General features: G+C 46.2%; 4 protein-coding genes across 4 annotated transcripts in view; 2 read left to right on the top strand and 2 right to left on the bottom strand.

Annotated features, from left to right (window-relative positions):
- LOC119398708 (fatty acid synthase-like) overlaps window positions 1-28,727 on the bottom strand; it is a 141,680-nt gene extending 112,953 nt beyond the window's left edge. The window contains 5 exon segments of the mRNA XM_049417399.1: window positions 1,638-1,871; window positions 11,417-11,539; window positions 12,618-12,818; window positions 23,023-23,346; window positions 28,592-28,727. Of these exon segments, the coding sequence (XP_049273356.1) occupies window positions 1,638-1,871; window positions 11,417-11,539; window positions 12,618-12,818; window positions 23,023-23,346; window positions 28,592-28,727 (1,018 nt within the window).
- A 14,765-nt stretch (window positions 28,728-43,492) lies between these two features.
- LOC119398707 (fatty acid synthase-like) lies at window positions 43,493-159,869 on the bottom strand. Its single transcript, XM_049417398.1, has 26 exons — window positions 159,725-159,869; window positions 153,132-153,458; window positions 149,068-149,268; window positions 141,607-141,729; window positions 137,649-137,882; window positions 134,467-134,768; window positions 130,377-130,766; window positions 128,609-128,798; window positions 124,410-124,639; window positions 120,055-120,258; window positions 119,183-119,440; window positions 110,953-111,169; window positions 98,187-98,441; window positions 95,940-96,113; window positions 93,432-94,650; window positions 90,733-90,887; window positions 88,230-88,452; window positions 84,253-84,272; window positions 82,059-82,364; window positions 71,136-71,255; window positions 67,745-68,100; window positions 59,185-59,538; window positions 52,366-52,609; window positions 48,652-48,888; window positions 44,666-44,893; window positions 43,493-43,668 (listed from the first exon to the last, which is right to left on the bottom strand). Exons 1-26 carry the CDS (start codon window positions 159,858-159,860, stop codon window positions 43,493-43,495), a joined length of 6,879 nt encoding a protein of 2,292 aa, XP_049273355.1. The 5' UTR covers window positions 159,861-159,869.
- A 21,498-nt stretch (window positions 159,870-181,367) lies between these two features.
- On the top strand, window positions 181,368-183,212 carry LOC119399462 (uncharacterized). Its single transcript, XM_049417713.1, has 2 exons — window positions 181,368-181,994; window positions 182,313-183,212. Exons 1-2 carry the CDS (start codon window positions 181,426-181,428, stop codon window positions 183,163-183,165), a joined length of 1,422 nt encoding a protein of 473 aa, XP_049273670.1. The 5' UTR covers window positions 181,368-181,425; the 3' UTR covers window positions 183,166-183,212.
- A 21,534-nt stretch (window positions 183,213-204,746) lies between these two features.
- LOC125759110 (uncharacterized) lies at window positions 204,747-208,891 on the top strand. The gene is made up of 4 exons (XM_049417397.1): window positions 204,747-204,779; window positions 206,265-206,903; window positions 207,579-207,700; window positions 208,345-208,891. Exons 1-4 carry the CDS (start codon window positions 204,747-204,749, stop codon window positions 208,889-208,891), a joined length of 1,341 nt encoding a protein of 446 aa, XP_049273354.1.
- The last annotated feature ends 68,594 nt before the right edge of the window (window positions 208,892-277,485 follow it).

Genomic DNA, 277,485 nt, shown 5'->3' with positions numbered 1-277,485 from the left:
CATTGCGTAAGGATATGCATTTTTACCACCGGAAAGTAAAATCTCACAACGCTGTTCAGAGACACCTAGCATTAAAGCGTGGCATTGCTCGGTGTTTTTGATTACAATTAACAGGCCAGAAGTTTCATATAGACAGTGAAAGAACGCTTCCCAACGAAAACGCAATTTCGTAAGCGCTATAGTGCTAGAAATGATTTAGGAGATATATAATTTGAATTCACTAAAGAAAAACAAAAAAGTGATGCAATGCACGGGCAAGAGCCAATACGCAGCCTATCATTATTAGGCTCGCATCATCTTTCAGAATATACATTCTGGACTTATCGAAGTTATAGTTAATTGGAAACAGTGAATGCATTCGACAATAACTCGAACAGTAAATAAATAGGACGTAGACACACACAGCCACGGTCGCCAAATCGAAACTTAGTGCAAGCAAATTACGAAGATGTGGCATGCATCGTAAGACGACAGTATATAGGCAGGCAAACGTCCGTGCAGTTTTCTTTTTCTATTTTAAAAGCTCGAATAGTTTGGCAGTTGCAATCTACACACTTCAAGGTGCGAAAACTGGCAGTCAAGCACATATTGCCGTGCATACTATTTTCCTTCAGGCTGGAACGTTCTCATAGTTCGATGTCATTATCTTTACCTTTTCGTTTGCTCTTTGAATGTTGTCGCCGTTGCAATAGCGGAAGTCCTGTTTATCACAACTGCGCGCCCCAAGGGAATACGTTCAATTTTTTTTTCTGCTGAATAGCGTATATTGAGGCTAGTATAGGCCACATGTGGTTGTATATGCGAAAATAGTGCGCCTAAATTAGAACTACCATGCCCACTGGCATCGCCGGCTTGAGTACTTTCATGTTTGTTGGTTATACTAAAATTTTCACTAACGCCTCTAGCACTTTGTGTTATTTTTCCTCAGCACCATACCAAATAGATTACAGGGTGTCCAGGCCATATGGGGCTACATGAAAGAGCAGGTTCTCGACAAAAGATATTGTGATATGGAATAGTACCCCAATGTTCTATTAACGAGAACGATGTAAAACTATTATTTTGATTCAGGAAAAGTGCGTGTCTCTGTAATACCCACAATACCACATTCTAAAGAGGCTGAGATTTTTAAGGGTCTAAGATTGTAAAGTAATGAAACATTGGAAAAGCAACTGCTGCATTTTTCAAATGCTTAATGAGGTTGCAGCGATAGCTACACATTTCATGAAATTACTAATAGAATAAACATTTCTATAATTTTTACGTTACACCTGAATTAAGATTTTATTGCCCCTTTCTTGCAATGAACTCTCCTGGGACCAAAAAATTAGGAAGCGTTCTGTTTCGATTTCTCTTTTAGAAGTAAAGTTTATGGGCGTTGCAGAGTTAACTTCTTTTAAGAGGAAGCTGCATGGCTATACAGTGCCTTTATTAAATTGCATACCGTTGTGTATGGGATTTTATTTTATGGATATTTTATTATATGGGAAAACTGTTAATATATGACAAACCGTCGCCTATCCTGAAAATAACCAAACATGGATTACGCTCGATCATCGTGTAAGTAAAGGGCAGTCGACAAAGTTCTCTGTTACGGCTGTTAATCGTATTACTAGTATGCAGTCGCATCTCCTTACCACAAGCACTCTCGGCATGTCCCATATTACTCTTGACAGATCCGACTTTCAGGGGCTTTTCTCTTTCCGGTGGACAGAGGGCATTGCTGATCGCTTCCAACTCTTGAGGCCCACCAACCTTTGTTCCCGTACCATGGGCTTCGACGTACACTACTTTTTGCGGATCCACGTTGGCTTCAGCGTATGTGGCACGGAGAAGCTGCTCGTGTACTATGGCCGATGGGAAGGGCATGCCTGCGAGATTCGAGAAGGACATGCGTTCAAGGCAAGGACGGCTGCTTGACCCAAGCAAAGCTGCACCAATTCAATAAGACCTAATGAAAACTGCTGAACAGCTTTCTAGAAGGTATTTTTCACATATTTTCGTAGTTGCGTATTTCAGTACTCTTACGAGCGCACGAGAGTTTGCATTTCCTCAGTGAGGGCAGTGTACTGCCGATATTGGCGGCATTTGTAGCTTGATGCAACCATGCCTCCCTTTGAGGCACAGCCTCACCAATTACAAATTTCTTATGAGTGTTTAAGTGTGCCTATGTGTTTTGTGTTATAACTTTTCGCGCAGTTCGCAGAGTTCAATGCTGTCGCATGACTGCCAGGGTGACCCCATTCCGCAAGTCTGGCGAAGTTCATACCTCTTCTTAGCCATAAGGGGATTTGCTTAAAAGATATTTAATGAATGTTACTCGAGAATGCGAGTGCAACCTTGTTAGAATAATAGGGTTTAATATTTGCGATCACACCTCAGCACCAGAGTTCTCAAAAAAGCAACATCGTGAGGCTTAGATAACAACGTTCAATAATCATTTCTTCTGTTCGTTTAGCAAAACATAAACTTTATATGACGAAAGAAAATGAGGCTAAATACGGCTTATGGTAAAAATAGCAAAGGAAATACAACAAAGACAATGAAAACTACTTAATCCATCCCGGAACTCTCGTTTCGCGATATCTCCGATACTGATGTGCACCGAAATTTTCCGAAACGCAACAAATTGGGATGAACAAAACACGAAAAACAAAGAATAATGTTAGCAGTTGTTGGAGTTTTACTTCCCGACACCCGGATATGATTATGGGACACGCCGTAATGAAGTGCTCCGGAAAGTTTGACCACCAGGGGTTCTTTACCATGCACCTAAATATAAGTGCACGGGTGGCTAGCATTTCTCCTCCATTGAAATGCGTGCAGCCACAGCAGGAATTTCCTCCCACGACGTTCCAGGGGGCATTCGAGCCGCATAACCACTAGACCACCACAGCGGAAACCGATTGAAATAAGGTAAGGCAATTGAGGTAAGCGTGTCCGATCACCTTATATTTCATCATCATCATCATCATCAGCCTGTCTACGCCCACTGCAGGGCAAAGGCCTCTCCCATGTTCCGCCAATCAACTCGGTCCTGTGCTTTCTGCTGCCACGTTATACCTGCAAACTTCTTAATCTCATCTACCCACCTAATTTTTTGTCTCCCCCTCACGCGTTTGCCATCTCTTGGAATCCAGTCAGTTACCCTTATTAACCACCGGTTATCCTGCCGACGTGCTACGTGGCCGGCCCATATCCATTTCTTCTTCTTAATTTCAACTATGATATCCTTAACCCCCGTTTGTTCCCTGACCCACTCTGCTCTCTTCCTGTCTCTTAAGGTTACACTTATCATTTTCCTTTGCATCGCTCGCTGCGTCGTCCTCAATTTAAGTTGAACCCTCTTTGTAAGTCTCCAGGTTTCTGCTCCGTAGGTAAGTACCGGTAAGATGCAGCTGTAATATACCTTCCTCTTGAGAGATAGTGGTAGACTACCATTCATGATTTGATAGTGCTTGCCGAATGAGCCCCATCCCATCCTTATTCTCCTAGTTATTTCACTCTCATGGTTCGGCTACGCGGTTACTACCTGTCCTAAGTAGACGTACTCCTTTACAACTTCCAGCGTCTCGCCACGTATCGCAAAGCGCTGTTCTCTGCCAAGATTGTTCCACATTACTTTAGTTTTATGCATATTAATTTTCAGACCTACTCTTCTACTTTCCGTATCCAGTTCAGTAATGATGAGCTGTAATTCGTCTCCCGCGTTACTCATCAATGCAATGTCGTCAGCGAATCGCAGGTTACTGAGATACTCTCCATTAACTCTTATCCCTAATTCTTCCCAATCTAGGGCCCTGAAAACCTCCTGTAAACACGCGGTGAATAGCATTGGAGAGATCGTGTCTCCCTGTCGTACGCCCTTCTTTATTGGGATTCTGTCGCTTTCTTTATGAAGGACTATAGTGGCTGTGGATGCGCTGTAGATGTCTTCCATTATGTTTATATAGGCTTCGTCGATGCCCTGATTCCGAAGTGCTTGCATGACTGCTGATGTCTCCACCGAATCAAATGCCTTCTCGTAATCTATGAAGGCTATGTATAGGGGTTGGTTGTATTCCGCGCATTTCTCTATCACCTGATTGATAGTATGAATATGGTCTATTGTTGAGAAGCCTGTACGAAATCCTTCCTGGTCCCTTGGTTGATTAAACTCTAATGTCCTATTAATTCTGTTAGCAATTACTTTTGTGAATAGCTTGTAGACAACGGACAGTAAGCTGATGGGCCTGTAATTTTTCAGGTCCTTGACGTCCCCTTTCTTATGGATCAAGATGATGTTGGCATTCTTCCAAGATTCTGGTATCCTCCCTGTCGAGAGACACTTCGTATACAGGGTGGCCAGTTTCTATAACATAATCTCTCCACCGTCTTTCAACAGCTCTGATGTTACCTGATCCTCACCAGCGGCTTTGCCTCTTTGCATTCCCTTTAGGGCTTTCTCTACTTCTCCTGTTAATACTGGTGGGATGTCAGATTCCTCTGGGATATTACTGCTTCTTACATTATCATCCTGACTGTCTCGGCTGCTGTACAGATCTCTGTAGAACTCTTCCGCTACCTCAACTATTCTATCCATATTGGTTGTGACCTTGCCATCCTTGTCCCTTAATGCATACATCTGATTTTTGCCTATGCACAGTTTTGTCTTCGTAGCTTTGAGGCTTCTTCCGTTCTTTAGAGCATGCTCAACTCTCTCCATATTATACTTTCTTATGTCGGCTACTTTACGCCTATTGATCAACTTCGAAAGCTCCGCCAGCTCTATTTTGTCTGTTGCATTTGAGGCTTTCATAGCTTGACGTTTCTTAATGAGCTTTTTCGTCTCTTGGGATAGCTTACCAGTGTCCTGTCTAACGACTGTACCCCCGACTTCCACTGCACACTCCTTAATGATACTAGTCAGATTATCATTCATTGCGTCAACGCTAAGGTCGGTTTCCTCGGTTAAAGCCGCGTACCTATTCTGAAGTGAAACTCTGAATTCTTGTACTTTCCCTCGCAGAGCTAGCTCATTAATAGGCTTCTTCTTGCGTATCAGTTTCTGCCGTGCCTTCCTCACGTCTAGTTGAATTCTAGATCTTACCATTCTATGGTCACTGCATCGGACCTTGTTAACTACTTCCACATCCTGTATAATGCCCGGGTGGTCGCACATTATATTTATTAGTCGCCTGTTGGAAGTGACTGCACCAGTGTTGCCCAGAGGAATGATGTGGTGTAGGGCAGGGGCGTAGACTTCCCACTCGCCATCATGAGTTGCTAAGGTGGCATCGACAAGGAGCAAGGGGGATGGCGGAAGCCGAAGTTTGCACATTGTGGGAGGGAGGGAGAAAAGTAATTCGGTCATTCGGAAATATAATTCGGACACCTCCCTCGGCCGTACCGCAAGGAAAGGAACGTTTGAGCGCGTAACGTAGGCCATTTCAAACTATCCTAGAATGCCTACTGCCAATAGAGTTGGGGTTTGCCCACTGGGCTATAATTCTTCCTTTTGCCAATTTCCAAAGTACGCATTACGCGTCCGTAAAGCAAAACGCGCACCTGCGCATCTGGGCACTTTTTTATGTTGTTGCTGCTGATGATGATTAATTATACCTGAACGCTTTGTCATGGGTAGAGTTTTAAACCACCCACTGGTTGCGCAAGTCATACGTTTTGACGCTTGGTGAAATTCTACGAATCTGTCATGAAATATTACATGTGTTAACAACACTCCTCGCACTAATTAGTATTGACGTAGTGTTCGTTTTTTCGAAGCAATATTGAGCATGGACGTAGCCCTGTGGTAGAACACTTGCTTGCCGAGCAGAATGCCTAGGTTAGATTCCCGCTCAATGCGATGGTTTTTTATAATTTGTTTTTTTTTGCATTCATGCTGTTTGTTTGCTCACAACAACACACCCAACCGACACCGGAATTTCTGCGAAACGAGCTCTATAACGCTATCGCGTTAAACGTCTGTTACTATCTGAGGTGCCTCCGGAAAGACTGTTTTAATGCTACCGCTCTTCGCTTGTACGTTCACATGTTTCTTAAAAATAGCAGAAGCGTTTGGAATAGGTACTTGGTGTATTACAACCGAAATAATTAGTGCCTGAACGAACAGTGGCTTTTTTTTTCAAGCAACAAATCCTTACAATTGAGCGCTTCGTCACTTTTGACAGCAATCTCAATTATACGACGACATATTTTTCCTGGACAAAAGCGTCGCCTAGTTCACTGTCTTCGTAAAAGTCACTGTTCCCAGCAAAATGAATTAAAGCGGAGCCTGGCGCTGTAAGTCTAATAAAATGGATTTCCATCAGGGCCTCTACCCTTGTCATCGGCTATGTAGTATACTGATTTTATGAGGTTTTGCGTGCGAAAATTTAAAGTCATGATATCGGTGCCTGTCTTTTTGTCTGCTGCAAAGCTTAGTTGTTTGTTTGTTGCTAAATAAGGAAACTGTAACACGTAGAAAGTCCATCGTGCAATGAGCGTATTCATTCGAAAATGAAATCCATCTCTGGGCAGCGTTAAAATCAGCTGTAAAAGAAAAAGGTTCGGTTTCAACATGAGACCAGATCAAGCAATCGTAATCTATAGATCACTTATAATAACGCAGTCTAAGCGCGCGATTCTCAATAAAGCCACCCTACAGAAGAGATGTAAAAATGCAAGCAAAATTAGTTGGACATCATTGGACACTAACATTAAACCTAAGAATTCAAACCACACCGAGGAACTTGATGTGCTAAAGCAGCAGGCACAAGGAAAGCACAAACTTCCGTTACCAAGACCCGTGGGACGAAAGCGGTGACATGAGAATTTTGGTCCCAGTAGCATGCTGCAGAATGCCCAGGGCGCTGGTCTATCCAAGTGTTGTAGCCACCTGGTTTCAGAGGCGCGGGGCTACAATTTTGAAGCTCGCTACCACCAACGTTGTTCTCTAAAGTTTGTTTTGTTGTTGACATTTCTTTTCCTTATAGCGACCACCGAAGCGATAATAGCAAACGAGAGCTTGCACAGATAACACAGGCGACCAAGCGCGATGTTCACATTGCGTAGAGGCGACGCGCTATTTAAAGCGTAGCTCTTAGGCGCCCGTTCCTGCAAAGAGCGGCGTTGGCGTAACCGGCAGAGTGAACGAGGACGAAAGAGAGTCGGACGAAAGAGAGAGCGAATGAGGATGAAAGACTCCGATAGAGAAAAGAGCATGACGAGGAGGAACGAGCGGCCACCCGCAGCGCTACAGCAGTGCGCGCCGTCGTGCGTCGGCTGTTGCGGAACGCGCCCACGCACTGCCTTCCGCGGTCGCCCAGTTAGCGAGGCAGTCGCGCTACGCTCCGTCTGCGGCGGTTGGTGTGAACTGGGCTGCACAATATTGTCCGCCGCAGTCACGCTACACTCATACAAGTGTTTCTTAAAGAAATAGTTGTGGAAAATCAACAGTGGTGTGCAACTCCATATTAGAGGTGTGCACGGGCTCCGGGTAGCCCGAAAGCCTGAGCCCGACCCGGCCCGCGGGCCGGGCTCGGGCGGGCCGACGTACTTTCAGCTCGGGCCCGGGCCGGGCTCGGGCTACTTGGAGCTTTATCGGGCCGGGCTCGGGCCCAGCGCAAAGCCCGACTCAAGCCCGAAATATAGAGAATGAGCGGGAATTGTTTTCCAGCACGCATACAGCGCCTTTTCCGCGACCGCACTTTACCGCTTTTCCTTTCCATTCGCCACTTAAAAAAAAAGGGGAGCAGGTAAAGCACTGCCTCTGTTGCACTCCGACAAACAAAGAAGTAGCGCCACCTGAGCTAGTGACGGCGCCACGCGACTGTTCCGCGTTAGATTTAAGGCCAAATCCCATATGAGTGAAAATGCACGCCACAGCGACGAGCGACCCGACGTAGATCGCCTTCGTGCAAGCTGACGCTTGCATTGGCATAACCCATACACGTGACGGCTTTGGCGAGCGAACTCCATTGTTGCTGGCATGAGGCCGTCTACTTGTATAAGTCTCTATTAGAAAGTCTCTATTACTTGTAACAGTCTCTATTAGAAAGGGGCTGTATTAGAGACTCTTCGTCGTGTGTCGTTTGATCATATTCGATATACTCAATAAAATGCCAAATTACCGGAAAACGATGTTTTGTTTTCGCAGCGAACCTTCAAAAAGCCGGGTCGGGCCGGGCCGGGCCCGGGATTGTGTTTTCGTACGTCGGGCCGGGCCGGGCGGGCTCGCAGCCCTTTGCTGTCGGGCTCGGGCGGGCCTTCGACAAAGTCAGCGGGCCCGGGCCGGGCTCGGGCTCGGAAATACGGCCCGTGCACAGCTCTACTCCATATACACACGTGTCCCTCTAAGACTGCTCCCCTGAACTTATCGCAAAATCGAAACACCTAAACAGGTACGCTCGGAATTTGCATTAGGCAGTATCGTAATCGTTGGGAAATTTTTTCCTCACTCGGCACCTGATGCGAAAGCTTGGTAGCGTGTGTCACGTTTCTCTTACTGTGGTCTGTCGAGGCCCGCGCTTAACGGCGCGGAGCAATCATGGCATTTTATGTGCCGCTTCGCTGTCATATACTTGCGTAATCGGTGAATGGGCTATTTTATGCTTTTGAATAGACGGTGGGTTCCACGGTGCAGCGCGATTCAACCCAGGTATCTAGGTGCCCCAGGCATCTCCAGCCACAGTTTAAAAATATGCCGACGTACTCTTTGATAATAGGATCAACTGCGTATTGCTGACTATTTCATGGAGTAAATCACAATTTTTTTCCCGTTTCATTGCCTGATTAGGCATGTTTAATTAACCGACTTTTGAAGCATCGAAACTGGCCAACACTTCTAATGGCAAAGTTGGAGATGACATTGCAAAAGATACGACTAGACCTACTACACATACTGGCCTACTACACATACCCACGAAATACAAGAAAGACCACGTGACATGCCCGCTCGCGCCTGTGCGCGCGATTATGCTATTGCTCCTAAAAGTCCCGCGTACAAACGATATGATTTCTTCACATCGGTTCATTAGAGCGATAAGCCAACGCAGCGGTTATCGCGTACGTTGCCGTTAGGGAAGCGTTCACCATCGCACAGCGACTACCATTGTCGCTGCTTTGTACGGGCCGCCACATGGCCAAATGCTATCGTCGTTTAGACGCGGAACGATAGGGAGCTTTGCAATCACAGAGCGCAAGAGAGCATGCCACATGGTATTCTTTTTTTTGCATTTTGCGGGCATATGTAGTAAGCCGAAAAACGCTAGTACTTAATTGATTGAAAGTTAGAAAATGTCTAATCGGACGTTTTGCAAAGTGATCTACAGCTTTCCAATCGGAATATTTTGCCCACCTTCGTTGCTTTAAAAGTTAAGTAATTAAAATCGCATACTTAGGTGAATAAAGAGAAAACATAAAGCAACACACATTTACTCGCATCAACACAATGCGCCCGCATATTTTAAAAGATTCTGGCTAGAGATAGGTGGGGCACCCTGATCGGGTGCACTGTCCAGGCGGCACGTATCGTGGGAGCATTCCTTCCTAATGATTGCTCTAGCCATTTGTCGCACCTTAGACAAGACGTTGCTGAAATATGTGTGTTGTTTTAAAGAGCCTTACAAGATAAATGTTGACTATTGGTCATTGATTGTAATCAAAAGTAAATGAACGGGGAGCTTGCATGTAGACGGGTTGCTGCGGAATGAACATCATGTATTGAAGGAGTCCTGCGATTTTTACCGAGTGAATGAGTGGTATATCAACTGCTTCAAATGATCATGGTGGCCAACGCTGGGCGTCCTTTGAAGAGCAAACATTGATATACACCTGGTGTTCAAAGTTGAGCTTTCTAATTTCGTTAAAATTCCTCACTGAGAAGAACGTGAAAACCACGTTTGCAAATAGGTTTTGTATCCAGGGGGACACAAAGTCAGAAAATAATTATCGCTGTCAGCCACCCAATTACCTAGGATTGCATATAGCACTTTTTAACGGTTGCAGCAAAACGGGCATGTTTGTATTGAACAGTGGGGGCAATCCGTTTCTGCACAGTTCCACTTGGAAGAACATTTCTAGCATGTCTGTGCCCCGAGATATCCTGCTGCAAAATTTATTTGTGGTTTGCATGATTACGCATGCAAGATAGTGAGCGATGGCGCCAAGCTCCTCCCCGAATGCCGCCGCCTTTGCGTGAGGCGCTTAAATTGACAACGGGTCCAAGGCATAGGCGAAGATGATAACGGTTGCCTTTTTACTACTGGCTGGGGATAGCGAGCAATGACTGCTCTTCAAATCTGGGAGGAACATTGCCCCGATCCTCACCGCCTTGGACGCATAATCATGCAAACCGCAATTAAACTTTGCAGCAGGATATCTCCGAGTACAGAGATGCTAGAAGAATTCTTCTAAGTGGAACTGTGTAGAAACGCGACGTTTTCCAACTTTTCAATACAAACATGCCCGCTTGCTGCACTCATTTAAAAGTTCATTATTCAATCTTAGTTAATTGAGTGGCTGAACGCCATAATTATTGTCTCAATTTCTTGTTCCCCTGGATACATAGCTCATCTGCAAAGGTGGTTTTCACGTTCTTCCCAGTGCTGAATCTTAACAAAACTAGAAAACTTAACTTTGAACACCCGGTATACCCATACGCACGAAGGCTTAAAGGGAAAAAATGCATTTCCATGACACGTACAATTACCACTCCAAATAAGAAGGTCTCTCTTGCAAAACATACACACTTCGTCCTGTGCGTGGCGTCCATCCGAGATGAACTGCTGCCCCGCCACGGTGGTCTAGTGGTTATGGCGCTCGACTGCTGACCCGAAGGTCGCGGGATCGAATCCCGGCCGCGGCGGCTGCATTTTCGATGGAGGCGAAAATGTTTGAGGCCCGTGTACTTAGATTTAGGTGCACGTTAAAGAACCCCAGGTGGTCGAAATTTTCGGAGCCCTCCACTACAGCGTCTCTCATAATCATACGGTGGTTTTGGGACGTTAAACCCCAGATATTATTATTATTATATTATGAGATGAACTGCTCACTTTTTGAACGAACATGTTAACGGCGGTTATTCTGTCTTCTCAGGCTGCACATAGACCCGGACACGGAAAAGTGCCGTATGTGAAAGTACGCTGTGAGACACTGCCCTATATTTGCAGTAATCTAAGGTAAGAATTATTTGTGAATTCCAGAAATTGCAATGCTTTCGTGAGTACGGCGGGCTTCCTCAGAGATACAGCCATGTTATTTCTCTTTTGGCGACGTAAGTTTGCACACACACACACTCACACACACACACACGCGCGCGCGCGCGCGCACGCACACACCACTGTATGTTAAAGAAAAGCTCAAAAACTCAAATATACATAGTTTCATCGATATAAGTATCACAAACCCGAGCAGAACAACGTAATGGCAAGCTCACCTTCGAGCTTGTAACCATCTGTATTAACATTTACGTTGACGACTTTGGTGTACACACGACGGGCGTCGGAAAACCTTTGGAGGAACATGCAGCCAATAACTTCACTTCGAACGTAGCCATCGCCTGCACAAAAGGAAAAATAGCATGTAACCGTTACCTCTCTCCATATGCACATGTACAAAGCATTGCAGATGTGTATCCAAAGGCAACCTTCAACTAAAGGTTACATCGGTATATTTTGTTAGGAACACAGAATACAGTACACTAGTATCTCAGCTGACTTGGACCTGTATAAAATAAAAATGCAAGAGCTCTACAAAACTGCATCAAGGGCGTAGCCAGATCTTGGTATCGGGGGGCGGGGGGGTTAACCATACATTATGTATGTTCGTGCTTGCGGTTGTATGTGTGCGCATACGCAAGCACAATTGAGACCGTCCAACACCCCCCCCCCCCGGACTACGCCCCTGGCATCGACTGCGTATTCCTTGTAGTCGCGTGTTGTCAGAACCAGTATACATACATCACTGAGTCATAACAAGGTGTTCCCCGCCACGGTGGTCTATGGGATATTGTGCTCGACAGCGGTCGCGCAGGTCGCAGGATTGAATCCTGGCCGCGGCCGCCGCCGTTTCGATGGAGAGGAAAATGCTTGAGACCTCTGTACTTAGGTTTAGGTACACGTTAGAGAACCCCGGGCGGTAAAAATTTCCGCAACCCTCAAATACGGCGTCCCTCATAATCATATTGCGATTTTGGGACGTCAAACCCCCTCAGTTATTATTATTAGTCATAGGAACAATCATTAGCAAACGACGCATGAGCGAACAACGGAAAATTAGGGAACTAGGACAAGCACTGACTTTCACCTATGGTAGTATTGAAAACGCACACATATCTTCTTACGTACTACATCGCGTGTACGCACGCAAGGCGACGCACAACAGAACAGGCTTCAGCAAATTAAGAAAGACCTTATTGGACGTAACAATAGACCCGATACACAAATGACACAAGACGAAAGGCAATGATTTTTTTTTAATTGCATGTGAAAGTCAGCGCTTGCCTTTGTTTCCATCTTTGTCCGTTTTCCGTTCCTGCGCATTCTGTTGAAGATGGATTACCAACTAGACCAATCACAAACCTATCTTCTATTGAAACGTCTGCGAATGCGGGGGTTAGTGATCGACGAAGGGCTCACCATTTGAGTCAAAAGACTTGCATTTTCCGTCCTCCGAGAGTACGCCCATCTGCTTGAAGTTCAGCGCTACGCACGGATCGAGGTTGAGGTTCCCGGCTCCTACGATAGCCGCCTCGCAGCGGCCTGAGCGAAGCGCGAGCACAGCCTCGTTCAGGGCCACCAACGTTGAGGAGCACGCAGTGTCGATCGTCATGCTCGGCCCTGTGGTAATATTGGCCAAGATTGAGTACTAGTTACGATCCGCTGGCACGAGTTACGTTTCTATGTACGTCAATGACACAACAATAGAAGAGAGAGAGAGTGATTCGTGAAGGAAATGAAAAGAGGCGCTATTCTCTGCCTCCCGTCGTGGGGACACGGCTCAGCGCCCTTAGGAATGGGGAAGGGGAAGTAAAGATGATAGAAGAAAGGAAGATAGAAGGAGTGATTAGCGTGGCAAGAGTGTCTTGTCCACGAAGGCGGGAGCACGAAGCCAAAGGGCTCGTCTATAAGGTGGCGAGGTCCGCAGAAGCCGCAAACTCGAGGAAGGCTCGCATGGCTTGTAGTTTAGACCGTGCGGGAAAGAGAAAGTCCTCCACCGTTGTGACAGGGAGACCGATCAGGCGATAGCGGCGCGCCGTCAAGCGTCGTTCAGCGGCCAGGGCAGGGCAGGCGCAAATTATATGGTCCAAAGTTTCGTCGTCACCGCATCTGCGGCACGCAGGCGATGAGCAGCGACCCTTGGAAAACATGCGTGCCGCAGGCCAAGCGCTGCCGGTCCGCAGGCGAAGCAGTAGCCACCGCTCGCGTCTCTCCAGGCCGGTCTCTGGTATGGGGTGGCGGTGGTTTGCCGCTTGCCACCCGCGTGTCAGGGTGGGCCACTGGAAGCAGCTGCCGCAGTCGTTGCCGGGGGTAGTCCGACAGGGCTAACACCTTGGTGACTGGGGTGTCGCCGTGGTGTGCTGCCTTAGCAGCGGCGTCGGCCTCCTCGTTACCAGCAATCCCAACGTGCGAGGGAAGACAGTGAAGGGACAGACGTACACCGCTAGTTTCGATGGCGGTTAGCTTGGCGTGCAGTAACGCCACGGTAATGGCGGCTTGGTCTGGCTGCAGCAGCGCTTGTAGGGCTGGCCGGGAGTCGCACAGGATCGCCACTGGCAGCTGGGGTGGCATAGCAGCGAGGTAGTCAGCTGCCAAGTGAAGGCCAGCCAATTCTGCTGCGGTGGAGCTGGCGTGGAAGGGAAGGCGACACCGGATGGTCGTCCCAGTCGTTGGTATGACACAGGTAGCCGCGGCCGAGCGGGGGCTGTCCCGGACTGACCCGTCCGTGAACACCAGGAGGTGCCCCCGCAGCCTGTCGTGGAGCTTCGCCACGGCTGACTGGTGGAGCTCGCACACCGGTGTTCGCCTTTTGTTGAGGTTGCCCAGTTCCGAATGCATGTCCAGAGGCTGCTGGTGTGGTGGAGGGGGCTGGATAGGACAGGGAGCCGCGGGCACCAGTTCTTCATAGAGTGTACAGATTTGTCCCATTCGTGAAGCTGGTCGGCTCCGCAGTCTCCGTAGGAGGGCATCGCCCCCTGGGGCCCTGTGGAGATGGTCCACATGATGCAGCGCCTGTCGCAGCATAAGGAGAGACAGCGGCCACGTCTGGGCCTCTGCCACTGAAGCAGCCACGGGCGACTGGCGCGGGAGTACCATGAAGCGCCGAATCGCCATGCGGTGTTGCCGCTCCAACTGCTCCTTGCGGTGTTGCGCCGGCTGCACCAGAGGCACTGCGTAGGTTTGCACTGCCGTTGCACCCCCCTGGTAGAGCTGAAGTGCCAGTCGCGTGGTGCACCCTTGGCCCCTGCTCAACAGCTTGCCCACAGCAGTCTCAACGCTGGTGGCCTTGAAGGTCGCGAGTTTGACGGCTGGTATCCAAGTGAGGCGGTGATCGATCTTTAGCCTCAGGTACGTCACCGCCTTGCTCCACGGGATTGGCCGGTCTCCCAACACAAGCCTTCGGAAGGCCCTCCGCGCAGCGACTCTGGGGTGAACCAGCAGCGCCTCCGTCTTCGTGGGGGACACGATCAGCCCAATCGTTCTGAAGAAAGAGGTCACAGCATGCAGGGCGCGTTGCAGGGAGCGCCTGATGGCAGTGAGGTTCCGCCTGGGCCCCCTAACCCACAGTACCACGTCGTCTGCGTACAAGGAGTACTGCGTGGGGTAGCGCTTGTCAACCGGTAGCATTCCAGGTAGCCCTGCCAGCACCAAGTTGAACAAGAAGGGGCTCAGGCCAGAACCTTGTGGGACGCCGGCTGTCACTGGCCTTGGATCGCTGACCGCGCGTCCAACTCTAACCCGGAGGGTCCGTCCGGCTAGGAAGGCACGGATGAAAGCACGCAGAAAGCCCGTGATGCCGAGTGCGTCCAGAGCACTTTCTATGATCATATGTGGCAGGCCGTCGAAAGCGCTTTGGACATCCAGCAGTACAAGGAGGGCCACCTCGCCCTTGCTCCTGGCCTCCTCCAGGGTGGAGACGACGTCCGCCATTGAGTCTGCTGTGCAGCGGTGGCGCCGGAAGCCTGTCTGCTGCTCTGATAGGAACTCCGTTGCCCCAGCAATCCAACTCAAGCGTGCCAGAGCTATGGCTTCCATGAGCTTGCAGGCAGCAGAGGTAAGAGAGACGGGCCTGTAGGATGCAATGGCTGCACCAGGGCGGCCATGTTTCCGGACGGGCACCACCAGCAGTCAGTCAGGCCTCAGGTAGGGTGCCGCTCTGCCAAAACGTCATTGAAAGCCCTCAACAGGCGTTCTCGTGCAGCCACATCCAGGTTACGCAGCATCTGGTATGTGATGCCGTCGGCGCCGGGGGCACTTCGGCGCTTGGTTCTGGCCAGAGCAGCATTCAGCTCATGCTCGAAAATGGGCTCCTGGCACAGAGCTGCAATTTGGCTGGCAGTCCAAGCAGGGTGGTGGCCTTGCGGCTGCTTGGGGGTAGGCGTGGTGGTGATGGGCGCAGGTCGGGCTAATGGCAGTGGCGCGCAGCGATCGGCGAGCCGTTCTGCCAGTTCTTGCTCACTGATGCCCAAGCGGATGGCCACTGCAAGTACGGGTTGCCGCGCCATTGGTCCGATGACGAGAGACCGTAGAAGCCGCCATGCTTTTGCGCCACCTCTCACCTGGCAAAGCGAGTGGGAGATACCCTGTCAACTCTGTCGTCTGCGACGGTTGGCATGTCGCCGGCATACCGCATCGACACGGTTGAAAAGTGTTCGATGATCTGGGCACTGGGTCTTTAGGTACTTCCTCTCAGCCCTGCATCTGGTAGCCCGTAAGTTCAGGTGGCGGAGGTCTGGCACAGGATGGTTCTCGGGCACCCAGTACTGGATTGTGGCTGCTTGCGCTGCTGCTGCCACCAGATCCAGGAAGTCCTGGTTGTTCGGGGCCTCTTTGAGCTGCTGCCGGAAAGCTCGCCAATCGACTGTTCTGCACTGCCTGGTCCTTGGGATCTTCCCTCCCGCCGGTGTGATGACGATCGGCAGGTGGTCCGAACCCCAGGAGTCAGGCTGCGTTGCCCAGTCGTACCGGTCTCCCTAGCTAGCCAGGCTGACGTCGATGGCTGTGCACGAGGGTCGACCTGTTTTGCGGACGAAGGTGAAGGACCCGGTGTTCAGGACTTGCAGGCCCAGTTGATGGATAACGTCCACCAGATCGCTTCCTCGTGACGAGCAGGTGCGACTCCCCCACATGGTGTGATGAGCGTTCATGTCACCACATAGAAGGTAGTTGTGTCCGAGTCGAGCCGTCAACTGTAGCAGATCGGCGGCGTTCCACCGCTGTCCCGGACGCACATACACGGAGACCACTGTCGTATCAACACCACGTAGCCGCACTGTCACAGCACAACACTCGAGGTCACCCTCAGTGACATCGGCCACGTTAATGTTCGCGTGTGGTAGTTCACGTCGCACGTACACCGCACATCGTGGTCGACCCTGGGGATGTGCACTCACCATGCACGGCGCGGCTTGGCACGAGTCGAGGAGCCGATGTATCCGGGGAGTCGCATGTCGGCCGTTGCTACGTACACCTCCTGCAAAGCAAGCACGTCATACTCTCTCCGCGAGAGGTGCAAGGAGAGGTCTGCATGCCGCCGCCGCAACGAGTTAGCGTTCCACTGAAGCACACACAGGCGGCGGCGGCGGTGGTTCCCTGCTGGTTGCAGATGCTTGTTAGCCATGGTGGCTGTTAGGAGGGTGCACGCCACCTGCCTGAAGGCAGATGGAGCGCAGCTGGTTCTCAGGAGGCAGCAGGTCCGCAACCGCCCGTAAGAGGAGCCTCAGGTTTGCGTTCTCCTGATCAGCATGAGGCTGCGAGGTTGCCTTCGTGGGTGGGCGAGGCTTGGTTGAGCCCTGCTTCTTGGGACCAGCAGGCGGCTCCCGCTGTTGTGCGCCTGTTGGGCGCGGAACCTTCGATGGAGCTCCCACCGCTGCAGCGTAGCTCTTGCCTGTGGTCTGGTTTAGTTGAGGACCACCCATCCAACTAGAGCTTGACCGCAAGGATGCTTGAGCCTCGCGATGAGGCAGGTACGTGGGAGATGACGCCTTGATGGTGGCCAGGCGCCGCTCTCTTTGCCACAGCTGGCATTCCGCGGAGTCAGCTGAATGTGGCCTACCCTCAGTGCAGGCACTTAACCTTGCTGGTGCAGCTGGCGTCCTTCCCATGGTGGTCACCGCAGCGCAGGCATCGCTATAGTCTCCGGCAAGCTGCAGTGATGTGTCCATAGCGTCCACACCGCAGGCACTGAAGTGGACGAGGCCGGGATGGCCTCACTTCGAACGTCATGCGAAAGAGGTGGACATGGGCGGCAGGGACGGGGGAAGCGAACCGCAGGAGCAGTGATGTCGCTTGTCGCCTCGCTGCAATCACCGGCACCTCGAACGTCACTGCAGCCAGCAGGGCCTCGTTAGTGTAGTCGCCGTCAACGCCCTGCACCACACCGCTGCTTTGTGAGCGGTCAGCAGGAGGGCGGGCAGTCACGGGTATTCCCGCGAGCTCCGACGTGGCCAGTAGGCGATCCATCCATTCTGCTGTAGATGCGTCGGCTGCCACGATGTTCTTTTAGGGGCGAAGCTCCTTAAGGCGGCACCCGTTCGTCCCTCGTAGTCGTAGTCGTAGTAGTCGTAGTGCGTAACCAGTCTTACGCTTTGACCTCCAAGGTGGTGCCGGTGGGAGATTTTTTCTGTGCGTTGTTGAACAATAAAAAGTTCGCAGCGTGCGCGTTAATTAAAAGCCGAATTCTTCTGTCTCTCATTCCCCATTAGCAGCCATTGGCATGTTCCAGTAGGAAACGTTAGCAGAAGTAGAAGTGTAAGTGTTAGCTAAAAGCCGACTTCTTCTGTCTCTCATTCCCATTAGCAGCCATTGTTTACCTCCAAGGTAGTGCCTGGTGAGATTTCTCCTGTGCGTGATTAAACAATAAAAATTTTGTTCAAAGCGCCGTTGATTGCTGAAATAAACCAACGAAAGACGCCAGATGTTTTGTAAAAGCAAAACGAAAGAACGCCAGATGTTTCTAAAGCAAAACGAAGAGACGCCAGCTCCTTAACGAAAGACGCCAGATGTTTTCTAAAGCAATAGTTTTCTAAACAATGAAAATTCACAGCGTACATGTAAAATTAAAGTGAGCTGCAAGTCGTCATAACTCATCGAACCTTTCGTATAAACGCGCCCGATCTCACGTCGGTGATGATGTACTGGGCAGAATTCACGGAAGATTCACGGTTTACCGATGAACCTCCGCAGCTTCGCCCACTCATCATCATTCACTCCGTGGAAATGCTGTGATTTTTTTCGTGTTTACTCGAACCCCCTTGACGCCGGGCAGCGCAGAGAGAGCTTGCGCAATGGCAAGGCGGGAGGTGCGGTGAAAGGAAGCACCGGCGTTGGCCGGTCGGAAAAGAACTGTGCCGGAATCCAGCGGCGACAAGGCAGAGCGCAGCATGGTGTCTGCAGCTGCAAGCACTCCTGTAAAAGCGGCCTGAGTCGCAGTGGGCGGTTTGGCAGGCTCAGGGACAACGCGGGCAGTAGACGGGTGCGCGGCAGGAGTGGCCGCAGGTGCGGTGGGAGGGCCGATGTTCCCAACTGGTCGCGGAGCCGTCGAAGCGCGCTGGCGAAGCTTCTGCGATTTTGAGAACACGGTCTGAAACTCGTTCTCGTTGGTGCCATCGGCGTCGGGGGTGTCGGGTTGCTCCTCGGCAACCGTATCACTTGGCGGTGCGGTAGGCGACATAACCGTGACACGTTCGGTTGCTACTGCTTGCATTTTGCGCGAGGCACCCTCGTCGTCGCTGCCCGACTCGCTAGGACGCGAACGCTTGCGCGTAGACGTAGTGTCCATGTCATCAAGCACAGGTTCCGTGTCTACCGGCAGTGGTACGTTCCGCGAGTCGGAGACGAGCGCGGAAGAAGTCATGACAATAGCAAGCAGAGGACTGGGGTGATTGGTGGAACATGGGAGAGGCATTTGCCCTGCAGTGGGTGCAGATTGTTATGATGATCAACACACCTCGTGATAGTTCGTCGTTCGTCTGCACAACTCAAACTCAGCACACACTTCACTAAGACAGACAAAAGGTATACGAGGCTCAGACGAAGCTTTTTTTGTGATTTAACAACTGAAGTTTCGCTGTTCATACATCACGGTAAATATACAACCGCTATCAACCACAATAAAATGAGCAACAATGTTAGGAAACCCTGATGCACACACATTGCAACCGCTGATCGAGAAGAAACCGCGATTGTGCAGTCCCCTATAGGAAATTTGCCTCTATAAGAGCTATGTAAGTATTGACGCAGCGTCTGTGTTTTCGGTCTCTGTGAAGTGTTCGCTGTATTTCTCTTCTATGTGCGAGTTTTATATTGCCAGTGGCTCAGGCAGAATAATGAAAAATAGAGAGAATACGATCGATTAGTGGAGACAATAAGTAAATTGAGAAGTTAGTATGGTCAGATTACACTTTAGAAGTCCGGAAAGACCCCACCCAGACGACCAAATCGTGGCAGCTGATTGTCTCCGCGGCTAAAACAGTAGCCCCGCCCTCGACCTTGTTCTCCCAAGGCGGGGTTAGCAGCCGTCCGGCTTATGGCACCAGTCTGGATCTCCCTCCCCTTGGAGCCGGCTAGTGTGAATCCATCTTCGTGGAGAAAATTCGTGAACATCGAGAGTTGCATCCGGCTATAAGTACTTGAATATCGAAACACATTTATCAAACTTCTTATAGAGTGCTTTTAAGCGCACGTCCAACGCTACAATCCAGGCAAGACTGGCAGCACGGAAAATTATTAAGGATGGCATTATTAGCCTCAACTCATGAATATTCAGTCAAAGTTTCCGCTGTCTAGATGATATATGGTGTTTATAGTCCGGGAACTCACTGACGATTCCACTCACTCACACTCTGTCAGACTCAGGAAGAGTAGCCACTCAGGTTCTGAGTATATTATTTTGGTGAGCCTGAGTCCGAGTGAGTCTGGTTCAAGAAAAGTTAAGCCCTAAGAGCGAAATACATTTCTTGAGAGAGTCGCCACCTTTTTTGCCGACCTATGACAGCGCTGGAATGGTTTACTAGAAGAGGCTTAATTTACTAGCAAAAAATGCCGAAATATCTGATTATAGACAAATTACATGATTTATTTAAAAAATAAACATCTACTGCGTTTTCTAAGCCAACAAATACAGATGTTTGTGAGGTACGCCCTAAAGCGTGACTCCACGTTAGTTATAGACTTCACCTGAAAAATGAATTTCAGAAAATTCCCCCCCCCCAAATTGCAATTTTTATATCTTCTTTACTGGCATCAAAGCGACAAAAGAAATCAATTCGAAGCAGCACTGTCGTTTGAGAGCAGCCGAAAATATTTGCTAATTAAGAGAAAAGTTTCGTTTTCTGCGTGGATTGCAGACCATTTCATTAGCAATATTGTAGTGCGAGATTATATTGTGGCATTGTACCCGGATCCGTTCTAGAATACCCGGAACAAGTTCTTCCGGTGGCAGAGCACAGATCCATTTGACTCCTATGAGAGCACTGCGATGATTCTATATTATGGTTATTTAAAAATAAAGAGGTAATACCCTACAGTAATCTTTAGGATTTCGAGAATTTAGATTTGTTGCCTATTTAAACCGGCGTGTAGCCTGACACCGTTGCTTTTCATGGCAATGACATCACCGTAATCATTGATTTGCTTGCGAGGCAGCAGGCCGAGAATAGACACGACAATTAAATTCGTACGATTGTAAACGTGCCCGAAGGAGAAGGAAATGTCACAAACACCTGAAGCCATACAATGGCAATACATGTTGATGGTGTCCAGTAAGAATGAGTGCTGACTAATGTTTGATAAATATTTTCGCCATGAAAATTACAGGACCAGCGGTGATAACTCCGTCATTAAAAGATGCGATGGTTCCTATCAGGGATTGCGGGCGAGAATTCAGAGCAGGATGCCGTTGAAAGAGTGCAGTCTTCTCGGCTTTTTAATAAAAACGAGAAAATAACGCGGGACATAACACTGTCATAATCGGAGACATTTGGACATCCACTCAGCTGCTCTTGTCAGAAAAGGTTACTAGAGGTTGATGATAGAGCCATGTATGAGAAGCCACTGGTTCCGCATGTCGCACATGATTTTAGTGCGGACCTTCTGAAGCAAATGCAACTCAATGGGCCAATATAGGCGAAGAACATCTGCAGGGAAGGAGGAACCTCTGCCGAGAAATGGCAAGGTTCAAATGGTAACCAGTAATACCCCGTTAAGGTGTTCAGCTGATGCACAGGCACAGCAAAGACGTCTACTTGAAACCTGGAAGTCGACCGCAGCTCCTATTGTCCTTCTAACTCGGAAGCGAGCCGTTGCTTCAATTCAATGTGAAGAGCGTAATTAACTGAGTAGAACGGCTGAAGACTTAGACCATTTTTTCGGCTATGAACTCGTGTCCTTCAACAGCAGCTGATCCGGCTACCTGATTTTGAGTTACTCTTTTTTTACGTTTCCACGGTGAAATTAGGTCACACCTAATATATTACATTTCCATGGAGAAAGCAGATTTCACGTACAGTAGCAGTGCAAGCATGCGGTACATTGTAGCAGCTGTGAATCATGCGGCAGCAAAGGGGTGTGTCATTTGCTATGTCGCACTACTCATCTAGTAATCTTACTTGCTATAAGCGGTGTCGTGATTGTTTTTATCGTTTTTGCCCGCCATTTAGGACGCTGTTGGAGCGTCCTCCAATTCTGGTCTGCGCAAGGCTCACTGCTCGTCTTCGTTTTCGACACGGATACGCTTGCATGATAGATGAGTAAAGCTTCCTATCATCCATCCTTGCAATGTATGCCATCTTCCAGCTTCCTAGCCTGTTTTCACGCACGTGTCAAGGAGGAATCGCACGCAAACAAATCACTTTCTTAGGCGGGATAACTTCCGTATAATGCACGAAGTAAGCCGCATCTAGTAAACTAAAGTTTCATTGTAGCGCCGGAAACGCGTGCACCTACGGCACCGATATGACAATCTGTGTGTGGCGCTTCACCTTGTACCACCTTGACCCAATAGCCTAGAATTGTTTCTCAGGAATAGCTCTCTGGTAAGCTTGCTCACCTGTCAAGCGCGTTCAAGCGCGAATTGTTAAAATAGCAAGGGCTCAAATAAGAGGCGATCCGTGCTGACACTAATTTTTTTCACGCTCTTCCTATGGGCAACAGCACGGTCGTCTCTAGGTAATATAATAGCCAGGAAGTTGTAGTTAGGTGCCATCGGCGATGGCAGGTGTTGTCGACGTACCAGTGCCACGGAATAGATAAGGACAACGCAGGCTAAGTTCCTATCACTTAAACGCTGTCGCAGCAACACAAAACGAAGGGGGCCTAACGATTACGCAAGTGCGCGAAGATAAGCTGTCTATTATAGAACTGGAATGTCCAACGTGCATAACTGTTCTAGCGGACGGAACGGCACTGATGCTCCCCGCTGATGAAGATCCCGGTATTGCTGAGCTCCTGCAATTGGTGCTAGAGATGAGCAGAGCTGTGGAAGAGTGTCTAGGACACCGAGAAGACGAAATAGACATTTCGGCCTTGACCACAAATGTGTACGCCGAATACAGCTGAAACACTGCGGGCTTCTCAGAAAAGGTCTCTCTGGTAACAGCATCTGTAAATCCATGTGGTCTGAAACACTATTGCACATAATTTTAAGAGCTTATTTCTCTGGCCATCTGTCTTCCCCGTTTGTTGTTGGAAAGTCATTGGCACATAACGTGGATGTGTCGTTTCAAAATACTGTTAACATTTTCTACACTATTAAGATTGTTTATGCACAAAAACGATTTGTCTGGCGCGATAGATTGAGATTCGGAGCCTGGTATATGGCACACACCTTGCACGTCGAGCGAGCACGAGACCCTGTTGGAGAACATTGATCTGGCGCATCCGAGCAGGTAGTTGCTGTCCACCTTCTCGTCCTTGCGGAAGGCGTAGTATGACTCTGAGTTCGAATTTGCAATGAAGACACCTATATTGCGTTTGCGCAGGGTATCGGGGTCGTAGCCGGCATCCACGATCGCCTCATACGATGTCTCCAAGAGCATTCGCAGCTGTGGGTCCATCACGTGGGCCTGCTTTGGGTTTCTGTGGAAGAACTGCGCGTCAAAGCGGGACAGATCTCGGATCTTCCCGTGGCGTCCAGGCAAGCCCATGTGCCCTGCAACAAAACGGTAATTCACATATTACGTTGTCGCAAGGGAGAATGCGTTTCGTTCTTGAGCGCGCGTTGACTTTGCGTGTGGTGTCTCCTTCAATCCGTTGAACATGATTTCCTGTTTGATAGTGAAACTAAGGTTCGTAAAAAAATCTGATTATCGTCATGTGTGGTACCTATTTGGTAATCGCTGGAAAAAAATGCGAGAGACTACCTACTGATGTTGAGGCAGGCACCACACTTGCCAGTTATAATGGGTAGAGCGTACTGGAACAGGGGGGGTGGGTTGCTCGGATAGAGCTTCGAAACGTGAAGCCAAAACTTGGTCAAGCCACTTCTGGCGCTGCGATCTGTAGCCTGCAGTGTGTCGTCGTTTATTAGTTGCGCGCGGCTCCACCGGTGTGGTGCCGAGGTAGAATGCCCCCTTCTCACTTAAATAACCCGTGTGCGAGTTGTAGCTATATATATGGTGTTGTTTTATTTTTAGTGTCACTTGTTTTCTTGTTCTTCTTCATTCTTAGAAGTAGCTTCAACTACTAGGTATTGCTACAAAAGTTGCACGAAATGTCAAGTAAAATAAAATAAATGTGACAGTGGGATGGATGGATGGATGCTGTGAGCGTCCCCTTTATAACGGGGCGGTGACATGTCTGCCACCAGGCTCGAAGAAAAAAAAAAGCTTCCTTGTTTCATGTTGGCCTAATACCTTATCTACATTGATTAAATCGATGTTATTATACCAAAAAATATAAATTCACAGTCTATCTCTCTGCCTCTTAAGGCAGAATGACCTTAATTTTTCCCATTATTTATTTTTGTTCTTGATCTCTACTTTTCTGCCACCAATACTCTAACCGTCCCTTACTCATTTCTATCGCGGACGTGTTCAGCTTTCCATTGTTGTCCCTAAAACCCAAGGCTTCATGTAGACTCGTGCCCACACGTATACCTGGGTGAATATCGCCACATTCAATCAGTACATGTTCCATCGTTTCCTTAGTTCCCCCGCAGCATGTTCATTGTTCTTCTTCGTTACTGAATCCCGCTTTATAACTACGCGTTCTAAGGCAGCCCGACCTTGCTTCAAACAGTAAAGCGCTTCCCCTTGAATTATCATAAAACCTTTCCCTCCTTATTTCGTTTTTTCCCTTTCGGTAGTTACTCAGAGCCGGCTTCTTTTCCATCGCTGCCATCCAGTAAGTCCTCTCCGCCTCTCTGACCTTCCGCTTAATGCTCCTTGTTGCCATATCGCCCGCACTGTTAGCCGTATATTTACTGGTGAGCCTCCTAGTTCTTTTTCTCCACTGCGTGTCAACGCTTTTTCCATACAAATACCTGAAAACCTTCTCTGCCCATCTACTCTTCTTCATTTTCCTCAGCCTCTCTTCGAATCTCATTTTGCTCTGAGCTTCCCGCACTTCTGAGCTTCCCGTAAATATTTGCAGCGCCACCTAACGAGGTTCCAAAAAACGTAAAGAAATCTAAGGCCTCTGAGATTTTGGCGAATAGAAGCCTCGTGTGTTCGATACGCTGCTCTCGGTTGCTGGCTGCTGGAGCGCAGCAAAAGTAAAAATAAAAGTAGTCGAGATTTGGTCAGCAGTAAACCGCGAAGGTTGGCATACTGTAAACACAAAAAAAACATGTAGTGTGACACCCTGAGCGATGGCACTCCTTTTCCGACAATTCAGTAGAATGCAGTGGGATCGTGCACTTACTGCAACCATGTTACTGCCCGTTTTATGCACTTGTTGAATTCCGTGCGGCGGCGCTGGCAATATTCACGCTCGCTGTCAAATTTCCTGTATTTTACTTCCGAATTCGCGTTACTTTTTTGTGACTGCGTAGTAATTGAAGTTAGTTTTAAGAAAAAAAAAGAAAACGGAAACAACTGTAACAAGTGACACCAAAAATAAAAATCCACCATCCACATCTGCTACTCAAACCCGGGTCTTTTGGGTGGGAAGCGGTCATTCTACCTGTGCACCACTTTGGTAAACCGGCGCGTGAACTCTTATGCGACGACGCATTGCATGCTACCGATAGCAGCCACTTTGCACTCAGTTGGCTTCAATTTCTGTGCATTGGTGCTGCGGCCGTTCCGAGCACATCCTCTCTTTTAGTACACTCAAGAAAGGGTGATTCTATAGAAAGTTGTTGCAGTGAAAAATATCACTGTTAATATTTCAGCCTGGAATGGCAGCAAGCTTTTTTTTAAACAAGCAAAGGTATGATTGAGCCAACAAAAGTTGATATAGTGACATAGCCATCATCCATTCATCATTACCTATGGCAAATGTGAAATGCTTACGAGACGCATTCGATGCTCTTTTTCCTGTTGCTCATAAAAAGCTGGTGCTTTAAAGCGTTCACCTGAAGTTGGTTCATGAACACGGGTCTGACATAACACTTCTCCTGTTAGTTTGACTCTAAGAGGCTTCCTACACCAGAAAATAAGCACGGGTTTTGTATATCTTAACGATTTTGAAAAACGTCTCATCACTAGCTGATCTTTACACATCGGAATATTCGTACTGCCACGCCATTGTGGTCCAATGCTTACGGTGCTTGAATGCTGACGCGAAGGTCGCGGGATCGAATCCGGACGCGCACTTATCAACTTTATTTTGATGTATTCGGGTTTCAACCATAAAAAACATAGCAACGCTCGGGGCAGACCGAGCAGCAATGCTTGGGAAGCTTCGCGATTGTTTGAAACCATTCTGTTAAGACTACGTGCAGCACGCGAATAGTCAACTTTGTTCGAGAGCTTACGCGAGCACCAGCAATAACGCTGAAAGCTTCGATGACTGCTTTTTGAAACACGACGAGCTCCGCCGATGATCAGATTATCGACGGCCGACACTCTTTTCGCCGCTATCAGTGTACAGCATGTATTGTTCGCAGTCTGACTTTACGTTTCCCGGGCAGAAGTTCGACCAAATAAAAAGTTTTGTCGTTAACCGGCCGAGTGCTACGTTTTTCAACGTCACGACCACGTGACATGACATCTAGTGTACGTGCTGGTCGTTCATGTTTTGGACGCCTCCGTCAAGCCGTGAACCCAGCTCATATCACGAAGAACGAGGTGTACCATTTTCCACGGATAGATGACGTCCTGTAGCCACTCTAGAACGCGAAGTACTTATCGCCCATGGACCTCAAGACCGGCCACCGGCTACTGGCAAATCGAAGCCGGCGATAGAGACCGAGAAAAGACAGCCTTTATAAAACCAGACGGCCTATTCGAGTTCAAGAAGATGCTCCTTGGTCTTTTCTCGGCACCTTCGACTTTTCAACGCGTTATGGATACAGTGCTCGCTAGCTTGAAGTGACAGACGTGCCTCGTGTACATGGACGACGTCGTTGTGTTTGGCTCAATCTTCGACGAACGCCTCCGGTGCCTTGAACCTGCACTTCAACCCATGAAGGTCTCCCGACTCACCCCGAAGCCGGAGAAGTACCGCTTCGTGTACGAGGAGCTCTTCTTCATGGGTCACGTCATTAGCAGGTCTGAATATTGCCCGGACCTGCGGAAAACATCTGCCATCGCTGCAGTCCCGCCGCCCACCGACAAGAAGGCCGTACGCCACTTTCGCGGCTTGTGCGCTTCTGTAGTAGCGCGGATGACATGTGTTTTGAAACGGATGCTTGCGCTATACATAACACGTAAGCTTGCATTTAGTTTTTTTTGTAATTGAATCGTCCGTATCAAGAGAGCTTTAAGCCGCTAGAGCGAATTTTCTCATCGTGTCTAGAAGGTGAGGCGAAAATATTGCGATTGCGAGGGTCGAGATGCCATCTCTGAGGAAATGGGTCCGTGTGCTGAAAACATACAGTACAAAACACAAGAAAGCATTTGTGAAATGTACAGACGGGTCTACTGTTAAAGGGAACACTTGCGTCCAGGGTACGTCCGAATTTCGCCTTCTTTGAAAATCGCAGTGGTTTGGATCTCCATGAAACTACTGGTGGTTGACAGTTCGCACTCCTTTTAAGAGACTAGTGCCGTGCACGAACAATTTTTCCGCATCCTTTTGAAGTTAAGAGGCATGAAATATGATGGGTGCTCATTCGAGTATTCCCTTTAGCAAGTGGACCGTACTCTACTTCAGGCGTTCTGCATAACGTCACTCCTAGTTGGTGGAACAATTACGTTGGCCACATGGGCCGTTGCTTAAACATATTCGCTTGATAGAGCAGAACAATAATTTAAGCCTAAATAACGATTCGCCTGTGTAAGCTATCATGTGGCGTCATGGTCTGGTTAAGGCATCGTAACATGTGGGTTAGTGAAATCATGGAAGCCTTCATTATAGAGAAAAGTGGCGTTATGTGTTTTGTGTGAAGTTCATTTTTCTGTCATAAACATATATTTTGGAAAAACAAAATTGAGAGCAACTGTAACTGGTTGCCACATTTCTTGAGCGTAGTAACCGTTTTTAAGTGCTTTATTGTCCACTTTCCAGTCAGTATGGCCAATTAGGGCGCCTTAAAACTGCGTCTGCGAAGTTGTCTCTGTATGCTCCATTTACGCCTTCGTTTTTTTCAGTGACGTTTTAGTCGCGAGTAATCGATTGTTTTGTGCGTTCTTTGCCGTCGCAATTTCAGAGCTGCCTTCATCGGCCCATGCAACCACACCCACTCGCCTAAACATCTACGCCGATGCAGTGAACGACAGTCAAGAGATACGGCATGTGTATGCGCAAGCAAGCAAACAAGAAAGCGAAATCAGAGAGGAGGTGAATATGTCGCGTTATGCGTCTCTAGCAAGCTTTCCTTGGTCATCCTAATTACCTGCCCAGTGAGTATCAAGAAATATAAATGTACCTGAAACGTGCACTATCGACAACTTGCACGGCTGTGGGGACGTGGTATACAATATACCCACTTGCTGCTGTCCAGCATTTAATGAACACAGACGCAGAGTCGTGAACTTCCTTCTCCTAAAATGTAAAAGAGGCGCAGAAAGGCGTAGGAACACCGCAAGTCACCCACATATACAGAGTAGAAAAGTTTCGAGTCTTTTTCGATTTTTTAAATCATTCGCGTGACATGTTGTAACTTTGTCGTCACAGCCATAGATTGTCCATAAACCAGCAAACAAGGCTCTATGATAGTGTCACCTGCGGGACACTGAGCTCTGAAGGATGACTGCGAGTTATTGAAAGTAAGAGGCAACACAATGGAAACTACGGTGACAGTAAGGCGTCACTGATGCTACACCTATGGTCCATTTTAGAGGACTCACCAGGGGTCCAGCGCAAGTCGTCCACTGTGATCATGTCGACGCCCGAGTACAGCTTCTCCTTGAACTCGACCAGGTGATCCGCTTGGGGGAAGTAGGCGGAAAAGCCGGAGATAACGATATCGTTCTCGTGGGCCATTGTTGCTTCTGTAGAAACCTGAGAAAAATAGAAAAAAAAGTAAGTGTTATACATCTCGGGAAGTGTGTCTCCCTTTTGCGTTGTTCGTAATTATATCAAAGCCCCAAAAATGTCAGAGCGCGTTTCAGAAACTGCACAGGATATAATTAATTAAGACGTCTGTCACGGGCTTTCTAGCCTTTATTTGGCCCCATAAGAGTCGGAGTGCTTGCATGAATATACTCTGTTTTCTTCGACGAATTCGAACATAACTTTGAGCGAGAAATCGGAAGGCAAGAGTGAACATAGTTATGCTGGCTATTCATGTCAGATCATTGCTGACTCCATTTACTGTCGTTCTATAGCAAAAGATTAGAAGATAATATATGAGCGTATTTTCCGACATATTTCCGAAAAATGCAATTGAAATCAATTAAAGCTGATTAGTGGCCATGCTAGTTTATTCCCTGAGCTTAGTTAACCTGCATATAAACTGCGACGTGCAGTCTCTTGTATAGGGTTGGATAACACATGTGACATTCAAAGTAACCGACATACTTATGGAAATGCCGAGTTCTCTGCAGTTCCGCAAAACGAGCTGTAAACTGTGCAAAAGGCCAGCGCATTTCCACCAATTTTATTCCTTGAATCAAAATACTGCAGACTACACTAAGCAGCGCCGGTTCTGTTGATACGCTTGGGCCAACCATTGCATATTACCAGGGAAGTACTCACGGGAAAAGATTCGCCACAGTGATGACACCCGTATCACTGGAGTCTCCTGGGTAATACCAGTTATATGCAAGAACTATTGGGTTGGCCTCAAACGCACACCAACACACACACACACACACACACACACACACACACACACACACACACACACACACACACACACACACACACACAGAGAGAGAGAGAGAGAGAGAGACGGACACACGCACGCACGCATGTGCGCGCACACACGCACACGCACACAGAATGTAGCTAGGAAAATTTTACCTTATCTATTCAACGAGTTCACTAAGAACACCTAGGTGTTTATCTTGTGGTTTTACAGTTGTAGTTCTTACGTTCGCCTCAGTTGTGCCTTCGATTGCTTGGTATATCTAAAATCTAGCAAACAGAACAAGCGCGGTGGGGAGAAATCTCGGGAAGTGCTGCTGCTTTTCAATAAATGTTTTTTTTGAAATACCTCATGTTAGGGTGATCTTGATTTTCATCGTATTTATTGGCCAATAAAATTGATATAAATTATCAATCATCGGTGATCTTATTTGAAATAGACAGCCGGCTTTCAATACCAACAAATATTATGTTTCTTTGTAAATCAAATAATAGTTTTATTCGAAAAAGGTTTTATGAGCACCTCATAACGAATTTGTCAGCGCTCGATAATCAGCGAAATTTTTTCCTAGCGAACAGTAACAAGTAATTTAGGGCTTAGGCACTCTCATTCTAAAAATCCGGTAGCTGAAGTTGTTAACATATCCCTGGACGCCGCAGATGGGGAATCCCGCGCGAAGGTGGCATGAACAAGCACCTCATAAACACTGGTGTTCGGTGTACACTCCTTCAAATCTTCGTGAAAAACCAAGAGAAACGCAAACACACGTCATGTCTCCCCTCTAGCCTGGCAGTGATTTTTCGCAGGTCGAGCGGGGAACGAGGTGCGACAACGAGGCGAGCGTCGGATAGCTATTTTTAATTGAATTGATGCCATGAGTGAGGCTTGGATTAAAGCCGCCACCTCGCAGTGTGTGCAAGTTTTGATAAAATTACACTTACAATAAAAACGCACCGAATGTGACAGTCGTAACAATGGTGCATTGCCGCAGGTAATCGAGGAGGCCGCACATTACTTCACTTGTTGAAAGCGGCTGCTTGCTGATTAAGCCGATGCGGTGCGGCTTGACCTGTATGAAGACTCGACGAAGACCAAGAGCCGTGCGTATAATGGTGGCGTTCATGACAAGCAGCTCGGCTAGGGAACAATATTTTAGGTAATAAGGCATAGTATGGCTGCCGCATTACACAAGAAACGGACTGACAAACGGTACAGGTGTTCCAGGATAGTAGACCTAGGATGATGTCACCGTCATAGCAAAATGTATGAAACGGTTCCGCTGTGTGCGTGAACTCACAGTGGAGACAGCGGACGCTTTAATGTCACCTAGACACAAATTCGACGCTGATGGCATGTATACGAGAACGCGTAGAGCAGAAATACCGCTCCGGAACGCAATGGATGCAGCTTTCCGATAATGCTGGCCCTCGAAAAAGCTATTGCCAACATATACGTTGCACGCGTTTTAAACGAACTGAGCGTCGAGAGTGACTACATCATAGAAAATATTATCAGCCTTCGTCGCAACTATCCCCTCGTACTCGTAGTTTTGCAGTTTGCTTTCAAGAGAGAACCCATTATGTTCTAACGTATTTCAATTTACTATCCCCCAGGATTTTTCGCATGAAAACAAAATACAAATTAAAGAAACTGCTACGGCGTATCTGTCTATAAATGTAATGCATGTCTGGTGTTATTTTATATGCACTCAATTGCAAGCATGCTGCTGCAGAATCATCTAGTGTGGTGCTTTGCTTAAGAAACATCGCTGTATTTCTGTTTTTTGCTTACTTTCAATGTTTGTAACTCTTGCATACTGGTCTTGGATACCATTCCTCTAATCTTTTAAGAGCGGATCTGTTTAAGCGTGAGCCAATTCCGGCATGGGATGCAAAAACTAGCTAAGCGTATGCGCTACAGAAAGCGGATCGATACCAAGGACCACTTAACATAGGATAGCCATGCATTGTGTAGACTAGCGAAGGGGTGGGAAAAAGAATTGAGGGTGAGGAGGAAGGCAAAGAGCAGGGGAGAGGGTAAAATATGGCATAGCCTTATATAGTATACTTTATTATATTCGAAGCAGCTCCTGGCGTAACAGAGCCATGCTTAGTGTACTATAGCAAAGGGGTGAGAAAGGGAAATAAACGTAAGGAGGAGGGATGTGAGGGGTAGGATGACGAAAATGAGGCGGGAGGCCAATATATAAATAGATAAACAAAAAAGAAAGAGATAAAGAAAAAAACACGAAATAAAAAAGAAAGAAGGTGAGGACAACTAACAACTTAATCTGTCTTCGCCAGGTGGTGGTCCTTGTTTGCCAGCTGCGCTGCTCAATGAGATTCCACACTGGCTTAAATTTTACGGCGAAAGCTGTTATGATGTCACAACAATGGCCGTTTTTGGCGCCGTAGTTGTCCGCCGCTGCCGCCGCCGCCGGTGTCCGCAACCACTATCGCAAGAAATAAGAAAAAAAAAACAAAAAAACATGGCTGATCCTTCTGTCATAGGAATCGGTAAAACATGAAAGTGAAACGTGTCTTCACAGAAGTAGTTGAGCGGTTTCTTGCGCATTCTTTCACCCCAACGGCGAAGGAATGAATGCTACATCAACAAATTGTAATGTCACGCGAAGAAAGGAAAGCAGCTCAAAACTTGCAACTAGCTGCTCAAGCAGAAAGGACGCACGGAACGAACATACACAGGATGAGAGCGAACTGTCACATTTGTAGCTTAATTCTGCGTGAGCACCGCGCTCCTTTCGCAAAAGCGACCACTGCAGTGAGCCAAATGACCTTCGTGCTCTCAACGCGAGGCGTACAAACCACCGCGATCACGAGATGAGCTCACGCATAAGCGACCACGCCCTGTAGACGCGGGCGCTCGTCGCAACGGCGACGACCTTTCGAGCGCGCTCTTCTTATACGCTCTTCTAGAGTCACTGTATATGCTACCTTTAGGTAGCAGAGTAGCGCATAGGTCCGGCTAGCAACCACAGCTGTGCGGCGAAGTCGCACTCCATTTTTGCAGGCGACATGCCTACCGACATGCCTACCGCGTCGCCGATAAACATGTCTGGCGTGTCGAAGGCCGGCGATAAATATTGGCTGTCGATGACTAGTGTTAATTGAGTGAGCTGCAGCGGCGTCGTCGAGAAATACAAAAATTGGCCCGAGCGTCAGCTTCTCCGCAATGCATGGTTGCTAGCGGCGTTTGGAAAACAGATGCGCAACTCTGCTACCTAAAGGTAGCATATACAGTAACTCTACGCTCTTCGAGCCGTTCGCGCCATCTCGCTAGTGATAACGAAAACACGGTGTAACACAGAGAGTACAGCCACCGGCAAATGGTTTATATAAAAACACGGTTGATCCCTCTGGCATAGGAATCGGAATAACACGAAAGTAAAGCGTGCCCTTACAGAAGTAACTGAATGCTTACTCTACATTGATATAAGCGAGTTTGCACAATGTATATTGATGTCTGGCAGCTAATGGCGCCGTTTAACGTGTATGCACCCACTTTGATGACTGGTGGTACATCTGCATCCCGAAGACTAACGTCCCTGCTAAATGATTAAACAAACCCTTGTGGTCCTGTAGTAGTTAACGGTGAAAGCGTAATCAGTGAACGAGTTGTGATAGCCAGAAGAGCGTCGCATATTGGACGCAGAGCTTGTTCGCCATCCCGCGGCATGTTAAAATGTGATTGAACATTACGGCCGGACTAGAGGGAAACGCAAAGCGCGTCGTGTCGCCTCGAAAGCCCCACTATGGTGGCATAGCCCGGCCGCTTTTTTTCTCGGGGCGAGCGCGACAACGGGGAACGCGGGGTTACAGCCAGGTGAGGCAGGCGCGCGTCGCAGAACTATTTTTGGTTTGTATTAGCGTAATGCTGAGCGAGGCTGACGCTTTTACGACGCTTGGGCAAAGGTCGCCACCTCGCGGTGTGTTAAGGCATTGACAAAATTCAACTTCTATTGAAAACGCGCCGAATGGGACGGACGCGAAACGCGTTGCAGGTGCTAGTCGCGGAGGCCACAGCAATGACGAATTACTTTACCTTACCACTCCCAGAGGTCAACGCCACCCAGCCGACCGGGGGAGTGGTAGATATAAAAGGCGCGTTCGTAAAGTCTCCAGAGTCTGTGACCGTGGCGCAGTGGATAGCGTGCCCGGCATCTGTTGTTGCAGACCGAGCGGTCGTGGGTTCGATGCCCGTTGACGGTACCTTTTTTTCTTTGCCATCTGATTGTGTATATTTTTTCGACGTCATTTCCGTGACGGAAATACGTCACTGAAGTCTTGGTGGACCCCGGCATAAAACACTTTCGTGTTAAAAGCTCGCTGTTAGTATTGCGAGGAACGTGGCGTCCGTGGCCGAATAGTTTCGCGCTGCGCGCTGCAGAGCGATGGGTCGTAAGTTCGATTCCCAGTGACGGAACTTTTAGGGGCGAAGCTCCTTAAAGCGGCACCCGTTCGTCCCCGTCGTAGTGCGTAACCAGTCTTAACGCTAGTACCAGATCTTGACCTCCAAAGTGGTGCCGGTGGGAGATCTCTCCTGTGCGTTGTTGAACAATAAAAAAATTCGCAGCGTGCGCGTTAACTAAAAGCCGAATGCTTCTGTCTGTCATTCCCCATTAGCCGCCATTGGCATGTTCCAGTAGGAAACGTTAGTAGAAGTGTAAGTGTTAGCTAAAAGCCGACTTCTTCTGTCTCTCATTCCCATTAGCAGCCATTGTTTACCTCCAAGGTAGTGCCTGGTGAGATTTCTCCTGTGCGTGTTTAAACAATAAAAATTTTGTTCAAAACGCCGTTGATTGATGAAATAAACCAACGAAAGACGCCAGATGTTTTCTAAAAGCAAAATGAAAAGACGCCAGATGTTTCTAAAGCAAAACGAAAAGACGCCAGTTGCTTAACGAAAGACGCCAGATGTTTTCTAAAGCAATGGTTTTCTAAACAAAGAAAATTCACAGCGTACATGTAAAATTAAAGTGAGCTACAAGTCGTCATAACTCTCATCGAACCTATAGTATAAACGCGCCCGATCTCCCGTGGGTGATGATGTACTGGGCAGAATTCACGGAAGATTCACGGTTTACCGATGAACCTCCGCAGCTTCGCCCACTCATCATCATTCACTCCGTCGATATGCTGTGATTTTTTCTTCTGGTTTCTTCTTTGCGGACAGTTAGTCTATATTTTACAACCTCATATCCGCGACGGAAATACGTCATTGGAGCCGTGGTGGACCCCGGCATACACAAACACTTTCGTGTTAATAAGAAAGAAGATCCAGCATGGAATGGTGGTTCAAACCGGGGCCGCCTGCGTGGGAGCCCAGTATTCAATCACAGAGCCATGCTTGTGCTTGAAACATCGTTGCAGAAGGCCCTATAGATGCTTCAGGTAGGTGAAAGAGACCCTATAACGGCATTCAGGTAGTATGCGAGGGATTATTGGTCAGCTGCCAGTTCGTACAAAGATCACGTGCTACGTGACGCCAAAAGGCAGAAAAAGAGTGTTCCACAATCACCGCCATGCCTGCAATCGGCGCTGACTAACAATCCTAAGTTTTAAATGCACATATATACCGTAAAAAGTGGACGGGGGAATTACCACCGCCGTAGCTGGGTGGTAGAGGATCGGACGCGTTATTCGCAGGTTCGGTCCCTGCCGGCGGCAAGTTATTTTTTCGTCCACATTACTTTCTTCACATTTATATCCCAATTATTACAAATAACATCTCCTATACTTTCCTTCGCATTATTGTCTGTTAGTTCTGATTCACATTAACATATGTATTATAGCATGGTAGAAGAGCAGAACAACAACCAGGCGTCACACGCTGCGAATTGCGCAACGAGTGGGTCGTTGAATGCTTCCAACCCATTAAAAAGGGCTCAGCCGTAATTCTTCATCGTCATCAGGCACAGCATCAGCGAAGTGCGCATTATGCCCTGCATATCCATAGTGGGTACCACGGTTCTCCGAAGAATTACGAAAAATGGCATAGTGGCTGCGTTGCTACTTCACGAAATTTATACTAATTTATAGCGTAGTGGGTACCTCGCAGGTGTATTTGTAATAGTGGCCAAGAAGGCCCCCATGATCCATTTCCTCAGGGCCTCAATAAAGTTTTTTCCATCTCTCTTTCTCTCTTTCCCTCTTTGATATATGTTATATCGCATGGTAGAAGAGTAAAATAACGTGCGGGCGTCAAACAATGCGAACTACTCACCTATAGCGCCTAGTTTAAAGCTTCCAATTCATTACAAAAGGCTCAGCTATAAATCATCGTCATCGGCCACCGCATCAACAAAGTGCACGTAATGACGTACAGATGTGTAGCGGGTACGTCGCTTCCCCGCAGAAGGACGAATAATGTTGTAGCGGATGCTTCCTAACTTCACAAAAAGCATGACTTATGGTGTAGTGGGTGCCTTGTACTTGTATTAGTAACTCCAAGACAGTTTACAACGCGCTCTATAAATGCCGCTCTTCCAGCTTTGGTGGTGGCTGTGCTGCGCTTTCTGCGCGGGCCTGGCGTTCTTTTTCAATTCCATTTTCAGATAACAGTTTCGCCAATACGCTTCCTAAATGGGACGCACACCAGCCAATTGCTATGGGACCGCACAGTTCGGACCTAATTTGTAAAATGAAGTATATACAATAATAAAGAATTGAAATATTTAATATGTTTCGCAAACGGGGACAAGACATCCTGCAAAACATAATCAGCCATAGTGTGAGGCACAATCAAAAGGTTTCCTTCACGTTCCCGGTAGTTTGCTATGTTCGTCCCCTCATCACTGCACACAGCTTTCTGCACGTGAGGTGGTGCTACACTGCATCCGATATCGACCCACGACGTCCGTTGATGACACCATCATGGCGACGTCATGCAATGACGTCATGATAACGTCACTAATTGTGGCGTTGTGTGCCTTAAGGATTCTCACGTCATGATGTGACGTCAAAGCTCGCTCGGAAAAGGTCACGTGGGTTTTTGGACGTAGCCTTGTGAGAACTCAGGAGTCCTTTTGAGAATTGCCGGCCCTTGCGGTCTCAAAAAATCACAGGCAGGTCTCGCTGACGGCATTCCACTTAATATATACTGAATAATTGTTCGGGACTGTCTGAGCTGAGGCCTCCGGGAATACAATCAGGGACAGAGCCGATTGCTGAAAGCAACAAACAAGACTTCTACATAAAGTAGAGGTGAAATAACTGCACAAAAGTGTAGCAGACTTCTTCTTCTGGCACACAACCACTTGGGACATGAACTGGCATGGAGGGTATGCTTAACGGAAGCAAGAAGTAGCTCGAACAATGGCGTAGGTGTATTAATAAACCGATCTGTGTTTTCTGACACGTTCTTCAGAATGCTACAAAAGTAAACACTTCATGAAAAAAAATACTTCACAGCTTGCACTGAGTCGAGCAAGTCTGTGACGCCATAGCGTTTCCTAAAATTAACCAGAGGGGACTCTGGCGCTGCGATCGTTCAGCCACCATGGGAATGATGGGTAGTACACGGATTTGTCAAGTCTTCGTGCTTGCGGGCTTTGAACGCACTTGTGGCTTTGTTTATTGCTGTGTTTTGGTTTTATTTCGGCTAAAGGATGAATTGTTGTGAACTTCGTGACCAGATTTGAATTGGTGAACCTAAAAAGATTACAGTAGTGGAGTGGAACTGCTGATTTTGCTGAACTTCGTTTCGCGATGAAGCGGATACAGGCGACGTGGAGCCAAACGGAGCCGAAAGAACGAAGCTTAGACAAATCCGTGTACTACCCATCATTCTTATGCTGCCTGAAGCGCCATGCGTCGCAGCTCCCGTAGACACTAGCGCCAGAGTTCCCTCTAGTAAGTATTGTAGGAAACTCTATGTGTGACACAGCAGAGCTGGTCGGCACTCGGCTGGCCTTGGGTATCTCTATTTTGCAGCAGAGATGCTATGGTAAGGTTTGCCGTGTGTTGCATACATAAAATTATCATCGTCATGAACCGGCACGGGCTTTTCTCATCCTCTTCTTCATCATCGTCCACTCCTTCGTCTTCTGCTTGGCTCCCAGAGCACGTACGGCCGATTTGTCTGTTGTGGAATACGATATCTCTGATGGGCGAGAGCGCGAGTGCAGAAAGAAAGAGAAAGAAAGAGAGAGAAAGAAAGAAGCTCTTGGCGAAAAAAAAATTCTTCGTGAAGCAGGTTTCGAACCCGCGTATCTACGATCGGTAGGCGACCGTCGTAAATCACTCGGTTATCCAGGCACACTAGCATTACATAGCGCCCCGCCGCGGTGGTCTAGTGGTTATGATGCTCGACTGCTGACCCGAAGATCGTAGGATCGAATCCCGGCCGTGGCGGCAGCATTTTCGATGGAGGCGAAAATGTTTTAGCCCCGTGTACCTAGATTCATGTGCACGTTGAAGAATCCCAGGTGGTCTAAATTTCCAGAGCCCTCCACTACGGCGTCTCTCATAATCATATCGTGGTTGTGGGACGTTATACCCCCATAAATTATTATTATTAGCGTTACATAGCATAGCCTTGTACAGAATAATTGAGCAAGGACGTGGGAAAGGAAATTAATGATAAGGAGGATATATGTGAGGGTGAGGAGGAGGGAAATGAGGGAGGTATGGAGTAAAGCATAGCATAGAAAGAACGAGAAAGAAATACAGAGACAGAAAGGAAACACAGAGAGAGAGAATAAAAGAACGAGAGAGAAAGAAATAGAGGGACAGACAGATCAAGGCACGAAAGAAAAAAAATGAGCGTGAAAGAGAAAGTAATAGATAAAAAGAGAGAGAAATAGAAATGAACTGATTAAGAAAAAAGTAAACGAGAGGAAGCGCAGCAATGTATAGTATAGCATAGCAAGGGGTGGGAAATCTAGATTTGGGGGGGGTAAAAGCCTAGCCATGCCAGGACCAGCTATAGGTGCCCACCAGCTCTGCAGTGGCCCAGCCTTTCACGAGTTAGTGCAAGCTATGATATGGTTTTTCTATCTCTTTCTCTGTTTCCCGCTCTTGCTATCTTTTTTGTCTTTCTTCCCTTTTATTCTTTGTCTCTCTCTCTCTTTATCGCTTTCTTTTTCTATCTCTTTCTCTCTCTCTATTTGTCTTCCTATTTGTTTGTTTCAGTCTCTTCCTTTCCTTCTTTTCCTGTCTTGATGTCGTTTTCTTCTGGTTTGTGTTTAAGACTTTCTATGTCTTTCTCTCTCTGTCTATCTCTGTGCTTCTATCTTTTTTTTTCTTTTTCTTCGCTTTCTCTTTCTATTTCTGCGTTTCGCTTTCTTAACACGTATTTCTTCCTCCTATCTTTTTGCCTCTCTCTGTGCTTGTTCTGCGCCCATCCCAGTTATGGAATCCAACGCTGGACAAATCGGAGTTGTGGGGAGCGCGTGCTAGGGCGCACGTGCTTGGGTAGCGAAGCAAAAGGTGAAGTGAATGCGCGCCGGCACGTTGATGATAATTTATTGTCTACATCACGCACCGGACAAACGGTGGGCATGACATATCTGCTGTAAATATAAAAAGTTCTATGCACGAGCAAAAATAGACTTATAGCAACAATAAATAACAGTGACTTAGGACAGTTAACGCGTGCACAACACTTCTGCGTGGATGGGTGGCAGAGCTGTGACAGTAGGCGTAGTCAGTATCACCAAATCATCGATGGGCTGGCCAATTAGTGGGTAACCGGAACACAGAAACTCCGGCATGCGAAGAAGACGCAGATTGCTCGAGCTGTCTGGTCGGATCAAAATTTCAGACTTCCGTTATTGTGAAAGAACTTTTCCCCTTCATTTTTTTCTCTCTCACTTTGTTGCTCTTTATCTTAGTTATTTTTTTAATACTTCAATTATAGGGAGGTAAACATTAACATAATTATCAATAATAGGCCACAATAAGTCTTCTTGGCAAATCCCCCCGAGTGGGTATGTGCCAATATGCATAGGCTACAAACAAACAGACTACAGATGCTGTATTTAATTTACAAGTTACGCACACGGGGAAAGCGGTGCACTCAGATGGTACCGCATACCGGCCAGGGAGAGTCGCGCAGATATGTTTACTAGAAGGCTCAACAATATCAGTAAATTAGAACTCGTCATCAATGCTGAATCACATTGACGAACATACGCGATCCGCAAGCAGCATGTCCGAAACACAAGTGTGCGCACAGTGCATCATACAATGGAGGCTTTCACAATGGCGGACAGAAGATTAAGTACATCATATTTCAATAATAAAATATATGTGGTTTCAAAGTTTACCAATTTGCATTTGTTCAGTGATACTGGAATGCATAATTAGTAAAAGACATCATGCCTTATATTTATTGCTAAGCTTGAGGCTTGATCTAGTTGTTTCAGGGTTGCAAATGGAAGGAAAAGAGCGCCGTGGTCAACTCTTCTTCCCGATGCTTAGCGTAAAAAAATTTGCAATGTGTCCTCCTTTTTATATTTCCTTCTGTGACAGTCTTCGTGCTAACGCAGCGAGTTAGTGGAAAGTACACTTTATTTGCACGTATCACTCCGCTAGTATTCCGGGAATATGCAACAGAGGTAGAACTCTCTTGATTTTTGGCCGGCCATCGCTTATGAAGTTTAGCGAGCTCTTCATGAGGCCATCCACGCATCAACATTGCTGTCACAGATCTGCGGAGGCAAAAAAGCACAAAGTAGGCTTTTTCTGTAGATGTTACAACTTGTGTGCTAAAACATACAAACAACTATACAGGATATGCCGATAGTTCAATTTTGGCAACGTATCACATGTAACTATAATGAACAGTGCGCATTATGAACAGCGTGCAAATTGATAGTTGCCTTTGTAGCACACCTACTGGCAGCTAGGCTATTCGCACAAGCGCGATGCATCTATCAATAGATCTCACTATTTCTTCAAGCGATGAAACTGCGGCGTATCATCATATGGTTGCAGCACAAGCGGAACGCAGCTTAAATATACATGATGCAAATTGGTATAAGCTAATAAAGATGCTTACAACAAAGCAGGGCGTCTATGGTATTGCAGGGCAGAACTGCTTAAGTCATAATTGAGCGATGACGAAGAAGTGGGAGAGAGAAAGAAGGGAGGAAAGGCAGGACAGTCATTCAGACTCACGTCCACTTCGCTACTCCGCTCTGAGGAAAGGAATAAAGGGGCAACAAGAGGGACATAATGAAAGACAGAGACGGACAGAACCACGCCTACAAATAGAAGAGCGTAGGAAGTCTACAGGCGGTCGCAGAGTCCCGGTAACTATTAGTACTTCAGCAACGCTTTTGTCGCATCCTAAGCCTTCGAAATCCAGATCCAAGAATCATGGCTACACAGAACAGTAGTCAATCCATTCGGTTCGTAATCGTCCGCAGCGGGTGTCACTGCGTGCCGTAACGAGCTCAGCTGCACAGGATATGTGAAATAGTCTCTTCGTTTGCGCGGGTGTCGCGTGCCCACGTGTCCGTCATTTCGATGCAAACGAGTGCAATTTTGTGTAGGCAACACCCATCCATACGCGGTATAATAGTGTTGCATCAGAGAGAGAAACTCACGATAGTAGTTGTAGCTTCAACGAAGCATCAAGTTCGATAACTATAAAAAGGAGGGTGGTAATATTTCTTGCTTAAGAAAATGAGGTTATTTCATAGAAGCGCTATGAGTACCCTAATGCTAGACTCGACAGCCGAATGTGCCAAAGAAAGCAAAAACAGCACTTTGGATAGCACCTTTCATGGGGCCCGCTTTACCTGTCTGGGTGTTCTGTCAACTGCATACGCGAAGGTTCATCATTATTCTCCACTAGGGCACGCCACAGTGTGAGACAACCGATTGTCGCTTATGCCATCCACTGAACCGCCTCATAAGTCGTTTCATGAAGCATAAGAAGGCGCCTTGCCATGGATATGTAATGTTTAGTTTTACTTTTCTTCTACTGGACGCATGTTCTTCGGTGGCCTTGTCGCTACGTCTTACGTCTTTCCCGCTTGGTAACGTCCAGTACTACGCACAGATATTTCATCATGCTTTCACGTCAGTTGTCTTCAAAATAGCTGCAGAAGTCCGCATTACCTAGTGTACACGAGTGTGCTGAACCAACTGAACCGTAGGCCTCTACCACGGAGGATGGTGAAACCGCCAATGATGGCCTGCTCGCAGCAAACTCGAGACGATGTTGCCCGCAAGAACACTGTGGCGTTCGCAAACAATTGAGATTGAAGTGTGCTATTTTTATGCATGTGGAGGCATGTTATGACTGATGCAGCAAAGATTTTACTCTGCGCCTGCTTCTTGCCATGTGTTCTAAGAGCAGGATGAAAGAGTGTGCCAAGGTTAAACTTAGCTGACCAGATGTCCGAGAAGGAGGGAAGATAACTTATGTGTCATGTGGTCGACATGAGTGATTACGACTGCTACACAGAACGCGCCTGTTGACCCTGCGCAATAGGAAAATTGGAAGATGCCACAGGGAGAGTGAAGACCAAACTGACAACGACTCGAGCGAACGACTGCTGACTGCGCAAAGCATTTCTAAGATAGCTTTAGCGAGCACGTGCTGAAGGCGAGGGTCGCTGTTGTAAAAAACATGGCTGATCCCTCCGTCATAGCAATCGGTATAACACGAAAGTGAAACGTGTCTTCACAGAAGTAGTGCTTATTGTGTAGTGATATAAGAGAGCTTGTACAATGTCTATTCGTGTTTGACAACTATAGCACCGTTTGACGTGGATGCACCCATGTTGACAGCATGTCTCTATCACGACGACTAAGGCCTATGATCATGATTAAACCGTTGTGGTAGCTGACGTTGTGAACGTATATTTGGACACAGCGAATCGTGAATCCCGCGTAAGGATGATATCAACAAGCTCATAATCAACACTGGTATCCGGTATCCACTTCTTCAAAGCGTCGTCAATTAAGGAGAGAAACGGCACGGTGTGCGCTTTCTAGTAAGGGTAGCCGACGCCTGAGCTCATGCATACATAACACACACTGCGCTTCAGCAACACGGGAGGTAGAGGTTCGTAGCCTGAGCCGCAAACACGTGCGTCCCGCTGGCCTCTCTCTATCAGGCGCTGCTCTCGATCCACCAAGGCACGGCATTCGCCCGTCGAAATCGCGTCCTTTCTGCAACGCATATTGCAGCAGTTTTGTTAGCCCGTGCTCGCGCCATTGAAGCAGTCGGCGGCGGAGAAATTCTGTTGGTGCACGTGGAAGCTGCACTACTCCGATGAGCCGACGCACGCAAACACGAAGCCAAAGGCAAAGAACGTATCTGCGTCAAGGGTGCCTCGGCGACGCCAGCGCGGCCAGTCTACCTCTCTGGTACCGAGACGCTTTAACCATGACCTGCGATATCGCGTGCAATCTCGGAGTAAGCGCTAGTAAGTGTCGATCGTGAAGCATTACTTCTTTTCACATCTCACAGACGGCGGCACCGCTCCGCTCCGCCCGCCGCGGAAGAGAATGTGTGAAAGATATAAAGCGCGTTCGCGCCGTGTCTAGCATCTCCCGAGTTAGCATAGTCGGTAGGGCGTCGGGCGCTTGCCGTCGCGGCCGCAACGTCGTGGGCTCAGTTCCCAGCGGGGTACCTTTTTCTTGGTTTTTTTCTTTCTCACCCGTTGGCCTCCATTTTATCAACGTGATATCCGTGACGGATGTACTTGGTGGACCCCGGCATAAAACACTTTTGTGTTAAAAAACATCGCATGCCTCTGCATTTCCTTACCGCTATATTTTACATTATCATTCGCAGCTTCTGCGCAAAAAGAAGCCAAGAGGTAGATGTAACATTTTGGAAGGCAGAAAGTGAGAGAGAAAGAGGTTTGAGTCAGTGGGATGCTCTACGCGACATAATTTTTGTCGTGGGTGTACACCATCGCGCACAATCCTGGCCAGACAAAGCTGGTGATATGACTTTACACTAGACGGGAAAGCTCCACGCTGGGGTCTGTCCTCTGCGTGGCAGCGTCCTCGATTAATAGCATCCTGATGTGTCCCGGTAGAGTGACACCGCTGCGTGGCATTCGGTAGACGTGCAAGGGAACAGGGTGGGTTACATGGCGGGATGCAGGGTTTGATGTGGAAATGTCTTCTGCAATATGAGCCATCGTGTAAACTGCAAAAGAATCAGGGACTACTGAGGCACGGGATCCGACAGCCCAGTAACTGCGTTCTACCAACACTCCGCCGTGTAGACCCAGGTTCCAAATACGATTGCGTTAACACATGTCAATGAACATTGTACCAGCTTTCATCGCCACATCTCTACAAAAAATCTACCTTCTGTCCAGAATGAGCGACCGTCAATACAAGACCTGTAGAGCACCGTAGAATTCACTGGTAAATAGGGTTGACGGGAATGGGCCGCCTATGTTGCTGATAGCTGTGCTTAAGTCACTGTAGAGTGGCATGGACGCCTCCATTGGTGGCACATTTTCCGCCATCTGTCAACGACTACGGGAATTAGTGAATGAACACCGCTGGATGCATCCAAATGAGCCGATGGCACAAACGGCGTGGTAATTATGACGGCATATATTGATTCGTTCGATGTCGTTTGAGGATAATCTATCCAGCATGTACACGTTGCCAATTACGACTGACATCCACATACTAACAAGTGGCCGTGATGAATACACAGTCATCATCTTACACACTCTTCAGAGAAAGCGGATTGACAAGCAGATTCTAGTTAGGAATCGTATGCACCGCATACTTGTGAGTTTGTTAGCGTGGCCCGAGTTAGCTACATCACCCTACATGTAACCCGAACAAAGTGCACCGAAAAACGGCGACGCCGTATTCAAATTGGTGAGAGGATTATACTCTAATCCTGTGGCGTTACTTCATAGCGTAGCATGCAGCTGCGCCAAGCAGTCTCGACGATATCGGCGATATTATTTTAAATAAGCAAGGTTTGACAAAACCATCCTGCCCTAAGGATTCATCATTTTTCACTGTGGTTTTAATATATCTTAATCTTTCTCTCTGCAAATATATATGTATGTTTTTGGATGACAGTTCATGTGGGCAGTATGAAGCAGTAGTTACCACCGTAAGAAGAAATACACAATAACGTCAATGCATACCATTCTTTACTTCCACCACATTGGAGGCTTCCGGCTTGGCTTCTCTGTCGGTGCAGGCTTCACTAATGTCGTTTAGTTGGGTCACACTAAGCTCCCGTATTTCTTGCATAGACAGCACAACGTCGTAATCTCTCTCCAACAGCTGCCTCACTTCGACAGTCATCAGTGAGTCAATACCCAACTCGCCGAGGGTGATGTTCGGGTTCAGCATCGATGAGTCTTTGTTGCCTATGATAAAAGCACCGAACACGTGAGGCCGTCAGTACTGACACATTTGTATTTTTCAGTTCACAGCGCTTACTTGCAATTGATTTTATTGTTTCGTGCTTTGGCGTCAGTGTCTCGCTTTCGCTTAACGACATATTGTTGTGGCAAGGTGGGAGTGCCTTAACATCAGTGCAAATAACATTTTTGAAAAATTGGCCAGTGTTTCCAAATACGCGGAATGTAAAATATGAGCTTAGAAGCGTCTACACAAGCAGATGCTTTGTAAAGCCTCTGCAAAATGTTTACTTTTGACAACAAATACCATCATTTCGTATTACCTTCGATATTCTTGGCAACTTGGATGCTTCATCTACCTAACATGAAACATGCATTCCCACAATAAATTGGTGAAGGGAGGATGATCTGGAGATTCTGTAAGTTTGGATGTCTTGACTTTTGATGCTATAGAGGCAGTTACAAGTTGCACGTTTCAAACTCCAGAACTTGAAGTCAGACATGACAACGTTTGGACACAGGCAACGGTAAGAAAGTAGCCATGTGTAGTTTGTCTTCTATGATCCTCGGGTAAGCAGCTGCTTATTGTGTGAGGATAAGTCGCCCAATGAAAACACATCAAATGAAGGCCACGCTTTCTTTTATGAAGTCTTTGTCCAAATACATGAACTCTGGAACTTAAATACCTGTCCTTGTATATGGGTACGTTGGCACAAGATAAATATTCAAAACTTTCCTTTATAAAATATTGAGTTTGCACTCACATTTTTTCTTTTTACCAGCAGTAGCAGTTTACCATAGTTGCACAAATATGCTGCGCAAATATCAGGCGCCCTGACGAGCTTATGCAGGAAGCTTCTGGTGCGACCAATATTCAATAATTGTAATTTCTGCTTTTGTGAAGCAGAACACGCTAAAACGGCATATGGCGTTTTCTTACAGCATTTTAGGAGTTGTAAATATCCTTATAACATATAAAAGTGTGAATGATATGATATGAGAGATGAATATCTTCAAGTTTTTAATCTGCAAATGTCTTAGTTCAAGTTCTGCTGGCAGACAGACTGGAAAATGCAAGCATTGAGGCTGTCATTGAAATTTAGGAACAAGGAAATGGGGAACTTTTGTAGCGGTTTTCATTGATAGAATGACACAATATGAAGTCGAGCTGTCTCTTTGGAACAGCCTGAGTTCGCCTGGGTTATAATTTAACAAATATGGAGCTCTTGCCCTATCGGAAGATTGGGGGTTCGTTCTTTCTATTGTATTACGCAATGCTCCCTCCTAACAATTTGCTTTGTACATGCCGGAAATTGGACCTTCATCCACGTGCTTTGCAGCACAACGCTTCAGTTGCTACAGGCTGCAACCGTGTTCGTGCGTTCATACCCAGTCAACAGCGAAATGTGTTAACATAAAATGACAGGCGACCTCGGTAAAAAATTAGATTACCGTATAGGAAACAGCTGATCGTCGACAAGCTCACGATCGAGAAAGCATCAAATATTGGAAAACGGCACATACACATATGCTTCAAGGGCCACATTTCTTGTACGCTCGCCGCCAGCGGGTTCATCACGCACGACACCGCCACCGAAATCTGTGAGTTATAACAAGCTGTGCTGGAAAATGCAATGATGAGAGGGGAGCGAGCGTGCTTTCTTGCAACGGTGGGGAAATGGGATGGAACTACAACCTGATGCGGTTGGATGCCTGGAAACAAAATTGACGCATAACTGCTCAGAAATTCTGCGCTGAATTAGTGAACTTTAAGCACTGACTCAGCTATTGATAAACAGCCTGGAAAAATACCTGACAGCGCTTGCAAAACCGCTCTTCGGTCGTCAGTGTGAAAAAATGTTAGCAGAACAACGCTTTTGTTTTTTTTTATCCATAAAAGATGAAATGTCGTATACTATGAATGGCTACACAACATCCATGTGTCCGAAGTTCCTTTCTGAGAAAGAACAACGGCGTAAGTGCAGCTAAGAGTTGTGACACAAGCTGTATGAAACAATTAAGGTACATTCACACCGAAGGCGGGGCGGCAAAGCGGCGAAGCGGGCTTTTCAAGGCGGCGAGGCGGCGAGCGCGCGCACTTGTTCAGACCGCATGGCTCTCTTGGCTGCCAGCGTGGCCGAGGAGGCGGGGCCTCTCGCGCTTTAGCGCACGTGTCGCTATCACGTGGTACGGCTTCTCCCAAAGAGACACCCGCACCACCGCCGCGCCATCGCCGCAGCGCGTTCTGATTGGCTGCGGCAAAGCGGCGAGTAGCGGCGAGCGGCAAAAAATTGGTCCGAGAGCGATCGAACCTGCCGCCTCGTTTTCCGCCCCGCTTTCGTCGCCTGGAGAGGAGGTTTTGCCACTTTCCGCCTCACCGCTTTGCCGCTTTGGCCGCCCCGCCTTCGGTGTCAATGAGCCTTTAGTAACCCGTCTAGGTATATAGAGCAACGTCAACCCAAATATAACACGGTTAGCATCATTCCCCCTCATTTCACTGGGCAAATTTGCGGCACTAAAACTTTTTCGTTTTCATGCTCTATGAGATATATCACAGTGTCACCTGTGGATTTAACTAAGACGGCTAGAAGGCGGAACCCGTTTTTTTTTTTCAGTCGATGTATTGATTCCGCCCCGCCACTCTCCGACAGCTTTCTGCACCTAGCGTAGTTTTGCACTGCCTTCAGGATCACAGGACACCTGGCCTGGTTTTGCATTGCCTCCGTTGTCGGCGATATTTCACCAACTTATGTCACGTGATGTCACGCCAGATTTTGTGACACGGTGATGATGTCACAGATTTCTGCAATTTGTGACGTCATTGATGACGTCATCTCGTCATAATATTTTTTGTATCACTCGTGCTCTGCCCATTCCCGCGGGATGTCGACGCCAAAGGTCAATTTTCGCGTTTGATGAGGCATTTAAGGCTTTTGCCTCAATAATTTGAAAACGCAGCTTTATCGAAATAATTATCTGCTTCCTTCAGAGCTCTCAGCGCTTACTTGTGGTACTCCCCTCTTTGTTTATTACTGGTATTTCAGAAACGTAGTGTAAGTTGAGTGCGACTTACTGTCCTTCGCTAGAAACAAGGAGAGTTTGACAAAGCACAGCCAAGTAGTCCTCATATTACTGTTGGTGCGAAACATGCAGCCGAGTCTCATTTTAACGAAGTAGCACTTCGACGATAATTTAATTCGTTATGTCCGATATTCGTTGTAACAGTTGAAATAAAATTAGACTATCAATTCTGCACTATTCCTCGCGCCAAATCCTAGAAAAAAATGCATATCCTGCGCCAAATGAAGATTTCCACAGTGTCCGTACACGAGGGGGACTTTTTCCCTTAGCAGTTTGAGTCATCGGGAATTCATACAAATTGCTTCTCAGTCTCCTCACCATGTCGGTGACGTCCGAACGCTGGTGACCAAAAGTTCCGCAAATGTTTTAGTCACATTATGATCAAATTTTCAATGTTGTTGTCCATGGTTGTGTACTGTCTTTTGATATTTATGTACTTATTGTGCTAGCTTTCGACTTTGGAGCCGCGCGCGAAACGAATATATTTGTCGTTACAGCCGATATCGCGGCGACTCGCACTTTTTCAGTTTCATTGTAAAAATAACAAATGTGAGTGAAACAAAGCGTGACCAACCAAAATTTGCATTTAGTTCACTATAGCCGGTAATTTTCTATATCAGTCTTTGTTATAACGAGGTTCTGCTTTATTGCTTTAATAAAAATAGAAAACGAGCTTTGCTTACCAAGGATGTCTAGGACTGTTTGAACGAGGTTGCCTTTTTGCTTGCTCTCTACCGTCGGAGACAAGCTGCTTCTGACGTAGGACGCGACGACTGGATGGCTTTGGCTCAGAAAGGTGTCCATCACCGCCATGCAGGACATTATTGACTGTTGCTCGAGTCCAGCGACTGTAGCGCTGGCACCCATGTTCTCGTGGAATACGCCCACATCGCCCATTGCACCCCATTGGATGGCCAATCCTGCACGCGCAAAAGGAGCCTCTGTAAATTTTCGCAACCTAGCAACCGACACGTCATCAGCTATGCCACTGCTAGGTTTGCAAAACACGAATTCCAGCAAATGTCAAATTGCAGGCATCAGACATTCCCTGCAATGAGTTGCGAGCATTGCTTAGTAGGTGCTAGAGACGCCGATCGGTGGTTGCCACATTGCCAGTGCACAAACACCTTCGAACATACAAACGTGCGCTGCATAAAAAAAGCCACGAACACAGTCGTGGGTCGTAAAAATTTCATCCATGGTTGAACTGCGTGGGTTCTTTTGCTATAGGCATCCTTATGTATAGGTGCCATAAATCAAGCTTTGTAAGCTACGCTACTACTTGAGTAATTCGCGTAATGTAAATACAACGGTCGATAGCTATCGGAAAGCCTTTGAAGCATGAAGGCGTGTCTTGGGCTTAGCTATAGCTCCGTAGTATTATTTAGGCGGTGGCAAAAATTGTCTCTAGAATGAAAAAGAAAACAATGGATGTGTGTATCAGTTCCCTCTCTTAAAAAAGCATCACCCCGATCGAAAAAAATAACTATCTTCTGTTACATTCTCGCGAACACGAAGACGCTCACATCTGCGTTTGTAACCGAGAAAATGAATGGACTGGCTGCCGGAATTAGTTATAACACGAAGAAGAATATTTGGGGAGGGGCGAAACATGTAGGGAAGGGTGTTTCCGCTCCATTAACGTGCAACCTGCGGAGAGGCGTTGCATGCAGTGTGTGCCGGTGTTTCCCACAGCAAAATCGCTGCTAATGGGCAATGAGAGACAGAAGAAAGATTAGACACGGAGACCCGCAGTACGCTTTTAGTTAAAGTGTACGCGGCGAATCTTTATTGTTCAACTAAGCATAAGAGTAATCTCTAACCGGCACTACAATGCAGGTCAAGATAGAGTGCCTATATATACGCCGTGGCCGGTGAACAGTTGTGGATCGCGAGCAGCCAGTTGTTTTCTCAATCAAGAAACTCGTTAGCAGACGCTGCCTGCGTCAGCGTTGTCTGGCGCAGGCGAGGACGAGTTCTAGTTCCTTGCGGGCTGGTAGTTCCGCGTTCATCGCAGAAAGAGCGTTTCCATAGTCAACGCGCGCCGTTCGCTTTCTTTTGCCACACGGTGAGCGCTGAGGCGTTGCCGCCCTCTGTTACACTCAAGCAAATGAACCGTCCCGACAGCAGACGACGATGCACGCCGACACGCCGAGACCCTAAGGTGCTTCGCCCCTAAAGACAAATATGCGAAAGGAAAAAGTGCTTGTTTTGAAGAGCAAAACAACGCAGTTCAGGATTAAAGCCAGAAATTAAAGAACGCGCGCAGAATACTTTAGGGCTCACGAAGGGGACAAGTCAAAATCATGAAACGCTGCTGTGATTGCGCAATGCCTTCGGGTACTACCTCATAGACGAGTGCGCCACAACGTGGGGTCGTCGTGTCAGGCCAGACTTATCGTCATTTTTGTTACTGAAGCTACTTCGGCGTATCGGTGTCGTGATTACAAATATGGCAGAAAAATTGCGGACTCAATATGGGCCTGAGAAGCTGGAGCATTGAATCGTTTTGCGGCCACGTGATGGCGAGGGCATAAACTGTATGGTAATACAAGTAGAAGCTCTCTGAATAACGTTACGGTGCCATCACTCTTCACAGCTGGTGTCACTGGCTTCGTTTGCGTGTCCAGGCAACATCACATATTGACGTTAACCAGTCCGCCAAAGCGATATAAAATGCGGGTTCGGTTGAGGTTCAGCGTAAACGCACTTCTTTTTGCCCCTGTTCTGTTCCGCTTCACAGAAATCAAATTTATAACGCTTCGAGAACCAGCTCGGCACAGCAAACTGCGACAGGCTGTACACAGCTGTTCACATTGATCTGATAAGCTGAAACACTCCAGAAGTGCCCGAACTCATAAGGTTGCCAGCACATATATTACGTAAATTTTATTTTAATTTCCTTCTCATTACATGCAGTCTAGTTCGACAAAGAAACCCTTTACATAGTTTAGATGTACACTGCATCGGTCATGGCGGGATTATATATGGTGCACAATTACTGTCTCAACTGTCAACGCGTTGCTGTCGGCGTGACGTCGCCTGCGTGGCAGGGCAATCAGGCTTGTCGTTCTGTACTCAAGAGCACAATGTGAAAGGGTCAGAGTTGGCAGTAAGAACGCGCGATATTCATAAGCTGAAAGTGATCACAAAGGGAACAAAGCTAGCACACACGCATTGATACAGATCAGGCGGTCTCAAACCCACCACAGCTAGCGGGCCGCACTGTCAAAATTTAATCTCTCGATGGGCACCGGATGGTGAAGAAGCTGGGAGCGTGGGTGGAGGAGGGGGAGGGGGTGGGGAGTTTGAACAAAATGTCAGCTAACACACCCGTTTGAAAGAAGGCCATTTACATATCTCACCTATGGGTCATTTATGAAGCCGATTCTGGATGCCGATTCTAGAATATAGATTTTTTGTTTCACGGTTATGCTTTAACACATGGTGGCCGGATGAGATTCCTTACGAAAAAATGCTTGAAAACAGTCATGTCTTTGTAGGTCAAAAATAAACAAAATATTGGAAGAAGACAGTCATGTCCGGGCAGGGGCGGGCCACGTGCAGCTTGCGGGCTTCGTGTTCAAGAGCCCGTATATAGACTAACGATGAGGGTAAAAGAAAGCCTTGAATTATTAAGAAGGCTTAAATATTATAATATGACGTGAATCCAAACTGAACAGCAATGCTTAAGAATACGTTCACAAGTGGCTGAATGGGAAGAACATAAACAAGATGACACGGGTATGACCCGACCACAGCAGCGAGACCATAGAAGTTAGAGTGGACGGCACAATTTTCCCGATGAACGCTGGTGTGCCTTATTGAAGCGGACGCAATTGCTGGACAGGCTTTTCCGGTGATGCATACGTGACGACTTCATCCAAGCCGGTCAAGCTCGGCAGCTGACCCTAGGACGCGGGTTCAATCCCCGCCTCAGTGGTTCAATTTCAATGGAGGCGAAATTTTAGGTGCTGGTGCACTCAAATTTCGGCGCATATTCAAGTATGCCAGGTGGCCGAGATGTTCGGAGCTTTCCACGACGGCGCGCTTGAAAATTATTTTGTGGTATTGGGATAAAGAACCTCGGCAAATATCATATTTACTTGCCCGATATAATAATTGCTGTGCTCTGGGAAACGTTACAGAAAATATCAACTTTTCTCCTTCAATAATCTCCTTAAGTAAATGAAATCAGCGACAACATTCAGAATCTTTCAATATATAAATGCTCATCTGGCGCGCACCGATAATTTTGTAACAATTCGAAGCCGGCCGGTAAAAAAAGCTTTCATGACAAGACAAACATTTTAACGAGCGTGAGGATGATGTATATTAAAATTTGGCTGCGCCATACGAGGCACATGACAGCTGTGGATGAAACAACGCTAACTTACCGGGCAGTCCGTCCTCGACCCGACGCTCGCAGATGCGCTCCATGGCAGAGTTGGCGAAAGCGTAGTTTGTCTGACCGGCGTTTCCCCAGCTCGAAGCGAGAGAAGAGAAGACGACAAAGTGGTCCAAGCAGGGGCATCTTTCTCGGGATATGTCGTCCAGGAGTTGTGTGACGAGAACTTTAGGCTTGCACACCTCTTTGAACGTCTCCGCCGACTGGTTCTCGATAATGGCATCGTGAAGCACCTACGCATATCACGTTTAGACTAAAGTGGTTCACCAAGGACGACGACAAGTGAACCAGCGCGTGCTCTGTAACTCTACTCAGCCGTGCTAGATTCTTAATAAGCGCATCACACCGCTCCTGTGAGAATTTCTACGTTTCTCTTGTAGAGCCAAATATATGCTAAGGCGAAAAACCGCATATTTTAGGAGAAAAAAGTAAAAAAAAAACAAGAAAGCGCCCTACGGCGCTGGGTGTGACCCAGGCCGGTTTCATCACATACGATGTATACCAGGCGAGTTATTGGCAATGTTTGTTTTAGGGGCGAAGCTCCTTAAGGCGGCACCCGTTCGTCCCTCGTAGTAGTGCGTAACCAGTCGTAACGCTAGTACCAGATCTTGACCTCCAAGGTGGTGCCGGTGGGAGATTCTTCCTGCGCGTTGTTGAACAATAACAAATTCGCAGCGTGCGCGTTAACTAAAAGCCGAATTCTTCTGTCTCTCATTCCCCATTAGCAGCCATTGGCATGCTCAAGTAGGAAACGTTAGTAGAAGTAGAAGTATAAGTGTTAGCTAAAAGCCGACTTCTTCTGTGTCTCATTCCCATTAGCAGCCATTGTTTACCTCCAAGGTAGTGCCGGGTGAGATTTCTCCTGTGCGTGATTAAACAATAAAAATTTTGTTCAAAACGCCGTTGATTGATGAAATAAAACAACGAAAGACGCCAGATGTCTTCTAAAAGCAAAACGAAAGAACACCAGATATTTCTAAAGCAAAACGAAAAGATGCCAGCTGCTTAACGAAAGACGCCAGATGTTTTCTGAAGCAATGTTTTTCTAAACAATGAATATTCACAGCGTACATGTAAAATTAAATTGAGTTGCAAGTCGTCATAACTCATCGAACCTTTAGTATAAACGCGCCCGATCTCACGTCGGTGATGATGTACTGGGCAGAATTCATGGAAGATTCACGGTTTACTGATGAACCTCCGCAGCTTCGCCCACTCATCATCATTCACTCCGTGGATATGCTGTTTACGTCTGATATCTCTTTTCCAGTCTTTTAATTGTGAAGAATTGCTGGGCAAGTCAAAGAAACTTTCACCGTATCTATCTATCTATCTATCTATCTATCTATCTATCTATCTATCTATCTATCTATCTATCTATCTATCTATCTATCTATCTATCTATCTATCTATCTATCTATCTATCTATCTATCTATCTATCTATCTATCTATCTATCTATCTATCTATCTATCTATCTATCTATCTATCTATCTATCTATCTATCTATCTATCTATCTATCTATCTATTTCCATCTTTGTGCTCTCGTGGATTAATTGCCTTAGTATATATACAATATTTTTATGGGCAACACATGCGCACACGGCAAATCGGAAATAAAGGTCACGAAATGCATAGCACGACGTCTATGTAACGTCCACCATTACTAAAATACCAAGGTTATGTCGCGATGCAATCGTGGATGTTTCATTACTTTGCTATTACCGGCATGCGTGCTATATTGCTTGCTTATATGACAACATGAAGGGCAGGTCACGGCATGAGTAGCACAAATGACAGTATGTGGCCATCGTTGTCGCTTCACTAATATGCAGTTCACGATAACAGTGGGAGTTTGTCCGAGCTGAAGCTACACTTAGTTTAGGACAATTGCAGTCCGGAATTTTTCTGCCTGCCGTGTTGATCCAATGGAAGCTCGCTAGTTCATCACCCAGCGATAAAGCTTGTCCTATGAAGATTAGCACAAAAATTGACAGTCTTTTTAGCTCCATGTTCAATGATTCTCTGCCTGGCCACTTATTGCGTGTGGTTTGGCATGTAAAACGTTTTCTTCAAATAAAGCACGAACAATGTGAATACCGCAAGTATTGTGGTAGTTTGGCAAACTGCAGCTCTGACAGCGAAGTTGGTTATTGCCGCCGATGTGATGGCGATCCGATCGCTCTCAATATAATCTAGTCTGCTGAAAAAGATTGCTGATCCCTCTGTCATAGGAATTGGTGTAATACAAAAGTCAAAGGTGTCACACAAGTAGTTGATAGTTTATAGTGCATTGGCATATCGGAGCTTGTACAATGTCTACTGTTATTTGGGCAGATATAGCACCGCTTGATGTGCGCGCACTCACGTTGGCACCTAGTGGCACGTCTCCGTACTGACGAGTAACGCCCATGATCATGACTAAACACTTGGGGTATCTAAATTTCGTAACATAAGTGTGGACACCGAATATGGTGAATCCCGTGCAAATATGGCGTCAAGAAGCCCATAATAAACAATAATACACGATATGCACTCCTTCAAAGCGTCGTGAAACACACAGAGCAACGCTACGCACGTCGTGTCTTCCCTCCAGCCTCACCGTTAATTCTCACAGGACGGGCGAGGAACGGGGTGCGACAGCCAGGTGAGCGTCGGAGAGCTATTGCCTGATATGGATGGATGCTATGAGTAAGGCTTGGGCTAAAGCCAGCACTTCGCGGTGTGTTAAAGCGTCGACGAAATTACACTTCTCCTATTGGAAACGCGCCAATTAGGACGGTCGTAGCAACGCCGTGCATTTTTTTTAGAGCTTGTTGGCACACATCTCACCGCTCCGTTATAAAGGGGACGCTCGTAGCATCCATCTATCCACCCATATTTTTCGAAAATAAATTTAGTTGTGAGTTGACCGCTGTGTCCGTTTCCTCTTTCTGTCCGTGTTTAACCCGTTGCGCTGTCAATTATATTACGATGACCACCCAAGAGCACTGTGAGAAGAAAGTGTGGAAAAGAAAAGGCGCGTTTGTGTACCCTCCGTTATCTTTTTGGCGGTGGCTCAGTGGGCTAATCGCCCGCCAGCTATTGGCGCGGACCGAGAGGTCATGGGCTCGACTCCTTGCAACAAAACTTTTAAGTGCGAATGCACTTTATAAGCGACCCTGTGTCCGCCGTCCCATAGCAACGGCGCGAGCAGAGGAGAGGAGCGTCTGTAGCAACGGCGCAGCGACGTCACGCCCCACGTGACTGCGCGCGCTCCGCCCTCCGCTCCGTGGCTGCGCGCGCCCCGCGCATTGCCTGTGGTGATGCAGGCCGGCGGCGAGACGCCGAACGAAAGCGTGCGAAGCGAGCCGAGCACCCCGAAGCCGATCTGGCGCGGGGACGCGCGATGCGCGAGCGAGCGCGGGCCCTCGAATTCGATTGGCCGGACGCGCGCTTCAAGCGAGACTTCCTGGACCGCAGCTTCGGATATAGCTGCGCGGTGTGCGATCGACTGTGGTTCGACAACAACCTGAGCCCCATCTCGGGCGTGCGCAACGCCGCCAACAAGTTGAACGCGTTGCGGGTTCTTTGGAACGAGTTCGGAAGACAGATCATCATCATCAGTGAAAGTGCTTTGCACTTAAAAACGGCCAGACCTCCGTGGGTCGGCTGGCGCGTGCTCTCTCGCTGCCGTCTCCTTCGCTCGGCTCTGCAGTTTAGTCGTGCGCGCCGCCTCATAGCATCAGCCCGTGCTTCGCACTTCCTCATACTCCCCTTCGGGGAAATGCGGGTTTTTTTCTTATAGTTTTTCTCTTTGCCATTTGATGGAGTTCATTCTGTGACGTATTTCAGTGACGGAAATACGTCATGAAAGTCTTGGTGGACCCCGGCATAAAACACTTTCGTGTTAAAGAAGCAAGTTCTCGCCTGTGAAATCTTAAGAAACAGTGGAGCTTGGTCGCCTGCGCTCGCTTTGAGCCTGCGACTGATTGTTCTGCACTCGCGGGTTTGCTGATCTTCGCTGGCGTACCCATTGTGCTTTCACCGCGCGCAACGAAGGATTGCAAGCTTGTGAACGTCGAACCCTCTTCCCTGCTCTTCTACCACCTGGCACGCACTCATTGGTCTGCTCAGCTCAGCGCGCAGCCTACCGAGCGCTTTCTCTTGTGATGTGGTGGCACCATCTGTCGGCCCAGCGAGAAACCTTCGGCAGTACCAGCTGTGTGCTCTCCGTGACAATGAACACCACTCATCAATGGACATAGCTAGCTCCTAAATATCTCCTCTGTGATAACGATGTCAACTACAGTATGCAGGTTTGAAGGGACCTTGTGAAAGTGCAGTAAGTCGTCAAGCATAGCGTGTCAACTCCCGTATATATAAAACTCTTGTTCGTTCAAAGCTCCAGTACGCCAGTCAGGTCTTTCTGCGATGCCAGCACTGACATTTTCGCGCTTACCATGGAATCTCTAAGAAATCGCGACTCTCGCTTCATTCTTTCACAATGTGTACCGACATCTAAGGTATCACAAATTAGAACAGATTTAGGCCTTCCACCTCTCTGCTTACGTCGGAAGGTGTCTTGCACATAATTTATCTCTATCCACAATTTAAAAGTTGTGGGAATCTCGCCCATCGCGAGGCTGGCTTGACACGTCCTGCGCCCCAGTGATGCGCGTGGCCCACTCACGGGCTTCAAAAGCGGCAGCCGTGGCGCGGCCCGGACTGTCGGCGACGGAAAGCTGTGTGCGCGGGAGGGGTGCGCCCCGCCGGGGCGAAGGTTAGGGGCGAGTGCGTGTACCCGCGTTAGTGTACCGTGTAGATTTCGCGTAGTTTTATTAGTGGTTTAAAAGTGTATTTTTAAGTTCGACCTGCCAGCATCACTTCCTTGGCAGCACGACGGCGCGAACCCTTCAACATGATATTCTCTTGAAGCCATTATACGTATGATCATGAACACCAACTACGCGTTCCTTTTTCAAATACAGAATGCTTTTACGATTTCTTTATTTCCAGTACCACGAGTGATGGAGCCGGTAGCCCACTTGTGTTCCCCAAGCGGCCGATCTCATTCCACTTAAAGCTGGAATCAAATGTAACGGTTACTTTTAGTTACCACACCAGCTTCATTTCTTACGTGTTTGTGCATACTGGTAACCACTCCCTTCTGTCGCGCCTTGGAGCTTTGAATGTGCTGAAGTAAATAAATAAATAAATAAATAAATAAATAGTCATTGTTTCGTCCTAAGGAAGAAGCCATAGTGCGAAACCAAGAAATCGCTATGTTATACAAAGTTAGGCTAGTAGCTCATTTTTATAAGAAACGCGGCCGCTGCGGCGAGCGGGTAACAGCACTACACGTATATAGTTATGAGCCATCTGCTGATCTCCTCTAAAGATACAGGATAAGAAGATCGCAACCACTGCCGACCACGACCTTTGGGTCATAGCACAGATTTCCTGCCGAATGCACGCAATCTCCGCCTTCAGGTCAAACTTTATGCGTGACGTTGACAGCCGGCTTGTTTCAATTCTGCTTGCGCGGCCTGCGTTGACAGTGCTCGCGCGCTTTCACTCGCACATAAAAATACGATATCTGGCACGATGTTATGTATTTGGACTATATACGTGACATGACGGCTTCGGCGCCGGCAAAAATGCGCCTGTGTCTACATTATTGCTACAGTACTAGATACAGTAAATAGATACAGTGCGGACAGTTTCAGGGGACTATGCGAATCTGTAGCAGGTCGTCAGGACCAGCTCTTTGCGTAAGGTTGAAGTCTTGGAAGTTGGTACATAACGCTCAAAGAATGAACCAGTCAAAAGGACGAAGGCCAAAAGGGGGATATTAACATGCACGGTGAAAAGGTGTTAACACTCCATCTATTTCGTTGATGCAGGAGGGACTTCGCTTCCTGTGAGTTTGACGTTCGCTTCTCGGTTTTCAAGTAGCCCTTGGTCATTTCGTTTTTGTTTGAACAGCGCATGCGCACTTGCTTTTCCTGGAAGATGGTGCTTGCTAATAAAGCACAGTTGATGGTCCAGCCGTTGTGTGTGGCACTTCTGCCTTTGGTCCTTCCTCCTTTTGACTGGTTCATTCGTTCAACATTGTGAGGTAAATAGTTGTGTTTTGTGAAATTGCCGAAGCTCTGTATATTCAGTTCTAGCTCGTTATGATGTGCTCAAAAATGCTCAACATCACAGCTATGGGAAGAATCTCAGTAAATAAGGGCAAAAAGAGTATTTTGCAGGTACATCATATGGCTCGCGAATAGTAGAGACCAGGTTTCTAATTTCGTTCTTTTTTTGGTGCTTGCCAAGGTAGTCAGCATTTCTGTTCACGTAGTATCCAAATCAATTGTTTTCTGCATAATTAGCAGGTGACACAAACTATACTGCAAAAAGACCGATCCATTTGGTATACCACCCAATGCCCGAATTTTGCGTGATCTCTTGCCTCGAGGTGCTATATTAAGACAGGAATTATTTCATGAAGCCTCCATCGAGCAAAGACTTGTCTGTGTAAGTTGCAAAAAGTGCGAAGTATAAAAATAATTCAACCGTGGTATGTCCGACTACGAAATTGATTTGAAAAATGAAGAAATTCCAGCCTGTGCCTAAGTGGGTAAGCTGCGGTGATAAAATTGACAATTACGCACGCATGGCATGGAACCACGTTATCGGCGCGCAGGCACCATCGAGTACAGCATAAAGTTACTTCCGTGCACAACAATTGCCAAGAATCAGTTAATGGTAAGGATGGCCTCGGGAATACGCCTCACCAAAGCTAAATGTGTAGCTATTCCTTCCGTAGTTTACGTACCATGGCTAAGTTGAAAATACCGCCCACAGGTCCCATGGTCAGGGCGTTGTCGATAACTTCTCGGGCACCTACATTCGTCGCGACGTCCTTTTTGCTTACGAGCACTGCCGCACCGAGACTGGTCCACCGGTGAAGACAAAGCCGTTGATAACCGGTCCGGACCCCTGTCCTTGATATGAGAAGGAGCTTGCGGCAACCACGGGAGATCATCCACTCGGCGAGCTCAAGACCAAAGCCTCCCAGGCCACCAACAATGATGTACGACTTGTGCTCGTAGAAACAAGGACGTGCAACGGCCTCCAATGTCACAGTTGGTGTCTTAGTCGGCCTCAGCTGGCTCTCTTCCTGCCGCATCTGCACACATAAGCATAAGGAAGATCTGTAGAAACTGTAGTTCGCTTTCTGTCATCACCTGCGTTTTCGTAATACCCTGCAACTTTAATGAAAATCCCGTTCTCACACAACAATGTTGAAGTGTTACGCTAGTTTCTTTTTGAAGATTCCTCAATGCTTCTTTGTCCAGAGCGCACTATAAAGCTCTTTCTGGCGTGCCGTTGCTTACTCAAATGTACTGGACATGCAGCTTGAAACAAAAATAATTGGAATTATTTTGTAAAACAGCGAAGCTGTTTAGCAAATCGTTCCTTTTCCGGCGAACCAAAAAACTATCATCATAAACGGGTATGTGCCACAGAAATTGGTTAAATCCCTCTACTCACCACTGGCACACAAAAAATCAAGAAGGCAACAGTTAGCCCAACAAATGGCTGCGAAGCGGCGGCGGTGAGCCGCAGATCCGGAGTACGTACAGCGAGAGAATACTAGGGAGCAGGAAAGGCAACGGCGGCTGCGAGAAGAACCCGAGGCGGTGGAACACCTACGCCAACGACGACGTGCCCACAGAACAATAAGAGGTGCGAACGCTTGGTTTCAGCGCGAAGTTCTGGCTCTGCAGTTCAGACATCCCGGTCGGCTATGTGACTGTCTGCAGTTTAACCGGAACCTCTCTACGCTGATAATCAACGTAGAAAAAACTTAGCAACCCCGAGCTATGCCCTAGAAACAACCTAGAAGCAACCAGATTAGTCTTCAGAATCGGATAGTTTCGCTGTTTCGCGCCCTGCGCGGCTTAGTGCGAGCTTCGCCAATATTTTTTTTCTTTCAGGGCGAGATAAGCCACAGTGTGTGAAAACATTTGCGGTATGGAAAAGATACGAGGTTCGGGGTAACATTTCGGCTTTTAAATGGTATCGTTATAAAACACCACCTATCTTAAGCAAATTACAACCGTGTGTTTTATTGAGAGTGGTGTTTCATTGCGCAAGGGTCAGTTATGATCAATATCCGCGAAGCAGTGGTGGTGTAATGAGGAAGAAATTGTGTTATAAAAAAGCTAGCGCAGCGTGTACTAAGTCGCGCAAGGCTGCGTCACAGCTGGGTCGTGTCTTGGCTAGGATTTTACCCTCTCACCTCTCTCTTCCCACCCCTTGCTATACTATACTATACATAACCGTGCTTGCTTTCTTATTTTCGTGTCTTTCTATCTCTTTCGCTCTATTTCTATTGCTTTGTCTATATTTATGTCTTTTTCTCTATTTCGTCTTTCTCGCCTTCTCTCGCCTCCTATCTTTTAGTTTTTTTTCTTCCCTTTCTTTCTATCTATTTGTCTCGTTCTTTTATCTTTTATTTTCTATCTCTCCTCTCTGTACTCGGTCCCCCCCCTTTCCCTCCTCCCTATCCTCACAGCTGGCCTCTTCTGCCTCACTTGCCTTTCGCACCGGCTTGCTATATTTTATTATACAATGTTATGCTAGGATCTGCTCACGCGCCTGGATAGCCGAGTGATTATGACGCGAGACTTCGGAACGTGGGGCCAATGGTACGAATCTTGCCTCGCGAAGATGTTCTTTCACAAAAATTTCTAATTTTTTTATTGTTTTTTGCCTTTCTTTTTCTATCTATCTATCTATCTATCTATCTATCTATCTATCTATCTATCTATCTATCTATCTATCTATCTATCTATCTATCTATCTATCTATCTATCTATCTATCTATCTATCTATCTATCTATCTATCTATCTTTTTTTTCTCTGTCTCTCTGTACTCGTTCTCCCACCCACCAGAGTTACTGTATCTCACGCTGTACAAATCGATGCACGTGTTCTGGGAGCGAAGCAAGGGCGAAAAATAGGAAGGCGATGAAGAAGAGGACGAAGAGAGCGCGTGCCGGTTCATGATGATAATTTTTAATCTACGACACCATAACCTCGACCATAACAGCTTTGCTGTAAAGATGGGCAGTTTAAGATGACTTTATAGGGGCCTGAAGCCATGGACTTTCAATGTGTGACAAATCAAGGAGGCTGTTCTGTAAGCGTCTTGCAACAGAACGGAACGATAGATCATCAAGAGGAGGAGAGGGAGCCGCACAGGATTGCTTCAGGCTCGTCTAACGGTGAGACGTGAGAATAGCGACCAGAAACGGCAGTGCTGTCAATAATTTTGGTGCAGAACGGGCACAGAACGGGTGGAGGCGGCGTTGCGTCCAGTAGAACGGATACGAATTCATCTCCGGATGACTTGGATTGGGGCCGAAGAATCATATTAGCCTGCTTTTTGTGTGACTTCCTCCAATCTCAAGCCGATAGTTTGTGAAAATAGCAACCAGCCTCCCACCACCAAAGGACTCGTCAAGTAGTGACGCCACATAGCGTCCTCTCAGGATATTAGCACAAACAGATTGTTGAAGTAATCGCGCTCTTAAATTTTAATTCATTGTATTCATTTTTTGAAAAACAGTGAATCCCAATATTGATGATGAGCTGTAATAATTCTATTCTTCACGCGTTGAAAACATTTCTCAATTCCTTCAGCCCGCCTACTGGCTGTTTGCTCCGTCTCGTCCTCTCTAGACGCTTCGCTCCGTTCTGTCACAGAACACCTAAAAATAGCCCCCAGTGTATGCCTGCTATATTACTGCTACACGCATAATATATCTCGTGGCTGGGGAGATGCGCGCGGCCACCAGTCGAAGACGACGAAGGTCTGGTTATGTCACCGATGCAAGCGCTTCTGTAAATATATCTTGTAAATAGTGGACGGTACAACTGCTTCGTCATTCGCGTAACAATTATCACGACGATAGAAAAAATGCGGCTAATGTAAAAATATGTTATAAAAGAATTACTAATGGATACCAGTGATACTGCGCACTATACTGCATTAAGATGATCGTAACATGGAAGAAACTGGGGCTGTGGCTTGCATTAAGATACGCTACTCTCACAGGAGCAGACTCTAGTGAAAAAAGTCGCCACAAATCTCTTCTGTGAATGATATCTAACATCCTATGATCTTCTAAAAACAATAAACATTTCATGAACGCTTTATTTCGTATGTTGTAGAAAGCAAGTGCATGTTGATTACTGCAGGTGAATATAATATTGATATTGGAGTGAATACTCACGATATTACAAATTTATGAAATATTCTACTGTCATATGGGTGTGAAAACGTTATCAATGACCCGACAAGAATAACAACTGAATGTCAGTCAGTGTTAGATATGTTCATAACAAATTTTTCAATATCACAGATACAAGCCGGTGCATTTTCAAGTTACATTAGTGAGCACCTTCCTGTGTTTTCCTGTCTAAATAATGCCAGTGTACCCAGAAAAAGCCCGGCTGTGGAAAGCTTCTGCAAGCCAATAACTGATGCGGCTCTTAACGCATTAAGAAAGGAGCTGGACCAGGCTGACTGGTCCGGGATCCTCAACTTAGATGATGCTGACCATGTATACAATGCATTTTTAGATATATTTAAAACTTTTTAACAAGTTTACTTCCCTGTTAAAATACGCAAAAGAAATAGGAAAGTTGGGAAACCATAGATGACGCACGAGCTCTAAAAAAATGAAAACATAGGGCAGGCGCTAGAGACAATCCCTTAAACTCGCAATTTTGATGACCTAACCAATTTAAAAAAAAATCGCAAAAACTTACGAAGAACCTGCGCATCGCCCGAAAATTGTACTTCTCGTCTTTCGTGCATGTGCAAAAATGATCCGAGCGAGCTGGTTTGGGACAAATTAAACGTGCATCGTGGTAATAATCGTAACCGCATAAATACGCTTACAATCGAAGGAAGATATTTACGTGGGGTGGAACTGGCTGATGCTTTAAATACTTTTTTACAAATATGAGTACTTTATGCAGTCCAGCAGATGCATGTGAATATATGAACATGAGGACTAATAAAACTTTATGTCTGCAGCAAGTCACAGTGAAGGAAGTGATATCGACAACTACAAAGTCGAAAAACAGCGGCAGTAGAGATATCGACGAAATTCAAGTAAAACCAGTGGAATTTGTAGCAGACATCATCGCACCACTTCTTGCAAACATATTTAATACGTGTTTAACTACATCAACGTTTCCAATAAAGATGCAAATAGCCAATGTAGCAGTGCTCATTTAAAAAAAGGGAATCGAAATGACTCAAGCAATTACCGCCCTGTATAAATATTACTCATTTTTTCAAAACGTCTTCAAAAAATAATTCATTGTAGGATCTCGAATTTTGTCGAGAACTCCAATATATTAACACCACATCAATTTGGGTTCCGGAAGAACAAATCAACAGAATTAGCGTTGCTTCATCAGGACGGGCATAATTCAACGGAATTTGAAAGCAAGGAAATAGTAATTGGTTTATTTGTCGATTTTTCCGAGGCTTTTGACTCAGTAAATCATGAAGTCATGTTAGGTAACTTAGATATTTATGGTATACGTGGTTGTGGGTTAAATTTACTGCGGTCATACTTGTCCCACCGGCGAGAAGTTGTTCAAATAGATAACTCGCGATCACAAGTTTTGCCACTGCATTGCGGTGTCGCACAGGGCAGCATTTTGGCGCCTTTGCTGTTTAACATTTACATAAATGACTTCGTTAACATTAATACTAATGCCATGTTTATCATATATGCCAAAGACACAACCATATTCTTCTCTGGCAATAACTTTGACTACCTTATCTCTAATTGTAATAACGCATTAGTTCAACTGCAACAGCGTTCATCATTCAACTCCATGAATATTAAAGAAAATAAAACAAAGGCGGTTATATTTCGAGCCAAAAATAAGCCTTTGAAAAATAAGCCGATAGCACTTCAGCCTCATGGCACTGCGCAACACGCTGGGACACATGTTAGTATACATTCCCTTGCAACGAACACCGAGATCAAACCACACGAGAAATAATTGAAGCTTATATCAGAAAAAAGGGAAGAACAGTGCATTAGCGTGCCTTCTGTTGCCCTACATGATAGCGAGGTTAGGTTTTTAGATAGCACGGTATCTTAACTTTTCTGGTGTTGGAGAGCACACGTGGTCTGCGTAAGGCTCTTTATTGTTCAGGATGTCAGCTGACCTGCCGTTTCATCGGTTTTGTGTCACATGGGTGTGAGGGCTGAAGTGTCCTTTTTTCGTTCTTGTCTTCTAATAAATATTCAGTTGCGAGTCAGCGCTGTGGTTTGTCTCCTCTTCTCTTGTGTCCACGTCGTCGTTGCGCTAAGTTAAACATGTTCAAGTGTAGATAGACGCTACAATAACACAGAAGCTCTATGTCAGTATTCAACCGGGGTGTGACATTATTCCATTGCTCTCTGTGTCTTGTTTTATAGCAATGCTGATTTGTTTCCGAATGTGCTAGGGTATCTAATTATGTATATTATTTCGCATCTTTTGAAATTCCTCGAAGGGAAAACGTGGGGTAAATCTATGCATACTATGTTGCGATTATACCGCACTCTATTTCTCGGTACCTGCGGTACAGTCTACTGGTACTGAAGCACACCTGCAAAAGCAACATTCGTGCAACAGAAAATGCTCAGGGCCAGCCACGCAGAGTGTGCCTCGGACCGCCACGCTGCACGTCAACAGCGGAGACCATTGCCACTGGAAAGAATCATCCTGCCAGCATTCACATAACCTTGGAGGCGCTTAGAGCACACATCAGACACCTCACTGGCGCCTCTGTCCACCACCTAGCCTCGCTTCCAGATGACGGGCCTGGTGCCTCCTTTTGCAAACGATTCCGGCTTACCGAGAGTGCCTTCCAATAGACTACACACCGACTGAAAGAATACGAAGACCGCCTTGGTGTCTGGATCAGCCTAAAGTTCGTCTGACAGTGCCCGACATTCTAAAAATGCGGAGCTCTCGTCGCCATCTTTAAAGCAGCTGTCTTTGCTGATGCTGCACGACGAATACGAAGACGGTGTCAAACTTTAATCGGATAGATCTACAACTGTTGGGGATCTGCAGGAGCTCTTATCTTCCCAGCAAAAGGCAAAAGTTATCATTTGAGAACGTCTCATAGGACTACGTCGACTGCTCTGGAGGTTGCGGCACACCACAGTGCACTTCGAAGGGTTCAACTAGAGTCACCACTGGCGTGGGGCACATTTACAGACTCGAAGTGAGCCCTGCAGTGTCTGTTGTCAGCTTTACGTCGTGGAGCACAAGACCAGCTAGCATTGGATATGAGACAGACTTCTCAGCAATTAAAAGACGAATGGCATTACATAACTTTTCAGTGCCTTCCAGCCACTGTGGCATCGATGCCAACGAACATGCCAATATTTCTGCAAGGAACGCTCATTAAAGTGGCGTACAGGAAGCCGTTCACTATCAAAAACGGATGCACCGTCAAAGATTCCCTCGCTCGCGCGTGATGTAACACATTCACTGTGAAATATGATCAGTTTTATGCATGTTCCCCCCTTCACCGTCTGGACCCGTCACTTCAAGTTTCATCCGGACTACCCCGATTCGAAACAGTCCTCTCCCGCCTATGGCTTGGAATGTCATTCACGAACAGCTTTGCTTACCGAATCGGAATGGCAGACAGTGCTCCCTGTGATCACTGTAGCAGCGAAGAAACCATTGCACACGTACTTTGTCATTGTCCTCAATACAGCTCCCAGAGACAGCAGCTCTCATCTACGTAAGCATGCCTCGATGACCGGCCGCTTTCCGAGCAGTCCATTTTGGAGTGCTGGAACGTTCGAGCTTCCAACCAGAAAACGTCCAAGGCGCTGCTGAAATATCTGCGGTCAAATGGACTGGCTAAGCGACTTTGGCGCTTCTGTGCTTGAGTGTGTGTGCGTTTTTTCCTTCCTTACCTTTCTGTCCCCCTACCCCTTTACCAGCGCAGGGTAGCCAACAGGAAAATTATCTTCTGGTTAACCTCCCTGCTTTTTACTTAACTTTTCTCTCTCTCTATCGTTAAACATGGCCCAGAATTTGCGCAGTGTTTCAGGGCAGTGAACTCTGGGGTAGATAGTAGCAACCAGGAATGGGCTGTATAAAAAAGTGCGGCTCCTTTGATTGTAACTACGGGTTTTTGAGGCAGTCCGTATGTAACTGCATTTCAGTGAATGCTTTGCCACAACATGGACTTCGGCCTGCGCCTCATTATTCAAATAGCCGTAAGAGCCAGAAAAAAAGCTTTTTTTTTGCCCAGGAGTAGGCAAATAGTGTGAGTAATGAAACGAAATGCTTGCCCATGATTTTCTATATTATCAGCGGAGATGGTCAAGCGCAAAGTCTGGACGTTTGGAGTAGAATGACCCTAATCTGATAGCGACAATTAGCACAAACTTAACCATCTTATTACACCATTAACACGCATCAGTATTAAATTTACATTTGTTTTTAATCCTGACTTTCTCGCAGCATCTACACACACGTCTCTTACCTTCAGAACCATGCTCTGTTGATACGTCAGTTGCAGCGCTGTGGAAGCTATGCAAGAAGCTCGGCCAGCAAAATACAAGTCCGAGCGTCTCACGCGCTTGGATTTCATTGTAACGTGGCCTCCGCGATCGTTTCCGACTTCGCGCTGCCGGAACTGATTGCGGAGGCCGAAAAACGGAAACAGAAGGCTTCAGAACAACTGTTTGGAAACGGTATAAATAACGTTGTTTGTTTATTTCTAAGGCAGAAAGCACCTAGCCTCGCTTAATAATCAGCCTAAAAGAAGTCAGAAAAAGCGAACTACAGAATGTAAAATCAGTGAACTACTTCTGCGAACGCATTTGCTGCAAGCCTCGCTAGCTTTCATAGCGGTGCACCTAATGTATAAAACGGAGTATAGCCGAAAGCCACAGCACTTTACACAGCATAAAGTGTGACTACTCCTAGATTCAGGGGTGTAATCAAGATATGATGATAATATGCGTCCGTAAATACGCGAAATGGTGGCGCGGTTTCGAAAAATGCCTAATAAAATGCATGCGTATAACGTCAGAAACGTATTGTAAAATTGCGGGGCTGTAAAAAAAGAAACTTATCGGTCACATTACCTAGGCACTGCGTCGAAAATAGAAGAAATAATAATTATCAGTTCTCTTGCCTTCTTATTTGTTTTTGGCTGAGTCTGCGTATCGCTTGCGCGTGTTGAGTGATTTACTTACGTCGCACTGACGCGCGAATTGCACTGATATTCTTGCAAACACCGCAAGAAACCTATAAGTCAGCAAGTCACCACGCACCTGAATCACAGCCTTTGCTATTTCGTTTCCGGACGCAACGAAGCGGAAGGCCTCCTCAGTCTGATCTCGGGAAAACATGGTGAAATCCAGCGGATGCACCACACCAGATGCGATTCCGTTGCGGACGAGTTCTGCGACACGACGCTTGTGAACCCGCGTCACCAGGTCATCGCGCAGCAAGTGGTCCACCATGACTCCGCGGAAGCTGACGTTCTGTAAAAACGCGGACGTTCCCAGATCGCCGTCCTCGGACAGGTCGCCCTTGCCGGTCTCAAGGAAGCGGCCGTGCGGGGCCAAGCACCGCACGCTGGCCTGCAACTTGTCGCCGACCAAAGAGTTCAGCACCAAGTCCACACCTGAAACGAAGGTGAGAGGCAGAATTCTTACAGTTAGTGTTTTGTTCGTTTACATCATGACAATGCGGAGTAAATTATTTCAATGAAGCGCGACAGGACAAATGCAGAACACCCTGGCGGATGGATTTAGCGGGATACACCACGCATAACCAGGAAAGAGCAACGTATGAGCAGTTTACGAACAGTTTTAGCTAGGCGCCCGTGAATGTTTGCCGACGCTGGCAGCCATGAGATAGCAGCCATGAGATAGCTGGCAGCCATGAGTAAGCGTTTTCGAATGCTTCTGAGCACCACCGAGTGTCATAAGTATACTAAGTACCAGGAAGAACGTGACCTCGACGACCCGCGCGCCGCACCGTAGTGATGTCACGATGATTGCGTACAAATTACCGGCGGTGTTGGCTGCGTGTATTGTTACCGTCATTCTTCTGTGCATTGGTTACGCACGTTTGCCTTTGGCGTGGATTTTTTGCTTTGCCGTGTGTGTTCAGGTGTACATTGTGTGCACAGATGTGCAGTAAACGAGCCTCAGTATATCCTGCTGCAAGTGCTGGCGTTTCTGGTATTCGTCTTGAGTTCGCGATCTATAAGGAGTAATTGCAAGGAGTCAAAGATCGTACGACGCTCGGCGCGCCTAAGTGCAGCATCTAATGAAAGCACCGACCAAGCTTGCTTTCTTTTTTTTTTGGTCATCATTTGCCATGTGGCCTGACAGGACAATGTTGACGCGTTCCCACGCACTACTCGGTAATAAAAAATGAGGGAGTTTTACCAGCTCACCTGCACCAAAACCTGCCAAACCCGAAATATTTACTCCGTCATAGCGAAGTGACGATGGCATATGTACTCAATATGCTCCCGTTGCTAAGTTACGGAGTGTATAACCAGTGTGACATTATTGTGCTCCGCATGGAGTTTTAGGTCGCGTGCGTAGAAACTCCCTGTGGGAATTTTGAAAACAACTCATGGTAGAGACGCGCGTGCGTGTGTTTGTGCACGTGCTCGCTTCTGTTTAGCACGTCAGTGTGAAGCTCTAGTGCGCCGAGCAGTTGCAACGGCCGATTAGTGTTACATGTGAACTCTGAACTGCGCCGGATAGAGGCAAGTTCAACTCGCGCCAGTGTCCGGTCGCGAACACGACCTGGCTCTCCCGTGTTTATTCTCTCATTCACAGGAGTGCAAGCCTCCGATAGGCTACCCATACCTCCCTTCAATGGGCCCAAAATACGAGGAGTTATGAGGAATGCTTTCGGCGTTAACAAATGCAAGCTGTTGGAGTATTCAGCAGCTGCTTCCCGGGGTGTCAACGGCTAATCGTTTCCACGAATTTCTGGCTATACTAACTTCCACTAATTACACGCGCTTAAAAACGTTGTGTTACTAAGGTTGAGGTAGTAAGTGCTTGTAACAATATTTACTAACGAAGTAGTAACTGAATGTAGCAACTGCCAAATTAGCAAATTAACTGCTCTGACAAGCTGAAAATAGTATGGTCTCTTTCTTTGACCTGGTACGTACGCACTACCACGACGTCTTTTATACGAATTTACACATGCATGAAAAACCATAAAGACTCACTCATATAGACACGCGCAGATTATGAAGGCTTTAATGCGACGCACACTCTAACAGCAACCGAAAGGATATTATATAACCCTAATTTCATGGTCAGCAGGGGAGCTGACCATGAACTCAGACTTGCACTTGACGTTGTGAACTCGCAATGGTATGCCTTAATACTTGCATTCACGTGTGTTATGATGTAGCATAAAACTGTTATTCCAACAAAGTTAAGGAAATCATAGTTTGGCTAAATTTTGCAAGCACTGTCACATATGTATACAGCATGATATACCGCAGTCGATAGAGGTAGTAACGTTCACTAACCCGTCCCGTACGCAAGTAGTAACCTCTACTAACACACGCTAAGCAGTCGCGACAATATTTACTACCTCTGAAAGAGAAAAGGTTAGCGAAAGGGAGTAAACGTGCCAAGGCCCAAAGGGGAGTAAATCTGTCATTACTACTTTTTCACAACTTTTTTCTTAGAGTGCATGACTCCAATTTTAATTTATGCCACACCTTATTGACCACTCTATCGTGAAGAACCCTAATGTCAACGCATTGTATCGGTTTTATAATTTTTTAATTTTTCTCAGGGTTTTCGAAGAATTTGTACTGGCGCTTGGCAGAGTTGTCTGGGAGAGAGTAAAGAGTGTGGCTCGGTACCCATGCCACTAATAAGCCCTGACGTGGTCGTCAGGACATGCGTGGGTCGTTCATGTCAGGATGTTAAAGTGTGAGCTCAACATATCTCATGAATATTGCGGTAATTATGTACACATGTTCTGAATGAGCTTCTCTTCTTCTCCTACATGCAGGTCAGTGTACTGTCTGATTTCAGTGCACACTAGGCAGTAGAAATGATCAGGAGTTCTCCGATACGGAGTGCATCGTAATCATACCCTGGGTTTTGGCACGTAAGAGGCCAGAAATTATTGTCGATTACAATTACCTCACTCACTGATTGCCTTGAACATCAGAACGCCCACGGCAAGCGTCAGGCATGCGAATTCGACCTAAGGAGAGCTACACGGGTTGGCCTTATTAAGCGTGGTTTCCTCAGTAATGTCTTATACATGTATATCTAACTCCCTTCCTTTGCGGTTAATTCATTCATTCGAGCTGTTTAACAATTGCATAAACATTTCACAAAAAATTGCGCTGTTCTTTAGACGACAACCCATTGTAGGCAGAAATGCTCTCATGGGAATTTTCTCTAGACGGTGGGGGATTCAGATTGTTGAAAGTTCTGAGATGTAAGAGAAACCAGATCGTTTATGCCATAAAGCGCCAGGAATAACGCAGCACTCATGCTGTCGTAAAACGTGTTCGGTGCTGCCGCAGTTGACATCTCAGAACGCGCACCTATGCGTGATCGGCAGGCTCTTCATTCGCGCATAATTTACACGGACTTAAAATGTGCGCGGGAGCAGCCATACTGCTGCCCTCCGAATCTGGAAATTTGTACTAACCTCTGCCACGCGTCTCCATCTTGATGTGTTCTTCAAATGACCGGTCACATGAGCTCGCGAAGTGCCTGTCCTCCAGTTGTGGAAAGCGACCCTTTAGAAAATCCCTCTCTTTTTCAGAACCTGCAATCGTGCAAAATATTTTAGATAAACGCCTCTGTCAAAAGTGTTGGCATTGCTCTCGAAGACGTGGAAATATAAATAGTACACATACAAAATGCGTTTACATTTATTAGCCGAATAAGAAATAAACATCAGTGAGATTGCAAGGAAAGCGCACTTTGCTAATTTAACATTTCAGCCATTTATTTCTTCCTTTACCGTCAAAGCGTTACAGAGTAGAGTAGGCAAAAAATGGTAGATCCCACCGTCATAGGAATCGGTATAACACGAAAGTAAAACGTGTCCTTACAGACGTAGTAGGATGTTTACTGTGCATTGATATAAGAGAGCTTGCACAATGCCTACTGGTGTCTACCAGCTATAACACCGTTTAACGTGGATGCACCCACATTCACGCTTGGTGGTACATATCTATGCCGACGACTAACGCCCGTGATCAATGATTAAACAAACCCTTGTGGTAGCGCAGTAGTTAACGGTGAGAGCGCAATCAGAAAAAGCGGTCTGACAACCAGAAGAGCATCGCTGATTGGACGCAGAACGTGTAAGGTCGCCACACCGCGGTATGTTAAAGAGTAATTGAACACCACGGCGGGACTACAGGGAAACGCAACGCGTGTCGTATCTCTCCTGTAGCCCGGCCACGATTTTTCTCGGGGCGAACGTAAGCAGGGAACGCGGTGTTACATCCAGGCGATGCAGGCACCTCGCAAAGCTTTTTTGGTACGGATTAATACTATGAGCGAGGCCGACGCTTCGGCTGAACTCTTCACCTCGCCGTGTGTTAAGGCCTTGGCACTATTGCACTTCTCCTATTGGAAAAAAATCAGAGCATATCCACGGAGTGAATGATGATGAGTGGGCGAAGCTGCGGAGGTTCATCGGTAAACCGTGAATCTTCCGTGAATTCTGCCCAGTACATCATCACCGACGTGAGATAGGGTGCGTTTATACTAAAGGTTCGATGAGTCATGACGACTTGCAGCTCACTTTAATTTTACATGAACGCTGTGAATTTTCATTGTTTAGAAAACCATTGCTTTAGAAAACATCTGGCGTCTTTCGTTAAGCAGCTGGCGTCTTTTCGTTTTGCTTTAGAAACATCTGGCGTTCTTTCGTTTTGCTTTTACAAAACATTTGGCGTCTTTCGTTGGTTTATTTCATCAATCAACGGCGTTTTGAACAAAATTTTTATTAGGGGCGAAGCTCCTTAAGGCGGCACCCGTTCGTCCCTCGTAGTCGTAGTCGTAGTCGTAGTAGTGCGTAACCAGTCGTAACGCTAGTGCCAGATCTTGACCTCCAAGGTGGTGCCGGTGGGAGATTTTTCCTGTGCGTTGTTGAACAATAAAAAATTCGCAGCGTGCTCGTTAACTAAAAGCCGAATTCTTCTGTCTCTCATTCCCCATTAGCAGCCATTGGCATGTTCCAGTAGGAAACGTTAGTAGAAGTAGAAGTGTAAGTGTTAGCTAAAAGCCGACTTCTTCTGTCTCTCATTCCCATTAGCAGCCATTGTTTACCTCCAAGGTAGTGCCTGGTGAGATTTCTCCTGTGCGTGATTAAACAATAAAAATTTTGTTCAAAACGCCGTTGATTGATGAAATAAACCAACGAAAGACGCCAGATGTTTCCTAAAATCAAAACGAAAGAACGCCAGATGTTTCTAAAGCAAAACGAAAAGCCGCCAGCTGCTTAATGAAAGACGCCAGAAGTTTTCTAAAGCAATAGTTTTCTAAACAATGAAAATTCACAGCGTACATGTAAAATTAAAGTGAGCTGCAAGTCGTCATAACTCTCATCGAACGTTTAGTATAAACGCGCCCGATCTCACGTCGGCGATGATGTACTGGGCAGAATTCACGGAAGATTCACGGTTTACCGATGAACCTCCGCAGCTTCGCCCACTCATCATCATTCACTCCGTGGATATGCTGTGATTTTTTTTGTTTAATCACGCACGGGAGAAATCTCACCAGGCACTACCTTGGAGGTAAAGAATGACTGCTAATGGGAATGAGAGACAGAAGAAGTCGGCTTTTAGCTAACGCTGCGAATTTTTTATTGTTCAACAACGCACAGGAAAAATCTCCCACCGGCACCACCTTGGAGGTCAAAGCGTAAGACTGGTTACGCACTACGACTACTACGACTACGACTACGAGGGACGAACGGGTGCCGCCTTAAGGAGCTTCGCCCCTAAAACGCCGAATGGGATGGACGCGTAACAATGACGCGTTGCAAAAGCTAGTCGCGGAGGCCACGCTCCTGATTCATTACTTCACTTTGCCCCTCGCAGAGGGCGACACCACCCCGCCTACCAATAGCACTGTGAGAGGAAAGTTTGAAATATAAATCACGCACTTGTAAAGCATCCACAGTGTGTCAGTGTGGCGCAGTGGATAGCGTGCCTGACGTGTGCTATCGTGGACCGAGAGGTCGTGGGTTCGACTCCTGTTGATGGAACTTTTCATTGCAATCGCAATTATGTGGACACTCTCGGCAGGTTTTTGCCGTCAGCGATGCCGTCATGTCCCGGATATGTACCAGATGTCACGGGGTCGTGACGTCGACAGCAGTCGTCGTGTTCAAGATGAAACTCTATTTGGTCAAACCTGTAGCCGGAAAATGAAAACTCAAGCTACAGTAATACACACTGTACACTGATAGCGGCGAACAGGGCGTCGGCCGTCGATAAAAGTGGTCATCGCTGGGACGCGGCGTCTTTTATACATCACGCATCGAAATTTCCAGTCTTATCACTGGTGTTCGCGCAAGCTCTCGACTAGGCATGTATGTATATATAAAAGCCACTAAGAAAAATAAATCAGAAGAAAAAATTTCCGAAGCGCGCCGCCAGGATTCGATACTTCGACCCTTCGCTCCGCAGCGCGCTGCGGTAAACAACTCGGCCACGCGCCACCGGCTGTTTAGCATAACAACGGCGTCCTTTTAGGGGCGAAGCTCCTTAAGGCGGCACCCGTTCGTCCCTCGTAGTCGTAGTAGTCGTAGTGCGTAACCAGTCGTAACGCTAGTACCAGATCTTGACCTCCAAGGTGATGCCGGTGGGAGATTTTAGGGGCGAAGCTCCTTAAGGCTGCACCCGTTCGTCCCTCGTAGTCGTCGTGGTCGTAGTAGTGAATAACAAGTCTTACGCTTTGACCTCCAAGGTGGTGCCGGTGGGAGATTTCTCCTGTGCGTTGTTGAACAATAAAAAAATTCGCAGCGTGCGCGTTAACTAAAAGCAGAATTCTTCTGTCTCTCATTCCCCATTAGCAGCCATTGGCATGTTCCAGTAGGAAACGTTAGTAGAAGTAGAAGTGTAAGTGTTAGCTAAAAGCCGACTTCTTCTGTCTCTCATTGCCATTAGCAGCCATTGTTTACCTCCAAGGTAGTGCCTGGTGAGATTTCTCCTGTGCGTGATTAAACAATAAAAATTTTGTTCAAAACGCCGTTGATTGATGAAATAAACCAACGAAAGACGCCAGATGTTTTGTAAAAGCAGAACGAAAGAACGCCAGATGTTTTTCTTAAAGTGTAGTAGTAGTAGTTCTATGTAGCCACCTCGCCCGATCGTCAACGGGCGAGGTGGACCGGCAACGGCGCGAGGACCCTGCCGTACGAGAGTTAAATCACACTAAAAGACATACTTTGCGGGCGATACACTCTAGTGAGCTTTCAACTTTTCGTCTTAGTGTACATGATAAAGAAATTATTTCTACGAAAAACGCAAGGCACACCTTGAGCAATATGTTTGGTTTTGGGACGCTAAATGGAACCATGAGGCGTGCGAAGCCGGAGCACTTGCGCGATCGCGTTCCGTTGGCTTTCGTTGGGCATGCTACCGACCTCGCGTCGTGGAACGCGCGTCCTGTCTTCCCTCTAGCCTTGCCTTCAATTCGCACAGGGCGAGCGGGGAATGCGGTCGCTCTTGGCGCTCTTTCGCTCGGGAGCGGACTTCTTTCTTGCATTTCACCGATCACAAGTGATAATGAAGGGACCACGTAAACCAACAGTACAATAAAAGTTTGATGTTTAATATATACAGGATGTTTCACACTCTTTATATTATGTACTGGGCGCATTTCAGGAAGAGTTTCACGGTTTACAGATGATTCCCTCCGTAGCTTCGCCCCACTCATCATCATTCACCCCGTGGATATGCTGTGAATTTTTTCCTGTGCGCTGTTGAACAATAAAAAATTCGCAGCGTGCGCGTTAACTAAAAGCCGAATTCTTCTGTCTCTCGTTCCCCATTAGCAGCCATTGGCATGTTCCAGTAGGAAACGTTAGTAGAAGTAGAAGTGTAAGTGTTAGCTAAAAGCCGACTTCTTCTGTCTCTCATTCCCATTAGCAGCCATTGTTTACCTCCAAGGTAGTGCCTGGTGAGATTTCTCCTGTGCGTGATTAAAGAAAAAAATTTGTTCAAAACGCCGTTGATTGATGATATAAACCAACGAACGACGCCAGATGTTTTCTAAAAGCAAAACGAAAGAACGCCAGATGTTTCTAAAGCAAAACGAAAAGACGCCAGCTGCTTAACGAAAGACGCCAGAAGTTTTCTAAAGCAATGTTTTTCTAAACAATGAAAATTCACAGCGTACATGTAAAATTAAAGTGAGCTGCAAGTCGTCATAACTCTCATCGAACCTTTAGTATAAACGCGCCCGATCTCACGTCGGTGATGATGTACTGGGCAGAATTCACGGAAGATTCACGGTTTACCGATGAACCTCCGCAGCTTCGCCCACTCGTCATCATTCACTCCGTGGATATGCTGTGATTTTTTTATACACACCATTTAACGCGAACGCCACGCGGAGCTCGGAGGTGCTTCAGTATGTGTAGTATCATCCGCGAGATTGCTCGAAGGGCCTGCTTTAAAGCAGCGCTCCTACATTTTTCTTCAGACGCGCACAAAAAGTGGCCCATTTCTGAACCCACTGACGATGTGGAACGCCGAGTAAACGATGCGTCGAACGCCACCGCGTGGCAGGAGACGCGGAGGGGTCACTCCACGCGCTGCATTAATAAAGAAAAAGAGATTAAGATCGTTTGGTTGTAGCTCGCTGCTCAAACACGAAGTAATAACCGTAACAGTCAGTTTGCACTCGTCCTCCTTGTATCTGTGCGTTCTTTTCGAGCTCCCTTCCTCGTGTTTGAGCAGTGCGCTGCCAGTGTCAAGCTGTGACAGTTGTTAGTTCGCGGTCGTACTCTGTGTGTTCTTTTCGCCAGTCCTTTGCTCTCGAGCGGCACTTTGCAAGTATCGAGCTGCTTGCCGTTCTTCGTGTGACATTCTATTTATTGCTACCGCATTCATTGCTTCGCCGTTGCGGCGAAACTGTGACTCTTTTTCTTTGCAATCTGATTATGGGCATTTTCGCGACTTCATTTCCGTGAGGGAAATACGTCACTGAAGTTTTGGTTGACCCCAGCATAAAACACTTTCGTGTAAAAAATGCGAAATAGACAACAAAATAGAGTGAGTAAAAAACGACCACCAACTTCCCACATGCCAGTACTTATGGAATAGTAGTTAGTGCCTTGCGAAAATATTTGATGCGATGCCAGCGAGGTGTTTCCGCTGATTACTCTTGGAGCAAGGAAAGATTTAAAAAAAGTACGGTTTCACAGATTAGAATGCCTACCTCATCGCGATCATCCATGAATTTAAACAGATATTTATATTATAAAATAAGCGCGTCGGGAAGAACGGTATTGCAGCACAATAATATCTGGTGTTTTACGTGGAAAAGTTACGAAGGCGTCCATCATGATGATGAGGAACGCCCTCTTGAGGGACGCCCTCGTGGAGCGTGCGGGAATTTTGATCATCTGGTGTCATTTACCATTCATAGAATTGCACAGTACACGCGCCTCTAGCATTTTGACCTCGTCGAAGTGCGACCGCCTTGGCCAGGATTGAACCCACGACTTTCTGCTAAGCAGCACAGCATCGTAACCAGTTCTCAACCGTGGCGGACTCGCAATGGTACTCTATATTATGAAATAAGTACAATTGGTGAGAAATTGAATGTGCTGTTAGAGATAGAAGAGAAAGAATGGCTCTTAAGGTTGATATGCTAGCAGCACGATTGTCGTTAGAGTGTATATAAAGATGCCAGTCATTCTGGGCAAGTTCAAGGGCAGTTATTAGTTTTACGTGCGCAAGATCCCACAATTAATAATCGAATTGAACCTTTCTTCATGGCCAATATTTGTAAACTAGCCGTTTGACTCAAGGATCGGCGGAAGAGCCGCGAAATTAAGCAACTGTGCACAGGGTTATCATGGTTATTAACATTTTCAGTGTACACTGTGCAGTTAAAAATAACAATAATAATATTATTTGCCGGGTTTTACGTCTCAGAACCCCGACATGAACATGAGTAAAGCCGTAGTGGATGTCTCCGGAAATTTTGACCATCCGGTCGTATATAACGCGCTCATAAATATAAGTGCACGGGGCTCTAGCATTCCAACTCCATCAAGATGCGGCTGCCGCGGCCGGGAATGGACCCCACGGCCCTCAGGTCAACAGTCGAGCACCATAACCACTAGACCATCACGGCGGGTCCACTGGCCAGTTCAAAGACGTTATATGCAATTATCCAACTATTTTTGAATGTGTTCTCTTGGAATCTTGTCTAAGAGATACATAGATGGATTTTTGGTGTGTTGGATGAGACGTACAACTTTGTATTTTTTACATTTTGTTCCATATTCACATTTCCAAACTGCTCGATGCCACATCTATACCGAATGGGATAACGTTAACATCACAACAGATTGCACATTTGCCACCGAAACAAAGATTTCTGAGGAAAAAGCGAAAGTAAGGCCATCAATGCAAATTAAGAGTAGAATGGTTCAAGGATGGGGCCTGTGGGACGCCGGAATGAACGTCAGCACATGAAAAGTTATGACCATTTCCAATAAGAAACTGCAGTCTGTTAAGAGGGAAGCATTCAGATCACTTAAGAAGAATATGGTTATGGTTATAGAAACTTAGATTATAAAGTAGCTGCCCATGGCACAACTTGCCGAATGAAATCGAAAAGCTAAGAACAATTGAGACAGCGCAAAATTCATTATGATGAACGTGGTGCAACATGTGAGTGACCGATAACGAGCGGAACTTGAGATGGATCATCTTTACCGAGCCCATTTTTAAAAGGCGAGAAAAGCGCAATAACTTCTATAAAGATACGAATTGATTTCAAAATTACATGTTCAAACGGTTTGCAGTACGTGAAATGGGGCGGTAATAAAGGGGTTAAGTTTTAATGCCGGACATGTGGAGCGGAACCACCTTCCCAATCTTCTAGTCTGTATGAAGACTAGATGTGTCTAGAGATAGCTGGGAAATCTTGCTTAATATACTAAAACTGTGGGCTGAAGCGCTCAGAGCAACTGTTACGTATTGAATCACAACTAGGAGGTGAACTGGTATGTAATAGTTAAATTAGTCATCACACCTAATACATAAGACGGAATGAATGCATCAAAATCAAAATGGCCTAAATATTTTAAAGGGACACTAAAGAGCAAAACGATTTTTCTCGAATTAGTATAGTAGTCTTCCACGATACCAAAAACACTACGCTTGCTGCGAGGAGACGTTAATAAGCGAGAAAACGCGCAAAAGGAAAATACAGGTGGCGGCGCCACCTTGGACTTCCCGCACCATTTGACGTGACGTCACATATTTTTGATGGCGCCTGCTTTGGCTTGCGTAGTTCTTAATCGGTTAAATCGAACTACGTTGTCCTCTGAGGGGGCCAGAGACTTGACATAACGAGTTTGTGGAAATTTCGTCGAGCCAGTGGCGCTAAAATACGTTAAATGCTCTTTGAAATCTTTTACGTCATGAATTACAAAGTTCGGCGCGAAATTTAAAAAGGACACTTTGAACTTGGTTTTCTCCTCTAATAATAAACCTATGGTGGTGAAATAAGCTACACAGGAGTTCTCCGAGCACACTTTATCAATATAAACCAATTCATTGTTTCTCTTTAGTGTCCCTTTTTATAACTGTTATTTACCGCCATGACTGATCACTCAGAGGTGCGGAAAAGCGTCGATTGCGTGTCCTCTCGATTTCCCTAATATAGGAGTATGCATTTGGCGTTTGAACAAATCTTCAAGCAAAAACGTAAATTAACTCAAAGGAGTGATTGCGACAGAAAACGGTTTGATAACGAAAAAAAGTTTTGAGTCTCTAAACTCAAAGCATGTCAGTGCATTCGAATGACGAATTCGAATATTTGCACGACACATGCTTAGCTAATCGTACCATAGACTGCTACGAATTTCAGGCGAGCCTTCCTATTTTCTCCGCGTAACTACGTATTATAGTTAGCCTGTGTGAAATCGGTTGCTTTTCCTGAAGTAGTCTAAACAGACAGAATTTTCTTTCTTTTTAGGGGCACGTTTTGGGAACGTTGCTACAAATCTTCAGTGAAGTTGCACATGTTTCCGCAGTGCCGTGTGTACGTACATGTGGGGAGGCTTTAGGGTGTACTTGAGAAGCTGTTGCTTATGTAAATACATTGCGTGCTATATTGACGGGCGAAACTTCTACAGCAGCTTCTAGAACAAAAGCTCTATAGAGACAGTGTGAACATATTTATTGCAATATGTCTATTAGACGTTTATTACTGAAAAGAACCCGGGAAAACCGATGCAGTGCCTAGAAATTGTATGCGGACACATGCGAAGGCCAAACTTCTTCGCTGCAGAGGATCTATTAAATGGAAGAGGAAAACATTGCCACAATCCTGCTGAAACAGAAATGATTGCAGACGTCTGATTAATGTGCTGGAAATGCGCGTTCTTGTGAATTGTGCAACAGAACGATGAATGTGCCTAGAAGAGCCCAAAAAACGCCAGGCCTGCGCGGAAAGCGCAGCACAGACACAGCGAAAGCTGGAAGAGTGGAATTTCTAGAGCCCGTTATAAACTCCCTTGTGGCTACTAATACAAGTACATTAGCTACATATCCACTAAGGCACAAATCACAATTTTTGGGAACTTCGGAAGCACCCACCACGACATTATTCGTTATTCTGCGGAGAAGCGAGGTACCATCTGTAAGGAATTATGTGCATTTTGTTGATGCGACGGTTGATGACGATGAAGAATTATGACTGAGCCCTCTGTAATGGGTTGGAAGCTTTAGACGACCCTCTAGTTACGTAATTCATATCGTGTAACGCGCGGTCGTTATTTAACTGTCCAATCACGCTTTATAACATACGTTAACCGGAGGAACAGAGAGCGAGAGAGCGGGAACTAACTTTATTGAGACCCTGAGGAAATGGATCATGGGAGCCTTATGGGCTTCCTTGGCAACCAATAGAAGTGTACTTGCGAGGAACCCTCTACGCTATAAATCATCATAATTTTTGTGAATTAGGGAAGCAGCCACTATGCAATTTTCGTCATTCAGCGGAGAACCGTGGTACTCGCTAAACACCTGTAAGGCATTACGTGTACTTTGTTGATGCTTTGGCTGATGACGTTGAATTATCGCAGAGGCCTTTGTAATGGGTTGGAAGCATTCAACAACCCACTCGTTGCGCAATTCGCTTTGTGTGACGCCCGGTTACAGAATTCGCGTTTGCGTGACGCCTGGTTGTTATTTTACTGTTCTACCACACTACATTACACATGTTAATGTGGTTCCTTCGCGACATGAAGCCTGTATAGGGTTCTTTTGCAACGCAGTTTCAAGCACCGGCATGACTCAGAGGTAGAACACTGGGCTCCCACGCAGAGGACCCGGTTCGATCCTCGTTCCATCCTAGAATTTTTTTCTTATTACCTTTTTTTTTCTTATTTCGTGCGATAGTGCTTACGGACACCGGCGGCGGCGGACAACTACGGCGCCAAAAACGGCCGTTGAAATGATCTCATAACAGCTTTCGCTGTAATAATGAAAATAAAACTACAACTTCCAGAGTAAGGAAAGATAGGCGCCTTCAGATTAAGAAAAAAATGTTTTGTAGTAAGGAACCCAGCCATTTACTTTGTATAAATTATTTAGCGCGACGCAGTTTCCCTTCCGTGGGCAAAGCCCGAAGCGTCCTCTAAGCGGCACAAACTTTTTTTCCCGAAAACTAACGCCCCAATAACTACTACTCATATTCGCATATACTATAGCACAATTTTTTCAGCATGATTGGCATTGCTCGCAAAATCACCAAGCCCACTTGATATGGAATGATCGATATACCCAATATTCAATGACTTGAACAACCCATGAGTATGATTAGTCTTTTTCCACGTGGTTCAAAGTTATCACGTTTGCTTCCGTGCGTTGAAAGAAAGGTGAGGCAGTAGAGGAAAAAGAACCACGTGCGGCCTAATGGCTCACGCGCACGCAGCCGCGGTGGGAGAAAAACGTTCTATCCTTGATTAGACATGTCATGCAGATCTGGTAGAGTAAGCTCACGTGGAGGCACGATATTAGTCGATTGTGACCACGATATAGCTGGGATGAACCAAGACTCTTCGTACTTGTAGTACGAAGAGTCACCAGCAATTGATTGTTGATTTTTAACGTTAAGACGCAATATTGTGAATAGAAAAGTCACTTTCACCCTGCTTGTAGCAGACTATAGTGATAGAAATACTAATTTGCCGCCACAACAGATTTTTTTGTCCGTGACACACTTATGTACACATACTAAAGCAGCGCTATGGACGTAGCAATGCCTCACTCAACTCATGTAAGTGACTACCGGCATGTGTAGCAGTAAGCTTATTACCAGGCAGTCAACATGTGCGTCTCCACTCTCGACTCACCGACGGTGGTAAAGACGGTGCATCCCATGGAAAGGGCCAAGGCTATGGCAGCCTGCCCGACACCTCCACCGCCACAGTGCACCAGGATTGACTCTTCGGATTGCATGTCGCCCTGTACCACTAGTGCGTAGTACGCAGTCGAGTAGGCAACGGGAACTGTGGCGGCCTCCTTCAGGGTCCATAATTCGGGAACTTCCCACAGCATGACAGGGTCAGCAACGAGCACGGTTGCAATAGACTTGCCACCGACCATTCCCATGACACGCCGTCCCTTTGGGTCACGACCCGAGAACTCCGTGCCTAGGAAGATAATGGAGAGTTTTTGAATTGGGGGCCCAAGACACTGGGTCCCCCAGCTGCGTTGGGCAGGCTGCTCTTGTGTTCGGAGAAGCAGAGAGTTTGAGAGTTGGGTCGAACGCAGGCGGGGTAAGGTAAAACGCACGGGGCGCCAAATTTGGTGAAATAAGATTATCCGAGATACGGGGCATACTACGTCGGGGTCCGCGCTGCGTCTGCGTCGTCTGGCTGGCGACCAAAGACGCCTTGGGGACGCGCGCTAGTTTTCGATTCGTGGGTTTTGAGAGAACGCGAGCAAAATAGCTCAAGAATCGCTTGAATTCTGCACATGCGCCCTGGCGGCTCGCAAATTTCTTGGGTCTTCAATTATTAAAGCTGCCTAGCCTAACCACGTACATCACCTGCCCAACTACAAGATTTGAGAGTGACAGAGCCTCAACGCTGAAGTTAAAAAGTGTTGACAAAGATGGCGTTGGCATTGCAGGGGTATACTTGGTTTAGAAGTGATCGATGAAACTCATTCGGGGACCACCGCAGGACGGAGGGCTCCTTACGGATATGATGCAAAAATTGTCAAAGATGTACGGCTGCTGCAGTCAACGTTTGCCCAAGTGGATTGGCCTTTGTCAAGGCAGCAACCATGACGCATCTTACTGCCTTGCAGTGCACCACGCTGCCACCAACGTTGATGTCTTGACGAAGACAAGTCCACGTGTCGAACCCTTTGCTGCAGCAACATTACATGTGTGACAATTTTCCCGTCACTGCAAGCCTTTATCTTCACCTGAACTTCTCCTTTGTTTTGGATCTCCATGGATATCTATCTCTTGCCTTCTCTCAAACGTCTCGCAATTTGTATTTCATCCCATATGCACCCAATATTCTCTAGACGCGTTACTACAGCCCACTGATGTTTTTTCGGGCTGCCGCTACGTTACCTCTTCCAAACGCGAAGTACGAAAACCTGTCTGTAAATGCGTCAATTTTACATACTTCAGTGTTCTTGATATTCTACCGAAACAAAAACAACGTCATAGTTCGCTGCTTTATGTGTTTGATTTTAAGTAGCCTCAATTAAAGTGTAACTAGATACGCATTTATCCTGACGTAAATGTTTCTGTTTTTGCATACATAAAATCAAGTCTCAGGCTAGAAATAGTGTGCGGTTGCGGTTATGTTTGTTTCGAGCAAAGAAAAATTAGTTTTGACGAGGCTCGCGTAAAGCGGCACGTCTAACGACTCGTCGAACACGGTGGTGCCTCCTGCAAAGTGAATATATGTATGTGTAGACTGCAAAAATGAAGTTCAATGAAGGCACATTAATTCCACAGGAGGTTCAATTCATCCAAAACCTCATTGTATCGGCTATTTCCCAGGCACTAGTCCACAAAAGTCGCAAAGAGAAGTTATGCACAGGAATGAGTGGAAAGCGTCTAAAATGATTTAGAAGGATCAGGGTGCGCGAAACGAACGCAAGATAAGAGAATAAGAAAGGAAAAACGCCGAATGTCAACAGAAAAGCGGCACTGTGTTGGAAAAGAAAGCAAGAAAACATAGCTAATGGTAGGTACGGTATGGTATGCGTAATGGTAGGTATGGTAGCACCACTTGTCAATCCGGCACACGTATAGGTCTACGAAAAAGATGCTGGTCAGGCATTTCATTTCTTTGTAAACGTTAATAGATACATGGCCTAGGCATGCGATGCCACGACAGGATCACAATTGGGTATACTCACAAAGGAGCAATCACTCAAACTTGTAGTCGACGAAGCTGGCATGCTGGTTATTTCACGCGAAATTTCAAGCCATATAGAAAGAGGCGGCTTTATGAATCAATTCTGTGTTTTTATCAACATTTTGGCCATTTTATTTCAGAAAAAACGTAGAAATAATAGCGCAATTTTTTGCCGCTATGCTTGATCTTGAAGCCGTGAATAAGTCGCTTGAAATGACTTACTAATTGCTTATTTATTTTGTAATTTACTTTCTTACCTATTTATTTGTAAGGCCAAGGGAATTATAGCCAGGAGAGAGTAAAACACAAACGAAAACTGTAACCATGTACTGTGAGGAAAAATTAAAATGAAGAAATCTAGGGCACCCTACAACCACTTACTTGTATATATATATATGATATTTCGGAGGCCCCCGGAGGTGCTTTACATGAGAGGTCCGAGTGTACATTTTACATTTCGCCTAATAAAATGTTAGTCTGTAAAGCATGCGTTTAAGTTGAAGAGAGTTCTCACGAACCCCTGATGAAGCACGAAAGCCACTCGAGTCTTTTGATGTTCGAACAAAGAATGAAGATAAATCGTGGGAAGGGTGGGAATGGCTGCTAGCAAACTGTTGCACGAATGAGGCTATGCATGAAATGACTTCTGGAATAGAGCACTGCAGGCAGTTTTTCGGTAAAGTACAGTGTTAGGGAGGTTAGCTCGCGACTGAAGAAATGTGGTATGTGAAGTGTGGGAAATATTCGAGAAAATAAACCGTGCCGCGTGGTTTTGCATTTTTCAGATAATGGCTACTATGGCTACAATGATTACTGAGTAAAATGAAACAGTGAAAAAGTTCCAACCGGCTGCTACATGTACAATGATGGTTACTGCCCCTGGGAAAACATTCACTGTCACCTATTGATGCCACTTCAGCTGGAAGCAAGGTGAATCCACTCCATTGCTGCGCGCGTAATAGAAAATATTCGGAAAATGTTCTGGCTTTACGAAACGGAATACCTGCCATGTAGTGGTGATCAATGCGATCGGACATGTATTGCGGTTATAACAAATGCGTTGCGAAGAACGTTGCGGCAGTATATTTTATAATATAAGTTCCACGAGCAAAAATTGCTATGCGCTGTTAGAGATAGAAAGGAAAGGGTGGCTTTCGTGGTTCTTATGCTAGCAGTGCGGTTGCAGTGATAAGCAGTAGCGATAAGCGAAGCCTTTTATCGTGTTATGTGCAGTTATGACGTTGACGTCGCACACGTGACTGTGTTTAAGTGGTGGCGCACACTCGTGGGCCGTAAGGACGGGCTTCCTAGAGAGTCGTTTCCTGGAGTAGTCTAGGAAACACCCTGCGCGGATTGCGACTATGCATACATCGGTGAGTAGTGCAACTTTGGACAGAAACAGAGGCAGCATCACAGCGGTGTCGATAAGCAGTGAGCAGTTTCGAATGCCCTCACCGAGCACATCGAGACAAGGAGCAACAAGATCCGGGGGTTGCAATTTCTGTCTCTGCTGGCAGCAAGTTGTCTTCTCGTCTAATTTACTTAAACACTTAAACAGTACTATTAAAGTTCCCTATACCTTCCTCGGCTTCTTTATCTGCTGGCTTTCATTAAGGTTGTGTTAAACAAAGAAACCAACCATGAAAATGTCCTTCCTTCTTTCAAGATTGAATAGGAAAACTCAAGAATGATCGGCCAAAAAAAAAAAAAACCTTGAAGTCGTGGCTGTATCTCGAAACAAAAAATACGGCAAATGCTCATTCGAAGTGACGGAACCCTCCTCTGTCGCACACGCGCAGCTTACGTCATGTGCTCAAAAATACATTAGCATTTGTAACTTGCTTTCACCCCCTTAAAGCGAACAAGGCTTCAGTCGCGAAGGCGAAACGTATTTTAATCCTGTTTAGTTTTAACAGCAGAGCTGCTTAAGGCCGAGGTTAAACCTGCGTTGTTGGGGCCATTATCATTCGAAAATCGTCGCACGTATGTGCCACAAAAATTGGGCAAGCCCCACTACTCAACTACGGTCCCATGAAAAATGAAGAAGCTGTCTATAACTAGAATGTTCGGCGATGGCCAGTGTCGATAGATAGATAGATAGATAGATAGATAGATAGATAGATAGATAGATAGATAGATAGATAGATAGATAGATAGATAGATAGATAGATAGATAGATAGATAGATAGATAGATAGATAGATAGATGAAAGGGCACGCAGAGAAGTGCAAACACAGAAGTGCTTCATTCGGCATACTCAGTCTTTCCCAGGATTCCACTTGCGCAATATGCTAGTGGAATTCGTGAATTGTGCGCACCTGAATCACAACATGGAGGAGCTGTACGTTACATGTGTTATGAGAATTGATCCGTGGCTTCGGATAGGAATGCAGTAATTTCGTGTAGGCAGACGCTGGCCAAATTACATTAGAGCAAAGCCAAACAATGAAATGAGAATATGGCGCCGTCAGCTCCGCTGTTTAACCTGCAATCGCGACGTTAAGTTTGTGAAGCTGTCTTTTTCCTTTTGGTCGCTGTCTGTCATTTTATAGCCTCACTTATGGCACACACACGCATGCTGTGGTGTATGCGCGTAGTGCCACACGTGATTGCTTGAAAGAGCTTCTAGACGCACATGACAGACAAGACACTTCACTCATGTCACAATCTATGAGTCTTATTCTTCGTACACTCATATCTTTCTATGCCAATTTTCGTATATACCAAGTTAACAAGAAGACCACCAGAGGATACAGACGTAGGCGTCGAGATACATATAGATAGATGGAAACGGTCAAGATGCCTTTGGTTCGCTTAGGAATGCTTCGCATTTAGTATAAAGAGTCAAAATGCCTCCAAGATCATGAGAAGCAGGATATATTGTTCATTTGTCACAGCTTTAATATTGTATGTGGATGGGCCAGGTACTGCGTTTTTTTCTGAATAAAAACCAGTTGCCCAGTGATAGATAGATAGATAGATAGATAGATAGATAGATAGATAGATAGATAGATAGATAGATAGATAGATAGACAGACAGACAGACAGACAGACAGACAGACAGACAGACAGACAGACAGAGATAGATAGATAGATAGATAGATAGATAGATAGATAGATAGATAGATAGATAGATAGATAGATAGATAGATAGATAGATAGATAGATAGATAGATAGATAGATAGATAGATGAAAGGGCACGCAGAGAAGTGCAAACACAGAAGTGCTTCATTCGGCATACTCAGTCTTTCCCAGGATTCCACTTGCGCAATATGCTAGTGGAATTCGTGAATTGTGCGCGCCTGAATCACAACATGGAGGAGCTGTACGTTACATGTGTTATGAGAATTGATCCGTGGCTTTGGATAGGAATGCAGTAATTTCGTGTAGGCAGACGCTGGCCAAATTACATTAGAGCAAAGCCAAACAATGAAATGGGAATATGGCGCCGTCAGCTCCGCTGTTTAACCTGCAATCGCGACGTTAAGTTTGTGAAGCTGTCTTTTTCCTTTTGGTCGGTGTCTGGCATTTTATAGCCCCACTTATGGCACACGCACACATGCTGTGGTGTATGCGCGTAGTGCCACACGTGATTGCTCGAAAGAGCTTCTAGACGCACATGACAGACAAGTCACTTCACTCATGTCACAATCTTTGAGTCTTATTCTTCGTACACTCATATCTTTCTATGCCAATTTTCCTATATACCAAGTTAACAAGAAGACCACCAGAGGATACAGACGTAGGCGTCGAGATACATATAGATAGATGGAAAAGGTCAAGATGCCTTTGGTTCGCTTAGGAATGCTTCGCATTTAGTATAAAGAGTCAGAATGCCTTCGAGATCATGAGAAGCAGGATATATTGTTCATTTGTCACGGCTTTATTATTGTATGTGGATGGGCCAGGCACTGCGTTTTTTTCTGAATAAAAACTAGTCGCCCAGTCGCGAGTCTACGCCTGTCCTCGTTCTCTTCTTGTCCGTGTCTTTTTTTGGGCAGCACATTGTTTTACTTCTTAAATCTCACGGTTCCGTTTTGATGAGCAAATCAGTATGGACCATGACCATCAGCATCATTTGCAACCTCACCGGGGTACTGCAGCAGGCTCATAGGTGCGCCATAGTTACCAGACACTTACCTAGGGAGTCATCCTGGTTGACTTTACCAGTGGCAATCATGACGTCACGGATGTTAACAGTGGCGTAGTACACGTCACACATCAGTTCCCCGATGGTTGTCTTCTGAGAGGGTGAGATGTAGCGCAACGGCGACTCGTACCATTGCAAGCTTGACAAGTCTCCGCGTGTCTTGAAGTGAAGATAGGCGAACTGTGTGGCAGTCTTTGCCTCTCCATCTGCTATGAATTGGAGAAGCAGGAGAAGCCCCGATGTTTGCTGAGCTTGGCACATTACACATTTTCGACTAATTCTTTCGAAGCTTCCACAACTGAGCGATAAGACCAATCGAGTAGTCCATGCCAGCGAGGAGTGCACGGAACCGTGGCTGCTAGAGCCACCTCGTCAAGGTGCTTAGTGTAGTATCTATTTTTGACTGACCATTTCTTGTCCAGAAATATAAGTAAAGCATTATTCAATAAAAAAACAAGATAGTTTATTGCGAACGTAGTGAACACTGCAGTAAAACAGACGTTTGCAATCTCGCTTTAATCTTCTAACAGCGAGCCTTAACAGTTTGAAAGTAATTTAGAATTTCAGTGGGGCAAATAATTTCAACAAGACTAGTACCATGTACGTGCCTTAAAAAATTTAGTTGAAATTCAGCACTCGTGTCGTCCGCTCTTTCTATTCTTCTTTAGTGTTCATGTGTGTGCGCTGTTTTATGATGAGGATATGCGTACCGTTTTTTGTCAATAAATAAAAAATAAACTGATGCGAATTGGTTTTATTGCATCCAGTAACAATTTCACCACGTTTGACATTGTCAATTCTAACAAAGAAATAATAATAACTTTCTGTATTACTTATATGATCTGAATGCGTACTTGCATGGTATTTTGTTTATAATGTTAACTAATGAAAATTAGGCCTTTGGGCTTCGACTCTTGTACGTAACGAATATTTTCTACAAAGAGAAAACATAAAAAGAATGGCGGGTCGGCCATATTAGCCAGGGTAGTTTCGCTATATCCAATTGTTTTTTATACGTTTTCCTCTTTTTGGCTACAACTGGCCCTTGCGTTATTGAACAGCATATATGTCTATAGCAAAAATAGGATTAGATGTTTCATTTAATACGGTGGCATAAAAGAACCCGCGTCGCAAAGGATGCGTTGTGGTTGTCAGCGGTGTTCGTGAGTGAGAATTCTCGATGGTTGTGAAGGATAAAGGCAACGGATCCAGCCAAAATTGAACTGAGGCATACTCTCTGGGAGTAAAGTATTCTACCACCTTGCCACACCAGTACTTTGAACTGCTTCTAAAAAACACGGAACCAGTTTCAAGCTTCGTCAATGTTGGTGTCGTGTCGGGAGAATAGTCACGTCAACATCTGTAATATTGCGTGGCCGAAGCGCAGCATCGCGCCAGGCGTCACAGCATCTGAAATGCTTAACGAGTGGACGGCTTAAAGCCGTCCACTCATTACAATATGCATTACACGACATTGTTTGAATTTCTTGGTTAATATACAACTTTAGTATCTCGCTGAGGACAAATGTTAACACAGGGAGTACCGGTTGTCGAAAATTGCGTTCAATGAAATTGAAGTATTTATTAGCAAGGAAACCGTGTAGAACATGCTTGACGAACCCAAAGTATTAAACATCGTTCTTCAAGTGACGATCGAGGTAAACAGATTTCCGAATGAATGCTGATGAGTTATTGAATTGTGCAAAATATAACGCTGACATTGCGAACTTATGAAGAAACGTCTTCAACTACACTTGCCCTGAAGAATGTACCACACTGCGGATTAGTACATAACGAAAAACATTGTGCTGAAATACTGCTCTGTCGACGGTCAGAAACACGCCCCAGATACTAGTGCTTCTGGGACGTGTTTCTGACCGTCGCACTTGTGTCCTATGCAGCATGTGAATTGCTCAATGTACCTTGTGAACACGAAGTTTTGCGAAAGAGTCCGTGCTTCATTACCTAAAGTCGATTTGTTCTAGCTTGATCAATCTGCAGGATGTGTATTGATCAGTCAAGACAACATCTTTCCGACCATATTGGCAGTGGTTCCGTAAAATGAAACATGGGAGTGTGTAGTTTCCTAATATGGGCATAAATGAAACTAGCAGTAGTAAAAGTGAAGTTGGAAACTAAATCTTTAATAGGGTCAAGCCCTGACAGAGTGCGAGGAAAATGAAAACGCAGTGATTCTAAAAGACCCTAGTAGAACATGGAGTCTTCCCATGCTGACGTCACCGTAGTCCCGTTAACAGGATTGTCATCTTCTCCAAAGAGAACAAGTGTAACGTGAATCGGTAGCTGTTGTAGGGGCAGCAACACTTGATTGGACGAAATGGTGTGATAATTAATAGTACTTCAGTACTGTGGTAGAACAGATATATCAGAATCTGTGACTTAGAACACCAAATTGGCATGAGCTAAGTTTACCGTCATCATTCTTGGCATGTAAACCATTATGTAAAACAGGGAGCTAGGCAACTTACACGAATCAATGCTACGGTACCGAAAGCATCCCCACTGTCCGTCGCGGTAGACGTTCATCACTAAGTCGTTCTCGATGATATCCTTGTACGCAGGGTTGCTCGGGCTGAAGTCGACTACCTTGTTCCCACCATTCGTGGTGGCATCGAATACACACCTGCGTAAAACGGTAGAAACAGATGGTCACATAAACTTGGTTCAGTGCGTGAAAACGGGACGAGTAAAGTGAAAAACACGAGAACTCAGCGCGGGGTCCCTGACTATTTCGCAAACAAAAAGACGGTATATACCTGGCGCGTATTCACACTTGGCTACTCGATAAAAGAGGAGCTTCAGAGCACTGATAGAAAAGGTATTCCTAGCTCTTTATCCGACGCCTCCTTGCCTAAAGCTCGCTGCCTTTGTCAATTAGTCATGCGTGAGTGTCTGCCTGGTGTATTTTAAGCTTCTTTATTCAGCTTCGTGCTTAAGTACGTGTTCGTGTTCGACTGTTTCTTGTGTCGTCTTCGCGCATTTCACTGTAAGTTCCAACGTACGAACGAGCCACGCTTAGCACACGTGGTTGATATAGCTTGCACGTTTCTCCCGAATGCAAGGTGTTTGCTTCGGGTTGGAAAACGACACATCAAGTGGCGAATCTCCCTATATAGTCTCCATGGCTATTAGAACGTGCGCGCTAATTAAGGCGACAGCCTTAGTTGCCTCATCAAACGTAAGAAGTGGCCATCGGTGGTGGTTTATTCGGCGGCGTGAGCGTCAACACGAACGTTGCAAAAAGCATCATCATGTGATGACGTCATGATGGCCTCACAGATCGCAACAATTTCTGGCGTTCTCATGACGTCACTGTGACGTCACATAACGTGAATTCACATGATTACGTCATCACATGACATTCAAGGATGGTCAAAGGTGGCCCTATTCCAGAGGCTTAGCAAAATCACGTCAGGTGCAGAAAATTTGCAGTGCCTTCGATTCCTGAAGCAGTGTAACTCCACGTTAGGTGCAAAAAGCTTTCGTGGGGAGGGGGATGAGAAGCGTTACAAGAACAAATGGCTGGGAGCCGTCATAGGCGAATGCATAACGCAGCCTGTGACTTTTCATTCGTTTGTCCCAGTGTGCACTCGCAAAAGAACTATTAGTGGGAAAGTACCTACAATGCTGCATATGTGCTCCCATTTTAGGTGTGCCGTAATGGCCTGATGACAAAGGCTCTAAGTTACTGTACATGAAGGGATCGCGGATGTGACCCCTATAGCGTGGGTTTCCACACTGTGCGAATAGGTGCCAATGCGCGAAAAGAACTAGTGTAAGAAAAGTGCTAGGGAGTGATTGGCTCCGTGAGTAAGTGAAACAATCATTAAATTAAAGAGAAACCACAGGGTCATTCGACCAGTCCTGGGCTCGGTTGTAGTCCTAAGTACAGGACCCCGTGAGCCGCGGCCGAGCTGGTCGCGAGTGTTTACGCAAAACAGCAAAGTTTTCCATTGATGGACGGTTTGGCGTAGAATTGGTGGTTGGAGCGTATGAGTTGAGATGTCCAAGTGGAGCTGTACAGCGCAGTCGGGGAATTGCTATATGGGCCTTCCTGCTGGTATTCTACCGGGTACAGGAGAGATCTATCGTGCGGCGTGAAATTGTGCTTATTCGCGGATGCCGCCATGACATCCTGCATGTTAGTTCTTCCCAATTTATTTTTCTTTCTTCGAAACAAAAGCAGACTTCTACCATATCGACAATATCATCTGTGAATGCGTACATAACACATTCATTAGAATGATACAATCTTTAGATAATGCATTCGAGAATATCACAATGCAGATGGGAAGATACAAATTTTCGCATCTATGTGGATGGTATGTGGAACTTATGCTGCACGAGGAACGCATGATAGCTACCGACAAAAACGTTTACCTCACAAATCAAAACGCAAGTCGCGGAAGAAAGAGGATGCGGCTTTATCGCGGCTTCCTCGGGCGAAGGAGGATGAAGGGGCGAGTGTGGGGGAGTTCCGTCGCACAGGCAGTGACTAGGAAAGTTGGTGAAAAGGCCGTGATCGCGAGTGCTATCTCTACAGACATCACCAGACGGTTTCTGCCATTGTATATGCTGCGCTCTCACCATGTACGAAACGTTCAGGTGAGAAATAATAAACCGCTGCACTTCCTGGAGCGGCCGTATTCTTTTACGCTAGCGTTTTTGTAAAATTACGCGAGTTCGGAGCCTGAAGGAGTCAGCTGCTAGCCTTACTTCTTATATTATTCTAATTCGCTGCTATCCTGTTCATTGCTTCGCCCTGGCGGTCAAAGTGTGACTTTTTTCAGGCATCTTTGCACAAGTTTCCACACATGGGAGTGGCCTTCCAAGGGAAAAAAACTGGTGACATCAGACAGCTCCTAAGTCTACATTGTAACGTGGTCAATATCCTGAAGTGCGTCAGGAAAATAGTGATGGAAGGTGCCACAGCATATCGAAAGAAGGACAAAGTAGAACAGACACATAGAAGCGTATGAGCTTTTTTAAATATTTTGTGGGGTCCTTGACCGACGTGCGTTGCCACATTCCGTCATACCTAAGCCAATAGCCCAACAGTTTGTTTACAGACGTTCACGGCACTCTTGATAGATTTGCAGTGCATTTCTTTTCTATAAGAGAGCACCAGCGAGGCCAAGGGAGTGCGATATCGCATGCAGGCACGTACCTTATGAGACGTCCGCCAGTCTCCTGTAGAAGACAATTTGTTAAACCCAGGATGCCATTGATACCGGCATCTTCGCCGAGCAGCCAGATGTTCTCTCTGGTTGGTTTGTGGACACATTCAGCAACCTTCTCCTTCAGCATCTCAACCCAGTTGAAGCTGCTGTTCTGCACCTTGATAACCGCCGACCTTGAGACATCGATGGATAATGTCACTTTCTTAAACAATAGCAGCACGAAGAGGTTGTTGGATTTCAGTCCCACTAGCCGAAATCCGCAAGCTTTGAACATTGCTCTTGTTGCATCTTCTGAATAAACTTGAAAAGGAACTCCGCTGACTTTCGATAGAACTACTTCGGCCGCTGTCAATGTTGTCCGGTGGGAAACGAGAACGAAACCTTCTGCCTTGCAATGGGAGTACATTTCTTTAGCCAATGGAAACAGATCATCAGAACTGGTCATAATGCCGCAGGAAGCTAACACCAAGTCAGTCTCGGGCAACTTTTCTCCCGAGAGAGAACGGTCCCGAGCAAGCACTGCTGCGCCTTTGGGGACTTGGTCAGAAGAAAGGATGTCTGGATTTGGGTGAGTGATGGTGTACGCTGTCTTTCGATAGGCATCGTGCAAGGATAGTAAAGCGCACACCCATGGAGTCATGAGTGTGACATTTTCGTCGACCGCCACCTCTAGCACATGGAGTTTTTTGAAGCTTGTATTTTCCACCACTATGTCAAGCAGGTATCTCAAGGGGTCACCTGCTAGGATGCTAGTGTTAAGTAAGTCCTGCTCAAGAACTTTTCTCGAGGTCAATATAGCTGATTTAACATTTTCAGCCAGTGTCGCAGATCCATTGACTTGGTTACGCATGTTGAGGAGTAGCTCTAACAAGCCAGAGTTTGATGCAGTATTCTTAGCGTGCCGATCCAAAAGTTCATCTGGCAGCTCACGGCCTCCCTTGATTATTCGGCTGAATTTCTCGTATTCTTCACAAGGTTGGAGGGTGCGCAGCATGATGCCACGACAAATGTCAGCGTATTCTCGCACCATGTTCTCCCGTTCCCGTCTTGCGACTTCATTGTCCTGGTAAGGCACGAAGCAGTACTCTTCCAAGACTGGAACCTGCTGGATAGGCCGCCGCGGTACGCTGACAAGTTTTAGGCCTTCTACTTCGACGCCTGCAGCACGGCGCATGTTGAGATACGGGCAATAGACGGCGTCCACACCTGCACACGTGAAATTCAAAGCGTCTAATCAAAGGGACAATCCCGCGTACTCACCTGTGCGCTTTAAAAACCATTCGCGAACTGATAGCGCCCACATAATGCACATTTATTACTTTATGTCTACTTGTTATCCACTTAACTGACTGGCAGAAAACAATACGTTCCTAAAGGACAGATATTTCTTTGTACCTCGAGTAAATCGATCGCGTTAAGTCTTAAAATTTTTTTATTGGAGGGAAGTGAAAGGACAGTTTAAAACACAGCTCTTGCGCAAACTCCTGGTCACAGACTATAGAAAAATCTGCGTGAATTTTTGACGTACCAAATTATTATTCTCGTACATTCTAGCTATGCACGTCCACTTTTTGGACTGCATGACCGCAATAGTTGTCTATGAAAACTAGTGGTTGAGACTAAGATATAGAAAAAGTCATCAGATGCATATAAAAATAATGTGATAACGAGCGATGGACAGATAAAAACCGGGCGGGCAAAGCACATGTCCTTGTCCAGCTTCCTTTTATCAGTCGTCCACTGATGCATTTTTGTACATTTCGGTATGGAATAAAGATAGCCCGGATGGAGAGATTGCTTGTAAACGCTTTTACACTCAAAGACACCGTACACTAGACTTCCGCTTAGGCTGTGGTAGATATAGATGTTCAGAATATGGTGAGAATTATAATTCACACCGTTATATAACAAAGATAATTTATTAAAAGGACACAAAAGCGCAAAACGATTTTTCTCATACTATTTAAGTACTCTTTCACGATACCAAAAACACCACGCTTGCTGCAAGAAGACGCTTAGTGAGAAAACGCGCAAAAACAAAAAGTGGGCGGCGACGACACCTTGAAGCTTCCGCACCATTCGCCGTGACGTCACAACTTTTAACGGCGCCTACTAGAGACTACGTAGTTCCTAATTGGCAAAAATGAAGTATATTGTCCTCAGAGGGGGCCATAGACTTAACATAACAAGTTTAGGGTAATTTTGTTTAGCCAATGGCGCCAAAATACGAAATATAAGCACTTTCCGATCTGTGACGTCATGCCGAGAGAATTCAGCAGGAAACCTAAAAACGAAACTTTGAACTTGATTTTTATAAGCCAATGACGGCGAAATCAACGACATTAGTGTTCTTAGCCCGATTTATTGATCTAAACCTATTCAATGTTTCTCTTTAGTGTCCCTTTAATACCAAGGAGATAATCATAGGTGCCCCTGAATTAACGTGCACATGCATATTCATATAATCAATTTCACTGTGATAAGCTCGAACTTACCCTTTTCTCCAACAGCCTCTGTCATGTCTGCCTGCACCTTGGGGTCAATACGACACGACTGTATAGTGACAGGCAATTCAAATGTCCTTTGTGGATTCCAGATGGAACCGAAGTGCATGAGTGCATCCAGGAAGGTCACCCAGTTGTTCTTCCATTTCAGCCTGGTGCAAGGTTCTGAATAGCAGCAACGCACAAATGAAGCACATGCAACAAATGAGCGCTCAGCAAGGACTTAGAATATGCTGACAAGGTTGACATATGTGCTAAAAACACTGCGTTACAGTGAGCACTGAAAGAATTCAAGACTGAGTTTGTCCAAATGAGAGCAATAAGGAGCGTATATAACACACTTGCAAGCCAGATTTTTCCGAGTACATCATTAAAAGAGAGAGAGAATAAGAATAAAAGAAAGGCGGGAGGTTAACCAGGGCTGAGCCCGGTAGGCTACCCTGCACTGGGGAAGGGGGGAGGGGGAAGGAAAGTTAGAGAGGAGGAGAGAAAGGTCACTCTTTCAGCCAACGTAAGAGTTCGGCGTTTGACATCACAAACGGGGAAGCAGTTCCGTGTTCTTGAGAAAACGCAACAGCGCTTTCGTTGCCTTTCGGAACTGTGATGGGCAGCCCCATGGCCCAATATTTTCGCGACAGTGAAAGCGCTTCCATCCATTTGATTTAGTGCAGTGCTGAGGTGAAGCCTCTCGTTTGGTTCTTTACCTCGCTATTAGGCTGAACTTTCATTTTACAGATGCGTTTGCATGTACATGGCTGATGAACAGCGCAAGTAAACTACTTCAGGTACCGGGATGATTCTTCATATTTCTCAATCTATACACGAACGCTCAGAAATGTACAGTCACTACAGGTATATGCGAAGTCTGATTTTCCAGGAAAACTCATTTACGTAATGGTTAAAACCAGAACATGACCTGACGGTAACAGTGAAACTGATATGCTTGCATAAAGTGTATTTAATGAAACATGTAGCACCATACATTCGTCCAGCAAAAAGAGAACGATTAACAGCGGGGTTTTTTAAGCTCGAACAAACTCCATTAATCGCGAAAAAGTTATTATCGTCATCAACCGGTTCGCGCTCTCTTCGCTCTCTTCTTCCTATTCTTTATCTTATGCTTCGCTCTTAGAACACATACTCCAATTTGTACGGCATGGGAAGCAATAACTCTGATGGGCGAGGGAACGAGTGCGGCGAGAGGAAAGGGGAGGAGGAGATAGAAAAGAAGAGCTAGAAAGACAGAGAAAGAGAGAAATCTAGAGAAAGAGATATACTGAAGCAGACACAAAAATAGAGAAAAAAAAAGACAGCGAGAAAGAGAGAAAAAAGAGAGAAAGTTAGAGAATCAACGAAAGAGAGAAAAAGAAATTGAGAGAGAGAGCAAGAAAAAAGGAGGAAGAAAAAGAGAGATAAAACGAGCGAGAAACATATAGTAGAGAGGGAAAGAAATAAATAAAAATAGAGACAAAACAAGATAGAAAAAAAGAGTGAAAGAGAGAAAGAGAAGAAGAGGAGAAGAGAAAATAGAGATAAACAACGAAGGCCCCCCAGCACCGCACTTCCTTCGGGCTTGGCACAACTAGTGCGAAGCTGGTTCAATTTCGAAAAATGTTTGAGTCTTCAACTCATACTTGGAGTTTGAAGACTTAGCACTGACAAGCTCGCACTTCTCTGATAGATTGGATTTACTTGATGGCTTATACCATTACTATTCGGAACGCCTGTGCGCGTAGGTCCGCAAACTGACTCATGAGTCCACTCACTCAGGCTCAGTTTGAGCCGTAACATTGAGTCTCAGTGAGTCCTGGTGAGTTTGAGTCCGAGTGAGTTCGGCTGAGACAAATTTTTGTGAGTGTGAGTCCCAGTGAGCCTAAGCGCAAAATATATTTCGTGGGTGAGTCTGAGTGAGCTCCAAATTTTTTTGTCGACTCATGCCCGTAGGACTATGCGCCAATGAGTTTCTTCACGATTGCGGTGAAGGTTCGTTCTTGGTCTAGTGCACAAAAAGGTGAAATTTTGAGCAGCGTTAGCCTTAACCGACTTGAGTTTTTCTCTAGCACACTTGGTTAAGTTAATGAAACAAATGTTATAGCGTACGTGCGTCATAACCTAACGTGTCTCCAAATATCTCGTGCAATTAGTGCTGCAACGGTACGAATGCTAAATTTTCTAGCATTCGACCAATATACAAAGGTTTGCCTGAAATTTGGCGTTCTCACTAACTGTTCGCCTTACTTTTCGAGTTACCCTTCAGGACACCCCGGAAGGCTCCATAGAACTCGTATCCGCGGAGCCTGAGTTCTTTGTAGACGTCGGCAGAGCCCATATCGTAAGCAATGGTCTCCCCTGAGGTGCCTGGAGGTTCCTTGAGCAGTACCGTCTCGCCTTCCTGGGCCATGCGGATGCGTCCTTTAGCCACAACAGCTCGGGACTCACAAACTTCAAACTCTCCAGACATCGGCATCAATGTGACCTGCATTTTGAGAGAGCCTGCGAGCAATGTGGTCTTGGCTGAGTATTGTGAATTGATCCCACTTCGTAATATGATCTTTAGGTAACAGAGAACGATCACTTCCGTTCAATGATAGCTACAAATTGAACAATACTTTTCTGTACACTGATGACTTGCGTCTAGAGCACAGATGTAATTTGAGATAGTGTCGATAATGGAAGATGAAATTATGAATTTCAATTTGTGCGCAGTCAGCCTCGAAAGAGTGCGCTTCCTCACTCACAGTGAGGGTAAAAAATGCTGGCAATGGCGACTTCGGAAAAAAATTGAAGCCTAGTTTTGTCCTAATTTTTGTTCTTTAACAAGAAACGCTATATTCTATCAGGATTCTTGATATTCACGTTTCTTCATAACAGATACGTCTACTTCGTGAGGATCTTAATTGAGGTGTCAAAGGGAACCGTTCTGCGTTTTACTGGGAAGGTGGAAATTTCCTAAAACTAATCACATTCTATACATTAACGCTTGGGTTCTGCCAAAAAATGTTTGTTAGGACATTAATGTATTCAGGAATTTCTTCATCAAGGAAGAGGAAACTAATTATTATCTATACTTCCATAAATTCATTCAGGTGAATAAAGCAGTCCAGGCCATTATAGATGTCGCGAATGAAAACAAATGTCATAGGACCTGCAGCTGAAATCAGTGGGCCATATATTTCCTGCACGTTTTTGAAGCGACACAATATTACGATTGATGTATAATTTTCGTCGCTCGGTGGCCCAAGAACCTCGGCTTTAGTGACGTACAAGCAGCTTAATTGAGCTCGTGGTTGTTTTCAGGAACGATGGAATTCATCACGGCAGGAACCTACACACTGTTCTTGGCTTTGCAGCTGTTTAGAAAGCATACAGTTATTTAGAATATATCGTTGGGATTCTTCTGAATTAAAATTTATCTTGCGTGCTATTTGACGATTCGAAAGTGCTTTCGTCAAGAATTGTATGAATCTTCGCTGGGCATGATACATTTTTGCCGTAAAGTATCCTTCTGCGGCTTTTGCTTAGTGACCTGCCTCAGTGCGCTCTCAAGGCTTCTGCAGCGTGTACCCTTGTGCAAAGGTGCTCCAAGCAGAGAGCGCCCAATTTTAACGGATTTGATTGAAACATTTTCACAAAACCCCCAAGACAGATCCGAGTGAACCAAGCACTTCTTACAATCGTAAGAAGTGCTTGGTTCCCTCGAATCTGTGTCGAGTCGCGAATGCAAAAACAATAATGCCCAATTCAATCACCAAGCGGGCAACCAGAATCGGCAGCAGCAGCAGCAGCAGCAGCAGCAGCAGCAGCAGCAGCAGCAGCAGCAGCCTGCGATGCCAATGCCGCGTGTGATCGACGTCCGTCTCGACTGTTGTGTTGGCTGGTGCGCCATTGATAAACGCACTCTGCGAAGTGCGCATGCGCCACTAGGTGTTAAAAGCAGAGTGCCGCTTGCTATCGGTGCTCTTTCTTGCCCGAGCCACGAACCCACAAGCATGGGTCAATAAACGTCGTTCACCCGGAACTTGTCTGGTCCTTTCGGCATGTCTGTTGCAAAACGTAACACTTGGGGACGAAAATGGGATCTTGATGAGTTGCACAGCGTCAAGGAAGGCAAGCGTTCTTGGCATTCAGCCCAAGGTCGATCCAACCGCTTTTCGCTTCGGGCGAAAAGCGTTTCAGAACCTATTGCCAACAACACCAGCAAGGAGAATTACGGGTGCTGCGATTGAAGCGCGACTATGTTTGGAGGGAACAAACACTAATACCGAAAAACCAAGTTTTATTCAAGGGCGAAGCAATCTTTATGTTTTACAAGTTACATTTATTTCCTGAACAATATTATGTAGGAGCAATGTGCCAAGGATGTAGGATAGTGTTTAATTATTACGAAAAACCTTTTTCTTAGCGCCCCCTGAAGAGAGGCGCACGTCATGTTATTCAGTGCAGCCCTTGCGGTGCATCGAAAGGCGCGCTCGTAAACTCGTCTGCAACGACACGCCCCTTCACGTGTTCTGGTGTTTCGCACTTGCATGCGTTATGGAATTGTTGTGGTGAGAATTCGATTTTGGTGTTCTCGAAGTTGCGAGGTGCGTTTCATCTTTGGTGAACGTGTTGGCTGCGGTGTTGAACGGGCAACGGCAGGACGCGGCTAACATTTGACGCCGAACGCTTTCCTCGGTACTCGCGGAAACGATGTGGTGTTCCAAGATTGCAATAGCAACACGCGTATGCCTGGCGAGCCTTCTCTTTTAGATAAGACACCGGGGCAACGGTTCAAAGTAGTGTGCTTGCTGGATTTTCATGGATCAGTATTCCTGCTGCCCGGTTTCCTTCGTGAACACGCAGTGCCTACTTTATTTCCTGCTATCGGTGAACAGATCGCCAAGTTATCTGTCGCGCTACAATTCGCATGTCTTGATACGTTACACGTAAGGTTAATTTATCGGAACCTAAGACAACATAGGGCATATGTAGTGTACGCACATTTTGTACTTATTACGACATTTGTTGCGCAAAGTGTAGGTGTTGCGCATTGTGTAGGATGTGATAAAATTGCGTTATCGTGACCATTGAATAAAACTGAAATATCATTATTTTGTCGTGACCAGGAGTCATTTCTTCTCATTAGAACTCAAGCACACATGCAATGCGCTCTTTAAGTCCCCTGCACATGTGCGAAGCAAATAAGCAACGCTGCAAACATGAGAGGTACGCTGCTGCCTACTTCGCTTCGCTGCCTGCTGCCTACCCTATAGAAGGTGACACCAACGCAGAATAAAAGCTCCAAGACTAAGGTTTTTTGCTAAAGCCAAGGCGAATTGAACGGCGGTATACTTAAACACCGCTGTTTATTCACAGGTCGATATTAGTTTAGCTAGCGTTGGCTTGAAGCGCACTCGCCAAGGGGACAGACTTTTGAGCTAGTTGGTTTGTTACGTTCATTGAAGCCATAACGCTGATAAGACAGGGACCACAGAAAGAGGACAGGACGTGCACGTCCTGTCCTATTTCTGTGGTCTCTGTCTTATCAGCGCTATGGCTTCAGTGAACTCGCCAAGGGGTTGCCGGCTCGCCGTAGCGCGAGTCCTTAGCGATAAGGGGCCCAAGAAAAATATTTTGATGTCAAATTTTGCGCTAGTGACAACAAAATGACGTCACTTTTTACCGGATATTGCATCACATCCGCTTTATTTTTTTCCGCCGGAAGCGTTCCCTCCTCACACAGATGGCGGTGAGCCCCATGAGCAGCTGATGAGGCGCCATTTTTTGAACGTATGGGCTTCTATGGAAGCTTCGCTTTCAGCCTCAGTTCAGGATCGGCGATTGAAGAGTGCTGCATTTTTTTTCGCTGACTGAAATCACGAACGAAGAAGCCAGTGCAGGTTCGACGCAGTTTACTGCTCAACTGGGCCAGATGGAACCATTCGACGTTTCCACGAATGACTGGGCGTCGTACGAAGAGCGGCTACCATCGTTTCTAATCGTCAACCGTGTTCCCGAAGGTGACAGAGTACATGCATTCCTGAACATAATGGGTCCCAGAACCTACAGTATTCTGAAATCACTGGTCGCCCCGGAGCTGCCTTCAACGAAGAGCTTCGAGGTACTGAAGATGACCCTGGGGGACCATCTGTCGCCGAAACCTTCGGTCATCGGCGAGCAAGCGAAGTTCCACAGGAGGCAGCAAGTCGAAGGCGAGTCCATTTCTGATTACGTTGCCGAGCTACGGAAGCTAGCACGAACCTGTGATTTTGGAATCTCGTTAGACGAATCCCTCTGGGATCGCTTCGTGGGCGGTTTCTTAAGAGAGGATATGCAGCGAGTGTTGTTCACTGAGGACGGCAACTCACGATTCAGAGAGCGTAGAGTGCGCACTGGCTATGGAGGCGGCCACTAAAAGCACTGCTGAAGCCCGCACGGGTGTGCCGGCAGCCAACCCCATGCATAAAGTAGAGGTGGCTTCGAGTGTCCAGTCACAGGCTTGTTTTCGCTGCGGTTCGCCGAAACATTTCGGCACAGCATGTACCCAATTAACCGATAAACACTATAGGTGCAACAAAAGGGGCCGCCTTCAATGAGTCTGCCGTAGCACCTCCGGCACGTCGCGTGGGAAACGCCCCAGCAAGAGCCCTGTAAAAAGATTAGCGGTGGTATCCCACTCAGAAGTGGTAGCCGTAAAGGGTGTATCTGCTGCCAGTATTGAGCCTATCATGGTACCGATGAAAGTAAATTATGTGGCAGCGTCTATGGAGCTAGACACAGGTGCCGCCGTCACAGTCATGCCTTTCAAACAATACCGCCAACTTTTTTCACCAACCAGACTCAAGCAGACAGAAGTCATGTTGCGCACCTACACAGGAGCCCTGGCGATTTCAAAATGCGTCCTACAGGTCAAGGTGCAGCATGGCGGCAACACGGCAAGCCTGCGTTTATACGTCGTCGACCAGGAGGGACCGCCATTGCTAGGTCGGGAATGGCTTTAGGCAATCAGGCTCGAGTGGAGAAAAATCTGGAACGTCCGCCATCTGCCAAGGTCAGAGCTGCCCATTTCTTGTCGTTTAGAAGAAAGGCTACGCGCTGTGATCCAAAGTACGACTCTTTTTAAAGATGAGCTAGGCATTATTACCGAAGAAAAGGTCGAGTTGTATTTCAAGCCTAATCAGGCACCGAGGATTATCAATGCAAGAAACGTGCCATTCGCACTGCAAAAGGTGGTCGAGGCTGAGCTTTCCAAGATGGCAAAAATGGGCATCAAAACAGCCGTTGCCACATCAGATTACGCCACGTCAGTGGTACCTGTTATCTAGAAAGACCGTGGCATACGCCTCTCTGGCGATTATAAGACGACAGTGAATCCGTGCCTTGACGTCACCCGTTATCCCCTGTCGAAGGTCGATGAATTGTTCGCGGCTCTCTTTGGAGGCACGCATTTTCAAAGATCGACCTAAACCGCGCTTACCAGCAAGTGGTGATGTCTGATGCCTCAAAGCAATTCCTAACCTTGAATACGCACAATGGATTGTGCGTTGTCAACAGATTACATTTTGGAATCGCTTCCGCGGCGGGTATTTTCCAAAAGATAATGGACACCATGGGTCTCAAGGATGTTTGCTGCTACCAAGATGATATTTTGGTAACGGGGAAAAAACAGAGGACCACTTAGCCAATCTCGAAGCGCGGCTACAGCGTCTTCAAACCAAGGCGTCAGGTTAAAGCAAGAGAAGTGCTCATTTTTCCGAAGCGAACTTCACTACTTTGGCCACAAAATCAGCGCTGACGGCATTTCCCCATTGTCAGATAAAGTCCACGCACTTCTCCAGGCACCAGAGCCGAAGTCAAAGAAGCAGCTTGAATTTTTGTTGGCCAATATCAACTATTACAGCAAGTTCGTGCCCGCTACCTTAGCTAAACCATTTTACAGGCTTCTGCAGAAAAAGGTAGCGTGACACTGGGATGAGCATGCTGGAAAAGCGTTCAACCAAGTGAAAACTATGCTGGCTCAACCACCTACGCTCGCACACTATGATCCTGAAAGACAACTTAGGCTGCAAGCGACGCGTCACAGTATAGTGTAGGAGCCGTCCTATTTCATGTCTACGATGACGGCAGGGCACGACCCATTGCTTACGCTTCAAGAACGCTATCCGAAGCGGTAAAGAAATAGAGTCAACTGCAGAAGGAAGCGTTAGCCATCATTTTTTTTTTTTGGTGTAAAGAAGTTCCACTTGTATCTCTATGGGCGCTCAGCGACCTTGGTCACAGAACATAGGCCTCTTCAAACAATATTGGGCCCGACAACTGGAAGTCCCACCATCGCGGCTGCTCGGTTGCAACGTAGGGCCGTGACTTTGGCAGTATACTCGTACAGTCTTATCTTCAAGAAATAAAGCGAGAACGCGGAAGCCAATTTCTGCTCATGTCTGCCACTGCCAGATGTTGAAGCGGAAACTAAAGAAACAGAAGAAGCGTTTTATTCATTGCGATTGCACTCGTTGCCTGTTTCTAGTCGAGATGTCGTGGTTGCCACGAGTAAAGACCGAATTCTTTGTCAAGTGAAGGAATTCACAAATGCTGGATGGCCCACGTCGATCACACATGAGCACTTGAGGCCTTTTTTTTTCGCAGGTGCAACGAGCTGATGGTGCATCAGGGATGCGTCATGCTGGGCGCAACAGTAGTCGTCCCTGCGAAGCTGGAAGGGTTCGTTCTGGACGAACTCCATGACGGCCATCCCGGCATCGTGCGCAGCAAAGAGCTAGCACGCAGCTACGTGTGGTGGCGAACGATTGTGGCGGACCTTGAACGTCGCATCAAAAGCTGCGCTAGTTTTGAAAAGCAACGTAACTCGCCATTCAGCGCACCTCTTCACCTGTGGTCATGGCGGACTTCACCGTCGCAGCGTGTTCACGTAGACTTTGCAGGGCCTTTTCAGAATACCATGCTTTTAGTAGTGGTCGACGCACATTCCAAATGACCAGATGTTTTCGAAATGCGCTCGACAACTGCAGAAAGCACGAAGCACGATTCGTTGTTTGACCGAGCTCTTCGCACGTTTTGGTTTCCTTGAAACCATTGTTTCCGATAATGGACCTCAATTTGTTTCGCAGGAGTTCAAGCACTTCGTGCAGGCAATGGGGACAAGGCACGTCCTCACGGCTCCTTACCACCGCAGCTCCAATGGGCTGGCTGAGCGTTTCGTTCAGACCCTAAAGAAGGCACTCCTCAAAGACGGCACAGGAGACACACTGCAGGTAAAGATGCATAAATTTTTGCTGTCGTATCGCAACACGCCGCATGCGACGAGTCGTGAATCACCAGCCACATTGCTCCTGGGACCACGCTTACGCAGCCGGCTAGATGCCGTAAAGCCCTCTGTGGGGGAAAAGTAGCCACAGACAGTGCACTCAGGCACTAAGTCGTCCGTGTCGCGAACGTCATTTCTTGGTAGGCGACAACGTGTTAGCACGTAATTATTCTTGAAAACCAAAGTGGACTCCGGCTGTGATTGTTGCTCAAACAGGTCCTGCCTCTTTCCAAGTGCGTGCAACCACATAGAGGAGCACCTTCACCTCGCGTCACCACCAGGATCAACTGCTGCACAGACATGCAGAGAACGTTACCCCTATGCATGGAACAGCTGGCGAAGCTACGACCAGCGAGCTCCTGGTTTTTCCTGAGACTGGCGACGCACCAGTTCCTCCCACACCACAACCGTCCAGGGCAAATTTGATTACGCCACAGGCAACACCAACACCCGCCGAGGCAAGGCGCTACCCCCTGCGAGATCGCTGCCCACCAGATAGATTCAAAGCTGGACACTGACTAACTGTGTGTGTTATTAAAAAGAGGGGAGGTGGTGTTGTGTTGGCTGGTGCGCCATTGATTAGAGCACGCTTCGAAGTGCGCATGCGCCACTAGGTGTTAAAAGCAGAGTGCCGCTTGCTATCGGCGCTCTTTTTTGCCCGAGCCACGAACCCACAAGCATGGGTCAATAAACGTCGTTCACCCGGAACTTGTCTGGTCCTTTCGGTACGTCTGTTGCAAAACGAAACATCGACGATTAACCAAAGAACCAGCTGTGGCCACCAAAGCTGACAGCTAAGCTTTACTTTTTTTGAGAGAGTGAGAAGGATATGGAGCCAATTTCCTCGTAGTAAGCAGGTCTGTGCACCTTGGTTTATGACGTCCGAAACATGCACCGCCGATCCCGGTGACAAAAAAAAGCAATATAAAAGTTTTGATCCAGGGAGTATAATGCCTAAAGCAGAGTGCACATGCCTGCTATCTAGGGGGTACCGGTTACGGCTGGGGGATAACTATAAAACTCGTGCCACTGGTCGTATGTTCCGAGCTTGCTAACGCGAAAGTTTTTTTCCGTCGTATTTATTGCGGTATTTGTTGATTATACTCTTTATAGCAAATAACAAGGTGAATGAGAACGGAAGCGAAAGCTTGCACGGGCGCAAAAAGCACGGGTGAGCTCGGGCGACGCGGCGTACGCGTAGCTGCATTGTGGCGATGCCCACAACCCTTACGTGAGAACTGGAACGCCAGCGCAGCAGAAAACGCCTCATTCTCTCTTTTTATCTGCACTCCTTTGGGGCAGCACGCCAGGTGGTGTCGCAACCAATAAGAATTCATCTGTAATTTTGTTGTTATAGACGCCTGCTTTATCGCTCAATGAGCTGTTTGACGGTTTCGCACAGACACAGTAACCCGTTCCTTCTCATAGCATTGCGTGTGTTCACACACGCTCATTCAGTGCTATTTTGTCACAAGTAGTGAAGCTGCGAAGTGAAATTATTCAATGTTATTAGGTGGGAAAATGATATATGCTTTAATAATCGCATTGATTTTACGGCCATTGTATCAATTCACCATAAGGAATCGCGAAAGTGTTACCATATGCAAGTCGCGATGTTAATAATAGCTTTTCATATTCAGAACCTGCACAATAAGTAGCGTGCATGCACGGTAATGTGGAATCATTTACTGAATATGGCGGTGTGTTGTGAAATCAGCATTGTCACATATATCTCTCGTAGAGTGCTATCGTATTGTCGTCTTTAAGGCCTAAACTTGGAGAAAAAGCTTCATTGCCCTGACACCCCTGACTATTGTCGTTAATATTAGTGGTTCATATCATATCAACTACATAAACGCCTTCTCTGATTGAATTCATACTGCCGCTGTCGTGTTCAAGTTGCTTTTGAAAATTTTCTCGTGTCACGATCATCGAAAACATATGCTATATTCGACTACGCTTCCCTTGCCTTCGCACTCATTTTGACACTGTGGTCAATGACAGGCTACAGGCGCTGCGCGGTTCACTACCTTTCTGGTATATTTTTATCTGTTACTATTTCCTGGCATATCGGTTAGCCGGTTTCCGGCTGTAATCTATGTAGTAATATTTCCATTTCTTCAAATCAGGCCTTGCAGCTGTAGTTACATTGCTAGCAGAGCAGTCCTACGCTTTTTTCTGGCTTCTTCCGCACAATCCTCGTAATGCATTATGTGCACTTTGTTGATGCTGTGGCTGATGACGATGAAGAATTATGGCAGAGCCCTTTGTAATGCGTTAGAAGCATTCAACAGCCCACACGTTGCGGAATTCGCTTTGCGCGACGCCTGGTTACAGAATTTGCGTTGTTTGACGTCTGGTTGTTTGTTTACTCTTCTACCACACTACATTACATATGTTAATGTGGTTCCTTCGAGACATGAAGCCTGCATAGGGTCTTTTTGCACAGCAGTTTCGAAAACCGGCATGGCTATAAGGTAGAATACTGGGCTCCCACGCAGAGGGCCCTGGTTCGAACCTTGTTTCTTCCCGGATATTTTTTCTTATTTAGTTTTTTTTTCTTATTTCGCGCGACAGTGGTTACGGACACCGGAGGCGGCGGTGGCGGACAACTATGGCGCCAAAAGCGGCCCTTGTTGTGATCTCATAACAGCTTTCGCAGTAAAAACTAGCCGAGTTACACCCAATGTGGAACCTACAGAAAAAGCGGAGCTGCGGTTCTCCTGTGCTTCCCTTGTAATTTTCCCTGATTTTCTGTGACGTATTGTGTGGATATGATTCCCGCCATTTGTAGAGTAGAGATGCACGAGAGAACACGTGGGACAGCCGCTGCCACATCCGCCCCTGCTACAATGATTTTAGATTCTATTCAAGCTCGAGCCGCGTTTCCCAGTTTCACTGGTCGGCTATTCTTTGTCCGCAGTGGAGGCAGTTACGCCAGCTAGGAGTGTGCATGGGAAACAGAGCGTGAAAAGAGCGGATGCCCATCTGTAGCGAGGCCCAGTCCTAAGAAAGATCCACTGTTAAAATCATACGTTTGTACTCAAACGCCATAGTCGCCTGCCAATGATAAGCGAATAATGCGTGCCTCGTGTACTACAGCCTACTGGATTCGGCAACATTCGCATTATGAGGGCCCTTTTTGAGTAATTAAAATGACTGTATGTTGGACGATTTGGTAAGTTTGGATGATGCTGGCTGTCTTATCGTTAAGTGCCACGGGCAACGACAGAAATACGATGGCACAAGCCCCGCCGGTCGTTTTGTTGTCCTTCACACTGACAATAAATTAGGTTACAGTGATGCACACCCTCGCAGACATTATGGAGCCACAATATTAATTACGAGTGTCTGTTTTCTGGAGAGCAAATGAAAACATTTTCGCTTTGTGTTTTACATAGCATTCATCCCTAGATTGACAAGAAGGCGAGCTGGTCAGCCCGTTCCCGACTGTGAAAAAAAAGAAGAAAATCGTACAATGTTTACTGGAAGTATTTTTCATTAAATTTGTAGACCTTTATTTTTTCAGAATAAAACGGTGCCATTCTTTCTATTAATTGGCGTTCCTTTATTTCGCTAATTTCGTAGGAAAAGATGACTCGCACATGGATTCCCCGCATGGCAATACAACGAAAGATGGCAATAAAATGAGAGTCGAGACGCAGATATCACAACATGGACAACTGTGGACATCTGGCGTCAAGAAACACAACTATCACGAGCATAGTCTCCATTGGTTCCATGTGGCACAAATTTTTTGTTGATGACGAGTATAGTCGCAATCTATCATTTTGATAAAGAATCACATGACACCTCTAGTCCTCAACGGGAGGGAAAGGGTTAGTAGAGAGTCACCATAAAAGAAGGTAAGGCGTGCAAACAAGGACACGGCTTCCCTTTTTTGCGACAAATTCGCCTCTATAATTAATCTTTGAGAATCAGCGCACGGAGAAGCAACCAGCAAAGGCCTCCATACATCGCCTTGTTTCTCTATGACGAAAATGAAGCCCTTCATGTCATGACATCTAGTTCACTATATATCACATGTTTGTCATGCCTGCATGTACAATCGCTTTTATAATGGAACGTATGTTCTGGTATATACAATGCATGGCCAGCGATCTATGTTCGTTACGGACTCATGTGATGCCATACCAATCGTGGTGTATATTCAGTTAAGAAAACAACCAGAAGCGCACCAAAACAGTGTCATGTAAGTCATGCCCTACATGGCATGCATGTCATGCTTTTCATGTTAACACCTGTCATTCGTATTCTTCATACATTCAGGTCACTAAATACCAATTTTGGGGTATGCAAAGCTAGCGAAACGGCCGCGAGCGCCCATGAGCATGGCATGTAAATCATGCCCTACGCAACATGCATGTCATGATTTTCATGTTACCACCTGTCATTTGTGTTCATCATACAGTCGCGTCACGCAATACCACTGTTGTGCATGTCAAGCTAGCCCAACAGTCGCGAGCAGACCATGAACGTGGCATGCAAATTATGCCCTATAAGACATGCATGTGATGATTGTCACGTTACCACCTTTCATTTATGTTCGTCGTACAGTAACGTCACGCAATACCAATTTTAGTGTATATGAAGATAGCGAAACGGCCGCGAGCGCACCGTGAGATGGCATGTAAATCATGCCCTACGTTACCCATGTCATTTATGCTCATCGTACATTGACGTCATCCAATGCCAATTTCGGTGTCTATGAAGCTAGCGAAATGGTCACGTTATGTTATGTTTTGTTGTGTCACACCAATTCTGGTATACATTGATTTAACGAAACGGCCAGGAGAGCACAGAGTCGTAGGCGGATAGATAGATAGATAGATAGATAGATAGATAGATAGATAGATAGATAGATAGATAGATAGATAGATAGATAGATAGATAGATAGATAGATAGATAGATAGATAGATAGATAGAAGTTCGCTAAGAAATGCTTCGCATATAAAAAAAAGAGGCAGCTACACTATAGTGGTTCGAAGACTGGAAACGGTGGTGCTGGTGGCCTAGCCCCCCTTTCCCTCCTCCTCAAGCTCACTTTCCTTTTCCACACCGTTGCTTTACAGTCGTATACACAGCTATGGTATGCTTTACCATCTCCCCTTCACAGATCCTTCCTACTTACCATTACTTCGCTTTCACACCGTCTTGCTATACTATACAATACATGGGTATGCTATGCTTTCTTTGTCTTTCTCTATATCTGTGTATTCGCTTTGTCTTTACTTCATCTCTCTTTGTTTCTCGCTGTCTCTTTCTTTCTATTTCTCTCTCTCGCTCTGCTTCTCCTTCTGCCTTTCATTCTTTCAATCATTTTTCTATTTTACCACCGCTCTCCAGCACTATTCTTCGCCCCACTCTCTCCCTGTAATGTATTCGCTTTACATGACACCTGCTCCCCGTTTTTACGCTGGAGCGCCGCCCGAAACTAATCTAACCTATATACATGACTATGCAGATGGCTTCATATGCGGTGAAGTGCTTCGACCCTATGTTTTCAAGCTAAACATCGAACTCTCATTCTAGCGCATTCGAGTTCTAGCAATTCCGAAGAGATATCGGTGGGATTGTGAATAGATACTGGTGGTCATGATGCCCTACGAAGCACAAATACATATGTCACTGATCGACGTAGAAGTCGCTTCTAACTTTTGGTCACATATGACGTAGCTTACCTTTTTGGGGGACAATTGTGACGCGCTGCATTCTAACGTGCTCAAAGATCACCGGCACCTCGTTCAAGGGCTTCCCAATGCGCTTCGCGAGGCATTTCCAAACGAGAACCATGAAGGCAGTGGCAGGAAAGATCACTCGACCATCGGGCTGGTGACCAAGGAGGTAGTTGTCAGCGCTGTCTGCATCGAAGTCAACCTCGATAATCTCTTCAAAGGCCTGCGCGGTAACCACATCGTGACATTGTAGTCTCTGATGCCAAACACATTCAGCGCTTTAGTGCAATATACGCTATGCGGAATCAGCGCAGCAGCTTTGCCAGAGAAAACCTACAGTCAGCGTTATATCTACGTAGAGAAATTAAGCGAATACTAGAAATGCATCAGTACACTGTGCACTGAGCGCCTGAAGCGGTGACAATATATGAGTTATTGGTTCAGTTTTTTTTCCTTAGAGCCAGAAGAGGCGCGCAGTTCGGAAGCGTTAGCATTGCATTTGAATTTCCTCAATAGTTCAATAGAAAAATAGTCAGGTGATATAACTTAACCTTATAGTACCCCATTATCCGTATCTCGTATAACCGTTTCGAAAACATCAGCACTATTAACGCGTGGTTTTTGAGCATGAAATGCTTTCAGCTTCCGTTGTGGGCGAGCTTAAATTAGCGTTGAGTCAACAGCGAGGGCCGTTACCCGGGTACTCAAAGGAGACAAGCAGACATCGTTGCGAGATCAAAAGGGGAAGTTGTAGTGTACATGACAGCTCTACATCAACCAAAAAAACAAAGAAAACAAGTAAATACAGCATATACATTTAAAACGACATCATCCAGGCAAGAAAACAAAAGATTAAAAAAATGCGGCTTTCGGCCAAAGATGGATGCTTCTGCTCGCAGCATATCGCTACACTTGGCAATACCGGAAGGGCAGCTCGATGGCTAACGCTCACGCGCTGTCACGTATTCCACTTAAAACATCGATGGCGTCAGTGACTACGTCCAGTTCTTTTTGGTGACAGACGAACTGCCTGTATCAGCTGATAATATCCCCAAGGAAACAAGCCGGGACCGAGAATTGTAAAGGTATTACTGTACACGAAGCAAGGATGGCTTTCTAAGGTAACAGAAGAAGCTCTTCTGCCTTATTTTTCTAGACGTTATGAGCTGTCTATTGACAAAGACCGTAACACATGGCGCAAGCGGGTGCTCGTGCCAAATTCTTTGAAATGTTCGGTACCGAAACTCTTGCATGAGGGGCATCCGGGAGAGACGCGCATGAAAATGTTGGCACGAAGCCATGTCTGGTGGCCTAATCGAACTGGCAGTGGCCGACGCGACGATGGCAGGGACTTTTTCGACTTTGCGTACTGCATTCCTCACTCGTTGCGTGTTCTTGTGGACACTTACTCAAGATGGGTAGAGGTGATCTGCATCTCGGTTACAACTGCAAGCCAAAACGGTAGAGAAACTACAAATTCTTTTCGCGGCTTTTGCCCTGCCGGAAGATATTGTCACCGACAACGGCCCGCAGTTGGTGTCATCGCAATTTGCAGCTTTCCTCTCATCCAACGGAATCCGCCACAAGACGTCACCACCTGATCTGGCGTCTAATGGAGCTGCAGAACGCGTGGTTCAGACCGTGAAGAGAAACTTAGAAAAACAGTTTAAGGATGAACAACGAATGGGAGTTTCAAAATCCATTCAACATCGCGTAGACCAGTTTCTCTTCCACTACCAAAACACACCACTTGATCCAACTGGAAAAACCCCGGCCGAGTTGTTCTTGTCATGGTCTCCAAGGACACGGCTAACGTTGCTGCACCCTGAGCTACACAATCGCCAGGAGAATCACGAGCGACGGCAAGCCCAGCCGCCTGTTGCCATCTGGCACGAGTTCAGAGAAGGTGACATGGTGCGGGTGAAAGGAACTAGACCATGTGAGCCTGCATGGATGATTGCAGTCATCATCAGAGGAATCAGTGCTTTGGCATACGCAGTGAACGTAGAAAATCAAGAGCGTTTCGTTCACGCAGATCCTATAGTAGAGGCAACGTTTCCTGTCGCTGAAGAGCCGGAGATTCGGCACCCAGTGCCCCTCCCCAGAACATGGCGGCCACTTTCAAGAAGAACGCCAGGCCCAGCAACGCCGCGGGCAACAATCCGTGCTTGCGATGCAGCAAAGACGGCCCCATCTCAACGCCCAACCACGGCGAACCAGTCATAGCCGATACGGAACCCCCTCGACCGGTCCCTCTCCGGAGAAGCAAACGAGAGCGACGGCAGCCCGATCGGTGGGGTTAGAATTAAAAGGTAGGGGAGAAAAGAGTGCTGTGTCAACGCGCCAACATCAACGGCCGCAGCAGCGCCACCGCAGGCAAAAGGAAACCAACTTAAACGCGCACGTTCTGTGAATAAGGCAGCATTCCTTCTTTGGCATCGAGTGCGTCTGTGATGCTGCAACAAACTCGCTGTACAGGTCCGCATTACACACGCTGCTTACGGACCAAACACACAAAAAATATTGCTTCCAAGTTCTTCTCAAAGTATTTCACCCTATCGCCAAAAATGTAACATCTGTAGGCTGAAGCTTTATTTGCCATTTCCAATGGCGACTTTCCAAAGACAGATGAAGTGCACCATACACTTGTTCTTTTAAAGGCCCACGCCACGCCTCTGCTCTTATAAACGCCAATACTTATGCGCAGCCAGAGCTAACCGTGAAGGCAACGGTGTCGTGGCTCGGACTGCCACATTCATCGAAAGATGGCGCCACGATGATTGTGGCTAAAATAATTTTCACCCATTTTTCTTTGCCGTAACCATTTGTTGTTTGCATATACTGATGAATAAAGAAGGGAAGGCCATTTTAGGGGCGAAGCACCTTGGGGTCTCGGCGTGTCGGCGTGCATCGTGCGTCGTCGTCTGCTCTTGGGATGGTCCATTTGCTTGAGCGCAAAGAGAGGGCGCCACCGCCTCAGCGCTGGCCGTGTGTCGAGAGGCAGCGAATGGCGCTCGTGGACTGTGAAAGCGCTCTTTTTGCGATGAACGCTGAACTACCAGCTTGCAAGGAACGTGAACACGCCCGGGTTTCTCGATTGAAAAAACCGACTGCTCGCGCTGCACAACCGTTCTCCGGCCATCCCGTATAATAGGAAATGGATCTTGACCTCCAATGTATGACCGGCGGGAGATTTCTCTTGTGCGTAGTTGAAAAATAAAGATTCGCAGCGTGCTCGTTAACTAAAAGCGGACTGCGGGTCTCTGTGTTTAATCTTCCTTTTGTCTCTCATTGCCCATGAGCAGTTATTTTGTTGTGGGGAACATCGACGCACACTGCATAACTCGCCCCTCTACAGGTTTCACATTAGTGGAGCTGAAACAACCTTGCCTACATGATTCGCCCCTCACCATTTTTCCCAGTGTTTCTACGTTTTGGTGACTATGGCTGCTACTGCTCTCTTGCCGAGTATCTCACACTAGGCGGCAAGACGGGCGCACCATACCTGGTGGAGTTTGTCGCTCGCACTACTTCTCCCGTAGCACGCCCACCTGGATTCTGGTGCCACTAGGTGGCCGTGATATGGTGCGTAATTTCCGTGATCACCCTCCATAGCAATATTATCTTGTAAATGTTAAAATCTAAAGCGTTTCTGCTGAGGCAAGTCTAGCAGTGCTGTTCGATGAACTAGAGGGTGTTACGTCGTGTAATACGGCTCAGTGAAGTTCGAAGGACTGCTATAAATCCTATACAGGGCTAAATTACAGGCACGTTCTAAGCTATCGTGACTTAGTTGACAGAAGAGAACTGGTAGTGGGATTATTTACCAATAAGGATATAGCGGGTAACATAGTGGGATATTCTAGTATTCATGACAGGGTAGCAGGTGCCGTAATTAAACTAATTTGCAGGTTCAAATTGAAGGTGGTACAGGCTCACGCACCCACATCTCGCTGCTACGACCAGTCAGTTGAAAGCTTCTAGAAAAATGTGGAATCGGCATGAGTAAGGTAAAAGGCAGTGTGTTGTACTCATGGGAGACTTCAGTGACATGGAAGGCATAAGCAGGCTGGATTCCAGGCAGTGGGCGAATACGGACAGGGTTCTATGAATATCAGAGGGCGACAATAACAGAGTTCGTTGAGCTCAATAATTTACGAATCCTGAATACCGTCTATCGAAAATGGAATAACTGGAGTGGTCGTGCAGGAGCCCTAATGGCGAGAATAAAATGCAATATACTTCATATGGTACGCACAATCTGACATCAGGCATGGCGTTGAAGTGCTTCGAAGGGCGCGATGTAATGGCCATAAGATGGTAAGATCTCGAATTCACTTTGACTTGTGGAGAGAACGGAAGGAAGTGGTACACAAGAAGCCAATCAATTAGTTCGGGCTAGCAGGGAAAGTACAGGAGTCAGAATCTTGCTCCACAGCAGATAGTTCTCTCTAGCCGAGGAATCCGACCTGAGCGTTCACACAGAAAACGATAATCTGATAACTGTTATTACGGAGAGTGCAATAGAAGGTGGATATATGTTTGTCGGACAGGACACTATCTCTGTAGACGGACATCATCATTAAAAAGCGTGAAAGCATGAAAGGCTGCGACGCTATACAAAATACAACTGGCAGTGATGTGAAAGCTAATAAACAGGCGTAAAGTAGCCGACATAAGAACGTACAATATGGAGAGAATGGAACATGACCTGAAGAACGGACGAAGACTAAACACGGTGAAAAGCACACTCTGCGCAGGAAATAAACAGATCCATGCAGTAAGAGCCAATAGAGGCAAGGTCACTAACAACGTCGATGACAGATAAAGTAGTTGAGGAGTTCTTCAGTGATCTGTACAGTGGCCGGGAAAACAAGGACAACAAAAGAAGTAGCCCAAAGGAATCAGATATCCCAGCAGTATCGGCATGGGAAGTAAAACAAGCCTTGGTAGGAATGCATAGACGCAAGGGCACTGGTGAGGCTCAGGGAACATTAGATCTATTGAAAGACGGTGGACATTTTGTGCTTGCAAAATTGGCCACCATATGTATACAATGTGTTTTTACTTTGAGCTGCGTGAATCTAGGAAGAATGGCAACATGATAGAAGGGTGGCGGCTTGGGCGAGTTGGCATGCCATGATGATTGCCATTTGTGCGAACTCAGGACAAGGACACGGAGGCACACGAAGACAAGCACTCGTCTTCTTGTGCCTTTTTGTCCTTGTCCCGAGTTCCGCTATAGTAATCATCATGGCAACATAGCCTTAATCCATACAAAAGGGGACGTCAAGGATATGCAATACTACAGACCACTCAACTCACTGTTCGTTGTCTATAAGCTGTTTACAAAGCCTATCGCCAATAGAATTATATTCACCTTAGCCTTCAGTCAACCAAATGACTCAGCAGGATTTCACTCAGGCTACACGACAATATACCGTAGCCACACTGTCAATTAGGTGATAGGCAAATACGCAGAATATGACCAGCCCCTACATATAGCCTGCATAAATTGATTTGGTTGAAACATTAGCTGTCATCGAGACATTAGTGAAGCGTGGTGTCGACAAAGTAGAGATGTAAAAATACTAGAAGTCTACGGCGGCTACACAGCCACCGCACTCCTCTATAAAAAAGCATGAAGTTTGTAATAAAGAAGGGTGCAAGGCATGGTGATATATTATCTGCAATGCTATTGATCACGTGGAAAGGTTTTCAGGGACATAGTTTGGAACAGTTTGGATAAGTGATAATTGGCAGTACCTTAGTAACCAATGATTCGCTGTTGGCATTGCAAAGCTGAGTAATTTCAATAAGACAGCGAAAGAAAAAAACGCCAGGTCTGCACGGAAAGCGCAGCACAGTCCCAGCGAAAGCTGGAAGAGCGGCATTTCTAGAGCCCGTTCTAAACTCTCTTGGGGCTACTAATACAAGTACACTAGCAAGGTACCCACTACTCCATAAATCACAATATTTGTGAAGTTGGGGAGCACCTACTAAGCCATCATTTGTCGTTCTGCGGCGAAGCGAGGTACCAGCTACACGTGTGTAAGGCATTATGTGCGCTTTGTTGACGCTACGAAAGATGACGATGAAGAATTATGGCTCAGCCCTTGGTAATGCGTTGGAAGCTTTAAACGGCCCACCAGTTATGTAATGTGCATTGGGTGACGCCCGGTCACTATTTACCTCTCCCGCCATGTTGTATACCATACGTTGACGTGGGAGAGAGAGGGGGGGGACAAAGAACTTTATTGCGACCCCGAGGAAACGGATCATGCGCTTATGGTGTTCCTTGGCAACCAATACAAGTGAGAGAGAGAGAGAATTTATTTGAAAGGCAGAGAGGTCGGCCTGAGCTAGTGCGCTCTAGCCTGCTACTCTGCACAGGGGAAAAGGGAAAGGGGAAAAAGGAGTGATGAGGGGTGGTGATGGGGAGAGGAAAGCGTTATGCGTATATACAATAATACAATAACCACGTGACTTAGTGGTTTTGCTATAGTCTTGTGTCCAGTTCTTTGCTCTTGAGAAAATCTATCACAGCCTTGATAGCAGTTGATAGTGATAGCTATGTGCGACCAGACAAAGTCATCAATACAAGTGCGCTTGCGTGGAAACCACTGAGCTATAAATCATTGTAATTTTTGAGAAGTTGGGAAGCAGGCAATGTGCCAGTTTTCTTCATTCTACGGAGAGCCGTGGTGCCTGCTAAACGCATGTAAGGCATTATGCGCACTTTCTTGATGCTGTGCCTGATGACGATGAAGAATTATGGCGGAGCCCTTTGTAATGGGTTGGAAGCATTCAACAGCCTACTCGTTGCGCAATTCGCATTGTGTGTCGCCTGGTTACAGAATTCGCGTTGTGCGACGCTTGGTGCTTATTTTACTCTTCTACCACGCTATATTGCAAATGTTAATGTGGTTCCTTCCCGACATGAAGCCTGTATAGGACCTTTTCGCAAAGCAGGTTCAAGCACCAGCATGGCTTAGAGGTTGAATACTGGGCTCCCACGCAGAGGGCCCAGGTTCGAACCACGTTCCATCCTGGAATTTTTTTTCTTATTTCGTTTTTTTTCTTAATTCGAGCGATACTGGTTACGGACACCGGCGGCGGCGGCGGCGGACAGCTACGCCGCCAAAAACGGCCACTGAAGTGATCTCCTAACAGCTTTCGCTGTAAAACGGTAGATCTGAAAATGAATCAGCAGAAAACTAAAGTAACGTTCAGCTGTCTTGGCGGAGAACAACGCTTAGCAGTAAAAATGCGTCAACTAAGGGCAGGTAGGGACCGCAGATATGATTGGTGAGACCATAATGAGGGCAAACACTCCATCATAATGGTGACTTTCTGTAATCGATGATAAACATATTTTAAATAGGCCTTCTACGTTAAGAAATGCGAGGAGTACATGTGGCGGGCATTCTCAGATCATGAGAGAGAGAGACTCTTTATTGAAAAAACAAAGATTGTTGCCGGCGTCAGTATACCGCTGGCATGCTACTCTGTGTAGGATGGGGAACGGGATTGACAGACTAAGGAAGAGAGGGAAGGAAATATATTAAAAAAGAATATAAAATAATGAAATGCGCAAGTGAACCTGACAGAAATATTTACAACGAGTGTGTCAGGTAAGTGAAGCCTTTGCTGTATGAAATAATCATGCAATCATTAAAGCTTTCCTGCTAGGCCAATTTTTGACAAGTATTTAAACAGGGACTGTAAAACCCGTCGCTGTTTAGAAGGGCCGGGCACTGGGCCTAATATGCAGATCATGAGTGGTAGTTTACCACTATTTCTCAAGAGAAAGGTATGCAACAACTACATATTACCCGTAAATACCTGAAAGACAGAAGCCGGGAGGCTTAAGAAAAGGGTTCCGCTTAAATTGAGGATGGCAAAGCGAGCCATGGAAAGAAAAATATGTGTAACCTTAAGAGACAAGGAGCAAACAGAGTGGGTCAGAGAGGACATGCTTGGTAAGGGCATCTTAGTGTAAATCAAGAAGAAGAGATTGGGACCTGTAAGACATGTAGCGAGAGTGCAAGATAACCATTGGTGAATTAGACTAATTTAATGGATTGCAATAGAATGCCAGCGCGCGAGGGGGAGTCGGGAAGTTAGATGGGCCGATGAGATTAACATGTCTGCGGGGATAACGTGGCCGCCGCAAGCACAATTCCTTAAATGCCTCAGACTATGTATATGGTTCCATTAAATAATGGTGTCGCACCTGTGTCGTGGAAGAGAAGTCTTTCCATTCGGCCACAGTCCAGCTCTGCGAGTGGTCCCAACTAACCAAGTGTGCAATGTTTGGAGTGCCGCGAGGCACGGGCCACGGAACCGGAGGGTACAGCAACGACAAGTCCATCTGGATTCCAAGAGTGTGGAGTTTGCCCAGCGAGCCCAGGAAATACTCCAGGGTATCCATGTGGCGCTTCATGAGGCCCAGGCAGCTGGCTTCAAGGCCTACAGCTCGTCGCAGGATCGCCTGTAGAACGGTTGCAACTGCTGTGAACATATATTTAAGCTACAGAAGCACGCATATTAGTGGGCCATGGCCAGGGGAGTGTTCCACAAGTGTATATTGCGGCTTCGGTATGAATTTACCTCGTCAATATTTACTGACCTAAAAGCCATGTAGGATACCTGTGTACGAAGACTTGGCTTGGTAATGTTCTTGAGTCTGTGCAGCGCCTAAGAGTGTATCAACAATACTGCGTATCTTCAGATTCACAACGCTAAACATCATTTTCCGGGTCCACAGTAAAAGTTTACGGCACAACAATCCTATTTAAGAAAGTGATATTACTAGCCTTTTCATTCGGTCTGATTATGAAAGCTGTGCTCACAACAATGGTTACACCTCACGAAAGGTGTTTGTGTGGAATGACTTATAAGGTGTATTAGTGATTGTGAAGTTAGCGTTTGACTAGGCAATAAAAGAAAGAGGAATCGCAATGTGCAGTCAGTGTGCAGAATGCACGTTAAAAAAAAAGAAGAGTCTGCGTAGAGCCCACCAAAGAACAATGCCCTCCGCGCGCATCGATCTTGCACACTTAGGTGTTCGCAGTGAGTGAGAACGTCACCATTGTAACTTCTCACCTGAAGGAGGCAGTGCGGTCCGATTTCCAACAAGATGGCATTCTTAGGTACATGCATGAGAGCTTCTCTGAAAAGAACAGGATTTAGGAAGTTCTTGGTGTGGTATTCGGCAGAGCAGAGTTGCGAGGAAGGTTCATGCCAACGGCTTTCCTCTATGGATGAGCTGATCCAGCGCTTGCTACGTGGTTTAGGCTGTGGTATGACCTGGGCGATTGGCAAGTAGAACAAAGAAGGACAATTCAGCATGACGTTAGTTTACGTTTAAAGTTATTCTTGTTTATCATAATAAAAACAAGGAAAAAAAGGACATGATGACCTATTCTACAAGATCCGTTGTTTGATTTGTAGTCAGAGACGTCGAATTTTTTGTCAGAACCCACTGGAATACTTCGCTATTGCTTTATTTAAACGAATTTCTGCAAAGAGCACCGGCGACACCTTGAGTCGATGGATTTTTCAGATACGTTTGAGACATAGTGGGAAATACAATACATAGCGAATGAGACTGTGGACCTGGCTATGATAATGATTCATAAATAGTTTTTCTTCACATTCCTCTTCATGCGGCAATAAACAAATTGAAGTGAAGCAATAGAAAAGTGACGTTTAGTTAGCACAAGGATTGCGACTTTCACACGTTTCGTGATTTTTGGTTTAAAGTTGGCTACGAAAACGCTGAAGGTAGATTTATATGCTCTCAGAGTAGTTGTACTTCTGCGTAACGTAATTTGAAACCGAAAATAATATTTTATGACGATTTGCCAAATGTATCTCGGCAAGCCAAATATTAGACTGCCGAGTCTCCTGTTCTTCTCACACGACTGAATTGTTTGCGTAGATACACTTAGCAAGACTTGCACAAGTCAGTTGCGTTCCTGTAAGTTGTTTTGAAAGAGGCAAATCAAGGCTTAAAGTCAGGGGGAGCCCAGGGGGGCCCGGCCCCCCCTCGGTAGGTCAACCGTAGCTCTGCATCACCCCTTCGGTACGCGCTGGATCATTTTTTTACCAGTAGTGGTTTGTGCGGGGAAATTATAACCCCACAATTTTCCGAATAATGATTTAATCGTGATTATTCGGTGACGTGGCATCACAAAACAGAAAAAAAAACACATGTACCGTCGTAGAGCTGAATGCAGTTCCCCGATGCACTGCACACCACAGGTTACCACCCTGTTCGAAGAAGCATCTTGGCACAGCATACTGTTTCACGAGGAACCGGAGGGTGAGGCTACGTCATCATTAATCAGTGAAGGTTCACCTTGGTCCTAATAGGTTACCGGTCAATTTCTAGTCCTTTATTTGTGCATTACGAGACACATGAATTCTGCCCACTTTTCTATGCAAATAGTTTGAAATAAATATAGCGTTGTCGTGCCTGAGGTTCTTAATGCACTGAGTCAACTAATATATGTTTTGCCTTGCAGCTATAGAGTTATCTGCGTTCAGCTCACATATCTTTAATCCCTTACATCCCGAGTTATTCTTTAAAAAATCGTATACAAAATGCCAATTTTTATATTGCTTGCTTGCATCGGCTGATTGAATAAATGCGTGAAATGCGATTAGAATAATGTATTTATGTGTATAACCTTCGTAAGCATTTGTTCGCTTCTGGAGACAGCTGGCTGCACTACACTGTGATCGTCCCAAACACATCTCTGGCCTGTGAGAATTGCGACTACGCACACACACACACACACACACACACACACACACACACACACACACACACACACACACACACACACACACATAAATATATATATATATATATTATATTATATATATATATATATATATATATATATATATCTGTATATATATATAAACATGCATGCATACACACATACATACATTAGGTCGCCGCCCAATGCGGCCCCCCCTTCAATGAAGGGCGAGTTTAAGCCCTGAGGTCAATGGGTTGTGATACTTCGTCGATATCCTTTGCACACAGTGGCATTAGACACTCGTAAACACAAGAATTAGAACTAACACGCTTGCAGACTATGCATGCACAACAAATACTTTCAGACTGGTTGCCTCCATTACTAAGTAGCTTGTTACAAAAAAGGTGTCGTCCTTGCAAGCATAACATCGGAAGATGGTGACATGTTTCTGTAACAAATGCTTTAATCATGTTTGAGTTGACGGTATTGTATAAGTATTTGCGTTTCATCCTTCTAATTGTTAAACTGCTTCATAAGCTGCTATATTACAATGTTATCTTAATTTCCACGGGAATTGTTTGATGTTACTAACATTTTTTTCTAAGAAGCGCAATTTTTTCGAGGGGCTCGTTAGTATGTGAGACACTAACAAATTAATCGAACAGACACTTCAGCCAGGGAAAGCATACAGTGCGTTAGTTTTTCTGATTAATTGTTGTGTACTAATGCTAGTTGCAACGTCAATTGAAATGAATTGAAATGAACAAATGATAACCCGCTCCGTCGGTGGGATCTGGAGCCACAACCTACGCGGCGCTGGCGCTGGTCCCAGAGATTACACGCACGGATATAAACAACGAAGTGGATGAGGAAGCGCCTTTCGGCGCAGCTCTCAATTGGCAGGGCATCGGAAGCGTCATTGGAAGGTTGTGGGTTCACCTCGAAGGTTGTGGGTTCAATTAACAACTCACCCAGATTGCCCTTTCAATGCTAATAGAGGCACGTGTAACAAAAATTAAACCTTTCTTCTGGTGTACGAGTGGAGCATGCTTGAGTTTTTTTAATTCTATTTAATAGAGGCAGCTCATATTTTCCGGCAGTTTCGACTGAAAGCCAACACGTCGATGTCATTTTAATAATTGAAAATCCGAAACACGCTCATGAGTGTAACAAATGGCACAATATGTAAGACCTTCTTCAAATAGCTCCACACAAGCAGTCAAATGGAAGGGGCAAGCACAGTATACACCTCTAAAGTGGTAAATGTATAACACCCTCGCCTTCTCTGGAACTTTAGGAAAGAATGTACAATGGCGAATTAGTTACCGTGAATGTATACTTGTTCCTCGCACGCAGACGATTAAAGTTCTAAGGAAGCTGGCTAATACATACGAAAACATAGCAGCAGCAAAGAACGCGCGTGCATAATGATGTTGTTGCATTCCATAAGGAACAATTCGCAGTGGACAACTTCTATGAACCAGTATCATAATATTATTGTGGTGCCCCTATTACGTCTTTGTTTAATCGAAATGTATTCATTCTTTGGAAATAAAATAAACATAAGGAGACAAGAACGCGCCAAATACGGCGGAAGTGTATTCTGCTAGCGAGAGGTGATAAATAGGGCGATGAGTCTAGATCGAATTTGGTACAGTAAAAATAAGAAAAAAATTCAAGCATAAATTACTCCCTTCGTATTTTTTAATAGTTGCATGTCACTAACTTCCATTAACTTAAAGGGCGATAACGAGCGGGAAATTTTTAAATATTAATCTCACTACCTTCCTTTGAGTACACTCAAGACTTGGAATGTCAAAATTAGTATAATATACACAGGCAATACAAGAATCTCCTAGTTTTGGCTCAAAAAGATTCGTGTCGCGATGTTGTCACGGTGAAGAAGGCCGCAGAAAGTCTGGTAAGCGCAACATGGAACTCTTAGTTGCGCAAATTTGTGCCCGCGAAACGGAAAACTCAAAGTACAATCCAAACACGGTATGTTGAGATAGCGTTGAGCACAGCCGTCGGACGTCCCTAATCTGATGGTCGGTAGAACACGCGTATTGTAAGCGTGAGTGATCGAGTATTCTAGCTCTATCGCTTGTGCTCGCGTTAGCTACAGAATTGACTCGACTACTCGCGTCATGTGTGCTGTGTTAGAACAGTGTAAGACTGTCGTGAAGCTTGCCAAACATTGTGTCGCGGCCTGCGCCGAGCGGTAGTAAGAGTTTTGGGGGGTGAAGCCCGATCACATAAGAATAAAGAAATAAGCGCGCATGGCAATAGTATGGCAGAGGAGTTTCAGAATAGTGGGAGAGGTATTGAGTTTATGTTTCTGTTCAAAGATCTTGCGCGAGGCAGGTGAGCATATGTACCGTTATGAAGATACGAAGACGAGTTAGTGGTGAGTAATACACCCAAATATAGGTACTAATTCACTTGTAATCACAAGGACACGAAGAGGGCAGTATGGAAACAACAATTTTTTCCATGTTACTGGACAGCGGGCGCAATTGCTCGTGTTTAGGACAATTCCAGATTGTTAGCACCATTCGGCAATACTATTAGGGCAGCTGTAGAAGTTATTCTAGTGATTGCTGCAAGTACTCGTTTTAAAAAAAAGGAGAATAATATTCAAAAAGTCTAATTGAATGATATAATTTAGTCAGCACATAATATAATCACCTTGTTCAGCATTTCCTGAAGGCTAGGTCCGATGTATTCAACATGCTTGCTGTGGAAAGCCACATCCAAGCTGTTCACAATGCGGACGAAGCAGTTCTCGGCTTCAAGTTGCGCAGCCATCTCTGCCACGGCTTCGGCGGGACCAGACACTGTCACGGAATCTTCCGCGTTGTGGCAGGCAGGATACACGCCAGGGGGACACCGCCTCTCCACTTCATCCCATGTAAGTCCTAAAAGAATAGTTTACATAGGAAACTATGATCACCTGACAGCGAAGCTGTTTTAGCCCACTCTTTGCGGTCGTCGCAGTAGTAGGCATGGTCACATAGGTTGCGTGACCAGAATACAGGAAGGAAATGAAGTAAATTTTCTTGGCGAAGCGTAGTTGGAACCCGGGCACACATGGCAGGAAGGCCAGTGTCATTACCATGGACCCACGCTTGGAGAACATGAATTTATGCCAAGTATAGGAATGCGTTGTGCCGACGATTGAAGCCTCATTGAAAGGAGGAACACTGGTTATGAGTACTTAAATAATTTCCCAAATTTAACATAAAGGCATAGCCCTAGTGGTACTTTCGGTACAAAATACCGGACTTTCCTTAGAATGTAACATTAGTTGTAATAAATCTAGTTAGCGCAATTGGGCGCGTAAGAGGGTCTGCAGATGACAGGAAGCGCTCACTTGGGAGGATTCCGGCTGTGCCCACGGCAAGTCATGTGATCTGAGGTGTTCACTGAAACATTGCTTGTACCGGCAGATCACATGATTTTGCTTTGACCGAGTAGGTGCAAGCGCGTATTTCAAATCATGCTGCCGGTTTAGGGCACCATGTGTTATCGCTGTATTTTGCGACAACTTTATGTGGCAGCGCAGCGAAGGGTAAGGAGTCCAAACGCAGACTTCTTTACTAAGCTGCTCCTTGTAGTCCACGAACACTAACTGTTGTAGACTACATAGCATAACAGAAAACATAATAGGTATTTTTTTATTTTCATGTTGAAGGCCTTGTGTTTCGACGTATTAAGACTGCAGGAAAGCTTATCCTGTAGAGGATCTTAGTTCTTTTGCTGTTGAATGTTTTCCAGTGTCTCGTGTCGATTTCATGTTTTCCTTCTCTTCCAAACAAAGGCTACTTGGCTTGATTGCAGCACAGCGCGCATCGAAGCTTGGAAGCGTGCATGCACGAATGTTTCTAAGCGAATGCGTCACAAAATATCTTGTTCTCCGCAAACAATCGCGCAGAAAGGAGTTGCGTGCAGGTAGTACCAGCAGCGCAAGTGGGTCTGTCATCGTGACCGCCACTTCGAACCCCGGTGAACTCGGCGCCTTTAGAGACACCAGCATCTTGAGAGCATCACTGCCATTAAAAGAAGTGTGTAAAATAAAAGAGAAATTTCATAAACTGCATAGCCTGCATGGCAGGTATTTTTGGTTGCTTCTTGTTCTCAGTACAATCACGTTGAAATCTGCGAAATGTAGCAGGAAATGCGTGACAGCAATGACAGCCTTTTACGAAGATAATGTTATCAGTACAAAGCTTTAACTGTGGCACCAGACGCGTCCATTTCTGTTATGGTTTTGTGAGGATACTTCTCACGGTGCGAAAGTTGCGATCATGAGCACTGCGTTTATGATGCACGATTACAACGTTTGGAATTCCAAATCCGACATGGGCGCTTCTGACCAGCCCTGACCAAAGATTGCTGCAGCCCGTCCATGCCGACGCATGTCCTGCTAAGATAACGTGAGAATCTCGGAAAACTTATTGCATCAACAAAAGTATTGAAACGACAACACTGAGCAAGAATGCAATAAGATTGGAGAAATAGCTAGTTCCCTTTACATAGGATTTCCAATTGCGCAGTTCCTGCTTCGCCGCCCTTGTTTTCGCGAAATAAAACCGTTTCCTTCAAAACGCGGCTCCCTACGTTGTTTCTGTCAATGTGACAAGTGTAAACACTATTGCATCATTCGCGTTTGCACGTGGACTTGCACACGTGCCACATTAGTGTTAGTAAAGAGATGTATTTCCCCAGGAGAAGAGCTCAATAATGACTCTAAAAATTTGTTGCTTCTCTGCTGCGTCCATAAATATATTGAGACTTGTGATGGCTTCTGTCTGTCTTTTTAGATCTTCAAAATTTACAACACTGTTTTACAGGTGATATTAGTATCTGAGGCTGTACACAGGAAGACGTGTTGGATGCGCTTGCGAAACCAAAACCGAGACCATTTGCAAACCGAGCCCCGCTACTGTGGTCAATGGTTATAGCACTCGACTGCTGATCCGAAGGTCGCGGGGGCCGCGGCGGCTGCATTTTTGATGGAAGTGAAAATGTTTGAGGCCCATGTGCTCATATTTAGATGCACGTTAAAGAACCCCAGGTGGTCTGAATTTCCGGAGCCCTCCACTACGGCATCTCTCATTGTCATACTGTTGTTTTGGGGCGCTGAACCCTATATATTATTATTATTATTATTATTATTATCATTATTATTATTATCATGCGTCCGTGATATGGAATGGCATTGCTCAATCCAGCGGTAACACCATTGAACGAGTCCAGAAAAAATTCCTCAGCATATATAACCATCGCTTTGCTAAAAATGACCCTGGATCTCGTTCAAATACTGCTGAATCATTATCACTGCCATCACTTCACTGCCGACGAAATCCTTCTGATCTCTTATTTTGTACAAGCTAGTCCACGGTATCATATCCGGCCCTGTACTTCTCAATTGTGTAAATTTTCGAATTCCGCGTAAGTTAACCAGAGAGAACAGACCGTTTCATGTACCTGCCTGCTTCTTCCAACACTCTACCGTTCACAGAGTACAAAGTCTCTATAATGTTTATTTTCTTGATCTTGACGTTTTTCATAGCCCACAATCATTGTTTTTATCCGAGCTTTGCACTGTTTTGGCATAGTGTGGCACAATGTACAAAGTCTTCCCTTCTCAGTCTTTCCACATAGTTGTATATATGCAATCAAACTTTTTATGCCCCGTCAATATTTCTCGTGTTGTCTTATTTTACTCCTCCCATTTTGTGTTCATTTCTCTTTGTTTACGTGTTTTTGCTCTTTTTATTTCTGAAAACTGTCTGTATTGTATTGCTTATTTTTATTGTTTTTTTTGCGTGCGCCAGCACAAAGGCCTTACGGTTGTTCCTGGGCACGTTAAATAAATCATTGATTGATTGATTGATTGATTACTATTTGGAAAAAGACTACGTAGTAAAGTAACATATGTGCAGAAGCACCGCCCATGTAGCTTTGGTTGTGCCGCGACAGAAAGTTGTCGGAAGCAGTAAATATCACGGGGAACGAGGCGTTCGCTGTAACGCCTTTTCCAGAGCCGGCAGGTCACGTGATCTCTCTTTGACCTTATGAGGTGTAAACGCGCGCATTTCAAATCTAACGTAGGCTTTACGACACCGCGTGATCTGGCTAGAAACCACGTGACGCGAGGCGTTCGCAGAAACGTCATTGCCTGAGCCGGCACATCACGTGATCTCGCCTTGACAAATCACGTGTAAGCGCCCGCAATTCAACTGTAGCCTCGGAAGAATCACACCACGTGATTCCGTTCCCAATCACATACGCTCGCGCGCTTACATCTTCGCTGTACGACGGTTTTCGCGGCGTGAAACTGGCTGACACTTTCCAGATTTTTTCTACAACAAACATGCGAGTTACTTATCGGCTGGCGCGAGGACAGATAAAGACGAGGCAGAGAATCACGACAGACAGCCTAGCGACCACGCGTCCTGTCTGTTCCGTAGATGCCCTAGTTTCAGCAAATCTAACGCTTCTTAACTGGCTAAAAACACGCTTTTGAAAACAAGAAGCGGATTTGCAGCCATCGGACACCTAATTAATCTTGCATTTATTCAGTCGACCCACGTCTCTGATCAAGAATCAACATTACTTTATATACCTAAACTATAAATCGCCGACTGCCTATAATCGGAGATCCGTTGGAATAAGAACACAGCCTAAGGAAACGGCTAACGGTATTCGATGCTGGCAATCGCCCTTACGGTGAAAGCTAACCTGAGAGAACTGACTGGATTCCGAGATGTCCAAAATGCAATGACTATGACATAAAAATATATCCAGGGAAGGTAAAGCACCTAATTCGGAAATTAATTAGGAAAACTTCATATTGCATAAACGAAATAATTGATACTTGCCTACTACGGCCATAGAGCCTTTGGGCGGATTGCTCTGTTCTGTGCAGCGGCCTCGCCAATAGGCAGACAGCACTGCCTGCTCGGCCGTCAAGCCTCCATCGGCATACGCGCAGCCAACCTCGCCTAGTGAGTGTCCCACTATTCCGTCTGGTTTGACGCCTAAAGCATGTAGCACGTCCACCAAGGCAACCTGCGAACAGTTGACAAGGCTTGGCGTGCAGTGAACAGTTGTGAAGTATTTCAACATTTCTTATTGTTATATCTACATGCTCGTCACCAAATGCATCAAGCATCGTGTGGCTTCATTCGCAAGCCGTAGGAAAAGTATACATGAACTATTAACGCCAGGAGATTCAGAGAGATACAGAGATTGTGTGAGCCATCGAGCATGGTTTGCCTGACCGCGAGCACAGGCAGATCGATAGGACCATAACAAAGCCGAACATAACGATAAGAAATACATCACGTAAAAATGGCAGCCGTAGATTTGGTTAGATCGCCCTTCTACAGTGTTTTTGTTCTGAAAGCACGCGACATTACACGAAATGAAAATGAGAACTTTCGACCTGGAGGTGCAAAAAGCCACTGAAGTTCGCAACACGAGCGAAATGTGCGTTTTTGGTTCACTTTTCGAATTTCGCGTATAGTGCTTGCACAACGCTACTAAATCACATCCAAGCGAGCAAAAAAGAATAGTGACAGGAATACGATATGATGATGGAAGGTGGTGGCTACTGGATGGTAGATGGTGATTGCTGCGTGCGGACTACTTCGTTGGCGACCGCAAAAAAAAAAAAGAAGAAAACAAGGTAATTGTCTCGGCGTTCCCAGCTTGGGAGATCAAACGCCGCACCTCAGCGAAAGAGATGTTACTAAAAAGCGTATATTTAAAACAATTTCTTCTGAGAGATGACCCCACGTCAAAGACATAACACCAACAAAAATATTGTGCGTCAAGAAAAATTTTGCCGCGTTCAGCGTTTTGCAATATTGCTGTATAAGCCTTCTGCTGCACTATCTTGAAAGAACGTTCTTTAAGGAAACAGATAAATTAAATCAACGTTAACTTTACAGATAAGCCAATAAAGCAGAAATGTGTTTTAAAAGTCGCCAGAAAAAAAAGAGCGCAAGTTGAATGTAATTTTTTACGAAGGTGCTGATGCGGTATCCTGATAGTTATTTTCCACACACAATCCCCCAGTGGAACCAGCTTCCACAGGAGATTGTTGATTGTCGCACTGAAACATCGTTCAGAGATATACTGTTACACTCATAGCCACATATTTTTTTTTCTGTTTTTGTGTTAATATTGTTTTCATAGTTATCATTTCATGTGTATTCCCACCTGCAATAATGCCTTCGGGCGCTGAAGGTACTTTAAATAATTAAATAAATAAAATGAGAACAGACTGCCAAATATACATTTCGTGGCACGAATGAAAAGCCAGTCAGAAAATAGTGGCTGTTGCTTTACCACTGTAGTGACCATGAATAATAAAGGACATAGAAAATTAAAAAAAAATGTAACAGCTTTTTTTGTGTGGCTAGTGATAATTCAAAGATAGTGTTAAGGGGGTCAGTCTTTGGTTGATGAAAACTTCAATGAATCGGCCAAGTTGAATGCTGTCGCTGAATTGGTTTAAGCAAGAGTCACAAATATGGATATCATTGATATTCAGAATTTTCAATATGAGCGTTTGTTGCGAAACTCCTTTCTTGCTTCCAACGTGGTCACAACTTCACCAACCACTGCGACTTTAGTACTCACTTGAATGGCCGTAATGGCGACGAAAGGTGATGCCATAGTCTTGCTTCGTGGCTCGTCGCTGGTCACCAGGTCGATCAGGTCAATGCCAAATCTATCTATGAGCAGTGTGTGGGACTTGCGGATGGAGTTGGCGAAAAGGTCGAATTGCATCATATGCCTCGCCATCCCGTTCCAATGGCACCCCATGCCCGTGAACACGAACCATAGGGGTCGTTTTTCCGATGGCACCTCCTGGACAGTTTTAACAGCATCTCTTCCTGCATTGTCTACGGGAACGATGACAAAGCCTCGACACGGAAACTGCTTTACACTTGGCTGTCCGACCCGATTCAGCAGGGCGTAGGCGGAGTCCGGATACGGTCCTTCAGCGACTAGTCGATCCAGAGTGCGCTGAGAAATGAGCAGAAAAAATAGCCAATATCCCTTTTAGGCGCTATTTTTGATGCACTGTCTGTAAATGTGTCAAAATAATGCAAATTTACACCGGGGTCCATGGGACTCTATTGCGAGAAAGAGCAGGTCATAATACATTGATGCGTGTAGTTTGCAGTTATTAATCCTAATTAGTGCGCAATTAAAAATCTATGCGTTGTTTCCCACCGTGTCATCCCTGTGCCTATACAGAATGGTCGTCTTGTGAAACGTGGGTGTCAACTTACAGTATTTTAAATGGACAGCTAAATGCGAACCACAGTTAGCATTCAAATTATTCTGATGTTCCCTCAGGCGGGCGTTTAGGCAGCGTACTGTCTGCTCAATGTACACAAGCCCACATGTTACAGGGATTTGAAAAAGACGACGGAAATGCATGACACAAACTGATTTCGGTGTATCGTGCTAGTCTCTTTTCTGTGAAGTTAGGCTTTTGTTCAATTAGTCCTCTTCATTAGGAATGCTTCAGCTAGCGTCTTCATTAAGAGTGCTGGTAAAAGCTGCGTCACTCTCCTTGAGTGGCGTTATCGCAAAGCGAAATCAATTACTTGTAGGTGGGGTTGATAGATGTAGTCTTGGTTGATTGAGATTTTGAAGGCTTTTTTTATATACGTGTTGTCATTCTTACTTGCTAGCTTTCTCTAATATTGAAATATGTTCAATTTGTTTAGTCAACCTCTTTTTGATTCTTGCCGCCTTTTTACAAATTGGAAAGTTGTCTATCTGGCGGCGACAGCGCCGTTCATTTGAGTTCACTTTTCTTAATACCTCTTCTAATAAAGTTTTCAGTCGCAAGAAAGAGCTTTTTGTGTTTCAACGTCTGTGTTGTTTGCACTGTTTATCCATAACAGAGCCATGCGAACCAGTCCAGTTGTCGACCATGCTACAATATTTTATGATACATGTGGAACTTATCATATTGGATACAATAATTGCTGTATTATTATGTATGTGCATCTCAAAATACTTGCTGCCCGAGTAGTATGTATCGTATTGCGATACAATCTTAAAGTACCTTTGCCCAGCGCTGAATAAGCAATGTTTCGCGTTTAATATATCGTGTTGTATGAGGACACATAAGCATGCTTGTCTGTAGCTTTGGTGTGGAACGGTTAAGGTGGTGTTTAGCTATCTTCACACCACCTTTTCCAGCCACTTAGTGAACGTAATTTCAAACTGTAATAATAATGTGTTATGATATTTTTTAGCATTTTACGTCCCAAACCACTATTCGATTATGAGAAGCGGTAGTGGAGGGCTCCGAAATTTAAAGCCATGCATGTCAGCCTTAGTACACGGGCCTGAACTATTTCGTATCGATGGAAATGTGGCCGCTAGGACCGGCATTCCATACCGCGACCATCTGGTCAGAAGTCAAGAACCATAAGCCCTAGAAAACTGCGTCGGGTATATGATTTTTTTGTATATTAGAATTTGCGTGCCAAAACCATGATATGCTTATGAGGCGCCCCGCAGTGGAGGGCTCCGCAAATTTCAACCACCTGGTATTCTTTAACGTTCACTGAGATTGCACAGTACAAGGGCCTGTGGCATTTCGCCTCCATCGAAATGTGACCGCCGCGACCGGGATCGAACCCTTGACCTTCTGGGTCAGCAGTAGTGATGCAAAACTATCGATGGTACTATCGATACTATCGATAGTTGTGTCACTATCGAACTATCGACGGTAAAAAATACTATCGATAGCGCTATCGATAGTAAAAAATCGATGGTACTATCGATGGTATAAAATCAACAGCACGAACTTATTGCAGAAGAACTTTCGGTTCCCCGCGCGCGTGGTACATAGGGGAGCCGGAGGAGCAGGCTGAAGGGCAAGAAAGTTGACCTGCTTGTGTTCTTCACCTGAGTGCTATGCTAACACATGATCATAAACCCAAACGATTCAGCTGTAGCGGAAAGAAAGACGTTACATGTACTGTAACTTCGCGGCTTCAAACTTATATTGCATTTTATGATTTGAAAAAGAAATCATGAACTATATTGGTTAATTGTAAGGTGTAACTGGCAGCTTTTGAATGTGAATTTATTGATTTATTGTTGGACATATATTCCGCCATTTTCACTGCGGAAATAATTTATTTCTTTCGCCATGAATTGTTCATAAATTAGGCGAGGCTAATAGTAGGCTATCGCAAATATTTTGGCAATATGGCCGGCCCGCAACAGCATCATTATTCACGCCACTATCGATAATATTCTCACGTGGTTGTGACGGTTAAAATGCTGCAGCGGGACTGGGAAATAATAACAATATTGTTCGGGTTTAACGTCCCAAAACCAAGATATGATTACGAGAGACGCCGTAGTGGAGGGCTCCGGAAATTTAGACCACCTAGATTCTTTAACGTGCACCCAAATCTAAGTACACGAGCCTCCAGCGAAAATGAGGCCGCCGCGGCCGGGATTCGATCCCGCGACCTGCGGGTCAGCAGTGGAGCCTTGGAAATGTGGAGCTCTTTATTTGGGCGATCTTGTGCACAGGAAACAAAAACTCAAAATACAAGCGATACAGGCTGCGCACTGGTAGCGGCGAGAACAGTCGTCGGCCATCGAGTAATCTGATCATCGGTGGAACGCGCCGTCTTTGATACGTCATCAAACCTTCCAGCGTAGAATTGAAAACTGGGCAAGTTGGTAACGATTCATGTTACCAACCATGCTAGCGCTCGTGTTGTGCCCCTCCTTTACTTTGTCTTCGTTTTTTTGCGCTGTTTACCTCGTCCAGCTATGGATTTTCCAGCGTTATCGCTGGTGCTTGCGTAAACCCTCGAATAAACTTGACTATTCGCGTCCGGCGCGTAATCTCAACAGAATGATCACAAACAATCGTGAAGCTTCTCAAACATTACGGCGCGTCAGCGTGAAACGTTGCTAACAGTCTTGGTGGGCGAAACCCGAATACATCAAAACAAAACTGTAAACACGCGTGGCAGTAATATCGCTAGCAATATTAACCATGGTACTACCGATTGCACCATCGATAGTTTGTCTACAGTAGTACTGTCGATAGTTTGTCTACACCATCGACAGTTTCAAGAAAACTATCGATGCTATCGATAGTCAATTTACCGATAGTTCTGCATCAGTAGTCAGAAGCCGAGCACCGTAGGCAATACACCACCGCGTTGGGCTTATATTAGAAATTTTATGCCCATAAGGGTAATTTATCTCGTTTGTCAACACCCAGACAGTTTACTGTCGACATAAATATATTTTATGTCGGTCCAGACATCAACATTCACGTACCTCAAAGATCCGTGAACCAGTTCGCCCTCTCGATATTTGTTACAGGCCTACAACGGTTATAGAGAAAACGGGTAAAATTACTCTGATTGTTCAGCTCTTTAACTATAGCTAACTGTATTGATCGCTGCAAGATGGGTGCCAACAAAACGATTCGACTCTGGGGCTTAGGAATTATGCTTTCAAGGCAACAAGCTCAAAACTTTCGTACTGTACGGAGACCATATTGAATTACTCTGAGGGGATGGGGAATGCTCACACTGCAAAAAAGAAAACAGAAAAAAGGAAAAAAAAGCAAGCTCAAAGGTTTATTGGCGTCCTTCGACCGTGTTTAATTCGCCCTTACGCCAAAAACACTGTGCATAATCATAATCAGTAAACGAAATCTCACCAGCAGAGACTCATTGTTTCTACCGGCCATGAGAACAAGCCTTGGGATGTCCGGCCTCTCACGTGGAAGGCAGTCAACGTGCGGGCCTTGATAGGGCTCGAAGATTCCATGGGCGTTTGTACCACCGATGCCTTGCGAGCTGATGCCTACCAAACCGCCATTGAATGGCGTTGGCCTGTCAACCACCTCGAGACGGCCATCATGCAATGAGGGGATGTCCGGCCTAGGTTCCTTGAAATGTAGGTTGGCTGCTATGGTGCCACTCTCCATTGCGAGGATTACTTTTGCGACCGATGTTATACCTAATGCAAGATACCGTAAAACAGTAAACAATGTCACAAACACAACCATCTGGCAAAACCGTTCCACAATGCCTAATCTGCCATGCCTGTCAACCAGGGACTGTACCATCTACTATTGGTCCAATAGCTGCACCCGAGGTTCTGACAAGACATTTTATTATTTGTTTACAAAAAGAGAGCGTCCCTTAGAGGTGTCAGCTACCATCAACCGATGAATTTTTAATGCCAGATATTTCAAGGACAGACACACATCAATCTCTAACACTCCAAAGCTGAAGATTGCTCTTCCAGGTAATTTAGTAGCTGGAAAACAATGCTGAACATGCGTTGCATGTATTTGTTATCGTGTATCATCTAAAATGTAAACATATGCATTTCAACTCCTGCGAAATCAAAGCTACAGCCACGTTTCAGGCACATGTGGTGTTAAAAGCTGGCATTGCTCTGTAGTTAGGGTTTGGCATCGCCAAGCATAGATTTCCAGAAGGGGGTGGGGATAGGGGGGTGGCAGGCATGCCCCGGGATTTTCGGATAATATTTTTCCGTCCAGTAGCCAGAAATTGCACAGCTGGATTAGCGCAACAAAGAGAACGGATCAAGGGCAGGTTGCTTTAATTAAACACAACATAATGAAACCAGCCGATAACGAAGCTACAAGGAAATTATAGGTGCCATTATTTGTAGGTTTTCACTGTAGTATAGTAATCATGACATAAATGAAAGTAAGTTGAAGAGGGTGAAAAATCAACTTCCCTCGGATTAGCAGCTGGATCACAGCTGGCTTAGCGCACTGAAGTTCGGCATGTCCCTGTGACACGGAATTCAGGATTGCCAGCCAACTTTGCACTTTGCACACTACTGCCGATCATTTAACGACTGGGAGAGAAAGGTCGCCAGTGATAAATGATCCCCGACCCCCCCCCCCTCCCACGGATGCAGCTCATGCAAAAAGTTCTGCAGGCGCTCTTGTAAAGGTAATTGCGTAAACGCAACTGCTGTAGGATTGTTTGTAGACATGTATCCGTTGAAGCTCCCTGGTATGAAAAAGTGATGCAACACGGCCGCTTGAGTCGTTATATAGAGCATATGTATTAGCCTCGCACTTTCTCTCTGAATTCACGTTTTTTCTTATAACTGGAAATAATGAAGGCACCACAAGAAGAAATGAAATCCAGCCGCGAGTGGACACAGACGGCCACGTTGGCGAAATGTGAGGTCAGCGCTAGGGATAGATGACGATATTGCGCGCACCGTAAGCCAATAGCATATGCGCAGGCAAAACAATTTACAGGGTATTCATCTGCAAGCTTGAACAGTTTTGGCATCAAATGACAATTACAGGTAGCTGAATGAGTGGAAGCTAATGTATTGCATATATTGCAGTGTATACTGTTTTTTTCTTTAGGATGCCCCCTTTCTCGTGATTCGAAGTCACTGTTTTTAATTTACCGCTTCGTTTGAGAATTCTGTCGCAGATGCGAAAGCGAAAGTATTGTGAGACACAAATGCAAGCCGGACCATAATAGCCCGGAACAAATTCGATTATATGGACGATGTAGAGATTAGCACGTCATAGAAGTACGCAGATAGCGGATGGACTTGACCATGCGTTCCCGAACGACGACTGTGTTCGCAGTTATGAATAATTAGGGTATTTTATTCTTTTCTAGGCATGATTTCACCAAATAAATGAACGCTTAGCAAACCATTCTTCTGGCACTTGTGTGTACCTTTTCATCAATGCGCTGGAATGGTGGTTTCGTAGAGTCCGCTCTTTATCGGACTACATTAAAGAGCGGGTGCGGAGCAAAAAGACATCAAGCGAGGGAGTCGAACCGCAACGTTTTAGTAATGACACGTATTTCGGTCTAATAGTTTAGTGAAGAAAAGTTATTTAGCACTTAAGAAGAGAATCTGCACGGCCTACGTGCCTTGAAACGTTTTTCAAGAAACACTAAATACAAATACTAATCCGACGTAGATTGTTAAAGTAGTGTTCCAGAGATTCATAAGTTATTGTTTCGCACCATAAGATGGTTATTTTGGAGAAAGTCAAGTTTTAGTACTCCACTGGCAATTAGCGCATTTCAAACCGCCCTGCTAGGAAAGGGCTTGTAACATAGCATTCGCCACGCGCGCCCTTTGCTGCCCGACAGCCGGCGGTGCGGTTTATTGGTGCTTGTTTCTTTGCTAATGCAGCTGCTGTTCTTCAAGAGGCGTACAAAATTCACGCATTCAACCATAATCCATGGACGCGGCATGCTGTCGAACTCGCAGTTAGAGCGAGTTTCGTGAGCGAGCGAAGCACGCCTGGTGGTGCGCTATAACGAAACTACCAACGTGACACGACGAGCGCCTGCGAGGCACAGCCCCCCAAAAACACGATATTCAGAACACCCACGTCGGTCTCCAAGGTATTGTGAACTTCTCTTTCGATGACACAAACAGAAAAGCACGTGCCGCTCTTTATTCCATATTCAAACGCACTGCAATGGCCTTTTTAATCGTGTTTAGTGCTTGAGAATAGGTGATTATATTACTGATGGCGTACTATGTTACTGGGCTAATACTAGCATGTCCCACTGGTGGCCTGAATCATGTCAATTCATCTCCTACCTTTACCTTAACTTATCAAATACTAAAGCTCTGCAACGCATAATAGTGGAGTTTCAGACGTCCGAAAGCATTGACCTTTCACGCTAGCATAAATTGGCATTTGCATTTAGCGTCCCCTTAAACGTGTGTCGGTGAACGTGCCTGACAGAAAAGTGCCGAGCTGGCTGGCGGCTGGTATTCATGTAAGTAGAGAAGGGGTGAATAAAATTTCAAATTTATCATCAATAAATCGGTAATTCTTTAGTCAATGTGGTGTTTTCTTACCACAAGCACACTCTGCATGCCCCATATTTGTCTTCACTGATCCGATTTTGAGAGGCGCCTCGCGTCCCGGTGGACAGAGGGCGTTGCTGATGGCGTCCAACTCTTGAGGACCTCCAACCTTTGTTCCTGTACCGTGGGCCTCGATGTACTCTACATTCCGTGGGTCGACGTTAGCCTCTGCGTATGTGGCACGCAGAAGCTCCTCGTGTGCGGTGGTCGACGGGAATGGTATACCTGTGACATGCGAGAAAGACACACATTGAGAGCAAAGCCGCTAAATTGGACTAAAAACAACCACGCTCATTGCGTTGGTTCTATGGAAGCTGGTTTTCTTGGAGCGGGGTTCGTTTGAACTATGTATTTTTCATGTCTTTAGTCACGGAATTCACTGCTTCGCAGAGCACACGAGCTTTCACTTTCACATGAACATTAACAATTTTTTCGAGTCTGGCAGCAGGTTTCTTAAGAGTACTGAAACCTAATTATGTGATTTTTGTCACATTTTCTGCTCAAATTTTGGAGGGTTAAAAGCTACCGAATGACTGCGATGGTGAATCCAGACTGAAATACTGGCGGTGCTTTCATTTCTCTCTACCTAGCGACTGATATCCTGAATTGCTGTTTCATGCTGTAACTCGAACATATAATCCACGGCGAACTTGAGACTTGCTTGGGGCTGAATTGCTTTCTTTGAATCTCCGCACGTTGGTTTCCAGATTAAGTATTGCTGTGAGGCTTAGTTACAAAATATGGGGGTAGCTGCGCTCTATAGTTGCGAGGACTGTGGAAACAGCGGAGTTGGTGGCCTAACCCTGCTCCTTTACCTCATCCTCACTGTCACTTTCCTTTCCCACCCCCTTGCTATATTATAGTATGCATGGTTATGATATGCCTTGCCCTTTCCCCTTCTATTTTGCCTCATGATGACCATCACTTCCCATTGCCACCCTCTCGCTATACTATACTATGCTGTGTTTGCATGCTCTTTCTCTTTCCTTTTCTCTCTCTGTCTGTTGCTCTTTCTTTCTCTCTTTCATTCTTTTTCTATTTCTCTTGCTCTTTCGCTCTGTATTTTTATTTCTCTAGATTTCTCTCTCTCTCTCTGTATGATTCCCTTTCGTTCCATCTTTCATTTGTTATTTCTCTTTCTCCACCACTCCCCTTCGCTCCGGTCTCTCCTTGTAATGTCTTCGCATTCCCTCGCACTTGCTGTTCTCGGTTCATTGGTTGGTGAAACTTTAATAAGTCCTGAGAGACGCGACTAGCGCGCAGTGGGCTATTCCTACGTCGGGACAAGTACGTTAAGCCTGACCGCCGCATCGTGGGCTCTACGGATGGCCCTAAGCTGAATCCTGCTGAGGTTTCTGAGGGCGGAGCACCACTTGGATTCGTTGGCTTGACCGCTGTTCAGAAATGAGGGGCATCGCCAGATCATGTGCTCTAAATTGGCTCCCTCCCCGCAGCGGAAGCACGAGCTGCTATTGTAAGTATCCGGATAATGTTTTTTGAAATGAAGCCAAATTTTGGTACGAACACGTCTGTGAGTGTCAGTGTCATCACCTGGGCCTTGTGTAACTTTCTGTGGGCAGGGGCGTACACCCTCCTGCCTGGGTAGAAGTGCTGTGAAAGCTCGTTGTATGTGGTTGGATAATCTCTGTGCTCTAGCGTCTGACCCATTACCCATATGAGCAGAAAACCACGAAGTTATAACGACTGCCGTTATCACGCAAGCAGCTTGCGAACGAACAGGAGCGGTCATGGTGAAAGGTGATGGTAGCATGCAATCGCGAAGTGCTAGTGTAAAGAGAACTTCAGCAGCTGCACCACTTAGGAGGGCGTTCGACTTCAATATTGTCACGTGGATGTGACGGTGGAGAAAGTGGCAGTGAGACTTTTAAACATGAAACTCTTCGCTTGGCGAACTTGTGTCCAGAAAATAAGGTAGCAATCAATGTACATACAAGCCAACAACACATAAATACAATGACAGCGGCGAGTACGGTCGTCGATCGTCGAGTATTGTGACTGTAGGCGAAACTGGTGAGTGCAACTCGGCCTTAGCAGTGCGGCGGTTGCACGAATAGGAAGCTGTTCACATGAATGTACAGAAAGAAAGGTACGGGACAAAATGCTAACGCAACTAATAAAAACGACAAATGAAGATTAATATTTGAGCTCGCTATTCTGGATACACAGGCGGCAGATAGGCATGGTTGTCCACATTTAGTCTGTTGGTCTTCAGGGGAAACCTATTTTATCACGGGTGTCCCTAAGAAATAGACACAGTAGAGCAGAGGCGTGGGTTTGCCCACTTATGCCTAAGAGCGACTAAGACAGCATGGAATTAGAGAATGGGGAGGTTGGAAGCCAAACTAACTGTGCTCACCGAGGGAGGGCCAGAAATCCGGGAGACGGCCCGGCTGTGGGAATCGATGTATATGCTAATCACTCAGCGTGGAGCTGCGTACGCCGCATTGTTTGTCTTTGAGGTCAATGAAGACATTCGTGTCATGATGTATTCTTCACTATTGTATGTCTTTTATGTCATTTATGTAACCTGTCATTTATGTTCGTCACGCACCCTTGTCATCGCATACCAATTTTGCTATATCCAATCAACGAAGTGTCTGCGAGCGCACGCAGACAGCATAACGTAAATAATTCCGCATATAAAATGCACTTAAATATTTTCATCTTACGACCTGCCATTTATGTTCGTCATACAGTCATTTAGGCCATTGATATTCTGCTATATAACCAGTGAGTGAAACGTCCGCAAGCACCCCAAGACAGTGCCATGTAAGTCATGAGTTACATGATAACGCTTCTTATGATTTTCATGTTACAAAATGTCATTTGCGTCCGTCATAGAGTCATAAGTCTGAAGCGTAGATTTCGTGTTTCTCATAGAGTCAGAAGCCAGCGAAACGGTCGCGAGCGCACCACGAGTGTGTCATGTAAATCATGCCGTACCAGACATGCATTTCATGGTTTTGATATTACGACTTGACATTTTTGTTCGGAATACATTCATTTGCCACGAAGAGCAATCATAAAGTTATGTCAGATCACATCAACTTTGGTATACAGCCCGTTAATGAAACGGATACGAGAGCACAATGTTGTAGGCTGATAGATAGATAGATAGATAGATAGATAGATAGATAGATAGATAGATAGATAGATAGATAGATAGATAGCTAGATAGATAGATAGATAGATAGATAGATAGATAGATAGATAGATAGATAGATAGATAGATAGATAGATAGATAGATAGATAGATATGGCAGCGATACAGGCGACTGCAAGATCAAAGTCACATATTCAAAGCAACTCTGCCTCTTTAACAAGCAAATGAGAGGTGTATCAACAGGATCAAGCTTTTATGTGGCGGCACGATGAGTGCCCCTTAGATGACAAAATTCATGAGCTAAAGCAACCCAAGGCGTGTCACATGAACGTGGAAACATAAAAAGCAAGTTCCCATTGCCATGACACGTAAGATTCTAGTAGAGACGGCAGATATCGCTTGGCAGATATCCAAACTGCGTCTCGTGCGTGATGTCGTTCAGAGAAATATAAAGTTTTCAAAGAACACTGACAACTTATATTCGCCTTTCTAATGGACAACATGCATCATGACTATTAATAATACCCCCCTGGCTGCATATGGACTGGGCAGTGTAAAAGTACAACTTGAGAAATTTCCCTCAACGATACTGTTCACTGTTTGCCACAATCGAACGTTGGAAAAAAATTTTTAGCGCCACTAATTTCTGTTTTTGACTAATAAAGAAGCGCTTGTCAGGAAGAGAACCACCTTTTTACTCATTCGTCGATATAGCCTTGGTCATAATGTATGTAAAATTGAAGCCCCATGAACTCAACCTCGATTATTTTTATCGCTAGGAGTTTGGCAAAAACTTGCAGAGCAGCGTAATGGCAAGAAGCTCACCTTCGGGCTTGTAACCATCTGTATTGACATTGACGTTGATTACCTTGGCGTACACACGGCGGGCGACAGAAATCCTTTGCAGAAACATGCAGCCAATAGCTTCACTTCGAACGTAGCCATCGGCTGCAAAAAGCGCAACACATGACATCTTTAGCTGTCTGTGAAATACAGCCTAACTAAGCACTGCAGATGTGTAGTCAGAGTCTATCAATGGCTAAATTTTGCTTTAGCAAAATTCATTGAGTGATACGTACAAGGCGTCTTGCTAAATTATACAGCATTTAAAAGAAACCTTAAGTGCTCCAGAAAATTACACGATCCGCAGATTAGCGGCGGTGCTGCGTACTCTAATTAAGTGTTTCTTCGTTCACTAAGTCATAATAGTTATTAGGGCCTTAAGTACGTCATCAGAAGCATAGCGTGGCGTGTGGTATTAAAACCCGCGTGATCTTAATAAACAATGCCAGGCCTGCGCGGATCACGCAGCACAGTCACAGCGAAATCTAGTGGAGCAGCCTTTCTAGAGCCGCTTCTAAATTTTCTTGGAGTGAATGCGGCAGTAATGTTCCAAGGTAGCCACTACGCCATAAATCACCATATTGGCGCTACGTAGGAAAATACCCACTATGCCTTATTCATGAATATATGGAGAAGCGAGGTGCCCAATGGCGCCTCTAGGACATTATGTGCACTTTCTTGATGCTGGCACGTGAAGTAAGAGTGTCCCTTAATGGGTCGGCTTTCCACCTTTCATCTCCGCCCGCTCCTTGTGAATAGGCTCGTTGCAAGGTATGCCCACACATGATCACAACGCGTGAATCAAAGGCAAGCTCCTCAGATTTCAAATTCAACATCGCCCAAAACCTAAATTGTGATTCCAGCAATGTGATATACATGTTACATTGTAACGTCTGCTGGCAAGAATATATAGGCCAAACGGACACGCCATTTCAGCTGCGGTTTAATAATCACCGGTACCACGCCACTTCACTGCCGAAGCTACCCTTATCCAGACATCTACTGCTTGCCAAACCACAGCTTTGAAAATATCAGCGTAACTCTTTTACAGTGCGGTTTCCAAAACACGCGCGCGCGCGAACAACGTGGGGCATATTTTATCTTTTAATTTAGAACATTAACAGGCGGCATCAATGAGGACCCTGGAAGACTCTCCTGCCTCCGAGAGATAAGCCCAAATGAATTTGGCAACACGGAATCATAATTGGGACCATGCCTGTTACTTGATTGGCTCGTACGTGTGCAGTGTCGTTTACTTTCTTGCTTTTCTTCTATTCTTTTTTTCTTTTGTTTATTTTTTTCACTACTTGTACAATGTAAGGTGCTTACGCTCCCCTTCCACTTTGAGCCTATTCACAAGGAGCGGGCGGAGATGAAAGGTGGAAAGCCGACCCATTAAGGGACACCCTTCCCTCACGTGCCTCACCCTGCCCTCCGCGACAACAATTTTGGGTGGCCCGGCGCACGACGCCAAACGGCAAACACTTTGAACGACTTCATACCATACACAGCTTTTTTTTTCCTTCGCCTCGTTTTTCTGACTTCGACGGTGTTTTTCTGTCTCCGTATTTCTTTTTTCTTTTTTTCTCTTATCCATCTCCCCCACTCTCTGAATGTCCTTGAAGGCGAGAGGGACACGGCAAGAAGCAAGTTTGAACTTCGACGTAAGCTTTAAATCAAAACCTGAGGAAGGGAGGTCCCTTCCCGAAACTGTTGGGAAATAAATATAAATATTTGTGTCACTGTTGACAACGCCTCCGTTGTGTTATACCCATATATATATATATATATATATATATATATATATATATATATATATATATATATATATATATATATGTATATCGGACGCGTTATTCGAAGGTCGCAGGTTCGGTCCCTGCCGGCGGCAAGTCATCTTTTCGTCCACTTTACTTTCTTCACATTTATATTCTAAATACTACAGTTAACACCCCCTGTACTTTCCTTGGCGTTATTGTCTGTTAGATCTCATTAATATTGTGTTTAACAAAGATAAACGAGCCCTTGAAAAAATCATCTGCTTTCCTTCATTCATAGCGAGGGTCTCGTCCTGGCAGACTTAATGCCTTCAGGTAGTATGCGAGGGATTATTGGTCAGCTGCCAGCTCGTAAAAAGATCACGTGCTACGTGACGCCAACAGGCAAAAAAGTGTGTTCCACACTCGCCGCCATGGCTGCGATTGGCGCTGACTAACACTCCTAGGTTTAATAAATCAACATATATACCCCAGAAAGTGGACGGGAGGATGACCGCCGCCGTAGCTGAGTGGTAGAGCATCGGAGGCGTTATTCGAAGGTCGCAGGTTAGGTCCCTGCCGGCGGCAAGTCATCTTTTCGTCCACTTTACTTTCTTCACATTTATATTCTAAATACTACAGTTGACACCCCCTGTACTTTCCTTGGCGTTATTGTCTGTTAGTTCTCATTAATATATATATATATATATATATATATATATATATATACATGCATGGATATATATAAAGAGAGAGTATGACGAAGGCTGTCATTCGTTGCTGTAAGGCAATAGCTAAAGAGTATCAGCATCTAAACAACTATATGGAACTCCGGCGGTAGTGTCTATTGGAGCTGCAAGGGAGGCGTCAGCCAGGGCGGTACTAATGAGTTACATGTGCTTGGCTAACGACATCCGTTCTCGCGGCTTCGTGACTTACCAAATCTATCGGTTGAGAAGCATTGCGATGTTGGGGCCACCTTTCTTTTCTGAACGATTAACCCACCTTCCTCCCACCGCCATATCGCAGCTGCCTTAGGCAGTCACTGACAGCAAGCGGACTCTATACTTAATTCTGAGGTCATTACTGAGTAAAGTTAAAGTTGTAAGACCGCGCAGCGTGCGATGAAACAGAAATTGGCAATCGTAACGTTGAAAGCACAGGGAACAGACACACTATAAGAAAAAAAATGAGCCTTTCGACTCTTTTTTTTTAGAGTTCCGGCTTTCCACGTATATGACTCTCTGTAAGAGGCACGTCGACTCTCTTTAGAGACCATTGTACTCTCTTTGGAGAGTCGTTTTAAGAAACCCAAAGTTCTGCTAGCTAATGACGTAATTTAAGCAGTGTGTGTGTTCCAAGACCTATTGTTAGATGAAGTAAGTCGAAGGTGTTGTTTATGAGTAGTTACTGATTGAACAGGGACATTAGCTGTGTAATAAGAAGTTGAAGGGACTTAGACGACGAGTGAAGGAAATTAATTTGCATTTAGTAGGTTTTAAGGACTTAAGCACGTCATCGCACCGTTGCTGGATGTGGTCGAGGTCTTTTTGTAGTAAATGTGGTCAGATGAGCTGTAGTAAATGGTAGTAAGTGTTTGTGGGCTACTTTATCAAAGGCTTTCGCGAAGTCAAGGAATCTGGAATCGGCTTGTACGTTAACGTCAAGGTTAGCAGGAAGGTCGTGAACAAAGATGGCGAGCTGGATTTCGCAAGAGAGACCCCCCACGAAACCCATTTGAGAGTGGTGTAGTAGCTCATATGAGTCGAGGAAACCCATAATGTAAGAGTAAATGATGTGTTTCATCAGTTTGGTCAAGGAGATTGGTCGCTATAGTTTAGTGGTGAGCCTTTGTTACCGGATTTGAAAACGGGAACGACCTTTCCCTCTTCCCACTCATCTGGAATGATACCTGTTAGAAGAGATTGCAAAAACGACAAAACAATATAAGCCGAAGCAATATGCCCTATGCAGTTGCAGCGATGGCGTAGCGGGTAGAACATCAGCTTCGCATGCAAGAGGTCCGTGGTTCGAATCCCGGTGCCGGACAATTCCCAACCGGATTAAAAAAAAATCCGCGTGATGATGGAATTGTGTAAAAGGCTTGGGGTGCAGCCTCACTGGCGACCACAGCCAGCAATGCACTCCCTCACCAGAGCAGGATTGGCCACCCTGGTGTAGTACTTGGCCACTACCTCCCACATGAATACACCAATTAACCCTCGGCCCTCAGTCCCCAGCGGCTGCGAAGCAACTGACCAAGGCGGCGGTCAGACCTGCGACGCAGCAGAGGGTGCTAAGAATCTCTGGGTCCGGACAGGCCGCCATTGGAATCTGAACTTGGCTAGATATAACGCTAGAACTTTATCCAGTGAGGCGAGTCTAGCTGTACTATTCGAGGAATTAGAGGGTGTTAAATGGGATGTAATAGGGCTCAGTGAGGTTAGGAGACCACAGGAGGCTTATACAGTGCTGAAGAACGGACACGTCTTATGCTATCGTGGCTTAGCTGACAGAAGAGAACTAGGAGTGGGGTTCCTTATTCATAAAAATATAGCTGGCAATATAGAAGAATGTTATAGCATTAATGAGAGGGTTTTATGTATCGTGATTAAGTTTAATAAGAGGTACAGGATGAAGGTGATACAGGCCTACGCGCCTACATCGAGCCATGATGATCAACTGGTTGAACGCTTCTACGAAGACGTAGAATCAGCAAGGAGTAGGGTAAAGACACAGTATACTGTACTGATGGGCGACTTTAATGCAAAAGTAGGCAAGAAGCAGGCTGGAGATCATGCAGTTGGGGAATATGGCATCGGCTCTAGAAATGCCAGAGGGGAGTTACTAGTAGAGTTCGCAGAACGCAATAATTTACGGATCTTGAATACCTTCTACAGAAAACGGACTACTCGTAAGTGGACGTGGAGGAGTCCTAATGGCGAAACTAAAAATGAAATAGACTTCATAATGTGCGACCACCCGGGCATTATACAGGATGCGGAAGTAGTTCACAAGATCCGATGCAGTGACCATAGAATGGTAAGATCTAGAATTCAACTAGACGTGAGGAAGGAACGGCAGAAACTGATACGCAAGAAGCCGATTAATGAACTAGCTCTGCGAGGGAAAGTACAGGAATTCAGAGTTTCACTTCAGAATAGGTACGCGGCTTTAATCGAGGAAACCGACCTTAGCGTTGACGCAATGAATGATAATCTGACTAGTATCATTAAGGAGTGTGCAGTGGAAGTCGGGGGTACAGTCGTTAGACAGGACACTGGTAAGCTATCCCAAGAGACGAAAAACCTCATTAAGAAACGTCAAGCTATGAAAGCCTCAAATGCAACAGACAAAATAGAGCTGGCGGAGCTTTCGAAGTTGATCAATAGGCGTAAAGTAGCCGACATGAGAAAGTATAAAATGGAGAGAATTGAGCATGCTCTAAAGAACGGAAGAAGCCTCAAAGCTACGAAGACAAAACTGTGCATAGGCAAAAATCAGATGTATGCATTAAGGGACAAGGATGGCAAGGTCACAACCAATATGGATAGAATAGTTGAGGTAGCGGAAGAGTTCTACAGAGATCTGTACAGCAGCCGAGACAGTCAGGATGATAATGTAAGAAGCAGTAATATCCCAGAGGAATCTGACATCCCACCAGTATTAACAGGAGAAGTAGAGAAAGCCCTAAAGGGAATGCAAAGAGGCAAAGCCGCTGGTGAGGATCAGGTAACATCAGAGCTGTTGAAAGACGGTGGAGAGATTATGTTATAGAAACTGGCCACCCTGTATACGAAGTGTCTCTCGACAGGGAGGATACCAGAATCTTGGAAGAATGCCAACATCATCTTGATCCATAAGAAAGGGGACGTCAAGGACCTGAAAAATTACAGGCCCATCAGCTTACTGTCCGTTGTCTACAAGCTATTCACAAAAGTAATTGCTAACAGAATTAATAGGACATTAGAGTTTAATCAACCAAGGGACCAGGAAGGATTTCGTACAGGCTTCTCAACAATAGACCATATTCATACTATCAATCAGGTGATAGAGAAATGCGCGGAATACAACCAACCCCTATACATAGCCTTCATAGATTACGAGAAGGCATTTGGTTCGGTGGAGACATCAGCAGTCATGCAAGCACTGCGGAATCAGGGCATCGACGAAGCCTATATAAACATAATGGAAGACATCTACAGCGCATCCACAGCCACTATAGTCCTTCATAAAGAAAGCGACAGAATCCCAATAAAGAAGGGCGTACGACAGGGAGACACGATCTCTCCAATGCTATTCACCGCGTGTTTACAGGAGGTTTTCAGGGCCCTAGATTCGGAAGAATTAGGGATAAGAGTTAATGGAGAGTATCTCAGTAACCTGCGATTCGTTGATGACATTGCATTGATGAGTAACGCGGGAGACGAATTACAGCTCATGATTACTGAACTGGATACGGAAAGTAGAAGAGTAGGTCTGAAAATTAATATGCATAAAACTAAAGTAATGTGGAACAATCTTGGCAGAGAGCAGCGCTTTGCGATAGGTGGCGAGACGCTGGAAGTTGTAAAGGAGTACGTCTACTTAGGACAGGTAGTAACCGCGGAGCCGAACCATGAGAGTGAAATAACTAGAAGAATAAGGATGGGATGGGGCTCATTCGGCAAGCACTATCAAATCATGAATGGTAGTCTACCACTATCTCTCAAGAGGAAGGTATATGACAGCTGCATCTTACCGGTACTTACCTACGGAGCAGAAACCTGGAGACTTACAAAGAGGGTTCAACTTAAATTGAGGACGACGCAGCGAGCGATGGAAAGGAAAATGATAGGTGTAACCTTAAGAGACAGGAAGAGAGCAGAGTGGGTCAGGGAACAAACGGGGGTCAAGGATATCATAGTTGAAATTAAGAAGAAGAAATGGATATGGGCCGGCCACGTAGCACGTCGGCAGGATAACCGGTGGTCATTAAGGGTAACTGACTGGATTCCAAGAGATGGCAAACGCGTGAGGGGGAGACAAAAAATTAGGTGGGTAGATGAGATTAAGAAGTTTGCAGGTATAACGTGGCAGCAGAAAGCACAGGACCGGGTTGATTGGCGGAACATGGGAGAGGCCTTTGCCCTGTAGTGGGCGTAGACAGGCTGATGATGATGATGATGATGACCCACAAGAGAGTTAGCGTGTCTCCTCAAAGAGTGTCACATACGTGGCAAGTCAGAACTCTCAAAAAAGAATCAAAACACTCTTTTGTTTCTTACAGTGCAGGAGATGTGAATGCGTTGACATTAAGAGAAAAATGTGGCCCTGGGCAGGCTAGGAAATGCGTAGTACAGAGAAGAAGAGGTCAGTTAGAGCAACATATTGGTTACCAAGGGATGTGAAGCGTAGTCCATGCAGGGAGCGAGTGAGATAGAGTGACTAAGTAAGGAGGCTGGCTGCGATAGAATGATATCGGCTGGCACAAATTATCGTGAACTGGAGATCATTGGGATATTTTCTTCACACTGCAGGGGACTGAAATAGGCTGATAATGATGATAAATACAACTTTGTGCAGAAATCCTTGCCGCGCACCGAGAAGTGCTGCAATGGTTTCTACAGTAAGTCAAGGAACGGCCACGCGTTGGACAGAATTGAAGAGGAGCATCGAGTCAAGAAACGCTTGACGGACAGCTCACCACTTGAGTCAAAAGCCTTGCACTTTCCGTCGTCCGAGAGCACACCCAGGTTTCTGAAGTTCAGCGCAATGTGCGGATCCAAGTTGAGATTCGCCCCTCCCACGATAACCGCCTCGCAGCGTCCCGAACGGATTGCGAGTACGGCCTCGTTCAGAGCCACCATCGCCGAGGAACACGCAGTGTCGATCGTCATGCTCGGACCTGCCGGTGAATGATGGCTATCATTGAATGCGTGTTATTACAACTCCCTTCAATCTACTTTGTTTCAATGTGCTACATATATTTTTTTTCTATGTGCTAGACAGGTGTGCTTTGTTTCTTCTGCTAGGCATATGAGATAGATATATGAGCACACTCATGAAGAAAACATTAGAGGGACGCTTAAACTTCTTTGAGAGTACATCACATGGGTGTGATCGGGCAGCATTCGCATGGCTTTCTCGGTCGCTGGACACGCTTCGCTTATCGAGGGCACCTCAGGCACGCAGTGAGCGAAGGAAACTATGTTCGCGTGCCATTGCTTATTGTAAAAATGCAAAAAAGGTAGAAGCAGGAAGAAGAAGGTGGAAGCTTGCGATGTAAAATTCGTAAACAGGGGATGTGTGCTGGAGCCGACGTTCCGACAACTGGACTGTTCTTCTTCAAGGCGGCAACTGAAGTTGCAGCCTGGAAGAAGACAAGTCCGTTTGTTGAAACGTCGGCTCCAGAACATGTCACCTGTTTACGCATTGTTTATGGCCTTTGTAAAGTCTCCCGTGGCGCCTACAGGAAGTACAACTGCGAAGTACCCACTATGTCATAAATCACCAATTTGGAAAGTAGCGAAGTGCCCACTACGCGTCTACAGAGCTATACGCCCAATGCCGCGCACTGCGGGGCATTGTAATTCTTGTACAGTGTATCCCAGTGTAATACAGCGCGCTGAGAGCTATTGGGAGACACTGTACAGCATTTCCAGTTCCGCCCAGTGCGTTGAAAGATACTGGGACTACTGTACAGCGTGGCACAGTGTCTTACAGTGCATGTCTGCGCATTCGGAACATTGGCGGCACATTGGAGAAAACGGCGCGCTGAGTGGAAATTAAATTTCATATTGGATTGCGAGATATCGAGCGTATTATTTACGGAGAATTTTGCAAATAATATTCGATTCGGGATGAAACACTTACCTAGTAAATTAGTTATGACAGGAAGAAAAAAACGACTAACTCAGGCCTTCAATGTGCGTTGTAGAGTAACGTGTCCGACTCAGAATGTAAGTTGACGTGGGGTGGGTGGTTGAAATGCCGCAGGCTCGCTGCGGCCTCTTTGTTTTCTTCTGTCGCAGTGCTCGTTTAGTCATATTTAAGAGCTGCGGATGATCAAAATTTTCAAGAGCAATTTAAACGCACGATTTCGGCCGGTAGCGTGTGTCCCAGTGTGCATCGCACCACCGTCCAGTGTGTCCCGTATAGTGTGCCAAGGCCCCAGTACTCTGCGCGATACTGGTTCAATAATCACGTATGAGACTGGGACAGTGCCACTGGGTTTTGACAATAGGGCACACATTTTGGATGGTTGCAACTGAAAATGATGACTTGTGCCGAAGTCTTTTTTATGCAGCTTCAAACCATTCGTTCGTTGTTTAGCATTCATGATGTGATGCCTGGTGCGAGCCTACCCTCCTGCTACGCAATTTTACTTCTCCTAAAGTGACTCCTCGGTCGGAAACACTGTTGTAAGCGTTTCAGGAGTTTGCTGAAGCAGTTTCAAGTGTTGGTGTGGCTCTGTGGCGGAAAGCTTGACTACGAGGCATAGTGCCAGGGTTCGACACCGACTCGAACCTCTATTTTTACTCTTTGCGTCCACTGGGATTCATTGCTCACGGCCTACGCCGGCTTAGTCGCTTGTTATGCGATGCGGGATCCCTGACTCCATGGCGTTAAGTTAGTGCAGTTAGAATGACGTACTTTGTTGTATATTAGTACATGTCATAATTAAGGATGCGAAAATCACCAAATACTAAATCATCGAAGCATACTATGCAGATTACAACAATGTCAGTTATGCAGATTACAACAATGTCAGATAGCTAGGCAACAATGATGTAATCTACTGTGACGCTTTTAGGACAGTTCTTAGTATATCACTGAACACCATTACATATTAGAACGTAAAACGAACAAATTGCTTCATATCTTTTTATTCATTAATGTGAAGTGTTTTATGTGCCAAAACAAAGGCATTCTTAAGTTGTAAGCTGTACAGGTCGACTATGTGTTACATTAACAATCCTTAACGGGCCAAAATATTTTTGCAAAAAAACAAATGCCGGAAATGCTGGTTTTTGACACGGGTTTTAAATCGGCACAATAATGAAAGAAAGCTAGCGCATTCAAAATATTACTACTCAAAAGCAGCGCAGAAAATTAGTGGACAGCGACAACCGTCGTCGTGCCACACCCTAAGAAAAAAAAGTGTCATTTTAGTAAAGAATTGCCACGTATATGACTATTTTTAAAGAGAGACCTGAGCTTACTTTGGAGGTCATAATACTCCCTTAAGAGAGTCTTGGGACCGAAAAGAGAGTTAACGTGCCTCTCTAAAGAGATTCATATACGTGGCAGTTCAGGACCCACCGAAAAGAGCCAGTCATACTCTTCTTTTACTAAGAATGATGTGGGATGAACCGACGGGAAAACAACAGGGCAAAAACAATGTTAGGCTGTTAACTTGACTCGCAGTTGCACTAAATCAGGAGTACCTAAGCTTCGGCCCGAACAAACCATGAGGGGCAGCCTCTTCGTCTCATTCAAGTCACCTGTGTGCCGATATCTGTTCTTGCTGACGGAAATGCACTCGTGGTTCCGTCAGCTGCGACGGGCATTGCTGCATTTCATTCAATCGAAATGAGGCCGCCGTGGTGGGGGTGTCGAAACCGGCGACAATGGTGCTTCGCAGTTACACTTTGCCTTGGAGGCGTCACTTACTCGCGCTGGTGGAGGGGAAGTTTCATTTACCGAGCGCATATATTATAGGAGCCTCAAGTGGCGGCTACATTTTGTTCTAGACGAGTGCTATGTTGCTTCAATGGATCTGGCAAAAAAAAAAATCCGAATTTTAGGGACGTCATTATCATATTAGATCTGCGTACGTAATCACACTGAATACATTTAGACTGAATACATTCTTTCTCGTGTGAGGAGACACCAAATTCGAGAACACTCTAGAGTTCGGTAGCAACGCGACAAATTGCTGGAAGATGCCGTCTTATGACACTTTTTCTGATGACAGAGTGACTTTCAAGGCAAACAAATTACGTTAGGGTAAGCAGGCACTTCGCTTTCCCAATTATTATGTGGTCACGGAAACCATTGCGCATACATTGACATTCACATACACATAAACTTGAAAAAAAAGTAACAGGTTGGCCGCAAAGGCGAATCAATGAATGCGATAGTAACAAACTGAAATCTTATACGAAGTAAAGCTAGCAGCTAAGTACTTTTGGATCCGGTACAGTGCAACTACCAAGCGCTGGCGTAAGGGTGTACGGCCGCTCCAGCAAACGCGTGGTTTTCGTGCTATCTGTCACCACAGCGCGAAGTAAGCGGTGGGAAAACAGCATGTACAACGTCCAGCATTATTAACTATGTAACTATAGGGTCAACCGTACGCAGTATCAGCGCCTTGCGAGGGAGATAATCTGCGACACCGGTATAAATAGGCGCAGCCGCAGAAACCAGCGCTAGTGCTTCTGCGCGCGTGCGCGCACAACTGCCGGTCTCCCAGATTTGTAATGCCATATGTCGATGCCATCATCATTTTTTTTAAGTCACCACACTTTTAATGCCATCAATTAGGCTTCGAAACGCGTAGAAGGAATTTTAATGTCAGTCCGCATTAGGTGCTAATTCCTGACCCCATCTGTCTTTGCCGTGGGAAAATGTTGCCGCATAACGTTAACATCTTTGTACCACAACAGTGTTGACTTTTTTGACCCGGCTGAAAAATGTTATTGCAGAAAAATAAGTTGTGTTTGTGCAAAAGATTAGCATTCGGTACCATCTCTATAGAGCACGTACCTTGCACGTCGAGCGAGTAAGAAATTCTGTTAGAGAACATGGCTCTGGAGAAACCGAGCAGGAAGTAGCCATCCATCTTCTTCTCGTCCTTTCGGTACGCGTCGGCTGACTCCGCACTTGAATTTCCAATGAAGACACCAATCTTGCGTTTGCGCAGGGTATCGGGGTCGTAGCCGGCATCCACAATGGCCTCGTACGACGTCTCCAACAACATTCGCAACTGTGGATCCATAACGCGCGCCTGCCTTGCGTGTGTCTTGAAGAACTGCGCGTCAAAGCGGGACAGATCTCGGATCTTCCCGTGGCGTCGTGGCAAGCCCATATACCCTGCAGGACAAAGACAAAATAAGTCTTACATTACCAGAAGAAACAATGTGTTTTGTTCGTGGTACTTCTTGTAGAGGCCTCCGTTCCCATCCGAATCACCTTCGGTCGTCCCTTTAAAGCTATACGCAAGACCCAAACAGTCCAGACTGACAAGCTCGTATTGATCACGTAAAAGCTGCACTGTGACCTATGAACGGCACGAGGAAATAAAACCCATGGCAATTAGCACACAAAGCACATACGAAGAACTGGCAGCCGCCACGCTAATCAGACAAAGGGAGCGACTTACCACCATACAACGGGAAAGAAAAGTGCTACAAAGGCTGGGGAATCCCTCTCACCATTCAATATTGTCGTGACGTTACTGTACCGACGAAAATACGGGATCACAATACAATGGAACCAGTTCCAAAGAACATGCACCCGATTCACAACCAAAAGCGCTGTCAACCACGAGCACTGCAGACTCCTTCAGCAAACTATAGCGATCCTGACACCTGCTTTAGAGACGCTGGTCTTTATCCCACATCATCACAAGGCTCCAGAAAACAGGCATATGTGCGGTAGTAACTAACCAAAACGAAGTCGTAGCCTGCGCGCCTATACGCTCCAGAATAATCGCCACCGCAGAGGTAGCAGCCATAGCCTTGGCTACCAGAAAAGCAGAAAGGAGGGGACGTCCAGCGTATATTTTGACAGACTCACAAGCTTACATCTTAAAGGCGCACTTCTCGGATGCGTCACTAGTACTTTGGGACCCGCGAGGACGTAAGTAAATCACGTCGCCTCGCGCCCAGGGCATGCGGACCTGAGCGTGAACGAGAAACTGCGTAGCTTGCGGACTTGCTGGCCGAGCCGCCGGACCCTGCTCGGGGCACCCCACATGCCACAATTAAGAACAAAACATATATTCGAAGACCAACGTCTTACGAGACGGAAGTACGCCTCTCTGCATCTCTACCACGGTGTAATATATACAGACATACACCATTATTCACTGTGTAAGATACGAGAGATATTGAAAATGTAAAGGCCGTTTGCTAATATTTAAATATTTACACATTAGAATGGAGTTAATTGTGCAGCGCCACCTCTTAATTCTTCGCGAAAGTACTGAAATTACTGTTCTGACTCAATAGTCGTCTGCTTGTCGGGGAATGAAACGACAATGTCTGCGAAAATTGCTGCTCACGCCTCTTGTGAAGTGCGAGCTGCAATTCAATTTTTGCTTGCAAAAGGATCATCAGCTTCTCAAATTTATGCGGAATTGTGCCTTGTTTATGGACATGAAGTGATGAGTCAAGGAAAGGTAATAAAATCCTGTCGAGACTTCACATATGGCTGCACAAATGTGCACGACTAAGAGCAGATTGGAAGGGCCAAAAACCAGACTAACTGTTCAACAAGCGGACCGGGCATTGCGATTAGATCGACGACTGACAGTCGTCCCGCGGATGAATTTCCTCTTGTCAGCCATACTACAATTTGCAGAATTGTAACTGAAAAGCCGAGATATCGAAGTGTGTGCAAGGTACGTACTAAAAATGCTTGCCGACCAACTCAAACAGCAAAGAATTACCAGGCGGCGAATGTCTATGCAGAGGGGCTAAAGAAACTGGTGCAGCGGTACAAAAAATGCTTAGAATTTAACGCTGATTATGTAGAAATGTGAAATATTGTGCAGAACTAAACCAGGTAATAAAATCGTTTACTAACGAATATTTATTTTTTGGGGACCAAAAGGCCCTTACTTTTTGAATAACCCTCGTATACACTCTTACACTGTGCTCCCAGCTTAAGCAGTCAAGAAGCCAGAGATTGGCGCCGCCTCCAAACGAACGTCTACCCACACATATCAAAACGTGCGGACGGCACTTCATCTTTCCGCGAATCGCTTAGTCACGTGTCTGAGGAGTCGCCACGCAAAGTGGATTCTACAGGGTCCGAGGTGCCAACGCATGATATTTATGGTCGTAAAATTCCAAACGCCCACTATGCGCAAAGCTCCTTGTTGCGGTTCCGAACAGCCGGTGCACAATGCGCGTCGTGAGGATGTCGGAGGGGCCGTTCCGGGAAATCTTTAGCCGGGGGTACTAGCAGTCTGGGAATCGTGTTCCTTATTGTGCAGGTCAAGGCAACGTTGGGGGCCGACGCGCAACTCCTGGCCATAATTCTGAGCAGCGTCGCGGGATGTGCATCGTTGCAGTATTAGAGAAGTCCCGCGTTAAATGTGCCGGGTCCTGCAGACCAAGCTACCGATGCTCGAGATGTTTAACTGCTGGTTCGTGGAGTCAGCGCGCCGTGTAGCTGACAGTGAGAGACAAGGAGAAATTGAAGCGTCAGCTGCGTTTCTGCTATCTTCGTGACGAGCGCGTCGCGTGTTCCAATCTGGTGATTCGGCGGTATTTTTGACCATGGAAGATGGATGCGGCGGCATCGATCAGCTTCCGTGGATGGATAGATGCGGATGAATGGATAAATGGAACTGTTGCTCAAGTTGCGAGGACATTAGGAAATAAATAAGAGAGCGAAATTTTAGTGCATATTTTAGTGAGATTATTCGCCACGTTACCTCACGAAAGATTTCAAATATCGCTTCCCCGCCGGAGAAACGTGTTCTGATTATATTTTGAAAGCTTGTGGTCTTAAGATATTTCGAGTAGCCAAATCGCTTTTCGAAAAGAACCGAATACTAATCCATATGACTCGATTACTATAAAAATTGAATATTCACACACGCGTAGCTTAAGGGCAGTTGCTTAAATCGTGCATTGCGTAAGCATGCTTTATCTGTGTCTTAAATATTCGAAGTTTGGATTATTCGCTCAACCCTACTAGACGCTCGTTATCTTGTTATGCGCTTCTCGGTTCCTGGAGTTTCATGTTTCCACATGTATGCGACCTATCGCTGCTTAAAATTTCATTTGCTATTTAGTACTTGTTTTTGTGTGTCATTCATCCCTAGTCCCAAGGGAGTAGCCTGAATTTTCTTCGGAGGAGGTGGTGGGGAGTGTCCATGTATGGGGTCGCGTATATCGCGCATGCAAAATAAACATTTCGTTTTGTGTTTCGGGGGAAGAAGACCCCCACTGCCCTTCCGGCCACGCACATCTTTGATCCCCACTCCTCTATTTCCCGCTACTAACTCGGTATCTGCGTAAGATTAGTTTTTGAGCAATATTCGGGCGGTGCTAGATCCCGCAGTGAGTACAAAATGGCCACACGGCCACCGCTTTGTCATTGTTACGTGCGGCTGAATTTATTTGTGTCGAATAAACGTTATACACGTGAGTGTAATTTCGCAGAGCTGTTGCAGGACGTCTACGCCGCGGAGCCAACTCATCGCCGATATGTCGTTCAATTTACCACCCCGTCGCAATCCGCTGGGACAGGAAACCGCCCACCGCACGTGTCTTTGTTAAGTCTGCGAGCTGGAGCTCATAATCAGAGACTCCGGTGCAACCCTCCGCTTCCGTTGATCCATTGTCTTTCCGCGAGTGGAGCCCAAGTAAAACGCTCTCCTCTTTTGCGAGTTTTTTACCTCTCGTCAGCATGCGACATAAAAAAAATCGCGCCACATCAGGAAGCGCCCTTTATATCAAACCAACATTGGACCCTCTGTAAGGAAGGATAGCGCTTAATTGGGCTCTTTAGCGAAATTCGTGGCTACGTCACGACGTTCGCGTTGACCATTCGATTAATCTTGCTGACCAAATGTTGATAAAATTTCAGTCAGTGATAAACTTTTTGTGACGTACCACCACAAGGTTTGGTATGTGTTGCAGCACTACAGTACGCGCTTAGAGTAATGATAGCTTAAAACAAGCTTTTTAAATGCGAACCATTTCTTAGCTAACCAAAGACACTTTGACCGTATCTATCTATCTATCTATCTATCTATCTATCTATCTATCTATCTATCTATCTATCTATCTATCTATCTATCTATCTATCTATCTATCTATCTATCTATCTATCTATCTATCTATCTATCTATCTATCCGCCTACGTCGTCGCGCTCTAGTGGTCGTCTCCTTAGCTTAGTACATACCAAAATAGGCATAGGAAGACGTGGACGTATGATAAATACAATTCGGATGAGATGAATAAAGTGACTTCCTCGTAGCGTAAGTCATGAAATCCTTTCAACAGTCACGTGCGGCACATACCCGCTCACCGCGGGCTATGGTGTACGGGTATGCGCGACATGTGATTCTCAGACATTGGAATTCTTAACCCGGCAGTGTGAATGGGCCCGTGTCGCAGAAAATGCGTTACAGGTGTCGGCGATGTTGTCGATGGGTAAAATATCGCAATGGAAAATTACCGCTCGATCCTGTGTGGAACCCAGGCATTAGAGCACTGCACGGGCCGGATTTTACGGCCCGGGCCCGGCCCGGGCCCCACTTTATGAAGCCATAGCCCAGCCCGGGCCCGTGGTTCCACGCGCGGGCCCGGCCCGGGCCCGGGCGTACATGACCGAACCCAGCCCGAGCCCGGCCCGGGCCCGGGCGTACTTGACCGTACCCAGCCCGAGCCCAGCCCGGGCCCGGGCGTTCATTACTAAACTAATCCAGGGCGTGCTTGTTCATGACCAGGCCCGACCCAGGCCCGCTGGAGGATATTAGTTGTTGATGATGATTATTAATGATGCCGTGCGCTTTGTAGCGGATGATCGGACGGAAAATCCGGTGTGTACATGCATCGAAATGTTGCTTTGCCCGCGGTGGTACCTCAGCGGTTAAGCTGTTTCGTTGTTACGAAACAAGACGCGGGTGCGATTCCCGCGGCCACGGTGGCCGCACTTTGATGGGGGCCAAATGCAAGAACACCCGTGCATATACTTATCTTTAGGTGAACGTTAGAGAACTCGAGGTGGTCGAAATTGATACGGTGCCACTACGGCGTGCCTCGTAATCATATCATGGTTTTGGCACGTAATACTAAGGAATATAATATATATATATATATATATATATATATATATATATATATATATATATATATATATATATATATATATATATATATACGTGATCTGGCGTGTTTATAAGGAAACTCACCACGATGTACTTGTTACTTTGACAAAGTGCGGTGCAGCAGACGAAACGTTAGTGAAAATATACAGCGCCAATCTATATCTATACTGGTGAAAAAAATAGCACTTCAACTGTTTTTCTTTTTGTATTGTTAAGCTTTACTAAGAGCCACCTCTTTCCACGTGTCACTTCAGCTTGGCACACTATCTTAGACCATGCAATGCATAACGTTCGCGTGTGCTCGAAGGCCCGACTTACGCCTTTTAATGAGCGGGTCCGAGTCCGGCCCAGGCCCGCGGATTCAAGCCCGGGCCCGGCCCAGGCCCGCGGCTTCAAGCCCGGGCCCGGCCCAGGCCCGCGGCTTCAAGCCCGGGCCCGGCCCGGGCCCGCACTTTCAAGCCCGAGCCCAGCCCGGGCCCGCAGGAAAACGCTTCGGTCGGCCCGGCCCGGCCGCGGTCCGGGCCGGGCCCGGGCTTTCGGGCGAGCCCGGGCCTGTGCAGTGCTCTACCAGGCATTATACATGACAATCAAACATGCTTCCTCACAGCCACGTCAGAGCTTCAAGTTGTTTCTAGGAACGCGCGTATACAAGCGTCATGTCGGGACAACGCCAAGAGGTGGGGGTGTCATCTATCACCTTTTACACCAACGTTACATATTTGTGCCTCCTCGAACTACGTGGCGCGAATACACCTATGACCGCATATATAGGTATGATATGCACATCATAGCCCCGACATCATCACTTCATGGCGATGCAACTGACGTCCCTGCACTAACATCAGTGCCGACGTTACGTCTGATCATGAGCTACAATTTAGACGCCAGTGTGCTCGGCGTGCTTGGTAAGCACAAGATATACGCACAACTGTTCAATATACACGAAGACGTGGAGCAACACTTTGCTGGAAGAAAAAAAATCCGACATAGGGCAATACTGCCTTACTGTTTCGCACAAAATTGATTCCCGCAATGCGTGGGATCTGAGATATTTTCCAGATGTGTCATTTTTCAAAGTTTGCTTCACTTGATGACTCATTTTATCCCACTCAAATGTTGTTCTTAAACCTGCAATTAGGTCTACTCGATATTTTTATGTGTGTGATACTTACCGTGATCTTCGAACGAAAACTGCGGCTTTTTGTAGGAAGGACAAAACAGTGTGAAGCTATAACGGCAATGAGACGCCTAGTGCGGTAAACGTGTGATTCACGCTGCAAGACTCACCAGGAGGCCAACGCAAGTCGTCCTCAGTGATCATGTCGACACCCGAGTACAGCTTCTCCTTGAACTCTACCAGGTGATTGGCTTGTGGAAAGTAAGCCGAGAAGCCAGAGATGACGATGTCTTCTTCGTGAGCCATTGTTACCCGTCAAGTAAGCTGCAACAAATTGGAGACGTGGCTCTTGAAAAACTCAGACGATGTATTTCCCTTCGGTCTTGTACGCATTTCATTACAGAGTGTTGACAAAACCGAAAATGATATTGTCACGTGGTCGTGACGTCGACGAAGACAGCAGTCGGCGTTTGCAGGATGAAACTGTTTATTTGGCTGAACTTGTGGCCGGAAAATGAGAACTAGAGCTACAGCAATACACGCTGTACAATGATAGCGGCGAACAGGGCGTCGTCCGTCGATCAACTGACAAGCGGTCAATCGCGTCGGCTTTTATACAGGCGGTATCGAACTTTCCAGCAATATCGCTGGTGGCGGCGTTATCTCTAGACAAAGCTAGAACATTCGCGTGCGGGGCGCAATCTTAACAGAACGATCTACTATAGACGTGAAGCTTCTCGAACAATGCTTCGCGGACAGCGTCGAGCGTTGATAACCGTCCCTGCCGGTCAAACCCGAATACATCAAAACAAGACAAGAAGTGGGCGTGGCATTGCCCCCCTCTGAAAAAAAGCATCGTCCCGATGCTTGTGAAAGAACATAGAAGAGAGAAAAAAACAAGTGCATACAAAAATAAATTACAATAACAAAGGAAGAAAAATAGAGTCCCCAGGTTCGCTAACGCGTAAAAAACGGCTTAAGGCGCACGACATGGACGACTTCAGGTCGTGCGCGGCGTCGCTGGGAGTTCGTAATGCAGTCCGGGATCACCTCTTAGTCAAGAGCGCCGAGGCGTCGAAGAACCTTGTATGGCCCGAAGTATCGCCGAAGGAGTTTTTCGCTAAGCCCACGTCGGCGTATCGGCGTCCAGACCCAAACACAGTCGCCGGGCTGGTATTCGGCGAAGCGTCGTCGAAGATTGTAGCGACGGCTGTCGGTGTGCTGCTGGGTCTTGATGCGCAGGCGGGCGAGCTGTCGAGCTTCTTCGGCACGTTGTAAGTAAGCGGCGGCATCGAGGTTTTCTTCGTCGGTGACGTTGGGTAGCATGGCGTCGAGCGTCGTCGCCGGGCTCCTTCCGTAGACCAACTTGTACGGCGTCATCTGCGTCGTTTCTTGGACGGCCGTGTTGTATGCGAAGGTCACATACGGAAGGATGGCATCCCACGTCTTGTGTTCGACGTCGACATACATGGCCAACATGTCGGCGATGGTCTTGTTTAGCCGCTCGGTCAGGCCATTTGTCTGTGGGTGGTACGCTGTGGTCCGGCGGTGGCTTGTTTGGCTGTATCTCAGTATTGCCTGAGTTAGGTCAGCAGTAAACGCCGTACCTTTGTCGGTGATGAGAACTTCTGGGGCGCCATGACGCAGGACGATGTTCTCAACGAAGAACTTCGCTACCTCGACGGCACTGCCTCTAGGCAGGGCCCTCGTCTCGGCGTAGCGGGTGAGGTAGTCAGTAGCTACGACGATCCATTTGTTTCCGGTATTGGACGTCGGGAACGGCCCCAGTAAGTCCATCCCGATTTGCTGGAACGGCCGTCGAGGTGGCTCGATAGGCTGCAGAAGTCCGGCTGGCCTAGTGGGCGGTGTCTTGCGTCGCTGACAGTCCCGGAAGGTCTTCACGTAACGAGTGACGTCGGCGGAAAGGCGCGGCCAGTAGTACTTCTCCTGTATTCTTGCTAGCGTGCGAGAAACACCCAGGTGTCCAGCCGTCGGGTCGTCGTGCAGAGCCTGGAGGACCTCTGGCCGCAATGTCGAGGGTACCACGAGAAGGCAATCGGCTCGAAGCGGTGAGAAGTTCTTCTTTAGGAGAACACCGTTGCGCAAGAAAAATGACGCCAGTCCCCGCGTGAATACCTTCGGAACAACGGTGGTCCTGCCCTCGAGGTATTCCACAAGGCCCCTGAGTTCTGGATCCGTTCGCTGTCGTTCAGCGAAGTCGTCGGCACTTATGATTCCCAAGAAGGAGTCGTCCTCCTTGTCGTCCTGCGGCGGTGGGTCGACGGGGGCGCGAGACAGGCAGTCAGCGTCGGAGTGTTTCCTTCCGGACTTGTAAACGACGGTAATGTCGAATTCTTGAAGTCGTAGGCTCCACCGTGCGAGGCGACCTGAAGGGTCCTTCAAGTTAGCTAGCCAACACAATGCGTGGTGGTCGCTCACAACTTTGAAGGGCCTGCCGTAGAGGTAGGGGCGAAACTTGGATGCAGCCCAGATGATCGCTAGGCACTCCTTTTCTGTTGTGGAATAGTTCGTTTCTGCCTTTGATAGCGACCGGCTAGCATAACTGATGACCCTTTCCTGCCCGTCAGTCTTCTGCACAAGGACGGCGCCGAGTCCTACGCTGCTTGCGTCGGTGTGGATTTCCGTATCGGCGTATTCGTCGAAAAGTATCGGAGGCATCTGAAGGCGTCGTTTCAGTTCTTCAAATGCTTCGATTTGCGCCGTTTCCCACTTGAATGGCACGTCGGTCTTCGTGAGGTGAGTTAGCGGTTCGGCGATTCGTGAAAATTCCTTGACAAAACGCCTGTAGTAGGCGCACAAGCCGAGAAAACGGCGCACGGCTTTCGTGTGGTGGGGGCCGGGAAGGCAGCGATGGCAGCTGTTTTCCGCGGGTCTGGGCGAACACCACCCTTGCTGATCACGTGACCCAAAAACAGCAGCTCCTCGTATGCAAAGCGGCACTTTTCAGGCTTCAAGGTGAGGCCAGAAGTCTTGATTGCTTGTAGTACAGTGTCAAGGCGCTGGAGGTGTTCGTCGAAGCTTGAGGCAAACACAATGACGTCGTCCAAGTACACAAGGCAAGTCTGCCATTTCAATCCAGCCAGCACGGTGTCCATAACGCGCTGGAACGTCGCAGGTGCCGAGCAAAGACCAAAGGGCATAACCTTGAACTCGAAGAGGCCGTCTGGTGTTATAAAGGCAGTCTTCTCTCGGTCTCTCTCGTCGACTTCAATTTGCCAATAGCCGGTCTTGAGGTCCATCGACGAAAAGTACCTCGCGTTGTAGAGTCGATCCAGGGTGTCGTCTATCCGTGGGAGAGGGTAGACGTCCTTCTTCGTGATTTTGTTCAGGCGGCGATAATCGACGCAGAAGCGTAGGGTTCCGTCTTTCTTCTTCACTAACACCACGGGTGACGCCCATGGACTCTTCGACGGCTGGATGATGTCGTCGCGTAGCATTTCGTCGACTTGTTTCTTTATGGATTCGCGTTCTCGCGTTGAAACTCTGTACGGGCTCTGCCGGAGTTGCCTGGCATTTTCCTCTGTTATGATGTGGTGTTTTGCGACTGGGGTCTGGCGGATTCTTGACGATGACGAAAAGCAGTCCCTGTATTTCAAGAGCAGGGTTTTGAGCTGTTCTTGTTTATGCTTCGGAAGGCTAGGATTAACGTCGAAAACTGGTTGAGAAGCTTGGTTCGTCGGTGTTGGCTCGGAAGAATCGGCGATGGCGAAAGCCATCGACGTAGCCGTGATTTCTTCGATGTAGGCGACTGTCGTGCCTTTGTTTACGTGCTTATACTCGTTGCTAAAATTTGTGAGCATCACTGTTGCTTTGCCTCCCCGCAACTCTGCTATTCCTCTTGCGACGCAAATCTCGCGGTTAATCAACTGGTGCTGGTCGCCTTCAATGACGCCTTCCAGGTCTGCTACTTTCCGAGAGCCGACGGAAATGATGACGCTGGAGCGAGGGGGAATGGTGACTTGGTCTTCCAGCACATTCAAGGCATGCTTCCCTGGCGGCGTGTACCGCGGTAATGCTTTTTCTGTAGATAGTGTTATCGACTTCGATCTGAGGTCGATGACTGCACCATGAAGGCCTAAGAAGTCCATACCAAGGATGACATCTCGGGAGCAATGCTGAAGGACTACGAAGCTTGCGGGATAAATCCGGTTGTTGATGGAGACCCTCGCTGTGCAGATTCCTGCCGGCGTTACTAGGTGACCTCCCGCTGTGCGGATTTCGGGGCCTTCCCAGGCGGCCTTGACTTTCTTCAGCTTCGTCGCGAACGGTCCACTGATGACAGAATAGTCGGCTCCAGTATCGACGAGAGCGGTGACGTTGTCGCCGTCGATGAGAACGTCGAGGTCACTCGTTCGTCGCCTACCGTTTCGATTTGGTCGCGGCGTCGGATCACGGCTACGTCGGTTTGTCCCGCTGCTTCGTCGTGGTGTCGTCAGGTCTTCTTCGGGCCGTGAAGTTTCGACGTCAGGGCTTCGTTCGGCTTGCGGCGTGTTCTTTAGATGTCGTTGCGGCGTTGTCGTCGGCGGCGGAGGATCTTCGGTATTTCGTCGTACAGCAACCGCACCTCCATCGGTTGCTGCCCTTAGTTTTCCGGATACGGGCTGGGTGACCGGCCTCGCGTTGGGCCAGTGTATGGTCGTCGTTGGGGGGAGACGCAGCGGCCTGGCGACGGCGAACGGGAAGGTTGTCGGGGCGTCCATTGCGTTCCCGCGAGGTAGTCGGCGATGTCGTGTGGTGTTTCCCCTCGCTGTGGACGCGGCGCGTCGATGGCGAACCCACGCGGTCCCATCTGTCGGTACTGGCAGCGGCGGTAAGTGTGGCCAGCTTCCCCGCAATGGTAGCAGAGTGGGCGGTGGTCGGGGGTGCGCCAAACGTCGGTCTTTCTCGGCGTGTATAGCTGGCCGGCTGGCGGGCGGTATGACGTCGGTGGCGGCGGCGGTGGCGCCTGGCGGCGGAACTGCTGGGGTGGCGCGGCGTATTGACGTGGGCGAGGAGGAGGGGCGTTGCGTCGGGCTGCAGCGGCATAGCTCACTGCTTGCGGCTGTGGCTGCGCTGACTCGGGGGTGCCCAGAGACTGCTGTATTTCCTCTCGGACGATATCAGCGATCGAGGCAACTTCAGGCTGTGGTAAGGGTAAAAGCTTGCGCAGTTCTTCCGCACGATCGCTCGGATCGTTTCACGCAGGTCGTCGGAGCCGACGGCATGAACAGCTGGGCTGTCTTGAATCGATCGGCGATTGTACTGGCGGTTGCGCATTTCCAGGGTCTTCTCAATCGTCGTCGCCTCTGAGATGAATTCTTGGACTGTCGAGGGTGGGTTCCGCATCAGCCCAGCGAAGAGCTCTTGCTTTACCCCTCGCATGAGCAACCTGACTTTCTTGTCCTCGGGCATGGCTGGGTCAGCGTGGCGGAACAGTCTGGTCATTTCCTCTCCAAAGATGGCAACACATTCATTTGGAAGTTGGACCCGCGTCTCTAGCAAGGCTGCGGCCCTTTCTTTTCTGACGACGCTTGCAAACGTCTGCAGAAGAGCGCTGCGAAAGGCGTCCCAAGTTCGAAGAGTGGACTCCCGATTCTCGAACCAGGTCCTTGCTGCGTCTTCGAGGTAAAAGTAAACGTGACGCAGCTTGTCCTCGGAGTCCCAGTTGTTGAATGTTGAGACCCTTTCGAAAGTCTCGAGCCAGGTGTCCGGGTCTTCGAATGACGACCCGCGGAAGGTTGGCGGCTCCTTGGGCTGCCGGAGTAGGATCGGCGCAGGCTGCACGGGGTCGGTCATCGTCGCTGCGGTGGGTGTTGGGACCTTGGGCTGCCTGGTTTTTTCGGGAAGGAGCCCGTGCTCTGGCTGCAGTCCCTTCTGCCTGCGGCTTGTTCGACGATCCGGGTATTCTTTGCTGTCATCCTCCTCGCGGCTTGGACTTGGGTCAGCGCTTCGCGGGGGCGTCCGGATCATGGAAGAAGCAGCAACTCCACCAGATGTTACGTGGTCGTGACGTCGACGAAGACAGCAGTCGGCGTTTGCAGGATGAAACTGTTTATTTGGCCGAATTTGTGGCCGGAAAATGAGAACTAGAGCTACAGCAATACACGCTGTACAATGATAGCGGCGAACAGGGCGTCGTCCGTTGATCAACTGACAAGCGGTCAATCGCGTCGGCTTTTATACAGGCGGTATCGAACTTTCCAGCAATATCGCTGGTGGCGGCGTTATCTCTAGACAAAGCTAGAACATTCGCGTGCGGGGCGCAATCTTAACAGAACGATCTACTATAGACGTGAAGCTTCTCGAACAACGCTTCGCGGACAGCGTCGAGCGTTGATAACCGTCCCTGCCGGTCACACCCGAATACATCAAAACAAGACAAGAAGTGGGCGTGGCAATATCTTTGAATAAATCGTTTTAGACAGAATTCAACGACCCGAAGTGGATGCCTGAAATGCTGAAGCTTTCAACTGCTTGCCTATACGCATTAAGGCCCTGAGATGCTTGCCTATACATACCGGCGGCCTGCCAATGAATCAGAAGTTGACTTTTATTTATAAGTTGATTTCTTCCGCGACAATGGCGAACGCCAGGGTGAAACTAATATTGAAGGCTACTTTTCTCAGAGCTTGTGTTTGCTATATTTGAGTCGCTGGTGCAACTCAATGGCTGTATTTACGGCATGCGCCACGAAATTTTTGCCAAGGCTTTAATACTGAAGGGCGCTGCGGAAGCGAAATGAAGGGAAAGCATATTATTCGTCCTGGCCTATAGTAAGCCCGGCAATAGTTTTTATTTCTCCTTAACTAACTCATTATGTTTGATCAGCCAACTTGTAAATTATTAGCTGGGGACCCAAATACATGTTGCCTGTATGATACGTATCCTGTAGTTCTTATTTCCGCATTGCAAGGAAAGCCCACGAAATATGAAAAAAAAAAGACACGGGAAGGAACACTTACGCACTGGTATCGTGCGCAAGTGCTCCGTCACGTGTCGTCTTTTCTGATATTATTAGGGGACAAAACTCAGAACCAGGCCACCTGCAGCGTTTCATGGGCGCTTGCGTTTGTGTCGTCATCCAACAAAAGCCGGAGCGCCAGGGTCTGGAAACCATCGGAACACTTCGTCATTTCCGCGTGGTCACAGTCGCGCTGCAGGCAACCGTCTTCACCAATAGCACGCTTGAGAGGAACGCGATAGCAGCGCGCAAGTGCTCCGCCGCGTGGCTGTTCTTATATTTCGTCGGCTTTCTTTGCAACGCGGAAGAAATCACAACGTTAGAAGTATCTTGGCAGACTTTAGCGCAAAAAACAGGGAGAAAGAAAGGACCACATGAAAGGACCCCACGTCCCTGTTGTTTTTTTTTCGCTAAAGTCTACTAAAAGGCTGAACCAACTCGCCCAACAAACCACTCTTGTGAGAAGTATCCTGCAGCAAAGAGGGCACTCGGTCGTTTCTCAAGGTGTCCTGCAACTCTGCGGTGATATTTTGGGTCTCCGGTAAATAATGAAAAAGTTGGACAATTATACAAAATTATGAGTTAGTTAAGGGGAAAATAAAAAAAAAATTGTCTGCGTAACTATAGGCTAGTGCGAATCGTACGTCTTAGGTTCAAATTCGCTTGCCACGTGCCTTTCATTTTAAATGCGACGAATTTCTTTGCCACCCAAAAAAACTTTGACCGTTTCTATCAATGTATCTAGCCGCGTACGCCTGTGTGCTCTCGTGGTCGTCACGTTAACTTGGCAAAGACCGAAATTAGCCCGGCAGATTATGAGTATATGACGAACCCAATGAACAGAGCTAGTTGCTGCTTAGATTACTTTAATGTGCGCATATAGGCAGGACCTTCATTTCCGTAATATTAACGGCCTATAAACCAGAAAGAAACGTTCATTGATCACATGTATTCCCAGGTTTGGTTACGAAAGATGACCTTGCGTTAAAAGTATCGAATCGCGTTTTCTGCGTGACACCTTATACGACGGGCACTTTCATGCATTATGAAGGAGTTGTGCGGGCGCAAGTATCAGTTAACATACAATCCCACCAGAATGATTACTCTCTCTCTCTCTCTCTCTTTATCTCTCTCTCTCTCTCTCTCTATATATATATATATATATATATATATATATATAAGGCATGAAGAAAGAAACTACGACTTTCGTTGGTTTGGCACTGTATATTTTCACTAACGTGTCGTCTGATGAACCAGCCTTTGTCAAAGTCTCGTCCACCAGACGAAACGTTAGTGAAAATATACAGTGCCAAACCAACGAAAGTCGTAGTTTCTTTCTTCATTCCTTATCCTATCGGTGTCCGCGTGATTCTTTTCCCACTACGATATATATATATATATATATATATATATATATATATATATATATATATATATATATATATATATATATATATATATATATATATATATATATATATATATATATATATGTGGTTTTGCGCATTGCATAGCCACCTCAGTTTCAAAATCAACGAAAATAAGATCACTAATGGTCGGGCGCCAATGTTTCAACAACCTAGGTGGAATGTCTCATTTTAAAACCAAGCCACAAAAAACTGCACAATAAATGTCATATTTAAACATCCAATAAAACTTCGTCTGAGAACCTAATACCGTATGTGATAAGGCTAAAATTATATTATTATGTGATTTCAATTTGTTACCTGCATGTAGTGCAGTGTGCCTTTCTCATTCAGGATAGCGCAGCCTTGAATGAAGGCTACCGTCTCATCAACCAAGATGATCTTTCTCCCAGATCCTACAAGAATGCGTGCTGCACTTTCACTGTCGGTTAAACCAGTGCGCCGCTGTAGACAACGAACCTCGCGTTAAATAGCAGTGTGCCGTCTCAGCATAGCTTACTTTGTCATGACTTATCGCAGGTCAACGGTCTCGTGTCAGGTGGTTCGCACGTGCCATGAAATTTGTTGTCGTTGGACAGGAATGCCCTAGCAATGCATAGCTTGTCTTTACCGTGAAAACATAGAAGCGATCACGAGCTACGTGTTCAAGGGGTAACAACCAACAAAAAAAAATAATGGTCGAACTGCGATCACATCAATTGTGCTTCTATAAGTTCTGCGCAGTTGTCTACAAAACCAAGCAAACAATATTCCGCACTGGTCGGAATAAAGCTGCAGTGGAAATTACCTCATAACAACGGGATCCCACAGGAGCCATTGCCCTCAGTGCTGCGCACGAAAAAACAGATGCCTTGAAATGACAAAGTGAACCAAAGAATAAACCTGCCTCATTCGGCATCATTGCAGAATGAGGCGGGTTGAAGGGTGATGCCGTCTGTTATGAAGACAAGGCTGTGAGTTCGGCAGCCCGAAATGTATAAAACTGAATTATCATGCAGCTGTTGCTATGCTGTATTTGGTTTGCAGAGAAGCGGTTTCAGGCTAGCCTGCGCCGTTGTAGCAGTAGTAGTAGTAGTAGTTTAAGAAGTAGTCGGTGTTCACAGAAAGCCATTCTGTGAATCGTGATCTCGCTTTGAGGAATCATGTCTAAGCGCGGGCTTTTCAAATCGAGAAGAGGATTCACGCAATCACTAGGCGTTCGCTGAAGCGCCATTGGCTGAGCTTGTAGGTCACGTGATCTTGTGTTGACCAATCAGATGTAGTCGTGTACATTTCAAATCTAGCAGCGGATTCACGACATCATGTTTTTTTGCTAGCCAATAATATCGACACACGCGCTTTCCTAACCACGCGTGGTTTTTTCTAGCCAATTGTATAGACTCGCGCATATAGACATCATCTTGTCGAAGACGCAGCGCTTGGAGCACGCGTGGGGGCCAGGCGCCGCCGCAGAGCAGACGACTCCCAACTGCGAGCTCATGACGCTGAGGCCATTCGAGAGACAGACTCCCGAAGCCGACACAACACGGCAACGAATAGTTGCCACCGTTACTAAGGGCAATGAGGGCCGCTGCAAGGAAGGCCTCAAGGGGGGCATCAGGCATAGAGAGCTTTGCTGTACGACCACCTTCACGGAATAGATGGACCGGAATTTTTTTTTCTACAGAAATACTGTGAAATACGCCTGGTGATGCAACATACAGAACGGAAATACGCGAGGGAGCCATCACCCTGATTTCCACCCTCTTGAGGTCCATAGCGGGACGAAGACACCTCCAAATGATCTCCCGTTTATTCAAATCTGTGCGAGCTGGTTCCATTTTATGCCCGCGATCTTCTTGATTTAATCACTCGGTCCAACTCTCTGCCTTCCTCGGCTGCGTTTACCATCCCTTGGTTATCATTCTGTTGCTTTTACTGTCCATAGGTTGTCGGTTCTAGGCATAACGCGGCCATCCCACCTTTTCGCTTGATGTCATGTCAACTAGGTATCTCTGTTTGTTGCCTAACCCATTCTGTCGTTCTACCATTTTTTAGTGTTACTCCTATCATTCGTCGCTTTATGGTGCGCTACATGGAAGGGAAGTAAATACCTTATGACTGCGTCACAGTGATATGCACGTAAGCTTAAAGAGAAATAGTAGAGAAGTGAAATGATTAAGTTACACAAGTGACTGTTTGGCGTGTTAGTAATTTGTGCCAAAGAATATCATTGAGAAAATAACGCGAGATGAGACGGAGATCATTTGTATGATGCTAAGGTACTACCACGTTGTAAGCACCCAACAGCACTAAATTTCGTTGGAGCGTTCTTCATTCCGAAAGCAGATGATAGTTTTGTGGCAGTGGCCTTTCGCTTGGCTTACACAAGGCCGCGATAAGTCACCTAGACGCGCACGTGGCATTTTCTTGGTGTTTCCGAACAAGTGCATCATAACATGTTTTTAATATGCCGCCTGCTGCTCGTCTCACGTTATTTACACGCAAATATTTTTCGTCATAACACCAAGCTTTTTGTTCAAAAGTGCCACAGAGCGTGTATCCGAAATTATGAGGGGCTGGCGCCTTTTCACCTCGAGGAACAGTACCGATCCTGTAAAGGCAAGTAAAATGGTGAGCTCTAGGCGCTCTAGGAAGAGAACGAAAATTTCTTGAACAAACAACATTGCAGAAATGCTTCCTCTAAGAGTTAAAACTTGCTCGAGCTGGTAAGCACCATTTGGGAGGTATTCAGAGCTCATACAAGATTAGGAAACGGGACAAGGCAAGCAGAGGCAAAGAAGGTTCCTTGCCACGGCTTGTCCTGGCGTCTGGTGCCCTTAGTGTTTTGTACTTGTGTTTTTTTCCTTTGTCTTACTTTGCGCCACAAATCTCGTTAAGCGTTGCTTGCCTCTGCTTGTCTGGTCCCGTTTCCTGCTCTATAGACGAGTGGCAAAAAACAGCGCCATCTGTACATATGTGCAGGAAGCAGCCAACGGCCACCATTGTGCATGAGCACTCCCGTGCGTTTGGCTGGACATGCATACCACCTGGATCGCATAAAACGTTCACATCCAAGTGAAACGTTTATCTCACGTTCATACTTCTTTTCACTCGCGCGAGCGCCGCATTCTTGCGTGTTTTTTATCTGTTTGCATGCACAATGGCGGCTCCGTCCAGTGTTGCCTGTACACTTTGGGGCTTTTTACAGTGTTGCTGGTATTTATGCAACTCGTCTATTGCAAAACCCAGCGCCACTGGGTACCAGCGTCCAGTGCCAGGCCTGATTATGGGCCCAGCGTCACGCTGGATACTGGGCCGCTGGAGCGGCGTTTTACGAGGAGGCGCTGGGTACTTAAGAGCAAAACGGCTCTACAGCTTTAAAACGGCAATGCCTACGTGCCCTACATAAATATATTAGTAAAGAAAGACATATAGAAAGCGTTAATGCAATAAAAAGCCATAGGAAAAAAAACCTCCTCCACGAGGATTCGAACACGCCCCCTCTCGATCTCCAAGCAAGTGCTCTACCACTACGCCAAGATGAAACATGCCAACATTGCTGTAAAATGGCTAGTCAATACAGTAAGAACGTTTCGTTTCATATTTTGATGTCGCGTATTCAAGGAAGACGCGATCTTCCTTTCCAAATCAAGTTTGATTCTTTATTAGACACAAACAAAGGGTTGCCGCCAATGAATGAAATGCCCGAAATTCGAAGCGCGCTAAGTTTCTGTAAGAATTCCCGTCTTAACTGCGAAAAATATCAAGTGAATGAAGGAGCACGCTACAGTTTGACGGCTGCTACTGCCAATTTTCAATAGCCGTTTCTCGCACTTGCTAATTATCAACATGTACAGAAGTTTTATGATGACTCGTTCGATAAACACGCGCCTACATGAATTCATACTGAATAGTTTTCTCGCGCGAGCGACGATATTACTGCGGGGCGGTCGTGCCTGTATTCTGACTTGCAGTTCTATCGATATCTACGACGATAAAATCGCTCCACAAAAACAAATACGATTAGTTGAAAAAAGATGCCAGTGTGTTAGTTAACGAACGCCTACCAGTTGACAGGTACGTGTTCGGACGTATGAATCAGAGAAGTACCGGCGAGTGCGGCCAGCCGCTTTCGGTGAGCCTGCGTTCGTTGCTGAAACACCTCGCATCGATGGTCATCGCTCCTTGCGCAGACACCGTACACAAGAAAAAATGGTTAATTTACGTTAAAGGATGTCCAGACTATACTTTACGGTAATTCTTACACGTTGGAATCGCGTGTGCTTAAGCCAAGAAGCGTCGGTGGCATATAGACGGACTCGGCCGGTACGCTAGGCCTAACACTCGCTGGGAGCCGCACTGGGTGGGACCGATCTCTGCGCAGATGAATTGCGATGGTTAAAGTTCCGGCATTTTAGCCTCGAAACCTTTTTACCTGTTACTAAACGTATAGCTGAAGTAAGTGGAAATGCAAGAATTGCCCGACATGCGTTTCCGGTGTGGCGATATCGAACGGCGGCTGTTTTTCTGGCCTCCGTTAAGAGGGATCGCGAAGCCAGAGCTCATTTACTTCTTGCCAACTGCACGGCGATGTATCGATTTGCTTGTATGTTCAGACCGACGCCTCCAGATTTATAAACATTACAATGTGAAATCATTACCGCCACACATCACGGATGCAGAACTGGTATGTATACGCGGCATGCACAAAATGTGTATTCATTGCTGCTACGTGCTCCGCAAAAATTAACGACGTTATTGGCAATGCATGAATAAAAAAGAAGCGTGCTAGAAAGCAAAATGATCAGTGTTGGCTGCTCTTGGTTAACGTATTTTTGTCCACATTCGACAGGGAAACTTTAACAGTGACCGTTATTTCACATATCACGTATATCATGAAAATAGTGCGCCTCTCAGCGTCTTTCTCTGCCAAGCTAGTACTTGTGACAAATGTTTGGTACCAATAGCATTTATCGGTGCCATCGAATCAAACATTCGCTATTCAACAATACCAAAGCATTCCGCGGCGCACGATCTGAAAGCAGCGCGCGGCACTGGCAGAAACAGTGCAGGCTCCAGTATGTGTCAGTGCACGCCAGTGAAAATTCCAGCGTCTACAGTGCTTACCAGTGATCGCCAGCGTCACAGCAGCAAAGCCAGTGCACCTACCGGTGCGACCCAGATCCTTCCCAGTGCTTTCACCGGAGTCCCAATGAACTCGAGCGCATACCAGTGTTCCCAGCGCGATCCAGTGCCAAAAAAACGTGCTAGTATCGCGCTGGGGGTACTGGAACGGCGCTGCTTTTGCAATAGAGTAATTTTGTATGCGCTCCTAATTACACCTAAATAGATTGATAGATGCGCTCGAAGTCACAAAAGTTCGCTAAGAAATGCTTCGCATTTAATACTGCTTCGTGCACGTTTCCCGGAGGTGATATCCTGACGCCGCCAATGTTTGAAGCGTTGTTTTGCTCTCTTCCAGTGCGTCGAATCGTCGGTGTCTCGTGCGACATATATATGTTGTTGCAGTGAGAAGCACACCTGCCCGCAGAGACGGACACATTCTCTGCCAACTACGCTGAACAACTGCTGGTCATGCTCAAAGGGAATGAATCAACAGTATTGTGTATGGTTTGGAGCAACAATCTGACAAGCAAAATGGGAATTCCGACCTGCCTAACAATATGCCCGACTTGACAGGTGTTCAGGTCACTGGTTTTTCTGTTTTTTTGGCAGAGAGCACGTGGGATGAAAACACTGCGCGAAGATAATATCTCACTCAAGAACTAATAGTTGCGCTAGGGTTTAGCAAAATGTATGGGATGAATGTTAACTAAACAGTATCAAACGTAAACTACAAAACTATATTAACTACTGCAGAAGCAAGAACTATAACTTAGAGATGTTCGATAAGCCGCAAGCACACGCAGCATGAGCAAGATCACTGTTTATCGTGATTATGCGTTCTCGGATAAGCAGATACTGCAGATGTTTTGCGAATCCCTTGTGAGCAACTACAAGAATTAGGCTCAGAAATGAAAGAGCTTGAAAAGGAGGCAAGAGTACTGCTAAACTCTATTTGAAAGGACTCTGCCAGAAAACCAATCAATGAGGCCACATAAAAATTGTTAAATAATGCAATAACAAGGAAAAAATACCATCTTGCAAGAGCGAAAATTCAACAAATCAGTCATTACATCATTATCAATGAAAACAAAAATGAAATATTCCTTTAGTGAGAAGAGAGGGGAAATAAGCTGTTTATTGTGTAAGCATCGAAGGAACTTTTTTTTTCCATGTCATTTACGTAACTCGAAATTCGTAATGTTGTGTTAATTGGGAGACCACTTGGCAAAGTTAGCGGTAGTCTTATGGGTTATAGTGCCGTGGAAGCAAGCAGCGCGACGCACACAAGGAGGAACGACAAGAAGAAGAACGTCCATGGATCCATGCCAACTTGCCGAGCTAACTACACTTCTGGTTATGGTGATTGATACCTGACTCGCTGATCGCGGGATCGAATCCCGGCCGCCGCGGCCGCATTTTCGGTAGAGCCGAAAATGCTTGAAGCCCGTGTACTTAGATTTAGGTGCACGTTAAAGAACACCAGATGGTGAACGTTTCCGGAGCCCTCCACTTTACGGCGTCTCTCACAATGAAATCGGGGTTTTGGGACGTTAAACTCTATCACTTATTATATTCCATGGCAAAGTTGGTAAAGTTGCATCTGAGCAAACTTCTGAGAGACAACTTCGCAGCATCGAGGGCAGCCCAACAATCTTCTGAAGCTATTTTGCATATTTGCAGCTTGGACCACTGTTTGAACAGCTGCTTACCTCACGATTTGCTATCAGCGTGTACAACTTTCCCCCGCTCTGACCACGTGTGACTGGAAGTGACGTCACACCCACCAGGTAGAAGAGCAACCTACATAAATGACTGCATCTTTCATCAGCAACCACTCGGCGGCAGCGAGGGCAGCCCCACAACCTTTTTAAGCGAACTTGCACATTTTGAGGTTACACTTATTTTATACAATAATGCAAAATCACGCTGATTTTGGCCTTAGCTGCTGCCCACACCAGCGCTTGTGTGACCTCTTTTATTCTGCATGTAATCCATGATTCTCTTAACTTTCGCGAACTGTTTAGGAAGGAAATGTCACATTTCAAATCTAAATTGCAAGGCGACGCCAGAAAAGAACTTAGAAACCTGAGGGCAAGGCTGAGCGCAAGTTAGACGGACTCTAAAAGGTCAAGCATGGAGAACGTGAAATCGCGGAAGCTAAAGAACGAGGTCAAAGCAATTTACACAAAACTGGGAAGCGATATCTCAAAGATATCAAAGCAAGTTACTCCACTCGAGAACCGCGTTAATGCGTCTCAGGAGTACTCAAGAAATCTCAACTTTAAGATGAAAGGTGCGCTCTTGACTGAAGGCTAAAGCCGTCCTAAGGTTCTCCACCAAGTTGCTGCGGCTTTGGGCGAACCTATCATGGAAATATAAGTTGAAGTGTGGCGTCGTGTGCCGACAACACATGCTGAAGCCGCCTCAAACATAATCGTGCTGTCTAACAGCCGCACTAAGCGAAATTCAATTCAATAAAAAGGAGAAATGACATGCCTGTCAACACAAGAATATGCTTTTTCACCGGTTCACCTCTGCACGGTAACGAGCGCCTTTGCCCAAGCTGCAGCGTCTACTTGGCATGGTTCTTGAACAAAAGAGAGTGATTTGTGTGGTCAAGCAATGGTAGATTTTGGCCAGTTCGCCGATTGTCCACATTCGCAGCGAGCGTTATCTAGAAAGGATTAACAAGTTGCTACACCGCTACACCCGAACCGCTACACCACGCCATGGTGGTGTAGCGGTTCCGGTGCTCGGCTGCTGACTCGAAAGTTGCGGGTTCGATCCCGGCTGCGGCGGACGCATTTCGGTGGAGGCGAAATGCTGGAGGCCCGTGTGCTGTGCCATGTCAATGCACGGTAAAGAACACCAGATGGTCAACATTTTCGGAGTCCTCCACTCTTGCGTTTTTCATAATCATATCGTGGTTTTGGGATGTAAAATTCTAGATATTCTTATTATTATTATTATTATTGCTTCTGCAGTGGTTCCGTACCCACAATATGTGAACAATGCATTTAAACTTTCTAAAAATGTTTTCACGTGTTTTCAATGGAATGTGCGGTCCCTGAGCAACAAGCAGGATGAACTGTCAGTTTTCTGAGATGATTTGATCTTCAGTTTCAACGTAATTTTCTCGACTGAGACATGGGGTTGAGCAAATACCGACATTTTCAACCACAGAGGTGATGAAAACCTGTTCATTAATAGGCAGCGTAATCAAGATGGTGGTCTAAGAGGTGTCTTTAAACGTGAGCTACACTGTGAAAAAAATACCCAGTTTTCCATCATATCCGAGGACATAGGGTGTTTTACCTTTGTCTCCTGCGAATTTATTTTCACTGCCATGTATTGTAAATGACAGTAGGATTGAGCGTGTTGTTGCGACACGATTAAGAGTGCGTATCAGCATAAACGTTCTTAGCACTGTTACGCACAATCTATCTTGTCATGCATCGGCCACCAAAGGAAACAATACAACATTTAATTGAATAGTTTGCAGCTTTTAATCATGTTTATTTGGAAAACATGAAACTAATTTTCTGCGGAGACATAAAAATGAAATATTAATATCTGAAAACCTTGCCACAATAAAGAAACACTTCTTTCGACAGCAAAGTCATCTGGAGTCGATATCATATGAGATATGACTCTGCGCTCTATATCCTACGCAGAGACACTAATCGAACTCTTCATTACTAATATAAATACAGAACGTTTGGCAACCTGTGTTTTGAATTGTGATATCTGCGCGCAAATGAATGATGTAAGGACGGTACAAAATATCGTACTCGCAACATTGAAGGCCTTATGCGCGTGCCTTGAAAAAGAAACTTGGACAGACGTTTGTCATTTTACTGCCGACGCTGCTTACTAGGCTTTCATTTCAGCTTTCAAACGTATTTATCTCGAACGTTTTAAGGGAAAAAATAGCGTAAATCTAACAAAAGCCAGAAACCATGGATCATCCGCGTGTACCTACGTACAATAAAAAAGGAAATAAGATTGTGCCAAAATACTATTTAGACCAGACCACCAGATGATTCGGATGTTTGTAAGAAATATCGGAATAAGCTTAACACCTTTCTAAAAAATAGAGGGCTCTGTTGCCTGCACTATTAGCTTGGTAGAGAGAAATGCAAAGACAGTGCGTATGTGTTGAATACGCTCAATAGTTTGCTAAATCGCACACCAGTCTCGGCAACAGTCACGCAGCTAAACCTTCGGCGACATTGTATTGATGGATAGGAATTTGCTGAAAAATTTAATAAACTTCTCAGAGATGTGCTCGCTCTTCAAAGGTCAAGAACGAGTACGCATGTCATAAATTGAAAACGCCTTCATCATGTATCTTGAACGAATCGATGAGGCAGAAATATATGCCATGTTTCACTAATTTAGGAAAAGAAGAACGCGGGATATTGATGGCATAGAGATAGCTCCGGTTAAAGACGTGGTTAAAATAAAAAAAGTCAGAGTTTCGCCTCAAGGGCGAATCAATGAATGCGATAGCAAGAAAATGGAATGTCACAGGAAGAGCGGCAGGCAGTTAGAAACTTGATACGCGCTGCTCAAACACAAAGGACGCAGGAAAAGGAAACACACAAGGCAAGTGCGAACTGACAACTTTGACAGATCGACACTTGCAGCGCGCTGCTCAAACGCAAAGAAGGACGCACGAAAAGAACGCACAGCTATACATAGGACGAGCGCGAACGGTCACATGTCTTACTTCAACTAACCCCCACTTTGGCTCCTTCTAGCTATCAGATCACTTCTTTCGCACACGCGGCCGATGCAGCGAGCAATGTGACCTTCGTGTGGTCATAGTTTCAGCGGAAACTTTGCGGTGACAGCACAAGACATACAAAACCATTGCTCAAGAGATAGTCGCTCGATCACGGTCGACCAGCGCAAAGTCTTGCATGTCTTTCTAGTCCCGTGTTCTCGCGCCGTTTCCGACGATGAAGCCATGCCAACAAGCTCAAGTTGACACCGACCTCGTCATGTATGTCAAAGTACAAGTCGAAGGCGCACATTCCAACTCTGACGAAACACTAGACAGCTTCAGAGTTGGGGACCAAACAAATTTGCGAGCCGCCAGGACGCATGCGCACAACGCAATCCATCTCGGGCTCTTACGCTCGCGTTGTCCCAAGACCCTGCAGCACCTTCCTTCGGGCGCCTTCCTTTGGGCGAATAACACCCGAGTCGAACGCCAGACTGCCGCCAGACAAAGAACCATGCATGCCAGAGCAAGTCCGCTTTAACCGAGGACGCTTGTGCACTGTGTAACATTGGCGAACCGTGGTTGGCGCTAACCGTAGTCCAAGGCGGTTAACCGTGTCTGCTCGTAACCGCGGTTAACTTGCCTGTGTAACAAGGGTATAAGGCCGCGAGCTGCGGAGCGAGGGGTCGCAGGTTCGAAACCCAGGTCGAGCTTTTCGAAATGTTTTCTTGTGATTTATTTTTATTTGTGCCTTTTGTTTATATATACATACATATACATATCCGGGGCATGGCGGCGACGGCGGCGGCAGAAATCAGCCAAGAGTGTCCATAAAATTGCTATCGCAATAATAGCTGCAATATTGACTTATGCGTATAGCCCATCTAAATCTACAGGTCGCGTTCAAAACTAGTGCAAGTAGCTAGTCACTATGTTTTTTTAGAAGTGGTGACAGAAATTCCATGACCAATTATAGGCCAATTTCAATTCTACCCCTTATTTGTCAAGGGCTCGTAGAAAATAATTTAGAAATTAGAAAATGCTAATGAAGTATCGCGTAAAGTTTTACTTGATTAGTTCATCGCAGTATGACTTCCTACCAAATGGGTGCAGAGAAACATCTCTACTAAAACAAAAATAATTAACTCTCGAGTCATTTGAAAACAAGGAATTGTGCATCGGTGTATTTGTAGATTACTTGAAGGGGCTCGATCGCATCAGTCATGCACAGGAGTCGCTTAAGCGTAGTGTCCTGTGTTCATTACTGCTTTTCTATATATTGTTACGCTCGAAGAAGACTGATACGTATACGACTGAAGGGGCCGTTCATTTGGTCGCGAAGCTTAGTGCAGAAGCGGCCAACAGGTTGAATCTCCCAGCGTCGTCGTCTTCTCTCGGCAAGCACGTTCACCGGCCTTCGTCAATATGCGTAACATTCCTCTCCCCGCAGACGAAGGCCGCCGGGCGAGTCAGTCGGGTTGTTGCGGCGAGGAAAATTTCAAGCGGGCGACATGGGCCACTTGAGTCTTGGCAGCTCGTCTACCACTCGCCGTAAGGCGAGCGGTGGTTAGGTGACCTCTGTGAGTATGGTGATAATAACAAGTGGTCCGTCGTTTGTGGCATGATGGTCGGCAGTTGAACGCATTTCTTGACGGTAGAGTTCCTCGTGGACAATCTGTCGAATGGTCGAGGAAATGTCGAGGCAAGGGCTCGTGTCTACACTGGCAACAGTCGTAACGTTAACCAGCCGACCAGACTTTGGCGTGATCCGAGGCATCTTCAATTAAAAAGAGACAGGGCGTGGAAACACGGACACAAGAAGTCAGGGCACCACAAGCGCCGACTAACAACTGAAGAGACGCACAACGGCTGAAAAGAAACAAGGCACGAAAACTTATCTGCGCATGTCCATGCAACAGGCGAACCTATCAATCCGGCATGCGTGGCGGTCTACGTGGAAGATAACTGTTAAGGCACTTGATTTCATCTTTATGCATGTTAATCGACGGTTGGTTCACGCATGCGCTACCGCTATTGTCGATATGCCATGCTTCTATCATCAGGCGCGTTTCTTGATTTCTATGCCGGTAGAACACTGCGCATTCATCAAAATTTGGCGTGCACTTACAACCTCGACAATGTAAAGATGAGATGAGATGAGATGAGATGAGATGTGAAGGTGAGCCTCCTGTTAGCAATCTCTTATGTTCCAACAATCTCTTGTTAATGCATCGGCCCGTCTGTCCTACGTAGAAGCGGCCGCAGCTAAAAGAGACCTTATACACCACACTCGTAGGCAGTGAAGTTGTTGGTGTGTTTTACGAAACAAATATCAGTCCGCTTCTTGTCTTTTACTCGCTCATTCTTCCTCTGCACCGCGGCACAAATCTTACCTAGCTTATTGGCAGCCGTGAAAACAACATTAACGCCGTATCTACTTCCTAGTTTCTTTGGCCTGTGAGATACGCAGTGAATGTACGGTACCTACGACACGTTTCTTCCTATCGCTTTCTGCAACCATGCTCGGACTTAACACAATAGACTTCTCTAAACGTTGAGCGACCATGGCCACTGCATTAGGAGGATACCCTACATCTAAAAGACGCGTAACCTGTGCGCTAAAGCTATCACTCATTTTGTGCTCACACGACTTGCTGAGGGCTGACTTAAGGCAAGACGTGGCGATGCCGTTTTTTACAACCTTCGAGTGCTTCGACGAAAAATTTAACAGCGGTTTCGAAGATCTAGGAGAATACTGCCAGCACACGTGGTTCTTCTCGAACGTTAAAGAAATGTCTAGAAATTGTATTTCATTATTCTGAGGAACCTCTTTATTAAAGCTCAGCCCTCCTCCGTTTAATTCAAATTTTTCGCTCACGGAAGTTGCCACTTTTTCAAAGTCCTCATCACTACAAAAAATCAAGTATTCGTCCACATAACGAAAAACCTTAATAACCGAATTACCTAAGGCGCCTTCCAAAAGATTGTCAACCTTGCTAAGGTATAAATCACTAAGAATCGGAGCAACCTTAGAACCGATACATTTCCCTGATTTCTGCACATAAACGCCTTCCTTCCAACCTACCAGCGTTGACTTTAAATACATGGAAAAGATTTCTAGAAATGCCCCCGTAGAAACACCACATTTATCGGTGACGACCGTCTGGTGCCCTTGTTCGTAAATACATCCATTAACACATTTTAACAAGTCCTTATGCGGCAAAGAATTATACAGGTCTTCAATATCCATACTAAAAGCTTTACAACGACCGGGGTTCTCCTCTGAGAGGAACTGAACTATACCCGACGACAACTTTCTGTGGCAGCACGGCCAAGGCTAGGGAGCCGAAGCACGCTTGTTTTACTGCGCCCCAGCATGTAGTCCCCTAATAAAAACATTTGTATACTACATTGGGTAACTAAAGTTTAACCATTGACTACTTACTTTTTTTGTGCATTTCAATTATTCAGCAATCAATACGAATGTTGCGGAGTAGAAGGAATTTCGTTTCAAGCTCTTTCAGGTTTTTTGGTTTTCTGGCTTTCGCCGTTTCCGTCCCTCTTTTACTGCACCTTCAAATAAAGATGGCGTCCTCCGGTTACAGCTCGTCAACGTCGCTTACGGAGGAAAGTCCAGCGCGTGTCATGAGTTCACCAGCTTTACAGCCGTTCCAAGCGTTATCAAACCAAAAGCTGTCCGTACAGGCCAAGAAAATGGTGCACAACGTTTACGCACAAGTAAGAAAAAGTGACCCGCAGCTGTCTGTGAGAGCCGCATGTCGGAAGGTCAGCGAGCTGACTGGTGTTAGCGAACGCAGTGTCTTCCGTATTAAGCTCGACGTAAATAGTGGCACCCTGAAGTCACCGAAGCTCAAGCGCCTGCGTCTCCCAGCCATGAATGCCCGTGCGAAAACCGGGAGGACAAGACTGGAACTTCACGACAGCTTCTCCCTCGCGGCTCTACGAAGAAAAGTGCATCAGTTTTTTCTGAGAAATGAAATTCCGACAGCTGCAAAACTCGTTCATGATGTGACCAGTGACAGTGACATGAACATGCCTAAAATGAGCGTGCGAACGATGCAAAGGCTGCTTAATGACATCGGTTTTTCCTTTCGCAAGCGGAAGAGACATTGTGCGCTCTTGGAGAGGAACGACGTCGTCATGTGGCGACGGCAGTACCTGCGTACCATCCGACAACATCGCGCTCAAAAACGGTACGTATGAGAGCCGTTCCGTAGGATAAGTTTTGTAGCCATTACACGAAGAAGGGAACGTTTTATTCACTGAGCAACCGATACTATCAAAATATTGCTCTCGAGTTGCCAAAGACGCGGCCCGCGCTTCGCTGCAGTTTTTGTGATGCATTTATGGTGTTTTATGATGCCTTGGTTGTTGGGTAGCATTAGCAAGTGGGCCCTGAGCACTGTTGGATCATCTGAGCAGTGTCGCTTGTCTAATTGCTTGTCCTATCTTGCAAAAATGCCGTGCTGGTGGCCTATGACATGCTTCATTTTTGTTGTTTGTTCTTCTAGACATATATACTACCTTGACGAAACCTGGGTCAACGCCGGACATACAAAGGACAAAGTATGGGAAGACGCGAACGTCACGACACGGGAGGATGCCTTTCGGCAAGGCCTGACCACAGGGCTTCGCGCACCAAGCGGCAGAGGTGGCAGGCTCATCCTCTTGCACGCCGGTAGTGAGGACGGGTTCTTGAATGCAGCGTGCCTTCTTTTCCGAGCTACAAAACGAACTGGTGACTACCACGCCGAAATGGACGGGCCGCGCTTTGAGATGTGGTTCACTGAACAGCTTTTGCCAAATATCAAACCGCACAGTGTCATAGTGATGGATAATGCACCATATCACAGCGTTCGCCTCGAGAAAGTTCCAACGTCATCAACACGAAAGGCTGACATCCAGTCTTGGCTGACACAGAAGAATATCGCGTTTTTCCAAGACCAATTAAAAGCAGAGCTGTTGGATTTGGTGAACGACCACAAGAAGATGTTTTCCGCCTATCGCGTGGATGTTTTGGGGAAGGCTGTCGGTCACGACTTCGTGAGGCTTCCTCCCTATCATTGCGAATTTAATCCTATTGAAATGATATGGAGCCAGGTGAAAGGCTACGTCGCTGCTAATAATACATCATTCACTCTTGCCGGCGTTGAAAAACTGGTACCCGAAAGCATCGCTCTCGTAACGCCTGACAATTGGCTCCGGGCGTGTAATCATGTTGAAAAAAGCGAGGACGAATTTTGGCAACGTGACGGCCTCATCGACGCAAAGCTCGACCAGCTTATAATTCCACTCGGATCAGATTCCAGCAGCGAGAGTGACGATAGTGACAGTAACATGAGCGGAATGGAATACCTCAGGTGATTCTGAACACAGTCGTGAATATAAACACAGTTAATGTAAACCGTAGCATTGTGCAGTCTGCTTGTGCGTATGTGACACGTTTTATGTTTTTCTCACAATTAAAATGTGCCGAAATTCATTACAAATAAAGTCTGTTTTCGTAGAGGGCTTTACGCTTTGCTATATTTCTTTGCAGTAAAACATCACACTGCATGTCATTGCGCTGCGTTGCAACACAGCCTGTGTTTTTTGCAGACGAGGTCATTTGAAAGTTGAGTACTTTATTGCCGAATCCATAAATATTGTCTCAAACATTACACCGCTCTTGAAAATTATATAAATTTTATTACTCGAAAGTTATACCACTCTTGCATATTAGATATACATATGTGTATCCTTTCGATAAATTTCATTCAAGTTTGATTAAGCTTGACGCTGCTTGCGCACGGATCATAATTCACCGCATGCTCACGTGGCACCGTTGTGGGAACACACTGACCCGGAATATGCTGGTGAAATCGAAACCGAAACACCCGGCGAAGCGGTCGGACTACTTGGCGCACTAACACAAGTGCATAGGCTCCGCCCACGTAGCCTTGGCCGTGCTGCCACAGAAAGTTGTCGCCGGGTATAGCGCCTGAGAATTGCGCATACGAAAAGGATCTGAAACACTCAGAGGTTAAACAGTTCTGCAAATAACTAAATTCAGCGACTTGCCAGGTGCCTTGCTCTGAAACGATTGCTCGAAACGAAATCTCGTTCTTATGTGTTTTGGCTGAAAAAAAAACAATTCTAAGGTAAGTGATTTAGCCTTCTTGGCATTACAAGCTATTCTCTCAAGATTATGTCTTAACAAAAGGTCGACAGCACGTTCCTAACTACAGATGGTTTAAGTTTTACCGTCCTAAAATTCTTTTTTATGGCTGTTAATGCTTTTTCTGAGAACAAGCTGCCCGGCATAATTACAAAATACCCTTCCTTATCAGAAATTACTGGTATGAGCATCTTCTCGACACAGTAATTAACCAAAAGCCGGATAGAATCAGAACACTTGAGATGCATATTGGAACCCTTGATTTATCGGTTTTCACCACATTTATCTGGAGACTGAAAGATTGATTAAATGACAATTTTTGACAGTAATCTTCCCTTGAACAAGATCAGTACGGAACAAAATGACGATCTCTGCCACTCAGTCTTGGAGTTGAATGAGAGAGATTCGGTCAAAAAATAAAATAGGTCCCATATGGTGTGTATGGTGTGGAGTATTATTGCCGTCTGGGCAAATGAGAGTTCCAACCTGCCGTGATCAACAATTGGCAGGTAGCTTGACAGGTGTCCGTGCGACGCGCTTTTGTGCGTAGAACCTTTGGGATGAAAACATCACGGCGAGGTGACATTTTGCTCAAAAATAACAATCGTTATTGGTTTCAGCAATTCATACAGGAGAAATGGAAAGTCATAATAATCAAAAGAATGAGCGTTTAATACATAACAGAAAATTCTACCAATTCATGGTTACGATAGGCAATTACATGCGTCATTATGATTTACCCCCCGACGCGATCGAGTACGTTCTTCTCCTGGGGCCCAATGTATTAAATATCGACCAATAATGAAGGGACACTGCTGCTAATGAGCGCGCATGGGAAGAGAATGGGACATACGCGTATGTGTAAGGTTGTCTTCAGCCACATGCTATGCACGGGAAAGGCTAAATGATGTGACTAAATGCCAAATTCAAGCAACTCCTTTCAAACTTGGTTACCACAAAATAGCCGCAAATAAAGCTCCATCCGTGTATAACCCACAACTGATGCGTCCGTTTAAGGTATCGATCGCAACAACGATAACTGCTTTTCGCACAGTGCAGCGCGCACTGCTATATAGTAGCGGGTGAACCGATGTTGATGCCATTGAACGCCTTCAAAAGTGTTTAGATGCCAAGTATCTCTTGCTCGGGGGTATGTAACGCGGCGTGGTCATCCGCACGCAGCGTCGTAGTCCGCACTCACACTCCGCATGCGCAACTCTCCTCCTTCCCTCTCTCTAACAGCTGAGCGTTACTATCTCCACTTCTCTACCAGCACCTGCTTGCGCTTCTCCTGCGTTCTCGCTTCTGCACTCACGGCGCATACGCTACTCTCCTCCTCTAGTCTCCTCTCCTTCAAATGGCAGAGCGCGGCGCGCGTTCAGTCCAGCGCTTGCCTCGGTTGGCTCCTCTGCAATGCGGATCGACATGCCGAAATTCTCTCCTGCGCAGCGCCGCGATGAGGGCCAGGGCATGCGCGTCCCCTCCCCTACTCTCTCCTCTTCTACGCTGCCTCTCTCTCGCGCGCCTGTCGACGTTCCCCGCACGCCCTGTGAGAAATAACGGCAAGGCTAGAGGGAAGACACGACGCGCGTAGTGTTCCTCTTCGCGTTCCACGACGCGAGGTCGGTAGCATGCCCAGCGATCGCCAACGGAACACGATCGCGCAAGTGCTCCGGCTTGGCGTCGCCTCATGGTCCCCTTTAGCGGGAGATGGTCTAATTTTTTCTGCAACATACCAGGACTATTAAATCAACGCGACTTCCTCGTTGCTACCAGTCGCATATGGAATGCTGACCGTGTAGCGCTAACACAGAAGCGAGGTTACATTCTACTCTTCGCGATCGTCAAATGTTTCGATGTATAGACCATTTCATGACTTCTCGATCCGACCGCATTAAAAAGACAGGAGGTGGCGTTTTGTTACCGGTTCCCGATATTGGTCGTCCTCAGCTTGTTGAATAACAAGCAAACTTGAAATTCTTTGGTTATTAGTTCAAATATCCATGAAGTAGTTGTTATGGGGCTTTTTTATCACCCTCCTTCATATGCTTACTCTTTTGCAAATGAAGTACACGATGCTTTAACATTGTTGTATCACAATACTCCGCATCTCTTTAGCTTTAATACGACATGTCTGCATTGCCCACATAGCATGGTAATCTTAAGCACCACTAGTTTAACCTTACAACACAAGAACCCAAGAAGTTTTAGACTTCTCTTCCATATTTCATTCACTCATGTATTGTGGCAACGAAATATAATAATTTCATCCGTGGTAAAGATTCTTGATATAATGCTAACATGTTAACATGAAGTGAGCTCTGGGTTTTCATTCTTACGCAGCTTAAGCGATGATTCACTTTTTCCTTCTCTGTTGACAGCTTCGAAACTTAAGATTGCAAAAACTACGAGTTAATTAGAGGCTACAAAAAAGCAAATTTTGTGGCGAAAAAATCACTGCATATCCACGAGGTGAATGATGGTGAGGTGGGCGAAGATCCGGAGGTTATGGGTGATACCGTTAATCCTCCGAGAAGTTCGCGCGATAAAATCATCATGCAAACACGTGAGGTACGGTGAAGAAAACTTTTACTGAGATTTCAAGTTACCTTGATATATATTACGCACTTATGGTCGGAGAAGTGCACAGCTAGGGGTTCGAGTACCGGTTTAAGTGGAATGAGTACCGGTTTAAGTGGCCGCCGAGTCGCCGCGAGCACGCGCCGCCGCGGCCCTTCGCTTCGTCCATGCCCCACCAACGATCCGACACGTACGGCGACGATCCAGGAGACTGAGAGAGGCACTCGTTCCCCGCGCACCCAGGCCCGCGCAGCAGCCAATCGGAGAGTAGCGGCACTCCCACAGCCATCTGGTGGCGATTCACACAAGCGCACTATTGCACACACTTCTATTGGATCAACGCCATCTGGAAAATGAGACGAGAAATGGTGATGACGACACAGATTGTGTACAGCGCCATCTAGAATATCATCACTCAAGTGCAGTTTGTATGTGGATGGATGGATGGATGGATGCTATGAGTGCCCCCTTTTTAACGGGGCGGTGACATGTCTGCCACCGGGCTCGAAGAAAAAAAACAAAGAAAAAAAAACTTCCTTGTTTCATGTTGGCCTAATACCTTATCGCCATTGAGTAAATCTATGTTATTATACCAAAAAATATGAATTCACTGTCCATCTCTCTGCCTCTTAAGGCAGAATGACCTTATTTTTTTCCATTATTTATTTTTGTACTTTATCTCTACTTTTCTGCCACCAATACTCTAACCGTCTCTTGCTTATTTCTATCGCGGACGTGTTCAGCTTTCCATTGTTGTCCCTAAAAGCCAAGGCTTCATGTAGACTCGTGCCCACACGTATACCTGGATGAATATCGCCACATTCAATCAGTACATGTTCCACCGTTTCCTTAGTTCCCCCGCAGCATGTACATTGTTCTTCTTCGTTACTGAATCTCGCTTTATAACTGCGCGTTCTAAGGCAGCCCGACCTTGCTTCAAACAGTAAAGCGCTTCCCCTTGAATTATCATAAAACCTTTCCCTCCTTATTTCGTTTTTTCGCTTTCGGTAGTTACTCAGAGCCGGCTTCTTTTCCATCGCTGTCATCCAATAAGTCCTCTCCGCCTCTCTGACCTTCCGCTTAATGCTCCTTGTTGCCATATCGCCCGCACTACTAGCCGTATATTTACTGGTGAGCCTCCTAGTTCTTTTTCTATGAGACAGCGCCATATATTATATTGTTCGGGAGAAGCTCCTCTTAGTATACCCTTGTCACGCGTCCGGCCTTACGCCGGACGCATGACAAGGTTAGGCTAAGAGGAGCTTCGCCCCTAAAACAGAGAACTATGCACACTTATATAAATATTCATTGACAATATTGAGGAGCGCGCAACATGCAACTGGAGCATGTTTGTTGCTTAGCCAATGAGTTATAAACGCACAAACACACGAGGACAAAAAACACGTATGACGCAGACAGCGCCTGTGTGTCATACGTGTTTTTGTCCTCGTCTGTTTGTGCGCTTATAATTTATTGGTCATGTCATACCAACACGCCCAAACCTCCACAATTATGGCTTAGGTCGCTCAATTATTCGACAAATACATCCCTCTTGACAAAATAAATTTAAATTGTACTGAGCCGTGGTAAAGCGCTAACCTCAGAAGTTCAGCTCACAAAAAAAGGTGAATCTGTAGATTGACCCCGTTTCGTCCTAGTGACATGCGCTTGAAATGATTTAATCAGGATTCCGATGAATACATGGCTTCCCGTAAAACTAGAAGCATACTTATCTACCACATACCTTACCAAGCCACCTGAAGAATGATTCGCGAAATCCCTGCCGTTCAATTATTCTAAAAGTTGATAACAATAAATCCTATCAGTTGCCTCTGGCGATGGCATTCCTCTAAAAATATGCATCCGTGTTAACGTCATTTTAGCGCGACTTTTGAGACAGTCAAAATGTTTCGCAGCCGCAGTTTCTACACACCGCCCTATTGCAAAAACCAGCGCCATTCCAGTACCCCCAGCGTGATACCAGTACGTTTCCTGGCGCTGGACCGCACTGGGAACACTGGTACACGCTCGACTTCACTAAGACTCCGGTGAAAGCACTGTGAAAGCGCTGGGTCGCACTGGTAGAGCCACTGGCTTTGCCGCTGTGACGCTGGCGCTCACTGGGAAGCGCTGGAGACGCTGGAATTCTCACTGGCGTGCGCTGGCACATACTGGAGCCTGCATTGTTGTGCCAGTGCCACGCGCTCTTTCCGTATCGTGCGCGGCGGAATGCTTTGGTATAGTTGAATATCGAATGTCTGATTCCATGGTACCCATACATGCTGTCCTAACGGGTCCCAAACATGTGTCACAAATTCTAGCTTGGCAGAAAAAGACCACGCACTATTTTCATGATATACGTGATATGAGAGATATGTGAAAGCACGGTCAATTTTATTGTTTGCCTGTTGAATGTAGAGAAAAATATGTTAATAACCAAAAGCAGCCAACACTGATCATTCTGCTTTCTACCACGCTTTTTTTATTCATGCAGTGCCAATAACGTCGTTAATTTTTGCGGAGCACGTACGTAGCGGCAATGAATACACATTTTGTGCATGCCGCTCATATATATATATATATATATATATATATATATATATATATATATATATATATATATATATATATATATATATATATATATATATATATATATATATATATACATATATATATATATATATATATATATATCAGTTTTGCATCCGTGATGTGTGGCGGTAATGACTTCATATTGTAATGTTTATAAGTCTGGAAGCGTTGGTCTCAACATACACAGCAAATCGTTACATCGCCATGCAGTTGGCAAGAAGTAAATGAGCGCTGGCTTCGCGATCCCTCCCAACGGAGGCCAGAAAAACAGCCGTCGTTCGATATCGCCACACCGGAAACGCATCTCGGGCAATTCTTGCACTTCCACTTACTTCAGCTATACGTTAGGTAACAGTTAAAAAGGTTTCGAGGCTAAAATGCAGAAACTTCAACCATCGCAACTCATCTGCGCCGAGATCGGTCCTACCAAGTGCGGCTCCCAGCAAGTGTTAGGCCTAGCGTACCGGCCGAGTCCGTCTACATGCCACCGGCGCTTCTTGGTTTAAGTACACGCAATTCCAACGTGTAAGATTTACTGTAAAGTATAGTATGGACATCCGTTAACCTAAATTAACGATTTTTTCTCGTGTACGGTGTCCGCACAAGGAGCGATGACCATCGATGCGACGCGCTTTCAGCAACAAGCGCAGGCTCACCCAAAGCAGCCCGCCGCACTCGCCGGTACTTCTGACTCATACGTCAGAACACATACCTGTCAACTGGTACGCGTTAGTGAATTAACACACCGGCATCTTTTTTCAACTAATTGTATTTGTTTTTGCGCAGCGGTTTTATAGTTGTAGGTATCGATAGAACTGCAAGTCAGAACACAGGCACGCCCGCCCCGCAGTAATATCGTCGCTCGCGCGAGAACTCTACTCAGTATGAATTCATGTAGGCGCGTGTTTATCGAACGAGTCATCATAAAGGTTCTGTAGATGTTCATCATTAGCAAGGGCGAGAAACGGCTGTTAAAAATCGGCAGTAACAGCCGTCAAACTGTACCCTGCTCCTCGATCCATTTGATATTTTTCGGAGTTAAAACGGGAATTCTTAAAGAAACCTAGCGCTCTTCCCATTTTGGAGATTTCATTCGTTGCAGGCCACCCCTGGTTTGTGTCTAATGAAGACGCAAGCGTGATTTGGAAAGAAAGATCGCGTCTTCCTTGAATACACACACCGAAATTTGAAACGAAACGCTGTCTTACTGTGTTGACTAGCCCTTTTACAACGACGATGACGTGTAGTTTTCATCGCTGTACGGTTTCTCAAGGTCCGGTTTTCCATAGAATATCTATACACAGTATCATGCAAGCGACTCTACAAGGATTTGTTATCCATGCTTTTTCCACCTCCACTTTACCGCTCATTATATTCTCACCTTCCAGGACATGATGTACTAAAACGAGTTCGGAAAATGCATCTTTCTCCTGATACAAAAACCTTCTTTTACAAACTCCATACTGATACACTGCCGGTGAAATCATGGTTGCAGAGGAAAGGTATTTTTGTTTCTTCAGTTAACTGTCGTCTCTGCGATGTACCAGAGACAGTAGAACACTGTTTTATTAGCTGCAAAGATGCCATTCTATTTTGGGACATCCTTCAACGAACTGTTCAAAAATATTTTAACATTAACTCGCATACTATACGTTACCTTCTCCCAACGTCTCTTGATGAAGTGCCCTTTGACATGTTTTTCCTTATGGGACTGCACAGTCTGTGGAAAACGCGCATGCAAGACCGTAATGCAGAACTAACCACTGCTTCAAGTATGCATTTCATGCGTATGGCTCTCCATCTAAAGGACATTTACGAAGAACTTGACATCACACCAGACTGGCACCCCATCTTGATGAGGTGTTCATCCTTACCAGCCTCCACGTGTAACAAGCTTTGAAGAGTGACTTTTCCTGCTTCTCTGGACTTGCACAGTATATATGCATGTAAGCTTTTGAATGCTTGTGCAGTGCTTGTGCGATTATTGTCGCTAAGTGAATGCATCACTACGTCATAGCGTTTGTGATAATTTCAAATACGCATTATAATAAATACCATGAAAGAAAAAAAAAAAATTCAGCGTGGCGCAGTTGTAGAGTACTCGCTTGGAGATTGACAGGTGGGGAGTTCGAATCCTCGTGGTGGAGCTTTTTTTTTTTCGTACGGCTTGTTTTTTCTTTTTTTTATGGCACTAATGCTTTCTATATGACTTTCTTTACTAATATATTTACGCAGGGAACGTAGGCACCGCCGTTTTAACGCTGTGGAGCCGTTTTGCGCTTGAGTACCCAGCGCCTCCCAGTAAATCGCCGCTCCAGCGGCCCAGTATCCAGCGGGACGCTGGTACCCAGTGGCGCTGGGTTTTGCAATAGGGCGATTATACAGTTCCGACAACTAAAATTATTATATCTACTGTAATTGAAATTGTGATTCATTAATGAAAATTTTTCTCCACTCCAGGCTGTCATGAAATTAAGGGAATGTTTAAAAACCAAAAATTTTTATTCGTCTAGTATTTATCTAAGCCTTTTACGCAACATTGGGCACGAGATTTCTCCCGAAAGAATGGAAGATTGGCAAGGTGCTTCCACTTTTCAATTTCTAATAAATTACCGGCCCATTTCAGTCGTAGGCATTCCTTGTAATATAGACCCGCCACAGTGGTCTAGTGGTTCAGATGCTCGACTGCTGGCCCGCAGGGCCATGGGATCGAATCCCGGGCGTGGCGGCTGCATTTTCGATAGAGGTGGAAATGCTAAATGCCCGTGTACTTAGATTTAGGTGCACGCTAAAGAACACCAGGTGGTCCAAATTTCGGAGCCCTCCACTAGGACGTCTCTAATAATCATATCATGCTTTTGGGACGTTCAAACCGAGCAATTATTATATATTCCTTCTAAAATATTTCAGACTATTTTATGTTAAAACTTTGCTATGGTTGTCGAATCGAATTCATTTTTTCGCCATCGCAACTCGGTTTTCAAAAGCCACATTCTTTTAAAATCCAACTTATATCGTGTCCTACATGCTATCCTTGATATTTCTCATATACTTGATCACATGTTCTGCATTTCTGCGGTGCATTTGACAAGGTATGTCATAATGTACTTCTTTACAACGATTGTGTTTCCTTATTCAATAACGCCTACGCTGAAGAATGTGACCTTTATGCAGAAGTAACCTGCGCTGATGGTACTAAAGTATTCAGGGCCGCCTTTATAGCTATTATATTTAAGGGCGTATCACTCCCATCACACGTAAAAGTGGGCCACTTTCGACACGCAGTTCGCCCGTTTGTACTGAGACCGTTTCAGTGCTGGAAGTGCACGGGGTTAGGTCATGCGATTTGTGTGTGCAGGAACGCTACCGTTTGTAACCGATGCACTGAGCACCACACCACGGACATGTGCGAGGCGATGATACTCAAATGCTTAAATTGCAACGGGCCCCGTGATGGATCTTCGAAGCATTGGCCTGTTATTTGAAGGGAGATAGCAATTTTGAAGCAAAGGGTTAAAGATGTCTTGCCTCACCGAGAAGCGCCTGTATCTATACGCGACGATGGTCCCGTCGCAGGCGGTGGCCCCAAAACTCGTTGCCACACGAACCACGTTCAAAACCACCTCCACCTTTTCCATTCAGGCCAAGTACTGTCGGGTGTAAGGACAAAGACGCTCCTGCTAGCAATCGAGCTAACGCGTCGTTTCTACCACCCAGAGCGAACGCAGCCGTGTCTATAGACAATGACACTTCTACCAGCAATGCAGCTGACGCTTGGCCTGAAATCCCAAAACTGCATGTACCTTATGAGCGACATGACACTTCGACAGATAGGGACACTTCATCGGTCCTCATGAACTGACCAACGAAGAAAGACCAGTTGTCGGCATGGTCAACAGCATAGTGAGTGATATTCGTGTGCTGCTGAGCAAGATGCAGACACCAATAGCTCGAAGCGTGGTGCAACTGCTGGACACCATCACTCCAGTTCTCCCAGGCCTTCAGAAGTCTGTTGCTGCAGAACACTAGCAGCACCACCATGGCTTCACTTGTCGACAAGATTTTTTTGCATGGGACCGCGCATACAAGTTGCATAAAGCAGAGAATGTGCTGCTTTAGTTTGACCCACGGGACTGGCTTACCGCATGTGATGTCAAGCGCAGAACTGCCGTTATGTCGACGGCAACAGTAACTTTTCTCTCTTCCTCTAACTTTTATTCCCCCTTCCCCATTACAGGGTAGCCTACCGGGCTCAGACCTGGTTAACCTCCCTGCCTTTCAATCATCCCTATTCTTTCTCTCTGAAGCACTGTAGTGGAACCACTTGCGAGTGACTGAAGAAATTAATACATTAGAAACAACGCCCGCGGTCTAAAGAATGTATTCTGTTACGATGACGTGTTTATTTAGAAATTCCTTGATAAAAAGGAGAAATTGGCCGCCGCGCCGACACCGACTCGTTCCAAGGACAAGTGCTCTTCCTCCTCCTCTTCCTCCGTGCTCTCTGTCGCAATCCTTTACCAGACGAAGCCCGCTAAGCGAGTAACGGTTACGTGAACTCGGAGTCACGGGCATGACAGTGAAGTGAACAAGCTGCGTTTGCCTAGAATGGTAGCCGTGAGATAAGAGGCGAGCTCTTGCAAAAGTCACATCACCTACACGATCGACAATGACGAAAGGGTGCTGTAGCGAGCCAGAAACTTTTGGCACAGGCCGCGCTTATGAAATGGCTTGGAAAAGCGTACTATGCCGCTTTTGTCGTATAACACATCCTTGCGAGGTGAATCATAGCTGATCATAGCAGTGTATTGACGTCATCGTACGCAGCTGAGCTATGCAATGTGCTTCTTCAGCGTGGCAGACAGTCTCGGCGATAGAAGTGTCCGCACGTGCAGTGAAAGGCAGTATGATGTCAAGAAAGGTACGGGGTGGTATACCAACATAAGGAAGACAGAAGGGGCTGTAGCCCGTGCTTTCATGCTTTGCCGTGTTGTAGGCGCATGGGATGAAAGGGCAGCACGTCGTTCAAGTTTCTGTGCCTAGAATTGACGCATATCGAAAGCACGTTGGCCGAAGTTCTGTTGGTGCGCTTGACGAGGCCATTTCACTGCGAATGATAGGAGTCGGCGTGGCGAAATTGGCAAGCAAAAAGGTGAAAGAGCTCTTATACGCCGGCCATGAACTGGTGATCAAGTCCCTAACAGTAACACGAGAAGGACCCCGACACAATAAACAGGAAACAGCAGGAAGCTTGAAACATCGGCAGCCGTGGCTTTTGGCACCTCTACGCTTTAAGCATGACGCGTCAACAGGTCAACGCAAACTATGAGGCCTACTGGGTGCGTAGCACGTTATGCGATCGTGCTGTCTGCGTCTCGTGTCGTCGTAGCCCGTCCAAGTGTTTCCTGTCGTCGCCCGTGACTGTAAAGCAAGTAGCAAATAAGGAGGCGGCGCGTTCGCTCAGGTAAAGCTCTGTTTCTGCAATGGCCGCTGTCTACTATGGGCGCTGGACGCTCTCTGCGACGCTGTCTGTAACAATGAGAGGACAGCGTCCTCTCATTGCTTTTGATGCGTTCCTACGGGAAACAGCGGTGCGCACCTCCCAAGCTTCCGAGTTCTTGGAACTTATTTTTTCTCTTCAAGGTCTGATCGGCTACAAAAAGAAACTCGATCACGCAACGCGCACATGTAGCGGTCTGGTATACCCCCCTAGAGCACTGCACGGGCCCGGGCCAGCCCGAAAGCCCGGGCCCGGCCCGGCCCGCGGGCCGGGCCGGGCCGTCCGAAGCGTTTTCCGGTGGGCCCGGGCTGGGCTCGGGCTTGAAAGTGCGGGCCCGGGCTTGAAGCCGAGGGCCTAGGCCGGGCCCGGGATTGAGGCGGCGGGCCGGGCCGGACTCGGACACGCTCACTAAAATGCGAAAGTCGGGCCTTCGAGCACACGCGAATGTTATGCATTCCATGGTCTAACGTATACTGTGCCAAGCTGAAGTGACACGTATATATATATATATATATATATATATATATATATATATATATATATATATATATATATATATATATATATATATATATAGGTTGACACATACGATACATTCAGTTTACATTCCTTCGTATTACGTGCCAAAACCACGATATGATAACGAGGCACGCCGTAGTGGCACCGGATCAATTTCGACGACCTCGAGTTCTCTAACGTGCACATAAAGATGAGTATATACACGGGTGTTCTTGCATTTCGCCCCCACCAAATTGCGGCCGCCGTGGCCGCGGGAATCGCACCCGCGTCCTAGGACTTAACAGCGAAACAGCTTAACCGCTGAGCTACCACTGTGGGCAAAGCAACATTTTGATGCATGTACACACCGGATTTCCCGTCCGGTCGCCCGCTACAAAGCGCACGGCATCAATAATAACCATCATCAACAAGTAATATCCTCTAGCGGGCCCGGGTCGGGCCTGGTCATGAACAAGCGCGCCCTGGATTAGATTAGTAATGAACGCCCGGGCCCGGGCCGGGCTCGGGCTGGGTTCGGTCTTGTACGCCCGGGCCCGGGCCGGGCCCGCGCTTGGAACCACGGGCCCGGGCTGGGCTCGGGCTTCATGAAGCGGGCCCGGGCCGTAAAATGCCGCCCGTGCAGTGCTCTATGCAGTACCTAATTGAGGACCAGCCTGGCTACTTGGGCACAGCCGTACTACGTGAGCTGTTTCTACAGCATCTTCCAACTAACGTGCGAATGACTGTCATCACAGCTCAGCACAAGTCCCTGTCGCAGCTCGCAGAATTGTCTGAAGACACTATGAATTTTGCTCCGGCCGTCATAAACGCTGCCTGTACTTCTCCTTTATCCGAAGCTCATTCCCTTCGAGCTACGGTAAAAGAGGTCGCGTCTCAAGTAGCCGACTTGCGCCTGAAATTAAAAAGCACTCTTAACTTCAATCACCGAACCTGTCCACATCGGCGACCTCTGACGTCACCTTCTGTGCAAAGACCGTTCCACCAACCTGAGCGCAGTTTTTCATCACAAAAACCATGCCACTATCACCAACGTTTTTAGGCCGGGGCTCGTAGATTTGCGTCACTCTGTTCGCGGAGCACGTGAAACGCTCAGGCCGATTGTCAATAACAGCGGCGGGCGATCACGACAAGCACGATGCCGCCTTTTCTATATTACCGACCGAACCACAGGACTCCGTTTGCTGGTAGACACTGGGGCAGAAGTGAGCATAATCCCTGCTTTGAAAGCTGACCGACGTCTTCGCTTAAAGTGAACACCTCTACACGCTATCAACTCTTCTGTCATCGCAACTTACGGAGGTGCCCCTCACTCTACATCTAGGGCTTAAGAGAGGGTTACAATGGCCACTTTGGATAGCAGACGTCCGCTATGGCATCTTAGGAGCCGATATTTTAAGGCATTTTCATCTGCTCGTGGGTATGAACAGCAGTTGCCTGGTGATTACATTACCGGCTTGTCGGTCAACGGTTTTCTGTCACACGATATGGCCCTAAACCCCACTTTTATGAAACTACCTCACCGTATACAGCTTTACTTAACGAGTTTCCAGAGATTACTACACAGTCTCCGATGGATAAGATCGCTAAGCACTCTGTTAACCAGTGTATAGCTACCAGGCTTCGGTAAGTTGTCGGCCTTCTTCAGCAAGTTGGGCGATGTAATCAACATCCGTTTCGGCGCCTTTGACTCAAGCGGCAGCATAGCATCAAACATAGTTGTCATTCACGAGCACCAAGCAGACAGGATGGTGTCATTCGTGTTGTTTCTTGGTGAGCCGTGTTATATGCGAACGTAACATACGGAAGATCTCGTCCGAGTTTTTATGCTCGACATCGACATACACGCAATTCATATGCACAAGTGTCTTGTTGAGGCGCTCTGTTAGGCCATTCGTTTTCGGATGATACGCCGTTGTTCGCCGGTGAGATGTCGCACTAAAGGCCGAGACAGACGGTACGATTTTCCATGCGATGCGGCGTCCGACACGGCGGTGGGAAAACCGGAATGGTGACCTTTCATAGCATCGGACAGCCACCATTCCCTCTCCCCCACCGCCGTGTCGGACGCTGCATCGCACGGAAAATCGTACCGTCTGTCTCGGCCTTAAGTCTTAAAACTGTCTCTAAGAGCTTGGCTGTGAATGGGGCTCCCCTGTGTGTTATTATCGCTGACGGAGCGCCATCGCTCAGCACTACATTCTCGACAAAAAATCGGTGTGTTTCACTCGTCGTGCCCCTCTCCAGAGCCTTGGTTTTGGCGTAGCGAGTGAGGCAGTCTGTGGCGATTATATTACATCTGCGACCCGCTGACGGAGTTGGAAATGGGCCCAGGAGATCCATTCCGACTTCAGTGAATGGAGTACCAGGTACGTCAATAGGATGGAGGAGACCTGCTGGTTTGACGGACGGGACCTTCCTGCGCTTGCAGTCAAGGCATGTCCGAACGTACTGTTGAATGATCGCCGTCGACCTTGGCGAGTAGTATTTCTGCCTGACTTTGCACGGCGTTAACGTCTAACCCAATAGCCGTGTGTTGGTTCATCGTGACATGACTGTATTAGTTCGCTGCTGAGATATATTGGGACGACGAGTAAGTTGTCATTCCTGTTCGGCGCAAAACTAACTTCATGCAGAAGGGCGTTACACTAGCAGAATGTTGGTAGCCCTCTCGCAAACAGTGTTGGCACGGCTGAAGCGTGACGAACGAAAATACGAATGATGAACTCCAGTTCCGGGTCTTCTCGTTGCAGCTTTGCGACAGTAGCCAAGTTTACAACTCCGACAAAGGCTGCGTCGTCATCTTCTGCACTTGCATGTGCGTATGGGACTCGAGAAAGGCAATCGGCATCTGAATGTCGTTCCCCCGATCTGTAGAAAATAGCCATGTTCGTTTTTAGAAGCTAAAGCCTCCAGCACGCCAATCTCAATAAGGTTCGCTCAATAGGGGTCTTTTCAAGTAGGAACATTGCAAGAAGTGCGGTGGTGCGCCCACTTTTGAGTACACGCAATTTTTAAAGAAGGCAAACGGGAAAACAGAACGTGAAATTGTGGAAGCGTTTTTTATCAGGGAAGCAGGAGACAGTTGCATCAGCAAGCCATCTATTTTACTCACTGACGCTGAGACTCAATTTCTCAAAGGCTTCATTTAAATCATTTGCTTTACCATGTTTTTTATTGGTTATCCTCTAACTCTCAATCAACTCAATCTCAATCACTCGAGGCGCAGGTGAGCCTGCGCCTCGAAAATGGATTGTTGATTGTTTGTTGTTTTTTTGGCGTTTTTTTCTGTTGCTTGTTCGTCCTAGTTAGGAACTGCTTTTATCGGTTTGTCACTTTTGGTCTTTTTATATGAGTGTGGAAGATACGTGCGCACGATGTAATTCATGTACACGTGTTAGCTTTCAGTGAATATGTAGTTTGCATACCTGATGCTTTTGACTGGCGATTTGATTGGAATGGCGTGCTCGGTTTGATGCTTCGTGAAAACGAGCGGTAGGTGCAATAAAGATGTCAGTTGTAAGTTCAGCGCTCGTCCAGTCTACTGCGTTCCTGCGTCCTTTTTTTCCCAGCTGAGCAAGTTAACTTTCTCGACAAATACGTTACGCTCTGCTGTGACGTTTCAGAAAAATGCACCAGGGCCAGGGGCGTAGCCAGGGGGGGGGGGGGTTCAAACCCTCCCGAAATTTTTCAATTTTGCTTCCATATATGTACATGCACACATACAAACACATGCACGAACATAACAATGTAGGGTTGAACCCCCCCCCCCCCCCCCCCGAAAGAAATTTCTGGCTACGCCCCTGAAATGCACCCTGCACTCAATTTGGCATTCAGGCGTACGAGTCATGCAGCGCGTTTGCGCCTGGCCGCGCAAACGCGCTGACATTCGTGACTGGGTTCGCAATTGCACAGCGTGTCCGTGTATCAAGGTCCTACTACGCGTCAAGCTTCCATGGGGAAAATTCCCTCTCCCTAATGCACGTTTCAGCACCATTAATTTCGACATCGTCCGAACGTTGCCGCCATGCCGTGGGTATACGTATGTGCTCGCTGCATAGACAGGTACTCAAGGTGGCCTGAAGCAGCTCTAATGCCTGACATAACGGCGGAGACAGTTTCTTATATTTTTCTGTCTACTCGGAATAGCCATTTCGGCGTGCCATCAATGGTGACTGTTGATCGGCGCAGACAGTTCGAGTCGGCGCTTTTCACTCCTGCGACATCTCTTCTGGGTTGTGTGCGCATTCGCACAACTGCGTATCATTCAGCATCATCTGGCATTGTAGAGAGACTCCATCGTCATCTAAAAGCAGCACTCGCCTCGCAGCCTCACGCCGAAGAACGGGCATCACACCTCCACCTGGTGCTTCTCAGCACCAGGTGGAGGTGTGATATCACCACTCCAACCTGAACTTGCCTGCTCTCTAGCTAAGATGGTTTATAGCCGCACACTCCGCTTGCCACGTGACCTCGTCAACCCAGTACCTACACAGACTGTTTCGGATCCATAGTCTTTCATCCAGCGTCCGCGGACCCTCATGCAAATCTTGCGTCAATGGCCAACATCTGCTTACACGAATAAGCAGGGCGTTTTTATACGCTCAAACCTACAGACATCATCACACGTGTTTGTTCGTGTTCACGTGCCGCGCCGTGCCGTGCTTTCATCCCCGCTATGACGTTCGAAAAACCATTTTACTGTCCTGCGCAATGGGCATGAAGACACAGTCACAATCGAAAGGATAAAGCCAGCACCACATATCAACAGACTATCAACAGATCTGTTTGAAAGAAAAAAGTAGGTCGAACAAAGGGTAGGTGTAATAATGAACCGCTCTGTGTTATCTGAAACGTGTTACAGAAGTTAACGCTTCGTGAAAAAAAAATTGAGCAGCTTGCATTGAGTCGCGCAAGGCTGTGAAAGCAGAGCTCGTCGGCAGTCGGCTGGTCGTAGCTTGGCTAGGCACACGTGCATTCCCATGCGGATGCACGACGTGTTCATGTGATCACATTGTAAATCACGAGTATTGGGTGTCTCTGTTGCACAGCAGTGATGATATGTTCGAGTTTTGCCGTGTGTCGTGTATATAAAATTGTCATCGTCATGAACCAGCACGCGCTTTCTTCATCCTCTTTTTCGTATTCTGCTGAAATAGAAAGAAATTCTTGACGAAAAAAATTTCTTGCTGAAGGCAGATTCGAACCCGCGTATCCACGATTGGTAAGCGACCGTAGTAGCCACTCCTTTTCCAGGTATACTAGCATTACATAGCGCAGCCTTGTACAGAATAATACAGCAAGGAGGTGGGAAAGAAAATATTCTGCTCTGCTGTGGCTCAGCCTTGAGCGAGATAGTGCAAGCTGCGCTATGGTTTTTCTATCTATTACTTTGTCTATTACTCGCTCTTCCTAATCTTCTCTGTACCGTTCCAATTTTAGTACATGTATTTTCTTCCGGACTAGGAGGTCCAACCACTAGAGACTCAACTTGTTTGAAATAAAATGTGTTATTCTCTGTCTCTCTCGCTCTTCCTACCTTTTTCATTTCTTACCTTTCATTCTTTGTCTCTCTCTTTCAAGCTTTCTCTTTCTTTCTATCTCTTTATCTTTCTCTCTACATGATTTTTCTTTTTCTTTGTTTTTCCGTCTTTCTCCCTTTAATTCTTTTCCTGTCTTGATCTCGTTTTTTTTTCTTTTTGTGTTTATTTATTTATATGTACATCTAGAACTGTCTATCTTTTCTTCTGTTTTTTCGCTGCCTCATTCTATTTATCCTTTTTCTTTCTCTGTGCTTGATCTCTCGCCCATACCAGTTATTGCACCCCACGATGGACAAATTCGAATATTGGCAAGCGAGCGCGAGGGCGCTCGTGTTCGGCTAGCGAAAAATGAACGCACGCCGGCATGATAATATTTTCTTGTCTACATCACGCACCAGACGAACGGCGGGCTAACGCGTCTGCTGTAAGAGTGAAAGATCTATGCTCGCGAGAAATATACCTATATTAAAAGCAAATAAGGAGACTTAAAGTAGCTAACGCGTGCACGACAGTTCTGCGTGGATGAGTGGCGGAGCTGTGACAGTGGGCGTCCTCAGTATCACCAAATAATGGATGCGCTGGCCTCTCAGTGGGCAACCGGGACACAGAAGCTCCGGTTTGCGAAGAGGGCGCAGACTGCTTGGCTACAGAGGCTGTATTTCATTTTACAAGTTACGCACACAAGGAACACAAACTGCTTTGCGGTACACACAGATAGCAGCGGCATCCGGGCCAGGTAGAGGGACGCATATATGTTTGCTAGAAGGCTCAACAGTATCAGTAAGTTAGAGCTCGTGACCAATGCTGAAGCACAGTGACGAAGATACGCCATCCGCTAGCAGCACATCCGACGCTCAAGTGTACGGACAATACATCATACAATAGAAGCATTCACAGTGGCGGCCAGAAAATCACGCGCATCATATTTCAATATTAGAATATAAATGGTTACAAAGTTTTCGACTTTGCTTCAGTTCAGTGATACCGGAATGCATAATAAGGAAGAGACATCATGTCTTATATTTATTGCTAGGATTGAGGCTTCTGCTAATTGTTTCAGGGTTGCAAAAGGAAATAAAACATCGTCGGGGTCAGCTCTTCTTCCCGTTGTTTAGCGTCAATAACGTTGCGATGTTTCCATCATTTGTTTATTTATTTGTGTGGCACTCTTCATACTAACGCAATGAGTTAGTGGAAAGTACACTTTATTTGCACGTAGCACTCAGCTAGGATTCCGGGACTATGCATTAGAGGTAGATGTCTCTTGATGATGGCCGGCCATCGCCATTGAAGTTTGGCAAGCTCGGCGTCCTCGTGGGGCCATCCATGCATCCACATTCCTGTCAAAGATCTGCGGATACAAAAAGCAGAAAGTACCCTTTTTTAGATGTTACTTCTGCGCTAAGAACGCACCAACAACTACACAAGATGTGCGGATAGTTCAGTTTTCGTAACGCTTCACATGTAACTGTAATTAACAGTGCGGATGACCTAACGGGATAAATTGGCAGTTTCCTACATAGCGCACCTACTGGTAGCTAGAATTGCGCACAAGCGCTGTGCAGTTATCACTGGGTTGCATTATTTCTTCAAATATTGCAACTGTGGCGTATCATCTTATGGTTTCCGCACAAGCGGAAGGCAGTCGAAATATGAATGAGGCCAATAGGTATAAGCTAACAAAAATGTGTACAACTAAGCAGCGCGTCTTTGGTTTTGTAGGACGGAACTACTTCAATCATAATTAAGCGATGGCGAGAAAGTGGGAGACAGAGGGAGACAGAAGGAATGAAAGGCAGGACATTTGGGTGCACGTTCACATCGCTGCTCCACACTGAGGAAACAGATTGCATCCTAATGCAAGACTCGGCAGAAAAATGTGGGAACGAAAGAAAAAATATCACTTCGCATAGGGTCTTTTATCTGGCCCATTTTACCAAGCTGGCTGTTCTTTGAATTGTATACACGAAGGGTCATCATTATTCTCCATTATGACGCGCCACAGTGTGAGACAACCGATTGTCGCTAATGTCATCCACTGAAGCGCCTCATGAGTCGTTCCATGGGGCATAAAAAGGCGCCTTACCATGGATATTCAATGCTTAGTTTTACTTTTCTACGACTGGACGCATGTTCTTCGGTGGCCTTGTTCCTACGTCTTGCGTTTTCCCCGGTTGGTAACGTCTAGTACTGCGCACAGGCATTGCAGCAGGCTGTCACGTCAGTTGTCTTAAAATAACTGCAGAAATCCGCATTATTAGTGTACACGAGTGCGCTGCGCCAACTGAGCGGTAGGCCTCTGCCGCGTAGGAGGTGACAGCGCCAGTGATGCCCGTTGGCTGCAAACTCGAACCGCTGTTGACCTAAAGGGCTCTGTGGCGTTCGCAGACAAATGAAATTAAAGTGTTCTATTTTTATGCATGTGGAGGCATGTTACGACTGATGCAGCAGCCATTTTCCCCTGCGTCTGCTTCTTGTCATGTGTTCTAGGAGCAGGATGAATAAAGAGTACTATGGTAAAACATAGGGGATCATATCTCCGAGAAGTAGAGAAGATATCTTAGTAGTCATGTGGTCGACGTGAGTGGTTACGACTACGACAAAGAACGCGCCTGTTGAGCCTCCACAATTGGAAAATTGTTAGAGGGCACATGCACAGTGAAGAGCAAACTAACAACAACTGGAGCAAACGACTGCTGACTGCGCAAAGCACGTCTAAGATAGCTTTATCTAGCACGCGCTGAAGGTGGGAGTTGCTGGTGCTGTAAAAAAAAACGCCAGGCGTGCGCTGAAAGCGCAGCACAGTCACAGCGAAAGCTGGAAGAGCGGCGTTTCTAGAGCCCCTTAAGCTCTCTTGGGGCTACAATACAAGTACACTAGAAAGATACCCACTACGCCATAAATGACAATTTTTGTGAAGTTGCGAAGCACCTACTAAGCCATTAATCGTCATTCTGCGGAGAAGCGAGGCACCAGCTACACGTCTGTAAGGCATTATGTGCACTTTGCTGACGCGACGACTGATGACGATGAAGAATTATGGCTCAGCCCTTTGTAATGGGTTGGAATCTTTAAACGGCCCACCAGTTATGTAATTTGCATTGGGTGACGCCCGGTAGCTATTGCCCCCCCCCCGTCATGCTGTATAACATACGTAGACGTGGGAGAGAGACGGGGGAGGGGGCGAGAACTTTACTGAGACCCCGAGGAAATGGATCATGCACTTATGGGCTTCCTTCGCAACCAATACGAGTGCACTTGCGAGGAACCCACTATGCTATAAATCATTGTAATTTTTGAGAAGTAGGGCAGCAGGCACTGTGCCATTTTTCGTCATCCTACGGAGAGCGTTGGTACCTGCTAAACGCATGTAAGGCTTTATGCGCACTTTGTTGTTGCTGTGCCTGATGACGATGAAGAATTATGGCAGAGCCCTTTGTAATGGGTTGGAAGCATTGAACAACCTACTCGTTGCGCAATTCGCATTGTGTGACGCCTGGTTACAGAATTCGCGTTGTGCGACGCTTGGTGCTTATTTTACTTTTCTACCACGCTATATTGCATATGCTAATGTGGTTCCTTCCCGACATGAAACCTGTATAGGACCTTTTTGCAAAGCAGTTTCAAGCACTGACATGGCTCAGAGGTTGAATACTGGGCTCCCACGCAGAGGGCCCAGGTTCGAACCTCGTTCCATTCTGGAATTTTTTCTTATTTCGTTTTTTTTTTCTTATTTCGAGCGATACTGGTTACGGTCACCGGCGGCGGCGGCGGCGACGGACAACTACGGCGCCAAAAACGGCCGGTGAAATGATCTCATAACTGATATATCGTTGATCCTCAGATGTAGATGCGAGAAGCATGCCGACCACACGTGCCTTCACCCCTCGTCACGGCGCATGCTCCGGCCCTCTGGCCAGGGTATAAAAGCAGCCTCTTGAATAAACATTGTCTTGTTCCTGCCGTGAAGTGTCTTTCCTCGCACCTACGTACGATACTACAGTGGCGACGAGGATGGGATTGTTGATCGCACTTCGATTCTGACACCAGAGTAATGGGATCTCGACCCCCGGCCTTCGACGACGCTGTGAGTAGCTGGAGTACGTATCGTGTACGCTTGGAAGCCTACTTTGAGGGCAACGAGATTACCGACACAGCTAAACGCCGTGCCCTACTGGTTTCGTCATTGAGCGACAGTGTCGTCCGGATTTTGCAAGGGCGCCACCCAGGTGTCCCCATCAACTCTTTGACGTATGATGACGTTGACAAATGCCTGGAAGACCATTTCAACCCTCAAGCAAACGAAATAGCCTCAAGCTATACCTTCTTCACGCGAAGGCAAGAAGAGCAAGAAAGCGTTCGGGACTACATTGCTGAGTTGGGAAGACTTGCCGTAAATTGTAATTTCGGAACGACACTGGACCGTATGTTGCGGGACCGAATCGTTTGCGGGATTCGTGACGATGAAGCGCGCCGGTGCTTGCTGGGCCGCAAGGAGTTGACTCGTGAAGAAGCCGAAGAATTTGTCTTAGCTTCTGAAAAAGCGAACGAAGACGCTCGTGGGATGCAAGCTCCATACGCACTAACTGCAGGCGGTGGCGTCAACATGGTACAGAAACAGCAGCAAGGAAAGAAGTACAGGAGAAACGACCTACCGCGAAGTCCTAGTCTCTCATGCGACAGATGCAAAGGGCCGCATACCACGGCGTCGTGTCGACATCGCAGTTCCATCTGCCATCAATGTGGCAACAGAGGACATCTTGCTAGTGCCTGCAAAAGATCCCACGCTCCGACGTCGGGAACGTTCGCCGTCGACGGAACAGAATGCGAACAGGAAGAAAAGATTTTGTATGCTCTAGTCGCACACAGTTCGGCCAATAAGCGCTTAGTGCAGCCAATTGAGCACACCTTAATGTGGGAAGGCCGTCGGCTGCGAATGATTGTCGACACGGGATCACCAGTAAGTGTAATTCCCAAGAGCGTGTACAAGAAACACTGCAAGTGGTGGCCGGCTTTGCAGAAAACTCCCATACGCCTTTCATGTTTCCTGGGACAGTTACCGGTCTGGGGCAAGGTGGAAATGAAGGTACAGCTTGGTCCAGTAACGGTGAGCAGTTCTCTGATAGTGTTGGACCGTCAAGGGCCCCTGCTGTGTGGAAGAGACACGATAGAAGAATTTCGCAAAGCTGGCGTCTTCCTTTTGGAGAGAGGCATGTCGTCTATGGTGAATGTTGTGCACGTCGACAGTAAGCTCACCGCAGTTCTTGACGAATTTTCCGACTGCTTTGAAGACCTCGGATGCTGTAAGGGACCACCGGTGAAACTATACCTCAAGGAAGGCGCCCAACCTCGATTTCTGAAGGCTTGGACAGTTCCGTACGCCATTACCCTATTGAAAAAATCCATATGTACGGAGTCCGCAGATACGGACTTATTGGAATATGGAATGCCATATCACCGTATAATACGGATATCCGTATCTTACGGATTTCCGTATGATGCGGTGATATGGCATTCCATATTCCAATAAGTCCGTATCTGCGGACTCCGTACATATGGATTTTTTCAATAGGGTAGAGCGCAAGTATCTGCCGAAATCGACCGACTGGTGGAAGTGGGAGTTCTATCCCCAGTGAGCCTGGCTGAATGGGCAACGCCAGTAGTGCCGGTGGCAAAGAAAAACGGGGACATCCGGCTGCGTGGAGACTTTAAGCTGACGGTCAATCCAGCGACAAGAACAGAACAGTACCCGCTTCCGAAGATCGAAGACATCTTTGCAACGCTAGCGGGGGGCGAGGTGTTTAGCACGCTCGACTTACGGAACGCATACAACCAACTTCCCCTGGATGATGATGCCAAAAAGATAGCGGTGCTGAATACGCACAAGGGCCTCTTCTGCTACAACCGCTTGGCTTTTGCTATCGCCTCGGCGCCTGCGCTGTTTCAGCGGCGCATAGAAGCGGTACTACAGGGGTTACCCGGGGTGAAAGTTTACCTGGACGACATTATTGTAGCGGAAAAAGCGCAGAATACCACGCTACTACACCAAGTGTTGGAACGACTGCGGGCGAATGGCCTCACGCTGAACAAAGAGAAGTGTCGTTTCCGGGAAAAAGAAGTGGTATTTCTTGGGCACCTAATCGACGCAAGAGGCCTTCACCCCCTGCAGGACAACTTGGAAGCCGTGCTGGCGGCGCCGCCACCGACCTCGGTAAGCCAGCTTAAATCATTCTTAGGACTGGTGACGTATTACTCGAAGTTTCTACCAAATTTATCAACCACTTTGGCTCCGTTACACCACCTGTTGTCAAAAGCGGTACCCTGGTGTTGGGGGAACGCACAGGTGACAGCATTCCAAGAAACCAAGCGCGCCATGAGCAACGCAAACTTTCTTGTGCATTATGATCCTCAGAAACCCCTGCGGCTTGAGTGTGATGCGTCGGCGGAAGGAATAGGCGCAGTTTTGCCTCACCGCATTAAAGGGGTGGATCATCCTATCGCTTTCCGCTCCAGAACTCTTACGTCGGCAGAACGTAACTATTCACAATTAGAAAAGGAGGCACTAGCGCTGGTTTTTGGCGTTGTCAAATTCCGAGATTACTTGTTTGGCAATAAGTTCACTCTGTTGACCGATCACAAGCCTTTGACTGGCTTGTTGAGTCCAGACAAACCCACCCCGCAGATGGCAGCGGCACGAATTCAACGTTGGGCGCTGCTCTTAGCAGCATATCAATATGATTTGGAATACAGAAAAGGGGAGCTGAATGCGAATGCCGACGCACTGAGCCGCTTGCCGTTGCCTGTCCGCGATGATGGCAGCGAAAAAGAACTTGCAGATTATGTCCTGCATGCGCAGGCAGTGGATGACTTTGTTTTGTCTGCGCAGAATGTGTCTGATCACACCAGCAAAGACTGCACACTTCAGCAAGTAAAGAATTGGATCCTGCAAGGCTGGCCCAAGTGCCTGGGGGCAGAAGAACAACAGTATCAACCATATTTTGCACGGAGGCAGGAATTGACCGTGAGCAAGGGGATACTGTATTGGGGTCACCGTGTGGTTCTTCCTAAAGCTGCTCGAAATTTTGTTTTGAAAGAGCTGCATGACACGCATGCTGGCATCACAGCAATGAAGAACCTCGCGCGCTCGATTTTCTGGTACCCAGGGCTAGACAGTGATATTGAGATGCTTGCGAAACGGTGTCCCCAGTGCGTGCAGTGTTTGCCCATGCCCCCTGCGCAGGTTCCAGTAAACTGGCCGAAGACCAACGCACGTTGGTACCGCCTACACATGGATTTTGCTGGTCCCGTGGAAGGACATATGATCTTCGTTCTTGTCGACGCCGAGACTAAGTGGATAGAGGCAATGCCAATGAAGACAGCCACGGCGGCAACGACAGTGGATGTACTCAGGGGCATTTTCGCACGCTTTGGCCTACCACGAACTGTTGTGTCGGACAACGGTCCGCAATTCACCAGCGCAGAGACAGCACGGTTCTTCCGGGAAAATGGTGTGCGCCACGTAACGACTGCCCCATATTACCCGCAATCCAACGGGTTGGCAGAACGGGCAGTACGCACCATCAAGGAGGGCCTGAAAAAAATCGGGTGGGAACGCTGCAAAGTCGACTTTCCAAATTTTTGTTACGTTACAGGACCACGCCGACCCAAGAAGAGCAGTCGCCCGCAGAAAGACTCCTGGGATTCCAGCCACGGACCCGCCTAAGCAACTTCTTTGCAAAGGAAAAGGGGCGAAGGAGGCTAGCCGTCAACGGAGTTCCAAGCCCAGAAAAAAAAGAGTATGCACCGGGAATGCAGGTTTGGAGTCGACAATATGGTCAGCCAGGTCAAAGGTGGCTTCCAGGAACCGTGACAACAGTTGAAGGTAAACGATTGTTAACTGTCAACACGCCAACGGGGGTGCAGCGTAGGCACCTGGATCAAGTACGAGCCCGCGCCTCATCGACGCCGGTTAAGGAAGAACCCTTCGAGACACCCGTGACCCTGGAGCACTCATCTCCGGAAGGGCCCCTCTCTTCCGCCGGCGACCAGACAACTAGCAGCGACGCCCTGCACGCCGGTCAGTCCGTGCCGGGCGAGCCAGCGTCTGGAGGTGACATCGAGCCGGCAGTTTCAGGGCCAACAGAACCAATCCAAGTCAGACGCTCCACCCGTGCCCGCAAGCCCCTGGATAGGTTCTAGCTCAGGGGGGAGGAAGTGATATATCGTTGATCCTCAGATGTAGATGCGAGAAGCATGCCGACCACACGTGGCTTCAGCCCTCGTCACGGCGCATGCTCCGGCCCTCTGGCCAGGGTATAAAAGCAGCCTCTTGAATAAACATTCAGTCTTGTTCCTGCCATGAAGTGTCTTTCCTCGCACCTACGTACGATACTACAATAACAGCTTTCCCTGTAAAAAAAAAAAACGTCTCACAACTCTACATTTCCTTACTGCAGTATTTTACATTATAATGGGCAGTTTTTTCGTAAAAAAGAGGCCAAAAGATATATTAAAGGTTTTGAAAGACAGAAAGTGACAGAGATACATCTTTGACTGACTTGGACGTTGTACGCGAGATTGTTTCAGTCGGGGGCGTGCACCATTGCGCACAATCCTGACCGAATAAAGCGGGTGACATGAGTCTACACTATACGGCAAAGCTCCACAGTGGGATCTGTTCTCTGCGTGGCAATAACCTTGCCTAATAGCATGCCAATGTGTCTTGGTAGACTGAGTCTGCTGCGCGGCATTCGGTAGAAGAGCAAGGGTACAGTGTGGGATACATGGAGGAATGCAGGGTGCGATGTGGAAATGTCTTCTGCAGCATGAACCATCGTGTGCACTGCGAAAGAATCAGTGGCTGTTGAGGCACGGGACCCGACAGCCCAGCAACTGCGGTTTACTAACCCTTCGCAGTTTAGACCCAGGTTGCATAATACAATTGCATTAACACATGACCATGAACATTGTACCAATTTTCATCGGCACATATTATCAAAACTTCTACCTTCTGTCAGTCTTCGTGATCGAACGTCTAAGACCCGTAGAGCATCATGGAAATCACTCTTATATAGAGTGACGGGAACGAGCCGTTTATGTTGCTGATAGCTGCGCTTAAGTCGCTGGAGAGTGGCATGGATCCCTCCATTTGAGCCACCTGTCAAGGAATGCGGCAGTTAGGGACTGAGCTCTGTTGCAGGCATCCATATAAGCCGATGGCACAAATGGCGTGGTAAATATGACGGTATATACTGGTTCGTTCGATCTCGTTGTGAGGATAATCTATCGAGCGGGTACACGTTGTCAATTAAGACTGGTGTTCTCATATAATTAAGTGGCCGTGATGAATAACAATACTCGGCCTGAAAACTTCGGATAAAGCGTATTGAAAGGAAAATCTTGTTAGAAGCCGTATGCACATAAACTTGTGAGTTTGTTAGCTTGGTTCTGAATGGTAGCGCAAAGGAGCACACGGACGGGGACAGATCTAGACGGGACAAAGCGCTGTGTCCCATCTGTATCCCGTCGTGATTTGTCGCCATCTCTGTGCTTCTTTGCGCTACCGTTCAGAATTATGCACTAACAACTAGCCCATCAGTCTGTCCTTTTGTTAGCTTTGCCCGACTTAGCTACATCACCCTACAAGTAACCCGAACAAAGTGCACCGAAAAACGGCGGCGCCGTGTTCCAGTTGGGCAGAAGATTTTACTCGTAATGCTGTGGCATTATTTCATAGCGTGGGACGTAGCTCCACCAAGCAGTGTAGCCCAATTTCTTTTGTTTTCTCTCTTAAATTATTTTAAGTAAGAGTCGACAAAAACATCCTACTCTAAGGATTCATCATATTTGACTGTGCTTTGAATACAACTTAATCTCTTCGCTCTGCAAATATATATGTATGTTTGTGGATGGCAGTTAGTGTGGGCAGTATAAAGCAGTATTTATCATGGTGAGGAAAAAGGTCACACTTTCACCGCAAGGGCGAAGCAATGAATGCGATAGCCAGAAACTAAAGCTATACGAAGTGAGGCTCGCCAATGGATACTCTCAGTTTGAACAGCGCTCCTGTTACAAAGGCTGCCGAATCAGCGAAGGAAACAAGCGTGCTTCAAGTGTCGAGCTGTGACACTTGATAGTTCGCGCTCATGTACTGTTTGTTCGTTTAGTGGCGTCCCTTGAGCTCGAGTTACTTTCGTACGCTCCGTAACATGAGCGCGGACATCACGGTGAAAGCTTTTAGCAATCCTCTTTCCCTCACCACGAGAAAACCGCGCGAGCAGACAGCGGAAGGGCAAGGTTCTCCCTCCGCAAATATAAGAAGAAGCGAGCGAGCTCGCCGACGCGTTCCTCGCGCCATCTCGCTGGTAATGAAGAAACGCTTATAAGCGCCTTCCGTCTCTGTGTCCTGCCATTGGTAGAAGGTGCGTATATAACGGTCGCCGTGAGCTACCTGAAGGATCTGCGCTTTCTGGCGTAGTGGTTAGCGTCACGCGCTGCGGAACGATAGGTCGCTGGTTCGATTCCGCGCTTCGGAAGCATTTTCCTGAATTCTTTCTCTTTGGGACTTTGATATATATATATATATATATATATATATATTACATACTTATACATATACGATGAACGACGGCGACGGCAAAATTCAGCCGGGACTGTCCATATATTTGCTATTGCAATAAAAATACATAATAACGTCAATGCCTACCATGTTTTCCTTCGACCACATTGGAGCTTTCCGGCTCGGCTTCTCTGTCGGTGCAGACTTCACTAATCTGTTTTAACTGGGTCACACTGAGCTCCCGTATCTCTTGCATAGAGAGCACAACGTCGTAATTTCTCTCCAACAGTTGTCTCACTTCGACAGTCATCAGTGAGTCAATACCCAACTCGCCGAGGGTGATGTTCGGATTCAGCATGGATGAGTCTTTGTTGCCTATGAAAAAAGCAGCGAACACGTGTGGCCGTCAGTACTGATACATCAGTATTTTTCAGTTGAAAGCGTTTACTTGAAGATAATTATAGTGTTGAGTGCTTTGGCGACAGCGCCGCGCTTTAACTTACCGACATAATATTGTCGCGTGTTGTGAAGGCGTTAAAATCCGTGCGAATGTTTATTGAAAAATTAGAAAAATATCTGTCAGATCTTTAATAATGCGCGATATGTCAAATATCAGCTTGAAGCGTCCACTAAGGCGGTGCTTTCGAAAGTTTCTGCGGAATGTTGACGCTTGACAACAAATAACATCATTTTGTATTAGCTGCGATATTCTTGGTAGCTGGGATATTGCATCTACTTACCATGAAACATGCGTTCCCAAACTAAATCAGTCAAGTGAAGATGATCTGAACATTCTGTGAGTTTAGATTTATTGACGCTGGTTGCAACATAGGCAATTACAAGTTGCACGTTTAAACACCAAAACATGAAGTCAGACATGATCACGCTCGAACACAGGAAACGGTGAGAAACCAGCCACATGCAGTTTGTCTTCTATGATCCGCGGGTAACCAGCTAACAAAACATTTGCTTAATGTGTGACGATAAGTCGCCCAATGAAACTCATCAGTGAAGGCCATGCTTCATTTTATGAAGTCTTTGTCCGAATACACGAAGTCTTTCACTTAAATACTTCCTTGTGTATTGGCTACAACGCACAAGATACGTATTCAATACTATCTAGGTCGAGCCATTCGTTTATAAAATAGTAAACTTTGCTCAGTTCAGTCTTTTTGTTAGGAGTAGCAGTTTGCGATAGTTGCACGCAGATGCTGCGAAAATCTAGGACTCCCTGACGTGCTTAGATCTGCAACAGGCTTCATGTCCATCCAGAACTGAATGACTGTATTTTCTGAATTTGTGAAGGAAGAATATGCTAACACTGCTTACGGCTTTTTATGCAGTGTGCTCATTGTGCGCCCGCTTTGAAATAAAGTTAGTGCTTCAGGCAGTACTGAGAACATTCAGCCCAGTGAGTGACACTTGTTTTGAGCGAGCATATCACATTTACATAATCTGTAGTTACAACTCTCGTACTATATTACAGAAGCTGTTTCGCTACACGCTTTGCTTTACGGTGTTTTTAACGGCTTGCAAGTGCCCACTAAATGCTTGTATCGTAGTCTTTAAAATCGTTTTTGAAGCTGACGGTGAAGCGTGAAATAAATGTAAAAAGACCAGTGTAAAGTGGAGATTCGTGGTGTTAGCGGAAATACAAACATGTCGCAGGTCTCGTGCTTTAACGACGTCGACTCGCCATCGTCTGCAGACCGTTTGAACACTTGCGATCGGCCGTCGTCTAAGCCCGATAATTAAAAAAACGCCTTTGAGGAACCTAGTGGTAATTGACTTCGTGGTGGTTCCGAGTTTGACGTGCAGTGTGTGATCAGCAATGGAACATGCGTAGACAATACGGTTCTTCTAGCGGTCATGGATTTGTAAATAGAGCTGTGCAGGTGACAGTGTCGTATAATACCGTTTTATTTGATTGTAACGCGAGTTTTTTTTTCCTAGATTTTTGCAACCTAAAGTCGACCCTCGCGTTACAATCGAATACCGAAATTATATTTTTTCTTCCTGGACGTAATGAAATGTCACACCTGGCGTTATAATCGTGGTCATGTTACAATCGAGTAAATACGGTATGTGTAATGTACGGCGCGATGCTTACACAACCTAAGCTGTCATGTGCTTTCTTTAACTTTTTCAAGGCCAGTTTCAAATAGAAGATTTGTGATGTTTTCCAGAGCGCCAACCCATGTGCATCGGTGGAAAGCAAGGCCGAAGGGAGTCAACTATGCTCTGGACTATTTTTTTTTCTGTTATTAACGAGATTTTTGATTGTGGCATTTGTGGATACAACAATACCGCCGGTCTCGACGCTGCTTTTTCCTCGTTTGATGATCGCGCACGGCGGCATGGTTCACGTTAGCAGCTACTCGTATTTGTTTGTATGCCCGAGTGTTTCCGGCCGTGCCCGGCAGGGCGGCGCACCCTGTCCGCGGAAACTCCAGCGCAGGTTCCCCATAGAGCAACTCCAACCTAAATTTAGCATGGTTAGCATCATTTTTCATTATTTTAATGGACACACTCGGAGCACGGAACGTTTTCGTTTTCATGCTTTATGAAACAACGCGAAAACACATTTTTCGATACAATTGTCTGCCTCTTTCTGTGCACTTGCCGTTTAATTGCGGTAGTCTGCCCTTCGTTTATTACTCCTAATTCAGAAACTTGGTATAAGCTCATCGCATTTTACAACAGTTTCGAAAACACAACCAAGTAGATTATAATACTACAGGTAGTGCGAAACCTGTAGTCGAATCTCGTTGTAAGGAAGTAGCATTGCGATGATAAATCAGTTGGTTGCATCCGATATTTTTTGTAACATTTTAGATAAATATATAGGCTCGAAGTATGCTGCAATATTGTTCGCGCCAAATACTTGATACCAAAACACACGCCCCACGCGAAATGAAGCTTTCATTTGTGTCCACGCATGAAAATGCATTATCCACTTAGCAATATCAGTTGCAGGGAGTTTCTCTAAATCTTCTCACTCTCCTGGCCATCTCCGCTGCTTCAGTGCTGGTGACCAAGAGTTCCGCAACTATTTTATTAATATTTTGACGAAATTTACAATGTCAGAAGCACATATTTTGTTCAACGTAGTTGTGAATTGTTTTTCAATTTTTCTTTGGCTTTTGACGCTACCTTTCCAGTTTTAAACCTCGCGAGAAGCACAAATTTTTCGTTACATTCGATGTCGCAGCGGCGTTCCGTTTTTCAGTTTCGTTGTCAAAAGAATAAATGTCAGTGAAATAAAGCTGACCAACCAAAGCCCGAATTTAGTTCACAATAGCCGACAAATCGCTACATCAGTGTTAGTCAGAACGAGGTTCCCCATTATTGCCTTAATAAAAATAGAAAACGTCATTTGCTTACCAAGCATGTGTGCCACAATTTGCACGAGGTTGCTTTTCTGCTCGCTTTCTACCGTGGGAGTCAAGCTGCTCCTTACGTAGGACGTGACGACGGGGTGGTTTTGGCTGAGAAACGCGTCCAGCGCCGCCATGCAGGACCTCATGGGCTGTTGCTCGAGCCCAGTGAAGGTAGCGCTGGCACCCATGTTCTCGTGGAATACACCCACGTCACCAATTGCGCCCCATTGGATCGCCAAGCCTGAGCGCGCAAAAGAAGCCTCTGTACGTTTTTGCAACCTGGCAACCGGCACGTCATCCGCTTGCACTGCTAGGCTTTAAAACACAATTTCCAGCAAAAGTCAAATTACAGGCATACAGCATGGCCTGCAATGACTTCTAAGCACCGTCTTGGTAGGTGCTAGGCAGTTGCCACATTGCCAGAGCACAAACACGTTCGATCATAAAAATGTGCGCTGCAAAAAAAAAAAAAATGAGCGGCGAACACAGTCGTGCGTCGTAAAAATCTCATACACAGTTAAAATGGGCCGGCTCTTTTGCGATGGCATCCTCATTCGATAGGCGCCATAACTCAAGCTTGACAATGCGCTACTACTCGAGTAAATCTCGTAAGGTAAATGCGACGGTCGATAGCTTTCGAAAAACCTTTTAAACATGAAGACGTGCCATGCGCTGAGCTATAGTTTCGTAATATTAGTTAGGCGGTAGCAAAAATTGTCCCTGGAACGAAAGAAACAATGCATACGTATATCAATGCCCTCTCTTAAAAAAAGCATAGTCCCGATGGAACTAAAACCACTTAATGCAAGCTGAAAAGTATTTGTTTTGGCGAAAATAGCGAAGCAGTTTCGAGCTAGAGTCATAGGTTAAGGAAAAACTGTAATGACGCAAAGAAGACGGGGACGAAGCGAAGACACGAACAGACAGACACGGGCGCCAACTTCCAACTGTTTATTATCAGAAACCGCGCCGATTTATATACGCTGCCGAACAAGGTAATCCCATAACAGAAATTGAGACATCGCAGAACTAACAATTCATCATGTGCCATAAATACAAAGACAAGGCATGCGCCGGAACTGCACTAACGCGATCAAACTATGAAAACATGCCAGCACCTATGCCACACATGCCAACCCCGTCTTCTTTGCGTCATTACAGTTTTTCCTCAAGTTATGAACCAACTAGCTCAGCAACAAGCCCTGTTGTCATAAAGTTGGGTAGCACTCTCAGAATACTTTAAGGCCCACGTAGTGAACAACTCAATGTCGTCAACCAGGGTGCTCTTTTTGCACAATCCCTTCGGGCACTACGTCATGGAATAGTGCGCCACGACAGGGTGGTATCTTGTCCAGCTTGACATAGGCCAATTTTGTTTTTACTGAAGTCGCTTCGGCGTATCGGTGTCTGAATAAAAATATGGCAGAAAAATTGCGTACTCAATGTTGGCGTGAGAAGCTGGAGCATTGAACAGTTTTGCTGCCACGTGATGGCGAGGACATAAGCTGCACGGGTAACACAAGAAGCAGCAGCTGTCCACATTGGGTTACCATGACATCACTCTTCAGCACTGGTGTCGCTGGCTTTGGTTGCGCGGCCAGTCTACATCCTATATTGGCGTTAACCAGCGCGTCAAACAAATGTGAAGTGCGAGTTCAGCTGAGGTTCGGCTTAAACGAGTTACATTTCACTCCTACTCACGTCCTGCTCGCAGAAATCAAATGTACAACACTTCGCGAACCTGTTCAGCACAGCAAACTTCGACAGGCTGTACAGCGCTGTTTACATTGATCTAATAAGCTGAAACACTCCAGAAGCGACCGTACCCATAAGCTTGCCAGTACTTGCATTATGTAAATTTCATTTTATTTTCCTTCTCATTTCGTACAGTCTATTCGACAAAAAAAAAAAACCCTTTACATAGTTTAGATGCACACTACAAGGGCCATGAGGGGGATTACGTAAGTTGCACAAATACTGTCACGACTCGTCAACGCACTGCTGTCAGCGTGACGTCGCATGCGTGGTAGGACAAACAGGCTTGCCGTTTTGTACTCAAGCACACAATGTTCAAGTGTCAGAGTTGGCAGTAAGAAGATGCGATTTCATAAGCTGAGAATTATGAGAAAAGGAAAAATGCTAGCACACCATGCCTTGATACAAATCTGAGGGTCTCAAAGTCACCACAGCTAGCGGGCCGCAGTGTCGTAATTTAATCTCTCGAAGGGCACGGGAAAGCGAAGGAGGTTGGAGTGCGGGAGGAACGAGCGGGGAGGGGGAGGAGAGTATGAACGAAATGTCAGCTAACACACCCGTTTGAAAGAAGGCGTTTCCTATATCTCATCTATGGGTCATTTATGAAGCTGAAATTTAGACGCCGATTCTGGAATTTACAGTTTTCGCTCGTCGGTTTCCTTTTAACACATAGTGACCGAATGAGGCGCCTCACCAAAAATTATGCTTGAGACCAGCCATGTCTGTGTAGCTTATGAATAAAAAAATATGGGAAGAAGACAGTTATGTCCGGGCAAGGCCGGGTCGGGCCGCATACAGCTTGCGGGCCACGTGTCTAAGACCCCAGATATAGACTAACAATGAGGGTAAGAGAAAGCCACCAAGTAATTAGAAATGGCTCGAAAATTACGATAGCACGGGAATCCAATCTAAACAGCAGTGCTTAATAATGCGCTCACAAGTGTCTGAATTGGAAGTACATAGGCAAGATAAGATGGCACGGGGATGGGAGGACAGCAGCAGCGAGTCCATAAACATTATTGCGGACGGCACAACTTTCCCGATGAACGCTGGCGTGTCTCATTTAAGCGGATGCAATTGCTGGGAGGTTTTCCCGGTGGTCCATACCTGACGATTTCCCCCAGGCCGGTTAAGCTCGCCTCTTGACCCTGAGAACGTGGGCTCAATTTTGGCATCAGTGGTTCCATTTCAATGGAGGCGAAGTGTTACTCATAAAATTTCAGTTGTGAGTCTGCGCATGTGTTGTCCCCCCCCCCCCCCTATCTGTGTCCTTGTTCCTTTCAGCGCAGTATACCTTTGAAGAATGCGCCAGGTGTTCGAGATTTTTTAAGCCTTCCTCTACGGCTTGCCTTATGACATACTGGTATTGGGACAAAAAACCATAGCAAATAATATACCCTTTTCTCCGATGTAATTGCCGTTTTCCCACAAAGGTTACCAGTAGGAACTTTTCTCCTTCAATAAACCACTTAAACAAATGAAATCAGCAGTAACATTCAGAATCTTTTGATATATAAAGGCTAGTCTTGCGCGCGCCGATAAATTTGTAACATTTCAAAGACGGCCAATAAAAAACTGCCATCAGAAGATAAATAATATTCACCCGCGTAAAAATGATGTATATACTAAACAGCTGCGTCGTACGATGGACAGAGCAGCTGTGGTAGAAAGCATGCTAGCTTACCAGGTAGTCCGTCCTCGACCCGACGCTCGCACACACGCTCCATGGCAGAATTGGCGAAACCGTAGTTTGTCTGACCGGCGTTGCCCCAGCCCGAAGCGACCGAAGAGAAGACGACAAAATGGTCCAAGCAGGGGCATTTTTCCCGCGATATTTCGTCTAGGCATTGCGTGACGAGAACTTTAGGCTTGCACACCTCTTTGTACGTCTCCGCCGACTGGTTCTCGATAATGGCGTCACGAAGCACCTAGGGATAGTAAGTTGAGACAAAAGTACTTCAGGAAGCACGACAAATGAACCCGCGCTTGCTTTCCAACCTCATTCTGCATCACACCACACCTGTGAAATGTCTACTGGGCTCTTGTTGGAGCAAATACGTGCAAGGGCAAAAAGTCGGATATTTTAGGAGAAAAGAAAAAGATAGATATCACCCTAAGGCGCTGGCTGTGACACAGGCCGAAATGGCACACATACGGTGTACGCCAGGCACGTTATAGGGAATGTTGGTTTTGACCTCTTTTCTAGTCTTCTAAATGTGAAGAATTGCTTGGCTAATCAAAGAAACATTCACCGTGCCTATCTATCTATCTATCTATCTATCTATCTATCTATCTATCTATCTATCTATCTATCTATCTATCTATCTATCTATCTATCTATCTATCTATCTATCTATCTATCTATCTATCTATCTATCTATCTATCTATCTATCTATCTATCTGTCTGTCTGTCTGTCTGTCTGTCTGTCTATCTGTCTGTCTGTCTGTCTGTCTGTCTGTCTGTCTATCTATCTATCTATCTATCTATCTATCTATCTATCTATCTATCTATCTATCTATCTATCTATCTATCTATCTATCTATCCTGCCACGTATGTCTTTGTACTTTCCTGGTTAAATTTGCTTAGCACATACCAAATTTTTAATGCAACACATGAGCGAATTGTAAACCGCAAAGAAATGTCATTAAATGAATCGCATGACGGCTGTGACATGTTCACCATGACCTAAACAAGTTTCTATCGCGATACCATTGTGGGCGTTTCATTACTTTGCTATTAACGAAATTCGCACCATATTAGCGAGTTTTAGTATAGCGGGAAACGCTTACGTTAGCGTTAGCGTGCGTCTCAACGCTAACGCTAAAACAGAACGCGCTGCGTGCCAACTGGTGGTCTTTTAGTACAGCGGAAGGCATTCCCGCTAACGCTAACGCAAGCACATACGGCGCCATCTAGACATAAAAACACTAAATGCACTGTAGAATCCACAAAAGCGCCACCAAGTCGAGCTGATCCAAAGTCACCACTGTTGCGTCTCCATGTTGCGTTTGCAGAAGTGTTGAGTTCTGACACACTGGTTTCTGTCGACATGCCGCGTTCGAGAACTCGTCAAGACCCCTATTACTTGGCCTTTTTAAGCTGGGACGCATCACGCGTCACATTCATGCACTGCCGCTAAAGGCATGAAGGGAAACGACGCTTGACATGTATCTGCTTGACTTGTGGCCGTATCTTGGAAAGAGGCGACTAAAGACAGCGTCGCCATCTCTGCGCTGCTACAGAAAACATGAGCGAACCTTGCAAACAACTCTTGCTAAGCCTTCTGCAGCGCAAATCCACTTTGTATCTCAAAAACGGAGCTATTTTATCGGCGGTACACGGTTGGCGAAGCCTCATTACTCAAATCTAAATCAAACACGAACTTTATTAGGGAATGAATAGGTTTAATAATGCAGGACGACGGCTACAAAGATTCGAAGTGGACGGCTCTCGCTTCAACAGGCACCGCCATCTTGCCTTACGTACGGGATCTCTTGCGTGCGTTAGCGTTGAACGCTATATTCCAGAAATAGCGTTCGTACGTAAGAGCTCGGGCTACGTTTACGTTCTGCTCATGCGCAGTTAGGAGCACGCAACGCTAACGCTAACGCTAAATCCTTGCGTTTGCTGTTTTCCGCTATACTAAAACTCGCTATTATCTGTGTATGTGATAAGCGTGAAGGGCAGACCACGACATCAATTACACAAATCACAGAGTGCCTGCGTCGCTGTCAGTTAAGGAATGTGTAGTTCGCGGCAACAGTCGGAGATTGTAGGAGCTGAAGCTGCACGTACGTTTAACACGCTTCCAGAGAAGAATTGTTCTGCCTATCGTCTTGAATCATTGGAATCACGCTAGTTACTTACCCAGCGCTAAAACTTGTGCTATGAAGATTAGCACAAGGAAACTGGCAGGGTTTCTAGCTTCGCGTTCTATGAAACAATAGTTGCTTTGGCTGACCTGTACTGCTTGAAGTCTGACAGATAAAAACAAATTGTTCGTCTTCAAGTGATCCACGAACTATGCGAATCTTGACAGTATTGTGGTATTGCGGAAATACAGTGGTTACAGCGAAGATTTTACTGTCGCCGATGTGATGGCGATCTGATCGCTCCTAATATGAACTACAGTCTACTGAAAAAACAAAAAAAACATATCAAATGCATTATTGAAGGCCTGAACGGACCTTCTGAAAGCGGAGTTAGTCGTCAAGTACAGCATGCCAACTTCAATGTATATAATACCCTTGTTCGTTCAAAGCTGGAGTACGCCAGCTCCTTGTGCAATCCCGGCCCAACATTTTCGTTCTTACCCTGAAGTGTTTAACTCTTTCGTAACCGTGTGAAAATTGGCCACATTTTGTGTGTTTTAATATTAAATTGTGTGTTTTAATATTATGTATGAATATCAACTAAGTGCTTGTACTTTTGGATGGTATTACTTTCAAAAATCATATAAAGGTAAAAAATGCAAGTGTATTTAGGAAAAGCTAGATTTATTGAACATTGCATAGAACATATTTAATGTTATGCCCCCAACATGAAAGAAAAAATAACGAAAAATAATCTATACAATATATTTGCTGAACATCTTTCTATATTAGAGGAAAGTTTAAATGATATATCCCGAAAAGTGTAATATAACAATTTTTTTGTCTGCCGAGTGGAAACTGCATTATTTCATCGCGTTACACGCTTGTATTTTTTCCTCTATAAATTTTGAAAACAGAACAATGCAAGAAAAATGATTGAGAAGAAGAATAAATTCGGTATTGATCCATGCGTATTTTAGAAAATTATGCTGAATAGCAGCACAGATAAAAATCAGACACCAAAAGGTAGCATTGCACACCGCACCAAAACATCCTAAAACATGGCTTCATCGCACACAATAAAAATATTCTGAACTTTTATGCTACAAAAAAGTCTTCACATTTCACTGTCTGAATTTCTCGACATTGATGTAATTGTGTCCGAAAGCTCTGAGATGGAACAAAATTTCGTTTTCTAAGGTTGGTGTACCACTGAACGAAACAGGCGTTACAAGTGGTATTTGTCCAGTCGTCAAGTTTCTTGTCCTCTTAGCACTTTTTGTTTTTTCTCCGCTTCGTCAATCGATAGGACTTGTTCTGAATACACTTGTTTTGGGAAGGTGTAGTTGTGGAGGCTCTACGATACCCATATAGATCAGTGGGCAAATGAATTTCACCATCTCTGCAGTCGTGACCATTTCCCAAGAACCATCATCTTTGGCATAACACTGCTTATACACGATTTGCAACCACGTACAGTCATTTGTGTTAACACAAATCCTGTTTATTACCTCCGCGGTGAAAAGATGCGCAAAATGCCGATTTTCCTTTCGCCACATATCGCTTCAATGCGCAACACTACTCTGACGTCACGGCCGGGTTGCCTTCTTGGGCTGAGCATTACTCTCTATTGGTTGAAGGTTATCACAAAATATTTACCATACACTATCGAGACACAACATATAAAATATATAATAGTGCAAACATCCTCACGACATTTCAGTCGGAGTTAAAAATCGATGTGCCAGAAAGCGCAACGTACTTATAAACACGTGACTATGATCCAGCATCGTTTTATGGTGTTTTTATCATCCGAACTTTATATTTCCACGATGTGACATCATCCTCGGAGTCACTTCTGCTTGAAACAGCAGAAAAATCACTTGCGGACGCAACAGAATTGTCGAAGGAGTAATATTTCTGCGAGGGTCTCGCTATCGTTTCACCTGCCATTTTCCCGGACAAACCCAGCGAACCGCTCTGTTTGAGTCACTGTTAAGAATAGCTGCTGCTGGGTAAAAAAAGAAAGCTAACTATGCAGGAAATGAAACAGTAGTGCTTACAGAATGTGCTAGATGGCGCAACTAGTTCATGGCAGTGCCCGTGCTTTTAAATTCTCGTTCGGCGAGTTTGGGTCATCGGTGACCCACGTTCTACAGACGCGATTACAAAAAAGTTAAAAGTCGCGATGCTTGTTTCATCCTTCACATTTTGCGGGTGAGCGAGCGGGTGAGCGTACGATGCTTATAAAGGTATAAGCCATGTGCTGATCCCCTCTAGAGGTACAGGATGCAGCGGTCGCGACGGCGGGTAACAACGTCCGGCCGGTATTAGTACGCATTTCCAGCCAGACCCACATAGCCTCCCTTCCTCCCTTCTAGCTCCAATCTTCCTGCCTGATGTTGACGGCCGGCTCGTTTCAGCTCTCCTTGAGCGGCATCCATCGACAGCGCTCGCGCGCTTTCACTCGCACATAAAAATACAAAGCGTGCACGATTTCATAAATTTATACCTTAGACGTAACATGACGCCGACGGCGCCGACAGCATGGCAAAGTGCATTAGCAGTGTAACAAAGGACAACTATCCGTTTAACATATCAATATTGCGTGTACCAAATCATCCAACAAGAAACAAAACAATTGGGAAGTTTAATATTCTATTGGCAAGAAACCTATGTGGCCTGAGACTTGTATAATTTATTGGTACAAAAATATGGAACGACATACCAACTGAGAAAAAGCAGAACAATAACGTATCTCACTGAATAAAAAAGTACTATCAACAGCAAATGTCATGTGTATAGACACTTATGTCGTGTGCGCAACCTGTAGATACACTCATATGTTTTCTTTTTTTTCTTTCTTTTCTCTTTCAATGTTGTTATGCTTACCACATTTAAGCTATAAACGACATGTTGTCTCGTTGTTCTATACCACGTATTCTACGTCTATACCAATTATTTTTTGTCTGTTGTATACTTTTTTTCTTTTTTTATCTGTTATTTCTAATTTTTCTATGCAGTTGTCATTGACGATCGAAACTGTCAATTACATGTTTGTTAATGAACATTTCTGTGATTACATGTCTGTAAATGTCTCCGATACTAGCCTTCGGCTAAGGGGTCATACAGTGTTTGCAATCGATATGTATTTATTTCATGTGAATAAACTTCAATCTTCAAAAAAATGGCCTGGAGTGTTCATATATTTGCTATCGCAATAAAAAACAAATAAATAAATAAATAAATAGATCACTCTTAGTTTGAGAGAACCATGCGAATATGCAGTAGGTTGTCAGAAAGAGCTTGTTGGGTAAGGTTGAAGCCTGGGTCAGCTTCTCGGTTTTGCAGTAGCCCTTTTCAATTTTTGTTTGAACAGCGCATGCGCCCTCGCTTTTTCTGGAAGATGGTGTTTATTAATTAAGCACAGTTGATAGTCAAGCATTGTGTGTGCCACTTCTGGCTTTTGTCCTTTCTCCTTTTGACTTGTTCTTTGAGTCCGCTATTTGAGGCACATAGGTGTTTTTTATGAAGTTACTTGTGGTCTGAAAAATAGAGTTCTAGCTCACTATGATGCAGTCGGTAATGCTTTACATCACAACTATGGGATGAATCTTATTAAGTAATACGAAAAGAAGTATTTCATAGTTACTGCGAATTTTTCGCGACTAGTACCGACCAGGTTTGTATTTTCGTTTTACTTGGTGCTTGCCAAGATATTCAGCATTATATTCATGTAGTATGTAAATAAATTCTTTTCCGTATGTTTAGTAGGTGCCGCAATCTGTACACCAAGAAGAGCTAGCCTATTGGTCTTTAATACAATGTCCGAATTTTGCGTCGTCTCTTTCCTCGAGAGGCTATATACGACGGCAATTATTTCATGATCCCTCCATCGAGCAAAAACATGACTGGGCAAGATGCAGAAAAGCGCTAAGACCAAACAATTGAACCGTGGCATGTCTGACTACGAAGTGACTTGAAAAGTGAAGACATTTAAGCCTATGCCAAAGAGAGTCAGCTGCAGTTATCAGATTGATAAATGCACACGCTTGACATGGAATCAAGTTATCGGCGCGCAGGCGCCACCGAAGATCGCCTAAAGACATTAGCGTGCACAGCAACGTCAAGAATAATTTAATGGTGAGGATGGCCCGGGGAATACCTCTCCTAAGGTAAAATGTGTAGTTACTCCTTATGTAGTTTACGTACCATAGCCAAGTTAAAAATACCGCCCACAGGTCCCATGGTCGCAGCGTTGTCGATAACTTCTCGGGCACCTTCTTTCGTCGAGACATCCTCTTTGCTTACGAGCACTGCCGCACCGAGACTGCTCCACCGGTGAACACAAAGCCGCTGATAACCGGTGCGGACCCCTGTCCTTGAGATGAGCAGGAGCCTGCGGCAACCACGAGAGATCATCCACTCGGCAAGCTCAAGACCGAAGCCTCCCAAGCCACCGACAATGATGTAAGATTTGTGCTCGTAGAAACATGGACGCGCCACGGCCTCCAGTGTCACGGTTGGTGTCTCAGTCAGCTTCAGCTGCGTCTCTTCCTTCCGCATCTGCACTCATAAGCGTAAGGAACATCTGTAGAAACTGCAGTTTGCTTTCTGCCATCAACTACATACTCTAAGTGCCTTTGAACTTTATGGGCAAATCCCGTCCTCGTGTAGACGGGTTCATGCGTTATGTCATTTTATTTCTTTTTTTGCAGATCGCCGATGCTTCGTTTGTGAGGAAGGCACTATAAAGCTGTTTCTTGCGTGGCGTTGCTTACGTCAAATTACTGGGTATGAAGCTTGAAACAAAGATCCTCAAATATATTGTATTCTTTCTGGGTGAGATGAGCAAAAAAGGTGCAATAAATTGCAGTTTAGACACGATATGATTGCGGTTTGTTGTGAATGATTTCGTTGCAAAACGCGGACATCTTTGCTATCTTAAGCAAATAACCACCGTTTATTTTATTATGTTTGGCGTTTTATGGCGCAACGGTAGATATGGTCAATGTTCACGAACCTGTGGCGGTATAACGGGGAAGGGACATTGTAATCAAGTATGGGTAGTTGTAAGGTGGCTTTATAGGAGCCAGAAACCATGGCAACAGGCTTTTGGGCTAGTTGGTTCGTTACGCTCATTGAAGCCATAGCGCCGATAAGACAGGGACCACAGAAAGAAGACTGGACGTGCGCTACTCAAAACTGAATCTTTATTTCGGAATACATGTACTTATACAGCAATGAAAAAACCGCAGCCATCACCGCAAAACCGTATCACACGGGCAAGCCTGCATCATCCAGATACGCGATTTCCTTTGCACTAAGAGCAATGGAGGGTGCACTAACACAATTGGTATCTTCTTTAGCAATCAACCAGGCTTCGACAATCTCCCGCGTAACCTTATGAAAGTTCCTATACAGAACTATACACTCATTGAACAAAGGTCAGCAGCCGCAGTTATTACAATGCACTTATACATGCCCGTCGCGGTAACAGTTAAGCTTCTGTTTGTGCTCTCTGAGCCTATGATTCAGGCGTCTGCTCGTCTGCCCGATATATACCTTGCCGCACGAAAATGGGAGTCTATAAACAACACTTTGAGCACAGGCCACGAAAGGGCACTGGTGCTTCTCCTGGCATCCTCGGCATTTCTTAAGGAGGGGCCGGTAACCTCACAAAAGCTCATTATTTTTTGTGGAGCTGAAAACACCACATCTACTTCCGCTTTGCAGGCTACCTTCTTAAGGTTGTGGGAAAACCCATGCAGATATGGCACGGATACTAACTTCCGCCTGTCTTCATTGGGCTGGCTCGAGCTTGCCGGTTCTTTCAACTTTCTTAACGCCTTCTCTGCCACTGACAGGAGCACGTGAGCAGGGTCGCCAGCATCCAGCAGCCGCTCTTTTTGTCTGGAGAAGCTGACCTGCATTCGGTGGGGGCAAGACTTGCGCAATGCATTAACGAAAGAGGTTAGCAACAGCGCGCTTCGCTAATTTTGAATGTGCTGAAGTATGTGGAAGTAGCTTTTTATTCTCGCGAGGGTGATATTTCAAACAACGGCTGCTTGTCAAAGTTAGTTGGATGTCTAAACACTGGATGATATTATCCACAGGACAGAAAAGACATTTGCATAGGCTCTTGTGTAGCTCCTGTGTTGTGCAATTTGTTTTTATGCTCTATTGGCCGTGCCTTGCACCAGCATTTTAATGGAGGGGGGGAGGTTTTGAAAGTTTTTAGCTACGTTGACGATTTTCTTATTATTTTAAAGCAACTAACAACCGCTGCATATCATCCCATTGTTAACAACGTGTTCGCGGCCTTTTACCGACTCGGGAAGGGATTGGTGTTCACACACGAGTTGCCGGTTCGTGGCTCCTTGCAGTTTTTAGACTTGAACATTACCCTGCAGAGGTGTCACGCCTGTTGGCTTATTCGCCTAGATCTACAAAAGAATTGCTGCCATATGAGTCGGCGCATTCCAAAACTGTGAAAAGGGCTATAGCTAAACATTTCCTACAGTCTGCACTTGCAAGGTCGTGCTCACACGTGATGCAGAAGGGTTTTCAAAACCAATTCGATCGTTTGTCCTTGGCTGGTTTCCCTCGCACGCTCTTCATCGCCGTCGCCGAGTCGCTCCTCCAGAAGTTCAAGAGTGAACACCACGGTTCTGGGGTAGAGCAAGAGCAGAGAAGGTGAGACCTGCGGTCGTACCGTATATGCACCGGGTGGCACACAACCTATAGAAGGTTGCTAACATACATGGCGTGCCAATTGTTTTTTTCTGCGCCACGGAAGCTGTCTCAGCTATGCCCACGTATCCTATCTGATGGGAGCAAGAAAGGTGGTTGCGGCAAGAGGCACGCCAAGTCGTACACAAAATGTGCCACCGGTGTTGTGCATGAATTTCCGCTATCCTGTGGCAAGTCGTTTGTCGGCCAGACGGAAAGGTGCGTGAATGAGCGTGCGCGGGAACACGAGCTTTCACTAAACGGTAAAGATGGGGCACGTTTGCCGACCCACTGCAGTTCACATAAGTGTGAGCCGTGCTTGAATAAGTTTCAGATTCTGGGTAGAAGCGGGGACACCACGGCTCGAGAGTTGTTGGAGGCATATCATATCAAAGCACGAGGTTCCATGTGTATCAGTGACTCTTCATTGTATCTTTCGCAGCCAGAGCGCAAGTTCATAGATCACAGGTTGTGATTAGGGTGGTATGCGCTCGCTGTGTGCCTAGTTTGCTGCGCATGTCTGTGCCTATATATTTGGTTGCACTATCTCTTGAATAAACAGTCGAAAGTTTGCGCTCCCCTGGACCCCTTCCCTCGTTATTTCCTCGCGCAAAAACAGCCATTCTTTGTGGCTTGTACTTGGACATGAACCGACTAGCCCAGCAACGTGTACTTCTATCCACAGGAACTTCATTGCGTAATAACTAGCTTGTCAAGTCACTCGCGAAACATGGAAATCACCACAGTCACAATGTTATTTGAGTCAGGCTCGTACAGGACAAGGTAGCCGTCAACGTATCTAAAAATGCGTAAACTCTTTAGCACCCTCATTTTTTTTCTTTTATGCTTCTGTCAAGATGGCCGACAAATAGATCGCTCAAGACAGGGGCCAAACAGGAGCCAATGCAGACACCTGCTTTCTGAAGGTAGGCGGTGCGATCACATTCAACATATGCGGATTTTAGATAAAACGCCAGTAGTTCTGGAACCCGCTGGCGAATATTGCTGTCCGGGTTTGGAAGGCAATGACGCCATAATCATCTATGCGGTCTTCAATGCAATGCATGAGCGCATTTTGCGGCATGGAATAGTACAGGTCTTACACGTCTATCGAGCAGGCAAACATTTCTGTCTCATTATTTGTACTGAGGTACTCTACTACTTCATTTGAGCTTTTTTACCAAGAACAGGTCGTCAATACGCAGTAGTGTAAGCTTATCTTGCAGAAAACTGTCCAGGGCCAGTTGCAGCAGCAGCACTCAGCCCTCCAACATCTGCCGAGATCGAGATTGTCGCGGAGCAGCAGCAGCGCAGGGCTGGCTACGTAATAACACAAACAATATTGCAAACCGCACACACTAACGGAAACGGCGAGTAAGCGTAAACGGAATCTTGATGTGCACCCCCAATGCTGCTTTGCAATCCCTCACGGTTCCCTTCAGTGGGAGGTGGTGTAATTTTTGTACACCTATGGTTTCTTTGATTTTCTTTTACACACTCATGTCTTTATACCTGTGATCACCTCATGTGACAGATAGTTTTCTTGTTGAGTCGGTATAGAAATGGGTAGTACATAAACGTTGTAGTCCGTGAAGGAAAGCAACCAAGCACTTCAGGAAGCGAGGAGAGAATGATGATTTGAAGGAAGTAGAACTACACACTGTGGATGTTAACGGCTATGTGGCGCGCGGGGCGCAGTCTTGTAGCTTTTTATGTCCTGCTCTTAAGGTGACGTATTGAGCGGCCGTGGTTGCTTGATGACGCTTAGGGTATACTCTAAGAGTAGCCAGAAATGACACACTGCTTAGGCATTGAATGAATCTGCGTACGAATTTAGCTGGGTGAAATTGTATGCGTTTTCTGACTACTACAAGAAAAGGCTTTTCCTTCTGGTTCTGCTTCGTGTCACTGTGTTAGAAGGTGCAGTGCAGTTAGTGTCTCACGACATGTAATGCAGTTTCGAGGTTAGCCGCGTACGAAAAAGTAGGTGTGCTTGCTGATACGGTGGCCTATACTGAGTCTACACAAAATTAATTCCCTGTGTTGTGCTTTTGCTAATGGAAATTACCTTCCTAGAGCGAGATGAATAATTGGAGCTTAGATCGCGCTTTTGTATCCCACAATGTTTTCGATTATTTTTCTTAATTTTTTGCACATGAATCGCTTTAGGGCTGTAGAAAAAAAAATGACTATGCATGCCTTGTTCGACTTATTGTTATGAACTTTGAATTTTGTTTCCGGAAACGCGATTTCAGCGGCACCTAAGTGCCCTGGCTCCAGTATACTATAACATGATGCTTATAATTGTAAATGGTGCCCAAGACATAATACACATAATTCATTAGCGCATTTTTATGCTTTTGTACCGATAACCCTTCAAGGCAGTTAATGAGTTCTTGCACGAAAATGAACTTTACAACATGAATTTCAAATGTGTAACACTACCGAGAAGACGGAACAGGATGTAAAGATGAGATGATTGCTTCCTGGAGCACCATAACGGCGGCTGAAGGAAGACGCGCAACTGGCGAGAAGCTTGCGATTCTGATGCATCAGTGTACAATGAGAGCACACTTCTTTTTGTAAAGCTCGTAAGCGTAGTAAAAATTCTTAAAAATGGCCCAGAATTGCCACAGTGATTCAGCGCAATGACTCTGTGACACATAGTAAGAACCATGAATTGGCTTTCATGAAGAAGTTCTTTGTTTGTAATGACGACTTTTTAGGCAGTCAGTATGTTACTGTATTTCAGCGAATGCTGTTGCGCTACATGCTTTCGGCCAATGGCTCAATATTCAAATAGCAGTAAGAGACAGAAAAATAGGCAAACAGGGCGAATAATAAAACTAAATACTTCCCCATAGTTTTTTGTAATATAAGCGGAGGGTGTCAGGCGCAAAGTCTAGATGTTTGGCGCATACAATGGCCCTAATCCGATAGCAACGATAAGAGCCAACTCAACTATGTTATTACGCCATTAAGATGCGCCAGTATTAAATTTAGATTTCTTTTTAATCAAGATTCTTTTGCGGTCTCCACACATTTCTAGCGATAGTGGTTTACGGACACCACCGGCGGCACATGACAACGGCTCCAAAATCGACTCTTGTTGTGATCTCATAACAGCTTTCGCTGTAATATCTGAGGGCATCAAACACCATCACTGTCACCAGAGCCATGGCCGAGTGTACAGAGTGGCTGCTTTCCAGTGACGAGGTAGGTGGTTTGTGGAAGCAAAGAATAACAGTCACCACCGGTGATATGTGTTGCTCTGGTTGCCGTCATTGCTTCATCATGTAAAGCGAGGTTGAGGGTACGGAACGTTACGCGCTGTTAGAATTGCTATGCTTAGTTGATCATAATAAGCCGTAAGAGTGGCCGACGTTCCTAGAATTTTTTGCTGATTTCATTTTTTTCTTATTTCGCGTGATAGCGGCTACGGACACCAGCGGCGGCGGCGAAACACGCCACTGTCATTGTGATGTGATATAAGCTTTCGCTGTGAAAAATTATCAGTTCGTTTGCATTCTTCATGGTGTTTTATTGAGCCTTTGTATCGTGTCTTCGTGGTGAGTGATTTTTTATGGCACAGTGACGCGCGAATGACATTCATATTGCAAACACCGCAATAAACCTACAAGTGAATATGCCACCACGTACCTGAATTACAGCCTTTCCTATTTGGTTTCCGGACGCAACGGAGCGGAAGGCCTGCTCAGTCTGGTCTCGAGTGAACCTGATGACGTCGAGCGGACGCACCACACCAGATGCGATTCCGTTGCGGACGAGCTCTGCGACATGACGCTTGTGAACCCGCGTTATCAGGTTTTCGTGCAGCAAGCGGTCCACCATGAGTACGTGGAAGGTGACAATCTGTCGAAACACGGACGTTCCCTGATCGTTGTCCTCCGACAGGTCGCCTTTGCCGATCTCAAGGAAGCGGCCATGCGGAGCCAAGCAGCGCAAGCTGGCCTCCAACTTGTCACCGGCCAATGAGTTCAGGACCAAGTCCACACCTGAGGCCGAGGTGAGAAGAAGTATTGATGCGGCTGTTGCCGACACGCGTTCTCATTGACACCCGTTCTCATCATTACAATGCAGGGCAACTTATTTCAATGAAGCGTGGAAGGACTAAAGTAGAACGCGCTGCCGAGTAGATTTATCGTGAGATAGCGTGACACAGCGCATAACCAGGACAGCGTAGCGTAAATGGAGTAAACTAGACCGTTTTGGCTAGGCGTCCGTGAAGCTCCATTATATAACTTGGCGCGGCGATGATATACCTTGAGTTGGGTGTACGCAGTGCACACTACGTTGTTGGCGCTGGTAATGAAGCGCGCCGTAACACTTTCAGTTTACCGTGCCGTGATACGGTTCTCTCAACTAGATCAGTACCCCATGTCCTTTTCCATTGCTTTATAGACAGTACCATGTTTGACGTCTGCATCCCAGGTCAGTGGGAATGGACTGAAGATTGCCGTTGTGAGTGCTTCATGCCGCTTGAGTTATGTCGGCGAAAAGCTGGTGGAGATACAAAATCTCGAAAAAATATTTCTCAAGTTAAAAGCCTTTTGTAACTTTGCCTATGTTCAGCTAATATACAGAGATTTCAAATGAAGTATCGTGCATATATTTAGTCCGACCACCAAGGCAAGTTTTTTGATGCTGAATACAGAGCTTTTCTAAAAAAAGTGAAATTCGCAATTTTTTTAGACGATCTGCTAAACCTTCAGTGACTAAATTAATTTTCGTTTGTAGTATGTTGAACAGGACACCAGTACATAATTCAGTTCTACCCTTTGAGTTTGTCTTGTTCCTGTAAAAAAGATCAAACTTTGCAACTTTATTCAATTTTGCTCGTGCAAAAAGCCTTCCAAGAATCGCTATACATCGAAGAATCGCAAGTCATTATTTTTAGAGTTACATCACTTCATTGGCTTGCCGGAAATACCATTTATTCGAGTGCATCATATAAACGTCCTTTGAAAAAAATTGTTGATGCCCTTTAGCTCAGTCGGCGCAAAACTACAGACTCTCACAAATAGGCAGGAAAATTTTTGGCAACAGAAATAAACGACCAGAACGAGTTTCGAACTTTAAAAATAACGTGGAAATTTTTTCAGCCATATTTGTGACGGTCTGAAAAACGCTGGATGATTTGGCATGAAAACACCCATATCTAACTCCCTTTATTGTCTTGAGTTTATTCGTTCGAGCTGTTTACCACATGCATTAATATTTAACAACAAATTGCGTTTGCGCCGTTCTTACGAGCATAGGTAGTTCTAGGCCGAAATGAACTTTAGAAAAATTTCCTTAAACGAAAGGGTCTTGCAATTGTTAGAAGTTCCGACAGGTAACAAACGCCAGGTCGTTCGTGCCAATAACCGCCTGGGATGATGTAGAATTGATGCTCTCGTAAAGCGTGTAATTTAGTGCTCCAGGTTACATCTCAGAAGACGCACCCATGAGTGATCGGCTGGTTCTTCGTCCGCGCATAATTTACAGAACCTGAAAATGTGCGCATGAGTTGCCGTTCGGTTGCGCTCCGTATCTAGAAATTCCTACTGACCTCGGCCACGCGTCTCCATATTGATCATTTCTTCGAACTTTCGGTCACGTGAGCTTGCGAAGTGCCTGTCCTCGAGTTGTGGAAAGCGGCCCTTTAGAAAATCCCTTTGTTTGTCAGAACCTGCAAACCGTGTAAAATATTTTAGATTAGCATGGAAGCCACAAGCGTTGGCCTTCCGTTGGAAGACCTGGAAACGCAAATTGTACACTTGCAAATTTCGTTACAATTTATTGACCGAATGAGAAATGGACGTAAGTGCAATTGCAACGAAAGCGCGGTTTGCTAATTTAGCAATTTATTCATTCACTGCGTCCTTTACCCTCAAATTATTACACAGTCGGGTGGGTAAAGAATACAAGACAAAATACAGTTAGTAAAAAATAACGAACAACTTCCCACAGGCTACCCTTTATGGAATAGTAGTTAATGCCTCGCGAAAATTTTTGATGCGATGTCAGCGGGAAGGCGTTTCCACGAAATTACTCTGCAAGGAAGAAAATGGCCGTTAATTCTCACAGAGCGAGCGGGGAACGCGGTCGCCAGACGCGCGAGAGGGGCACAGCGTAGGAGAGGAAAGAGATGGGAGGGGACGCACATGCGCTGTCGCTCATCGCGGCGTTGCGCAGGAGAGAATTTCGGCATGTCGAGCCCGCGTTTCGGAGGAGCAGAGGAGAGGGGGTGGGGCGAGGTGAGTAGAGAGGGGGGAAAGGAATAGGGGGAGGGTAGCGGGTATGGGGAGTGGAGAGGATGCGTGTGGAGAGGGTTTGCGCATGCGCAGTAAGGGTGGTCACGCCGCACACCACCACCGGTTTGAACTCCGCCATAAGATGCTTCGCATCTAATAAATTCCAGTCTGTCAGAAAGGAATCATTCAGTCCACTTCAGAAGGTTAGGGTAAGGAATATGGAAACAGATTATGAAGTAGCAGCCGATGACAGACCTTGTCGAATGTGTTCGTGTAGCTCCAAAAGATTGAGTGCGTGCAGAATGCTTTATGATGAACGTGGTACAATTTGTGAGTGACTGATAGGAGCCGAGCTTCACATGAGTGTCATTTACCTCACCCCTGTTGTCCAGACGAGAAAACGCATTATTTTCTAAAAAGATAAGGAATACATTACCTATTACATGTTCAAATAGTTTGGAGCAGGTGAAATGAGGCGTTAATTAAGGGGTGAAGGTTTACTGCCGGACATGTGGAGCGCAGCCACCTTCCTAATCTTCTAGTCTGTACGTACACTAGATTATCAAGAGCTTGCTGGGAACTCTTGGTTAATATACTGTCTCTGTGGGCAGAATCACTCGTAAAAATTGTTAGAGATTGAATCATAACTAAGGGGTGAAGCGGTATGTATTAGATAAATTAGTCTGTGTCGCAACAAATACAATAACGAAGGCGGGATGCATGCATGAAAAATGATAGTGGCCTGAATTGCCTAATATCTGTCATGCAACGTCATGAATGTTCAGCCAAAGGTCGGAAGACCAAAGGTTGCATGTCCTGTCGAGTTCCCTATTTAGGGGTATGCATTTCTAGTTCGGCCTAATATTCAATCCAGAACGTAAATTATCGCAATGTAGCGATCGTGACAGAACATAGTTTGTAAAGAAAAATTAAGGCAGTTTTGCACTAGTGGTGGCAAGCCGGAAGGAAGTGGGGAGCTGGGCAGCCTTTTTTGTTTCTCTTCAGTTTTCTGTTCTCCTCCTCTATGTGTTTCTTGTTCTCTTTTCCAGTTTTTTTTTCGTTTTTTCTATTTCTATTTATTTCTATTTTTGTTCCTATTTTTCTCAATTCTTTCACTGTCTTTCTCTTTCTCGCTTGCTTCCTCTTTTTCACTCCTTCTACGCGGTTTCACCTGCGTTCGAAGAGCAAGACGAAGAAGACACCTATGGCGCGAGCGCGCGCTCAATATGCTACAGTTGGCTATGCTATATGTGATGTGGCCTGCGTTAATAGCGTCATAAATTCACTCGAAAAACAAAAGGAAGAAGACTTCTCTTTAGCGCCCTACACGCACATATGGCTATGCTGGTTATTGGCTAATCTTCCAGCATGGGTGCCTGCCAGAGTTTGAAGGATCTACTCTACTCTACTCTATATGTGGCTTTGCCTGCGTTGCGCCAAGCTACGACGACACCATACGGTCACAGCCTACGAGAGCCCGGCCCCCTGAAGTTCTCTGCCTTTAAAAAAAATTAGCGTTTAAGCTCAAAGCATGCGACTGCATTCGAGTAAACATTTCGAATATTCACAACAACGCACGCTTAACTAATGTTACTGTAGCCTGCCACAAATTTGACCCGATCCTTCCTATTTTCGCTGCGTAAGTAAACAGAGTAACATAGTTACCATGCGTGAAATCGCTTGCTTTTCCTGAGGTAATTCAAACTGTAAGAACTTTCTATTGAAGGGCACATTATGTGAACGTTGCTATAAATGTTTACTAAACTTGCTCATGCTTTTGCAGTGTTGTATGCTTGTATATGTGGAGAGGTTTTCGCGGACGCAGTTGAGCAGCTGTTGGTCATGTCAATACGTTACGTGCTATACTGATGCGCGAAAATTCTTGAGCTGCTTCTAAAACAAAGGAGGTACAACAACACACTGTGAATGGAGGAAAGAAGTGTTAATTTTAAGGGCTCGTTTTTCTTTGTTATACACAATATTAATGAGCACTAACCGACAGTAATGCCAGGAAAATATAGGGGATGGCATTAGTAGTAAATGTAAGGTAAATGTGAAGAATGAAAAGTGGACGAAAAGATAACTTGCCGTTTGCAGAGACCGAACCTGCGACCTGCGAATAACGCGTTCGAGGCTTTACGAACTGAGCTACCGCGGCGGCCATCCCTCCGTGCACTTTAGAGGGTATATATGTACATTAAACTTGGGAGCGTCAGTCAGCGCCGCCAACACAATGTGAACACACTTATTCTAATATCTCTATAAGACATTTACTACTGAAGAGAGCCTGGGCAAACCATTTCATCTCCTCTCATTTGTATACGGACGCACTGGAAGGCAGAACTTTTCTGCTCCAGAACCTATTAATACATGGCAAAACACTAGTGTAGCTCTGGTAATCCAGAAGCAATTGGGAACGGCTTTTCAATCAGTTGGAAAGGCGCATTATTTCGAATTGTGCAAAAGAACGGATAAGATGCAAATTAGAGCCCAAAATAATCGGTGAGGCGCAAATAACGTTTAATTTCACGTAATGCTAAGTTATGAAAAGGTACTCGAAGATATCATTCCTTCACTAGGACATAAACGACATTGTACAAACTGCTGCCAAGTTCCTACGCTGAAGTCACAGTTTTTTCTCGTTAAGAGCGATACAGTTAAGGAGCCAGCGTCGCAGAAAAGCTGGCATCGTCGGCGTCGTCCGTGAGCGAAAGATCTGAATAAATGTACTAAAATAAAATGAAAGCTCAAGCCGGAAATGAACGTAGGCATTACGCGTGCTAATAACCTATTCCACCAGAGAGTTATCTCAGAGCTTGAAAGGCTTGAGAAAATGATCCCACAGAGGCATCATGTCCAGCGACGAGTCACGTTAGCAGCAATGTAATATTACGAGGCTGATTTCGGAGAACCGCTGCGCTGCAGGCATCAGACCACGTGAATTGCCTAACGAGTAGGAGGTTTAATGTTGCCCACCAGTTACAAAAGGCCGAGGAATAATTCACCATCACCATCAGCCAGAGCATCAACGAAGTGCGCACCTACGTAGGTGCGCATAGTACTTTACAGACGCGGAAGAGGTGATTCGCTACACTGCAAACGCAAAGTAGCCTAATTGGGCGTTTTAAGGACTACAGTCCTCCTTAATACGATCTTCATCTGGACAGTACTCCCTTAGGGTGACGTTGTAACGAGGTGGTTGTAAAAAAAAAACGCGAGGCCTGTGCGGAAAGCGCAGCACTGTGACAGGAAAAGCTGGAAGAGCGGCATTTCTAGAGCCCGTCATAAACTCTCTTGCGGCTACTACTACAAGTACATTAGCAACGTACCCATTACGCCACAAATCATAATTTTCGGGAAGTTGGGATTCGTTATTATGCGGAGAAGCGAGGTACCATCTGTAAGGCATTATGTGCATTTTGTTTATGCGACGCTTGATGACGATGAAGAATTATGGCTGCGCCCTTTGTAACGGGTTGGAAGCTTTAAACGACCCACTAGTTACGTAATTCATATTGTGTGACGCCCGGTCGTTATTTACCTGTCCTACCACGCTTTATAACATACGCTAACGTGAGAAAGAGAGAGAGAGAGAGGGAATTAACTTTACTGAGAGCCTGAGGAAATTGATCATGAGAGCCTTATGGGCTTCCTTGGCAACCAATAGAAGTGCACTTGCGAGGAACCCACTACGCTATAAATCATCATAATTTTTGTGAAGTAGGGAAGCAGCCACTATGCAATTTTTCGTCGTTCTGCGGAGAACCGTGGTACTCGCTAAACAACTGTAAGGCAATACGTGCACTTTGTTGATGCTGTGGCGGATGACGATGAAGAATTATGGCAGAGGCCTTTTAATGGGTTGGAAGCATTGAACAGGCCACTCGTTGCGCAATTCTCATCGTGTGACGCCCGGTAACACAATTCGCGTTTATGTGACGCCTGGTTGTTATCTTACTCTTCTACCACAATACATTACACATGTTAATGTGCTTCCTTACCGACATGAAGCCTGTATAGGGTCTTTTTGCAACGCAGTTTCAAGCACCGGCATGGCCCTGAGGTAGAGCACTAGGCTCCCACGCAGAGGGCCCAGGTTCGAACCTTGTTCCATCCTGGAAATTTTGTTCTCATTTCGTGCGATAGCGGTTACGGACACCGGCGGCGGCGGCGGCGGACAACTACGGCGTCAAAAACGGTCGTTGAAATGATTTCATAACAGTTTTCGCTGTAAAAAAGTAGTGCGTCCACAATTTTACTTCGTTAAGAAATTATGTGAAAAAAAAGCGCTACATTCACTATCTGACGCGATTCGTCAAATGGAGTTCAAAAACAAGAAACTCCCATCTCACTTCCTCGGGCATGTTTTCTCTATATTTTCCGAAGCTTTCCTAATGCCTTCAGTGCTGGCGGGCATGTATGCAGCTGTTCGGGCATAAGAAGCAAAAGAAGTAAATAAATAAACAACGAAACTAAAAGGAGAAGGCTGCGAACCCTTGCTGTGGTCAATCGGCACCGCACGCCCACTTAGCATACGCTTATGTGTACAGTATAACGAATTGGCTAGAGGCGGCATGCTTCAGCACACTGAATAAAATCCCGTGCACAGATAGCTCAAAGAAAGAGATATACGTGACTCTTCGAGCGGCCCATCTGAACGGGTGCTGTATGCGTTCGAGAGGAAACGAGAGAGCGCCCTTTGACATTGGCGGCTGCCGCCCACTGCGGCCCACCACCGCCCGCTCATACGCAAGCCAGACGAGGCGCTACCGAAGTGGAATTAGACAAAGCTTCGCGACGCATGCGCGCGCGAAGAAAAAAACAATAGAAACAAAGAGAAAGAAACTCGAGGCGAGAGTCGTTGAAGTTCCGAATTGCCCGCGGCGGCGCGATCGTACCTTGGCCTTGTGAACGCCACTTCTCAAGTGCTCAGCTGTGTCGGCTGTGTGTGCGCGTTTTGTGCCTGCAGGCTCACTGTGTTCTCGCCGCTGGATGTGTAATGCGTGGTTTGACGACAGTGCAACATGCTGCACTGCGAGTGCGATGATCGCGACGGCCAGTCGACTCAAGCTAATATGCCGCTGTGTATTACCAAGCAGATGATGGGCACCCTGCGTGTTCAGCGCAGTCAGGAACAAAAATGGTAAGTAATACTGATGTTCTCTCTCTTTGCGAGTCCTTATCGTTGGCCATGCACCTGTAGATAACGTTCTGCACATTGCGTCGCGTGAAAACTGCAATGAAAAGCAAAAAAAAGTCGGCATGTCAAGCTAGCGAAATTCCCGCGAGCGCACCATGAGCGTGGCATATAACCCATGCCGTACATGACATGCATGTCAGTATTTCCATGTTACCAGCTGTTTTACAGCGAAAGCTGTTATGAGATTATTTCACCGGCCGTTTTTGGCGCCGTAGTTGTCCGCCGCCGCCGCCGCCGGTGTCCGTAACCAGTATCGTTCGAAATAAGAAAAAAAAAACGAAATAAGAAAAAATTTCTAGGATGGAACGAGGTTCGAACCTGGGCCCTCTGCGTGGGAGCCCAGTATTCAACCTCTGAGCCATGCCGGTGCTTGAAACTGCTTTGCAAAAAGGTCCTATACAGGCTTCATGTCGGGAAGTAACCACATTAGCATATGCAATATAGCGTGGTAGAACAGTAAAATAAGCACCAAGCGTCGCACAAAGCGAATTCTGTAACCAGGCGTCACACAATGCGAATTGCGCAACGAGTAGGTTGTTAAATGCTTCCAACCCATTACAAAGGGCTCTGCCATAATTCTTCATCGTCATCAGGCATAGCATCAACAAAGTGCGCATAATGCCTTACATGGGTTTAGCAGTTACGAACGCTCTCCGTAGAATGACGAAAAATGGCACAGTGCCTGCTGCCCTACTTCACAAAAATTACAATGATTTATAGCGTAGTGGGTTCCTCGCAAATGCATTTGTATTGGTTGCCAAGGAAGCCCATAAGCGCATGATCCACTTCCTCGGAATCTCAGTAAAATTGCAATGATTTATAGCGTAGTGGGTTCCTCGCAAGTGCGTCGCACAAAGTGAATTCTGTAACCAGGCGTCACAGAATGCGAATTGCGCAACGAGTAGGTTGTTAAATGCTTCCAACTCATTACAAAGGACTCTGCCATAATTCTTCATCGTCATCAGGCACAGTATCAACAAAGTGCGCATAATGCCTTACATGGGTTTAGCAGGTACCAACGCTCTCCGTAGAATGACGAAAAATGGCACAGTGCCTCCTGCCCTATTTCACAAAAATTACAATGATCTATAGCGTAGTGGGTTCCTCGCAAATGCATTTGTATTGGTTGCCAAGGAAGCCCATAAGCGCATGATCCACTTCCTCGGAATCTCAGTAAAATTACAATGATTTATAGCGTAGTGGGTTCCTCGCAAGTGCACTTGTATTGGTTGCCAAGGAAGGCCATAAGCGCATGATACATTTCCTCGGGGTCTCAGTAAAGTTCTTCGCCCCCCCCCCGTCTCTCTCCCACGTCAACATATGTTATACAGCATGACGGGAGAGGGGAATAGCGACCGCGCGTCACCCAATGCAAATTACATAACTGGTGGCCCGTTTAAAGATTCCAACCCATTACAAAGGGCTGAGCCATAATTCTTCATCGTCATCAGTCGTCGCGGCAACAAAGTGCACATAATGCCTTACAGACGTGTAGCTGGTGCCTCGCTTCTCCGCAGAATGATGAATAATGGCTTAGTAGGTGCTTCCCAATTTCACAAAAATTGTGATTTATGGCGTAGTGGGTACCTTTCTAGTGTACTTGTATTGTAGCCCCAAGAGAGCTTAACGGGCTCTAGAAACGCCGCTCTTCCAGCTTTCGCTGTGACTGTGCTGCGGTTTCAGCGCAGGCCTGGCGTTTTTTTAATGTGCGTCATACAGTCACTTCTCGCTATACCAATTTTGGTGTGATATCAAGCTAGCGAACCGGACGCGAGCGCACCAGGAGCATGGCATATACCGCATGAGTAAATCATGCGGTATATGACATGCGTGTCATTATTTTCATGTTACTAGATGTCATTTATGTTGGTCGTACAGTCACGCTGCACAATGCCAGTTTTGGTGTATATCAAGCGGACGAAACAGCGGCAAGCCCCTCGAGACCATGTTGTCTAAATCACGCCATACATGACAAGCGTGTCATGATTTGCACATTAGAAACTATCATTCATGTTCGTCATATACTCTTGTGCCGCCATAACTATGTTCGTAAATATCGAGTTAACGAAATAACCGCAAGGGAACAAGGAAGTAACGTGTAAATCAAGCCGTTCATGAAATGCATATCGTGACTTTCATGTTACGACCCATCATTTATGTTCTTCATATGGTCATGTCACGCCACACCAGTTTTGGCATGCATCCCATTAGCGAAACGACCACTCGAGCAATGAGGTCGTAGGCGGCTAGATAGATAGGTAGATACGCTTAAAGTCGCAGAAGTTCGCGAAGAAATGCTTCGCATTTAAAAGTCAATAAACTCAGATAGCAATGATGCGGCATGCGTGTTTGGGAATTGCTGTGAATATAACTCATGCTTCACACGGCCAGTCAGTCGACCCACTAGTGCGCCGTGAAAAAGTTGTTTGCACGATATAATTTTCTCGCTCCTGATAAAGCATGCATGAGACATAATGCTTTCAGCGAATATACACTACAGGAAAATGCCACGGTTATCACATTAAAATGAAATGTGCGTAAAGGACAATCTTTGCTTTCTTCTTATTCTGTTCTCAAACTTAATTGTTTTCATTCTTCGTCATGGTGTCGATTTGCGCGCAGTAACTACCTTGGATACAGTGAACTACCCTGGACATCCATCTGCCGCCGTGCAACCGTGAGGACCCACCGAATCACAGATTATCAGGAAGAGAAAAGACTTTTCGGCAACAATTTTGCATTGCGCACTCTGATCACCTCCTGAAATAGCATAATAAGGTACATAAGCACTATACCATGATACATATGCATCAAATAACAGTTATTAGCATATCAAGTTACATTAACATCATTAGCTTGGATTCATTTAGCCAGTACGAATAAATCATGTTAATGCTATATAATCACGGCCATATCATGTGACAGACATCTGTTAAGTAACAGTGCGTATTTTTAAGCACATGCGTTTATGATATTGAATGAAAGAATAAATGTTTTTTCCAGCAAAATACAAGAAATGGGTCTCGAAGGAAAAGCGACAATGGTAGCTTGAGAAGTACACAAGGCCCAGTTAAGCAAAAAAAAAAAAACAGCGCAGAAGTAACGCTTGCACATTCAAAGGCAAAACGCATACGCATACAAAAGGAAAGAGGAAAGACAAAGCTGAAGAAACGTGTGCACATTCAAAGGCAAAGCACATACGCGATCTGCAAGGTGACAAAATCAAAAAGGGTGAACATTTGCGCTAGTGAAAACAGGAAAGAATAAACGGCCATTCAACGGCATGGAAGGAATGCAACTTCATTGTTCACATATCAGCAGTGGAACTTACAAAGGTTACATGTGGATATTCGTGGCCATTAGGAAATGTGCAAGGCTAATTTAATCGCACTGATATAAGTCAGCTGTTGAATCTGTTGAACCACATTGTTGAATCACGTTGGTTATTCCTTCTCGTTAATTTGCTGTTTTACATTATGTTGCCATAGTTTTTAAGATCAATACATAGTATTATGACTGTTGACACAATTTGACATGGTGAAAGCCTTGTTATTTTTGCCAGGCGTTAGTTCATCCTCCGTGGCTTCAAGGTATGTGTGAGTAAATACGTAGAGCAATATATGAAGTCAACCTTGCCATTTTGGGGCCATTGCTGAATGCCTTTATGCATCTTGGTAAGTGGACCTACAGTAAACACCACAGATCTATTTCGGGCTTTTCCGCAGGAAACTAAACTATAAAATCACGTGCGATATGTTTTGATGCCATAAGGCAAACTAATGCAATAAAAGCTGTACAACAGCCTGTCTACACGGTTTCATATTTCTCAAAATTCATGCTAACCTTATTGTACTAATTTAGTTGCCTTCATGTGTAGGCTGACGCCAAGTTCCTTGGGTAGCCTAATTCTTTGGAATATACTTGCACACTGGCACAGAGAAGTTAACACGTCAGTGTGAATTATGACGAGATTTTACACCCTGCTTTCGTGCTGCTTTACTGCTGTGGATTATGTATATTGCTTAGGCTCTACTGTATATGTTGTCCCACGTGTTCAGCATTGGGAGTAGGTTCGGTGCACGACAATGGAAATATATACATATATCCTTACATTGACATGCTAACTGCTACTGTTTTTATTTCAATAAAATATGGCAACCACTGGTTCTTGTTTCACTTCAAATATGACTACTTGTAGCGCATGCAAATTGAAGAAATGAACTTGTGCTTGCAAAACAAATTGCTGAAGCACTGTCTGCTTATTAAAACTGCTTGTGTTTTATTACCAAACACAATGAACAGATGACTCACACATTATGACACATTGAAGAAGAGAGATAGGCAACCGAATGCTAGGCGGAAAGTAATCACAGTATTCTAAAGTAGATTGGGCGATCTCTCATAAATAGTAGCATAATTGATGGTACCTGTTGCATAAATAAAGTTTAACATAATGTGCAGGTGGATGAGGGTGTGCACATATGATAGTTTTTCCAGTTTTCTGCATACGTGCTACAGTCCTCATGTTTCTGTGTTACGATTGTAAAATCCTGAATTGCAAGCAAACAAACCTCTCTGCCGCTGTGATTAAGTAGTTCAAAAGAACCATTATTCCTCCAGAAGAGCTGTTTCATCGAGGAAAACGGTAATGCATATTTTTTTTAATGCGTACTGCATCACCTATGCAAGGGGAGGGCCACTTTCACATGGACGTTCACAAGAGAGAAGTGCAAGTACATTAACGTTTTTTTGTTTTGCGCGAGGCCTGTCACTGGTAAACTTGGGGAGGTGTCCTTAACCTTGGGGCACACGTTAGGCATTCGCTTTAACGTGGTGGCGTGATGCTTAACAATAAAAGCTAATTAGTAAGAAATGTAGGTAGTATCCGAGCATGAAAGCAAATAAATACTGGTCATGCGTTATGGAGAATCACTGCATGCCGCGCTAAAGCCTGCATTGCGAATTAGCGTTAATTGCAGAAATAGATGAGCGTTCCGCTGCTCAGAAGACACTGTTGCCCTTGCGTGCAGCGGCTGTACGCGCGCTTTAAATCCTCTTCATGTAGGCGCGTTACAATGTCCTTGTCACTCTGGCATCTGCGTGTGTAATTTTTCATATACGAACGCAGGCGGTCTCCGAACAGCTCAGAACACTCTGCCTCCACAGCATGTGCTCATGTAATGCACATACGTTCGGCCATCTGAAAAGACCTTTGTCGCGCTGGTATTCGCGAATTTCGGGCGAGCGAAGCATTCTCGATATATGGATAACCACTCGAGAGGGCAGACGTTTATAATTTTTCTAGCGGTACGACACCACGAATTTGGAGCCGAGATGTTTGCGTCGGCCTGCGTGACGCCCCACAAATTAGGTATTGACCTTACTCAAGCGCAAACACACGCCGATGGCACAAGAACAGAAGTTCGAAGTTCTGCCGCCGGATTACAAGCCGCTTTGTACATACATTAGAACATATATAAGCCCACGAAAAAAGCTCGCAAGCAAGTGTTGGCGGTGTAGTGTAATAGCTATGGTGTTTGCTTGCAGTGCGTGTGGTGGCGAGTTCGATTCTAGTGTCATGCGTACGTGTGTGTAAATGTCATGACTGTGCATAAATGCATTGATTGATTGAAATAACATTAATTAGGTCCTGCGGGACGCACCCTAGCGCGCAGTGGGCGACACTCACGTCGGCAGGGTTAGGCCAAGCCTGTCGGACGCTTCGCGGGTCTTCTGGACAGCCCAAAGCTGGTCGGCCAGGAACGGGCTGCGGATGGCCGCCTCCCACCTGGCCATGGAGGAATCGGGGCTTGATTGAGCGCACCCCCAGAACATGTGTGCTAATGTGGACTTCTCCACGCATGCAGGGCACACGTCATCCGGATAGTTCTCAGGGTATATTGCATGTAGTGTACAAAGATTCGGGAATGTCTCCGTCTGCAGCAATCTAAACGTAAGCGCCTGAGGCCTATTGAGTTTCGAGTGAGGAGGAGGGTATTCTCTCCGCGCAAGGTAAAAGTGCTTCGTAAGTTCATTTTACGTAGAGGGCGCGTCCCTGCCGTCTAAAACTTTAGCCTGTGGGGATAAATACATTGACACCTGTTTCTAATATGTACTAGTGATAAATAATAGCAGAAACTGTTCCTGAAACGGTAATATAGTGCTTGAAATCCTTTTTGTTTTCTCACGACCGCTCTGGGGCCGCCTATAAAAAGAGATTTAAAAGCTGTTAAAAGAAGCAGAAAAACGCCCAATGCGCTCCGTTCAAGCCCCGAAAATGCGTTAAATGCAAACACCAAAGGTACCTTGTAGAAACTTTGTTAGTTCCATGCAATCACTTCATTAACAAAGGATGTAAATGAAACCTCCTTTTGAAGGGAATTTTGCGTAGCACCTTAACCATGCACGCTGCGCAACGAGCCAAAACTATCTAAAGGCTCAAATCTGTTTCCAGTGTACTTTGAAAAATGGTAAGTCCTAGCGCAGTTGGCCCTTCGGAACTTTATAGGCTTGTCCACGTTTAATATGAACACGACGGAGCGTGGCCACACTCCGCGGTGCGCCAGCGCACACGGTGCCATCATGCAAAAAAAGTTAAACATGAAGCATGGCCTCCGAGATTGCACACCGACAGGCAACCTGCGGGCGCGTAATCTCAGGGGCCATGCATGAAGCATTTTTGATGTTTCGTCATTACAAGAAGTAGTGAAAATTAGAAGAAAAATGATTAAACTACCATAGTCATGAAAGATCGGCGCATTTATATTAAGAAAATAAATTTTTCATAGTAGTGGCTCCAGCCAGTAATTTTGCATAAATTTTAGCGCGACGCATTATCACTTCCCGTAGTGTTCGAAGAGCTCTCTAGGCGTCACAAATCCCCCCGCCACTCCCCTGAGAATAACAGATCAATAACTACTTTTCACATTCATATACACTGGCACAGTTTTGTTTTCAGCTTAATAGGGGATGCTCGAAAAACCAAGCCCACTGTATATGGAATGACCGCTATACGTAAGATCCAAAAACTTGCACAAACCGTGCGTCTGATTAGCCTTATCCACATGGTTCAAATTCATTTCGTTTTTTCCGTACAATAAAAAGTCAGGAAGTTGAGGAAGAAGAACCCTGCGCGGCCTAATGGTTCAAACATAGGAAGTCATGGCGGGAGGTAAAGGTTCTATGCGGCGATCAGATACATCGAGCTGATCTGACTGAAGAAGCCCGTGTGCAGGATTGATATCAAGTCTATTGCAATCGCGATATAGCTGGGATGAACCAAGACACATCGCACTTGAAATTCACCAGAAATTCACTGTTTATTTCAGTATTAAGATGCAATATTGCAAATAGAAGTCACTTTCACCTGGCTTGTAGTCAACCATAGCCTACGAAGGAAAGCCTACTTTGCCGTAAACGATGCAAATTTCTTTGTCCGTGACACGCTCACGTAAAGATTCTAAAGTAGAGCCATTGACGTGTCACTGCCTCCTCAACTTATGTGACTACCGGCATGCGTAGCAGTAAGCTTATAGCCCAGGACTCAGCCTGTGCGCCTTCATGCTCGACTCACCGACGGTGGTAAAGACGATACAGCCCATGGACAGGGCTAAGGATATGGCAGCCTGTCCCACGCCTCCACTGCCGCAGTGCACCAGGATTGATTCTCCGGATTGTATATCGCCCTGTACGACAAGTGCATAGTATGCAGTCGAGTAGGCAACGGGCACCGTGGCGGCCTCTTCCAGCGTCCACGATTCGGGAACTTCTCATAGCAGTACAGGGTCAGCAACGAGCACGGTTGCAATAGATTTGCCACCGACGATCCCCATGACACGCCGTCCGTTTGGGTCCCGACCCGAAAACTCGATGCCCAGGAAGGTAGTATCACCGCTTGCGTCACCTGCACAATTCGAGGAGGTGAGAGTGATAGAGCCTCAACGCTGAAGTTAAAAAAAATTGACAAAAGGGACGTTTACATCAAGGCGATATATTTGGTTTGCAAGTGTTTGATGAATCGCATTTCGCGACCAGCGCAGGACGACCGGCTCTTTAGGATATGGTGCCAAAATTGTTGAAGGGGAAATGTTGCTGGAGCCAAGGTTTGGACAAATGAATTTGCCTAGGCCGTTGATGCATATTGCTGCTTTGCAACGCACCATGCTGCCAGGAACGTTAATGCCTTGACGAAAACAGGTGTACATGTCGAAACTTTAGCTGCAAGACCATTGCATGTTTGACAATTTTTTGCGTCGGTGGAAGCCTGGAGCTTCGCTGGTGCTTCTGTCTTGTTTGCATCTGTACAGATATTAGGTTTCTCTTATCTTCTCTTATACGTCTCGCAATTGGTCTTCCTTTCCTCGTAGATCCGGTATTCTGCAGACTTGTTACTATAGCTAACAGATCTGTATTTGTGCTAACACAACTTTAGAAAACAAGATCAGGTGCGCGAAACGTCCACCGCGGTGGTGTAGCGGTTACGGTGCTAAGCTGCTAACCAGAAGACCACGGTTTCAATCCCGACCGCAGCTGTCGCATTTCCAAGGAGCCGAAATGCTATAGGCCGGTACACTGTGCAATGTCAGCGCACAATAAGGAACACCGGATGGTCAAAATTTCCGGAGCCCTCCACTACGGTGTGCCTCATAATCATATCGTGGCTTGGCACGTAAAACCCTTATATTATTACGACAAACGATGTTGCCAGCAGTGTTGATGCCTTGACGAATGCAAATCAACTTGTCGAAGCGCTGGCTCCAGCAACATTACATGTTTGACAATTTTGTCATTACTTCATACCTCTATCATCGCCTGAGCTTCCGTCTTGTTTGGTTCTGTAGGAATGTGTGGTTTCTGTTCCCTACTCGCATATCTTTCGCATTTTGTCTTTCATCCCTCGTACATCCGATATTATTTAGACGTGTTACTGTAGAAAGTTGCTGATTACTGGCCCTGCCACCGCCTTAAAAAAGAAGATGAGCTGCGCAGAATGAACGCAAGAGAATAGGATAGCGCAAACGCCAACTGTCAACTGAAAAGACGCCCTTAGGCGAAAACAAAAGCGGAAAAATATACCCGCGCATACGTTGGTATGGTAGCGCCAGTTGTCAATCCAGCACACGTAGTGGTGTACGGGAGAAATAAGAGGTCAGGCATTTTATGTCTTTATAAGAGTTAATAGACGGCTGGCCAGGCGTGCGCGTCACTTTAGGATTGCAGTTGGGTAGATTTGAAAAGGAGCCATAAGGCAAACTTGAAGTCGCCAAAATTTCTTTCATCGCCAAATTTTGAGCCAGATTGAACGGACGGGGCTTTACCAATAGAGGTATTATTCTAAGGCCATAATTATTACCATTTTAAGTAAGAAGGAATATAGAAATAGAAGCACGCGTTTTCGCTCCCTTGCTTAATATTATTTATTTCGGATATTTCGAAGGGCCCCTGGATGAAAACAGGTCTACATATGAGGGACCGGCGTGTACATTCTGTTTAACGCAATGTTAGTACGTCGAGGCTGCGTTTAAATTTAGGAATGTTGTCATGAAGCGCAGCTGGAGTGGGAAGGTCATTCCAGTCTCCTCAGGTTCGAACAAAGAATGAAGATATATGAGTAGTGGTTCGAGCTGGAGGGCATGGTTTTTTGTGATAAGAGCTGTAGAAATTGTGGCTGGCAAATTCCTGCTCGTATGGGAAAATGCATGAATAGAGCCTCCGATCCTGGAGGTGGCGCAAAACCATGTTTAGTGCCGAAAGCTTTCGGAGAAGGATCAATACATCGACTGCACAAAAAAGAAAAAAAAGGCTTTTGCTTTCGGGTCATCATAGACGAATGCATAGCGGACCCTCTGAGTTTTTATGAAATATGTTCATGCAGCAAAACCTTTCTATGTGTTGTTCCAAACTGAAGGAAATGGTGGCTTTCATGGCTATGTTGCTAAATGTGCGATTGTAGTTAGAAAGAACCATACTGTAAAACCCAGTGGCGCTGTCCCAGTGCCATGTGTGGCTACTAGACCAGTGTGGCGCTGGGCACTGGGACACTGGAACATTGCGCAGAACGCGAGATAATGTCTTGCTTATGTCAACATCGTATGGTATGGGAGCACGTTTTCCTGGACGGGGATTAGAGTGATTAGATAGAATTGGACAGGTGGCGATCCACAAAATTAAAAAAAAACGCCAGGCCTGACTGGAATACATAGCGGAATCACAGCGAAAGCTGGTAGAGCGACCTTTCTAGAGCCTCTTTTGAACTCTTTTGGGCGACTATGGCAAGTACAGTTGCAAGATAATCACTATGCCACAAATGACTGCAGTTTTACGAGGTTGAGAATTATCCATTGTGTCATTATTCATCATTGTGAGAAGAAGCGAGGTACGCACTACGCGTATCTAAGGCATTATGTGCACTTTGTTCATACTGTGGCTGGTGACGATAAAGAAGTATAGCTGGGCCCCTTCTAATGAGTGGGTAGCGTCAAACCACCCACTCGTCACGCAAGTCACATTGCGTGACGCCTAGTGTTATTTTACTGTTCTACCACGCTATATTATAACTGTTATAACTGTTAACGTGATTTCCTGCTCGACAAGACGCCTGTATAGGGTCTTTTTGCAATATCATTTCAAGCGCCGGTGTGGATCTGTGGTAGGATATTCGACAGTCGCGCAGATTGCCCGGGTTCAAATACCGCCTGGTCACGGATTTTTTTCCTTGTGCGAGAGCGGTTACGGACACCGGCGGCAGCGGCGGTGGAAACGAAGCCACCAAAATTGGCTGCCGTGATCTGATAACAGCTTTCGCAGTAAAGCGGCCTGCAGAGGTCGTGTGGCAGCGGTGTCCAAGTCGATGAAACAATCTTCAGCTTTGGTGCAACTGAGGTTCACACGGTTGAGCAGGGAGGCAGCAACCGTCCTTTAGTGAGCGTCAGGGTGAACCAAGTGAAAGCTTAGGCAGCGGCTAGAGTGAGTGTCCTTTCAGTACATGATAATCGAAAGCGATCCATCGCACCTACTGACGCTCACATCCAAAAATTGGGTCTATTGTCGACATACGTCTCTGCTGCGACTTCCATGACCTTTTACTGAATGTTCAGCTGCGCAGCGAACGAAGACAAAGCGCTGCGTTGAATCATGCAGAAACAGTCGTCCACGGAGCGAAGAAAAATTCTTGGCCTTGCATTGAAGGATGCGAATGCACTGCTTTCTAACCACTTCATCGTAAAATTAGCAGCAGCAACAGAGACGGAGGCAACCATTACCGTACCGTGGACTTGCCTGTAGAAGGTCTTGTCGAACCAGAAGTACGTGTTTCGAAGGCAAAATGAGAGGAGTCTCTTGAATTCAGGAACGTAAACGGGGGACCTGCCCGGCAAAGCCCTGTGCGATCTTAGTGCAGACGTACATGCTTCCACAACCATGTCAGCCGGAATTAAGGGAAAGCGCTACACCAGAAACCACCACCTCTTCAGAAACCATCAACCGCTACAAAAGAAACCATTACCTCTTTGTCTATTGTCCCGTCATGAACTTTTTCAATAAGCTCGCATGAGTTGTTCACATTCGCGGAACCCTTCCCGTCGAGCGCAGACAGAATTTGGTGCCAGTATTACAACAATTTGTAGAGAGGGGTGCGGGTGTGGACAAGGATTGGACGTAGCTGAACATAGGAATTGCGAACCTTCAGCAGGCTATACAGAGCAGGTGCAGCACCGTTATGACACAGAAGCTTATAATACATAGCTGTAATAATAATTATACGTTATTTGACCACAGAGCCTCTTTGAATGGGCCACCATGTTCGAACCTTTCGCTTCATTGTAGTGACTGCGGCTGCGCGCCCAGGCTGACGGAAGCAAGTGTGCTAGAAAGATTTAACGGAAAAACGGAGCGAGAAATTGAGGAAGCGTTCTGTATCTACAGATGTGGTGAAGCATGTGTCGCGAGGCCATCGATAGTGTTGCACCCTAACGAAATAGATTACTTGAGTGCTAGTCACTGAAACTCGTTTTTATTCTTTCATCGCGTGTCTTGTTCATTGTGTATATATGTGTGAATGTTCTTCAATAAATTTCAGTTCATAGTCTGCGCTGTGTATGTCCCCACTTCACTTTGTCCGTGTTATTTTGCGCTAAGTTTAATAATGGAGTGGTAAAAAGGGTTTTATGACGTACACGACAGGCATGTCACTTTACTCATGTCATAATATGTGATTGGTTTTCGTCATTCACTCAAGTTTTCTATGCCAATTTTCGTACATACCAAGTAAAGAACGCGACCATGGGAGCGTCCACACGTAGATAGATAGATAGATAGATAGATAGATAGATAGATAGATAGATAGATAGATAGATAGATAGATAGATAGATAGATAGATAGATAGATAGATAGATAGATAGATAGATAGATAGATAGATAGATAGATAGATAGATAGATAGATAGATAGATAGAAGCAGTCAAGGCACCGTGAGTTTGCCTAGAAATACTTCGCATTTAATATAGAGAGCCAGAATGTCTGCCTGCAACAAGAGCAATATCTCCAGATTATTACTATATTATGGATATATACCTAATTTCTCACGGTTTCTTTATAAAGAGGAAACTAATAAGGACCGTGATCATCACCATCATTCGCAGCCTCACTCACGTACTCTAGCACGTTGATGGTCGAGTTACACTTATTAGATATTTACCTAGAATGCCGTCCTGGCGGTCTTTACCGGTGGCTATCATGACGTCACGGGGGTTGACAGTGGCGTGGTATACATCACACATCAGTTCCGCGATGGTGGTTCTAGGAGAGGGTGAGATGTAGCGCAGAGGGGACTCGTACCACTGCAGGCTTGAGAAGTCTCCGCGTGTGTTGAAGTGAAGATAGGCGAACGGCGTGGCGGTCTTTGCCTCTCCACCTGCTAAGAATGACATAAGCTGGAGAAGCACTGAAGTTATCTGAGTAAGACGTGCGGGCTTGGCACGCCACACTTCTTCGACTAATTCCCTGAACGAGCAGTTTCCCCGACTAAGCGAGAACACCAGTGAGGAGTACAGTGAGGAGTACGGAACGGTGGCTTCTCGAGCCACCTCGTCAAGGGGCTCACTGTGGTAAATATAAGTAACGCATGAAATGGCATTCAATTGAACAAAAAAACATGTTAGTTCCTTTCGAAGCTAGTGCACAACAGCAGTAAAACGGACGTTTGTAGTCTCGCTTAAGAGGGAGCTTTAACCGTTTCAAATTTGGAATTTAGGCTGGGCAAACAATTTGAACAATATTTGTATCATATACGCACCAGCTTTTTGTTAATAAATCGAAAATAAACTGATGCAAATTGTTTTTACTTTGTCCAGTAACAATTTCACTACGCTTCACCACACCAGTCGCACATACAAAAGTATAACATTTTCTATCACCTATATGTACTGATTGCCTGCTTGGTCGGCCTTTTGGGTCCGATCCTTGCACGTTTATGAATGTTTTTCCTACAAGACAAAACATAATAAGAATAGCGGTTCAGGCGAACTATGAAGGGTAGTTTCATAATATTTTCTTGTTTTTTTTTCTACGTTGTCGCGCTATTTCACTACAACTGGCCCTTACGTTATTAAGCAGCATATATATTCAAATTTTCCATTTTAATACGGTTGCATTAAATGGCCCGCATCGCAGAGAAGGCGTTGTGAAAGTCAGCGTCATTGACTGTGAGCGACAAATCTTCACGGATGCGAAAGATAAAAGCAAATGTTCGAGCCAAAATTAAACTGAGGCGTACTCTCCGGCAGTACAATATTCTACCACCTAGCCATGCCAGTACTTCGAACTACTTCCGAAGAATGCCGAACCAATTTCAGGCTTCAGAATTGTAGGTGTCATGTCTGGCGAGGAGTCACGTAAACATCCGTAATATTGCTCGACCGAAATGTAGACTCGCGCCAGGCGTGACATCATGTAAATTGCGCAACCAGTTGATAGAAAATAGCTGTCCACACGCTACGAAATGCATTACGTGGGATTTTTGGATTTATTGGTTCGTATACAAGTTTCACGTGTTGCTGAGGACTAAGGTTAACACAGGGAGGGCTTGCTGTCGGATCTTGTGTTCAATAAAACAGAACTGTTTATTTGCACGGAAAACGTGTAGATTATTCTTGACAAATGCAAAGTGCGATCCATCGTTGTTCAAGTGACGATCGATATAAACAGCTTTCCGAAGGAATGCCGGTGAGTTATTCAAACGTGCAAAAGAAAACTTCGTTCAAATGCATTTGCGCTGAGGAATCTACCTCATTGCGGATTGGTAGATAACGACCAACTCTGCGCTCAACAACTGCGCTGGCCATGAAGCAAAACAGTGCAGTGCGGAGTACTAGGGTCTGCAGCACGTTTCTGAACGCTGCACGTGTATCCTGTGCACCTTGTCAAGTGCTGAATGCACCTTGTCAACATGTAGTTTTGCGAAATAGTCTAGAAATTGGTGCGTTGTTACCTAACGCCCATAGATTCTAGTTTATTCAATCGGCATGAAGTGTATAAATGAGTCAAGGCATCTGGATTTCGACAAGAACCGCAGTGGTTCTGTAAAATGACATATGTGAGCGTATAAGTTTCCTATTGTTGGCACAAGTAAATGTAACACCTGAAAAAGTTAAGTTGCACGTTGCAGCGCTGTTAGGCTCAAGCGCGGTCAAAGTGCGAGGAGACGAAATGCAGCGATTCCAGCAGGACCCTAGCAGATCATGGAGTCTGCCCTGGCATCTTCACCAACGAGATCAACTCCAACGTTAACGGTTCGAAATGGTGTGATACACACACAGTGGTATAACGGAAACCTCAGAATTTATGGCTTAGGACCCAAAACTGGCACGAGCTAAGTATACCGTCATCATTCTCGGCATGTAAACCATTATGTACAACAGGAAGGAAGGCTACTTACACAAATCCATGCTACGGTACCGAAAGCATCCCCACTGTCCCTCGCGGTAGACATTCATGACTAGGTCGTTCTCGATGATGTCCTTGTACGCAGGGTTGCTTGGGCTGAAGTCGGCTACCTTGTTCCCACTATTCGTGGTGGTGTCGAATACACACCTATGTAAAACGGATGAAACAGAAAGCGCACATAAACTAGGCTTAGTGCGTGAATGCGGGACAAGAAAAGTTACACGAGAACACAGAGCGGCGCCCCTCACTAATGCGCAAACAAAAAGACAAAAATACACACTTGTCGCATACGGACACGTGATTACTTGATAAAGGCGGGGCTTGAGAGAACTTTCTGTTACAGAAGGTAGGGCTAACTCTTTATCCGAGGCCTCATTGCCTACAGCCCACTGCATTTATATTTAGCTACGCGTGCGTATGTGTCAGGTGTATTGTCGCTTTCTCTGATAAACTGCGTGCTTATGTACGTGTCCGTGTTCGACTGTTTCTTGTGCCGTCCTCGCGCAGTTCACCATAAGTTCCAATGTACGAAGAAACCAGGCTTAGCACATGTAGTGGATATAGCTTGTACTTTTCTCCCGAACGGACGGCGTTTTCTTCGCGTAGAGAACGACACATCAACAGGCAAATATCCCTGTATTAATTATCTTTATTACAAAATATGTGGTAAAATGAAACGCGAAAAGTGGCCAAGGGTGGTTGTTTTGTACCTAACCGCGTTAAGTGAAAAACCTTTCGGAGGGGAGGGAAGGGGTTCAATGCAATCTACTGGAAAGAAAAACTAGAAGTGGCTTCGAGGCGAATGCATACCGGAGCGTGTGACATTTCAAGCGGTTTGGTTTCCCCAGTGTGCCCTTCAAAAAGAACTTATAGTCGAAAAGCACACAAAATTCAACAAATGGGCACATATTTTAGGCGTTCACAAGGTACAAGCTATCTTCTGCAATCGCGTCTGCACTCAATTGGAGCCAATGTGCAAAAAGATCCCATGTAAGGAAAATAGTGGAGAAAGTGACTGACTTGGTAGGGAAAGTGATTGAGTGAAAACAATTAATAAAATAAAGAGAAACCACAGGGTTCTTCGACGGGCCCTGGACGGGGGCAGAAGCCTCAGACCAGGGCCCCATGGGCCTCCCTTGGCGCTCTCGTGACCAGATCGAGCTGATCCAGGGAGTTTACGCAAAACAGCGAATTTTCCCACTGATGGAAGGATTGGTGTTGAATTGGCGAGTTGGTGTTCATAAGTAGACACGTTCAAGTGGCGTGGTACAGCGCAGCCAGACCATTGCAATATGGGCAGAGCTGTTTCTATTATGCGGGGTACATTGAGTGATATAGCGTGTAGTGCGGAACGGTGCCTGCTCACAGATGCCTCTAAGAAAAACATCCAAATGACTTCTTCATCAGTTAATTTCTTTCTTTCAAACAAAAGACTCCTACCATAATGACAAAATCAGTTTCGAATGCGTACCATAATAAATATTTAAAGGCTATACTCCTGAGATCCAACAGCCGACAATCACAGAATAGAATTGGGAAGGTGCATACTTCTGCGTTGGATTTAGGTGCTCTAGTGCACGAGGAGCGCATGAGAACTAACGACAGGGAAGTTTACCTTGCAAATCGAAACTCGCGCGGCGGAGGAAATCAACCGTCTCTCGATACGTTGATTTGGTTTGGTCATGCCGATACTTTTTTATTGCGATAGATTAATACATGGACACTCGAGGCACTTTGTGCCTTCGTCGTCATGTTCCGTTCAAAGTCCAAATCTATAACGTCAACCGACCCATTGTATGCTGTGCGTGCGAGCGAAAGCTTGCGGATGTTGCAGAGTGGTGCGGCTCAAACATAGCCCGGCTTCGTCGGGCGAAAGAGCATGAAGCCGTGCCGGTGGGGGCTACGTCACTCGGAAGTACGTGCTAACTTCCATGAACAGGGCGTTGTCGCGCATGTTATTTCTAGCGACATCAATAGACGCTACCATTGCATCTGCAGTGCTTGCTCTCACCACTTCACGTTTAGGCGACACACAACAAGAAATCCGCTTCACTCCTTGAAGTGACCATATGCCCTTAGGCTAGCGCTTTATAGATTTACGGGAGATCGGATCCTGAAGGAGTTAGCCGCTGGCTTTACTTCGTATATTATTCTGATTTCTTGCTATACCATTCATTGCCTCGCCCTAGCGGCGAAACTGTGTCTTTTTTACAGGCACCTTTACCAATGTTTCCACAGATGGTAGTCGCCTTCCAAGGAAAAAAAGCTAGGGATATCAGATAGCTTCAAATACAGACTGCTGCATTGTATCGGGGCCTGTCCTCTTCAGAATGAAAATATTCGATGATTTTGTAAACTGCGAACGTGAAAATAGTGATGGTAAATGCTAGCGCATACCGAAAAGAGGACAAAGTAGAACATACACAGAGACGCATTTGTGTTTTGCTATTTGTTCGTAGTCCTTGACTGACGCGCGCTACCGTACCCCATAATAACTGACCAATAGTCCACAAGTGTGTCTTAAGGTACTGAAAGTACCCTTCATGTCTTTGCGGTGTATTTCTTCTCGGTAAGAGAGCACCACCGAGGCCAAGGGAGTGCGATATTGTATCCCATACATACCTTAAAAGACGTCCGCCAGTCTCCTGTAGAAGGCAGTTTGTTAAACCCAGGATGCCATTGATACCGGCATCTTCACTGAGCAGCCAGAGTTTCTCTCTGGTTGGTTTGTGGACACATTCAGCAACCTTCTCCTTCAGCATCTCAACCCAGTTGAAGCTGCTGTTCTGCACCTTGATAACCGCCGACCTTGAGACATCGATGGATAATGTCACTTTCTTAAACAATAGCAGCACGGCGAGGTTGTTTGACTTTAGTCCCACTAGATGAAATCCGCAAGCTCTGAACGCTGCTTTTGTTGCATCTTCAGAATAAACTCGAAAAGAAACTCCGCTGACTTTCGAAAGTAATCTTTCGGCAGCTGTCAATGTTGTCCTGTGGGAAACAAGAACGAAACCTTCATCCTTGCAATGAGAGAAAATTTTTTTAGCCAATGTAGAAAGATTACCAGAAGAGGTCATTATGCCGTAGGAAGCTAGCACCAAGTCAGCCTTGGGCAGTTTTTCTCCTGAGAGGAGATAATGGTCCTCCGCCACCACTGCTGCGCCTTTGGGGATTTGGTCCGGCGAAAGTCTGTCTGGACTTGGGTGAGTAATGAAGTACGCTGTCTTCAGACGCGCGTCGTACAAGGAGAGCAAAGCGCTCACCCACGGGGTCATGAGGGAGACATTTTCATCGAACGCCACCTCTAGGACACGGAGTTTTCTGAAGCTTGTATTTTCGATGACTACATCAAGCAGGCATCTCAGGGGGTCTTCTGATAGGAGGCTAGTGTTAAGTAAGTCCTCCTCCAGAGCTTTTCTTGCTGATTTAACAGTTGCAGCCAGTGTGGCAGAGCCATTGGCTAGGTTACGCATGTTGAATAGCAGCTGTAACAAGCCATTGTTTGATGTACTATTCTTAGCATACCAATCCATAATTTTTTCTGGCAGCTCACCGCATCCTTTGATTTTCCCGGTGAATTTCATGTATTCTTCACAAGGTTGGAGGGTGAGCAGCATGCTGTCACGGCAAACGTCAGCGTATTCCCGCATAATGCGCTCACGTTCGCGTCTTGCGACTTCGTTGTCCTGGTAAGGTACGAAGCGGTACTCTTCTAAGACAGGCACCTGCTGGATAGGCCTCCGCCTTATGCTGCTAAATTTGAGACCTTCCACTTCGACGCCTCCTGCATGGTGCATGTTGAGATACCGGCAATAGACGGCGTCCAAACCTGCAGAGGTGAAATTGAAAGCGTTTACTTCAAGGGACCAGCCAATATATTCACCTGTTTGCTTAAGGAAAACATCCACGATCTTATAGCGCACTTATGTTGGACATTTATAACTTCATGTTTAGTGCTTATAGACATAGTTGACTGGCTGGGAACAACACGTTCTTACAGGAGTCGCATTTTTTTGACCTAGAATAGATCGAATACATTCGAACTCTTCGAATTCATTCTTGAAGAGCACTGAATGAAGATGTGACTTAATAACAATATGTGCTCAAGAAAAAACATGCATTTGGCGACTATAATTTAAAATAAAACCAGTGCAAGACATCCTGGCCACAGACGCTGGAGAATTCTTGGTAAATTTTCGAGGGTGCCAAATGATTTATTCTCGAAGCTTCCAGCTATGTACGCCCACCTATTAGATTACGCGGCCGCAGTAGCCATCCTCGAGAACAAGTGGTTGGGAATGTGTTTCCAAGATTGAGTTTGAAGTAAGATATACAAAAAGGTAATCGGAAGCATATAAATAATACTGTGACAATGGGTAATATACAGATAATAGAAGGTAGGCACAAGCACATATTCCGTCCAACTTTTTTTCTGAGTCGTCCACCGGCGCAATGTACATTTAGGTATGGAGTGAATTTAGGTATGGACTAGATTCAGAGACTGCTTGTAAACGCTTCTGCATGCAAAGACACCAGTCACCGGACTTCTGCTTAAGGTATGGTGGAAGTACATGCCAGGGTATGCTGAGGGTTATAGTTTACACCGACATCTTACAACGATAATTTTTATCACCAACCAGATAGCTTTAGGCGGTCCAGAATTCACGTGCACATGCAGCTTGATTCAATCACTCACACTGTGATGAGCTCGAACTTACCCTTCTCTCCAACAACCTCCGCAATGTCTGCCTGCACCTTGGGGTCAATGCGACACGACTGTATACTGACAGGCAAGTCAAACGTCCTTTGTGGATTCCAGGCAGACCCAAAATGCATGAGTGCGTCCAGGAAGGTTACCCAATTGTTTTCCCATTTAAGCTTGGTGCAGGGTTCTGTATAAAAGCAACACTAATGAGGCACATACAACAAATCAACGCTCAGCAAGGACTTAGAATGCGCTAGTAAGGTTCTAATAGATGTTAAAGAACACTGCGTCACAATTAGCACTACAACAGTTTATGACTCAGCTTATTAAAAGAAAGCAATAAGGAGCTCACATGCTACACTTACAAGCCAGCCTTTTTCGAAGCATACTACGAAGGTTCTTTACATCATAATAGAATCAGCTTTTAATTTACACATGCGTATGCAGTGCATGGCTCCCGAAAAGAATAAGTAAACTATTTCATGTAGCAGGATGATTCTTTCATATTTCCCAATCTATACACGAATGCTTAGAAATGCAGTCACTGCAGATATATGCAAAGTGTATAAATATATATTTTGTATATATCTCTGTATATGTGCACCATATATATACAAAGTATATGTTCAATAGAACAAAATGAGAAGTATTAACGAAGAAGCTGTTACGCTCGGAGACTCCGTAAGTCGCGAACACAAATTATCATAATCAGAAACCGGCACGCGCTCTTTCTTTCTTCACGCACTCTTTCTTTTCGTCCTCTTCTTCATATGATGTTTCGCTTCCAGAGCACGTGTGCCAATTCGCCCGGCGTAGGATTCAATAACTCTGATGGGCGAAAGTACAGAGAGAGCGAAAGGGAGAAGGAGACAGAGAAAGAAGAAAGAGATAGAAAGAAAAGAAAGAGAGAAATAGAAAAAGAAAGGGAAGAAGTAAAATGGTTGAAGGAGAGAGAGAAACAGATACAAATAAACAGACATTAAAAGAGATAGAAAAAGAGAGCAATACAGAAACAAAAAGAGAGAGAGAGAGAATCGAAGAAATAGACATAAAAAAACAGAGCGAGAGAGAAAGAAAGGGGAAGCGAGAAACACAGACAACGAGAGAAAGGAAACAGATAGAGCGAGAAAGAGATAGATTGTGAGAGAAATAAAGGTATTGAAAAAAACACGCAACAAAATAGGAAGAGACATAGAGAAATAATAGGAAGGAGAGCTCGAGAAAGAGAGAAAGATAGAGGAAAATAAAGGGAAGCAAGGAGAACTGCCCAAATTCACACTTCCTTCACGCCTGGCACAACTAGTGCGAAGCTGTCTAAATTTTGGAAGATGTTTCAATGTTCTATTGTCATTTGAAGATTGAAGACTGAGCATTGAGAGACTCATATTTCCGTGATGGATTGAATTTAGTTTATCGCTTATTCCATTATGATGCGGGACGCCTCTTGGACTGCACTTCTATGAGCTACTACACTATTCATGTGAGGGCCGCTTTTCTGTCTAGTTCACAAAAAGGTGAGTTATATTTGAACCAAGTTTATTAACTCTGTGATTATGGGGCGTCAAGGAAATTTGAGAGCAGCATTAGTCTTAATTGACTTGTTTTTCTCTAGTGCACGGTATTTGAATAAAGAAATAAATGCCTTAGAGTACGTGGTGGGATGTGGTCGAGAATTCTTGGTACCTAAACATAACGCGTCTGCGAATAGCTCGTGCAAGTGGTACTACAGCAGTATGAATGCTAAACTTTCTCGCATTCGCCTAATATATGCATGTTTGCCTGCAGTCCAGCATTATCCCTAACTGCCCGCCTTACTTTTCGAGTAACCCTTCAGAACGCCCAAGAAGGCTCCGTAGAACCCGTATCCGCGGAGCCTCAGTTCCTTGTAGACGTCGGCCGAGTCCATATCGTAAGTAATCGCTTCCCCTGAGGTGCCCGGAGGTTCCTTGAGCAGTACCGTCTCGCCTTCCTGGGCCATGCGGATGCGTCCTTTAGCCACCACAGCTCGGGACTCGCACACTTCAAACTCTCCGGACATCGGCATCATTGTGACATGCATTTTGAGAGGGCCTGCGTGCATAACAATGTGGTCTTGGTTAAGTGTTTTCACTTCGTCCCACTCCATAATGTGACCTTTAGGAAGCAGAGAACAGTTGTTTCCGCTCAGTAATAGCTACAAATTGAACAATACTATTCTGCAAGCTTGTTGACTTGCGTCTAGAGCACCGAAGTAATTTGAGATAGTGTCCCCCATCAAAGATGAAATCATGAATTTCAATTCGTGCGCAGAGGGCCTCGAAAGAGTGTGTTCCCTTATTCGCAGCGAAGGTAAAAAGATAAAAGCGGTGCTCATTTCGGGGATTTTTGGAAGGCCAATTCGATCTTAAATTTCGTTCTTCAACAAGAAACGCATGTTCCTTCGTGATTCTTGATACTTCTACTCTGTCATGAACTCTGAGAGATACTTCTACTCTGTCATGAACTTAATACAGGTGTAAAAAGGAACAGCGCTTTGTTTTACTGAGAAGGGGGAAATTGCTTAAAACTAAGCAAATTCTATAACCTAGAACTTGGGTTCTGCAAAAAAAGTTCGTTAAGGCATTAATGTATTTAAAATTTTCTGAAACAAGGACCATTACACCAATCATTATATATACTTCCATCATTTCATTAAGGTGGATAGGGGAATGGATGTTTTAAGACCGGGCATTTCAAGAAATGTGTCCAAAATTCACAGAAATCAGGAAAATCAGTCATTTCTCCGATGCCTTCACTATTACTTCTGTAGGCGCAGACATCTTAACATGGCTAAAGAGATCATTTGCGACAGTAAAAAAGAGAGCTGAATTCAATAACTTTTTAGTAATGGAGTGAGACGGTTATGTCAAATTGGAGAACTGAAGCCCTACATGCGAAGAAACTTGTGCAGCTTTGAGATTTTGAAAAAGCAGCCTCTAGAAATATTTGCAAAGTAATGAAATTCACCCAAATTCAGCGGCAAAACCAAAACTGAAACGCTGAACAGTGCAACTGTAATATTCTTCTGAGACATCGATAATGAATGAGCGTTTTTATATCAACCATAAACCAACTTCGTTGTGTGGGTGTGCGGGCTGCGCTTCCGACTATAGCGCGCATGAAACATACGTTAACGAACGCGGAGGAACAACACCTCTGTAATCGTCATCTTCAACACTAACATCTTTGTGGTCATCTGCTTGTGGCACTCATCGATGCTTCGGCTTTGGTTTCGTCGTTAAATTTATTTGAATTGCATTAAGCCACAACACTTACTACTAGAGACCGCTTCTTCTATACCAGAACGCTGCCTGGTCGAGAAATAAGGATTACTTTCGCCTCCTTTTACACGAAAGTGACGTGTCAAAGGAAAATCATCTAACCTATGTACGTCCCCAGAAAGATCGTTTCATACGCAGTGAAGTGCCTCGACGAACTCTTCGCAAGCTAAACAGAGAACTCTATATTTAGCGCCTTTTGGTATGCTTAGTTCCAAGAATTTTCAATTGATATCGGTGGGCTTGTCAATACATATTGGTGGAGATGATGCGCGACGAAGCACCAATACATAATGTATATCAGTGATCGACGCAAAATTCGCTTCAAACTGTTGGTCACATATAACGTAGCTTACCTGTTTGGGGGACAATCGTGACACGCTGAAATCTAACGTGCTCAAAGATCACCGGCACTTCGGTTAAGGGTTTCCCAATGCGCTTCGCGAGGCATTTCCACACGATAACCATGAAGCCAGCGGCAGGAAAGATCACTTGACCGTCGGGCTGGTGACCAAGAAGGTAATTCTCAGCGCTGTCGGCATCCAAGTCAACCTCGATGATCTCTTCAAAGGCCTGCGTGACAACCACGTCGTCACATTGTAGTCTCGGATTCCAAACACGCCGAGCGCTTTAGTACAAAATACGCCATGGAGAATAAGCGCAGCAGCATTTCCAGAGAAAGCCCACGGTCAATGTTTTATCTGCGTAGAGATACTAAGTTAACATTATGCATGCCTTAGTACACTACGTAGTAAATATGGCCATTTTGGACAGACAACGAAGATGGAGCAAGCTCTTTAGTCAGCTGGACGGGCACGCTTTCAATTTGCACGCTACACGTGTACCGTCAGTACCAGGTGCGAACTGTCTTTACATACCCGCCAGTGCTTACGCGCCGTAAAGTGACGTGTTCATTAAAAATTTGAAACATTATTAGCAAATACATCAAAATGACATAGACCGCTTGCAGAACTATTACAGAGGGTAAATAAGCAAGCTGGGATGAGGTGCCCTGATGCCGCAGAGAAGACGACGAAGCAGCGCCGAAAACGCGCAAGCACGCGCTCTGGAATAAGAGTGGCTCGGCCATATTGAATGTACGTCCCTGCACGTGCTCGTGGGGCGCGAGCAAACGAAGAAAAAGAACAGACCACGTTCGCCAGGCGGACGGAGCCAGAAGCTGGAGCAGAGAAGAGGCGTCGGCCTGGTCGGACGTCAGCGTTCGGGAGGCCAACATCTGTCGGAGGGACCTGGTCGAGCGTCAACGCCCGAGGAATCCCGTAACGACACGTCTTCGGCCCCGGCGCCCAGCGGACGCAGAGGAGCCTGCGACATACCACCTGGCCCTTCTCATCCAAGACCCGCAACGCAGCTACGATCGCCAAGTCAAGCGCGGCGTTTCTTTAAACTGATGAGATTCTAAAGACACTTCGCGAATTTATTGTGCTTGCTGTGTTTTGCATTTGTGTCGTTTGTGTATTTTTGTCTTCGAATATATGTATGTGTGCCATGCCAATCGCGTCCTCTTTCTTGCGGCCCTCGCGAGCGTCTCTGACACCACGAATTAAACCTGCTCGCCGAACCCAGACCGTAACAATGGCGTCCGCCACAGGACTTTCTCCTTTGTTTATTAAACATCAGAAGGTCGGCGCAGTGCAGTCAGAGAGCATAGCATAGAGCTGCAAGGAAGATGGACAGATCAGGGCTGATAGACGCAGGCGAGAAGCTTGGGTGTCAAGGCGCGCAGCTTAAGGCATGGGCAGAAATACAAACAGGAAAAGACGTTTAGGGAGAGCACAAGCAAATAAATTGCAACGCAAGGCACTTATTGATCAACACAAATAGGTGGAAGCTGCTATACGGAAGCTCGAACGCGAGGCTTGTGATACTGCAGTATGCAGAAAGGAGTTTGAACTCAACAAATTTCATCAAGAACTGCTTTTAGAAGAGCCGAGCTTAAACAAGATAGTGATGGGCAGTAGTCAGTTCATATGTCTAGGAATACGGAGCGCTGTGAAGTGCGAACCGTAACGGATTGATAGGGACGTCGCGACCGATTGCTACCAGCAAGTAGAAACTAATCAGAACATAAGGTGTGCGCCGATCCCCATCAATGAGCACAGCACATCTCTTGATACCTTTTCTGTCGAGAAAGATGGTACTGAAAGTTCAGTTCCTGATGACTGTGCCACCTCTAGCGAGAGAGATACATTTAAGGCTGTCATAGACACAGCAATGTTCACGAACTGGAATGACGACACTCCAAGTGTCCAGATAATGACAATGGCCTCTTTCTCTGAGCAGATACCATGCTCAAAAATCGAGAAGAGCGGCAACATCCCTTCATGCTGCTTTGAAGGCAAACTCGACAGAAAGGCTTTTGGTAAGTCAGTCTCCTATGATGTCGAGCGTTGCAAGCCAAACCGTCAAATACTTTGTATTATAATATGCGGAAATAAAGCACGTTGTTCGAAGCGCGCCGAGCGACAGCCTGAACGTGAAAAACAAGAGGAAAGAAAGAAACACAAGTCCAAAAGCAGAAAACGCACCAAGGCGTCCCCGCGTTCACGATGTTATAGAAACACAGATAACGAACATACATGTTCTCAGGGTAGACGCTACTTGATCAACCTGGCCTTTCATGGTTGGACCATGTCTTGCGACTGCGCTCACCGAAAGTTTGTGAGATTTAAGAAAAGCGCGTCGCCTTTGTGGCAGACTATCGCAGCTGCTAAAGCTGCTAAAGAAAGTGACATTCTTGTTGTCCTCTCCTTCGTGCCGCGCGAAATGTTTTGAAGAAACAGATCTGACACAGGTTTTCTTTACTTCTGTAAAAGTTATTGAGACCATTATGACGATGTCGATCAATGTCACAGAGAAGCCCACAATAAGCATCAAAACTTTTGTCTTGCATGGTAAAGTGAATTTTGCACGATTGAAACCAACATTATCTGTCATGATTTTTGTGAACATTGTGTGAACAGTTTGTAATATAATTATGACTTACCTTCGTCGTTATCCATTGTATACCTTTCGCGTGTATGTGTCAAGTGATGCCAATTGAGTGCCTTCACGTTAAAGTGTTCCCCTAGAACACTTCTGCAAATGGGGGCTTATGTGATGAGGTGCTCTGATGCCGCAGAGAAGACGAAGAAGCGGCGCCGAAAACGCACAAGCACGCGCACTGGAATAAGAGTGGCTCGGCCATATTGAATGTAGCTCCCTGCACGTGCCCGGGAGGCGCGAGCAAACGAAGCAAAAGAACAGGCCACGTTGGCCAACCAGACGGAGCCAGAAGCTGGAGCAGAGAAGACGCGTTGGCCTGGTCGGACGTCAACGTTCGGGATGCCAACATCTGGCGGAGGGACCTGGTCGAGCGTCAACGCCCGAGGGACCTCGCAACGACACGTCTTCGGCCCCAGCGCCCAGCGGACGCAGAGGGGCCTGCGACATCCCGCCTGGCCCTTCTCATCGAAGACCCGCAACGCAGCCACGATCGCCAAGTCAAGGCCTTTAGCGTGAGGGCGGCGTTTCCGTCAACTGATTAGATTCTAAAGACGCGTCGCGAATTTATTGTGCTTGCTGTGCTTTGTATTTGTGTCGTTTGCGTATTTTTGCCTTCACATATATGTTTGTGTGTCGTGCCAGTCGCGTCCTCTTCCTTGCGGCCCTCGCGAGCGTCTTTGACACCACGCTTTAAACCTGCTCCCCGAGCCCATACCGTAATAATGGGACGCCTCTTGGCGTCCTGTCGCGTCCTGTTGCATCCTGTCGCGAACAATGGCGTCCTGTCGCGGACGCCATTGTTATGATATTGGTTCGGGGGGCAGGTTTAGTGCGTGATGTCAGAGACGCCAGTGAGGGCCGCAATGAAGAGGAGGCATCTGGCACGGCACACAAACATATATTCGAAGACAAAAATACACAAACGGCACAAATACAAAGCACAGCAAGCACAATAAATTCACGAAGCGTCTTTAGAATCTAATCAGTTCAAGGAAACGCCGCGCTCACACTACGGGCCTTGACTTGGAGATCGTGGCTGCGTTGAGGGTCTTGGATGAGAAGGGCCAGGCGGGATGTGGCAGGCCCTTCTGCATCAGCTGGGCGCCGGGGCCGAAGACGTGTCGTTTCGAGGTCCCTCGGGCGTTGACGCTCGACCAGGTCTCTCCGACAGACGTTGGCCTCCCCAATGATCACATCCGACCAGGCCAACGTGTCTTCTCTGCTCCAACTTCTGGCTCCGTCTGCTTGGCCAACGTGGCCTGTTCTTTTTCTTCGTTTGCTCGCGCCTCACGGGCACGTGCAGGGAGGTACATTCAATATGGCCGAGCCACTCTTATTCCAGTGCGCGTGCTTGCGCGTTTTCGGCGCCGCTTCATCGTCTTCTCTGCGGCATCAGGGCACCTCATCACACAAGCTTTTCTTAGTACTCAACATAAATGAGTCACTTCTAACCTTTGCGCACCCTCTATCTCATTTTTAGGAATTATTATCATTATTAACGTCTTAGCTTGGCTCTAAATCCAGCCTATATTGTGAGCAGGTTCGTCGAAATATACCGTTCACGACCCGTTACTTGACACGTATATTATGAATCTGTTGGATTGTTTAGTTTCAGACCTGCAATTTTCAGCGATTTGCACGCACTTCCATCACAATGCAGCATCTGAAGCGGAGCTAATTATGTGAGTTATTGCTTCAGTTTCTTTTTGTTATTGCCAGAAGGCGCATGCAGTTCGAAAGCATTAGTACTCCATTTGGCTTTTCTCAATACTTTTATCGAAAATATTCAGGTGACTTCACATACGTTTATAGTACGCCATTCTCTGTGCGCCTTGCTTTAGTCCTCGCCGACTATTCTATGAGCTTTTGAAGTTTTAGTACCATCACAAGCGATGTGCGGCTTACGTCATTAACTAGGACTTCATTTCTACTTACAGCTGCCGAATGAAACTGTAAAAAAGGTCAGTAGATGACGCGTCCATATGACATCGACTACTTCACCAATAAATTCTTCGAAAACATCTTCTTCAATGCTTCTTACTTGAAGTTTGTGAGCATGAAATGCTTTCAGCTTCCGTCGCCGGCGAGCATCGAAAGCAAGCGCTGTTACCTGGCCATTCAAACGCGACACCTCACATCGTTGCGATATCGCACAGGGAATTTTATTGTGTACTGATAGCAGTGGTTCACATCACCGTAACCGTATGAGGTAACAAACAATGAACATTGGAGATGTCTATATCCATGAATACGCATGTAACGTCTGTCCGATTGCACTGTGTGTTACCATGGCAAGTTACCACCAGCAAATCATCAGAAGAAAAGGAAAACAAACCACACGAAATTTACGCACACTCGCATACTTGGAACTGCTGCTGCTGTATGTATACAAGACCAGTTGGAGTACACACATGGTGCCGCCTCATGTTGAAGTATATGTGGCTTAGAATTAGCTTATAATTTCTACATTTACCAGCAAGGTGTCTTTAAAAAAGTAGCTTGCGAACCTCAATATTTCCTTTTCGCATCACGAAAAAGCGCGCGTGCGCGGCGGAACACAGGAGAGGCCTTTGCCCTGCAGTGGGCGTAGACAAGCTGATGATGATGATGATGAAAGAACTCAGAACTGTCGTTGCCCTCCGCTAGGGCGCCCCTCTTAATAATATCGTGGTTTCGGGACGTAAATCCCTAACAGTTATTCCCTTTTACTGCTTGTTCACATTATGACTAAAGCCGTACCTTTTGTATGCTTGAATCATATCTGCCTAGCCGCCTACGTCTGGGTGCTCTCCTGGTCGTCTCCATAACCGGTAAGATACGTAAATTGGCATAGCAGACAATCAGAGTATGACAAGCACGCTTCACTAGTCACGACAGGAATAACGCAAAACTCCTGTTGCTTATGTCATGAAACCCTTATCCTCAGTCACGTTTGGCACATACCCGAATACTACAGTTCGTTTCATGTGGGCATATGTCACAGGTGATTCACAGTCTCAGTCAACACAATAACCGCGACCATACATACTGAACCGCAAGGCAAGTGAGAACTGAAGGCAGAGCTCCTCTGGAAGTCTCCTGACTGTCATCCACTCGTCCACGTGGTCCCCCCGAATGACACAGTGTTGTCTTCATTTCTTATGAGGCTGGGCGATGTTCTCATGCTGACCGAGTATGAAATCAGAATGATTGGGAGCCGCTTTGTGAAATGCGAAGACGCCGGAGCTAAGTGCCCTGGCGGCATACGGCTATAGAACCGCAATGCGGACGTCCACAGCTATAACGCACATTGCCTCGGCATTGCGGACGACGTATTGTGTCACCCCGCATGCGATAACATAACTGGCTATAAGAGAAAGCGAGTACACAGAGATGCCCTGACCAATGTGGGCAAGATGAACACAAGAGACATGGGTGGCCTACCGGCCTTAATTTGCCTGAGCTTCGGCAAGCCGCACATGATCACGGCGAACATCGAAGTAAGCGACGGCCTCGTTAATGCAAACATAGGCACCTTGTGTATATCGAGCGTGACGAACACGGTAACCTCGTGCGACTGTGGCTTGAACTTCCAAGGTCCATTGTCGTCCCAGCCAGCACATCACTACCGCACAACCCTCAATAAAATTCAAATGGGCGCCCGTGGCAATGCAAACCGCTACAACCACGATATACTCTAGAAAAATCCCTTGAAGAGGACGCAGTTTCTCCTTGCGGCAGCAAACGCCATAAGTATGTATAAGTCACAAAGGGCCACATAAGCATAGGTAGTTTACGGATACCATAAGCGCCAATCACTGATGCTGGTCTACGTAGCACTTTCCAGGGCTACCAGTCTCGACTGCCTATCCTCACGAACGCAAAAGGTGAATTGAGGTTCCGACATGTCGCCGGCTCTATCGACAGGGAGTCTGTCGATGACATGAAAAAGCTGGCCAACAGGCCTCTAGACAATGTCTTCGACCGAGCTACCACCTTCATTCGATACCACGACCACAACAATCACCTCGCGCTCGCCGCTCCCAACGTAGTCCGTGCACGTGTACGACCTCCTAAAAGACACTCTGCTCACAGAAACTGGCGTGTGAGCACTTTCACAAACTTGCAACGATGAGCCCTCTGTGTCGTCCACAGCAAGCGGCTTCACATCCGTGTACAAGGAATGTGTATGTGTTACGAACTTCAGGTACAGAGGCCCTTGTCAGGGGTATGAAATTCCTTTTGCCTGTTTCCTTTTTCTTGTATTACAAGAAATAAACAAAGCTACTACTGTAGGTGGGGAGGCGTGGGCACGTGTAAGAACACGGGGATTCGCAATTTCTACCTCGGCCGCATCCCACTTCGCCGGCCACCAGATACAGAACACATTCAGACAAGCAGCGGAATCAGCGAGGTCTGCGTTGGACACAACAGTTACAATAACAAGTACATTCGCTTCGCCGTCATCTACCTCAGAACTCTCAAGAACCCCTTCCGCACATACACGCAGGGTCAAGAAACGCGCGTGCGTTCTACATCAGAGCGGGCAAATATAAGCACTACATGTAAGCTTACCGCGTCGGGTGTTGTTAATACGCATGTTGCTGTTGGCATTCTTAAGGAATTGTAAAGAACTGGCTATATAACAGATGTGCGACCCTTGAACGTATGTGTATGCCTACACCATTTGCACATATATTTAGTGTCATTTCTTAACGTTTCGCTCAAGGTAAATCATACGCCACAGTCACCTTCCCGCCGCATGCTTCGTTCGCATAACGTCGATTCTCACGGTACGAGTAGATGCGAATTTTTCGCATCTACTCTTGATTAAAGTACCCAAAGCCATTTGTAAATTCCATCTGCGTTTTGCTGGCTATGGCTGCTACTGCCATCTTGCCGAGTAGCTCCCACTCGGTGGCAAGACGGGTGTGCTATAGATGGGGAGAAATTCGGCCTTGTTGGTAAGACATTAGGAAAAATTTTTCAGCGCAAAATAACACAGGGACGAGAAGGGAGGACACAACACGTGCGCTATAGATGGTGTGCTATAGACGGGTGTGCTAGAGATGGTGGGGCGTTTTGCTCGTCGCACTACTACTCCCGCAGCACGTCCGCCTGAATCCAGGCACCGGGACATGTGGCCATGATATGGCGCATGGCACTTACCCACCATTGCGATGTTAACTTGGCAATGCTAAACGCTAGAACGTTGTCAAGTGAGGGAAGTCTAGCAGTGCTACTCGATGAACTACGGGGTGTTATGTGGTGTAATACGGCTTAGTGAGCCTATGACAGATGTTGAGTCCTATACGAGGCTAAAGAACGGACATGTCTTATGCAATCGTGGCTTAGGTGAGAGAAGAGAACTGGTACTGGGATTACTTACTGACAAGAACATAGCTCGTAAGATAGAGGCATACTGTACCGTTGGTGAGAGAGTGGTAGGTACCGTAATTAAGCTTAATAACAGGTTCGAATTGGCGGTGGAACAGGCCAACGCGCTACATCCAGCGAAGACAGCCAGTTATTGGAAGCTTCTACGCAGATGTGGAAATTGGACATGATACGATAAGGCGCAGTAGGCTGTACTCATGGGATGCTTCAAAGACATTGTAGGCATGATCAGGCTGGAAACCACACAGTGGGCGAATACGACATAGGTTCTAGGAAGAGCACAGGGAAATTATGAATAGTTCGCAGAGCTCAACCATTTACAAATGATGAATACTGTCTACCGAAAATGGGAGGACCGGAGTGGACGTGCAGGAGCTATAGTGGCGAGATAAATGAAATGGACTTCCTATAGTGCGCACAACCTGGCACCGTGTATGATGTGGAAGTGCTTAGCAGGGTGCGATGCAGTGGTCATATGGTGGTAAGATCTCAAATTCCCCTGGACCTGAAGATAAAAAGGAAGAAACTGGTACGCAATGAGCCAACCACTCAGCACTAGCAGGGGAAGTACAGAATTCAGGATCTCGCTGCGGAACAGATACTTCTCTCTAACTGAGGGATCCGCCCTTATGTTGACGCAACGTACGATAATCTGAAAACCATTATTTCGGAGCGTGCAACAGAAGTTGGAGGCATGGTCGTCAGGTATGACATTGGGAAGTTCTCTCAGGTAACGGAAATCGCCATTCACCAACGTGAAATCATGAAAGCCTCAACCCAACAACAAAAGAAAACTGGCAAAATATGAAATAAGAAACAGGCATAAGGTAGCCGACATAAAAACGTACAATATGTAGAGAATCGAACATGATCTCCAGAACGGTGGAAGCCTAAAAACAGTGAAAACAAAACTAGGCGCCGGAACTAAAAAGATGCATGCAATATGAGCCAATGGAGGCAATCTCGCTAACAATATGAATGCGATGTATAGCTGAGGAGTGCTACAGAGATCGCTACAGTTGCCGGGACAACTAGGACAACAAAGAAAGTAGCCCAGAGGATTCGGACATCCCGTCAGTATAGAGATGGGAAGTAATACGAGCCTTGGAGGGAAGGCAAACAGGCAAGGACACTTGTGAGCGTCAGATAACATATCTCTTGAAAGATGGTGGGCACACTGTGCTTGAAAAACAGGCAACCATATACACGAAACGTCCTTTGACTGTGACCGACGACAATTATTGAAGAATGGCAGCATCAACTTCCACCATAAAAAGGGGGATGTCAAGGACATGCTTAATTAGAGGCCGATCATCTTACTCTTCGTTGTTAACCAGCTATTTACAAAGGCTATCCCTAATAGGATTGAGTCACCTTGAACAAATGACCAGGCAGGATTTCATACAGGCTATACGGCAGTACACCATAGCCACACTGTCAATTAGATGATAGAAAAATACGCACAATATAATCAAACCCTAAATATAGCCTTAATATATTACGACAAAGCAATTGATTCAGTTGAAAGCTGAGCAGCCATGCAAGCATCAGCAAATCAGGGTGTAGACAAACAATATATAGAACTACTTGAAATCTACAGCAGCTACACAGCCACCACAGCCCGCCATAATGGAAGCAATGAGAGTGCACTAAAAAGGGTGCGAGACAGGGTGATACGTTCTGTCCAAAACTACTGACCGCGTGTCAACAGAAGGTTTTCATAGGTATAGATTGGAACAGTTAGGGACAAGAGATGATTGAAAGTACCATAGTAGCCACTGATTCGCCGCTGGCATTGCCATGCTGAGTAACATGGGGGACGAATTGTAAAGCATGATTATTGATTTGGAGAGCGAAAGCAAAGAGGCAGGTCTGAAAATTATTATGCAGAATGCTAATGTAATGTTCAGCCGACTTAGGAAAGAGCAACGCTTCGCGATAAGTAGCGAGGCACTTAAATATGTGAAAATGCGTCTACTTAAGGCAGGTAGTGACCACAGCTCCGAACATGAGACCGTTATGATGGCAAGCACTCCTTCATAATGGTGGTTTCGGGTAATGGATGATGGACAGATATTCAATAGGGCTACTAGGTTACGAAAAGAGAGTACCACATTTGGCAGACATTTTCAGAAATTGAATGGTAGTTAAACGCCATCTCTCGAGAGAAACGTATAAAACAACTGCATACTACAGGCGATTACCTACGTGGAAGAAGCCTGGAGGTTTACGCAAAGGGTTCAACTAAAACTGAGGATGAAAAAGCAAGCAATTGAAAGTAAAATACTGGTAATTAAGACTAACAGAATGGATTCCAAGAGAAGGCCCGCGCGCGAGGGGGGGGGCAGAAAGTTAGAGTGGCAGGTGAGATTCACAAGTTTGCAAGGATAACGCGGCCGCAGTAAGCACGAGACCAGTTGACTGGAGAATCATGGAAGAGGTATTTGCCTGCTGCAGTCGTAGTCAGTCGGATGATGACGTTAACTACACCGGCGACTGAAGAGAGCACCCATGTTCATTTCGTCGGCGTAGTTGTTCACCATTAGTCTCCGCTCTTCATGCAAAAACCTCTTAAATGCTTCAGACAATGTCTTTCGCAACATTACAATTATGGTGCAGACCTGTGTCGTGGAAGAGAAGTCTTTCCATTCGGCCACAGTCCAGGTCTGTGAGTGGTCCCAGCTAACCAAGTGTGCAATGTTTGGAGTGCCGCGAGGCACGGGCGACGGAACCGGAGGGTACAGCAACGACAAGTCCAGCTGGATGCCAAGGGTGTGAAGTTTGCCCAGCGAGTCTAGGAAATACTCCAGGTTGTCCATGTGGCGTTTCATAAGGCCCAGGCAACTGGCTTCAAGGCCTACAGCTCGTCGCAGGATCGCCTGTAGAATGATTACAACTGTTGTGAACATTTCTTTAAGATGCGCAAGCTCGTATATTAGTGGGCCAGGGCAAGAAGAGTGTTCTTCATTTATACTGGGGCTTCGGTACGAATTTACCTGGTCAATATTTACTGACCTTAAAATCATATAGGAAACCTGTGTACAAATGCTGCGGTGGTATTCTGAAACTTAGCACCCATTGTGGGGTGGAAGAATTGCATGGGAGCAGCACTTGGAATACTAAAGTACTTCAGTCTGCAGTGCCGCAGGGTGTATCAGCAATGCTTAATATTTCCGGATTCATAACACCAGACATCATCGTCTGGGTCCACATTACAATTTTAAGGCAGAATGGCTGTACCTAGCAAAGTCATATTGCTAGCCTTTTCATTCGGTACAATAATATATGTTCACAACAAAGGTTACACTTTGCGAAATGTGTTTGTGTGTGATGACTTATGAGCTGTATTTTACTGATCGTGATATTTGTGTGCAAGTACGCAATAAAAGAAGGAAGAAATGCAACGGACAGTCAGTGCGGAAAATGCGAATGACTAAAAGATTAAGCGCAGAGGCCACCAAACAAATGTGCACTCCGTCTGTATTGAGCTTAAGGGCACACTTTGACATGGAGGAAGGAATACTAAGGAGAGGCCCTGACCTCTCACTTGTGAACACTCCACATCGCAAACAATCGCATCGCCTCCTAGCGAAGGAGCAGCAAACATTGCGCAATTTCCGTCGCGTCGTTTGCTAGCGCTTGCGCTCATCGAGTGAGTCGCGAAACTTTTACAGTCTTTTTTTCGCCGTGCAAGCGGCGCAGTCGATTCACGCATGCTGCTCCTTCTGTGCGTTCTCAGTGTTCTTTAGGAAAGCTACGGAATGCCCAGCGGTTGCGTATATCCGGTGCAAATCGCGTGCACTGTGGAAAGTACCGGGTGTCACTTTTCATGTGTACGTACGTTCCCTTCATTGCTGACCACTAATGCATGGTATTTGCATGCGAAACTCTCGGATGAGCGCTGTGTTTCTTGTTACTGATTATATCAACTCAGAATTAACACACGCGAGCTCTTGTTTCTGGCGTGTGACGCGCCACACATTTTGCAATGCATTGGGATACGATTGGGCCTCTCCTGGGTTTTGCTTCCTCTATGCACTTCGATAGCCGCAGACAGTGAGAACGCCTCATTGTAGCTGCTCCTCTCACCTGCAGAAGGCAGTGCGGTCCGATTTCCAACAAGATGGCATTCTTGGGTACATGCATGAGAGCTTCTCGGAAGAGAACAGGATTTAGGAAGTTGTTGGTGTGATACTCGGCAGAGCAGAGTTGCGTCGATGGTTGATGCCAACTGCTTTCCTGTATGGATGAGCTGATCCAGCGCTTGCTACGTGGCTTAGGCTGTGGTATGACCTGGGCGATTGGCAAACAGAACAAATAATGACTGTTCAGCAAGGCTTAGTTGACGCTCGAAGTTATTCTTTTTTACCATCAAAAAAACAAGAAAAAGGAACCGACATGATAACCTATTCTACATGCTCCGTTGTTTGATTTGTGAATCAGAGACGTCGAAAGTTTTGCCAGGACCCAATTGAGTACTTGGTCATTGCCTTCTTTAAACGAATTTCTGCAAGGATCACTGGCCACACCTTGCACCGATGAATTTTTCAGATACATTTATGACATAGGATGAAATACGATGAATAGAGAACGAGATTTTATGGACCTGACTATGACAATAATTAGGAATAGGTTTTGTTCGCATTACTGTGAACGTGGCGTTAAACAAATTGAAGCAGCGCAATAGAAAGTGACGTTTAATTAGCAGAAGGGTTGCGACTATCACACGTTTTGTTGTATCCGTGACGTCACGCCAGCCGAAGCCGCCTTTATCACCACTGCTTCTTCCCCTTTCCTTCCCCTTAACCCCTCTCGCACAACGCTACATTAAACCGCGCTATCGCAATAAAGTTTTGTCTTGGCCCAGCCACGGCCCCGGTGTGTTCTTTTCAATGGCGACGAAGATGGGACGAAAGCGGGGCGTCAACTCCGTCCGTCATGGCCGCCGCACCCACGGGAGGATACGCCAGCCCGCCGCAGTTCGACGAGACGAGCGACAAGTGGCCCGCGTACCAGGTTCGGCTGGAAGCCTTCTTTGAGGGTAATGGCATCACGGAAGACAACAAGAAGCGGGCCCTGCTGGTGACTGCACTGTCCACCCACACCGTCGACGTACTGAGCGGACGTTGTGCTCCGGATAAGGTGAATGAACTGTCGTACCCACAAGTGATAGCCTTGCTTAAGCAGCACTTCTCGCCGCAACCGAACGAGATAGCACAGTCTTATAAGTTCTTCACCCGCAATCAGCTGCCCGGCGAACCGGTCAAGGATTTTATCGTGGCGATTCGACAGATAGCGGACACCTGCAATTTTGGTGCTTCGTTGGACAGAATGCTAAGAGATCGCATCGTGTGTGGTCTGCACAACGTCGGAGTGCGTCGGCAGCTACTCGCGAAACCACAGCTGACGAGGAGCGAAGCGGAAGAAATTGCGATATCTACCGAAATGGCTGAGGCCAACGCGCAAGAGATACTAAGCCCCACCGCTGAGGCAAGTGTGCATGCGCTGGGAGGCCAGTCCTATCGCCCACGAAGCCGGCCACAGATTGTTGCGTGCTACCGCTGCGGAGAAAAAGGGCACGGACCCGAGGATTGCCGCTTCCGCTCGGCGCCATGCTTCAAGTGCAAACAACGAGGTCATATCGCTCGAGCCTGTTGCCGCCGTGAGAGTGGGTTCGGGGTGGTACCACCAGAACGCCAAGTACACGCCTTGTCACGGGAGGAAGACACTGGCACGGACGGCATGTTCGCGCCGGAGGCAGCAGACAGTCACATCGGCCACGTCGGCATTACGCAACCCATCGTGCGCACCTTGGGTTGTGGTGGGGTTCCAATGAACATGCAGGTCGACACAGGCTCGCCGGTTTCGGTCATCACGTGGCCCACATATGAGCGGAACAAAACAGTGTGGCCGAAGCTGCGTGGTTCGCCATTGAAACTCACCTGCTTCCTGGGACGGCTTCTAGTGCGGGGACAACTTCAGCTCAAGGTTTCGTGCGGAAACAGGTCGACGGCTGGATCTTTGCAAGTCCTTGGTTGCTCCGGCCCAAACCTCTGCGGACGCGACCTGATTCAAGCGTTCCACATGCTCGAGGCACCGGTCATGAACGTGAACACGTCAGGTGAGCAACTGCAGTTACTCGGTGCTGACGACGTTAACGTGGACCGGTTGCTAGCAGAATTCGCTGATGTGTTCGCGCCAGGTTTAGGGCTCATAAAAGGGCCACCGGTACACTTCGAGACGCGAGAAAACGTGGTGCCGAAATTTTGCAAAAGCACGCGAAGTTCCGTATGCTTTTCGGCCAAAGGTCGACGCGGAACTGGACCGCCTTTTGGGCGCGGGTATTATTGTACCGGTGCCTCATGCGGAGTGGGCGGCGCCAGTGGTACCGGTAGTGAAATGGAATGGCTGCATCCGCCTTTGCGGCGATTTTAAGCTAACGGTCAACAAAGCCTGTCGCACTGAGCAATATCCGTTGCCACGGGTGGAGGATATCCTGGCTACATTAAATGGCGCTGAAGTTTTTACCACGATAGACTTGCGGGAGGCATACAACCAGCTTCCGTTGGATGAGGAAGCCATGCAACTCACGACCATAAACACGCATAAGGGACTGTTCAGCTTTACTCGCCTGCCTTTTGGAGTGGCGTCCGCGCCGGCCGTGTTCCAACGGCGTATGGAGACCATTTTGCAGGGACTTCCGGGTGTTCAGGTCTACCTAGACGACGTCATCGTGACAGAGAAACGCAATGACTGCACCACCCTGCACGAAGTATTCAAGCGTTTCCGGGAATACGGCGTGCGTCTCAACGCAGACAAGTGCAAGTTGCGCCAACCAGAGGTGGATTTCTTGGGGCATCGAATCAGCGCTCGAGGTCTTCAACCAAAGACGGAAAACATAGACGCCATCCTTAAGGTTCAGGCACCACGGAATTCCGCAGAATTAAGGTCCTACCTCGGCATGGTAACGTACTACCACAAGATACTTCCCAATGCATCGACCACCATGGCATCCCTATATCAACTACTCCGGAAGGAAGCTAAGTGGAAGTGGGGTACCGCTCAACAGCAGTCATTCAGCAGTGTGAAGGACCTTCTGAAGTCCGCAGACTTTCTGGCGCATTTTGACCCACACAAGCCGCTAGTCCTGGAATGCAATGCCTCCCCGGACGGAATCGGCGCAGTGCTTTCACACGATGTCGGGGGCGGGGTACTTCGGCCCATAGGGTTCCGCTCTCGGTTATTGACTGGAGCTGAGAAAAATTACTCGCAGCTGGAGCCTGACGCCTTGGCACTTGTGTTTGGTGCGTCGAAATTCCGACAATACTTGCTCGGCAATACTTTCACATTGATGACTGACCATAAGCCGCTTGTTGGACTTTTTCACCCAGACAGGCCAGTGCCCGTGATGGCCGCGGCGCGAATCCAGCGATGGGCCCTGCTGCTGAGCGCATACGATTACGTCATCAAACACCAGCCCGGGAAAAACAACATTCCAGCCGATGCCCTCAGCCGACTCCCCACGTCAGCAACTTCTCAGCCAGAGACGCAGGAAGAAACTGTGGACGGTGAGTATGTGCTGCTCACGGAGACCCTCAATGATGGTGTCATGTCTGCGAAGCAACTGGGCACTCTCACGGAGCTTGATGACGATTTAGCAAAGGTGCAAAAATGGGTGCAGGAGGGATGGCCAAGAAATTTGGGGCCTAAGGACCAGCACTTGATGCCATACTTCAACCGGAAAGCAGAGATAACGGGGAGTTATGGGCT

This window comes from Rhipicephalus sanguineus, chromosome 7 (genome assembly GCF_013339695.2).
Source record: "Rhipicephalus sanguineus isolate Rsan-2018 chromosome 7, BIME_Rsan_1.4, whole genome shotgun sequence".
Lineage (NCBI taxonomy): Eukaryota > Metazoa > Arthropoda > Arachnida > Ixodida > Ixodidae > Rhipicephalus > Rhipicephalus sanguineus.
This window is presented reverse-complemented; position numbering and strand designations above follow the sequence as displayed.

Excerpts from the sequence above, each read along its gene's own strand:
- LOC119398707 (XM_049417398.1), bottom strand. The coding sequence starts at position 159,860 with ATGGCTCACGAAGAAGACATCGTCATCTCTGGCTTCTCGGCTTACTTT. Across the intron at positions 84,273-88,229 it reads CAGGATGACTCCCTAGGTAA|CATAGCGGCAAAAAATTGCG; the intron begins GTGTCTGGTAAC and ends TTCAAGATCAAG. Across the intron at positions 68,101-71,135 it reads GATGGAGACGCGTGGCAGAG|GTGTGGACTTGGTGCTGAAC; the intron begins GTTAGTACAAAT and ends CCTTCGTTTCAG.
- LOC125759110 (XM_049417397.1), top strand. The coding sequence starts at position 204,747 with ATGGGATCTCGACCCCCGGCCTTCGACGACGCT. Across the intron at positions 206,904-207,578 it reads CGGCGCCGCCACCGACCTCG|AATGTGTCTGATCACACCAG; the intron begins GTAAGCCAGCTT and ends TTGTCTGCGCAG. Across the intron at positions 207,701-208,344 it reads CAACCATATTTTGCACGGAG|GACCACGCCGACCCAAGAAG; the intron begins GCAGGAATTGAC and ends GTTACGTTACAG.
- LOC119399462 (XM_049417713.1), top strand. The coding sequence starts at position 181,426 with ATGAGTTCACCAGCTTTACAGCCGTTCCAAGCGTTATCAAACCAAAAG. Across the intron at positions 181,995-182,312 it reads CAACATCGCGCTCAAAAACG|ACATATATACTACCTTGACG; the intron begins GTACGTATGAGA and ends TTGTTCTTCTAG.